This window comes from Oncorhynchus clarkii, chromosome 17 (assembly GCF_045791955.1).
Source record: "Oncorhynchus clarkii lewisi isolate Uvic-CL-2024 chromosome 17, UVic_Ocla_1.0, whole genome shotgun sequence".
Taxonomy (NCBI): domain Eukaryota; kingdom Metazoa; phylum Chordata; class Actinopteri; order Salmoniformes; family Salmonidae; genus Oncorhynchus; species Oncorhynchus clarkii.
In genome coordinates, this window is record NC_092163.1 from 13,031,129 (window position 1) to 13,243,628 (window position 212,500).

Genomic DNA, 212,500 nt, shown 5'->3' on the forward strand with positions numbered 1-212,500 from the left:
GTAGCCGAGTTCCAGGTTTGTTTGTGCTCTCTTGCCAACTCTCTGTCAATGAGAGACAATGAGCTGGCAACATAGCAGAAATAGACTGGCACTCAAGCTAAGATACAGAGGTAAGTTCACATAAGTAGTTGTGTTGAAACCTGGCAGTGCACACGAAGGAAACCAAAGGGCTGCCTAGTTTCTTTACATACAGATTTCTATTGGTGAGATCATTCATGATCATTCACAACAGACATAATAATTCCGTCATGGCCGTATTTTTCAGAGGTCATGGTGCTTTAAAAGCATCATGGTCCGGTTCATTTTACTGGACTATTGGCTTGTTTTTGTTTACTTGTTTGTTTGGCTTGTTAGTTGTTGTGTTCCTAAGGCGTAGTGTCGTGATGTGGTACTGTTCAGAGGCTGGACGTTGCTGTTAATTCAAACGGGCTTCAGGAGTCCGCAATGGAACGTGGGAAATGGAGTTCATGCATACCATTCTGCCCGTCACACCCTATTGGACCACGTAGAAGCCCATGCATTCGTTCTAAAACGTCATTCGCTACCTACGCATTCTCTATTTGATTGATTGAGCCTGTCGTGAGAAAGATAATTTCTCTCTCTCTCTCTCGCTCTCTCTCTCTGTTTGATTTCCTTTCTCCCTGTTTCTCAGAGTCCCACACCTCCTACTTTTCTTTCCACTTCTCCCATTGCCCCATTTCTTGTAACCAGTCATGGCCTGCACAAACTGATCGTCAGTACAAATGAAATCCCATCTAGATCGATACATAAGTGCCCTGAATATGACTCTCGTCATGACGGACATCCTCATCATTAGCATAATCATCACACAAGAACCAAGCAGTGAGGCTGAGGACAATGTCAGCAGCGTGTGTCGAAGTCACATCCTGTCTAAATGATGGCATTCATCTCAAGTCTAGCTTACTGGCCAACTAAGCACGTACAACCTCGTGTTCTAAAACCAGTGCTGTGCACATGGCGATGTAAAGCACTGGCAATGAAGTGTGGAACCTAGCCTCCCATTGATTTCCGACTATACGTTATGAGCGTGTGAATATGAAGTATGGCCCTCTAACAATCTGTCACCATGCAAGCTTGAGATATGCTACATACATCATGCAAATAACAGTTTGATTATTAGCTAGTTTCACTTTCAGGCTGAGATTTCCGGCGGTCTATTCAAACAGCAATCAGCGCTTACACTAAAAGGGCATTATCATCATTTTCACCATTTCACTGAATTATTCCAACCTCATAGTGTGTAAACATCTATAAAACACCGGAAAATAAGTTTCTGACTGGACTGGGCCTTTGTAGAAGTTAGAGTAATTGTCATGAGGTGCAATCTTGAAGAGTAACTATGCGTTTGATGGAACCGTTGTTGGTTGAGCTCTGGTTCTGGTGTAGAAGGGGTGGCAGTTTAAACAGCTACGCGCTGTTGTCATGCAGATTTGAGTGGACCAGGATCATAAGGCAGATGCTATTGACAGTAACGAGGCCAGGGTACGAACAAGCCTTTTAGATATACTCTGATTTTGTTACTCGTGATGTTTTGTCTTGGGAATTTTTTTATATTTTTTTATCTGCATTGCTTTGAAACTCAGAGTTCGCAATATTGTCTGCGTTGTAGATAAGGCAAAAATGGCTCAGCAAGATCACAGATCTTTTTGGTTTTCTGCTGAGTTTGAATAACTGTGTGCTCCTTTAACAACCTGGTCGATCTCTAGCTCTCACCTCCGTACCATACAGGTGCTTCCCTTCATATTGTAGTATGTGGATATAGTAGACGTATTAACAACAGTTAACAAGCTGATATGTTTTGGATTTTTGTTTTCCGTGCACAAATTCAAACTCTCACACACACACACACACCCCTCCCCCCATGGAATGTGTATAGAGAATATTATCATAGGCGGTGGCAGTAGTGCGTGATTATTTCTTGAACTGAATGACATCTATCACAGCTCGGTGCCAAACTAGCCTGGCGTCCCAAACTGATTTAGCTGTGTTTCACTGTTGTTTCTAGTGAGCGCAGCGTTCAGTCTGGTTAAACCAGGCTAGTGCCATACAATAGCGCGAGCCCAAAGTGAGAGTAATCTGTTGGGAGTATTGTACTGAACTGTATGTTCCTATCACCACAATAACCTACGTGTCTCCTGATAGGGCCAGAAGTGTGCCTGTAACTACTTTGTTATTGTCATAGTAAGAGAGTAGAGTGGAGAGAAGTACCGTGATTGGTTGTTGGATAGTGGTAGGTTACACAGTAGTAGTAGTAGAGTCTAAACTATAACGGATTCCTCTCTGAGAATACCCCTGTGAAGGGGGAGAGGGGGATGGGGAGTAGGAGGGAGGGGATGGAAGGTGTAAGGTTAAACCTAAGGGAAGGGGAGAGTCTAGTTTTTCTGGTTGGTAGGGTTGGCGTTGCTGGACTCCTTCTGGTCTCCGTCGTTGGACCCCTTGCCAGACTTGCTCTGCCCATCCTCCTGGTCCTTTCCCTCGTCCTTCTGGGATCCTCCAGAGATGGTGGTGTACCTGGTGGTCTGGTTGTAGCTGCCCATGCTGGGCAAGTCCACGTCGCCGGAGGAGGTCATGTCGGAGGACCTCATGTTGGAAGACCTCATCTCGGAGGACCTCATGCCGAAGGACCTCATGTTCATGCTGGGGCTGGAGTAGGTGATGCCTGTGCTGATGCGGGTCTCTTCCCCTTCCAGGAGTTTCCTGAGGAGGAGGGGGGGGGGGGGGGGTTAGGGAGGGAGTGTGACGGAGGGAGGGAGGGATGGGGGGAGAAGAAAGCAGGGGAAGAGGGAGAGGAAGAAGAGATGTAGAGAAAGAGATAACGGGAGGGGAGGAAGGGAGAGAGATAGGGTTGGTTAAATACAGGTTAAAATATAAACGAGTCAGGTGACCAGCCCATGCTACCCCAGGAGAGTAAGTCACCTCAAGGTGTGTGGCTAATGACTTCTAAATCTATGTCATTGATTGATCAGGATCTTTAAAGTGATGCTGATCACGTGTTGGTCATGCAGGTATTGTGGCATGACATTTTCCAACTTAATAAATCTACTGTAACTATATGAAAGCTAGGAGGTTATCTACAAGTCTCTGCTAGGTAAAGCCCCGCCTTATCTCAGCTCACTGGTCACCATAGCAGCACCCACTCGTAGCACGCGCTCTAGCAGGTATATCTCACTGGTCACCCCCAAAGCCAATTCCTCCTTTGGTCGTCTTTCCTTCTAGTTCTCTGCTGCCCGTGACTGGAACGAATTGCAAAAATCTCTGAAGCTGGAGACTCACATCTCCCTCACTATCTTTAAGCACCAGCTGTAAGAGCAGTTTACAGATCACTGCACCTGCCCATCTGTAAACAGCCCATATATCTACCTACCTCATTCCCATACTGGTATTTATTTATTTTGCTCCTTTGCACCCCAGTATCTCTACCTGCATTTCATCTTCTGCCGATCTACCATTCCAGTGTTTAATTGCTATATTGTAAATACTTCGCCACCATGGCCTATTTATTTCCTTAACTTACCTCATTTGCACTCACTGTATATAGACTTTTTGTTTTCTTTTGTTCTACTGTATTATTGACTGTATGTTTTGTTTATTCCATGTGTAACTCTGTGTTGTTGTATGTGTCGAATTGCTACGCTTTATCTTGGCCAGGTCGCAGTTGCAAATGATAACTTGTTCTCAACTAGCCTACCTGGTTAAATAAAGGTGGGAAAAAAAATTAAAATAGGATGTCCATTTTTATGTTACAGTAATACATCATTGTGATGTTATGATTACAAGGATGAGTGTTATGAATACAAGCTATGTAAAATGTATGCATGACTGTAAGTGGCTTTGGGTAAAAGCATCTGCTAAATTGCATATATTATATTATTATATATGATTATATTAAGTACCTGTACGCAGCAATTTCAATATCCAGCGCCATCTTGACATTCAGCAGGTCCTGGTACTCCCGCAGGTGACGAGCCATCTCGCTCTTAGTGGTCCTCAGGTCATTGTCCAGCTCGGCCATGTTGTCCTGGTAACATATTGAAGTAGAAAACAAATTGAGAAACAGTGGCAACCCTAAACGTGAATTGTGTTGATATAGGCTATGTTTTAATATAGCCTACCTTTCTTCTGAGAGTTGGTGGTCTGACTCAAGAAAATAACGATAACAATAAGATTATAAATTCGATTTTAAATCATCAAGAACAGGCAGCTCTCCAGAGAATATTTCATCACTATGTACAGAGACGCAGTAACGCCAAATAAAATACGGTTATAAGAGAGCAGTCAATGGGTTTCTCAGTTACTAAGTACAACACAAAGCAGTTACAATGAGAGGCGCGTGCGTATTTTAAAATTAGAACAGTGGTTTTCAACTTCCAAACTCAAAAAAAGCTAAAAGACGCTTTCAACCGCAGCCCTATAACCGGTGACAGAGCGTCTTATCACGCCACTGGAATAGTTTCAGCACCGTGGAGAGTGAACAGCTCATATTGTCATCTCATCACTTTTACAGCTCTCGTGTTGTGCATTTTAGTAAAACAATTTAATAGCTCTAAAATAATGTTATAAAGCTAAATTCACAACTTTTATTAGAACAGAAATTGTGATTTTCTTTTAATCAGAATTTGTTTTTTTTTGCACATGGTTATATGCTATATCTTTCCAAACTAAACAGTTCTTTATCTCTTGCTTTATCCTGGACATGTTTGTAAACAAACTGAAGGAAGATAAGCTCACATTTGAGCTTTAATTTTTTTTTTAAAGTAAACAAATAATTTCTTACCTGGTACTGGCCAATCTCCTGGTTGTGCCTCTCCTCCATCTCGTTGAGCTGCCTTTCCAGGGACTCGTTGGTTCCCCTTTGGCTCTCGATCTCGATGGTCTTGGACTGGAGCTGCCTCCTGAACTCGTTGAGTTCCTCCCGGCTGGCGCGCATCGCCTCCTGGCTACGGGTGGCCTGCTCATTGAGGTCAACGAACTTCGACTTGTACCACTCCTCGGCGGACTGGAGGTTCTTGGAGGCCATGGACTCGTACTGGCCTCGGATCTCCTTCAGGGCAGAGGTGAGGTCAGGTTTGGAGACCTCCATCTCCACGGACACCTGGGCGGCTTGGATCATGTTCATGAGCTCGGCCACCTCCTCCTCGTGCACCTTCCTCATGAAGTTGATCTCGTCGAGCAGGGATTCTACCTTCTTCTCCAGGTCTAAACGCACCATGGTGGCGTCGTCCACGTCCTTCTTGAACGCCTTGAGGGTCTGCTCGGCTTCCTCCCGCAGGCGGTACTCGTCATCGTATTTGCCGCGGAGCTTCTGCAGGTCTTCCTCAATGTTGTCACGCTCGATGAGGATCTGGGACTTCTCGCCGTTCACCTCATCCAGCTGGGAGCGCAGCTCGCGGATCTCCTGCTGGTACAGGTCCGCCAGGCGCGAGGGCTCCGTCTGCCTCTGACGCAGGGTCACCAGCTCGGTCTCGAGCACCTTGTTCTGCTGTTCCAAGTTGCGAACCTTGTCGATGAACATGGCAAAGCGGTCATTGAGCCCCATCATCTGCTCCTTCTCGTTGGTGCGGATGATTTTGAACTCATTGTTGAGCACCGTGCTCTGGGCGAAATCCAAGTTCTCCATCGGCATGGGCATCTGCGAGTAGGACCGGCCAGTTGACCTCTTCTGTTGGAAAGAGGAGCCCAGGTTAGAGCCCATGCTCCGGGACTGAGAGTGGGACCGGTAACCGCCGCTGCGTAAAGAGGCATTGCTCATCCGGGAAGGAGAGCTGGAGTAACGGGGAGACTCCCCGAAAACCTTTCGGTAGGAAGAGGCGGAATTGAAGTCAGATCCGTAGCTCATCTTGGCGAGTGATGAAAGGGAGCAGAGCAGGGGGCGCGTCTCCTTTTTATAGGGGGACCTTCCAACGATCAATAATTAAAGCCGGTTTATGGCAACCTCTAGCCTGCCCAACTGGCCACTGCAGATTTCCCAGGTAAAACAACCTCTCATCAAATACCTTAAATATACTGAGTCATTGATTATAAGCACTTTTAAATGGTTAATAACCACATTTATATTTCTGATTAAAATCACATCTAAGGAGCCGCACCTATTTTGGACGCTAGAGTCGGTAGATGGAACTGTCCGTTTTGGCGCAGTGCTGATTTCAGCAAGAAATACTGTATCTCGTTTTAGCCACTCACCTCTGAGGAGACTGGACACATTGTACTAAACTATATTTAATGTTGTTCTAAACCTATGCCGTTTTCATTCTCAATACTATTGGACTTAGAATACTTTTTAGGCTACCTAACACATTTATTCTGTAGCCTAAAACCGATAGTGATGTTGAAATGTATATTATTTTAGAAGGTGAACCTGAAGTGTTGCCAATTGTGACCTTCTCCTCCCATTACAGAAAGTAATATATGTCCTTCTACATAATTTGACACTTCAATTAGGTACCAAGAACTATGAAGCGTCTTGTCTCTAGTCAATAGACCTACATCAGATATTGTCCTGCAGAGGATTCAGCACATTTCTGACATATGGCTAGATTTAGTTTGTAAATATCCCTGTATCATCCTTAGTCATCATGCAGCTTTCCAAAATCAGACCTCTCTCCACACCTCCCATGGAAATGGTTGTGTGACGCTGCCCTCTGTTGATGCAACTCATACTGCACGGCACCAGAGTTTGGGATGGGACAGAGGCAGCTAAATACAAGGCTAGGTGCATGTGGTTAGATGGATGGATAGATGTAGACAGTGTTGGGTTTATGTAGCCTCGCATTCTAAATCGCTTTAGCAGATATTTATATCTTTAAATATGACATGAGATGGATGATAGACAGATTCTAATGCCCAGTGGGCAGATTATTCCCCGATCTACTATTGGGTCAATTATACACTATGGCATTGTTACTGTACATGGATGGTTTGGTAACCTGACAGTGTAGCTCACTGTTACATGGTTTGGTAACCTGACTGTGTATCTCACTGGTACATGGTTTGGTAAGCTGACGGTGTAGCTTATTGTTACATGGTTTGGTAACCTGACGGTACAGCTCACTGATACATGGTTTGGTAACCTGACGGTGCAGCTCACTGTTACATGGTTTGGTAACCTGACGGTGCAGCTCACTGTTACATGGTTTGGTAACCTGTTGGTGCAGTTCACTGTTACATGGTTTGGTAACCTGACGGTGCAGCTCACTGTTACATGGTTTGGTAACCTGACGGTGCATCTCACTGTTACATGGTTTGGTAACCTGACGGTGCAGCTCACTGTTACATGGTTTGGTAAGCTGACGGTGCAGCTCACTGTTACATGGTTTGGTAACCTGACGGTGCAGCTCAAAGCCCAAATCTTGAGACTGACTAAGAAAGCAGGGAAGATTATAGGCATGACACTTCCCTCCTCTCTCCCGGACAGGGTCATATCGGACCCCACACATGCACTGAACACAGAGTTCCAGCTGATGCCACCGGGGAGGTGTTATAGGGTGCCTAGATGCAGGCTGAACAGATATAAACAGTACTTTGTCCCCCTGTCATTAAAACTGCTAAAAAGCAGCGGAAACACAGAGGCCCTTAGGCCTTCATCATGTGGAACTGCCCCCTAGTCACAACCTTGCCTGCCATGCACTTATTAACGTTTTGTGTGGGTGGGGAGGGGGGTGTATGATGGGGTGTTATTCTATGTATGTTGTGTCAATTTATTCTATTCATTTATGTGGAGGAAGCAGCAGTCTCTATTGCCCAAGTCTGCATTGTAGGCCATTTTATTGTATACCTACTTACTGGAGCCCATTCATCAAAATAATAGAGAATAGAGAAAGGATTTGCCTAATAGAAAAAGTATACATTGTCAATAGATTGATTATGAAAAACAAATCAAATTTTGCAATAGTGTTTGCAGTAAAACTTGTGAAATTACGAAATCACAACTGTATTTTTATTCTAAATACATTTAGTGAATGAAAGGGATTGCAGTCATTGATGGCCCATTGATGATATCAGAATTGTATTCAGCCTGAAATCATCACATTTCAATAATAAAATGTATGTCCCTCCCCCTTACAGCAGAAAAACACCGCCCACTGCCTCCGTAACAACCCACAGTCAGTAGAGAGCTTTTCCAAGAAATTGCGAAAGAATCATATCTCCACGGACTGTGTATGCATAACGTATCTCTCTCTACTTGTTCTTCTGCGAGTGCATTTCAGATACTTTTTTCGATTTTGTTCCACGTTGATCGTGTATGAAGCGCATGCTCAGATTATCAAACGGTGCAGTTTTTGCTTTATCGAGGAATACAGAGGTGAGTGTATGTAAAGTTGGTCACAGAACACCCGTTTTTGTTCTATTCCACTATAGACAGTCTGCCACTTTGGCTTTTCCGTGAAGGGGGAGCAGATGCGAATGGTTGTTTTGTAACCTGCTAGCTAGCTTAGCATAATGCTAATAAATGCGACAAAATAGTTCAATTGTGGCTTAGCTAACGTCCATTTTGTAAATTGCCTAACGTTAGTATTTAATGCTAAACTCCATAATCAGCTGTTAGCTGGCAAGGTAGCTAGCTATAACTAGCTAACCCCCTTGGCGATCTGCAAGCAAAGAAAATGTGATTTGACAGAGACCATTGTTTGTGCCGGCAAGATAAGCGCATAATGACAAGCCCTGTGCGAGCTGAGCCTATAATTAAAATGTAGCTACAGTATATATTCAGGCTAACAATGAGCTAAACCTAGTTATTAAATATGCAATATATAACTTTTTGGGCGACCCAACCAAATTCACATGGAAATACAGGTTATAGATATTTTATTATTGAAAGCAAGTCTAAGAAGCGGCAGACCTGTTCTATGTACGCTTTTTCTATGCTTCCCGTTCTTAAGTTTTAGTTTTGTATACCAGCTTCAAACACAATATTTTAGTTTATGGAAAATATATTAATGGTACAATGGTTCTCTACACAATGACGGGTTGTTTTGTCACGAACTGAGGTGAAATATTAGCAAGTGATTTGTGAACATTGCACCTTTTAAAGCACATACCTAGCTACTGAATTTAAAATGTGACCTAGCTAACTAATGTATCACTTTTTGTTGGCCACAAAATTGTTGTTAGTTACCATGCTAGCTAGCGAAGCTCAGCTGATTATTGCTTGCTACTCAAATGGAGTAGTTACTGCTAGTTTACTTAACAATCTTTTTACCTTGTGTTGATTTGCCCCTTTTTTTTTATAGCAAACGTGAAAAGTAGTTAGATAGCTAACGTTATGTAGCAGCTATTTGTTTCATCAAAAACATATCTGGTGCATCATCAGCCAATCCGGCATTGACTGGTCTGACAAGGCAGGTCCAGTGTTCACTGTAGGACCTTTGACCAAGTCTGAATGAACACTGTATAATGTTCTATTGAGGATAAACATATTAACTTGGTCTTTGATTGTATAGCCCATTACAAAATGTTAAATAAAGCTATACTCTGCATTTCTTCACTGGTTTGTCAAGGAGCATAAGGCTGGAATAGGCAAACATTTATCTATGCCAAAAATGCCAAGGGCTGTCCTTGGCCTCCTTAGAAAACTTGCTCAGTTGAGTAGTTCACACTGTGATGTCACTTTGCCTGAACCCAGTTTCAGAGCCTCTCATCAGATGTCATTTTTCCTGAGCACAGCTGAGAGCGAGGAAACTCATGGTTTCTGGGGATAAGTCTTTCCCTCACCCTTACCCAGCAGATCTGACCCGCTTGCTTACAGCTTATACTAGGGTTGGACAGCATTCCTGTGTATATGAAGACACCGTGGAGCCGGCGTGAGGTATTGCTCAGAAAACGTACCTCAATCCAAGGATGAGAAATGTGTTGTACTCCTGAGTTGTCCCAATATCTCAACTGTCACACCATGAGAAGATTGAACGACTGCTAAAAACGAGCAGTCTTCTTGGTGTAACAGTTGGGATAACGGGACAATTCAAAGTACAACACATTTCTCATCCCTGGATTGAGGTACATTTCCCAAGCCTTATCTCACACCGGCACACAGTGCATTTTAATATACAGAGGAATTCTATACAACTCTAGTGCTGCTGTAAGCAAGGTCAGATCTGCTGGCTACCTCAACCCTTCAACCCCTCAAGGTTTTCTCACTTGTTTGTGTATTGTGTCATTTGCGAGTTGTGTGACAAAGAAAAGCTGACCTCGCTTTTTTCTCCTGCTCACTTCTCTAGTCTCCTGGGTGATAGAGAAGGCAGTTAATGTATAAAAAAAAACAGGTCCTTCTCTGGAGAGACAGCTAAAAACATAAATCTTTCCCCTGAGAATTTTACACTGCTAAACACTGAACAGATGTGAATGCTGGCACTGAAGGCTCTTTTCATTTCTGTTTTTACCATAATAAAAATAATAATGTGTTACGTCTACCGTACAGCTCAATTTCCTCTCACTTGTGCTCGATTTAATCTAACCTGCCCTAACTCTTTGTCCCTCTAACTGAGTAGCCCAGAAGAAGTGAGTGACTCCTTTGATTTCTTCCACCTGGGTGGTCGACCGTTTGTCATTAGCCACAGTCAGGATGAGGACAGTAATTAGTCTTCCATTCAGTCTTCTTGCATAGAAATGGCCTGCAAACTGCAAAGTGTGAATATTGACAACACACACTGTTCGATTTCTTTAGTCGTCAAGAGTGACTCAAACTCTCAAACTCAAACTCGGGGCGGCGGGGTAGCCTAGTGGTTAGAGCATTGGACTAGTAACCAAAAGGTTGCAAGTTCATATCCCAAGCTGACAAGGTACAAATCTGTCGTTCTGCCCCTGAACAGGCAGTTAACCCATTGTTCCTAGGCCGTCATTGAAAATAAGAATGTGTTCTTAACTGACTTGCCTAGTTAAATAAAGGTAAAAAAAAAAAAAAAAAACTAGGGTTGTGTCCCGAGCGGCACCCTGTACACTAAATATGGAATAGGGTGCCATTTGGCACACTGACTTGGCAAAGTGTATTTTAGGGATTTGATAAGATTATTGTGGCTCTTTTATTCTGTCATTGACAAAACAAACAGCTGGTGTTCTCCCCGCCCGGCGGCTCTCCCCGCCTTAGAACTACATAATTAGTCCAAATGCAGCCGGTTTTCAGGCAGTGGCTTGCAACTGTGGCTCGTTCATACAGGTTTCGCAGAGCGAGTGTAGTGAACTCTTTGAGAGTTCATACTCCTCCTGTTTGAAGATTTCAAAGATATTTGAGGCTAAATAGATAGGCCTAACTGAACATTTATATAGGCTTATGCTCAAAGCGCAAGAGGAGGAAACTGCAGAATCATGTCAAGGTGAATTTCTCTTATTTTCTCCCTGTCTAGATTGACTTTCAGAGGATTTAAGGTATAAATATGACCACTTCATGGAGCGACAGACTGCAGAACTATGCAGACCTTCCAGCCAACATGGACGGGCTGGCCATGAAGAAGTACCGCAGAGAGGCTTACCATAGGTATGTATGGATGGACACTGTCAGTGACATTAGTTACCACAGTTATTGATACTCTCAGGGGTGACATGTTCCCATAGGTAGGTAGGTATGTGTGTATGTACAGTGGGGAGAACAAGTATTTGATACACTGCAGATTTTGCAGGTTTTCCCACTTACAAAGCATGTAGAGGTCTGTAATTTATCATAGGTACACTTCAACTGTGAGAGACTGAATCTAAAAAAAATCCAGAAAATCACATTGTATGATTTTAAGTAATTAATTAGCATTTTATTGCATGACATGCTTTTCTGATGTATCAAATACTTAACTTAATATTTTGTACAGAAACCTTTGTTTGCAATTACAGAGATCATACGTTTCCTGTAGTTCTTGACCAGGTTTGCACACACTGCAGCAGGGATTTTAGCCCACTCCTCCATACAGACCTTTTCTAGATCCTTCAGGTTTCGGGGCTGTCGCTGGGCAATACGGACTTTCAGCTCCCTCCAAAGATTTTCTATTGGGTTCAGGTCTAGAGACTGGCTAGGCCACTCCAGGACCTTGAGATGCTTCTTACGGAGCCACTCCTTAGTTGCCCTGGCTGTGTGTTTCGGGTCGTTGCCATGCTGGAAGACCAGGTCCACGACCCAACTTCAATGCTCTTAATGAGGGAAGGAGGTTGTTGGCCAAGATCTCGCGATACATGGCCCCATCCATCCTCCCCTCAATACGGTGCAGTCGTCCTGTCCCCTTTGCAGAAAAGCATCCCCAAAAAATGATGTTTCCACCTCCATGCTTCACGGTTGGGATAATGTTCTTGGGGTTGTACTCATCCTCCTTCTTCTTCCAAACACGGCGAGTGGAGTTTAGACCAAAAAGCTCTATTTTTGTCTCATCAGACCACATGACCTTCTCCCATTCCTCCTCTGGATCATCCAGATGGTCATTGGCAAACTTCAGACAGGCCTGGACATGCGCTGGCTTGAACAAGGGGACCTTGCGTGCGCTGCAGGATTTTAATCCATGACGGCGTAGTGTGTTACTAATGGTTTTCTTTGAGACTGTGGTCCCAGCTCTCTTCAGGTCATTGACCAGGTCCTGCCATGTAGTTCTGGGCTGATCCCTCACCTTGCTCATGATCATTGATGCCCCACGAGGTGAGATCTTGCATTGAGCCCCAGACCGAGGGTGATTGACAGTCATCTTGAACTTCTTCCATTTTCTAATAATTGCGCCAACAGTTGTTGCCTTCTCACCAAGCTGCTTGCCTATTGTCCTGTAGCCCACCCCAGCCTTGTGCAGGTCTACAATTTTATCCCTGATGTCCTTACACAGCTCTCTGGTCTTGGCCATTGTGGAGAGGTTGAAGTCTGTTTGATTGAGTGTGTGGACAGGTGTCTTTTATACAGGTATCGAGTTCAAACAGGTGCAGTTAATGCAGGTAATGAGTGGAGAACAGGAGGGCTTCTTAAAGAAAAACTAACAGGTCTGTGAGAGCCGGAATTCTTACTGTTTGGTAGGTGATCAAATACTTATGTCATGCAATAAAATGCAAATTAATTACTTAAAAATCATACAATGTGATTTTCTGGATTTTTGTTTTAGATTCAGTCTCTCACAGTTGAATTGTACCTATGATAAAAATTACAGACCTCTACATGCTTTGTAAGTAGGAATACCTGCAAAATCGGCTGTGTATCAAATACTTGTTCTCCCCACTGTATGTACAGTGGGGCAAAAAAGTATTTAGTCAGCCAACAATTGTGCAAGTTCTCCCACTTAAAAAGATGAGAGGCCTGTAATTTTCATCATAGGTACACTTCAACTATGACAGACAAAATGAAGAAAAAAAATCCCGAAAATCACATTGTAGGATTTTTAATGAATTTATTTGAAAAATATGGTGGGTAAAAACTTTTGTTATTGACCAAATACTTAATCTCAATACTTTGTTATATACCCTTTGTTGGCAATGACCGAGGTCAAACGTTTTCTGTAAGTCTTCACAAGGTTTTCACACACTGTTGCTGGTATTTTGGCCCATTCCTCCATGCAGATCTCCTCTAGCGCAGTGATGTTTTGGGGCTGTTGCTGGGCAACACGGACTTTCAACTCCCTCCAAAGATTTTCTATGGGGTTGAGATCTGGAGACTGGCTAGGCCACTCCAGGACCTTGAAATGCTTCTTACGAAGAAGCCACTCCTTCGTTGCCCGGGCGGTGTGTTTGGGATCATTGTCATGCTGAAAGACCCAGCCACGTTTCATCTTCAATGCCCTTGCTGATGGTAGGCTTTGTTACTCTGGTCCCAGCTCTCTGCAGGTCATTCACTAGGTCCCCACCGTGTGGTTCTGGGATTTTTGCTCTCCGTTCTTGTGATCATTTTGACCCCACGGGGTGAGATCTTGCATGGAGCCCCAGATTGAGGGAGATTCAGTGGTCTTGTATGTCTTCCATTTCCTAATAATTGCTCCCACAGTTGATTTCTTCAAACCAAGCTGCTTTCCTATTGCAGATTCAGTCTTCCCAGCCTGGTGCAGGTCTACAATTTTGTTTCTGGTGTCCTTTGACAGATCAGGGTTTTTATTTATTTGGACTATTTTCTACATTGTAGAATAATAGTAAAAACATCAGAACTATGAAATAACACATGGAATCATGTAGTAACCAAAAAAGTGTTAAACACTCTTGGCATTCTCTCAACCAGCTTCACCTGGAATGCTTTTCCAACAGTCTTGAAGGAGTTCCCACATGCTGAGCAGTTGTTTGCTGCTTTTCCTTCACTCTGCAGTCCAACTCACCCTAAATCATCTCACCCTAAATCATGAGGTCAGGTGATTGTGGAGGCCAGGTCATCTGATGCAGCACTCCATCACTCTCCTTGTTGGTCACATTGCTCAGCAGCCTGAAGGTGTGTTGGGTCATTTTCCTGTTGAAAAACAAAAGCACAAATCTGATGGGATGGCGTATCGCTGCAGAATACTGTGGTAGCCATGCTGGTTAAGTGTGCCTTAAATTCTAAATAAATCACTGACAGTGTCACCAGAAAAGCACCATCACACCACCTCCATGCTTCACGGTGGGAACCACACATGCAGAGATCATCCGTTCACTTATTCTTCATCTCACAAAGACACAGCGGTTGGAAGCAAAAATCTCAAATTTGGACTCATCAGACCAAAGGACAGATTTCCACCGGTCTAATGTCCATTGCTCGTGTTTCTTGGCCCAAGCAAGTCTCTTCTTCTTAGTGGTTTCTTTGCAGCAATTCGACCATGAAGGCCTGATTCACTCAGTCTCCTCTGAACAGTTGATGTTGAGATGTGTCTGTTACTTGAACTCTGTGGTGCAATCGAGGTGCAGTTAGTTGCTGATTTCTGAGGCTGGTAACTCTAATGAACTTATCCTCTGACTGGTTGAAGGAATGCCAAGAGTGTGCAAAGCTGTCATCAAGGCAAAGGGTGGCTACTTTGAAGACTCTCAAATATGAAATATATTTTGATTTGTTTAACACTTTTTTGGTTGCTACATGATTCCATATGTTATTTCATAGTTTTGATGTCTTCACTATTATTCTACAATTTAGAAAATAGTAAACATAAAGAAAAACCCTTTAATGAGTATTTGTGTCCAAACTTTTGACTGGTACTCTGAATGGATGGATGGATACTGGGAAGAAATCCCCAAGCCGACTAGGTGAAAAATCTGTCGAGACACTTAACCCTAATTGCGCCTGTTAGTCGCTGTGGATCGTCTGCTAAATGACTAACATGTAAATTATGTACAATAAGATTCAGTTATATTAACCTACTGTACTGTATGTAGCCGTGTATTGTGTGTCGCTGTTTTATTTAGTCATTAGTCTACCACAGATAATTACAGCAGCAACATATGACAGGACGCTATGATACTACTAGTCCCAACCCTCTGTTTGTAAATGTCTTTCAACGTCAACTTTCCACTTAGCCTAATTCTCAGTTCACACCGTCATAACCACTCAGTATGTCTTGTAAATGGCTGGATTTGAATGTGGTGTAGTTGTAGGTTACTCTTTGGTCCAAAATCTTGCGACAACCTGTCAGCCATTCTAGCGTATATTACAGAGTCCGTGTGTACTAGTTTGTTTTACACCCGTTCAGTGTAAAACCAAGTCTCTGTGGATTTCATTTAGCACTTCCTGTCTGAAGCGTCTTCCTCTGAACTTCATGACCGTTATGCCAACATCCTGTTCAACTGAAACACATGTATTTTCTCAATACTGACATGTCATTTGTGATGTGTTGGAGGTGGGCAATATGGCAAAAAAATCCATATTGCGATAAATTGCCTGAATTTAGGCGATAACGATAAATAGAACGATAAGTTTACAACATGAATGTACACCACAGGTTTTTAAAATGATCCTTTAAACTACTAGTACCTGTTTGATGGTTGTAGCCATCAATTGTCCCATTAACAAACATCCATATTATATTAGCAAACTTATTTCATTTCAAACTTCACATTCCTCTACTATAGGCTACTTATCGTAATGGAAGATATCAGCAAAATGTCTGTCGATCATTTTCGGTTCATCATCCCAGCTCTAGTGTGTGTGTGTGTGTGTGTGTGTGTGTGTGGTCCTACACTAGCTGTGTGCAGCGGTCAAATAACCTCTATGTCCTAACTCGATAAACTAGTCCTCTAATTCGTTAAATATAGGCTAAAGTGGTGCCCGGTCGTAAAATAGGTTACAATGTTTTGGCAGTCACTTACTTTTGTATTTGAAAATGGGGACCCTAAAATAGATGAGCCCTAAATGCATTTTATCTCATGACAGGAAAGAAGCCTTTGGCCGTGCATGCTGGTTAGCTGGCCTTAATGTTAGACAATGGCAGTGGGCAGGAATGCCGGCTTCACGTGAGTGAGATAAACAGCCGCTTGTGCAACGTTTAACTTCACCAAAGAGACGTTGTGTGTGTGCGCGTGCGGCTTAATTGCAGTTATTTCATACGGTTACATAACCTATGGACATTACAGCGCCACTAAAGCTGTCACTTTTTTGTCACTGTTGGGTCTATCTGAGTTCACTGGCACTCTGGCATCTGTAAGGAAGTCTGTAAGCGAAGCCCCTCACAACAACAGCATTGAACTGTTACTACCTGGTTGTTTTGAGGGGTTGATACATTTATGGACATCTAACAACACTTTTTTTGTTGAAATGTCAGGCTTATTTTAACAAACTTTGCAGATTCAAAAATATCAGCAACCTTTACAGAAAGAATATCTTTGCTGAAAGGCTGATGAAACCATACAATGAAACAATCCACTCAGTCAGTAAGGCGAACACCATTTGTTAGTCCTAGATAAACTCTTTCACGGTAGGTTCAATGTACTGTTTCCATAAGATAAGGCTACTGGTGGTACACAAATCTGCCTGATTGTCACACGCTGTGGTCTGCCTAAGCTAGGGATTCACTGTTAGATATAGACTACATATAAATAGAATCACTGTGCTCTGAGGGGCTTTACCCGTTCTAGTAAATCTATTTCTACGTCGCCTGCACCTAAAAGTGAATCCCTCAGTCAGACCACAGTGGCGACAACCAGACAATCTGGTAATGGTAGGCTAGTACGGGAGGCCGGCCCACACATTCAGTCTATTTGAGGCCCAGTCATCAGGTCAAAGTGGGCTGTCCCCCACCGTCACTCTTTGTCAATAGTAGGGAAATGAGTACACGCACACTTGGGCAACATTTATGACTCCCACTCACGTTCACCTCAGTGCTAATAGCCCCAGAACACCTTGGTCTATTTGCAGAAGGAGGGCCTGAACTGTACACCTAGAGTTTGACCGTTTAACCTGTTCATAGGGAGACTGGAACAAGGAGAACCCCCAGTAATCTACCCATTACTTCAAGACCCCGCTTTGTACTCAATGCTGAGAATACAGTAGGTCCTTCTTAGGCCTACTCACATTCCAGATGATTGTTATCAGTTAGCCTAGAGAGACCTCGGCTGTAAGCTACAGCTTAGTGTCAGTAGTAGGTCTACCTCACATCCAGTGCACTGACATTGTAATCGTATCATCCATATTAGGGATTGTAAGCATCAGGTAATTGGCTATTTCTGATTAAATTCTTTTGAGTTAAAGCAGTGAATGGTGTTACGTTCTCCTTATTCCTGATGGATAGCATAGCCCCTATTCACAAACTGTCTCAGAGTTAGGAGCGCAGATCTAGGATCAGGTCCCTCCGGTCCATACAATCACATTCATTATCATCTAAAAGGCCAAACTGATCCTAGTACACGATGACTCTTTGCGAATACAGGCTTGAGCCTTAGTACTGTACAGTAGCCTAGCTCCAGTGGCTTAGGGCCTGGGAGGCACTGAGTTTGTTGCTGTTTCCACCTGATGGATTGTTCTGGATGTCTTTGAGGGCTACAGCAAACGGCAACTCCCCCCAACCAACAACACTAGTGACAAACGGGCACCACAAACAACAACAACAATAACAGAGAACGATGCAGAATGGCAACAATAATTTTTGCAACACGTCAGAAATTGAATGGCAAGGAAGCAAAGAGAGTGGGCTCTTTTTGTTTCTGGGCTGGAGTTGGAATAGCATTATGTAAGCGGGCTAGGCCAGAGCGCAGGCTAGTACACTTTTAGTCACGACACAGAATGCATCGTATGTCTGCCGCCGGGCTTAACTCGCAGTGGAAGCTGGTTCAGTATGGAACTGCAGCAAGGTAATGACAAAATATTGGATCATTTCTGAATGTATTATGGTCTATTTCCTAGGACGGTGACGATAGCAGTATCATAATGGCTGTGTTCAAATACCCATACTAACATACTATATACTGCATACTTAATGAGTGTATATACTACATACTATTAGTTAATTTTAGTATAGTGTAAAAGAACTGTATCCTTTCAGTTGAGTGTACTAGTGCTTTGCCTGTCCACCGGAAGTTGATGCTGTTTCTATGCAACCTCTTTCTAGCTTGTTAGCATAACAAATGACTAGCTAGACCTTTTACAATCTGGAGCATTTGTAAATTCAGAGCGTTTCGCTCTTGGAGCGTTCAGGGCGCACACACTGGACTCTCTGGTCGAGGAGTAGGGTTGATCTGAGCGTTCTGACCTCACAACGGCAGTCAGTCACCCAAGCTAACTGGCTAACGTTGGCTAGCTTGTTAGCTACTTCCAGACACAAATGAGAGAACACCTCTCTGACCATTTTACTCGCCCTAGCAGAGCTGGTTACTATATCCATACAATGACCAGTAAGCATACTACATAAGTCACAAATAGTACATTAGTGTGGTTAGTATGAGTATTCGATCATAGTGAATATGTTTTCCATGGTAAAAATGAAAACACAAAGCAGACAATTCTTTGCTCCTTTAAAAACCTGTTGTATTTAAAATATTGTGTTTTATAGCTTGGAAAATATATAAATATGACTTGATGACAACATGATGTCTGTTACCAACAATAGGAGTTTTTTTTGTAAAGAAGATAAATCTGTTTATTTATTTTGCCATGATACTAACTGGTATCGTCCCGGACCTACTATTTCCAGGAATAGGAAAAGGGTGGTGTTGGGGTGGTGTTGGGGTGGTGTTGGGGTGGTGTTGGGGTAGTGTTGGGGTGGTGTAAGGGTGTTGTGGAAATGAGGATTGTGTCATAGATGTGGATTGACTGTTTCGGAGTAAAGAAAAACCAGTTTGTGGAATGCCTGTCAACATGTTTTCAATCTCATTAACAGATATGTAGTAGTTGAACTGGATTTACTAGTTGTATGAGATATAAAACAAATGGCTAGATGAATTATGTTGATTTGTGCGTGAAAACATCTGGAGACCTTTTTTGAATACCAACATATTTATAAAGAAATTGCGAAATTCTATGTGTAGCCTAATCTTTTTTATACAAGTTACTTTGCAGTATAAGTTGTTTTGTGGTAGTTTGTTCAAAAGCTGTAGGTAGCAGGCTAGGCTGCGCTAACACGGTAAAGCCTAGAACCAGAGGAACAGAGATCTCTCTGACTGGAGCTGCCTGGCCTGCCACTGGAGCTGCCTGGCCTGGCCTGCCACTGAAGTTGGCTGGATCAGAAAGTGTCAGGCAGGATATGCCAACAATGCCGACCACTCCGGCCATGCAGACCCCCCTACCATGCCTTCAGATTTAACACTGGGGACAGTTGAGCTAGTTGAGGTGCCACCGTAAACATGCTGTCTATGCAGAATGGAGAGTCATGTTCATTAGGTACCAAACTGACTGAAACAGGGATGGAACTTGTCCAATAAACGCTCATTTTGTTGTCCATTGCAAAATGTTTTGCTATAGTGTGCACTTGTGAACCTACCCTGTAGGAAGCAATGCACTGTCTAAGGGCTAATAATGCCTTTTAAAAGGTTAAACAGCGAGTCTAGCTGTCTAATACTCAAATTCCTATGTTTTTAAGACATGTGGGAACGTGCCTTGTAAGGCTAGAGAAAATAGGAGCTTACTGACTTCATTATTCGTGCCAGATTGTTTCTAATATCTGTTTAGAGGCCATGCATATCAATTGTAGACGTTTGTTAGGCTATATTTCAAAATGAGAACCACGTGAGCCATCACTAGATGGCTAACATATGATTTAATCCCCAAAATACCTCTGCTCATTCTTTTTCTGTGAGAGGCAATTTATCTTAATGTTCTCCTTGCACACAGAGGTAGAACTCTCTTGTATGTCTCTCAAAATCACTCAATCACATTCTGATTCTATCCTTCTGTTTCCTCCCTTTTTTTTTTCTTTTTTTTTAGAGTTTTTGTTAACAGAAGCTTGGCCATGGAGAAGATTAAATGCTTTGGCTTCGATATGGATTACACTCTAGCCGGTAAGTGCACTACAGTCGCTGCCTTGGCCGTCAACACTTCTTTACAGTGTGTATGTGGGCGCCCTCAGCCCACCGTCACTACTTTACAATGTAGGGTCAACTCTAGTTTGGTTGGCATAGCAACTAGTTGTCGGCCATATTGATTTCTCCTTCAGTGTTTGTTGACAAAGTACACCGGGTCAGAACAGGGGCTCACGTGTCATTCGATAAGCCCAGACCAGACTCACTGGGGACTAAGGGTGGTGGGTAGAAGGACAGGGGAGGTGTAGGTTTCTTGGGGTACAGCGATGATGGAAAAAGGTGATGAGTTCTTCAGAAGGATACTGTAACGGAGGAAAATGCGTTAACTGAATCTGTAATCTGATTTAGATGTCAGTTTAGATGTATTGTTTTTAGACTCTTCTGTCATTGGAATTTGCAAACCACAAAACTCTTTGACCTCAAGTGAATGGCTAAGACTATCCTCACTTTCTAAATATTAACTAGTACAGTTTCTCTGTATTTGACTAAGCAATAGTAAAAAAAAGTAGCAGTAATTCTCTAATAGTTTTCTAAGTGACAATAGGTTGTCTGTAATCCATTGACCTGACCGTCAACCACATGAAGGCTAAAGTCAGTTAGGGGACATCTCTTGACACAATGTCTAGATGATGGCGTTGACATGAGTCCGTGCCCGATTTGTAACCGCAAGGCGCACCAGAATCCTAGATGAGGTTCTCCCCAGTGACCGGCAGGAGGCTGAGGTGTCGCTGTGTCGTGCTCTGGCCAGGGAGGCCACAGCCCGTTCCTGCGGTCGCAACTCGAGCGTTGAGTGAAGCGATACGATAGCCCTGGCATCTTGTAAACATCATCACTTGGTTATGGGCCGTCCCATATAAAGAGGCTACATGTCAACAGTTGAGCGTCCGTAAAATCTGCCCTCAGATGATGGAAATGGGATATGGGCCGTGTGTTTGCGGGTACAAGCGATCCCCTTTCCCTAGGGATGACCCCCTCCTCAAAGTCTCACATACACACACACACACACTGTACTTCTAGATTAATTACCAACCCTCCACTTAGCTGAGTCACTGAAGCACATTTAGCTAGCTAGATAGCGTCTTGACCCATGGTGATAGGACTTGACGCCTGAGGAGTCAGACCCCTCACTGGGATGACTTCTCACGGCAGCAGGTAGGCTATACATTGGTTTCTGTTTCTAGTGAGGATTTAAGAAGAGGGCTGTTAGGAGTTGTCCACAATTGTTTTCATACAACATGGTTACATGTACAACAAATCCTCTGACTGTAAATAGACCATAACCAGACGGTGTTCCTGTATGTTCGTACTAGGACCGTGATCTCTGGTTAGTGTTGAACCATGTTCCTCTATGATATATAGGCCTTCTGTCAATAGCTTTGTGTCACACAGAGGAGATCAAATGTCCTCCCGTCTATCCATGTCACTACGATACCGTATTTCCACATCAAGACCACGATGCCTGATAAAAGCAAAGGGCATTAGTTGAACCATGCCCTTCGATGATAGGTCATCCGTTATTAACTGTGGTTTATATCAAAGGTCGTGAAATCATCCACTGATGACAGCTCTGTCTGGCCTAACACTGTCCCTGCCCACTCGCCTCTGGCACATTACCGTGGTAACTAGATACCCCCGGCGACGCTGGCTGACACATCTGTCCTCGACGACTCGCTGTTCTGAATACAGAACATAGAGGCTTCACTGTACTGTAGTTCAAAACACACACACACACACACACACACAGTTCTGAAATCAACCTAGTGAGAGACTCCACTGAGAAGCTCAAATGACACTGGAGCCACACTGTCGACCTGTTAGTTCTATGGGGCACGGGGTTATTTTTCACTGTTCTATTGTAGCATGGTGATTAGCCTGAAAGCCATTCGTTTTGGAATAAGCTAGACTATGCTATGCTAACTCTTAGCCTTTGGTAGAGCGGAGCCCAAGCTACTAACAGTGCTCATGTTATTTATGTTATTTTGACAAGGTGTTGCTGTCTAATAAATACAGCTAGATAATTACTTAGGCCTATAATTAGCAACCAGGAAGTTGTCCAGAAGACACTTCATATGTCATAAGCTATGGCTACGATCCATATGGCACCCTATTCCCGATACAGTACACTTCTTTTGACCTGGTGCCATAGGGCTCTGGTCAAAATTAGTGCACTTTATTGGGAATAGGGTGCCATTTGGGATGAAGGCTGTTTATGTATCTGTATATAGCACAGTCTAGTCCAATAGATTTACAGGTCTACGACCATGTTTTAGTTAAAGGGTAAAGTTGTTTACCCTTAGGTGAGGGGTATAGCTTACATTTGGAAAGAAATTGGCCCTGGAGGACTGTAAATTCTAGCCTGGTCACTCTCTCCTCTCTCTCACTCACTCACACACTCACTCTCACACACACACACACACACGCGGCTTAAGGGGAGTACAATTATCTGTCAACGACTGCATCAGGAGAGGAGGATTTAATGGATCCCCAAGCTTAGTGTGTGTTTGTGTTACCAGGCTATAATTTACTACTTTCCAGTGTCACGTTCGTCCCAAATGTAAGGTATACCCCTCGCCTATGAGTAAACAAATCAACTATTTCAACTTAAACATGGTCCCAGACCAGTAAATCTAATGGACTAGACCAGGGATGGGCCACGGCACAATTTCACCCCCCATCTCTCAACTTACTGTTGAGAGATTTAGAATAATAGAACACACAAGGTTCAATTTTGAAATGTCAGGGATTTTTTTAAACATTTTTTATTGGTAAATTAGTCTAGCGTTCACCTATTTAAACTTGTAGTAACCATGGCCAAATTAGCGACTGGGGTGGGGCCAGTTATCTTATTAAAAACGGCCTACTTTTCTGTTCGCCCCATGGAAAAATTTGTAGAATTGCTGAAATGTTTTGCTCGCAAGGTGGGGATGTGCAGACCCACTGCCCACTGTGACTCCCCACCCCCATCAACGTTTCCTATCCCTGGACTAGACTGTGCTATATATACAGACATAAATAGGCTGTGTGTGTGTTTCCATGCCTGTGTGTGTGTTTAAGCTAAAGCTGTCTGAAGGTCACAGCAGTGGACAGTGCAGAGAGAGAGAGAGCGAGCGAACTCTGCTCATCGCCGGGCCAACCAAAGAGAGAGCTGATCGGGAAGGTGGCAGAGGGGAAAATACTCTTAAAATAGGTTTCTTTGTAACAGCCACAGAGCTTAGGGAAATGGAGGCAGGGATGAGGAGAGGAAAGGTGGGGGTATTTGTATGGAGGAGTCTGGCCCAGGACTGTGCGACTCTTGGAGGCTGCAGCACTGGGCATGATGCCCACCACTCCTCTGCTTCGCTAGCCAGCCAGGGACACTGGGACACCACAGGGTTTTGAACTCACCAGAGAGCGAGGGAGAAAACACACAATTGGGCTAAGAAGCAAACACACAAATGGGTAAATGTGCGCACACACACATTACACCAAGATGGGTATTCACACTCCTCTTTCTCTCTCTCTGTCTGTCTGTCTGTGTGCACGCGCTAACTCAGTAAGACACATTTGCCCGGGCCTATTCCTTCCATGTTTGGGGTCTCAGCGCTAGCTAGCCTATCCCCACATCGTCCTTCCTGCTCCCTCTAAGCATCAGTCAAGTCCTCCCCTCCTGCAGGGTCCTCCTGGACCTAATGTGGAAAAACACCCTTTATATGAATACCATCTGACAGAGCCTTCTTCCAATGTCAGTTAGCATTCTCATCGGCTGATAGGCCCCTCTGGCCCAGGCCTGGACATTGTATCCCTCTCTACTTTTCCCCTTCACCCATGGCTTGGCTCACCAGGCCTGGGTGATGTGTTCATTAGGCACCAAACGGCAGAAAACAGACTGAAACAGGGAGGGACTAAATGGACCTGCCCAATAAGAAAGGCTTATTATCCTTTTCTGTTGCACAACCTTGTAAACTGTTTTCTGTCATTTCCCCTAATGAACAGGGCCCTGGAGATGTCTGGTTGTTTGGCGTCTGAATGTCATCGTCTCCACAGGCCTCATTAGTATCAGAGTCCAGAGTTGAGCTATGGATCCTGTTTCTCCACGGATTAGATCCTAGGGTATTCAGGCCCCTGCGCTCGGTGTGTGTGTGCCCGGGCGTGTGCGCGCATGCACTTTCGGGGGAGAGGGGCTAGGCTATGTTATTACCAACAGTATCCCAGATATCCTGACAGTTATTTTAAAAATACCTGTCTCGCGTTGCATCACATCACCATGTCACGTTGCAATAGCTTACGTGCTGTTATCTAGTTGAGGTGAATGGGTCCACATTGGCTGGTTGAGGATAAATGGGAGGCTGCAATTTACAGAGTAGTCCGTTCGCAAACAGGCCATTAGACTTGACTACCTCCTACGTCCTTCTCCTAAATGTATGGTGTCAGTGTAATTACGTGCCTGTATAGGCATCGGGGAGTGCTGATGTGTGACTCTGTGTAGTCTACACCGGCTTGTGTTAAATGCTAACGTCTGTGTTTCTATTCTCCAGTGTACAAGTCTCCAGAGTACGAGTCCCTGGGATTTGAGCTGACCGTGGAGCGCCTGGTCCACATCGGTTACCCCCAGGAGCTGCTCAGCTTCGTCTACGACCCTGCCTTCCCCACCAGGTGACCACACACACACACACACACACGGTGACCACCAATCACATCATACCGTTAATGTTGTTGCCATGGTGATGGCGTTATACTGCTATATATATATATATATATATTAACTGGGAAACGCTTTGATGTCAACGGGGCACCAGCTGTACTTTGTTACCAGGTACCTATTACCTATCACATCGTGGTTGCCATGGTGAAGATGTTTTAATGCTATTTTTATACCTGGCTGCGTGGGTTTCTAATTTGGTCCTGGTTGTAGCTAGGTAGATTGTCTGATGGGCTTTTAAAGATCATGTGTCAACCATTTCTCGATGTATTCTAACTGACTGAATGATGTTGTTTCTCTGTATTTCTTCAGAGGCCTGGTGTTTGACACCCTGTATGGGAACCTGTTAAAGGTGGACGCCTACGGCAACATCCTGGTCTGTGTTCACGGCTTCAATTTCCTACGAGGGTAAATGGTGAACCTAACGCTCTCCTAACCTTCTCGCAGTGTCCTCCCTACGTCCCCTTCTCCCCGGATCATTGAGCGGGTTTTTGAAGGTTAGGTCCCGGTCTACCTGCCAAGAAATTCTCCTGACGTTGCATTTTCTTTTTCTCTTCTCTCCCCAGACCTGAAATACGGGAGCTATACCCGAACAAGTTCATCCAGCGTGACGATACTGAACGTTTCTATATCCTCAACACTCTCTTCAACTTACCAGGTAGAAGGAGGAGAGATTCTGTCCATGCCAGAGCCATTCAATTATTTAAAAATGTGTTTATCTCCATCTAGATTCAACTGTCATTCATAAGAGGGACAAGCCCAGACATGCCCTCCATTTTGTCTGAGCACAGTTTGAGGCAAGGCCATGGAGTTCAACTCAACTTTATTGACACTCGATTGATTTTACAGTACAGTTTCCCTCTCTCTCCAGAGACCTACCTCTTTGCCTGCCTCGTGGACTTCTTCTCAAACTGTGACAGATATGCAAGGTAAGGAATCCCTAGTCACACTACCCACCTTATTTGTCTTGTGGGTTATACACAAGTAATTCCTGGATATGACATGGCAACATTTGATAAGCCAATTAGACAACATGACAACAGGGTAGGTCCATATCTCCAATGAAAATCCTCCAATAAGGAAGTACTTTAGCCCTAACCCTGTTAAGCCAGTGGAGCAAGATACTTTATTAGGATTACTCGGCTATCTGAATGATTATTGGTCTTCGATACTAATCTTTCCACGAGTGCATGCAGTAACTTAATTCCATATTTTTCAGATTTCATTACTTTTATTATTTAAATTGACCTGTAATGACTAATCATCTAGCATGATGTAATATCATGTCTATCGTCTCGATATAATTGTACAATCATTTGTTAGCGATAGTTTTAATGAATTCTTTGTGTGATGATGTGATCTGCAATGGAATGGCTGCATGTCTTCTCCTCTGAAACGAGTTGTTGGTCTTTTAGGGGGAGATTGCTTTCCTGTTTGGCTGGAAACCACCTCAAACAAGGGAAGACTATCCCATTTAAAAGCAAAACAAAAACAAAACAAAAAAATGTAGTGAAAAATGGCTACTAGCGTTTAAAAGCAAAGCTCTCTGTCTGGCCTTGGCCTGTCCACTGGCTCTGTGTGTCCCTCTCCTCCCCCCTTACCTCAGCTGTGAGACTGGCTTTAAAGATGGCGACCTCTTCATGTCCTTCAAGAGCATGTTCCAGGACATCCGCGACGCCGTCGACTGGGTCCACTTCAAGGTAGCGTGATGAGGAAGTCTATCACAGTCATTTGTTCACTTCACTTCCATTTCAAGGTGTTATATGGGGCGAAACGCCCAATGATTATCTTTATCTTGAAGCAATCATTTACTGTTTATCGTCGTGCTAATGGTATGTACCCTGAAAATGATTGACATGGTTTACAGTGAGTGTCATCATAAAGAAGACATATAGATGTGAGCTTGTTATTTTTCTATGTATTTCAACCCATTTACCGGTAGTCCTGTCTTCCAGGGCACCCTGAAGGAAAAGACAGTAGAGAACCTTGAAAAGTACGTAGTGAGAGACGTAAGTACACACATTAACATTTTACCAGCCCCTTTAGCGTCTCGACTTGTCGTATTCCTACGGGAACACACTGGCACGACGACTTTAAAACCTGATGAGAAGTTAACATTTACTCTGCGTCTCTGTCTGTATGCCTGTACGAACGCACTGTGTATGATAATGGCTTTGTAATATTTAGTGTTCTCTCTCTCATGAAGGCTAAGCTGCCTCTCCTGCTGAGTAGAATGAATGAAGTAGCCAAGGTGTTCCTGGCCACCAACAGTGACTACAAATACACACACGTGAGTACACAGTACTGACCACGCTAAGTGCCCAGGTCCACTGTTTACACACACACACACACACACACACACACACACACACACACACACACACACACTCAGAGGAATGGACGATTCACATGCACAGTACACAGTAACAGACACCCTTCAGAGCCCAAAACAATAGTTAAGTCCTGCCTTTGTTAAACGTCCATGCAGAGCAACATTTAATATGCAAAGCAAACGCACATGTCCTGGCAAACTGTCACGTTTGCATATGAAACTGGGGTGACGTGTTTGCGTACTGAACTGGGGCATATAGCAGCGGTATCTGTCCCAGTCACAGACATTTTAAATGAGATGACTAATAGACTCGTTATGTTTACTTTTCTCACAGAAGATCATGACATACCTGTTTGACTTCCCCCACGGCCCAAAGGTAAGAGAATCATATTCAACATTCATACACGGCGTTCTCCCGTAGACGTGAAATCTATAGATGCATGTAGTTAACTATCGTCGGTACGCATTGACCAGAATGTGTGTGGTTATGTTGCAGCACGGGACATCCCACCGGCCGTGGCAGTCCTACTTTGACCTGATTCTGGTGGACGCCAGGAAGCCTCTGTTCTTTGGAGAGGGAACGGTGCTCAGACAAGTCGATACAGTGAGTAATTACACCATCACACCTCTGTCAGAACATACTGCCGAGACTTTTGAGTGTGGTAGCCTGATGGTGTGGTAGAATGATGGTGTGGTAACCTGATGGTGTTGTAGCCTGATGGTGTGATAGCCTGATAGCTATTTGGTCACACAATGTGAAGTACAACTTCTAAAGAATTATAATTTGAGCAAGTTGAGGTGACTAACTAACTGCTTGGAGTAATGGTCAAAGCATATTGATTCAACAGTAGCTAAGAGGAGAAGTCTGTCCATAACAAAGTGCTGCTCTGCCTTCTTAACAACACTATCAACAAGGCAGGTCCTACAGGCCCTGGGTTTGTCGCACCTGGACTACTGTTCAGTCTTCTGGTCAGGTGCCACAAAAAGGGACTTAGGAAAATTGCAATTGGCTCAGAACAGGGCAGCATGACTGGACCTTCGATGTACACAGAGAGCTAACATTAATAATATGCATGTCAATCTCTCCTGTCTCAAAGTGGAGCAGAGATTGACTTCATCACTACTTGTACTTTGGCACACAGCTTGGACACCCATGCATACCCCACAAGCCATGAATACATGGAACTCTATTCCACAGTACTACATAGAGCCATGACTACATGGAACTCTATTCCACAGTACTACATAGAGCCATGACAACATGGAACTCTATTCCACGTCAAATAACTGATGCCAGCAGTATAATTAGATTTACAAAAATAAAAAAATGATATACACCTTATGGAACAGCGGAGACATAGGCACAGACACATGCATACACACACACGATAACATGCACACTATACACACACACACACACACACACACACACACACAGGTACACATGGATTTTGTGGTGGAGTAGGGGCCTGAGGGCACACAGTGTGTTGTGAAATCTGTGAATGTAACGTTTTTAGAATTGTATAAACTGCCTTCATTTTGCTGGACCCCAGGAAGTGTAGCTGCTGCTTTGGCAGGAACTAATGGGGATCTATAATAAACCCCAGGAAGAGTAGCTGCTGCTTTGGCAGGAACTAATGGGGATATATAATAAACCCCAGGAAGAGTAGCTGCTGCTTTGGCAGGAACTAATGGGGATCTATAATAAACCCCAGGAAGTGTAGCTGCTGCTTTGGCAGGAACTAATGGGGATATATAATAAACCCCAGGAAGAGTAGCTGCTGCTTTGGCAGGAACTAATGGGGATATATAATAAACCCCAGGAAGAGTAGCTGCTGCTTTGGCAGGAACTAATGGGGATATATAATAAACCCCAGGAAGAGTAGCTGCTGCTTTGGCAGGAACTAATGGGGATCCATAATAAACCCCAGGAAGAGTAGCTGCTGCTTTGGCAGGAACTAATGGGGATCTATAATAAACCCCAGGAAGAGTAGCTGCTGCTTTGGCAGGAACTAATGGGGATCCATAATGAATACATATACTTGACATTGTTTTGCGGTGAGGCTACTGTTCCATGTGTTCTCTGGTGTTAGACGACAGGGCGGCTGAAGATCGGGACCTACACCGGACCCCTGCACCATGGCATCGTCTACTCTGGAGGTAAGATACCTGGGGACATGCACTGACTCACAGCACAAACCGCCAGACAGCACTGCCAACTTCACAAATCATCTAACTAGCAGAGTACTTCTAAACATGATGGATCTCAGTTAACCTTTATTTAGCCAGCATAGTCTTCTCAATAACGCTCGCTGTTCTCCAGGGAGGTCTGGGTTCCCTAAAAACAAAACAATGGTATGAATCTGAAAAACAACGTGGTACAAATCTTTCATTAAACAACATCATCCAGTAACATCTCCATTTCAATATGTCCCTCTCTCTCTCTCGCCCAGGTTCTTCTGACATCGTGTGTGACCTGCTGGGGGCCAAGGGGAAGGACATCGTCTACATCGGAGACCACATCTTCGGGGACATCCTCAAGTCCAAGAAACGCCAGGGCTGGAGGACCTTCCTCGTCATCCCCGAGCTGGCCCAGGAGTTGCATGTCTGGACTGACAAGAGCTGTGAGTCACACTCGTAGTCTCACACGCAGGCACACACACACGCAGTCACACACACACACAGAGACGCACACAGTCACACACACAAAAGGACGGGTGGACATTCCCATGCAAGCAGCCAGACAGACGTGTGCAGACACACACATACTCGTACATAAAACGGCTGATGGACACACTGGAGAGCACTGGTCCTCTGTAGCTCAGTTGGTGGAGCATGGTGCTTGCAACGCCAGAATTATGGGTTCAGTTCCCGGGACCACCAGTACAGTACGTAAAATGTATGCAGGCGTGACGAAGTCGCTTTGGATAAAAGCGTCTGCTAAATGGCATACAGTGCCTACAGAAAGTATTCGCACCCCTTGACTTGTACCACATTTTGTTGTGTTACAGCCTGAATTCAACATGGATTCAAATGTTTTTTTCTCGCCTGTCTACACACAAAGCCCCATAATGACAAAGTGAAAACATTTTTGTGTTTTTATTGAAAATGAAATACTGAAATATCTCATTTACATAAGTATTCACACCCCTGAGTCAATACATGTTAGAGTCATCTTAGGCAGTGATTACAGCCGTGAGTCTTTCTGGGTAAGTTTCTAAGAGCTTTGCACACCTGGGTTGTACAATATTTTCACATGTATTATTTTTTTTAAAATTCTTTAAACTCTGTTAAATTGGTTGTTGATCATTGCTAGACAACCATTTTCAAGTCTTGTCATAGATCTTCCAAGTCAAAACTGTAATGAGGCCTCTCAGGAACAGTCAATGTCATCTTGGTCAGCAACCCCAGTGTATATTTGGCCTTAGATTTTTGGCCTTGTTTTAGATTATTGCCTTGCTGAAAGGTGAATTTCTCTCCCAGTGTCTGTTGGAAAGCCTGACTGAACAAGGTTTTCCTCTAGGATTTTGCCTGTGCTTAGCTTTATTCCATTTATTCTTATGCTAAAAAAAACTCCCTAGTCCTTGCCGATGACAAGCATACCCAATACAGGATGCAGCCACCACCATGCTTGAAAATATGAAGAGTGGTCCTCTGTAAAGTGTTTTGTTGGATTCGCCCCAAACGTAACACTTTGTATTCAGGACAAAGTTAATTTCTTTGCCACATTTCATGCAGTATTATTTCTTGCCGTTTTAGTTTCGTGCCTTGTTGCAAACAGGATGCATATTGTTGAATATTTTCTTTGTTCTGTATATCCTTTTCACTCTGTCATTTGTTAGTATTGTGGAGTAACTGCACAGTTGTTGATCCACCCTCTGTTATCTCCTATCACAGCCATTAAACTCTGGAACTGTTTTAAAGTCGTGGTGAAGTCCCTGAGCGCGTTTCCTTCCTCTCTGACAACTGAGTTAGGAAGGACACCTGTATCTTTGTAGTGACTGGGTGTATTGATACACCATCCAACTTGTATTTTAATAGTTTCACCATGCTCAAAGGGATATTCAATGTCTGCTTTTTAATTTTTATCCCCCTATACCAATAGGTGCTATTCTTTGCGAAGCATTGGAAAACCTCCCTGGTCTTTGTGGTTGAATCTGTGTTTGAAATTCACTGTCGACTGAGGGACCTTAAGTTATTTAGGCTTGCCATAAGAAAGCGGTGGAGTACATATCGACTCTTTTCATTTTGAATTAATTTGTAAAAATGTCGTAACATAATTCCACTTTGACATTTATAGGAAATTATGTGTAGGCCAGTGACACACATCTCAATGTAATCCATTTTAAATTCAGGCTGTAACACAACAAAATGTGGAAAAAGTCAAGGGGTATTAATTAGTCAAGGGGTGTTATATTATAGCAGTGACACACTTGTGCGCACACACACACACATTCATGCACAGGCACACATACACACACACACACAGGCACACATACACAAATATAACTGTGACGTGTCATTGTAGCTGTAAAATGCCCTCGTAAACCTCTCAACGGCCTGTGAGTGACAGCGTGCCAGGGAGAGGGGGAATGAGAAGGGAAGATAGAGGGGGAGAGTGAAAAAGCAACAGATGGAACAAGTGAGCCAACACCTGTGATTAAGGGCAGTGGTGTAAAAAAAATACTTTAAAGTACTACTTGCGTTGTTTTTTTGTGGTATCTGTACTTTCTCCACCGCTGATTTTAAGGGAGGAGGGAAATATGTTGTGACTGAGACTGACCCTGGCCTCCTTTTTCCTCTTCTGTCTTACAGCGTTATTCGAGGAATTGCAGGGCCTGGACATTTTCTTGGCAGAGCTCTACAAGTGAGTACTGCACCGTCTACTCCCCTACAACGCCCCTCTGCTCGCTCTCTAGGCTGCCTCTGCACCTGGCGCGTGTGTGCGTGAACGACTGTTTGAGTGTATGTGTTGGTGTGTGTCACCGTCGGCTCCGTGTGTGTGTGTGTGTCGCCCTTGGGCCAAAGTCTGCAGGGTTTGCCCCATCGGTCTGATGATAACTGGCTTCAGTCAGACTTCAGCCCATTTAGAAACAGTCTATCTATCTATGTAGGCCTGTCCCCTTCCTTCTTGCTCTTTATAATAGTGACTAGCACTGTCTTAACTCTCTCTCTTCCAATCCCCTTCTTCTCTACCACTTTGCCCTCTCTAACCCATTATCTCTCTACCTCTTCGCCCTCTCTAACCCATTATCTTTCTACCTCTTTGCCCTCTAACCCATTATCTCTCTACCTCTTCGCCCTCTCTAACCCATTATCTCTCTACCTCTTCGCCCTCTCTAACCCATTATCTCTCTACCTCTTTGCCCTCTCTAACCCATTATCTATATCTCTCCAGGCATCTGGACAGCAGTAGTAATGAGAGACCTGACATCAGTGCTCTCCAGAGAAGGGTCAAGGTACAGATTCTACACATGTTTCCATAGCAACCACAGAAACATTATTCAATGTGTCCCTGAATAGTTACAGGCTTCAGTTTAGTATTTAAACCAAATCACTCCCTACTTGTGGACTTATATGGTCTTACAACCCCTAAGTAAACTCCTGAAAATACGCTATGATCCTCCTCCCGTCCCATCGAAGGCTTGGATATACCGGAACACAAGACGCTGAATTTCCATTGTCCTCCTCAAGGAATTTTATAGTTAACCAGGAAAATACCCTTGGATGTTAGAAACCTCTTTTTTTAGAAGGGGACCTGGCAAGAGGTCAGTAGGATGTAGTCAGTAGGATGTAGTCAGTAGGATGTAGTCAGTAGGATGTAGTCAGTAGGATGTTGTCAGTAGGATGTAGTCAGCAGGAAGTAGTCAGCATGTACACGTAACACAAGAGCACAATACCAAACATGAAAACATATTTGACAATGGTCATCACGTTCTTCCGTCGGAGCTTGAAATATTGTCAGAGCGTCTTTTCGGGCTGAGTATCTAAACCCAGTGTTCTTCTCCCCTCCCCAGAAAGTGACCCATGACATGGACATGTGCTACGGCATGATGGGTAGTCTGTTCAGGTCTGGCTCCAGACAGACTCTGTTTGCCTCTCAGGTGATGCGCTATGCTGACCTGTACGCTGCCTCCTTCATCAACCTCCTGTACTATCCCTTCAGCTACCTCTTCAGAGCTGCTCACGTCCTGGTGAGCCACTCTTTCCAATTAGTTTGTTGATTCCTGTTAACAGTTTACAACAACAAAAAAGGGAAGAAATGCAGCATTTACGGAATAAAATGTTGCAGAGACAATAGTGTAAGATACAGCCCTTTTCTTTTGCTAATTGGAAAACTGTAATTGTTAGAAATTGGATGGTTAAAAATATAGATGCACATGAATCAACATTTCTGGCTAGTTTAATAAAAAATATACAGTACATGACTCTTAACTTAGACTGAACCTTTACATAGTCTGGCACCCATCTAGCTGAAACACTGACAGGCAGAGTGACATTTCCATTAGAGTTGGTATGTATGAGTAATCTTCTCATTTCAATACAAATGTCTTTACCAAACATGTTATCTGAAACATGCACATCACATACACACAGTGATCAATATTCTATATAACAAGTTAAACGCATGGTAATAACATTATTATATTACCTATTTGTGAGCTGAAGCTCTCTTTACTAGCTGCTAGCCAACTGGAAGTGCTCCGAGTTGACTTTGGTAGTAGCGTCTCTCCTCACCTTCTCTCACGCTCTCTCTCTCTCTCTCTCTGTCTGTTTCTGTCTCTCTCTCTCTCTCTCTCTCTCTCCCCTCCCAGATGCCCCATGAGTCAACGGTGGAGCACGCACACATCGACACGGACACCGAGTCCCCCCTGGCCACGCGCAACCGCCACTGCACTGACAGCAAGGACCTGGAGTGCTGTAGCAACAAGAACCGCAGCCAGCTGACCCGGTCCATCAGTGAGATCAAACCCCCCAACATGTTCCCCCAGACCCCCCAGGAGATCACCCACTGCCACGATGAAGATGACGATGAGGAGGAGGAAGAGTAGACGGAGGAGGTGTGATGGCGTGACCCGAACCAGGCTTGATTCCTTCCTAGGAGGAGGAGGAAGAGAGAGAGAGAGTAGTGAAAACCATCTTGATTCCTTTCTGAGGTTTCCCTGAGGAGGTTTTAGAGTATAAATACTTCTAGGAAGATATAAACTATAATGTACTCTATAGTCCACAGTAAGAGTCAATGTAGGATACATTGGAATGAGGGGGGAGGGGATATGGCCAGTGTAGTGTATCTATAGGAGATTTATATAGAGAAATGAAGCTACGTTTTATACTAGAGATGTATCAGGATATTAAGGTTTTATGAATCAGATCAGACAACTGTATGTTACTACAGTAACAGTTGCTGCTTGGTTCTCCAAAAACGTTGCCCCCGTGCCCACCCCTTTTCAAGTTTTACGTTTTCAATGCTTGTTGTTTTTTCTATGGATTTTTATGATGAAATGGGAAAAGGTTGACTTGAAGTTGGCAAATTTAAATTTTTTTAAAATGTTTATTTTTTATTTTTTAGTTGGAGCTAAAACAGTTTTTACGGCATAGGATGTAGTAGCAGACAAATATACATGAATACACACAATAAGCAAATATTACGAACACTACTTTTCTCTGTACTGACCTTAGTGTCTGGTCATGGAGAATAATTCCCTGTGTGTGTTTACATAGTCTACCATAATGCAGGCACCATACTGTAGTTTCAATGTGAAGCACTAAGATGGAATAGCCTTTGCCAAACAGTATGTACAGTACTGTATGTAAACTCTATATACTGTTTTGCTGATCTCCTTTTGAAATGAAAGAAAGTGTTCTAGCCTTGTGGTTCTGGTGTTGACGCGCATCGAGCAGCACGGCAATCCAAAAACATGGTCCAAAAAATGTATTTCTCGCTGGTTGTTATTTTGGTCATTTTTTTTTGCAGTATAATTCCTCCCGTCGTGACCCTGCATAACACAGCTGTTTGTGTGTGTGTGTCCGGCCCTTGGCCAATCAAAAGTCGAGTTTGTGTCGTCCTGAGCGACTGTAACCAAGGCATCCGTAATTGTACTAAAGAACAGTGTGGTGTAAGTTTTGGGTTACACAAAGCACAAGTCTGATTGTGGGTAACTGATTGTCAATATTAGCTCGATATGACATGAACCCTGCTGTCTATTTAAAGTATGGTGCACATAATGTAATCTGTGATTCTGTGTGGTTCATTTCAACTGACGTTTTGAAATGCATGAAATGTTGTTTCTAGGCAACCGTGCCTACAGGGTAACGATTATGCTGCCTCTGTACAGATGGGGTCAATGGCAACAGTGGACGGTCACATAGGCCTAATGCTATTGAGAGGCTGTGACCCAGTATTACTGTTCTCATACATGATGCTGTAAAAAGCAAGACATTCATCATGCAAAATACCATTACATTTTGTTTTGTTCTCCTGTAGGATGATATGAGATATCGAAACCTGCACCATTGTTACACTATGTGCAACTAACATGCAGTAGTAGTTTTACCTTTTTTTACTCAGCTTGGAGTTGTTCGTTAGGTGTTCTCTTGATTATTACATTGTAACAGTTGTATTTTTCATTGCATAGAACTGCTTTAGTTAGAACTGTCATTCACCCCGACCTAACCAAACCCTCATATTCCATGTGTGATAATATGGTCGGGTGTTTCCTAGTAATTCTTTGCAGTTAACATAGAGAGTACAGTATGTTATAGGAACAGACCTGGGTTCAAATACTATTTTAAAATGTTTCAGCAACTTTAGCCTGCTTGGAGCACCAGGTGAGCAGAGTTTAACATTTGTGAACATTTTTCTGGTTCCATTGCTCCAGGCGAGCTCAGTCAAGCCCCAATAAAGTATATGAAATGATTTTGAATAGTATTTGAACCCAGGTCTTCTCTACAGTAGGCTTTGCAATGCAAAAAGGAAATCCAGGTCAGCCTGGAGTGCTGTGACGTGTGGCATTGTGTAGGTCTTGAGAATGCACGGGCACCAGACAAGGAACCAACGCCTCGGCGAGAGGGCGTTTGGGTCTGACCGCCCCCAGAGAGGTTAGGGTGGGCCTGGGAAAAGGACAAGGGGCGCCCTCCTGACTGGTGGGAATAGCTTGTAGACTCACCCTAGCAGGAAGATGTATAAAGGACTATAGCTACAGTATTCTGGAGTTTGTTGGATCACTTAGGGGTAAAAAAAAACACTGAATGATGCAAAGAAGCACCTGATATTTCCCACCAGGGTTGCATTTGCCGTCTCCAAACATGAGCAAACCTTTTAATTTCAAAATGGAAATCGCAATTGTTGATTAGGCCCACAATTCCACTGAAAATTTTTTTTGCTGGAAAAGATTACCGATTAGCTTAATATTAAACTTTCCTGTTTAGCAACGGAAATGCTTAACATTATTAGTTGTGTCCTAATGAACATGACCCAGATGGTATGCAGTGCGGAGGGCAGGAAAACTGCATATGTGTATGCTATGTAAAACATGCGCATCGCTTTATTTCTAAGGCATGTAGTTGTGTAGCTAGAGGCTTCGATTGGCCTGTTGATTTGAGCTGATGAAGGGAAGACCAATAGAAAGTCTCTGTTTGTTACCTGGTGTTGTTTGCCGAGGCAATTTGTAAAAAGGGGAATGTGGGTTCAACTGGGGATCATTAAAACATTCTACTCTTACTAAAATTGTTACAGAGCAACTATATAGTGGTTCAATATTTTATTACTCTCTGAAAAAAAAGTATCTTTTTAAGTATTGATTTAACTGGAAATACCACAGAAACACCTGAGGCAGCTGTGTTCTTCACCTGGTTGGTTAGTCGTTGTTTTGGTCTCGTTACTGACGAATTCACAATAAAGCTTGGTCGTTGGGAGGAACATTTGAAGTCCTTTTCTGTCAAAACACTTTACAAAACATTTATTTTCTATGCAATGGCGCAGTACAGTGCATTATACGTGTAAACTAACTTACTAAAAGGCTGGCCAATGCAAGCAAATGGCTTACGTCAAAGTTTGATAACTGTAGGGCTACAACTGATATGTGGAACGAAAAGAAAACATGTCCGTCTGGCCACACAAGTACTAGAAGGTCATCTGTGTAGTAACAATTGTACCCTTAATAATAATAATAATAATAATAATAGCCTTGCAGACCGGTATGCTGAACAATAGGCGATGTTGAAGAGCATGTATTTACCTTGCATCAGAAATGGCACCTTTTTCAACAACACCTTGGTTGTGCTGTTTGTATTTGTTTTTTCTAACCAGTGTTTTCAGATTCTTAGTTTACAACATTGTATATAATATAAGCATTTACATGTGGAAGAAATGTTCCTTAAATTCTTTCTTTTTTTTTGTGCGTTTTTTCTGGTTTCAGACACTTTTTTTACTATAACGGCTTCAGTGAGTATGTCGGACAGGTTAATGCCACCATCCATTTATACAATTTTTCCATTTATACAAAATGTCAACAATTGCAGACCGAGCGTGACAACTATCACGCATTCACTTATTTTGTTTCGTGCATTTTCTTGGATGTTCCTCAGAGCATTTTGTTTCCAGAATTATTATATAATGTGTCCATTGGGGAAATTACATTTATATGTACAATAAAAGCTAATTTTCCATAATAAGTTACTGGGTGTGTGTGTACTGTCTCCTGTTGCTTCTTGTTCTTCTTGCAAAACTATAGTTTTCAGATGTTTAAGTCAAACAAGTATTTGATTGTATGCAAGTATAATTCTTATAATCATACATAAATTATTGCACACAGAAATGACTTAATATATCCAGTAATGTGTTAAAGTAAATGTACTACTATTAATTGTGAATGAAAATCTATTGCTTGCATAGCTTTTTATATCTAATGAACTTCAGGGCCTAGAATTCTCCTCTCCCATCCCTCTGGTGACAAAACATCATACAAATGGCGGGGAATTACATTTGTCATTTCACCTCCCCCTCACAGTTTAAAAGGGTTGACATTTGGTTGTCCAAAAGGCAACTCAAAACATGATTCAAGAATAGAAGTCCTGTCAAAGTTGGAAGATATAAACGTCCCAGATTTTACAATTATATTTAACTACACAATAAAACATATCCAATAATGTTTTTTTTCTGAGCAAGCACCAAATCCCCATTCATGTTTCACTATGTAATAACATTAAAAAACTGATGGCATTTCTATTACATACTGTGAGTACATTGAGACTTACTACAACACAAACATCTGTGTGGTTACAGTTAACAGATGTACTTAGGCTACACAACGGGAAATGTATACAGTATAGTGGAAAAAAGTAATGAATACATGTAAATCTCCTAATGCTTTGATCCGAGGGTTAAATGTCCACAACCTCGTCAATACGCTTGGCAGATCTGTGTACGCTAACATGCAAAGGTCAAGGGGTAATATTTGCAGCAGCATCAGCTGCATTTTTTTGACTCAGCAACTTTGCTTATAATGCAGCAATGCTCTACAGCAATGGTTTTTAACACAAATCAAGAATAGCAGGTAAATTAAAACATGGAAATATTTGAAACAGACTTGGGATGACTTTTTTTTTCAAAGGCATTTTTATGAGTATTTTTTTGGAAACGGTTACGTTTTTCCAGCCTTCAATACTTTTCAGGAAGATAAAACAAGACAAACCAGCGACTGAAAATGTCATTTTAACAGAAGGGTAAATCATCTTTGCAATAGATCATTCTGTCCTTGAAATTGCCTCCATACAATGTTCTGAACTGCCTCTCTTTAATCTGAGCACCTTTGTGTTGAGGTGAAAAATAACATATTCCATCACTATTACACATTCTGTTAATAATTCACTTTTTATTGTACCACCAACACCAACCAGAGCAGAATATGGGAATGCTTTTGCCGTGTTGAGTATCAAACATGTGGACAGGCACATATACATAGCAGCATGAGGATAAACATGGTCCGATATGACTCAGATAAGGACAGAATGGAGTGAAGTATTTTTCAGCGGATCTAAAAGTGTCTTGACAAATACTGTAGTTGTTCATTGGTGATGTGTGTCTTATCTTTAGAGTGGAGAAAGTCCTCAGAGAAAGAGGGGGAAAAGAGAGAGAGAGCAATAGAAAGAGAGAGGGATCTCTTTTTTCAGGTGTTTCTTTTCCTGTGAATGTTCAAGAAGCAGGGGTAAAGACCACATGGGTCAAGATATAGGTCACAACCAGGCTCAAAAAAACAACACAAGACTACGTTGGATAGTCATATATGTTATTTTCAAAATTCTGACATGAACATGTGAAAACCCTCATCTGCACGTGAAGGACTTTTATTTTGAAGGAGATACCTCTTTTTTTTCTCGTATAAGTGTATTAAATACAGCAGTGATCAAAGTATAGATGGTAAAGTACAAATACAGTCTTGTTATATCATCATCATCGTCGCTTATCTCTGGAATGATTGTCCTTGCAGAGCAGAGTTCACCTGATGCATAGGAACACTCACAAGTAAAACAACAAAAACAACAATATCTGGTCAGTGTTATTAATCTGGTCATTTTGAAACAGGAAGCCCCTTGGTGTATGTGGGAAGGTTGCCAACCCCATGTGTTTTTTAAAAAGTTGTTTTTGCTCCCAGTAAATTGGGAATACTGTGACACGACGAGAAATGGCGCCCACCAGTGGTCAAAAGTTGCAATTGCATGCCCATACTATTTGGAGCTACATTCTGCAATGAATATCTTTGCTTTAGCGAGCAGGTATTACAACTGTCTAGGATGACTACAAACTGCGTCAACATGCTTTACGTTAAGATGCTGCGTCTACAGGGATTTAGGATAGGAGTGTTATTTTTGGACTTCTACTTTAAGTTCAGCTTTGATTCATATAAAACCATTTATATACAAACTGATAGAAAGAAAAAGTCAACTCAACATTATATTACCCTAGAAATAAGTTTACACTTGAAGTTAATATACTCAACAGAAGGCATACGCCTTGTACATTACACCCCAACCCTGGCTTGGTTCTTCATACATATTTCCCAAGAGACAAATGATAACAAAATACGGAATGGTCCACCACAAAGAAAAACAGAGAATCATTTGTTTACAGGCTTATAGGAGAATTGTGAGAAGAAATATACAACATATGTGTGGCTAAGATACAGAAAACACATTAGTAGTTCTAATACTGTAATTGCGTACATTCAATACAGTACATCAATGGTGAGATTTCATATTTTCCTCAATTTCCCCCAAACTATGCATTGCTATGATTCAAGTCATCACAATTCAAAGAACTAGCATCTATAGTAACCATCGAAAGGAAAGTTTTCCTCTTACAATAAATCATAATAATAATAATAGTTTTTTAGCTTCAGTGGCACATGGTCATTCAATTCATTATTATTAGACTACAAAGGTGTAAAACTAGCATGTGAAAACAAGCACTTAAGTGTTTCATTTGGCAATTTTTTCTCACTTTAAAGTGTTTTAAGTTGGTATGAACTTGAGCCTTACAAAAAAGATCAGTCAGTCACAGAAAAACAACCGTTTCTGTTCATCTCCAACAGTGACCATGTGACCAAGTTAAAGGGTGTAATACATCAACAAGCTTGGGCTGACAGGTAGTGGTTAGAGCATTGGGCCAGTAACTGAAAGGTTGCTGGATCGAATCCCCGAGCTGACAAGGTAAAAATCTGTCGTGCTGCCCCTGAACAAGGCACTGTTCCTAGGCCTTCATTGTAAATAAGAATTTGTTCTTAACCGACTTGCCTAGTTAAATAAAGGTTCAATTAAAAAAAGGTTTCAGTTCAAGCCCACACTATTCGATTAAACTCGCTAACCAGATGATTGGGGCATTGTTGGGGAAAAAAACATTCTTCTTGCACTGAAAGAGAGCATGTTTGAAGCATTATTATTTTTTGTTTCACACAGTAAACATTGTTTTTCATTACATTCTCACACTGCAAGAAGAATGGTACCTTAATCTCAAAGGTACACTCCAAAAAATGACATCATTCACAGCGGGACGACATCCTGCTTACTGACAACAACAAGAACATTTGAATCTGCCAAGGCTCCCAACTATTGGCTCTTCTGATTTTGCACCCTCCCACAATGCAATAGTCAATTTCAGTTTTGTTGGTGTCAATTTATTTAAGCAGGATGTTGCCACACTGTTTGTGCTACACACAGAGTGGACAAAACATTAAGAACACCTGCTCTTTCCATGACATAGACTGACCAGGTGAATCCAGGTGAAAGCTATGATCCCTTATTGATGTCACTTGTTAAATCCACTTCAATCAGTGTAGATGAAGGGGAGGAGACAAGTTAAAGAATGATTTTTAAGCCTTGAGATAACTGAGACATTGATTGTGTCTGTGTGCCATTCAGAGGGTGAATGGGCAACTCAAAAGATTAAGTGCCTTTGAATGGGGTATGGTAGTAGGTGCCAGGCGCACTGGTTTGTGTCAAGAACTGCAACACTGCTGGGTTTTTCACACTCAACAGTTTCCCGTGTGTATCAAGAATGGTCCACCATCCAGAGGACATCCAGCCAACTTGACACAACTGTGGGAGGCATTGGAATAATCATGGGTCAGCATCCCCTGTGGAATGCTTTCGACACCTTGTAGAGTCCATGCCCCGATAAATTGAGGCTGTTCCGAGGGAAAAAGGGAAGGTGCAACTCAAAATGACTGGAAGGTGTTCCTAATGTTTTGTACACTGTGTATTTCATAATGCATAGTCTGCCTTTAACCCCAAAACCCAGTTAAAGAGTTTGATTGAATAAAGCTTACACTCTAAGCTCAACATGAGCTGAAGGAGACTGAACATACTTTAACATGCCACACAACACACACACAGTGGAAAGGAGAGTGCTGTGCCATACAAGGAGGGTCATTCATGGACAATAGTTTAATGTCGAGGTTGCTTTTGTGAAGTTCACGATGCTCAACATGTTAGATGAGGTCATTAATACTGGCCAATGATCACGTTTGATTAGGAATAATAAAAGACACATGCGTTCATAAGTGCCAAGTTAGCACTTTTCAATGTCAATACATCCTGGGTCCCATTCCTAAACCACAGTCGTAAGACTTGTCTGGACTGTATTATTAAGTCTGCTTTAAGTCTGTTAACTTAAGTCTGGATAACCTCCATATCAAACAGCAATATAATGAGGTCAAAGGGCATCTGATCGTACATGGGCCGTAATAGGAGAAAGAAACTGGCTTTAGGGACGGACGGGTTTTTGCTTGTGGACGGTTGCAACTCAGCATCTTTGAACCAAAACACACACATACATACGGTGCATACAAACATACAAATATATCTGTCTCAATTTACAATAAAGTGATTTTTTTTCATCTCTTAAATATACTGTTTTTTTCCCCCATTGCACTTTGTTAAAATAATTAAGATGATTTTTTTTAAAGGCAATCGTGTGATTTTTAGAAGGTGAAAAGATACGGTACCATTATCCTGATTGAGAAGAATAGTAAAAATAACAACATCTGTAATATACATATCTTTAAAAGACCCTCACCAACTCATATACATGGAAGTACAGTAGCAGTCCAAAGTTTGGACACGCCTACTCAGTCAAGGGTTTTTCTTTATTTTCACTATTTTCTACAATATATTTTGATTCGTTTAACAGTTTTTTGGTTATTATTCTACAGAATAATAGTGAAGACATCAAAACTATGAAATGGAATCATGTAGTAACCAAAAAACTGTTAAACGAATCAAAATATATTTCATAAAATAGTAAAAATAAAGATAAACCCTTGAATGAGTAGGTGTGTCCAAACTTTGGACTGGTACTTGTATGAGTATATATATATATAAATATATGTAGCATGTATTTCAATATCACATATACACACACAAACATCTTCATGCCCATGCCGGTATATGTCATATCTTCTCCACACATACATATATACACACATATATATATAATAAATAAATGCACAAAAACATTCTTGGTTCATGGTTCCATGGTTTCCTTCAAAGCGGTATTTGGTTACAGTCTTTGACTAACCTTTTTGTCTGCGTGCGTTTGAGTCCTTCGTTGTAGTAGTACTAGAGGTACTACAGTAGTACTAAAGTAGTACTACAGTCCACTGCCAATCCCTGAACAAGAACAGACTGGAAAGTGTGTGTACTTATGTGTAAGTGTTTGTGTGTGGACAGGGGAATGGGGTGGGGGGCATGCACACTGTTGTCCATCTTTCCGAGCTACTGGAATACCAGGTTACCGGGTATTTAAGCGGATGGATTGGCCGAGGACGGTCCAAGCCTACCCTAACAGGGTCTTCTAGGGGTGTGTGATGTGGGTGATCCCTTTAGCCCCCTTCCCCACTACCCCAAAGGATATTCTGTTCCAGGCTGTGGAATCAGACAGGGGTGGTGGAGGGTAGAGAGTAGAGGTTCAGGCTGGGGCTCAGTATACACATCTCCGTAGCCCCCTTCCCCTCAATTCCTCCAGGGTCTTCATCCACAAGTGGGTGGTGGGTAAGGGTTAGAGGTCCCTCCCCTCAAATCCTCCAGGGTCTTCCATCCATAAGGGGGTGGTGGGTAGGGGTTAGAGGTCCCTCCCCTCAAATCCTCCAGGGTCTTCCATCCATAAGTGGGTGGTGGGTAGGGGTTAGAGGTCCTTCCCCTCAATTCCTCCAGGGTCTTCAATCCATAAGGGGGTGGTGGGTAGGGGTTGGAGGTCATTCCCCTCAATTCCTCCAGGGTCTTCAATCCATAAGGGGGTGGTGGGTAGGGGTTAGAGGTCCTTGGATGTCGGGGGATTAGGCCCAGGCCCTGGCCCAGAGGGTACTAACACCATCTCTCCTCACTCCTCTCGCCCTCTCCCCCTGTCCCCAGACCCCTCCTCTCCCCCTGTCCCCAGACCCATCCTCTCTCCTCTCCCCATCCCCAGATCCATCCTCCCTCCTCTCCCCCTGTCCTCAGACCCCTCCTCTCCCCAGACACATCCTCCCTCCTCTCCCCCTGTCCCCAGACCCATCCTCCCTCTTCTTCCCCTGTCCCCAGACCCATACTCCCTTCTCTCCCCCTGTCCCCAGACCCCTCCTCTCCCCAGACCCATCCTCCCTCCTCTCCCCCTGTCCCCAGATCCATCCTCCCTCCTCTCCCCCTGTCCCCAGACCCATCCTCCCTCCTCTTCCCCTGTCCCCAGATACATCCTCCCTCCTCTCCCAATGTGCCCAGACCCCTCCTCTCCCCCTGTCCCCAGACCCATCCTCCCCCCCTGTCCCCAGACCCATCCTCCCTCCTCTCCCCCTGTCCCCAGACCCATCCTCCCTCCTCTCCCCCTGTCCCCAGATCCATCCTCCCTCCTCTCCCCCTGTCCCCAGACCCATCCTCCCTCCTCTTCCCCTGTCCCCAGATACATCCTCCCTCCTCTTCCCATGTGCCCAGACCCCTCCTCTCCCCCTGTCCCCAGACCCATCCTCCATCCTCTCCCCCTGTCCCCAGATCCATCCTCCCTCCCTCCTCTCCCCAGACCCCTCCTCTCCCACTGTCCCCAGACCCATCCTGCCTCATCTCCCCCTGTCCCCTCTCCCCAGACCCATCCTCCCTCCTCTCCCCTGTCCCCACCACCCCAGTGTGGGCTAGATGGGTCCCTCATTGTGTGCAGTGTGGTTGACCCTGTGGGCCAGACAGTTCTGGGGCTGTGTGTTGAGGTTGAGCAGGCCGACTGTCTCGTGGTGGGCCATAGCTGGCGTCTCCAGCACGCCTCCCCCTCCACCATCGTGGAGCTCAGTGGTCAGAGTCAATTCGATCTTGGTGAACTCGCTGTCCATCGACTGGGGCGTCTTATCCATGCGCGACGCCATCAGGGCGTTCTGGTACTGCTGACGGGTCACCTGCGGGAGGATAATACAGTTAGTTACATGATATCAGGTTATATGATATTACAGTATATTAAATAGCATCCCTGGGCATCAGTTGAACTGGCAGATGTGGATATCTACATGATCATCTTGAATGATAGCATAGCTACATTTCCAATAGAACATTCTTATCCACTTTCTCCTGGTTTCAATCATGTTTCACCAACTGGACACATATATCTCACTAAACTCACACAGGGTGTGCCTCTGGGCTCCATGCTAGGCCCCCTATTGTTCATAATCTACATCCTCCCACTTGGACAGATCCTATGCCATCCAATTCAACCTCAACCTTCACTGTTATACAAGCGACACACAAATGTGACCCGTTTCAGGAAACTAGGCGTATGTCGCGGGTCACTACTTCACAGGTCAGTCATTTGAACATAATATATATATTTTTTTAATCAAAATGTGGTTTTTTTTTTTGGAAGAAATGCCTTCTGGAACATGTGAACTTTCATGTGCCTTAATAACAGACCTGTATGTCATCTGTAAAAACGAATACAATTGTTAAATTGCGAGCCTAGTTGGTTTAGCCACAGAAAAACACAGCAACCTTCCCGCTAGCCATGATTGGCTGAGATAATGAGTGGGCTGGACATGCCGGGAGATGAATTTGGATTGGTCTGCCATGTAGCACACTTCTGTCTATTTGAGCTGGTCAGTATCGGTAGGTAATCCTGTCTAACACTGCTTTAAAAAAAAAGATTGCTTAGTAGAACTGCAAAAGTGTTGCTCTCCACTTTCTGGAGGACCGAGTTTTGAAATCATTGGAATTAGAGTATGGTAGCTAAGGAGATGGAGAAAACACCGGTCTCCGGATTACATCTTCAAACTAAGGGCAACCATGGCATCTGTGACAGGGAGAAGAGTCCAACCATGATGTATACAGGTAAGATAGTTTAGCTAGCTACATTTTCAGATATTACACATTTCTAATTTTGACAGTTTTTTTCATTTCAAGTTAAAGTGTACTGTTAGCTAACATTAGCTGGCTGGCTCGCTACCTAACATTACGAGTATGATCGTATTATTTGTATCTCAGAGCCATTTTCTTGGCTAGTTATAGCCTAATGTTAGCTAGCTAACATTGAACCTGGTTGGTTAGCTACCTGCAGATTCATGCAAGGTAGTAACGTCATGAGTTGGGATTATGGTTTATTGTTTAGCTAGCTACATGTCTTAACAAAAGACTCCACTATGCAAATGTATGATTTAATAGAATGTCACTGCGACAACTGTTAACCAGTTATCTTGGGTGCTTGACTGCTGTTGTTAGGACAAAACGCTCAGATAAAGAGATTGGTGGAGCTAAAGCTTAAAAGGGTGCTGAATGGGTGTAGACAAAGAAGAGCTCTCCAGTAGGTACCAAAACATTCAAAGGCGATTTTCTCAAAAGTGAATTTACCAGTTTATCAACTGTCAAAGCAAAATGACTTTCCCATTGTTCCTCAAATGCAGTGTATGATATACCATTATGTAGCTCTGAGTCTCTGCTTTCATCCAATGTAAAAAACACAATTTCAAATTTTGCTACTTAAGACCGAATCAAGGCGGTAGGTCACAAATGTGTGTGTGTGTACAGTATGTGCGTGCAAACGTGTGTGTAGAAGTGTGTATAGACACTCCTTGAAATACTGCAGGTCCGACAGCCATAACAGAGTAGTCAGGCATGTCTACAATTGAAGTCGGAAGTTTACATACACTTAGGTTGGAGTCATTAAACTCATTTTTTAATCACTTCATACATTTCTTGTTAACAAACTATAGTTTAGGACATCTACTTTGTGCATGACACAAGTCATTTTTCCAACAATTGTTAACAGACAGATTATTTCACTTATAATTCACTGTATCACAATTCCAGTGGGTCAAAAGTTTAGAAAATGATGTCATGGCTTTAGAAGCTTCTGATAGGCTAATTTACATAATTTGAGTCAATTGGAGGTGTACCTGTGGATATATTTCAAGGCCTACCTTCAAACTCAGTGCCTCTTTGCTTGACATCATGGGAAGATGAAAATAAATCAGCCAAGACCTAAGAAAAACAATTCTAGACATCCACAAGTCATCCTTGGGAGCAATTTCCAAATGCCTGAAGGTACCACGTTCATCTGTACAAACAATAGTACACAAGTATAAACACCATGGGACCACGCAGCCATCATACCGCTCAGGAAGGAGATGCGTTCTGTCTCCTAGAGATGAATGTACTTTGGTGCGAAAAGTGCAAATCAATCCCAGAACAACAGCAAAGGACCCTGTGAAGATGCTGGAGGAAACAGGTACAAAAGTATCTATATCCACAGTAAAACGAGTTCTATATCGACATAACCTAAAAGGCCACTCAGCAAGGAAGAAGCCACTGTTCCAAAACCGCCATAAAAAGCCATATTACGGTTTGCAACTGCACATGGGGACAAAGATCGTACTTTTTGGAGAAATGTCCTCTGGTCTGATGAAACAAAAATAGAACTGTTTGGCCAAAATGACCATCTTTATGTTTTGGGGAAAAAGGGGGAGGCTTGCAAGCCAAAGAACACCATCCCAACCGTGAAGCACGGGGGTGGCAGCATCATATTGTGGGGGTGCTTTGCTGCAGGAGGGACTGGGGTACTTCACAAAATGGATGGCATCATGAGGATGGGAAATTATGTGGATATATTGAAGCAACATCTCAGTCAGGAAGTTAAAGCTTGGTCGCAAATGGGTCTTCCAAATGGACAATGACCCCAAGCATGCTTCCAAAGTTGTGGCAAAATGGCTTAAGGACAACAAAGTCAAGGTATTGGAGTGGCCATCACAAAGCCCTGACCTCAATCCTATATAACATTTGTGGGCAGAACTTAAAAAGTGTGTGCAAGCAAGGAGGCCTGCAAATATGACTCCACCAGCTCTGTCAGGAGCAATGGACCAAAATTCACCCAACTTATTGTGGGAAGCTTGTGGAAGGCTACCCGAAACATTTGACCCAAGTTAAACAATTTAAAGGCAATGCTACCAAATACTAATTGTGTGTATGTAAACTTCTGACCCACTGGGAATGTGGTGAAAGAAATAAAAACTGAATGAAATCATTCTCTCTACTATTATTCTGACATTTCACATTCTTAAAATAATGTGGTGGTCCTAACTGACCCAATACAGGGAATTTTTACTTGGATTAAATGTCAGAAATTGTGAAAAACTGAGTTTAAATGTATTTAGCTAAGGTGTATGTAATCTTCTGATTTCAACTGTATCTGTTGTGTGTGTGTGTGTGTGTGTGTGTGTGTGTGTGTGTGTGAATCCTGACTATCCTCTCACCTTGATGTACTGCAGGTCAGACACAGCCCTGACAGAGTAGTCTGGCATGTATATCTGTAGGAAGGCGTTCAGCTGGTTGTTACTGCTCCCCAGCGTGGGTGTGATGGCATCGATGCGGTCACTCCGGTTCAGGGAGTCTGAGTGGTTCAGGCCAAACGGCCGCGGGGGGGACTTGTTCTCTGCACAGGATAGAGAAGAATAGAAGTTTTCGGCTTCTGTTCACAGTAAATACACATCTGGGGTTGGGGTCGATCCCATGTCTATAAAAGTCGATTCAGAACGTAAACCAAATTCCAATATCCAATTCTGCATTTTCCTCATTGAAAAGCATTGAAGAGACCTGGAATTGAAATGGAATTGACCCCAGCCCTGATCTGAGAACAGAATAGAGAACAGAGTAAAAGCAGAACATGTCACACAGACACTGTATATGGAATCCACAATCGGTTATAGCTGTACTGCTGTACCTAGCCATAGCTGTGTATGATTTATGTTTGTCATCTAATCTCCTTTTACACAACCTGATTGTGCATCATCTATTTACTGAATTCTACGCAGAATGAGAAGCTATTTCTTTAATTGAATGATTAGGTAACATATAGGCCAAGAATCCTTGGTGCAATGTATGGAAATCTAATATATATTTTAAGTCCTCCCATTAGGGGGGGTGGGCTTTGCTTCACAGGTTTTGAGTCGGTGGTCTAGAGTGATGCCGCTTTTTCCCCACTTCTCAAATGAGAATACTTTCTCTTTATTTTAATTAAACTCAGCTTATGTTTTCCACTCCTTAAAAAGCAGACGAGAGGAAAACCACACAACAAAGTGGAAAAGAGGTGGGCTTGCAGAGGACTGGGGCGTTAATGCTCACTACTCTGGCTGGAATGTATGTAATCCTGGGTTTGGATGTGGTCCCCAGACCCACGCAGTAGTCCAAGGCCCAGTGAACCCTGGGAGATTAGTACTCTACTTTCTCGGGGGACGACGGGGGACGGTAGGGGATGGAGGAGTGGATGGAGTGGAAGAGGGTGGAGTGGGACAAGGGGGAAAAGAAGGAGGAGGGAATTTAGTAAATATAGGGTGGATCAGAGGCTTGAGTCGTGTGTGTGTGTGTGTGTTTATGTTTTCAGAATGTGTGTGTGTGCTTGCAGCTTGTGTGCATGCTGCAGTCAGTGGCCCTGCGGGGGGCTGTAACTCATAGCCTTGTTTATGGAGTCAGAGGGTTAAGGGGCTAGAGGGGTGGAGCCTGTCTCTAGTGGCGGCTATGCCTCACTCTGGGGGCCCCTACTACACTATTCACTGGCTTGAGTTATGGCACTGGTTACCACGCACGCACGCACGCACGCACGCACGCACGCACGCACGCACACACACACACACACACACACACACACACACACACACACACACACACACACACACACACACACACACACACACACACACACACACACACACACAGGAATGGACGATTCACATGCACAGTACACAGTAACAGACATCCTTCAGAACCCAAAACAATAGTTAAGTCCTGCCTTGTTAAACGTCCATGCAGAACAACATTTAATATGCAAAGCAAACGTAAGGACAGCGTAAGTAGGACATGCATATTAATACACAAACATGCAACAAACAATATGCTCAAAGTATTCTTGCTATGTGGCACAAGAGAATTCCACTCTCAAAGAATTTAAGCTCATGACCAGCAGGTCCAGAATTCATTGCTATGTCCACAACACATCATGCAGTTTTGATACCGGTAAATACCAGGCTTAGGTGAAGTGTACACTCATCCCATTGGGTGATAGACAGATGGAAGAGGCATATTAGATGTGAGGAGAGATGGAGAGATAGAGGGATAGGGGGATGGACGGACAGACAGACAGGCAGACAGACAGACAGACAGGTTGACAGACAGACAGACAGTCAGACAGACAGGTTGACAGACAGACAGGTTGACAGACAGACAGGCAAGCAGACAGGCAGACAGGAAAGAGAGGACTACCATACCTGGAGATCCTGCTAGGGACTCAGCCCTACTGACAACGAAGGTACGAGACAGGGAGAGAGGGACTGGCGAGGAGAGACGGACGACAGAGAGGGGAGACACACGGAAAAATCCATCACCAGAGGCCACAAATGAAATAATTGTATAACGTTACCGTCGTACACCGTGTCCTGAAAAACAACCAACGTGCCATCCAAGCACATTGAAAGAGGGTCTGTGATAAAATATGACAAAATACATCATCTCATAAGCATGTGCTCTATGTTCCATAAACCAAACTACAGTGACAACTTTTTTTGATGAGGAGGGTGTAATTCTGCCCTCTCACCAGCAGGTGTCTCTGAGATCCTACTAGCGCCTGACTGGAAGTTTGTGAATGAACTGAGAAAATACAGAGGCTGCGTCACAATTTTTTTTATCATACCTTGCTTCAATATGAGTCAATTCACTTGGTTACTGATAAACTGTTTCTTTACAATTTGTAAACCAGTCATCCTAGACCTATCCCTTGTCTCAGTAGCTGCCAATGGATGATGGGTAGGAGGGAATTGGGGAAATCTGAAATATACATGGTAGGTGCCTATAGACTACAATTTAGTATTTTTGTAAAGTAGTTTTATATAGGTACGTAGGTTTCTTGACAAAAGTGTTGTGTACTGCAGTGAATATTTATAGGACCTCATTTTAGACACAGCCATTGAGACGTCGGTATACAAGGAAGTCTTACCTGGAGAGGTGGTGAGAGCCATCATCCCATAGGAGGAGAACGCTCCTGCTTCAAACTTCATCCCTTCCTTCCCTGCCTCCACCTCCACCTTCCCCTGCAGAGGAGCACAACACACTCTGCGTAAGAGTCTGAAGAAGACTCAGATCAGTTGAGAAGTACTGCGGGGTATAGAGGTTTGATCATCAGCTACAGTAAATTCACTATGTGTTTTTGTTTCGGCAGCATTACAGTCTGAACCGCGTAACAGCATTTCAGAATTCACACCTCGAACAATATTCTGACAAATCTCTCCTTCGCAGTGAGATGACGATCTACTTCACCTTCTTTTTAAAGGCCCAGTGCTTTTTGTTCTTCCTGTGTTTTGTATCATATTGTACAACAGCTGACGAAACTGTAAACCGTGTTATTTCCTGATAGTTACTGGTTGAAAATATAATCTCATCAAGCAGGGTTTAGCATGGGTGGAGTTTCAGCTTGCCTGGTTACAGCACCAGGCGGTAGATAAGTTAATAGACCAATAACAAAGAGAGTTCAAACCTCTCTGCCAATAACAGCTGTTTTTTTGTTTTCGGGTGCCCTCCCCCTCCCCACTCAGACCACTCCCAGACCGCCGTAGCAATTTTTTATTTATTTTTATTTTTACAATTTTAATGTAAAACTATTACAGAATGATACTTAATTGTTACCCAGAAGTGATTTGATATTGATATAAAAACATCTGCATTGAGGCTTTTGAATCCACAAAGTCAATTTCCTATTTGCAAGCTGCAACATTTGAGCCAATCCATCTTTAACACTTCCTCTTAATAAAGATGAAATACCCAATGCAGAAGTGTTTATCTCAATAGCAAATCATTTCATGTTAACAATTAAGTACCTTACTGGGATTGTTTTCAATCAAAATGGTCAAAAAGAACCAAATTCTCAAGAATTTAGCTTGGACTGTCTGGGAGTGGTTAGAGCTGGGAGGGGAAAACTGAAAACTAGCTGTTAATTGGCCGAGAGGTTCGGAACTCTCTTTCTTATTGGGCTATTAACTAATTTACCGCCTGATGATGTCACCAGTCAGGTCAAAACTCCATCCTCTTTTCAAACAACTCTTACACTAAAAAGGGCATCATCATCATTTTCACAATTTCACTGTATTTTTCCAACCTCATAGTGCGGAAATATAAATAAAATACAGAAAATTCAATTTTTTTGACTGCACTGGGCCTTTAAAACAGGTACTTGCAGCATCACTTCCGACTTGCATCACCCTCATGCTGCCACCCTGACTCGAGGGCAAATCTCACTCTTGTTTATAAATCGTGGAAAATCCCCTTGCTTTGTTTAATAGCTGCCAATCCCCTTCCTGGCCTACACTCTTAGGGAAAGGGTTCCAGAAGATTATTTAGCTATCCCCATATGAGAACCCTTTTTGGTTCCAGGTACAAACTATTTCTGGTTTCAGGTAGAACCCTCTGTGGAAAGGGTTTTACATGGAAGTCAAAAGGGTTCCACCTGGAACCAAAAAGGGTTCTCCTATAGGGACAGCTGAAGAATCGCTTAGGTTCTAGATAGCACTTTTTTCCCTAAAGCCTCTTTTATACCTGGTTCTGACATGCGTCAGTTGCCCTGATCTTGTCAACATTCTGATTGTGCCCACATTTTATCAACAGGTGTAGACAATCAAAAGACGCATTGTGAACTGATTGTGATTTGACCTTCCTGACCACCGGAGGAAGTCAAAGACGCATCTTGGACGGATATCCTTTAAGTGTAAACGAATCCTGACCACGAAAGCTTAGAAATTTGTCCCGTCCTCTAAAAATAAATTGCACTGGCCTGTTGAGGTAGTAATTATGGGCAACGATACCTTGACAATTCCTCCAGAATTAACATCATGGACTTCATTAGAAACTAACTGCCTACTGGAGTGGGAGTGGGAACAGGAAAACCCAAAGACCATTTTATTCAGAGCTGGACAAGTTATTGGGCTGTAAGGATGAGTATAAAGAGTTAGCTGTTTTCTGTCGATTGATACAGCTCGTGTCGTAAGGGGAGGTTCAAGTCAGGTTGGATAATTTTGCATCGAGGGAGGGACCAGGGAATCTGGTCACAATACGGACATGGTGGGCAGATAACAGACACATTTTATTACCATGTGTAGACGCAACAAATCTCTATATTGATCGGATGATGACAACTACATGTTAATGCAAGGTGTAACCACAGCTGAAAAGTGTAGTGACCGTCTCCCAATAGCATGGCCCGTTTCTGACCTGGTCCGATAGTGTGGCCCATTTCTGACCTGGCCCGATAGTGTGGCCCATTTCTGACCTGGCCCGATAGTGTGGCCCATTACTGACCTGGCCTGATAGTGTGGCCCATTACTGACCTGGCCCGATAGTGTGGCCCATTTCTGACCTGGCCCATTACTGACCTGGCCCGATAGCGTGGCCCCGCTCTACATTTGTCACTGCTGTCATTGTACAACTACATACAGCATCTCAATCACTGCAAGTAAAATATCTGCTATCTGCAAAACCAGTGTTTGTGAGTGCCCCAATAGCGTGGCCCCGTACTAACCTCTGGCCCAATGGCGTGGCTCGGTACTGACCTGCAGGATTAGTATGAAGTAGTCCACAGGCTTGTTCCTGTGGAAGAGGTAGTGCTCCGGTGCTCTCTTGTTCTTCTCGTCGTACTTCAGCTCCTGGATCACGTTGGGGTGTTTGAGCAGACGCAGAAGGATCTTCTCTGACATCTGCACCGGCCCGAACGACTCCACCTCTGGAGAGGGGGATGGATGGAGAGAGAGAGATGGCAAGAGAGAAAGAAAGAGAGAGAGAGAGAGAGAAAGAGAGGGGGAGAGAGAGAGTCAGAGAGAGAGAGAGAGTCAGAGAGAGAGAGAGAGAGAGAAAGAGAGGGGGAGAGAGAGTCAGAGAGAGAGTCAGAGAGAGAGAGAGAGAGAGAGAGAGAGAGAGAGAGAGAGAGAGAGAGGGAGAGAGAGAGTCAGAGAGAGAGAGTCAGAGAGAGACAGAGGGAGAGAGAGAGAGTCAGAGAGAGAGAGAGTCAGAGAGAGAGGGAGAGAGAGAGTCAGAGAGAGAGAGAGGGGGAGAGAGAGAGTCAGAGAGAGAGAGTCAGAGAGAGAGAGGGAGAGAGTCAGAGAGAGCGATGGAGAGAGAGATAATTTAAGAACAAATTGACCAATATAGTAAGATTCAACATTGTACAAGACAACAAGATGCAGTGGTAAGACACAATATGTTGTGATGTAATACCCTACAATACCATATCAACAATAGAATTCCATGTCAAAACACACTCCCTCTCTTTCATTTACCATATCACCTCATTATCACCGTATCCACGGTAAATTGACTATAATCACGTGTATTGCACACAGGCTCAACCTGATACTCCCCATACTCTATCAGTATTCTCATTGGTCAAGGTAAAAAAAGGTTAACCAATCGTGCCCCTGACACCAGAGTGTGGTGATATGTCTCAGTTGGCAGCTTGCTCCACCACACTACGGTAGGGCCCTGCTAATAGCCAAAGTTCCTTTAGAGGGGCCAGCGGGGCCACAGCTTTAAGCGATGCTTAGCAGCTCGCTAGGTCAAAGTTCTCACCAAATCCCCTACAAATGCAACATATTTTAATCACCTGTGCTCTACTACTGGTAGCTAGCTGGGACATTCCACGGTGGTTCCAGTTGTACGTTCCATGGGATTTTTCTAATAGTATTTAAAATCTTTTAAACACTTGGCACCACAGCCATATATTGATCTGGATCTAATGTTCTGCTTTGAGCTTTAGCCTGTTTGTTTTAGCCTGTTTGTTTTAGCCTGTTTGCTTTAGCCTGCCTGAAGTGCCAGATGGAATGGGGTTTGCACTTTGGGGACTATTCCATTCGAACCCATTGCCCTAGGCAAGCTCAATCAAGCACATCTCAATCAAGAATGTCAAACATATGTGAATGCAGGTCTGGCATGCAGACATGCCTTCTGTGAGAACCCCAGAAATCAGCCAAACTGTTGAAAGTGATGTCATCGTGAAAGTAGTGTAACCAAATTGTGAAATGTGTTCCAAGCTAAATGCTCCAGTCTCCCAACCGATGAGAACATGACACGCAAGCAAATAGTCGACCGTTTTCAGACTGAGCCATATAAAGTCTGTGCAGACATCCCCTGCCGCGCTCGCCAGAGGCCTAGTGTCTCCTCTCAGACAATCACCCACGTGTACATCACAAACACACATTCTCGTCTCAGACACACACTGTCGCCACACACACACATTCACGTGTCGCAAACACACACTCAAACACACACTCTCGCCCTCTCCACACACACACACACACACACACACACACACACACACACACACACACACACACACACACACACACACACACACACACACACACACACACACACACACACACACACGTTCCACAGTCAGGGTTCTGAGGGCACACTGGGGGAAGTCAAGCAGCAACGCAGTGTGCACACTTGCCTGTTGCTAGGTAACGCAGGGTTGCCAGCAGAAGCTGAGGTGATATTTTAACCTTCATTTCACTGTCGTTGGGCTTGAAGGCTGAGAAATCCTGCTTCCGCTCACGATGGGTGATTTTCTTCTTCGTTTTGTTGTCAGCTGAGGGGAGAAAGAATTGGGGAATAGGGATGAAAGGGGAGGAATTGTTTTTAGGAAAAGGGAGAAATTGTAAGCTGACTTTGATAGTGCATTTCCTAGGTACAAGGGTGAATAAACTTTAGTTACTCCAAGGAATTTATTTTCAAGCAACTATATTCTTTCCCTATGGACAACGTGTGTACAATTTAACATTTAAAAAATGGGGGAAACAGAGTTGCCGGTGAAACATTACTGGACATAACATAACAATAAAACAATGTAAATTGCCTGGAAGATAAACCTTTGCAGTAGCACCTTATATTACAGCAGATAATAAAGTGGTACTGGTCTGGTAACAGGTTCAAGTTACTCAAAATGAAAACATTGATACCCCTTCATTTCAATAAAATGTGCGCAAAGTAAATAGTTTGGGCACCTACTGTACAAGTCTGTCTCGTCCAGGATCTCTGACTTGATGATTTCCTCGATTATGTCCTCCAGGGTGACGATGCCCAGGACCTCGTAGAAGGGGTCCCCCTCACCCTCGTTGTTCACCCTCTGAACTATGGCCAGGTGGGATTTACCTAACACACACACACACAGAAGGAGAGATAGAGAGACAGAGATAGAGAGAGAGAGAGAGAGAGAGAGAGAGAGAGAGAGAGAGAGAGAGAGAGCGATAGAACACACATTTAAGAGGTTGTAAAGTTTGGGTCACAGTGATAAAGTGCGGCAAGAGCCTCTGTCTCCAACGCTATGAAGGTCAACTTATGAACACGTGGGCTTTTTGAACAGTGGATAGAGGTCAAGTGCTCTCTGTTCATGCAATATATCACTAATCACAAACCAGGTGGTTCGCGGCCTGAATGCTGATTGGCTGAAAGTATGACAAAGAAATACATATTTTTACGTCGTTAAACAGTTTATAACAGCAATAAGGCATCTCAGAGGTGTGTAGTATATGGCCAGTATTCCGAGTACTGTGGCCAGGTACTCTGTGTTCCGTCGTACAAAAGAACAACCCTTGGCCGAGGTCTTTTGGCAACACAACACACATCCACAGGCCTCACTGCTTAATGATACATTGCGTAAAGTAATAAAGCACGCATCATACATCATCATATTTTATTCCCCTCATCAATGTACACCCAATGCCCCATAACGACAAAGCGGGAAAAGGTCTTTGGACATTTTTGCAAAAAAACTTGAAATAACAAAAATAACAGAAATAACTCATTTACATAAGTATTCAGACCCTTTGCTATGAGACTCAAAATTGAGCTCAGGTGCATCCTGTTTCCATTGATCATCCTTTAAATGTTTCTACAGCTTGATTGGAGTCCACCTGTGGTAAATTCAATTGATTGGACATGATTTGGAAAGGCACACACCTGTGCAGTTGACAGTGTATGTCAGAGCAAAAACCAAGCCATGAGGTCGAAGGAATTGTCCATAGAGATCAGAGACAGGATTGTGTCGAGGCACAGATCTTGGGAAGGGTACCAAAAATGTCCTCCAGCATTGAAGGTTCCCAAGAACACAGTGGCCTCCATCATTCTTAAATGTAAGAAGTTTGGAACCACCAAGACTATTCCTAGAGCTGGTCACCTGGCCAAACTGACCAATCAGGGGAGAAGGGCCTTGGTCAGGGAGGTGACCAAGAACCCGATGGTCACTCTGATCGAGCTCCAGAGTTCTACTGTGGGGATGGGAGAACCTTCCAGAAGGACAACCATCTCTGTAGCACTCCACCAATCAGGCCTTAATGGTAGAGTGGCCAAACAGAAGCCAATCCTCAGGCAAAGGCACATGACAGCCCACTTGGAGTTTGCCAAAAGGCACCTAAAGGACTCTCAGACCATGAGAAACAAGATTATCTGGTCTGATGAAATCAAGATTGAACTCTTTGGCCTGAATGCCAAGCGGTGAAGCATGGTGGTGTCAGCATCATGCTGTGGGGATGTTTTTCAGCGGAATGGGACTGGGAGACTAGTCAAGATCAAGGCAAAGATGAACAGAGCAAAGTACAGAGAGCTCCTTGATGAAAACCTGCTCAGACTGGGGCAAAGGTTTACCTTCCAACAGGACAATGACCCTAAGCACACAGCCAAGAGAACACAGGAGTGGCTTCGGGACAAGTCTCTGAATGTCCTTGAGTGGCCCAGCCAGAGCCCAGACTTTAACCCGATCGAACATTTCTGGAGAGACCTGAGAATAGCTGTGCAGTGAAGCTCCCCATCCAACCTGACAGAGTTTGAGAGGATCTGCAGAGAAGAATGAGAGAAACTCCCCAAATACAGGTGTGCCAAGCTTGTAGCATCATACCTAAGACTCAAGGCTTAAATCGCTGCCAAGTGTGCTTCAACAAAGTACTGATTAATGGGTCTGAATAATTATGCAAATGACAAATAGTAAAAAAAATATTTAAAAAAATTATTTGACCATAAAATACGTATGAACATACTGGGCATATGCTTTGAGGTTTGCAACTTAATAAAAGCTTGCAGAAAGTAACAGTGAGTAACATAGTCTCACTAGTAATACAGTAGTAACAGTGAGATGGTAACACTAGCAATACAGTAGTAACATGAACCTAGTAACACCAGTAATACAGTAACATATTAACACTAGTAATACAGTAGTAACAGTAACATAGTATAACTAGTAATACATTGGTAACAGTAACAAAGTAACACTAGTAATACAGTAGTAACAGTAACATAGTAACACTAGTAACACAGTAGTAACCGTGAGATGGTAAGACTAGTAATACAGAAGTAACAGTAACATAGTAACACTAGTAATACAGTAGTAACACAGCAACACTAGTAATACAGTAGTAACAGTGAGAGAGTAACACTAGTAATACAGTAGTAACAGTGAGAGTAACACTAGTAATACAGTAGTAACAGTAACATAGTAACACTAGTAATACAGTAGTAACAGTGAGATGGTAACACTAGTAATACAGTAGTAACAGTAACATAGTAACACTAGTAATACAGTAGTAACAGTAACATAGTAAAAGTAGTAACACAGTAGTAACCGTGAGATGGTAAGACTAGTAACACAGAAGTAACAGTAACATAGTAACACTAGTAATACAGTAGTAACACAGCAACACTAGCAATACAGTAGTAACAGTGAGATCGTAACACTAGTAATACAGTAGTAACAGTGAGATAGTAACACTAGTAATACAGTAGTAACCGTAACATAGTAACACTAGTAATACAGTGGTAACAGTGAGATGGTAACACTAGTAATATGGTAGTAACAGTGAGATGGTAACACTAGTAATACAGTAGTAACAGTAACATAGTAACAGTAGTAATACAGTAGTAACAGTGAGAAAGTAACACTAGCAATACAGTAGTAACAGTAACATAGTAACACTAGTAATACAGTGGTAACAGTGAGATGGTAACACTGGTAATACAGTAGTAACAGTGAGATGATAACACTAGTAATACAGTAGTAACAGTGAGATGGTAACACTAGTAATACAGTAGTGACAGTAACATAGTAACAGTAGTAATACAGTAGTAACAGTGAGAAAGTAACACAAAAAATACAGTAGTAACAGTAACATAGTAACAGTAGTAATACAGTGGTAACAGTGAGAAAGTAACACTAGCAATACAGTAGTAACAGTAACATAGTAACACTAGTAATACAGTAGTAACAGTAACATAGTAACACTAGTAATACAGTAGTAACAGAAACATAGTAACACTAGTAATACAGTAGTAACAGTGAGATGGTAACACTAGTAATACAGTAGTAACAGTAACATAGTAACACTAGTATTACAGTAGTAACAGTAACATAGTAACACTAGTAATACAGTAGTAACAGTGAGATGATAACACTAGTAACACAGTAGCAACAGTGAGATGGTAACACTAGAAATACAGTAGTAACAGTAACATAATAACACTAGTAATACAGGAGTAACAGTAACATAGTAACAGTAGTAATACAGTAGTAACAGTGAGATAGTAACACTAGTAATACAGTAGTAACAGTGAGATAGTAACACTAGTAATACAGTAGTAACAGTAACATAGTAATACTAGTAATACAGTGGTAACAGTGAGATGGTAACACTAGTAATACAGTAGTAACAGTGAGATGGTAACACTAGTAATACAGTAGTAACAGTAACATAGTAACACTGGTATTACAGTAGTAACAGTAACATAGTAACACTAGTAATACAGTAGTAACAGTGAGATGATAACACTAGTAATACAGTAGTAACAGTAACATAGAAACACTAGTAATACAGTAGTAACAGTGAGATGATAACACTAGTAATACAGTAGTAACAGTCACATAGTAACACTAGTAATACAGTAGTAACAGTAACATAGTAACACTAGTAATACAGTAGTAACAGTAACATAGTAACACTAGTTAATACAGTAGTAACAGTAACATAGTAACACTAGTAATACATTAGTAACAGTAATGCAGTAGCACTAGTAATACAGTAGTAACAGTAACAGTAACACTAGTAATACAGTAGTAACAGTAACATAGTAACACCAGTAACACAGTAGTAACAGTGAGATGGTAAGACTAGTAATACAGAAGTAACAGTAAGATAGTAACACTAGTAATACAGTAGTAACACAGCAACACTAGTAATACAGTAGTAACAGTAACATAGTAACACTAGTAATACAGTAGTAACAGTGAGAAAGTAACACTAGTAATACAGTAGTAACAGTAACATAGTAACACTAGTAATACAGTAGTAACAGTGAGATGGTAACACTAGTAATACAGTAGTAACAGTAACATAGTAACACTAGTAATACAGTAGTAACAGTGAGATAGTAACACTAGTAATACAGTAGTAACAGTAACATAGTAACACTAGTAACACAGTAGCAACAGTGAGAGTAACACTAGTAATACAGTAGTAACAGTAACATAGTAACACTAGTAATACAGTAGTAACAGTGAGATGGTAACACTAGTAATACAGTAGTAACAGTAACATAGTAACACTAGTAATACAGTAGTAACAGTGAGAGAGTAACACTAGTAATACAGTAGTAACAGTGAGAGTAACACTAGTAATACAGTAGTAACAGTAACATAGTAACACTAGTAATACAGTAGTAACAGTGAGATGGTAACACTAGTAATACAGTAGTAACAGTAACATAGTAACACTAGTAATACAGTAGTAACAGTAACATAGTAACAGTAGTAACACAGTAGTAACCGTGAGATGGTAAGACTAGTAACACAGAAGTAACAGTAACATAGTAACACTAGTAATACAGTAGTAACACAGCAACACTAGCAATACAGTAGTAACAGTGAGATCGTAACACTAGTAATACAGTAGTAACAGTGAGATAGTAACACTAGTAATACAGTAGTAACCGTAACATAGTAACACTAGTAATACAGTGGTAACAGTGAGATGGTAACACTAGTAATATGGTAGTAACAGTGAGATGGTAACACTAGTAATACAGTAGTAACAGTAACATAGTAACAGTAGTAATACAGTAGTAACAGTGAGAAAGTAACACTAGCAATACAGTAGTAACAGTAACATAGTAACACTAGTAATACAGTGGTAACAGTGAGATGGTAACACTGGTAATACAGTAGTAACAGTGAGATGATAACACTAGTAATACAGTAGTAACAGTGAGATGGTAACACTAGTAATACAGTAGTGACAGTAACATAGTAACAGTAGTAATACAGTAGTAACAGTGAGAAAGTAACACAAAAAATACAGTAGTAACAGTAACATAGTAACAGTAGTAATACAGTGGTAACAGTGAGAAAGTAACACTAGCAATACAGTAGTAACAGTAACATAGTAACACTAGTAATACAGTAGTAACAGTAACATAGTAACACTAGTAATACAGTAGTAACAGAAACATAGTAACACTAGTAATACAGTAGTAACAGTGAGATGGTAACACTAGTAATACAGTAGTAACAGTAACATAGTAACACTAGTATTACAGTAGTAACAGTAACATAGTAACACTAGTAATACAGTAGTAACAGTGAGGTGATAACACTAGTAACACAGTAGCAACAGTGAGATGGTAACACTAGAAATACAGTAGTAACAGTAACATAATAACACTAGTAATACAGGAGTAACAGTAACATAGTAACAGTAGTAATACAGTAGTAACAGTGAGATAGTAACACTAGTAATACAGTAGTAACAGTGAGATAGTAACACTAGTAATACAGTAGTAACAGTAACATAGTAATACTAGTAATACAGTGGTAACAGTGAGATGGTAACACTAGTAATACAGTAGTAACAGTGAGATGGTAACACTAGTAATACAGTAGTAACAGTAACATAGTAACACTGGTATTACAGTAGTAACAGTAACATAGTAACACTAGTAATACAGTAGTAACAGTGAGATGATAACACTAGTAATACAGTAGTAACAGTAACATAGAAACACTAGTAATACAGTAGTAACAGTGAGATGATAACACTAGTAATACAGTAGTAACAGTCACATAGTAACACTAGTAATACAGTAGTAACAGTAACATAGTAACACTAGTAATACAGTAGTAACAGTAACATAGTAACACTAGTTAATACAGTAGTAACAGTAACATAGTAACACTAGTAATACATTAGTAACAGTAATGCAGTAGCACTAGTAATACAGTAGTAACAGTAACAGTAACACTAGTAATACAGTAGTAACAGTAACATAGTAACACCAGTAACACAGTAGTAACAGTGAGATGGTAAGACTAGTAATACAGAAGTAACAGTAAGATAGTAACACTAGTAATACAGTAGTAACACAGCAACACTAGTAATACAGTAGTAACAGTAACATAGTAACACTAGTAATACAGTAGTAACAGTGAGAAAGTAACACTAGTAATACAGTAGTAACAGTAACATAGTAACACTAGTAATACAGTAGTAACAGTGAGATGGTAACACTAGTAATACAGTAGTAACAGTAACATAGTAACACTAGTAATACAGTAGTAACAGTGAGATAGTAACACTAGTAATACAGTAGTAACAGTAACATAGTAACACTAGTAACACAGTAGCAACAGTGATATGGTAACACTAGTAACACAGTAGTAACAGTAACACAGTAACACTAGTAATACAGTAGTAACAGTAACATAGTAACAGTCGTAATACAGTTGTAACAGTGAGATAGTAACACTAGTAATACAGTAGTAACAGTGAGATAGTAACACTAGTAATACAGTAGTAACAGTAACATAGTAACACTAGTAATACAGTGGTAACAGTGAGATGGTAACACCAGTAATACAGTAGTAACAGTGAGATGGTAACACCAGTAATACAGTAGTAACAGTAACATAGTAACAGTAGCAATACAGTAGTAACAGTGAGAAAGTAACACTGGTAATACAGTAGTAACAGTAACATAGTAACACTAGTAATACAGTGGCAACAGTGAGATGGTAACACTAGTAATACAGTAGTAACAGTAGCATAGTAACACTAGTAATACAGTAGTAACAGTGAGATGGTAACACTAGTAATACAGTGGTAACAGTGAGTTGATAACACTAGTAATACAGTAGTAACATTAACATAGTAACACTAGTAATACAGTAGTAACAGTAACATAGTAACACTAGTAATACAGTAGTAACAGTGAGATGGTAACACTAGTAATACAGTAGTAAAAGTGAGATGGTAACACTAGTAATACAGTAGTAACAGTAACACAGTAACACAGTAACACTAGTAATACAGTAGTAACAGTGAGAAAGTAACACTAGTAATACAGTAGTAACAGTAACATAGTAACACTAGTAATACAGTAGTAACAGTGAGAAAGTAACACTAGTAATACAGTAGCAACAGTAACATAGTAACACTAGTAATACAGTAGTAACAGTGAGATGGTAACACTAGTAATACAGTGGTAACAGTGAGATGATAACACTAGTAATACAGTAGTAACAGTAACATAGTAACACTAGTAATACAGTAGTAACAGTAACATAGTAACACTAGTAATACAGTAGTAACAGTGAGATGGTAACACTAGTAATACAGTAGTAGCAGTAACATAGTAACACTAGTATTACAGTAGTAACAGTAACATAGTAACACTAGTAATATAGTAGTAACAGTGAGATGATAACACTAGTAATACAGTAGTAACAGTAACATAGTAACACTAGTAATACAGTAGTAACAGTGAGATGATAACACCAGTAATACAGTAGTAACAGTGAGATGGTAACACTAGTAATACAGTAGTAACAGTGAGATGGTAACACTAGTAATACAGTAGTAACAGTGAGATGATAACACTAGTAATACAGTAGTAACAGTGAGATGATAACACTAGTAATACAGTAGTAACATTAACATAGTGACACTAGTAATACAGTAGTAACAGTAACACAGTAACACTAGTAATACAGTAGTAACATTAACATAGTGACACTAGTAATACAGTAGTAACAGTAAGACAGTAACACTAGTAATACAGTAGTAACAGTAAGACAGTAACACTAGTATTACGGTAGTAACAGTAACATAGTAACACTAGTAATACAGTAGTAACAGTGAGATGATAACACTAGTAATATAGTAGTAACAGTAACATAGTAACACTAGTAATACAGCAGTAACAGTAACACAGTAACACTAGTAATACAGTAGTACCAGTGAGATGGTAACACTTGTAATACAGTAGTAACAGTGAGATGGTAACACTAGTAATACAGTAGTAACAGTGAGATAACACTAGTAATACAGTAGTAACATTAACATAGTAACACTAGTAATACAGTAGTAACAGTAACACAGTAACACTAGTAATACAGTAGTAACAGTAAGACAGTAACACTAGTATTACGGTAGTAACAGTAACATAGTAACACTAGTAATACAGTAGTAACAGTGAGATGATAACACTAGTAATACAGTAGTAACATTAACATAGTAACACTAGTAATACAGTAGTAACAGTGAGATGGTAACACTAGTAATACAGTAGTAACAGTGAGATGGTAACACTAGTAATACAGTAGTAACAGTGAGATGATAACACTAGTAATACAGTAGTAACATTAACATAGTAACACTAGTAATACAGTAGTAACCGTAACACAGTAACACTAGTAATACAGTAGTAACAGTAACACAGTAACACTAGTATTACAGTAGTAACAGTAACATAGTAACACTAGCAATACAGTAGTAACAGTGAGATGATAACACTAGTAATATAGTAGTAACAGTAACATAGTAACACTAGTGATACAGTAGTAACAGTAACACAGTGACACTAGTAATACAGTAGTACCAGTGAGATGGTAACACTAGTAATACAGTAGTAACAGTAACATAGTAACACCAGTAATACAGTAGTAACAGTGAGATGGTACCACTAGTAATACAGTAGTAACAGTGAGATGGTAACACTAGTAATACAGTAGTAACAGTGAGATGGTAACACTAGTAATACAGTAGTAACATTAACATAGTAACACTAGTAATACATTAGTAACAGTGAGATGATAACACTAGTAATACAGTAGTAACAGTAACATAGTAACACCAGTAATACAGTAGTAACAGTGAGATGGTAACACTAGTAATATAGTAGTAAGAGTGAGATGGTAACACTAGTAATACAGTAGTAACAGTGAGATGGTAACACTAGTAATACAGTAGTAACAGTAACATAGTAACACTAGTGATACAGTAGTAACAGTAACACAGTAACACTAGTAATACAGTAGTACCAGTGAGATGGTAACACTAGTAATACAGTAGTAACAGTAACATAGTAACACTAGTAATACAGTAGTAACAGTGAGATGGTACCACTAGTAATACAGTAGTAACAGTGAGATGGTAACACTAGTAATACAGTAGTAACATTAACATAGTAACACTAGTAATACAGTAGTAACAGTGAGATGATAACACTAGTAATACAGTAGTAACAGTGAGATGGTAACACTAGTAATATAGTAGTACCAGTGAGATGGTAACACTAGTAATACAGTAGTAACAGTGAGATGGTAGCACTAGTAATACAGTAGCCTACTATGATGTCAAGCTCTTGGCCTATAACGTGACTGTATTGATCTCTATCAATCAGTATAAAATAAGAAACAGTGTTCTACTGTCTGGCACACAGCAATGACAATCGTTCCATTGGTCATCTGATGGAAAGAAACCTTAACCCACATCTGCTTTCCCAGGACCCTCTACTACACAGCCACTGTCTGCAAAAACCCCTCCATGCAAAATACTGTCAACCAAAACGCTAAACAAATTCTTTGCCTTTTCTCAGCGAGTGATCATTTAAAAGGAATTTTCCAGAGGAGGCCCGGCCCGGGCTAATATTAGCCCAGAAAATTAAGTTTCCGTTCCCGCCCTCCCGGGCGATATTCTCACTGACCGAAGCCACTACTGTGTGATCAGATTGTCTTGGAGCTTGTGGGGTTGTTTAGATGCAGATAGGGCATAGTTTAAATACTAAGGACTCTCTCTCCCTCTCCCTCTCCCTCTCTCTCTCTCTCTCTCTCTCTCTCTCTCCCCCTCTTTATCTCACTCTCCCCCTCTCTCTCTCTCTCTCTCTCTAACTCTCTCTCTCTCTCCCCCTCTCTTTCTCTCTCTCTCTCACTCTGGTCCCTCAATTGGGTAAATGGATACAGTCAAGTACTTCAGCAACAGTCCCTCTACACTGTGTTACTCTGAGCACCTGAGGAAGTTGGAAAACAGAAGAACAGCTCCATGTTGATAAGAGGGAAAGCACTCCAAATACACAGGTGTTGCAGGTCGAGTAGAAACCAACCCTGGAATGTGTGTTAACGTAGCCCTTTCCTGCAGTCAAATTACCTACTAACCTCATTGTGGAATGTTACTCATATTTTTCTTCATTATAAAAATAAAAAAAATCTGAAAATATGGTGTTTCTATGTCCCACAGCTTTGTTATATACTGAAAAAAAATAAACGCAACATGTAAAGTGTTGGTCCCATGTTTCATAAAAGATTGCAGAGAAGTTCAAATACGCACAAAAAGCTTATTTCTTTAAAAACTTGTGCACAAATTTGTTTCCATCCCTGTTAGTGAGCATTTCTCCTTTAACAAGATAATCCATCCACCTGACAGGTGTGGAATATCAAGAAGCTGATAAAAAAGCATGATAATTACACAGGTGCACCTTGTGCTGGGGAAAATAAAAGGCCACTCTAAAATGTGCAGTTTTGGCACACAACGCCATGCCACAGATTCCTCAAGTTTTGAGGGTGCATGCAATTGGCATGCTGACTGCAGGAATGTCCACCAAAGCTGTTGCCAGAGAATTTAATGTGAATTTCTCTACCATAAGCCACCTCCAACGTCATTTTAGAGAATTTGGCAGTAAGTCTAACCAGCTCATAACCGCAGACCACGTGTAACCACGCTAGCCCAGGACCTCAACATCCGGCTTCTTCACCTGCGGGATCATCTGATAACAGCCACCCAGACATACCAGCCACCCAGACAGCTGACGAAACTAAGGAGAATTTCTGCCTGTAATAAAGCCCTTTTATGGGGAAAAACTAATTTTGATTGGCTGGGCCTGGCACCCATGGCTGCGCCCCTGCCCTGAATGTGAAATCCATAGATCAAATAAAATCAAAGTGTATTTGTCACATACGCAGAATACAGCATGTATAGATAGACCTTACAGTGAAATGCTTACTTTCAGGCTCTAACCAATAGTGCAAAAAAAAGTGTGTGTGTGTGTGTGTGTAGGTAAGTAAAGAAATAAAACAACAGTAAAAAGACATTTGAAAATAAGAGTAGCAAGGCTATATACAGACACCTGTTAGTCAGGCTTATTGAGGTAGTATGTACATGTAGGTATGGTTAAAGTGACAATGCATATATGATGAACAGAGAGTAGCAGAAGCGTAAAAAGAGGGATTGGTGGGTTGTGTGTGGTGAGACACAACGTAGATAGCCCGGTTAGCCAATGTGCGGGAGCACTGGTTGGTCGGGCCAATTTAGGTAGTATGTACATGAATGTATAGTTAAAGTGACTATGCATATAAGATAAACAGAGAGTAGCAGCAGCGTAAAAGAGGGGTTGGAGGGGGGGGGGCACACAATGCAAATAGTCCGGGTAACCATTTGGTTACCTGTTCAGGAGTCGGGGGCGGCCCATCAGGAAGTCCAGGATCCAGTTGCAGAGAGAGGTGTTTAGTCCCAGGGTCCTTAGCTTATTGATGAGCTTTGAGGGCACTATGGTGTTGAACGCCGAGCTGTAGTCAATGAATAGCATTCTCACATAGGTGTTCCTCTTGTCCAGGTGGGAAAGGGCCGTGTGGAGTGCAATAGAGATTGCATCATCTGTGGATGATGGTATGCAAATTGGGGCGGTATGCAAATTGGAGTGGGTCTAGGGTTTCTGGGATAATGGTGTTGATGTGAGCCAGGACCAGCCTTTCAAAGTACTTCATGGCTACGGACGTGAGTGCTACAGGTCTGGAGTCATTTAGGGCCTAATGAATTTATTTCAATTGACTGATTTTCTTATATAAATTCAGAAAAATCGTTGAAAGTTGCGTTTATATTTTTGTTCAGTATATTCCAGTCTTCTGTGATGTGTATAAAGTGTAATATTGGGATGCAAACACAAAATGTAATACATTTCAATTCTATATCTGACATGGTATAGGTGTCTTCTTTTTTTGACCCCATAACCGTGTGTGTGAGGTGTATACTTTTGTCTCAAAGTAGATTTGTTTAAGACTACCAAGAAACACTCTGTGTGACCCTGATTTAGCCCACCGCAGTAATTAACCGTGCCTTCCCAACACAACACACCAATATAACCCCTGTAAACCAGATAGATCTAGATAGGCCAGGTGTAAGGTGACAACAGCACTCAAGTAAGCAACACACACAGCACATAGAGGGACAGAGACAGAAAGGCACACACACACGCACAGCACAGAGGGACAGAGACAGAGGGACACACACACACAGCACATAGAGGGACAGAGACAGAAAGACACAGACAGAGACAGGTACACACAGCACAGAGAGGGACAGAGACAGAGACACAGACAGAGACACGTACACACAGCACAGAGAGGGACAGAGACAGAGAGACACGTACACACAGCACATAGAGGGATAGAGACAGAGAGACACACACACACAGCACATAGAGGGACAGAGACAGAGACAGAGACACGTACACACAGCACAGAGAGACACACACACAGCACGGTGAGGGATAGTGACAGAGACAGAGAAAGACACACACAGCACAGAGAGAGACAGAGAGAGACACAACATACCGCACAGAGAGGGATAGTGACAGAGACAGAGAGAGACACACACCGCACAGAGAGAGACAGAGAGAGACACAACATACCGCACAGAGAGGGATAGTGACAGAGACAGAGAGAGACACACACCGCACAGAGAGGGATAGTGACAGAGACAGAGAGAGAGAAAGACACACAGCACAGAGAGAGACAGAGAGAGACACAACATACCGCACAGAGAGGGATAGTGACAGAGACAGAGAGAGACACACACACCACACAGAGAGGGATAGTGACAGAGACAGAGAGAGACACACACACCGCACAGAGAGGGATAGTGACAGAGACAGAGAGAGACACACACAGCACAGAGAGAGACACACACCGCACAGAGAGACACACACCGCACAGAGAGGGATAGTGACAGAGACAGAGAGAGACACATACACCGCACAGAGAGAGACAGAGAGACACACACACACAGCACGGTGAGGGATAGCGACAGAGACAGAGAGAGACACACACAGCACAGAGAGAGACAGAGAGTCACACACCAGTGGAATGGTACCAGTGGAATGGTTGATACCAGTGGAATGGTATCAAATACTGTACATCAAACACATAGTTTCCAGGTGTTTGATGCCGTTCCATTCTGCTCCGTTACAGCCATTATTATGATCCAACCTCCCCTCACCAACCTCCTGTGGTATATGTAACAGTATAAATTTAGACCGTCCCCTCGCCCATACCCGGGCGCGAACCAGGGACCTTCTGCACACATCAACAACAGTCACCCACGAAGCATCGTTACCCATCACTCCACAAAAGCCGCGGCCCTTGCAGAGCAAGGGGAACTACTACTTCAAGGTCTCAGAGCAAGTGACGTCACCGATTGAAACGCTATTTAGCGCACACTGCTAACTAAGCTAGCCGTTTCACATCCGTTACACTCACCCCCCTTTTGACCTTCCTCCTTTTTTCCGCAGCAACCAGTAATCCGGGTCAACAGCATCAATGTAACAGTATAATTTTAAACAGTCCCCTCGCCCATACCCGGGCGCGAACCAGGGACCCTCTGCACACATCAACAACAGTCACCCATGAAGCATCGTTACCCATCGCTCCACAAAAGCCGCAGCCCTTGCAGAGCAAGGGGAACTACTACTTCAAGGTATCAGAGCAAGTGACGTCACCGATTGAAACGCTATTTAGCGCACACTGAGCTAGCCGTTTCACATCCGTTACATATACACATACTGAACTTCTATGAACACACCCTCAAATAAATGTATGTACAGTGGGGCAAAAAAGTATTTAGTCAGCCACCAATTGTGCAAGTTCTCCCACTTAAAAAGATGAGAGATGCCTGTAATTTTCATCATAGGTACACTTGGAATGGGCCAAAATACCAGCAACAGTGTGTGAAAACCTTGTGAAGACTTACAGAAAACGTTTGACCTCTGTCATTGCCAACAAAGGGTAAATAACAAAGTATTGAGATAAACTTTTGTTATTGACCAAATATTTATTTTCCACCATAATTTGCAAATAAATTCATTACAAATCCTACAATGTGATTTTCTGGATTTTTTTCTCTCATTTTTCTGTCATAGTTGAAGTGTACCTATGATGACAATTACAGGCCTCTCTCATATTTTTAAGTGGGAGAACTTGCACAATTGGTGGTTGACTAAATACTTTTTTGCCCTACTGTATTTGGACAGTGAAGCTACAATTTAAAGTTGTATATCTGTACACTTGCATTTTGGGATTTGAGATCAAATGTTTCATATGAGGCGACAGTATAGAACGTCACCTTTTATTTGAGGGTGTGTTCATAGAAGTTCAGAATTTTTCTCACCCCTTGACTTGTTGTGTTACAGCCTTTTTTTTGTCACCCATCTACACACATTACCTCCATTATGACAAAGTGAAAACATGTTCTTAGAAATCTTTGCATTTTATCGAAAATGAAATACAGAAATATCTCATTGACAAAAGTATTCACACATGTTAGCTGCATCACCGTTGGCAGCGATTACAGCTGTGAGTCTTTCTGGGTAAAAGTCTCTAAGAGCTTTCCACACCTGGATTGTGCAACATTTGCCCATTATTCTTTTCAAATTTCTTCAAGCTCTGTCAAATTGTTGTTGATCATTGCTAGAAAACCATTTTTAAGTCTTGCCTTAGATTTTCAAGCAGATTTAAGTCAAAACTGTAACTCAGCCACTGTTGATAAGCAACTCCAGTGTAGCCTTGTGTTTTAGGTTATTGTCCTGCTGAAAGGTGAATTAATCTTCCAGTGTCTGATGGAAAATAGCCTGAACCAGGTTTTTATTTAAGATTTTGCCTGTGCTTGGCTCCATTCAGTAGATTTTTATCCTTAAAAACTCCCCAGTGCTTAATGATTACAAGCATACCCATAACATGATGCAGCCACCACAATGCTTGCAAATATGGAGAGTGGTACTCAATAATGTGTTGTATTGGATTTGCCCCAGACATAACACTTTGTAATTTAGGACAAAAAAGTGAATTGCTTTGCCACATTTTTTAGTATTACTTTACTTTAGTGCCTTGATGCAAACAGGATGCATGTTTTGGAATATTTTGTATTCTTCCTTCTTTTCACTCTGTCAATTAGGTTAGTATTGTGGAATAACTACAATGTTGTTGATCCATCCTGAGTTTCCTACTATCACAGCCATTAAACTCTGTAACTGTTTTAAAGTCACCATTGGCCTCATTGGTAGAGGCAAATGGCAGGTATAGGCCCGTGACCTACCTTCTGCTTCTTCTTCTCAGAGGTCAATGGTGCATGAAGATCCCCACTGGGTTGAATCCTCAGGGGATGTTTCACGGATCAAATCGTGTAGTTGAGCGTCATAACTCTTTCGTAACTCATTAACAGTCCTCCTCCACATCACAATTGAGTCGGTAATACTGGTCTATAACGCCCACACGAAGTGTCCATGTGTATGAATTCATAAATAGACACCAACTTAATGTGGTGAAGGACTGTTAATGAGTTAGGAAAGTGTTATGACCCTCAACTACACGATTTGTTACCAAATACTATAATCTTTGAGAACTAACATTCACCAGGAATAAAAACTAAGACAGTCAGGAAGACTTACAAATTCCCAAAACATTGAATTTAGCAGTATAGATTTTTCTATTATGTTTAAGCAAAAGAACACAGCATAAGCATGCCAGAACGCATAGAATGGCAGGTAATTTGCTTTATAGCTGCTAACATTTCTCTCAGCTCCAAAGATAAATATGTATAATTGCAGGAAATTGGCTAAAAAATGCATACATTTCTCTACACAGACAAGATGGGGGCCACTAAAATGTTCTCTGACATTCAGCTGTGCAGTTGGGCCGACCGCACCCCCTGCCACGCCCCCTGCCATGACCACCACCTAAGCCTATTTTTTTATCCAGAAAAACCCCTGTATTCAAACCTCTCATTGTTACCAATAACAGGAGAGATTAGCATTTTGGAAGGGATAATCTATGTTCCATCTCACTCATCATTAATCACGGTTCCTTCATGATTATCCGTAATCATGTTCAGAAACACCTTATTTTCTTACTTACAATAAAGGTGACTCCAAAATGACAGAATACATTAGTCATAATTTAGTTGCTATTGGGCAAAATATAATCTGAAATACAGCCAAAACAAGCTTCAAATGCATCCAACAAATGTGTAGAGTCACAAGCTTGATGGTGTCATTGAGTGCTAGGAATATGGGACCAAATACTAAACTTTTGATTACTTTAATACACTATAAATGAATTTGTCACAATATCTATGACTTCTTCAAATGGGGGGACTAGATACATAAAGTGCTTTCATTTCTAAATGTTACAACAGATATGTATGAAAATACCCTCAATTAAAAGGTGACATTCTGTATAGAGTAGAGAGCCCCAAAAATATAAATACTTCACTGTCCAAATACATATGGAGGGGAGTGTATATGACCATGCATGCACACACACAACCACACTACAAAGAGCTAAACACACACACACACACACACACACACACACAACCACACTATAGAGAGCTAAACACACACACATACACACACACACACTACATAGAGCTGCACACACACACACACACACACACACACACACACACACACACACACACACACACACACACACACACACACACACACACACACATACACACACACTACAGAGAGCTGAACACACACACACACACGCACACACAAACACACACACTACAGAGAGCTAAACACACACACATACACACACACACACACACAAACACACACACACACACTACAGAGAGCTAAACACACACACACAACCACACTACAGAGAGCTAAACACACACACACACACACAACCACACTACAGAGAGCTAAACACACACACACACAACCACACACACACACAACCACACTACAGAGAGCTAAACACACACACACACACACACAACCACACTACAGAGAGCTAAACACACACACACATACACACACACACAAACTACAGAGAGCTGAACACACACACACACACACACACTACAGAGAGCTGAACACACACACACACACACATACACACACACACACACACTACAGAGAGCTGAACACACACACACACATACAAACACACACACTACAGAGAGCTGAACACACACACACACACACACACACACACACACACACACACACACTACAGAGAGCTAAACACACACACACACACACACACACACACACAAACACAACACTACAGAGAGCTAAACACACACACACACACACATACACACACAACCACACTACAGAGAGCTAAACACACACACACACACACACACACACACACAACCACACTACAGAGAGCTAAACACACACACACACACACCTTCATATCCCTTTATCCTTTTACTGCAGTGGGTCACACAGAGTGTTTCTTGGTAGTCTTGAACAAATCTACTTTGAGACAAAAGTATACACCTCACACACACGGTTATGGGGTTAAAAAAAGAAGACACCTGTACCATGTCAGATATATAGTTGAAATGTGTTACATTTTGTGTTTTCATCCCAATATTATACTTTATATACATCACAGAAGACTGAAATAATAAAAGACTGTTTGAGATCGAAACACCAGATTTTCAGAGTTTTTGTTTTATAATGTCTATTAATGATTAAATTGTGAAAAATATGAATAACGTTCCACCCATGAGGTCACTAGTCATTTGACTGCAGGAAAGGGCTACGTTCCTAAGTGGCAAGGGTTAAAAAGGTTGTTGTCACCCCTAACAAAATCAGTCTTTTTAGTTACAGACTGATCCCAGATCTGGCTGTGAAGTCTTGCCACCTGCTATGGCCATTGTGCTATACAGCACAAACAGATCTGCGACCAGGTTAGCTTAGTTAGGGTCAAGCTTTATAATGTCCAACTCCATAAGTCCTATGACTTAAACAAAGACCCTATAAGTTACAAGCCACCACCAGTACACATATGGAGGGGAGTGTATATGCATGGTCATATACTCTCCCCTCCATATGTATTTGGACAGTACATTTTTTACATTTAAATAACAGTAACAAATAATGAAAGAGCAGCAGTAAAATAACAATAGGGAGGCTGTATACAGGGGGGTACAGAGTCAATGTGTGGGGGCATTGGTTAGTCGAGATAATCAAGGTAATATGTACGTGTAGGTAGAGTTAAAGTGACTATGCATGGATAATAAACAGAGAATAGCAGCAGCGTAAAAGAGGGGGGAGTAAAGGTGGTCTAGTTTGTTTTCCCTCTGGTTGCACATTTAACATGCTGGTAGAAATGAGGTAAAACGGATTTGAGATTCCCTGCATTAACGTCCCCGGCCACTAGGAGCGCCGGCCTCTGGATGAGCGGTTTGCTTATGGCTGTATACAGCTCATTGAGTGCGGTCTTTGTGCCAGAATTGGTTTGTGGTGGTAAATAGACAGCTACAAAGAATATAGATGAATACTCTCTTGGTAAATAGTGTGGTCGACAGCTTATCATGAGATGCTCTACCTCAGGCGAGCAAAACCTTGAGACTTCCTTAGATATCTTGCACCAGCTGTTGTTTACAAATATACATAGACTGCCACCCCTTGTAGGCCGCTGTTCTATCCTGCCGAACAAGTGTAAAACCCACCAGCTGTATGTTATTCATGCCGTGGTTGAGCCACGACTCTGTAAAACATAAGATACTACAGTTTTTAATGTCCCGTTGGTACGATATAAGTGCTCGTAGTTCATCTATTTTATTATCCAGTGATTGCACGTTGGCTAATAGGATTGATGGTAAAGGCAGATTACCCACTCGCCGTCGGATCCTTACAAGGCACCCAGGCCTACGTCACCGATATCTCAATTTCTTTCTCCTGCGAATGACGGGGATGAGGGCCTTGCGTCCGACTCGTTAAAGAAAGAAAAAACGATTCATCCAGTATGAGGTGAGTTATCGCTGTCCTGATATCTAGAAGCTCTTTCTGGTCATAAGAAACCGTGGCAGAAACATCATGTACAAAATAAGTTACAAATAACACGAAAAAAACACACACAATGGCACAATTGGTTAGGAGACCGTAAAACGGCAGCCATCTCCTCCGGCTCCATTAGATATCAATGAAATATATTAGAGAAAAACATGTTCATGCAGTTGTATGTGTTTATACCATGTTTAAGCTAGTTCGATCGGGTGTACGGGTAGAAAGAGACTCACATTTCCCCACTAGGATGAAGAGGAAATCCTATTTGATATTTCCCTTGAGGATGTCCCCACACTTTTCATGGAAATCATTTGAAGTAAAGAGGACATTCAGCAAGAAGCTCTTATCAACTTCCAATGTCCTTCAAGAGTTTACTTTACTGTACCTGTATGGTCTAATACTTCAGTAAATTAGACAATAAATGCTAGTGATGTTCCAATGTAACCAAAAACCTTACATGAGGTTATGACAGTGTTATGGCAGGTTATGACAGTGTATCCACCTAATTGTCAAAAGTTTCTATGAGCACAGCCAAACAACAGAAGTGACAGATTCCACTCCTGCTTTACCTCCCTACTGCAGCAAACTTGACAGAGTTAATTATTCGAAGGAGTTCATTTATAGAGCATAAAAGTAAAGTAAACAAGTATAAATGTATTTTTATATATTTTTTTAATTCAAGTTCACTAACGTTAGCTATACCTACTGGTAGTTCTGCTGTGATAATTATGTTAGTTGTGTTGTCAGAGTTAAGTGCCATCCATTAAGCCAATATCTATAACGATAAACTATAGGCTACATAACTATAAAAATGTTGGTGAGCATCCACACCAGAGGAAAGTTTATCGTTCTACAGTCTTACACCTGTCAATCAACTGATCAACGCATTCTACTGCACACTGCCTGTTAATAAGGTGGTAACACAAGACCATTCACGAGGTCATACGCACAGATACTGTTTCACACCATTCACGAGGTCTAACGCACAGATACTGGTTCAGACCATTCACGAGGTCTAACGCACAGATACTGGTTCAGACCATTCACGAGGTCATACGCACAGATACTGGTTCAGACCATTCACGAGGTCTAACGCACAGATACTGGTTCAGACCATTCACGAGGTCTAACGCACAGATACTGGTTCAGACCATTCACAAGGTCTAACGCACAGAGACTGGTTCAGACTAGAGGTCGACCGATTGATCGGAATGGCCGATTAATTAGGGCCGATTTCAAGTTTTCATAACAATCGGAATTCTGTATTTTTGGGCGCCGATTTGACGATTATTATTATTATTTTTTTTACACCTTTATTTAATCTTTATTTAATAAGGCAAGTCAGTTAAGAACACATCCTTATTTTCAATGACGGCCTAGACAGATTTTCACCTTGTCAGTTCGGGGGATCCAATCTTGCAACTTTACAGTTAACTAGTCCAACACAATAACGACCTGCCTCTCTCTCGTTGCACTCCACAAGGACACTGCCTGTTACGCAAATGCAGTAAGCCAAGCTAAGTTGCTAGCTAGCATTAAACGTATCTTATAAAAAACAATAAATCATAATCACTAGTTAACTACACATGGTTGATGATATTACTAGATATTATCTAGCGTGTCCTGTGTTGCATATAATCTGACTGAGCATACAAGTATCTAAGTATCTGACTGAGCGGTGGTAGGCAGAAGCAGGCGCGTAAACATTCATTCAAACAGCACTTTCGTGCGTTTTGCCAGCAGCTCTTCGTTGTGCGTCAAGCATTGCGCTGTTTATGACTTCAAACCTATCAACTCCCGAGATGAGGCTGGTGTGACCGAAGTGAAATGGCTGGCTAGTTAGCGCGCGCTAATAGCGTTTCAAACTTCACTCGCTCTGAGCCTTGGGGTGGTTGTTTCCCTTGCTCTGCATGGGTAACGCTGCTTCGATGTGGTGGCTGTTGTCGTTGTGTTGCTGGTTCAAGCCCAGGGAGGAGTGAGGAGAGGGACGGAAGCTATACTGTTACACTGCCAATACTAAAGTGCCTATAAGAACATCCAATAGTCAAAGGTTAATGAAATACAAATGGTATAGAGGGAAATAGTCCTATAATTCCTATAATAACTACAACCTAAAACTTCTTACCTGGGAATATTGAAGACTCATGTTAAAAGGAACCACCAGCTTTCATATGTTTTCATGTTCTGAGCAAGGAACTGAAACGTTAGCTTTCTTACATAGCACATATTGCACTTTTACGTTCTTCTCCAACACTTTGTTTTTGCATTATTTAAACCAAATTGAACATGTTTCATTATCTACTTGAGGCGAAATTGATTTTATTGATGTATTATATTAAGTTAAAATAAGTATTAATTCAGTATTGTTGTAATTGTCATTATTACAAATATATATATTTTTAAATCGGACGATTAATCAGTATCGGCTTTTTTGGCCCTCCAATAATCTGTATCGGCGTTGAAAAATCATAATAGATCGACCTCTAGTTCAGACCATTCACGAGGTCTAACGCACAGATACTGGTTCAGACCATTCACGAGGTCTAACGCACAGATACTGGTTCAGACCATTCACGAGGTCTAACGCACAGATACTGTTTCAGACCATTCACGAGGTCTAACGCACAGATACTGGTTCAGACCATTCACGAGGTCTAACGCACAGATAATGGTTCAGACCATTCACGAGGTCTAACGCACAGATAATGGTTCAGACCATTCACGAGGTCTAACGCACAGATACTGTTTCAGACCATTCACGAGGTCTAACGCACAGATACTGGTTCAGACCATTCACGAGGTCTAACGCACAGATAATGGTTCAGACCATTCACGAGGTCTAACGCACAGAAAATGGTTCAGACCATTCACGAGGTCTAACGCACAGATACTGGTTCAGACCATTCACGAGGTCATACGCACAGATACTGGTTCAGACCAGTGCTTTCAGGGTGTGTTCATTGTCATAGTGACAATTGCAAATAATACTTGTACATCTAGGCCAAATGAAAAATAATATAGTAACTCGTATTTAAATGTAGCAAATGAACAACAAACGCTGAGCCTGCACATATTTTACAGCATCTCATTGCCTCGTTGCTCAAGTGCTTTGTAAGTGATTTCCATTTTTCTAATGGTTGTCAATTCCTTTGCGTCTTCTTTTTCACTGAGCTCATCTCTCTGTCTGTCCAGTGCATCCATTTAAAATGCATCAGTGCAACAATGTTATCATAATCAGCCAAAAGTGATCACATCAACACACTTTCTCTCCTCAACTCTCCACAAAATTGATTTTCTGTGCTGTAGGCCTGTTTTACATTCAGCAATTAGTCAAAGCAAGCCTGCTTCTTTCCCCGAATAGGCTATTAGGCTTTGTAAAAAAATAAATAGATAAAATATGAATGTCCTATAGTTTTTGTAGCCTATAGCGCAAAGGAACGTTTTAGTTATTTAGCAGACGCTCTTATCCAGAGCGACATACAGGAGCAATTAGGTTTAAGCGCTTTGCGCAAGGGCACATCGACAGATTTATCACATAGCCGCTTCAGAACTAGCGACCTTTCGGTTATTGGCCCAACGCTCTTAGCCGCCAGGCTACCTGCCGCTCAGCTGGAAGGGAGAGGCTGGTGATGTGTAGCCCAAGTAATTAAGCTAAATATCAGCTAGATATGAGGCCATTCATTTGCTAAATATTAGGGATAAAGGCTAAATATTTACCTGCCAGGGTGCAAGACAAAAGGTTAACAGATTATAAAATGTCAGATCTGTGCGTTCCTCCAGGCTGGGCTCTCTGGTCCCGGGGTACGCAAAGCTTCACTATTGATTTGGCCTAGGCCTACGTTTTCAGACAAGATGATTATTACACCTGGGCTACGACAACGCAGTGCAACGAGGAAGGTATTATTGTTATGAAGTGAGGTCACAGTTATTGTTCTATAGGCTGCAAACTGCAGTGATGTAGGCTAATAACCGCTTAAACGTCCTGTTGTGTTCCATGCCAAAATAGCTGCCCACAGCCTAGGCCTGATTATGCAACCATTTGGATCAGTTTGCGTCTATTATCAACAGTTTAGAACAGGGGTGTCAAACTCATTCCATGGAGGGACTAGTGTCTGCTGGTTTTTGTTTTTTTTTTCTATAAAATTTAAGACCTAGACAACCAGGTGAGGGGAGTTCCTGAATACTCAGTGACCTTAATTCATGAATTAAGTACAAGGGAGGAGCGAAAACCCACAGACACTCGGCCCTCTGTGGAATGAGTTTGACACATGTAGTTTAGAAGCACAAAGAAAGGTCCATTAGCAGGCCACTCCTATGGTGTATTTTGCCTGTTAATTAAGATAGGCCTACTATAGGAAAAAAAAAATCTAAAATATTCACCTTTATTTAACCAGGCAGGCTTGTTGAGAACAAGTTCTCATTTACAACGGTGACCTGGCCAAGATAAAGCACAGCAGTGCGACACAAACAACAGCACAGAGTTACACATGGAATAAACAAACATACAGTCAATATCACAATAGAGAAAAAGTCTGTATACAGTGTGTGCAAATGAGGTAAGATAAGGGAGGTAGGCAATAAATAGGCCATAGTGGTGAAATAATTACAATTTAGCAATTAAACACTGGAGTGATAGATGTGCAAAATATGAATGTGCAAGTAGAGATACTGGGGTGCAAAAGAGCAAATAAATAAATCATAATAAATAACAGTATGGGGATGAGGTAGTTGGATGGGCTATTTACAGATGGGCTAGATGGGCAGTGATCTGTAAACTGCTCTGACAGCTGGTGCTTTAATCTAGTGAGGGAGATATGGGTCTCCAGCTTCAGTGATTTTTGGAATTCGTTCCAGTCATTGGCAGCAGAGAACTGGTAGGAAAGGCGGCCAAAGGAGAAATTGGCTTTGGGGGTGACCAGTGAAATATACCTGCTGGAGCGCGTGCTACAGGTGGGTGCTGCTATGGTGACCAGTGAGCTGAGATAAGGCGGGGCTTTACCTAGCAAAGACTTATAGATGACCAGGAGCCAGTGGGTTTGGGGACAAAAGCATACAGGTCGCAGTGGTGGTAGTATATGGGTCTTTGGTGACAAAACGGATGGCACTGTGATAGACTAAATCCAATTGGCAGAGTATGGTGTTGGAGGCTATTTTGTAAATGACATCGCCAAAATCAAGGATCGGCAGGATAGTCAGTTTTACGAGGGTATGTTTGGCAGCATGAGTGAAGGATGCTTTGTTGCAAAATAGGAGGCTGATTCTAGATTTAATTTTGGATTGGAGATGCTTAATGTGAGTGTGGAAGGAGCGTTTACAGTCTAACCAGACACCTAGGTATTTGTAGTTGTCCACATATTCTAAGTCAGAACCGTCCAGAGTAGTGCTGCTGTATGGGCGGGCAGGTGCGGGCAGTGATCGGTTGAAGAGCATGCATTTAGTTTTACTTGCATTTAAGAGCAGTTGGAGGCCATGGAAGGAGAGATGTATGGCATTGAAGCTCGTCTGGAGGTTAGTTAACACAGTGTCCAAAGAAGGACCAGAAGTATACAGAATGGTGTCATCTGCGTAGAGGTGGATCAGAGAATCACCAGCAGCAAGAGCGACATCATTGATGTATACAGAGAAAAGAGTTGGCCTGAGAATTAAACCCTGTGACAACCCAATAGAGACTGACAGAAGTCCATACAACAGGCCCTCCGATTTGACACACTGAACTCTGTCTGAGAAGTAGTTGGTGAACCAGGCGAGGCAGTCATTTGAGAAACCAAGGCTGTTGTGTCTGCCAATAAGAATGTGGTGATCGACCTGGCCAAGGCTTTTGAGTCGAAAGCCTTGGCCAGGTCGATGAATACAGCTGCACAGTATTGTCTCTTATCGATGACGATTCTGATGTCGTTTAGGACCTTGAGCGTGGCCTAGGTGCACCCATGACCAGCTCGGACACCAGATGGCATAGCGGAGAAGGTACGGTGGGATTCGAAATGGTCAGTGATCTTTTTGTTAACTTGGCTTTCAAAGACCTTAGAAAGGCAGGGTAGGATAGATATAGGTCTGTAGCCGTTTGGGTCTAGAGTATCTCCCCCTTTGAAGAGGGGGATGACCGCAGCAGCTTTCCAATCAATCTTTGGGGATCTCAGAAGATACGAAAGAGAGGTTGAACAGGCTTTCGAACTGCTTTTGCAGCTCTTTCAGAACATCAGCTATCTGGATTTGGGTGAAGGAGAAATGGGCAAGGCTTGGGAAAGTTGCTGTTGGGGGTGCAGGGGTGTTGACCAGGGTAGGGGTGGCCAGGTGGAAAGCATGGCCAGCCATAGAAAAATGCTTATTGAAATTCTCAATTATTGTGGATTTATCGGTGGTGACAGTGTTTCATAACCTCAGTGCAGTGGGCAGCTGGGAGGAGGTACTCTTATTCTCCATGGACTTTACAGTGTCCCAGAACTTTTTGGAGTATGTTCTGTTTGAAAAAGCTAGCCTTGGCTTTCCTAACTGCCTGTGTATATTGGTTCCTAACTTCCCTGAAAAGTTGCATATCGCGGGGGCTATTTGATACCAATGCCGTACGCCACAGGATGGTTTTGTGCTGGTCAAGGGCAGTCAGGTCTGGAGTGAACCACGGGCTATATCTGTTCTTGGCTCTAAATGTTTTGAAAGGGGCATGCTTATTTAAGATTGTGAGGAAAGCACTTTTAAAGAATAACCAGGCATCTTCTACTGACGGGATGAGGTCAATATCCTTCCAGGATACCCGGGCCAGGTTGATTAGAAAGGCCTGCTCGCTGAAGTGTTTTAGGGAGCGTTTGACAGTGATGAGGGGTGGTCGTTTGACCGCAGACCCATTACAGATGGAGGCAATGAGGCAGTGATAGCTGAGATCCTGGTTGAAGACAGCAGAGGTGTATTTGGAGGGCAGGTTGGTTAAGATTATATCTATGAGGGTACCTGTGTTCACGGATTTGGGGTTGTACCTGGTAGGTTCATTGATAATTTGTGTGAGATTGAAGACATCAAGCTTAGATTGTAGGATGGCCGGGGTGTTAAGCATGTCCCATTTTAGGTCACCTAACAATTCCTTCCCTTCAGTTACAGAAGTCAACAAATGGGAGGGCCTGGGGAATGGGAGCGGAGCTAGGCACTGCAGGGCCTGGATTAACCTCTACATCACCAGAGGAGCAGAGGAGGAGTAGGATAAGGGTACGGCTAAGGGCTATAAGAACTGGTCGTCTAGTACGTTCGGGACAGAGAGTAAAAGGAGCAGGTTTCTGGCGCGGTAGAATAGATTCAATGCATAATGTACAGACAAAGGTATGGTAGGATGTGAATACAGTTGAGGTAAACCCAGGCATTGGGTGACGATGAGAGAGGTATTGTCTCGAGAGACGTCAATTAAACCAGGAGAGGTCACCGCATGTGTGGGGGGGTGGGACAAGAGGGTTAGCTGAGATATATTGAGCAGGGCTGGAGGCTCTACAGTGAAATAAGACAATAATCACTAACCAAAACAGCAATGGACAAGGCATATTGACATTAGGGAGAGGCATGCGTAGCCGAGTGATCATAGGGTCCAATGAGTAGCTGGACGGGCTGGAGACACGGCGATTCAGACAGCTAGCGGGCCGGGGCTAGCAGGCTAGCAGAAGGGCCTTAGAGGGACGTTGCGGTGGAGGAAGTCTGTTGTTGTAGCCCCCTCATGCGGTTACGTCGGCAGACCAGTCGTTATGGATCAGCAGGTGTCCATTTCGTAAAAGGGTCCAGGCCAATTGGCAAAATAGGTATTGTAGCCCAAGGAGTGGTTGATGGTCCTCTTCAGCTAGCCAGGAGATGGGCCTAGCATAGGCTAGCTCCAGGCTAATTGGTGAAAATATGGGCTTCTCCTTTCAAACTCCCCGCCCGTTCTTAATGCTATAGCACGTAGCTTATTTCACATTCAGCAAGCAAGAGCAAGCGTGAATCTCTCCTCCAATAGGCTGTTAGTTAAGAAAATCGAGGCTTGGCGTCTCATGAGCATGTGTTGTAGCCTTTTGTAGCCGGAGTACATGAGTTACATCACCGACAGCTGACTGTGGGCCTCTACGTATAGAGAGTATTTTGAGAGGTTTGCAGGGATAACTTTACAACTAGCACCAACATCTAGCTGAAATTTGACAGCCTTTTTATTGACCAGCACGGTTGCAAAGAGAGCTGCATTGGGGTCTGTGGCTTTCTCCTGTACCACGTTGATGGTCTCGGACTTTGTCCCTAGCGTGACGCAGAGAACATCCCCATGCGAGTCAGCTGAGGCATTCTCCATTGCCAGGACGTTGTTTCTCTTGCTGGTTCCTGCACTTTTGCAAACAGTAGAGAAGGGATTGTTAAATGATTGTTAAACGCAGGGCATTTTTTCTTTTTTTTCTTTCATGTTTCCGTCCACGGTCTTGTATAATGCTCTGTGAGCCTGTTCCTCTGTGGAGTCTCCTCTCCCTCTCTGTCTCTCTTTCTGCATTACTGCAGCATTGCTACAGGGCCCTACACTTCTATGGCTTAGCTCTCTGTCTAGCAGGGTGGGGCTCAATTCAGAACTGTGGAATTGACTCCCATTCAACTCAATTCAGAACTGTGGAATTGACTCCCATTCAACTCAATTCAGATCTGTGGAATTGACTCCCATTCAACTCATGAGTTAAAATGTTATTGAATTGGCTCCACCCCACAGAATTTGAGTTTGAGTGACAGGTAGTATAATTCCATTCAGTGCAATTCAATTCCACTCAGTCATAGAACATTAGAGTTTCATTAAATCTAAATGCTCACACTTCCAGATAAAGAATATATCACTTTTCTCTCGAAACAATGTTCATAAACTCTTTTAACCTTAGTGCTTAGAATAGACCGTTACATTTCCACCAACCATTTCATTTGTTTGGCTTCTTTCTCCCTCTCTCTTAGCAAATTACGGGCAAGTTTATGGGCCAAATGTCCCTTTCCAAAACTCGAAAGAAGCGAACACCTGCGAAGTCATGATTTGTCCAAATAACCAGTGATGAAAAATCCAAGCGCCGGAGCTACTGCTGCTCGTTATCTCATGCATCCCGTTGTGTCACGACAGATCTACGGTACAATGTATGTTTACAGTTGTTTGCAGTTGTTTACAGTTGTCCATAGCTATATCTTTCCAAAAATATGCAGTAGCAAAGATCATCTATGTACTGACCAGGGAAGCCCCAATTCTGTTATTGACAGAAACCTGTGACATGACAGACCAATCAGGACTCATCTCTCAGTGTGTCCAGCCCTCCATGATCTCAGCCAATCACGGCTAGCCAGGAAGGATCCTGTCCTTTTTCCTACATAGCTCAGTGTTTTCTCCTTGGCTAAACTAGGCTTGAAATTTAACAGTTTTATTAATATTTACAGATCACATACAAGTTTATTATTAAGGCATGTCAAAGTTCAAATGTTCAAGAAGACATTTAAGTTAGTTCCTACTTCACAGTAGGAACTACTTCACAGTAGGAACTAACGGCAAATGCCCAGCTTCCTGAATCCTGTAACAATTGGCAGCCAAGCATCGATCACCATGTCAACGGCATTCAAATAAAACCCTCAATATTTATAGAAAATGTGTATCAAGCTCATCACCGTCCATCACTTTACCAGCATGAAGTTCATCCTAACATATTTCATCTGCCTATAAACTCCTAATGCTTTTCCATGTCTTGGTGGTAGTACAACGTAGCCCATCATCACATGACTCCAAGGTTACTTTGACATGATGATTTATTATGTCAATATTTCCACCGCAACTGTCGCATCATCAACTTCACAAACACAAAAAGATCCTACAAAGTCGACCGAACAAATTGTCTGTCGACATTTAGGAAATTGTACTGACCCTTCATGTTTCCATCCCACCTATGGTGATTTTTATACGGCATGATCTTACTCGCATAAACACTGTGGATGGAAACATGGTTACTGTCCCGCAATAGATGACTACATAGCTTCCACAAAAAAAACAGCACAGAACGACAACTACCTAACAAGACGACTGGCGTCTTCCATAAATACTCTGAAGACAAATCCAAACTGCTTATTCATAGCTCCTCGGCTGCTATAATTAGTGTGGTACACTCCGGTTTTGGCGCTAGGAGTTAGGGAAGTAGTGGGGAGGCAGGGTGACCTCTTGACCCTGTGGAATCTACAGATTGGCAGACAGCCTCGGAAAGAGTGTGTGTTTCTGGCAGACCTGGGTTCCAATACTATTTGAAATAAAATAAAGTACTTTAGCTGGGCTTGACAGAGTTTGCCAGTTGAAATGGAACTAATGATAAAGTCCCATCCAACTGGCACCCCAGGCAGACTAAAACAAACACAAAGATTTCAAATAGTATTTGAACCCGGGTCTGTGGGGACTGGCTGTCCAGGCCCTCATAAGACACAGCGGTATGTATGTGTTAGAATGTGTGTGTGTGTGTGTGTGTGTGTGTGGATCTGGCAGAGTGGGGACGGACGTACACACGGGACCTCTTCTAGTGCCGGAGGAGGATGAAACTAAAAGCACAAAAGAACTCCCGGGACACACATCAAACTGGAGAAAACATTTAAGAGGCATGGCATGCATGCTCAAACACACACACGCACACATATGCACACGCACACACTTACACACACACACACAATGAGGGGAGAATGATCCATGCCGGCAAGAGTAGAAAGACAGACACAAATACACATCTACACATAATGTACACATACTGTACACATCTACACATACTGTACACACTGTACACATACTGTACACATCTACACATACTGTACACATCTAAACATACTGTACACATCCACACATACTTCATACCTCTACACACACTGTACACCTCTACACACACTGAACAACTCTACACACACTGAACAACTCTACACACACTGAACAACTCTACACACACTTTACACCTCTTCACACACTTTACACCTCTACACACACTGTACACATCTACATATAATGTACACATCTACACACACTGTACACATCTACACACACCATTCAACTCTACACACACCGTACAACTCTACACACACTGTACAACTCTACACACACTGTACAACTCTTCACACACTTTACACCTCTACACACACTGTACACATCTACATATACTGTACAACTCTACACACACTGTACACATCTACACACACTATACACATCTACGTATACTGTACACATCTACACACAATGTACACCTCTACAAACACTGTACACATCTACATATACTTTACACATCTACACACACTGTACACCTCTACACACACGGTACACATCTACATATACTGTACAACTCTACACACACTGTACACATCTACATATACTGTACACATCTACACACACTGTACACCTCTACACACACTGTACACATCTACACATACTGTACACATCTACACACACTGTACACCTCTACACACACTGTACACATCTACATATACTGTACACATCTACAAACAATGTACACGTCTACACACACTGTACACATCTACATATACTGTACAAATCTACACACACTGTACACATCTACACATACTGTACACATCTACACACACTGTACACATCTACATATACTGTACACATCTACAAACACCGTACACATCTAAACACACTGTACACCTCTACACACACTGTACACATCTACATATACTGTACACATCTACACACACTGTACACATCTACATATAGTGTACAACTCCACACACACTGTACACATCTACAAATACTGTACACCTCTACACACACTGTACACATCTAGATATACTGTACACATCTACACACAATGTACACATCTACATATGCTGTACCCATCTACACACACTGTACACATCTACATATACTGTACACATCTATACACACTGTACACCTCTACACACACTGTACACATCTACATATACTGTACACATCTACACACACGGTACACATCTACACACACTGTACACATCTACATATACTGTACAACTCTACACGCACTGTACACATCTACACACACTGTACACATCTGCATATACTGTACACATCTACACACAATGTACACCTCTACACACACTGTACACATCTACATATACTGTACAACGCTACACACACTGTACACATCTACACACACTGTACACATCTACATATACTGTACAACTCTACACACACTGTACACATCTACACACAGTGTACACATCTACACACACTGTACACATCTACACATACTGTACACATCTACACACACTGTACACATCTACATATACTGTACACATCTACACACACTGTACACATCTACACACACTGTACACCTCTACACACACTGTACACATCTACACACACTGTACATATCTACATATACTGTACACATCTACACACACTGTTCACCTCTACACACACTGTACACATCTACACACACTGTACACATCTACACACACTGTACACATCTACACACACTGTACACATCTACATATACTGTACAACTCTACACACACTGTACACATCTACACACAGTGTACACATCTACACACACTGTACACATCTACACATACTGTACACATCTACACACACTGTACACATCTACATATACTGTACACATCTACACACACTGTACACATCTACACACACTGTACACCTCTACACACACTGTACACATCTACACACACTGTACACATCTACATATACTGTACACATCTACACACACTGTACACATCTACACACACTGTACACCTCTACACACACTGTACACATCTACACACACTGTACATATCTACATATACTGTACACATCTACACACACTGTACACCTCTACACACACTGTACACATCTACACACACTGTACACATCTACACACACTGTACACATCTCATATACTGTACACATCTACACACACTGTACACATCTACACACACTGTACACCTTTACACACACTGTACACATCTACACACACACTGTACACATCTACACACACTGTACACCTTTACACACACTGTACACCTCTACACACACTGTACACATCTACATATAATGTACACATCTACACACAATGTACACCTCTACACACACTGTACACATCTACATATACTGTACAACGCTACACACACTGTACACATCTACACACACTGTACACATCTACATATACTGTACAACTCTACACACACTGTACACATCTACACACAGTGTACACATCTACACACACTGTACACATCTACACATACTGTACACATCTACACACACTGTACACATCTACATATACTGTACACATCTACACACACTGTACACATCTACACACACTGTACACCTCTACACACACTGTACACATCTACACACACTGTACATATCTACATATACTGTACACATCTACACACACTGTACACCTCTACACACACTGTACACATCTACACACACTGTACACATCTACACACACTGTACACATCTCATATACTGTACACATCTACACACACTGTACACATCTACACACACTGTACACCTTTACACACACTGTACACATCTACACACACACTGTACACATCTACACACACTGTACACCTTTACACACACTGTACACCTCTACACACACTGTACACATCTACATATAATGTACACATCTACACACACTGTACACATCTACACACACCATACAACTCTACACACACCATACAACTCTACACACACTGTACAACTCTACACACACTGTACAACTCTACACACACTGTACACCTCTACACACACTGTACAACTTTACACACACTGAACAACTCTACACACACTGAACAACTCTACACACACTTTACACCTCTTCACACACTTTACACCGCTACACACACTGTACACATCTACATATACTGTACCCATCTACACACACTGTACACATCTACATATACTGTACACCTCTACACACACTGTAAACATCTACATATACTGTACAACTCTACACACACTGTACACATCTACACACACTGTACACATCTACATATACTTTACACATCTACACACACTGTACACCACTACACACACGGTACACATCTACATATACTGTACAACTCTACACACACTGTACACATCTACACACACTGTACACATCTACACATACTGTACACATCTACACACACTGTACACCTCTACACACACTGTACCCATCTACACATACTGTACACATCTACACACACTGTACACATCTACACACACTGTACACATCTACATATACTGCACAACTCTACACGCACTGTACACATCTACACACACTATACACATCTACATATACTGTACACATCTACAGACAATGTACACATCTACACACACTGTACACATCTACATATACTGTACAACTCTACACACACTGTACACATCTACACATACTGTACACATCTACACAAACTGTACACATCTACATATACTGTACACCTCTACACACACTGTACACATCTACACACACTGTACACATCTACACACAGTGTACACATCTACACACACTGTACACATCTACATATACTGTACACATCTACACACACTGTACACATCTACACACACTGTACACCTTTACACACACTGTACACCTCTACACACACTGTACACATCTACACACACTGTACACATCTACATATACTGTACACATCTACACACACTGTACACATCTACACACACTGTACACCTTTACACACACTGTACACCTCTACACACACTGTACACATCTACATATAATGTACACATCTACCCACACTGTACACATCTACATATACTGTACACATCTACACACACTGTACACATCTACACACACACACTGTACACATCTACACACACTGTACACATCCACACACACTGTACACATCTACACACACTGTACACATCTACATATACTGTACACATCTACACACACTGTACACCTCTACACACACGGTACACATCTACACATGAACAGAAAAGCAGGACAAACTATGTATTTTGCCTAACTATTTTAGTCTAGTTGCTGGATGACAATTTTTCACTATTGTGAAAAATGAAATTCACATGAGCACCACTATGCCTACTCCACACATGCCCTACTACAGTAGCTATGTTGGTCTATTGTACTTCAAACTATGTGTAGGCAGGTTGCTTGGGATTCAAACCTTCTCAAACAGCCTAATTCAAACTCTGTGATGTAACACAATCAGATCAAGCCCTAGTATGTGACTCCTGAGAAGCAGCTGACTAGTAGAATCGGGTGTGTTGGAGTAGGGTAAGAACAAAATCCTACAGGAAGATAGCTCTTCAGAGGGAGGGTTGCCACCCCCCCCTGCAAACTGTCCAAACATTCACAGGTAACATGAACCATCAACATATTGAGTACTGACCGGAAAACACTTCGGCCCATGACCCACGCTCCACAGTAGCTTCCAGGGGTCACCAAGATGGCTGCCCAGTGACCAAGCCATGGAGCCACCGCCACAACCCCCAGCCATCACTGTCGTGCCTCCCAGGCTTGTGAGAACCTCTCCCTGGGCCTTCTGAGACTGACTGTGTGCTCTTTTCCACCATTCCCAGGTTTATTTATGGAAGGTGCAGTTTGTCATATTTTTCCATAGCGTAATTTCTACCCTATAAATACATCCCGTAAGGCTGCAGGGCATGTCTATCTGTCCTGGACAATGGTCAGCCCTCTCTCTCGCTCTCTCTCCAAATATTTCAGCTTTGACAAATATAGTGTAATCTCTGTGGCGATGGGAACCCATTGGATAACTAACAACTTTATTTGAAATCCAGCCTAGAAAAAAAGACAAGAGTTTCCATGCTAAGCCATCTTGAGTTTTGACCCATTTTTCCATTGACATGGACAGCTAAGAAGACAGTTGAACTCTGGAGTAGTAGCTATAAATTGACTATTTTTAGCATATTTTTAGTATCTCACTAGGCAAATATTTAGGCTCCAACTTTGTGCGTCTCATAATGGGATATTTATTATAGGTCACTAGTTTGAGGTACTTCTTGTTATCAGAAGTCTATTGGTTGTTGTGGAGCTTATCAGCGTCTTTTGTGTGCATTTCACCTTGAAGTTCCCACTGATAGGAGGAATGTAAATATTAGGATTGGCATATGAGGCATTTCTATATTGATGTCATGATAAAGAATCTCATTATTGGAATTAAAGGCCAAGTACAGTCAAAAACATGATTTTCCTGTGTTTTATATATATTTCCAGACTATGAGGTTGGAATAATACTGTGCAATTTTGAAAATTATGATAATTTAGCATCAGAGCTGTTTAAAAATACCACCTGAAACTTCAACTTCAGAGTTTTGACCTGCATGGTGACATCATCAGGTGGTAAATTAGTTAGTAGACCAATGGAAAAGAGAGCTCCAAACCTCTCTGCCAACAACAGCTAGAAATGTCTATGTGCTAAGAAACTATTTTTGTGTCTTTTTGACCATTTGAATTGAAAACAATCACAGTAAGGTCATTCAATCTGACCCAGAAAAGAATGGATGTGGAGATAAAAATGGCTGCATTGGATCTTTAAAAGCCTTGTTGACAGAAAGCCAATGAGACAGAAAGCCTTGTTGACAGAAAGCCAAGGAGACAGAAAGCCTTGTTGACAGAAAGCCAAGGAGACAGAAAGCCTTGTTGACAGAAAGCCAAGGAGTCAGAAAGCCTTGTTGACAGAAAGCCAAGGAGTCAGAAAGCCTTGTTGACAGAAAGCCAAGGAGACAGAAAGCCTTGCTGACAAAAAGCCAATGAGAAAGAAAGCCTTGTTGACAGAAAGCCAAGGAGACAGAAAGCCTTGTTGACAGAAAGCCAAGGAGGCAGAAAGCCTTGCTGACAGAAAGCCAAGGAGACAGAAAGCCTTGTTGACAGAAAGCCAAGGAGACAGAAAGCCTTGTTGACAGAAAGCCAAGGAGGCAGAAAGCCTTGCTGACAGAAAGCCAAGGAGACAGAAAGCCTTGTTGACAGAAAGCCAGGGAGGCAGAAAGCCTTGTTGACAGAAAGCCAAGGAGACAGAAAGCCTTGTTGACAGAAAGCCAAGGAGACAGAAAGCCTTGTTGACAGAAAGCCAAGGGGACAGAAAGCCTTGTTGACAGAAAGCCAATGAGACAGAAAGCCTTGTTGACAGAAAGCCAAGGAGTCAGAAAGCCTTGTTGACAGAAAGCCAATGAGACAGAAAGCCTTGTTGACAGAAAGCCAAGGAGTCAGAAAGCCTTGTTGACAGAAAGCCAAGGAGACAGAAAGCTTTATGAAAAATGTATGGGTATTGGGTATGGGTATACTTTGAGCTATTTGGATGGATCATTTAATATGGCGAAGAGCTTCACGTTGGCAGATGATACTGGTAAGATACAATCATATGTTCCCCTGTCATACGTTCCTACATAATGTCAACGCAACAGAAGAAATATATGTGAAAAAACAACGATATGGGTATTTACAGTAGCTTTATTTTGGCAGACATAAAGACACTGTAAAGACAGGCAACTGTCAGCCTCCAGATTGCATGGCTACATTCCAATACCCTTACCACTTAGAATGCATACCCAACACAGTACTTCCTTCTACGCAGTAGGGGGACATTGGAGCACAGCCATTATCAGTAGGGATACTCATCAGTATACATTCAACAACAGACTCAAATTGACCCTATATCACAAAACCACCAGATTCTCTTTTCCCATGTCTCATACCCACTCCTAGTTCATTTGAGAAAATAAGCCTAAACCTTTAAGTTAAAGGATTGGCTGACCTCATCAGGACTGTGAAATAGGCTACTGCTACCCTAATGACTCAAACACTTCACTGATAACAGAAACTGAAGGGGGCAACACCGCAAAACACACACACACACACGCACGCACACGCACATGCACACACACACACACACACACACACACACACACACACACACACACACACACACACACACACACACACACACACACACACACACACACACACACACACACAAAAAAAAAAACATTCCAACACTGTGTCTGTTTTGGTATTTTCAATGACATCACCATACTCAAGCCAGTGTCAAACGCATGTACAAGTCAGGTGTAACTTTACAAGTAAGTAGCAGCTTCCGTTTCAAATATAGAAAATCAACCAGAAAATCTATATTTTCCCAGAATATCCCCACAAACAGTGTGTAACTCCACTCTCAACCTAAGCCTACACTCTTAACCAAACCCCACACTCTCAACCTAAAGCCCACACTCTCAACCAAAAGCCCACACTATTAACCTAAAGCCCACACTCTCAACCTAAGCCCACACTCTCAACCTAAAGCCCACACTCTCAACCTAAAGCCCACATTCTCAACCTAAAGCCCACACTCTCAACCTAAAGCCCACACTCTCAACCTAAAGCCCACACTCTCAACCTAAAGCCCACACTCTCAACCTAAAGCCCACATTCTCTACCTAAAGCCCACACTCTCAACCTAAAGCCCACACTCTCAACCTAAAGCCCACACTCTCAACCTAAAGCCCACACTCTCAACCTAAAGCCCACACTCTCAACCTAAAGCCCACACTCTCAACCTAAAGCCCACACTCTCAACCTAAAGCCCACACTCTCAACCTAAGCCCCTTGCTGGTCATTAAGGGGTCGTAGGGAGCGAGGAGGTCCATATCCCCCTGTATCCCAAAAAACACCCTTTTCTCCTGGATTGTGCAATTGTTCACTACTCCCCACAGATGTAATGGTGTGTGCTAGAAGGAGTATCCACCATATTTATTATACCAGGCATTTTCCTTCCATGAATCCATGAAGGGAAGGGAAAAAGTACACATCTTGGGAGAAAGAAGGGAACAAGTGCACACTTTGGGAGAAATGGGTGATTATTGGGACGCAGACCTCTCTCTGTATGAACGGGGCAGTACAGATGTAGGATCTTAATTTGAGCCAGTTTACTACAGCAGGAAAATAATGTCGCAAAAGGAAATGTGAATTATTATGTGGATTACAATTAATGAACATGTGTTTAGGGGTTGGTAGATTTTTTATAAGAGAAAATCAAGTCTGAAATGTAAAAGTGGAAATTACAAACTTCAGAAGTCTTTTTAACCCTGCAACAGGGTGATCAAATTAACATCCTACATCTGTGGCGGCAGTGGTAGGCGGCGTTACAGTCTAAGCAAACACACTGAACTGGCATTGTTGTTCATTCATATAGAGGCCAGACAAGGAGTATTCTCAGCTGGCTGCGTTTGTTGTTTAAAACACCCTGTGATGAGTGTTGAAACTCCAAGGTCTTTCAGTCATGGGAGCAAGAGAAGCATCAATGGGAAACTTGTGATGAGAGATGAATGACAATGAATGAAGGGACAGATAGATAGTCAGGTGGTGCTTTGGTTTACAAAGATGTGAATCAGTGAGCGGCAACACAAGCATTTCCCTACACCCGCAATAACATCTGCTAAACACGTGTATGTGACCAATACATTTGATTTGATTTATCACAAGATAGTGACAGTCAGGGTCAAACGAGAACTCCCAGAGAGAAACTCTCTCTCTCTTTCATTAGTTCTTCCTTTCAACGCCGTTCTCCAACTCACCACAAATGGATTCCTTCGACAATACTTTGGTTTCAGTGGCTTGTGGACAACACTAACACCTCACTGGATTGACTGGAGTAAATAGTGGCCAGGCTTCTCTGAGTGAGTTGAAGAAAACACGATGATAAAGCTGGAGTAAATAGTGGCCAGGCTTCTCTGAGTGAGTTGTAGAAAACACGATGATAAAGCTGGAGTAAATGCTGTAGACACACCTCTTCAACCATTACAGTTTGGGGGGAATAGTACACAGAGTGGGGTTCATTAGTCTGAATGGGCTGACATACAGACAGAAGCAATACGACAATCTAACACCTGAAAACATGCACATTCTTGGCTCGGCCTGTTTACAGCTTTATAACTCTGTAATAATAATTAATACCTCAATAAAAACAATTAGCCGTGTCAGAAATCCTTAAAGCCAGAAGGAGCTAAGCACCAATAAAAAAGCTTTCAGTCATGGCCGCGCGCTAAGCTGTGTTGGGAATGTGGCTGTCGGGGTCAAAATAATAACCTTGAACCAACCAAGAACATCTCGCATGTTCTGTGCTTTTTGTGTGCCTGCTCTTCAGAAAATAGTCCCATGCGCGAGTCACAAACCTGGGAAAATGCAATGTCTAGACTGGAAGAAAAGACGTAGCATACATTCCTTCAACCCTTTATTTAGTCTTGATACTTTTGGATACTATTAGTCTTTCACAGAGATGGTGTGGAAGGATAGTGCTGCTTCACTGCTAAAATAGTGAGAAAGGCCCTCTCAGCTCTCAGCTGATTTCTAAAGCAGTGTCTTTTGGCCCTCCCTAGCACCCGTCCTCTGTTCAGGGTGTTTTTCCTCCTTTCCTCTAAATGGAAGAGAGAGAGAGACAGAGAGAGAGAGAGAGAGAGAGAGAGAGAGAGAGAGAGAGAGAGAGAGAGTGAGTGTGAGAGAGAGAGAGAGAGCGAGAGAGAGAGCGAGAGAGAGAGAGTGTGTGCCTGGTGTTATCAATGAACCAGGGCCTTTGGTTCCTTCCAAAAAGTTGCAGCTTGGAAGGCGTCCACGGCAGGGCATTAGGCCGCGGTTTGTGTCGTTTGTAATTTATAACATTGAGGGGAACGGGCAGGAGGACAATATGGAGGGAGTGGGGGAGGCGGAAAGGAGAGAGAGAAGGGGATGCAGAATCCCAAGGCAAGGCAAGTGGCTCTGGTAAAGAGTGTGAGTATGTTTCACACAGGCTGAGGTGAAGTGCAGGTCTGTGGCTACTGCTACTCTCTGGAGAACTGGCTGACTGAATATGACTGTTCTGTGGCTGGCTGACTGAATATGACTGTTCTGTAGCTGGCTGACTGAATATGACTGTTCTGTGGCTGGCTGACTGAATATGACTGTTCTGTGGCTGGCTGACTGAATATGACTGTTCTGTGGCTAGCTGACTGAATATGACTGTTCTGTGGCTGGCTGACTGAATATGACTGTTCTGTGGCTGGCTGACTGAATATGACTGTTCTGTGGCTGGCTGACTGAATATGACTGTTTTGTGGCTGGCTGGCTGACTGAATATGATTGTTCTGTGGCTGGCTGACTGAATATGACTGTTCTGTGGCTGGCTGACTGAATATGACTGTTCTGTGGCTGACTGAATATGGCTGTTCTGTGGCTGGTTAACTGAATATGACTGTTCTGTGGCTGGCTGACTGAATATGATTGTTCTATGGCTGGCTGACTGAATATGACTGTTCTGTGGCTGGCTGACTGAATATGACTGTTCTGTGGCTGACTGAATATGGCTGTTCTGTGGCTGGTTAACTGAATATGACTGTTCTGTGGCTGGCTGACTGAATATGATTGTTCTATGGCTGGCTGACTGAATATGACTGTTCTGTGGCTGGCTGACTGAATATGACTGTTCTGTGACTGGCTGACTGAATATGACTGTTCTGTGGCTGGCTAACTGAATATGACTGTTCTGTGACTGGCTGACTGAATATGACTGTTCTGTGGCTGGCTGACTGAATATGACTGTTCTGTGGCTGGTTAACCAAATATGACTGTTCTGTGGCTGGTTAATCGAATATGACTGTTCTGTGGCTGGTTAACCGAATATGACTGTTCTGTGGCTGGTTAACTGAATATGACTGTTCTGTGGCTGGCTGACTGAATATGACTGTTCTGTGGCTGGTTAACTGAATATGACTGTTATGTGGCTGGCTGACTGAATATGACTGTTCTGTGGCTGGTTAACCGAATATGGCTGTTCTGTGGCTGGCTGACTGAATATGACTGTTCTGTGGCTGGTTAACCGAATATGACTGTTCTGTGGCTGGTTAACCGAATATGACTGTTCTGTGGCTGGCTGCTCAACTGGAAAGTGAAGGAAGTCAAAAAAGTACTGGCTCTCAAATTCCGAGAAAATTGAGAGTCTTTCTAGGATGAGGACAAATGCAATGTTTGGACTTTCATCTACTTTAGTTTGAATAACGGAAGTGTTTGTGTGAAGTATATTCTTATTTGATTGCATTAAAGAAGACAAGGTCAGCAAAAATGTGATTCCTGTGAACATCACAAAACCAACTGAGATCAGTATCAAATGTTGTTTTCAAATTCCATAAAGGTACATGATAATAATCACCATCATCATCATCACCATCATCACCATCATAACGATTATATTCATCATCATCCCCATCATAACCACTATATTCATCATCATCATCATAACCATTATATTCATCATCATCATAACCACTATATTCATCATCATCATAACCATTATATTCATCATCATCATAACCATTATATTCATCATCATCATCATAACCACTATATTCATCATCATCATCATAATCATTATATTCATCATCATCATAACCATCATATTCATCATCATCATAACCACTATATTCATCATCATCATAACCATTATATTCATCATCATCATCATAACCACTATATTCATCATCATCATCATAACCACTATATTCATCATCATCATCATAATCATTATATTCATCATCATCATAACCATCATATTCATCATCATCATAACCACTATATTCATCATCATCATAACCATTATATTCATCATCATCCCCATCATAACCACTATATTCATCATCATCATCATAACCATTATATTCATCATCATCATAACCACTATATTCATCATCATCATAACCACTATATTCATCATCATCATAACCACTATATTCATCATCATCATCATAACCACTATATTCATCATCATCATAACCACTATATTCATCATCATCATCATAACCACTATATTCATCATCATCATCATAATCATTATATTCATCATCATCATAACCATCATATTCATCATCATCATAACCACTATATTCATCATCATCATAACCATTATATTCATCATCATCATAACCACTATATTCATCATCATCATAACCATTATATTCATCATCATGATAGACTTTGCCTTCTTGATAATGATGGCGTAAAATGTAACCTGCCATAATGATAATATCTTCAAGCCATAACCACATGGAAAACAAACACGTCCACATCTTTAGTCCCAAGAGAAACATTAGGAGATGGCATAATCTAGGGCACAAAAACATTTCCCACCCCCCAAAAAATCCCAGACACATTTCTCTCGGGGCAGGATCAAGCCATTTGATCCGGTATTAGATCCACAACATCAAGAATCCAAAATATAAATCCTGAAGCAGAAAACTGTACGGGTTCTGAAAACAATTGACTGGGTCGTAATGCAATCCACACAAACAATATAGCCGTGGTATGACGTAGGTTGTAAGAACAGAGGACAGAGAGGCTTGCTATTGGTCTATGAGCAAAAACAAAGCTCCAATAGTAGACCAAACACAGACGGTGTGTGTGGTACACATTGTGCAGAAACCAGGTTTGCATTACAGAAATAGTAAACATCAATTGGGGGCTCGTCCGGGATGTCACTGGATTCAGAAAGCAAAAGGTTTGGGATAGACATAGGTCTGTAAAAGTCTGCAAGCAGCAGTATTATCATTACTAGGGAGTCCCACCACAACAACCCTAGTACGGCTTAACTAATAACCCACTGGGTACACTCTTAGAAAAAGGGTTCCAAAAGGGTTATTCGGCTGTCCCTATAGGAGAACCCTTTTTGCTTCCAGGTAGAAGCCTTTTTGGTTCCAGATAGAACCCTTTTGGGTTCCATGTAGTACCCCCTGTAGAAAGGGTTCAACATGCAACCCAAAAGGGTTCTACCTACAAACAAATGGGTTCTACCTGCAACCAGAAGGGTTCATCAAAGGGTTCTCCTACGGGGACAGCCAAATAACCCTTTTAGGGTTATTTTTTTTCAAATAGTGTACATAGTACAAGTCAAGGTAGTAGTAGTACATGGTGACAAACCACTGGTTAGCGGGAAGGTGGGGACCTTCCTGATGGAATGTTCTTCTCTACTTGAACCTCTAAGTCTATAAAGCATGTTGACTCTTTCACCCAGATTATGCCTTGGGAAAGTATTCAGACCCCTTGACTTTTCCCACATTTTGTTACATTACAGCCTTATTCTAAAATGTATTAAATTGTTTTTCCCCCTCATCATTCTACACACAATAACCCATAATGACAAAGCGAAAACAGGTTTTTAGAAATTGTTGCTACTTTATTAAAAGTTTAAAACTGAAATATCACATTTACATAAGTATTCAGACCCTTTACTCAGTACTTTGTTGAAGCACCTTTGGCAGCGATTACAGCCTTGAGTCTTCTTGGGTATGACGCTACAAGCTTGGCACAACTGTATTTTGGAATTTCTCGCATTCTTCTCTACAGAGCTTCTCAAGCTCTCTCAGGTTGGATGGGGAGCGTTGCTGCACAGCTATTTTCAGGTCTCTCCAGAGATGTTCAATCGGTTTCAAGTCCGGGCTCTGGCTGGGCAACTCAAGGACATTCAGAGACTTGTCCCGAAGCCTCTCCTGCGTTGTCTTGGCTGTGTGCTTAGGGTCGTTGAACCTTCACCCCAGTCTGAGGTCCTGAGGGCTCTGCAGCAGGTTTCCATCAAGGATCTTTCTGTACTTTGCTCTGTTCATATTTGCCTTGATCCTGACTAGTCTCCCAGTCCCTGCCGCTGGAAAAACATCCCCACAGCATGATGCTGCTACCACCATGCTTCACCGTAGGGATTGTGCCAGGTTTCCTCCAGATGCGACGCTTGGAATTCAGGCCAAAGAGTTCAATATTGGTTTCATCAGACCAGAGAATCTTGCTTCTCATTGTCTGAGAGTCTTTAGGTGTGTTTTGGAAAACTTCAAGTGGGCTGTCATGTGCCTTTTACTGAGGATTGGCTTCCTTCTGGCCACTCTACCATAAAGGCCTGATTGGTGGAGTGCTGGAGAGATGGTTGTCCTTCTGGAAGGTTCTCCCATCTCCACAGAGGAACTCTAGAGCTCTGTCAGCGTGACCATCGGGTTCTTGGTCACCTCCCTGACCAAAGCCCTTCTCTCCTTATTGCTCAGTTTGCCCGGGCGTCCATCTCTTGGAAGAGTCTTGGTGGTTCCAAACTTCTTCCATTTAAGAATGGAGGCCACTGTGTTCTTGGGGACCTTAAATGCTGCAGATATTTTTTGGTACCCTTCCTCAGATCTGTGCCTCGGCACAATCCTGTCTCGGAGTTCTACGGACAATACCTTGGACCTCATGGCTTGGTTTTTGCTCTGACATGCACTGTCAACTGTGGGACCTTAATCATGTCCAATCAATTGATTTGACCATAGATGGACTCCAATCAAGTTGTAGAAACATCTTAAGGGTGATCAATTGAAACAGGATGCACCTGAGCTCAATTTCGAGTCTCATAGCAAAGGGCCTGAATACTTATTTAAATAAGGTATCTGTTTTTTTTATTTTTTATTCATTTGCAAAAATGTCTAAAAAACTATTTTCACTTTGTCATTATGGGGTATTGTGTGTAAGTTGCTGAGGAATTTATTTTCTTGAATCCATTTTAAAATAAGGCTGTAAAGCAATAAAATGTGGAAAAAGTCAAGGGGTCTGAATACTTTCCGAAAGCACTGGAGAAAGGGATTGTAAGGGATTGATTTGCGTGATAGAATTATTTTCTCTGTACAACGGCCTTGGGAAGTAGGCGTCCTTGATTAGCCTACATATCATCAGACTCAAAACCCGCTAAAGTCACACTTCTGGGAATAACATGCGCTCAGACTTTATAATAAGCTACATTACTGGAATCCATGTTGGTAAGACAAAACCAAGCTTACTGGACCTACGGATATGAATCACAAGAGCCAAATTCCATGATGCATGTGTGGTGTGCCCAACACACTGTCATCGTGACCTCACATTACCACACGACTTTGCCTTTTACAGAATTATTCGTATTAGAAGGAATTAGAACGGCTAATTCAGTTTCTGTTTCATTTCAATAGCATAATTCTTTCAATATGACATTTAGAGAAGGACATTGATAATTCAAGAGACTCCAGACATAGACAGTATCATTACACTTTGCCGGTCAAAATAACTAGCTGCATCTGTGAAACGATATTTGTTCTGGCCGAGTTGTACGGAACGCTAGTAGCACTGCCATTATGCCAGCTCACTGAAATCAAAGAGTTAGCCTTACTCCGACCAGACTACAATTCCAGACTTCTCTGAGCTCATTTCAAAAGCCAACTTTAAAGTGTTTCACAGCAAAGCTACTGACATTTTTTTTAAAATGTTTTAACTGTTTCAATACCACCGTTCACTACACAGGAACAATGTCTGATTCATGAAACAGACTCTTACAATCCCATAACAACAATTCCATTGATGCATCAGCATCAAAAGAAATAGAATGAGCAGAAGCAGAACACTCCTATTTTGAGAATCGACCACATCTTGAGGAGCTGCAACAGAGGGTGGGATCAAAAGGCATTCGAAGATAAGACAACCGCGGGTTCAGTTCAGTTGGTTTGTGGCAGGGACGGTATGGCTCTGCCATGTTGCCTGCATCTATCCAGTCCTTCAGGATAAGCAGGTGAGGAGATTAGATATGCCATATCATACCTTTGTCTATTATTTCCTATTGGTGAATCTCCAGCGGGAGTACGTCACTGTTCTCCAGAGCCGGCGGAGGTGCTGTACGGACGTGCTAAAGCATTATGTTCATTTTCTAACACAGCTTCTAATACAGGCCTGCCAAGTAGGACGAATTTGGAGTATCACGCTTTTTCAACCCATGCCAAGTTTCACAGGTTAACGACCGATTAACGACTGTTTACATGTGTGGATCACAAGAACAGTAGTAATACCTTATTGTGTAATTAATTATATTAAGTAACAACTGACATATTTCAATGAAACAACAACGGAACAATACTCAAGTGCTCAAGGTCCAATCCAGACATTTAAAAAAAATCTCAATATCAAATGATTTCTGTTTAACAACTAAGCACCTTACTGTAAGAGATTTCCATTCAAATGGGCAAAAGCTTTTCAAGAAATAATTTTGCTTGGACTGTCTGGGAGTGGCCTGAGAGGGGAGGGGAAAACTGAAAACTAGCTGTTATTGGCAGAGAGGTTTGGAACTATCTTTCTTATTGGTCTTTGAACCAATTTGCTGCATGGTGATGTCACCAGGGAGGTCAAAACTCCCTCCCCTAGAACAGCTCTACGACTAAAAGGACATTATCATCATTTTCAAAATGTCACAGTATTATTCCAACCTCAAAGCGTGAAATATATATAAAACACAGGAAACTCAAGTTTCTGACTGCACCTGGCCTTTAAAAAGTCTACTCCATGTTATAGTAGAATTTGAGGAATGTAGGCCATTTGAAAAGCCTGGCTTTGAACACAACCGGCTCAAACAAACTGATCACAGAAGTGCATTTATTCTCAACAGACCTGGGTTCAATAGAGTAGTCACAATAAATGCAATCCATGCCAATCTGGCACTCCAGGCAGGCTAAAGAAAACACTCAAAGTACTAAAACAACAAAAAGTATTTGAACCGAGGTCTGATTCTCAGAACTACTTCAAACCGATCATCTGGCTACAGTACGTTCCACGCTTTCATTGAACACGTCGAGCTTGCCAAAACATGCCTAGTTTGAGTTGCATACAACAAAAAACGGAGGTAAAATGAACTCTTGTTTAGTGAGACAAGAGCGACTAAAACCGAGACAACCAATCCACATTAAGGTGAAGCATGTAATCAATAGACAAAGTAAAAAGTCTTGAAGGAAAAGTCACGCTGTGTTCAAAGGGGTATCCCTCACCAGGAGCCATTCCTGTCCAACTGCCAACATGACGCCATTTAATCCCACCTCTTATTTCGCCATTATAAATAAGCACAAGAACTGTAACCAGGTGAACAAACGCTCAAGCACAGCTTAATTTGCTGCCGAGAATTGAAAACCACTTTTGTGAAATGATATGAATTTGAAAAGCGTCCGCTGAAACAATGTCCCTGAAAGTGTTAAAATACTTCAATATCAATTAGGTTAGTTTCACTTTAAGACAAAAAGGAAGGAGAAGGCGGCTGTGGAGGCTGCTGAATCTGAATTAAGCATAGATTGGCCTATATTGCAGGAAAGGGGAGAACTAGTTCAATACCTGCCAGGGCTCATGTAGCCTCTAGTACACTGTTAAAATGAAGTGCTTTGTAATACCAGAAACTAGTGGCAACTGTGCTGCCACCAACTCAAAGGAGACGAAACCTGAACTTTTCTGGGGTATTGAAACACATCAACCTGAGATGTTTTGAAACGTGACACGGTTTGTTGTAACACCAATTGATCCAGCATTGTGCAACACCTTGCCAGGGGCTGGGAGCACTTCTGGAAAAGGTTGAAAACACTATTTTGATGTTTCAAGTTCTGTTTAGTGCAGAATTTTGGCAGGCATGGAGGTTACATTACATCAAACATTGCAGGATACTGTATTTGCCTCTACCGTAAAAAGTTTCATCATTGAATGTCATTTTGCCTGACAATTTTGATATCCGTTCATTATTATCCATTACACCTCATGGCATAACAAGTTGCTTAATATTAATATAGAAGTATACATTTCTTTCTTCAAACATGCATACAACATTGTGTGAAATAATCATAAAATCTAAAATGTTGAATTACCCACAATCCTCTAATAACTGAGCCACGTGGGAAGATAGGAAATGCAAGTAGAATAAAACCAGACTTCTGAATAGTTAAATACATACATTTTCTCTATCTTTGGTTATCCTCATATGAAATATCTTACATTTTGAGAAACATTAAGTTGGATTTATTCTTACTATTTTTTGGTTAAATTAAATGAACAAATCATTTAAACAACTCAATATTAGGAAGGTGTTCCTAATGTTAGGTATACTCAGTTTAGTCTGCAACAAATATATATTTTGTGTGTTTTGAGGCTGCCGTTTACATGCACTGAAACCCCCCAAAGTGTTTTCACAGCACTATCTTAAAAACACACACATTTAAATTTAAGAACCACTTTGGGTGTTTCAGAGTGCTTTTATTCTGTTTTAAAACACTATCTGTGTATTCATTACACAATCATCGTGTTTCGAGTCGTTCTGTTTTTACAGTGTAGTCTACACTGGAGGCCTCTTTCTCAACCCCAATCAAGCACATACAGCACATAGTACTCTAGTTATATGTGAGACAGAAACAGGCACGAGTGGAATGGAGCAGAACTGGAAAACGAGGAATGGCACTTTCGAGGAACGATGGCGATGCGCTGCTTAGTTTGAACGACAGCTGTCCTTCCCACCTGCAGTGGTTGGCACTGGGCCAAGTTACACTGTCCAAGGTCATGGAGTTCAGGGAGGGATAAGATTAAAATCAACCCTCTCTGTGCGAGTGTGTGTGTGTGTGTGTGTGTGTGTGTGTGTGTGTGTGTGTGTGTGTGATTCAAAACACAAGCAGAAGGCGAACCTCGATCTACCTTTGTAAATATGTCACGTGTCTATGAAATATGACAACATAAGACTAGTAAAACTTAAAGGGGGTGCAACAAAGGGGGTGCAACAAAGTGGGTGCAACAAAGTGGGTGCAACAAAGTGAGTGACATTCATTCGTTTCAAAAAACAAGACTGGACATGAGTGTGATTGGCCCCATTCTGTGTGTTCTACTCGGGTTCATCCCAAAGGGCACACGTTGACCCACTCGTTAGCACTCTACTAGTAGTCTCTAATTGTCGCTAATTGTCACTGTCACTAAGTGTCACCACTAGTCGCTAATTGTCACGAATTGTTGCAATCCGACAGAAACTAACAAAAGGGTTCAGAAGTTTCCAAGGGGTTGTCTGTCTCGATTTAAAGGTCTAGGATGACGATAGTGGCTTAGGTCAAGCCACCAACCTGAACCTTAGCATGGGGGCATAGTATTAATGTCACCACTGGGTTTTTGGAGTTTCTTGTGCTCCTTCTCACTCTTCAGGTGGAAGCTGGTTTACTTCACAGTTGCAGTGCAGAAAGTGAAAGCATCCTCTTCAACCACAAACAGAGCCAGCAAGAAACGGCTAATTCAGAATCCTCAAAAACCTGAGTTCAAAAGTTAAACCAATTACGCTTTTCGTGTACTTTACACTGAGTATACCTAACATTAGGAACACTCCTTGCCCTCAGATCACCTCAATTCGTTGAGGCATGGACTCTACAAGGTGTCGAAAGCGTTCCACAGGGATGCTGACCCATGTTGACTCCAATGCCTCCCACAGTTGTGTCAAGTTGGCTGGATGTCCTCTGGATGGTGGACCATTCTTGATACACACGGGAAACTGTTGAGCGTGAAAAACCCAGCAACGGTGGAGTTCTTGACACAAACCGGTGCGCCTGGTACCTACTACCATACCCCGTTCAAAGGCATTTACACCTTTTGTCTTGCCCATTCACCCTCTGAATGGCACACATACACAATCCATGTCTCAGTTGTCTCAAGGCTTAAAAATCATTCTTTAACCTTCCTCCTCCCTTTCATATACACTGACTGAAGTGGATTTAACAAGTGACATCAATAAGGGATCATAGCTTTCACCTGGATTCACCTGGTCAGTCATGTCATGGAAAGAGCAGGTGTTCTTAATGTTTTTTCCACTCAGTGTATCTCTAACGTATGTAGCTGTTGGAGCAGATGTGGGGGGAGTCTTTTTTCTTTCGTTCTTCAACCCAACTTCAGGCGGCTGTGCAGCAACCAGCTCCACAAGAGGCAGTCAAATGAATTAACAATGACTTACAATACAAAGCACTTTGAACCGAGTGTGGTGCCGTGACTAGAGGCAGATTGACGAGAAACTTTGACCTCCCTTCCTCAGGATTTACAACCGCTCCAGAGGTTGGACGGAAGGAAGGCGAGTTCCCTCTGGAGCAGAGCCAAGAACAGGAACCCAAAGACCACACTGGCACCTGGCCTCGTGGCCTTGCTGAGAGGCTGGAACCTGGAGGACTAGGGTTTAGTCTGACGTACCTTACCTATATGTACAATCTACAAAAAGGTTATATCTACAACTTTAAAACTGCAATATATAACTTTTTTGGGCGAGCCAACCAAATTCACACAGAAATTGGAGTTATAGATCTGTCATTCTCATTGAAAGCAAGTCTAAGAAGTGGTAGATCTGTTCTATGTGCGCAATTTCTATGCTTCCCGTTCTTAAAGCTGCACTATGCAGAAATCGCTCCGCCATTTCCTGGTTGCTAAAATTCGAATAGGTCGCCTAATATCAGTTTGTGACAAAACAAGCAAGAATCGTGTAGAGAATCACTGTACCATCTACACCGCTGTGAAATACAGTGCCTTGCGAAAGTATTCGGCCCCCTTGAACTTTGCGACCTTTTGCCACATTTCAGGCTTCAAACATAAAGATATAAAACTGTATTTTTTTGTGAAGAATCAACAACAAGTGGGACACAATCATGAAGTGGAACGACATTTATTGGATATATAAAACTTTTTTAACAAATCAAAAACTGAAAAATTGGGCGTGCAAAATTATTCAGCCCCTTTACTTTCAGTGCAGCAAACTCTCTCCAGAAGTTCAGTGAGGATCTCTGAATGATCCAATGTTGACCTAAATGACTAATGATGATAAATACAATCCACCTGTGTGTAATCAAGTCTCCGTATAAATGCACCTGCACTGTGATAGTCTCAGAGGTCCGTTAAAAGCGCAGAGAGCATCATGAAGAACAAGGAACACACCAGGCAGGTCCGAGATACTGTTGTGAAGAAGTTTAAAGCCGGATTTGGATACAAAAAGATTTCCCAAGCTTTAAACATCCCAAGGAGCACTGTGCAAGCGATAATATTGAAATGGAAGGAGTATCAGACCACTGCAAATCTACCAAGACCTGGCCGTCCCTCTAAACTTTCAGCTCATACAAGGAGAAGACTGATCAGAGATGCAGCCAAGAGGCCCATGATCACTCTGGATGAACTGCAGAGATCTACAGCTGAGGTGGGAGACTCTGTCCATAGGACAACAATCAGTCGTATATTGCACAAATCTGGCCTTTATGGAAGAGTGGCAAGAAGAAAGCCATTTCTTAAAGATATCCATAAAAAGTGCAGTTTAAAGTTTGCCACAAGCCACCTGGGAGACACACCAAACATGTGGAAGAAGGTGCTCTGGTCAGATGAAACCAAAATTGAACTTTTTGGCAACAATGCAAAACGTTATGTTTGGCGTAAAAGCAACACAGCTCATCACCCTGAACACACCATCCCCACTGTCAAACATGGTGGTGGCAGCATCATGGTTTGGGCCTGCTTTTCTTCAGCAGGGACAGGGAAGATGGTTAAAATTGATGGGAAGATGGATGGAGCCAAATACAGGACCATTCTGGAAGAAAACCTGATGGAGTCTGCAAAAGACCTGAGACTGGGACGGAGATTTGTCTTCCAACAAGACAATGATCCAAAACATAAAGCAAAATCTACAATGGAATGGTTCAAAAATAAACATATCCAGGTGTTAGAATGGCCAAGTCAAAGTCCAGACCTGAATCCAATCGAGAATCTGTGGAAAGAACTGAAAACTGCTGTTCACAAATGCTCTCCATCCAACCTCACTGAGCTTGAGCTGTTTTGCAAGGAGGAATGGGAAAAAATGTCAGTCTCTCGATGTGCAAAACTGATAGAGACATACCCCAAGCGACTTACAGCTGTAATCGCAGCAAAAGGTGGCGCTACAAAGTATTAACTTAAGGGGGCTGAATAATTTTGCACGCCCAATTTTTCAGTTTTTGATTTGTTAAAAAAGTTTGAAATATCCAATAAATGTCGTTCCACTTCATGATTGTGTCCCACTTGTTGTTGATTCTTCACAAAAAAATACAGTTTTATATATTTATGTTTGAAGCCTGAAATGTGGCAAAAGGTCGCAAAGTTCAAGGGGGCCGAATACTTTCGCAAGGCACTGCATATTTTTCCATAAGCAAAAATATAGTATTTTCAGCTGTGTGAAGCTGGTGTTTAAAACTGAAGGTGAAAGAGCCAGGCTGTTAGCTTTAGTGAATGAGAGCTGTGGTGGTAGATAATAGGGGTTTTACGGGTCATGTTCTGGGATCACTGATGATGTCTAAAGGACTGGCCATAGGTCAGCAATATCCTACAATACATAAGATTATCAATGCAGCTGCTGTTCTGTTCTGACCACCTTCTAGTCTGCTAATCATATCCATGTATTAATGAATCCATTATGCAAATGAAAATGCATACCGTTGTCCGCTATATTAATAGAAACCTAATTTGAAGTACTCACACCATGGTTTCTGTAAAGATTTTCATCACTGACAGAAACCTTCAAATGAATGTGACCAAATTAATGAATATGCATAATATGTACCATATTATACATTAGCCTTCAAACAAGGCTACTTTGACAAGCACGGTTATTTTTTCCATTAATTTACTTCTCGTTAATCGGATTTTACAATAAACCAAAACAAACACTCTAACGATTGAATAATGAATATAAAATGCCTAATTGACATTATTTCTCTGAAAAAACGTAGTTCAGTGAAATCATAGTCATAAAAAGCTATTGACTAGATGAACATATTCACAACCAGTCTTAAAGTTAAGTATGATAGGCCACAAAGTGTAATTCGTTTTTTAAAGTCCTGTAATGATGTAACAACCGCAATGATGTAACATCCGTAATGATGTAAAAAATGTAATGATATAACAACCTTAATGATATAACAACCATAATGATGTAACAACCGTAATGATATAACAACCATAATGACGTAACAACCGTAATGATATAACAACCGTAATGATGTAACAACCGTAATGATATAACAACCGTAATGATGTAACAACCGTAATGATATAACAACCATAATGATGTAACAACCGTAATGATATAACAACCGTAATGATATAACAACCGTAATGATGTAACAACCGTAATGATGTAAAAAACGCAATGATGTAACAACCGCAATGATATAACAACCGTAATGATGTAACAACCGTAATGATGTAAAAAACGCAATGATGTAACAACTGTAATGATGTAACAACCGTAATGATGTAACAACAGTAATGATGTAAAAAACATAAATATATAACAACCGTAATGATATATCAACCGTAATGATATAACAACCATAATGACGTAACAACCGTAATGATATAACAACCGTAATGATATAACAACCATAATGATGTAAAAAACGTAATGATATAACAACCGTAAGGATATATCAACCGTAATGATATAACAACCATAATGACGTAACAACCGTAATGATATAACAACCGTAATGATATAACAACCTTAATGATGTAACAACCGTAATGATGTAACAACCGTAATGATGTAAAAAACGCAATGATGTAACAACTGTAATGATGTAACAACCGTAATGATGTAACAACAGTAATGATGTAAAAAACATAAATATATAACAACCGTAATGATATATCAACCGTAATGATATAACAACCATAATGACGTAACAACCGTAATGATATAACAACCGTAATGATATATATCAACCATAATGATGTAACAACCTTAATGATGTAACAACATTAATGATGTAACAAACGTAATGATGTAACAACCTTAATGATGTAACAACCGTAATGATATAACAACCGTAATGATATAACAACCATAATGATGTAAAAAACAGAATGATATAACAACCATAAGGATATATCAACCGTAATGATATAACAACCATAATGACGTAACAACCGTAATGATATAACAACCGTAATGATATAACAACCGTAATGATGTAAAAAACATAAATATATAACAACAGTAATGATATATCAACCGTAATGATATAACAACCATAATGACGTAACAACCGTAATGATATAACAACCGTAATGATATAACAACCATAATGATGTAAAAAACGTAATGATATAACAACCGTAAGGATATATCAACCGTAATGATATAACAACCATAATGACGTAACAACCGTAATGATATAACAACCGTAATGATATAACAACCGTAATGATGTAACAACCGTAATGATATAACAACCGTAATAATGTAACAACCGTAATGATATAACAACCGTAATGATGTAACAACCGTAATGATATATATCAACCGTAATGATATATATCAACCGTAATGATGTAACAACCGTAATGATGTAACAACCGTAATGATGTAACAACCGTAATGATATAACAACCGTAATAATGTAACAACCGTAATGATATAACAACCGTAATGATGTAACAACCGTAATGATGTAAAAAACGCAATGACGTAACAACCGTAATGACGTAACAACCGTAATGACGTAACAACCGTGTGCACAGAAGCTGCCTGATCAAAACGTATATCGTTCCTGCTATCAACAGACATGTGTGATTGCCCGTGTCAGATTGTGACGAAACCAAAACGCACCTGAAGATGAAAACTAACTATGTCATAAAGTGTAACTCCGTGGGTGTTAAGAGAGAGGAGTTATTCATTATTCACACGACTGCATTCCAGTGGGCAGGACGAAGGGAGTTATCAACACCATCATTCAGAGGCAATGCACACAACTTAGAGTAGGGAGAGGTGGGGATTTAAGCAGGTTCTCAAACAAGATGCCCCCACCTGATAACCTTAGCACTGACGCGGTTGTACCATTCCCATGAATGAATTTCCTAATGCAAGTCACAAACCACAGAGAGGGAGAGAGGGAGAGAGGGAGAGAGAGAGAGAGAGAGAGAGAGAGAAAGAGAGTGGGAGGGGGACCGTGTGAACATTAACGAGGAATGGAAGTGATGGTGAAAGATAACATGAACATTCCCCCTCTCCACTTTTTCTTTGCAGGAAATGACCCAAGAGGTGACAACAAATGCGCCCTTATATCTCTGACAAGGAATGTCAGCCAGCTACTTTAGGATGCCATTCCTCCCCACCTCACCTCGCCTCTTTTCTTTTTATCTGGGATCTTTGTGACACCCTTCCTGATGGAGCAACGCCACAATCCATCTTCCTGAAAGTCGGGTTTCGTGGTTTGGCTTAACATCTTTGTTTATACACTTGAAACACTTGGGGCATCAAGGAGACACCTGAAGGACAGCAGGCCATCTGTGCTATGAGGTCATTCATGTGTCTCAGTCAAGTTTTAAATGACAGTAACCTGTTATTAGACAGTAAGACACACATTACTTGACCATCTTCCAGAGGGAAAGGGTCTTCGAGCTCTCTATGATGTCATAGTATTATCATAGTAGGACATCTGATCTGGATATTATTATGTCAAGTGTGTGACGTTATACATATACAGTCAAGGAACTGGGACAATGTTGTTCCCAGAGGCAAATACCCCCTGATTGAAGGTTGTGATGTTTTCCCTAACTATAAAATGCCATAAATATGTTGATATGAATAGAAATCTACAGTGGAGATGTAATACGGTGAATTTACTGCTTACTAATGAGTAGCAACACTTGTCTCTCTAGGTTATTATATAATCTGTCTGTGTTCCGATGAAACGTCATTCTCACATTTGCAATGAATCCCTAGACCATAGACATGCCAAGTGAAAGCCACGATGGGACAGTCATCACACATTTGGCTTGAAATGGCATGATCATTTGATTGACAGGATACAGTCGGGCCAATAAAAATGAAACCCCCCTCACCTTTCTTGAACTCCTCCAGCATGGCATCCAGCCTGGTGTCATTGAACACAAAATGCAGCTGATGGCTGTAAAACTTAGTGATGGTTTTCAGCGGTGTAGAATCATCTGGGTCGACAAACGCCAGGTCCTTCACGAACAATAGATCCACAATGTTGGACCTCTCGCCCTCGAACACGGGGATGCGCGTGTAACCGCTCTCCATAATTTCAGACATGGTGTTGAAGTCGAGGATAGCATCACCTGGAATCATAAAACAATCTCTTAGCGGGGTCATCACGTCCTCCACAGTCTTAGTCCGTAGTTCCAAGGCGCCCTGAATGATGTTCAACTCCTCTTTGACCAGATCATTGTACGGATCCGTGACTCTGAGCATCTCCAAAAGCTTCTCGCGGTTGTACACAGTGCCTATCTCTTGGCCCAAAAGGTAATCTAGAAGTTTGCTCACTGGGTATGACGCAGGGAAGGTGAGTAGCATGAAAAACTTGGTGAGGAATATGGTGTTGGCTCCAACGGCAAGGCCATGTCTTGAGCATATGGCTTGAGGGACAATCTCTCCAAAGATGACAATTCCAATAGTTGACATCACCACAGCTATCAGCCCAGAACCTGCAATATCATCAAATAAGATAGTTAGAGTTGTATTGACGAGCACGTTGCCTAGGAGAAGTGAGCAAAGCAGGTAATTCCCTTGGCTCCTAACTGGCTCTATCTTTTTGGCATAATTCTTCTCCATCTCTGTGCCACAATTCTGAACTATTTGGAGCTCCATTGGGTCCAGTGCCATCAGTCCCAAGTTCAACCCGCTGAACATGCCTGACAGACACAGCAACATGGAAATAAAGATGACTTGAAGCCAGAAGGGGAGCAGAAACCTCTTCTCCTCCACAACTATCACTTTAGTGTCATCTCCATCGTGGTAAATCCAGGTGTTTTCGGTCCATGGGTCGTGCAGGCCGGCGGCGTGGTGGGCAGGTGTCGAGGTGGCGATGCACAGGTAATAAGATTTACTCCTCTCGGTTTTTCGAAGGGGTTTGACCTCGATTTCAACTACTCCCGACGTTCTGCGACTTATAATGATGTTGGGCAAGATGATTATATCCGAGGTCCTGATACCGCAGGGATGCGCGGACGTATCCTCTTTGCTCCCGTTGTCCCCCGACAAGCTGTCGATGTCCCCGACTGGTCGGATCTGTTCGTGTTCCGTAAATGCAATTTTGGACCAGGTCTCGTTGTTTATGTTTTGCCCGTAGACCCTCAATTTGACACGAGACCGTTCACTCACCCGTAGGTAGCCCCTATCCATAAAGGAAATGTCGTCCGTGTCCTCCAACCGGAGCCCGATGATAACCGTGTCCGACTCTACCCCGCCTTCTTTGCCACTTGTCGAGGTGACCAAACAACCGCTGACAGTTAAGAAAATCATCGTCAGAGCTCGAACCCGGCTAAGTGACGCCATTTTTGCAGAGGGTACTGGGGCCGACGGCTCAGCCATGTTGATAATGGGCAACCTCCTGAATGAAAAGAGCTTTTAAAAATCAGAGCCAATCGGAGTCCGCCTTCATCTCCACCGGGGGTCGCCGTGATTTGTGCAGCATCGGGGACCCAAGCGCTTGGTTCCACTACGAGTCCGAAACTGATTACTCCTAGAGCGAACTCGTGCCTCCCCTGATGTCCCGGAGACAGACGACCGTAGCACCCAATCCAGTGCGGCAGTTGGACGGGGGCGGAGTTTTCGCCGCAGCTCCAACGAATGAAATTCCAAAACAAGCGCACCTCACGCAAAAAAATGCCCAAGACACTTTCCTCGTGACTTTTTCAGAAGGATTTCAGAGGCAACCAATAAATAATGAATTGGTGGGTAGATCCATAATATTTTATTTATCTGGGTGGTGTGAATGGTGCGTCGTTATGCAATGTTCTCTCCATTGCAGAGGAGAGCGAGAGGTAGAGGGAGAGAGTTATTTCAGCGGGCCGAATAGAATGCATGCTTTTAGGCTATGTGACATTCTTTATGCATTTTAGATTAGTTCCTTAAGATGACCAAACAAGCAGTCACAATGCATTTTATAGCTTAGGGTATGGTATGTCTTGTAGGCTATTTAAAGATGATCTGCAAAGCCTAATTGTAGGGAGGGTTGGTTGACCAACCAAATCAATACAAATGCATGATAGGCATTGGAAATGATATAGATAGACAAAACGTACAGTAATTGCCATGCGTAATATTAGCCTAATTAACATATAATTACGCAAAATGCCGAGATGCATGTATAAGACATTTTCTTTTGAATACTGTAGCCTACATTGTTCTGGTGTGAAAATAATGATATCATACAAAGTGGGCAAATTAATTAATAATCACCCATCATTAATAGGCAATTTAGCCAACATGATGCGGTGTTATCACATTTCAATGGGCTACTTTCACAAAGTAGGCATTGGGCATAGTTTAAAAAACGGAGGGATAGTTAGGACAGTATCACAACATCACATTGAGGTAGTAGAGTCATTATCTGTCCAATCGGGGATTATTATGACAAAGGCACGCATGTCAACTCATGGATAATAGGCCTATTCTGCCTGACATATCAGAACATGGAACAAAGCAAATAAACAACATCAAATGAAGCACATATGGTTCTACTACAGATATATATGTTTTTTTTTCTTCCTGTTTTCGGGTGATGGAATATTTCCATGCTCTTCAGGGGCTGGTTGTTTATCAACAAAACCGACGCCTGCACAACTATGGGGCAAAACCGACAGGGTTGGCTTAGATTGTTGATTATGTGTATACTACCTCGCCAATATTTATTGAAAACCTAAATACAGTTGCACCACGAACACTTGTTGTCTCTAAAATACATTGTTACAGTTGTTGGTTAGGTAGCTAGCCAATTTTAGCCATGTCATCATTGAGATGACAGTCAAATAACCAACAACAACAAAAATACCTGGTATCAAGAACAAGATAAAACTAGCAGAAACGAGCCACTTACAATTCACCACAGGGAAGTTTCTTGTCATTTTTGCTAGCTATCTGGCCACCCAGAACCATAACAACACATGGGCTTCTGCGCATTTGAAGAGCGCGCAAAGTTTTCTAGATGTCGTCAGCTAACTAGTCTATAGGTGTTATGACAGTGGATGTAGTTGTAGCAGGGATTGTGTCCAACAGTGCGCAGTTGGGAGCGCTGTAGACGCGCACCCACATCTGATTGGAACAGTGCATCTCTGAGATTGCGTGCTCTCCTATAGGCGAACAGGGGAGGGTCTTTGAATAGCCTACATATTTGAATTTGGAATCAGACGTCAATATGTGCCAATGTTTATTTAAAATGTTCATAATTGCTAAAGAGCGGTGTAAAGGTAGAAGTGAAAAAACAAAAAAAATGTTTCTCAATTTTGTGCATGCCTCAGCAATTTATCTCTCTCAGTGTCTTTTGCCCGATTGTAGGCTGTCTTTATGCAGGTGTCCTTGTATCCCTGTTCCTGGAAGCGAAAGGACAAAGCAGCAGTGTTAGTCTCACATACAGATATGAATGAGCAGTTCCTACAAATGCTCAAGAACTGGCTAATGGGCAGCGTAGGCGTACGTGCTAAGCGACAACGTAAGGTCCGCATCACCGAACATAAGTCATCCATTCGTAGAAACAATCAGCTGTCTCCTGTCGCCAAGCACAGAATTCCATCAGGACATTACAACACTCGATCAAGTTCATCGCGACAGAGAAGGATCACATGCCCTTTAGGGATGATAACTAGTAAAACGATAATGCGTCTTTATCCACTACCTGGACACTGTCTCCCCTAGGGACGTAATGAGGAACTCGATCTCTTTCTGGTATAAAAACATTTAGCCTACTGTATCACAGCCATGTTTTGTTTGGATATATTTGTATCAATATTGTTTCGCCTTTGCACAAGTCATGGGAGCATTTCGCTACACCAGCAATAACATCTGCTAAATATTTGTATGCGACCAATAAAATGTTATTTTATTTGATCAAATGGTTCACAAAATATTATGAACACCTGCTCTTCCAGTGAAATAGACCAGGGATGGGCAACTGTCTGCAAGCGGCCCTTTTGTAGGCCTGCGGATTTATTTATTTGAACTCAGTCGGGGTCTCAACATACGGTTGAGAGTTAGAATAATAGAATACACAAGATGCAATTTCGACGTTTGGTTGTGCATCAGCAGTCACTCAGTTACCCCATGTCAGCTACGTTTGTTTGATTGTTAAATGAGTCTAGTGGCCAGCTATCTAAACGTGTTGTAAGCATGGTCGAATTACTGACCGGCGTGGGGCACATTGATCATCAGTTAAATATTTGCCTCCCCATTATGACGACTTGTGTGGAATAGCAGGAAATTAGCTGTTAAACGGCAACATGTTCTCTACGGCCAATGGCAAAACGTGCAGAATTGAAGGAAATTAACTTTAAAACATGTTTTTTTTCTCTTCAGCTATCATGAGGGTGGCTGCTAAAATGTTTTGCCCGCAAGGTGGGGAGGGGGTTATGGATGTGAGTATGCAGACCAGTGGAGGCTGCTGTGGGGAATACGGCTCATAATGATGGCTGGAACGGAGCAAATGGTATAGCATCAAACACCTGGAAAACATGTGTTTGATACCATTCCACTGATTCTGCTCCAGTCATTACCACGAGCCCATCCTCCCAAATTAAGGTGCCACCAACCTCTTGTGACGCAGACCCACTAGCCACTGCAGCCCCTCATGATGAGTCAAAGTTCCCATCCTTGACATAGAATCCAGATGAAAGCTATGATCCCTTATTGATGTCACTTGTTAAATCCACTTCAATCAGTGTAGATGAAGGGGAGGAGACAAGTTAGAGAAGGATTTTTAAGCCTTGAGACATGGATTGTGTATGTGTGCCATTCAAAGGGTGAACGGGCAAGACAAGACGCCTTTGAACGGGGTATGGCAGTAGGTGTCAAGAACTGCAATTTTGCTGGTTTTTCACACTCAACAGTTTCCTGTGTGTATCAATAATGATCCACCACCCAAAGGACATCCAGCCAACTTGATTTGATGTTGACTTAATAGGATCCCAATTAGCCAACGCCAATGGAGACAGCGAGTCTTACTGGGGTCTGACAGACAATGAAAAATACCATGTAGTATGTGTGTGTGAGTCTATCAGTTACACATACATGTCAGTACATACACAACAAGTAGAAACTTGACACAATGGTGGGAAGCATTGGAGTCAACATGGGCCAGCATCCCTGTAGATCGCTTTCAACACCTTGTGGAGTCCATGCCGAGATGAATCGAGGCTGTTCCGAGAGGGGGATGCAACTCAATATAAGGAAGCTGTTCTTAATGTTTTGTACACTCAGTGTATATCATGGGGACCTATGATTCTGTCTAAATGTGTTGTCTAATATGTATACCTTTGTAAACATTGTATATAGAAATAGATTGTCAACTGTGACTTGATTGCTAACCAATTGTCTAATTGAAATGCCTAATTGTTGCCACCCGTTGTTCACTTGAACTTGTATGATACAGACTGCAGGAGTTTCCTCACAAAGCACACCCTTGAAAAATACCTAGTCCAAACTTTGGGTGTTTATGAATGAAATGAAAATACTAAGAATATAACTGATATCCCAAGTGTGCTTTCCCCTGTGGATCAGTGGAGGCTGGTGGAAGGAGATATAGGAGAATTGGCTCATTGTAATGGTCGAGCGTGGTTTCCATATTTGCGATGTTTGATGCCGTTCCATTCATTCCATTGCTGCCATTAGAATGAGCACATCCTCCAATAGCTCCTCACACCAGCCTCCACTGCAGTGGATATATTTTTTGCATTTCTCTCCCACACACCCATCTTGAAATCTAAGGCCTATTTCATTAAAGAGAGACACTGGCCAGTTCTTCACTGCCGGAAATGTGTTTGGATTATGATCATATTCACAGTTATACAATCAATACATGAGCCTAATTTAAGACTTGACAAAAATCCATAGTTTGACATGAATTACAATTATTGTTCATTCATACACAGTATAATCATTCTCTGTGTCTTGGGCACGCCATCACTTGCAACAGGATGACTCTGCGCCACAGCACCCCCCTGTGGCAGAAGAGACAGTTGCACTCCCCAGCTGCAGCACCAGTTCAAAGGGATTCACCGTGCCCACCTGCAATGACACACAGCACAGGGTTTCCCTGGGAAAATCACTGAGAAACACCGCGTGCCATATTTACACAACGTCATGGTAGTGCATCATGTAATAATAACCTTATATGATAAGAACTCCCCTATCTTACAAGGTTAGGGTCCATTCCATAGAACCTCCAGTCAATTCAACAATGTATTCAAAGTTAATTACAGAGAAATACCATTTAAATAATATGAATCACATTTATTACATTACATACCAAACTCCATGTGGTGTCATATTATGCAACTGCTGTCGGCGACCCTGGATGGGCATTTGTGACTATGCAATACGTTTTGTTATCTGCCACTAGTTGACCTTTTCACTGTTTGCCTGAAGCTGTAGCTTGTACAAGCTGTATATACTTTCCATACCGTTTATTACGGCATGAGATCATGACCTGGGCCCGTATCCACAAAGCATCTCAGAGGAGGAATGCTGATCTAGGATCAGTGTTTGCTTTTTTAAGGTAAGGTAAGATTATATGGACAGATACTAGATCAGCACTACTACACTGAGATGCTTTGTGGATACAGGCCTAGATCTGTTTGCCCCCTGAGGTCACTTGCAACAGAGAGTCTAAAAAGGTAGAGATAATAATAATCTAAACTAGAGTTAGGAGCGAACTAACTAAAGTACCTGGTAACTAGCTTTAGGACACAACACCTATTGTCTCTCAGTAAAGGGTTACCAGTAGCTTTGGGACAACATCAGTAGTCTGTGTACTGGTTGGACTCCCTGAGTTGTGCCTCGTTCTGGTGGTTGGCGACGGAAAATGATCATACATTGTAGCCAGCTACACCCCAAAAAACTCCCTGTCAACAAAAGCATATGTATAATCTCTAGGAACTCTACTTACCAAGCATAAAGTGAAATAAGTCCCTCGCTATCAAATAAACATCAGAATACAACTTGTACCCGAACCATATTCCTTCCAAGTTTGACCCCTCCCTTCACACAAGACTTCCTCCCACGAAATCTACCACTGTTCACACAGCAGGAATATGACGCGGTTTGGACAAAAGTTGGATTCAGATGTTTATTTGATAGCGAGGGACACATTTCACTTTATGTCTGGTAAGTAGAGTTCCTGGAGACTATACATATGCTTTTGTTGACAGGAAACTTTTGTTGTTGTAGGTGGAGCCGGCTACAATGTGGTATGGTTATTTTCCGTCGCCAACCACCAGAACGATGCAGAACTCAGGGAGTTCAACCAACACACAGACTACCGATGATGTGTCCCAAAGCTACTGGTTACCCTTTACTGAGAGACAACAGGTGTAATGCATTATGATGCAGTTATAATACTGTGTATAAAGCATTGTAAAGCTTGTCATGAGAATACAACCTGGATGAGACCTCAACCAGCCTCAGCCTCCTTAAGATCACAGCTAAACTGAACACCCACAGCCTGAAGAATGTGTAGGGAGTATGACAAGATTCAAACTGTAGGAAACATAATCAAACCAAATATAGTCCTCAGTGTGTGTGTGTTTTGTGCTTGTGCTAATGTGTGTGTGTGGTTTCAGTGACCATGAGGGACCATGATAAGAAGACATTGAGACATTCCATTGGCTGACGGGAGGACATGCATTCCTTCCTGGTTAAAGGTTCCCAGCAGGACTTTAACGCAGCCTAGTTGTGACTGCAGCACATCTGCTTGACCTTGGTGTGTCTGTGTGCGTGCGTAGGGGCTAGGGGTCAATTTGGAATTCACAGTGGGAAGGTGTCAGTGGATGTGTCATGAACTTTACACACACACACACACACACACACATCATTACATTTATACACACACCCTGCAACCACATCTAAAACTCAGTGTCTTATGACATTAGGTGCAATTGTCCTGGAATTGGCACAAACCTTGGGTTTCTTTACACCACATCCAGCAGGTACCCCGTGCGGTTGGAAAGTGAACTCCTCACAAACCTTGGGTTTCTTTACACCACATCCAGCAGGTACCCCGGGCGGTTGGAAAGTGAACTCCTCACAAACCTTGGGTTTCTTTACACCACATCCAGCAGGTACCCCGGGCGGTTGGAAAGTGAACTCCTCACAAACCTTGGGTTTCTTTACACCACATCCAGCAGGTACCCCGGGCGGTTGGAAAGTGAACTCCTCACAAACCTTGGGTTTCTTTACACCACATCCAGCAGGTACCCCGGGCGGTTGGAAAGTGAACCCCTCAGCAAACCTGGAGTGGCTGAGGATGCTGGCCACCTTTCCATCCACCTCCACTACCTCATCCACCTGGGGGAGACACACACACACACAAATATTACTCACTGTGTATAACACACTCCTGTGGACAACACACCGGGCACAGACCTAGGATCAGTATGATCCAATATAACTTTATTTGCCAAACTGTTACATCGGAAATGTGTTTTCTGCTCTTCTTTCAACTTCCCCATTCAACACAAACATACTCATATTGGAGAGGAGCAAAGCCAAACTCCATTTGGCAGAAAAATACAAAACAGTATCTTGTACAAACCTTGAATGTGTACTGAGCGTCAAACTCCAGACTCTCTCCAAAACCAGTGATGTTGCCATTGTATATGACCAGAGAGCCTTTGTTAGAGATTTTGGGGACCTTGAAGAGACGGTAGGTGGCAGAGACAAACTGGTAGTTCTGGTAGGCCTGTAGTTCCAGAGGAAATATCAACGTTTTGAAGAGTCAATCTAAAAAATGTCCCATGTATCAATGATATAGACCCCAGTATGTTATAACAACGTAACCTCTACATGGTAACTTATATGGTTAAGAGCTGGTGGAAAAAGTGTCACCGTCTCATGTTTAAGACGAAGCAAACACGTCTCACCTAGGATGGCCTCCAGTTCCATGTTGTCCACGGTGATGACATTGGCCGTGACCAATCGCGGGGGGCTGAATCCCACCTCCTGAGCCAATCGCACTTGGTCCCCCCACCAAAGCGCTCCGCCTAAACACTCCCCTAACGACAGCATTAACATCTACAGTTCACCGAGGTTATTAACGGTTGTCGGTACTACACATATAAATAGCAGGTAGAAACAGTCTAAAGCAGTGTAAAAATGTAATACAGAAGCTGGTTGGTAGACACAGGACTTTGTGATTCTTGATCTCATCGGAGAGCTTACGGCTACTATAGACATCACTGAAGTACAGCTCTCCGCCATCCTGACAACCAGAGAAAGTAGCAAAACATCTTTAGTATGCAGGCTTAGAAGACGTGAAAGAAAGGGAAAGGAGGATACATTCAACTGAAATGTGTCTTCTGCATTTCGATGTTACCAAGCAAGGGTTCTCTTTCTTAATTACTTTTCAATGACACGTTTAAGTACAGTAAAAGCATTTGACTTGTAAGGACTGGAACATGACATGAACCTTCCTTACTAGCTTGAAAGGGTTCATAGAAGTATTTTTGGTTGTAATTACCTGATTTCTACATGATAGAGTATAGCACAGTGTACCTTCAGCAAGCGGTAAGCATCACTCAATACTTTTCTCTTGTCTGGGGAAAAACAGATGTGTTCCCAGGACCGAAACAGTACTCCAAAACAAAAACAGATGTGTTCCCAGGACCGAAACAGTACTCCAAAACAAAACAGATGTGTTCCCAGGACCGAAACAGTACTCCAAAACAAAAACAGATGTGTTCCCAGGACCGAAACAGTACTCCAAAACAAAAACAGATGTGTTCCCAGGACCGAAACAGTACTCCAAAACAAAACAGATGTGTTCCCAGGACCGAAACAGTACTCCAAAACAAAAACAGATGTGTTCCCAGGACCGAAACAGTACTCCAAAACAAAAACAGATGTGTTCCCAGGACCGAAACAGTACTCCAAAACAAAAACAGAAAAAAAGGGGAATTTGGCTTGCACATAGATACAGTGGCTTGCCAAAGTATTCACCCCCTTGACATTTTTCCTATTTTGTTGCCTTACAACCTGGAATTAAAATGTATTTTTTGGGGGTCTGTATAATTAGATTTACACAACATGCATACCACTTTGAAGATGCAAAATATGTTTTCTTGTGAGACAAACAAGAAATTAGACAAAACCAGAAATTAGACAAAATAAGAAATTAGACAAACAAACAGAAAACTTGCGTGCATAACTATTCACCCCCTCCCCTCAGTCAATACTTTGTAGAGACACCTTTTGCAGCAATTACAGCTGCAAGTCTCTTGGGGTATGTCTCTATTAGCTTGGCACATCTAGCCACTGGGATTTTTGCCCATTCTCCAAGGCAAAATTGCTCCAGCTCCTTCAAGTTGGATGGGTTCCACTGGTGTACAGCAATCTTTAAGTCATACCAAAGATTCTCAATTGAATTGAGGTCTGGGCTTTGACTAGGACATTCCAAGATAAATGTTTCCCCTTAAACCACTCAAGTGTTGCTTTAGCAGTATGCTTAAGATCATTGTCCTGCTGAAAGGTGAACCTCCGTCCCAGTCTCAAATCTCTGGAAGACTGAAACAGGTTTCCCTCAAGAATTTCCCTGTATTTAGCGCCATCCATCATTCCTTCAATTCTGACCAGTTTCCTAGTCCCTGTCGATGACAAACTTCCCTGCAGCATGATGCTGCCACCACCATGCTTCACTGTGGGGATGGTATTCTCGGGGGGATGAGAGCTGTTGGGTTTGCACCAGACATAGCGTTTTCCTTGATGGCCAAAAAGCTCAAATTTAGTCTCATCTGACCAGAGTACTCCTGTGTAATGGCTTTTTTCTGGCCACACTTCTATAAAGCCCAGCCCTGTGGAGTGCACGGCTTAAAGTGGTCCTATGGACAGATACTCCAATCTCCGCTGTGGCGCTTTGCAGCTCCTTCAGGGTTATCTTTGGTCTCTTTATTGCCTCTCTGATTAATGCCCTCCTTCCTTGGTCTGTGAGTTTTGGTGGGCGGCCCTCTTTTGGCAGGTTTGTTGTGGTGCCATATTCTTTCCATTTTTTAATAATGGATTTAATGGTGCTCCGTGGGATGTTCAAAGTTTCATATATTTTTTTATAACCCAACTCTGATCTGTACTTCTCCACAACTTTGTCTCTGGCCTGTTTGGAGAGCTCCTTGGTCTTCATGGTGTCGCTTGCTTGGTGGTTCCCCTTGCTTAGGGGTGTTGCAGACTCTGGGGCCTTTCAGAACAGGTGTATATATACTGAGATCATGTGACAGACCATGTGACACTTAGATTGCACACAGGTGGACTTTATTTAACTAATTATGTGACTTCTGAAGGTATTTGGGTGCACCAGATCTTATTAAGGGGCTTCATAGCAAAGGGGGAGAATACATACGCACACACTCCTTTTCCGTTTTTAATTTTTTGGAAAAAGTTATTTTTTTCATTTAAATTCACCAATTTGGACTATTTTGTGTATGTCCATTATATGAAATCCAAATAAAAATCCATAGGAAAAACACCAAAGATGATGAATAACTTTGCAAGGCCCTGTAAACAAGCACCACAAAGCGTTGTGTTCAGTGATTGCCCTTTATGATATGAAAAACATTTTAATTGAATGGTCACCACCACACCACACAGTTGTGTACCTGGTCCTCAGTCATGTCGATGCCCGTGACATGGCCCTTCTCCCCGACCAGTTGGCTGAGCATGTAACAGTCTCTCCCACTGCCACTGCCCAGGTCCAGCAGCTTGCAGTCCTCCAGACACTCTGGGACCACCAGACCACACCCATAGTACCTGACAGAACAGCAGCAGGCCAAGGGCTACGTGGTGAGTGTATTGAATCAAGTGTAACAGTTATTCATGGACGATTCAATGATCTGATGGATGATCTTATTCACAACAATCGTATCCTTTTCAATCTACAGGCAAGCAGGCAGACACAGACCGACAGAGACAGAACAACACACAGGCATGTAATTGTGTGTGAAAATGACTTGTTACCACAGATGTTATCAAAATGTCATTACATTGTAAGTACAATGTTACAATAGTGAACCCACTTGGGTGTGACTTCAGGATGGATCTTCTGCAGAGCCTTGAGGACGAAGGCTGGGATGGGCTGAGATGGGGCTAAGCAGGCATTACTCTTCAAGTTAGACGTTTTCTTCAGGGTCTTCCCATAGTTGTCCTGTATCGAGATTTATGATTTAAGTCTTACACATTGTTACTTGGCTGCATCTCATTCCATGATGATCCATTACAGGTTCATGTTCAACTTCATTATTTCAACTAGGCTATCAGTAGCCATAAGCATACTGCCTGGACATACTGTGATGAATGTACAACACATTAGGAACACCTTCCTAATATTGCGTTGCACCCCCTTTTGCCCTCAGAACAGCCTCAGTTCGTCAGAGCATGGCTCTACAAGGTGTTGAAAGTGTTCCACAGGGATGCTGGCCCATTTTGACTCCAATTATTCCCACAGTTGTGTCAAGTTGGCTGGATGTCCTTTGGGTGGTGTAGCATTATTGATACACACAGGAAACTGTTGAGCGTGAAAAACACAGCCGAGTTGCAGTTTTTGACACTCAAACCGGTGTGCCTGGCACCTACTACCATACCCCGTTCGAACAAACACCCTCTGAATGGCACACAGTCCATGTCTCAATTGTATCAAGGCTTAAAAATCATTCTCTAACTTGTCTCCTTCCCTTCATCTGCAATGATTGAAGTAGATTTAACAAGTGACATCAATTAGGGATCGTAGCTTTCACCTGGATTCACTTGGTCAGTCTATGTCATGGAAAGAGCAGGTGAGCCTGTTTTGTACACTCAGTGTATAAATACACTCTACTAGTCAGCAATGGGCTACAAATATATGTAAAATGTACTAACAAAATTAGACTTTAACTCTGTCAAACAGCCTTTCCCACATTCCCTATAAAAATTTAAGACATGCCATTTAGCTATAGTTAAATTAACGGACAGACATTTTCACAACAGAAAAAAACATGGTCAAGACAAACATGTCAAACAAGACCTTGTTACAGTAACCTGCAAGTGTATTGTCACGATAGACCATTGTAACGATGTCGCGATTGTAACGAGTCGTGGGAAACAGTTTGGTCTTTCACTTTGCACAATCTGAAAATTGTAGCATATGCTGGCTGGATTGTGTGACATGTAGAAAGAAATGACACCGCGAGGGGCATGGCCAACAACTTGAATAACATCTACAACTGACACTTGTGGAAGCTTACCCGTGTTCTTTCTTGCATTCAGCCATTGAGGTCCAAACGACCCGAATTATTACATAAATCTAATAAATAAACATAGGAATCAAAGTTCATTTTACATGACCTGTCATAACAAAATGTTAACTTCCTGGTTCTCTGTACCGCCCCCTATCCTTAAAATTAGAAGTCTCTTTCAAAATAAAATGTTACAACTGGTTTAACACTCCTGTTGTGTTCTGGTCGATTTGGACCGATTTACAAGTTCTCTCTCTCTCTGAAAGAAATGTAGTTAATTTAATCTGATTGTCACAAGATTCCATGACTTTGTCCACACAGGGCACACACAAAATTCATTTAGATTATTTTCATTACATTTTGGGTCAGAATTGACCGGTCATTAGATATAAATGGGTGAGACTACAATTAGTGTATAAAATTGAGTTCAGGCACATGCCCATTCATCAGATGGTCACACTTCCTCTCCCAGACGCCCATATGCATGTGTGTTTGAGCATGCACATACCTCACTCCACTTCTTGGCTTCCATGGCAACCCCCACAGGAACCATTCCCCAATAGAATCTTTCCCCCATGCCACACATGTTGACATTCTCACAAACAATCGCAACTTTTCTCACAGCTCTGGCACATAAAGATTTTTTGAGGCCTTGCTCACAATTCCCTGGATATTGTGAGGCGGTACAGAGGATAGGGGGCGGTACAGAGAACCAGGAAGTTAACATTTTGTTATGACAGGTCATGTAAAATGAACTTTGATTCCAATGTTTATATCCTTCCTGTTTGGCCCTTCCGGGGGTATCATCGGATGGGCCACAGTGTCTCCTGACCCCTCCTGTCTCAGCCTCCAGTATTTATGCTGCAGTAGTTTATGTGTCGGGGGGATAGGGTCAGTTTGTTATATCTGGAGTACTTCTCCTGTCTTATCCGGTGTCCTGTGTGAATTTAAGTATGCTCTCTCTAATTCTCTCTTTCTTTCTCTCGCTCGGAGGACCTGAGCCCTAGGACCATGCCTCAGGACTACCTGGCATGAGGACTCCTTGCTGTCCCCAGTCCACCTGGCCGTGCTGCTGCTCCAGTTTCAACTGTTCTGCCTGCGGCTATGGAATCCTGACCTGTTCACCAGACGTGCTACCTGTCCCAGACATGATGTTTGCAAGTCTCTAGAGACATCAGGAGTGGTAGAGATACTCTTAATGATCGGCTATGAAAAGCCAACTGACATTTACTCCTGAGGTGCTGACTTGCTGCACCCTCGACAACTACTGTGATTATTATTATTTGACCATGCTGGCCATTTATGAACATTTTAACTTCTTGGCTATGTTCTGTTATAATCTCCACCCGGCAGAGCCAGAAGAGGACTGGCCACCCCACATAGCCTGGTTCCTCTCTAGGTTTCTTCCTAGGTTTTGGCCTTTCTAGGTAGTTTTTCCTAGCCACCGTGCTTCTACACCTGCATTGCTTGCTGTTTGAGGTTTTAGGCTGGGTTTCTGTACAGCACTTTGAGATATCAGCTGATGTACGAAGGGCTATATAAATACATTTGATTTCATTTCATTCTGTGGCAGCACAATGACCAAACGATATACTGTATGTGAGGCTCTTGATCATATCTTCGATCATGACACTGGTGAGGAGGAGAGAGGCCAGGAAACTGACAGTGAAGATGCATTAGAGGAGGAAGTGTCAGAAGTTGAAGACAACACAGAATATGATCCAGACCAAGAGACAACCGATGTGGAACAAATCAGTAATGAGGAAGAGGGTCCTGCTGAGGTTTTTGTTACATGTATTTATTTACTTTTCTTCTCTTTTGCACACCAGCATCTCTACCTGCACATGACCATCTGATCATATCACTCCAGTGTTAATCTGCTAAATTGTAATTATTCGCCTACCTCCTCATGCCTTTTGCACACAATGTATATACTTTTTTTTCCTACTGATATTGACTTGTTTATTGTTTACTCCATGTGTAACTGTGTCATCTGTTCACACTGCTATGCTTTATCTTGGCCAGGTCGCAGTTGTGAATGAGAACTTGTTCTCAACTAGCTGGTTAAATAAAGGTGAAATAAAAAAAATACAAAATAACATTCTGGTCAAAGAATGGGAATTTGTCCTGGTCTTCATCCCCACCTGAGAGGAGAGGTCAGCTGAACATGTTATCAGGATGACCCCAGGGCCAACGAGATACGCCATACCCCGGGTTGATGACATAAAATCCTGCTTCGAACTGTTTCTGACAGAGTCAATCGAAGCTATAGCGATGAACATGACCAACTTGGAGGGGAGGCGCATTTACAAAGACAACTGGAAGGAGGTAGAAAGACGTGGGTCTCTTGATTTGGCCGGTGTGTACAGATCCAGAAACTAATCGAACACCAGTTTGTGTGATAAATAGCACAATGTTTCATCTGAGTATTTGTTATAGTCAAAATAATCCATTCATTAAGCTTTTTTTTTTTTTACTCAAAAACAAGTTCTATGAGTTCAGGTCAATGAGGTCTACAGGCCATAAATAGCAAATAGAAGTTCAAAACTTGTAATGTTCACAAGAACTTAAGTTGATTAAAAGAGCGAACACAACATTAGGTGATAATATATGTATCATTATGGATTTACAATCAGCTATAATGGGGCGGTCATTTTGGACCGGGAACACAGAATTAACGAACACAACAAGAGGGTTAATGGAGCAAATTATACACGTTACAGGTAATATTATTTCTTATAGCACTGATTTTCAACTCACCTTACCTCGTCCATTTGATTAAAATGCAGCTTTCAAATCATTTAGCAATTCAGCCGCGTGGAACACAAACAAAGAACACAACACTGCAAAGAAAAGTATTTCTGGTTTACATTTATTGAACATGTGTCAATTTCGCTGCTGTAATAAAATGCCTTTTGAACAAAAAACAGAAAATGTGCACAACCACCTTACATCCCATGTGGAAACAGCATAATATCTTTGGCATGATGTCCATTATTCACAATAGAATATTGTCACATCATTCAATAGGTCATTTAATCTGTGCATTGAGTTCCCTGTATCTTCACCTTCACACTCGTTTGATTGATTGAAGGAGATTGAAGGTTTCAAGAGTACAACAAGTCTATACACAACAATAAAATAAAAATGAATCATTCACTAACTAAAAAAACTAATGATTGTAGACTGACATTTTGCTACGACATATTTAAATGTAGCTCGTTTGGTTCATAAATGCGTTGTATGATATTATAATACACAATTTTCCAATGTCGATCAAAAGCTTTACAATTTCATTACACAAGTTGACAAAGACATCCGTCCAAAATGCAGAATAGTTGACCTTTGTTGTACCACAATTATAGAATATTATATTTGTTTCTACAAAATGCATAATAGGCCTATATAAAGCACTTATGATAGCTTGGTTCGTTTCTCCTACGGACATGTATGTTTCACTAACGCACAATCATTGCGGGCGATCGCAAACATGAGTTTCTCAGAGATGCACACTACAATCATGTAATCAATATCTAAGAGAAGAACCAATCACGTCCTAGACTCCGATAGAGGCCCATACTGTATGTGGTAAGCGTTGTGTTTTTACCCATGTAGAATTCATCCCAACGACACATTAGAAAACCATCCTTTACAAAACAAATAGTAACTGATTCAAAGGAGAGAAAAAAAGACTGGATTCACAGATAAAAAAAAGTTGTATGTTTGATCAATTTCTTTATCTCCATTATTAGAGTTACATATATTCATGTGCAAAATAAAACGATTGTGTCACACAAAATGTGTTAATGCACTTGGGTCCCTGTGACAACAGGGTTGTAGGAGAGTAAAAAACAACATAAGACTGAAAGGTCTTATGTGGAACAGTAACATTCACACACACAGTGTTTAGCGTCAGGCTCTTCCTGTACAGTATACTCCGAGTCAGTATTCATGTCATAAGAATTAACTGTCCTCGACAATGCGCACCAACTGGGGAAAACAAACGTTCTTTCCCCCATTGACCCCGACTGTAAAAGAGCCAACTTCGTAGTACATTTTTTGTTATACAAATGTAATGTAGGTCAAAAATTTCAACCTACGGTTCGCGATGCTCCCACTTAGGGAAATAGAGCCAGCGTCCCTGTGGCTTCAGGCTATTCGGTGTGGAAGAGTGAGAAATTGTGGGGACCCAGTGTCAAAGGAGGCTACACTTTAGCTACGTGTGTGGAAGATATTTTATCACAGGTAAAACATTTAACTTGATTAGTACAGTCCGTTTGGAACTCCACTCACTACTTGTAGCTTTATAGCTAGTCCGTGTGTGTTGGCTAGCTTAATGTTCTGGTTCAGGGCTCCCAACCCTGCTCCTGGAGAGCTACCGTCCTGTAGGTTTATAGCTAGTCCGTGTGTGTTGGCTAGCTTAATGTTCTGGTTCAGGGCTCTCCAACCCTGCTCCTGGAGAGCTACCGTCCTGTAGGTTCACTCCAATCCTAATCTAGCACACCTGATTCTAAAAATGAGCTGTTTATAAACTGAATCAGATTAGTTACAACTGGGTTTGCGAGTGAAAACCTACAGGAGGGTAGCTCTCCAGGAACAGGGTTGGAGAGTCCTGTTCTGGTTGGTAGCTAGCTAGCACGCAGTCACTCACGTGGTTAACATTAATGCCGTCATGAAAACGAGGGAAGCCCGACAACATTACATTTTTCTAAGTAGTGAGAACGCTCAGGAGCAGGAAAAGTTGAATAGTAATCTTTACACACGTTGTACTTTTCTTAAATGTATTTTTGTAATTGACTAAAACAAGCAGACAAGAAAATAGCTTTTGGAAAAAGGTCAAGTTTTTGCTGTGAGCCAACGGGGTAACCAAAGTAGCCATGGGTTGTTTTCCCCACAGGCAGGCAGGGCCACCACGTTCTACTTCATACCGACTGGGACTATCACATTACATAAACACACATCGTCGCCATGACGATCCACACTGCACTGCTCGACAATGTTCCTGTACCGCTTCAGTGTATTTGTCCAGGATGTTACTTCCTGTGAACAGACACAGGAAGTAGCTGCAATGATTTCCAGTAGCTTGGTACACTGAGCATAGGAGTTGGCAAGACAGCACAAACTGATCTGGGACCAGGCTAGAGTTGCACCAGTGTGTACTTACACTATACTGCAGTCGCACCAAACGTCAGGTCAGCATCCACTGACCAGACTATCAATCTCCTCCAGCTTGCATAAGTCTTTACACAATCTCCTTTCGCCTCCTCTTGGCAAAGGCAGACAAGAGGAGGAGATTTATGCAGTCTGTAGGTAGGTTGGTGATAGGCTAAACCTCTCCTCCGGTCTCCTTGTACATTGCAGTTAAGGCCACCATTACAGTATGCCAAAGGGGCTTTAGCTATCAACATCAGGCTTTTAAGTCCAGACTCTGGGATAAAATACAACTTCCTACTCGTCACACACACACAATCTCAGACAGTCACACACACACACACTAAAGTCTTGACTCCCACTCCTGGTTCTCTCTCCCTCCTCGGTGAAGATGTGCTTTAGCTTAGCGTAGCTCAGCCCTGAGGTTCTGTGCTGTTGCCATGGTGAGGGGGCCCCTCAAGCTCGTTGATGGTGTGGAGGAGCAGGCACACCGGGGGCTGGGTGGGTTGTGTCATGGCGGGTGGTGGCAGGGAGGTGGATCCTGTCGCCGACCCGCACTCCAACCTACTTTCGGGTCCATCCAGGGCTAGCTCCTCTTCTACTCCCGGAGCGGGATGACCGCACCCATCGCAGAAGTCTCCTTCTTCCTGCTCCTCAACCTCCTCCCCCATTAGGCTATCCTTCTCCCTCAGCTCCTTGCCCTCCTGGCTTCCAATACTTGTACTACCACCACGGTCACATACGCACACCTCGATACCCGAGTCACCCGTGAAACGGCGCCGCCGCCCAAGGGCCCCCCTATTATCTTTGTCCTCATGGGCACCGCTCTCGGGCCCCCCTAGGTCCCTGAGTAACAGGGGCTCCTTGCAACTCTTCTCTGGGCCTCTAGGCTCCTCTGTAGAGGCCTCCTGGGGTCCTAGCCCTGGTCCACCATCCTGGGGCTCCTGAGGCTTATTGTCTACCTTGTGTCTGTTGTAGCCAATGGTGGGAGCCCCAATGCAGTGGGGCTCTTCCAGGCTCGGCCTGGAGCAAAGGGTGTCGGACACTGGGGGGACCGGAGTGGTCTGGATGCTCGGGCAGTGTCCCAGTCCCAGGCCGTCCTGTGGGTCCGTGGGCATGGGGCTGACTGTATGGAAGACACTGTAGGGAGGGGGAGGGGTTGGAGGGCGGTTCACCACCTCCTCATAGTCAGGTAGGAGGGAATTTGGAAGAAACCCTGGAAGTGAAGAAGAGAGGGACACAAAGGACAGTTAATCATAACTGGAAATGATTGCAAGGAAAACATGTTGCAAGGTTGGCATTGAACCAAGACCCGGTGGTAAGACCCGGTGGCATTGAACCAAGACCCGGTGGTAAGACCCGGTGGTATTGAACCAAGACCCGGTGGTAAGACCCGGTGGTATTGAACCAAGACCCGGTGGCATTGAACCAAGACCCGGTGGCATTGAACCAAGACCCGGTGGCATTGCACCAAGACCCGGTGGCATTGCACCAAGACCCGGTGGCATTGATCCAAGACCCGGTGGCATTGCACCAAGACCCGGTGGCATTGCACCAAGACCCGGTGGCATTGCACCAAGACCCGGTGGTATTGAACCAAGACCCGGTGGTATTGAACCAAGACCCGGTGGTATTGAACCAAGACCCGGTGGTATTGAACCAAGACCCGGTGGTATTGAACCAAGACCCGGTGGTATTGAACCAAGACCCGGTGGTATTGAACCAAGACCCGGTGGTATTGAACCAAGACCCGGTGGTTAAGGTTTCCTGCAATCTGGGGCATGAAACAGGGCTGTGTTTCATCCCATATCAAAACGAAACCGCAACTCCTAGTTCAAACAAAGGACTGGAGTTGAGTCAAGGTAGCGCTGCCAGGCAGTGACTAAACTCTGTTTGATGCAATAATTGTCATTGAGAAATATCCCCCCTAGCCGAGAGGGAAAACCACAAAAATTCACCTAAGGTACAATGTTTGAGTAAGCTTCAGCACTGGGGAATAACAATGTAATGTAGTCAGACAGAAACGCAGAAGGAGAGAACTACTGAGACTGAAGTTGAGTATGTATGAAGCGTTAGTGCTCGTGTTTCATTGCGCCACGGAAATGATAGGACTGAAATAGAAGGGCATTGCGCAATAATACCATGTTGTTGACTACTACCAGTATAACGCTGTGTATCTGTGCAGTTCCTCCTAAGCTGTATCGGGCAGCACACCGTGCCATGGTTAATACGGGCAGCACACCGTGCCATGGTTAATACGGGCAGCACACCGTGCCATGGTTAATACGGGCAGCACACCATGCCACGGTTAATACGGGCAGCACACCATGCCACGGTTAATACGGGCAGCACACCATGCCACGGTTAATACGGGCAGCACACCATGCCACGGTTAATACGGGCAGCACACCATGCCACGGTTAATACGGGCAGCACACCATGCCACGGTTAATACGGGCAGCACACCATGCTATGGTTAATACGGGCAGCACACCATGCCATGGTTAATACGGGCAGCACACCGTGCCATGGTTAATACGGGCAGCACACCGTGCCATGGTTAATACGGGCAGCACACCGTGCCATGGTTAATACGGGCAGCACACCGTGCCATGGTTAATACGGGCAGCACACCATGCTATGGTTAGGTTAATACAGGCAGCACACCATGCCATGGTTATGTTAATACGGGCAGCACACCATGCCATGGTTAATACGGGCAGCACACCATGCCACGGTTAGGTTAATACGGGCAGCACACCATGCCATGGTTAATACGGGCAGCACACCATGCCACGGTTAATACGGGCAGCACACCATGCCACGGTTAATACGGGCAGCACACCGTGCAACAACGCAATATGACGGTAACGACATCAATGATGGACTACCACGAGTCTGACACTGTGTACAGAACACGGCGCTCTCTCGTGTTGTGGGTGTCGCGCCGTGCCACACGGGGAGCTCTGATAGGCGGGACTCTTACTGAAGTAGAACGGAAGGGAGGTGTAGTTGTGCGCCTCGCGGTAGGCGATGAGGTTGATCTCGTGCTGGCGCTGCTGCTGCTGCAGCCGGTGCTTGGTGCGCCGGTGGTGACACACGCAGCAGCAGCTCAGGATGAAGATGATGACCCACACCAGCCAGAACCCTGCCGGAGACAGAGACACAGTAGAAAGACTGAAACATAGACATATGTTAATACGTGTTATTCATATCTCTATGGTGAAACTACTGTAAAAGTACTGCTGAACAGAAGGAGTGACATATTGTTTTTGAAAGCAACAGAGAGCTACAGTACATTACTGTAAAAATCTAGTGCCTATACAGTGAATGCCAGTAGTGACAAATTGCTAGTGAATGCAATAGAGAGATATAGTGCACCACTACACAGTAACAACATGGAGGCAGAGCCATAGATATTGGCCAACTACCCTCCAGGTTTGTTCTAAACGTTGTTCCATAGCAAGGATGTAACTACATTGGAACTTTTGCTACCAACAGTGTACCATGGTGTCGATTGGTATTCTACATCCCAATCGGAGTTCACAGTTCATGTTGTAGCTCATTCATCAAGGCAAAAAGCAGAGGACCTAACTCCTGGGATGGGGGAGGAGGAGGAAATTATATACAGAGGACCTAACTCCTGGGATGGGGGAGGAGGAGGAGGAAGTGATATGCAGAGGACCTATCTCCTGAGATGGGTAGGAGGAGGAAGTGATATGCAGAGGACCTATCTCCTGGGATGGGGAGGAAGTGATATGCAGAGGACCTATCTCCTGGGATGGGGAGGAAGTGATATGCAGAGGACCTATCTCCTGGGATGGGGGAGGAGGAGGAAGTGATATGCAGAGGACCTATCTCCTGAGATGGGGAGGAAGTGATATGCAGAGGACCTATCTCCTGGGATGGGGGAGGAGGAGGAAGTGATATGCAGAGGACCTATCTCCTGGGATGGGGAGGAAGTGATATGCAGAGGACCTATCTCCTGGGATGGGGGAGGAGGAGGAAGTGATATGCAGAGGACCTATCTCCTGGGATGGGGGAGGAGGAGGAAGTGATATGCAGAGGACCTATCTCCTGAGATGGGGAGGAGGAGGAAGTGATATGCAGAGGACCTATCTCCTGGGATGGGGGAGGAGGAGGAAGTGATATGCAGAGGACCTCTCTCCTGGGATGGGGGAGGAGGAGGAAGTGATATGCAGAGGACCTCTCTCCTGGGATGGGGGAGGAGGAGGAAGTGATATGCAGAGGACCTATCTCCTGGGATGGGGAGGAGGAGGAAGTGATATGCAGAGGACCTATCTCCTGGGATGGGGGAGGAGGAGGAAGTGATATGCAGAGGACCTAAGTCCTAGTACAGTAAATAAGCTTTAAAATGGGTGTCAGAACTGACTTGTCTTTTTTAAAAATGTGTGGCGTGCATTCAGAGCATGTACTGTATGTTCAGTACATGCATGTTCACGTGCAGTGGTGTAAAGTACTTAAGTATAAATACCCCCAAAACTACTTTAGTACTTTAAAGTATCTGTACTTTACTTTTTACTCCACTACATTCCTTAAGAAAATATACTTTTTACTCCATACATTTTCCCTGACACCCAAAAGTACTTGTAACAATTCAAATGCTTAGCGGGACAGGAAAATGGTCCAATTCACACACTTCTCAAGAGAACATCCCTACTGCCTCTGATCTGGCCGACTCACTAAACACAAATGCTTCATTTGTAAATTATCTGTTAAGTGTGCCACTGGTTAACCGTAAATAAATAAAAAAACAAGACAATTGTGCCATCTGGTTTGCTTAATATAAGGAATGTGAAATGATGTACACTTACTTTTGATACCTAAGTATAATTCAAACCAAATACTTAAGACTTTTAGTCAAGTAGTATTTTACTGGGTGACTTTCACTTGAGTCACTCTCTATGAATCTATCTTTACTTTTACTCAAGTATGACAATTGGGTACTTTCTCCACCACTGTTCAGGTGTACAGGTGAATGTGAGGGGACACTGCTATATGACTAAAATGCAAATGTATTTCAGAGCGGGAGAATGAGAGTGAAAGTGAGAGGTAGAGAGAGTGTGTGTGTGGGTGTGTGTGATAGCGTAGAGAGAGAGAGAATCCTTACACCAGAGTTCATAGTAGTAACTGCAGCACTGTGACTGCCCACAGCAGTGTCCTGATTCGCAGACGTAGCTCTGGTTGTTCAGCCCCTCACAGTGCAGTAGGCTCTGGAAGACAAGAAGAGACAAGTCAATAACAGGAGTGTAAAAACCGTATGTCCACCACCTGGGTCGTATTCATTAAGTCACAACGTAGCGAAACCTTTGCAATGAACAACGGAAATAAGCGTTTCATATCGGACAAGCCCAGGTAGTCTCTTGCCGTGTCAGTCTGTGTTCTTCCGTCTGTTGCCTAGTGAATATGACCCAGCACCCGCCACTCAAATACTGATGATCATTTTTGTTAGTCATCATCTTGATAAAAAGGTGCTACCCCTAGAATTTCTCAGAATTTCTTCCCTATGTGGAAGCTAGGTGTATTGCAACATCACTAGGCTGCATTCAAAACAAATCTCCCCCTCATCCCCTTTTCCTGTAACATGGCGGGGACTCGCGCTCGAGCCTTTCACTTTTGGTCCACCAGCTTCAAACAGCTGGAAAAACTATACTGAACAAAATATATATATATTAAAAAAAAATGGTTTTAAAATCGCAACATGCAAAAAGGTCTAACATTTTACTGAGTTACAGTTCATAAGGAAATCAGTCAATTCAAATAAAATTCCTTATGCCCTAATCTATGGATTTCACATGGCTGGGAATACAGATCTACATCGGTTGGTCACAGATAACAAAAACAAAGTAGGGACTGGATAAAAAACGGTCAGTATCTGCTGTGTGTGACCACCATTTGCCTCATGCAGTGTGACATCTCCTTCAGAGTTGACCAGGCTGTTGATTGTGGCCTGTGGAATGTTGTCCCACTCTTCTTCAATGGCTGTGCGACGTTGATGCATATTGGCGGGAAGTGGAACAAGCTGTTGTCCATGTTGATCCAGAGCATCCCAAACAAGCTCAAAGGGTGACATGTCTGGTGAATATGCAGGCCATGGAAGAACTACGACATTTTCAGCTTCCAGGAATTGTGTACAGATCCTTGCGACATGGGGCCGTGCGTTATCATGCTGAAACATGTGGTGATAGCAGCAGTTGAATGGCAATGGGCCTCAGGATCTCATCACCACACCTGTCAGATGGATGGATTATCTTGTTAAAAGGAGAAATGCTCACTAACAGGGATGCAAACCAATTTGTGCACAATATTTTAGAGAAATAAGCTTTTAGTGCATATGGAACATTTCTGGGATCTTTTATTTCAGCTCATGAAACATGGGACCAACACTTTACAGGCCGTGTTCATATTTTTCTTCAGTGTATATATTTTGTTGTTGAAAGTATATTTCACAGCGATTTAGATTGCACAATGATTCCCTACACTTTAATGCTTGTTTTCACAAACTGAAATAGAGCAAACAGTGTAGAATTTTAGCAACCAGGAAAAAAGTGATTTCTACAATGGCCACTTGACTCCATTTCCACTAAATACACAGTCAAAGTCAAAACAGCGTTCCTATTTTGACAATCGATGTCACTCCGCGGGAGAAATCAATGGGGTGAATATCACAGCTATTCACAACACTGATGGGTAAGTAATACTGTGAAACAATATCACTGCATGCATATATATATATATATATATATATATGATGGACATCTCCTGAAATTACAACGCAAAAATAAATCCTGTGTGTAGCACCTTCAACTCATGATAGCATTATGGAGCATTAACTGAAACATCAACTATAAGATCGCAACATACAGCGGTTGAGCTCTCTCTACAGAAATTGCTCTGGCGATTAGACCTAGGTCACCTGAGTACTACACTCTCATAGATACTGTAACTGTACGGGACCTGAATAACAAATATGTATTCATCAAAACAACTGGTTAACAACTAGTTAGTATAGCCTATAGACTATATCAAGACGTTCAGACAGTTGATAGACTAGTGATCACTCATATTTGTATGTTGCCCTCTAGGGTTTAGGCTAGGTCGCTTTATCAGCACTCACAGATACTGTACCTGACCAGAATAAATAAATAATGAAATAAGTCTCTCTAAAATAAAAAATAAAAACAAAGATCAATAACTGATTAGTCGTGTTCAATGTAACCTATAGGGTCTGGAAGAACTAGGTCCAGACATAAGTGGTAGTATTGAACCTCTCAATCATCCCTCGTATACATGGGTGCTAAGCTGCTAGAATGTCCACGGCTCAGATTTCCTCATCACTTACCATTCAGGCGCTAGTAGCCTCAGCCTCATACAACATTCAATACAACAGAGTGAACAGACAGACATGGCCCACACTGGAACAAACACACCAAGTTCGTCTAGCCTAGAGAAACACAATGTACAAGCTGCTTGTTTGCGTAGATGACGGCCTAAATGTGCCTCCAGTCAAACAGGAACTAGCCTGTTAGCCTACATCAGAAGCTTGTAGAACCTGACCCATCAAAGACACACTTAAAAATCAGTGGCAATACAAACATTCTTTCAATCATTCAGTTTCTACTTTCCAAGGGGACAGCAGGAATAGCCATTGATAAAGAATGAACTAAAAACCAGAAACCAGACAAGGAAGACAGCCAAGGAAGCCTCTCATCAAAAACGGCTTCAGAATGTATATTGATTTATCAGGCAACCCCTACCAGGCTACACATTATCTACAAGATTAGATTATGGATTAAATCCTGAGGAGAAATGTTAGCCAAGGTTTTCTATACCCGTTTCCTTTCCAGCTGGAGAGGCATAGCTGTCCAAAATTCCTAAATCCCAAGGAGCGCAAGTGCTTTCAAATCAAGGGTCGTTATCCTTCCAGTCCACAGATGAAAAAAGTGAAAGAGCGCACACACACACACACACCAAGCAAAATAGGGGACAAGGATTTCTCTAAGGAAATGTCCAAGCGGCAGTGGAGTGTGAGCTGCCAGCCAGAGTAGAGGACTGCATGGTAATGAAGAGTGGAGCACCCTCTGTATTCAAAACGGCAGGCGGAGTTTGTGTGTCCGAGTGAGGACAGTTATAACACAGGAATAGTGAAACCCAGCCACAGATCAACTTCACGCACACACTAGCCTATGCGTTTCCACTAGGAAAGTCTGGAGCATTTCCACAGTGTATCTTTTTAACAACCTCCCACAAAATTGTTTACACCATACAACTACATTGTATGACATGGCATAAGCCCATCACACAAAAAAACAAACAGGTTAAAGCTGAAAACTGCAGAGAAACTAAGCTACTGTTTGGTTTGGAGGCATTTTCAGTTCTTGCGCTGAGGAGATTACACAGTCTCGAGTCAGAGACCTTTGGCTTTAGAGGAGATCAAGAACTCCCCGGCTCCCAGGGGCTGTTGTCGAGAACCGAAGTGCAAAGATATAACCCTTAGGCCTATGACGTGATGTTTTTGTTACTTGTTGTTGTATTTGTGCTAGGATGTTGGATCCAGTCCAGTTAGCACGATAGGCTAGGCCTAGAAAAAAAAAAAACTAAAGCCAAATCCATGTAAAAATACTATTTGGACAACAAATTGCCTAAGCCTAGGTTAAGAGATAAAAAAGCCTAGGTTAAGAGATAAAAAAGCCTAGGTTAAGAGATAAAAAAGTCAAGGTTAAGAGATAAAAAAGCCTAGGTTAAGAGATAAAAAAGCCTAGGTTAAGAGATAAAAAAGCCAAGGTTAAGAGATGAAAAAGCCAAGATTAAGAGATGAAAAAGCCAAGGTTAAGAGATGAAAAAGCCAAGGTTAAGAGATGAAAAAGCCAAGGTTAAGAGATGAAAAAGCCAAGGTTAAGAGATGAAAAGTTTTTTTTTTTAGGCGTCTTAATTTTCTATCGCCTAGGAGACGTATCAGACAAGACATTGAGCCAACAAAGAATCTCGACAGACAACATTCCTCAGTCTCTCAGCCTTCGACAATAGGCTGCTGCAGGATGGAACAACCATCCCTTCTCGTACTACAGTAGAAGATTAAGGACGGGTGGATTGTGTTACTAACTCTGCCAGAGCCTACAGGCATAATAGAGATTAATTAAATGTAAAATCGACCATAATGAGAAGGTGCTGAAACAACCAGACATACAAGAACAGTCCGGTGTCACTGCTTGACTATCAGAACATTTTCTCTCTTGGACAGCTGCTAAAAAGTGACTAAGTGGATTCTTGACCGTGTGCATATGATATAGCATTTGATCTGGCATGAATATGCACAAACCTGCCATACTATTGATGCTGTATACTAGTGTCTAAGCTAAATTATTTATGGAGGATCTCTACCTTTTCATGCAAAGAAGCATGTTAGTTTCAAATTCTTAGTAGGCACATCGCTAAAAACTACAAAATGTCTTGAATGAAAAAGAAAACCCAACTGCGTCTTTCTTAGGCCTGCAAGCTACATGACAGGCAAAGAAGTCTCAACCAGCATAGCATTCTTTTGGACTGACATATTGCATAGAGGGTTCGCTACTGCGGCCAAAACAATCGGAGAGGTTTTATTACCTGGTAACGTTAGTATTAGGTTCACTATTAGCTTTCTTATTATTATCAGGATGTATTCAAACAGTAATGTGCAATTGAGCAGAAATATAGCTTTCTGAAGAGGCAACAATGGCACAGGAATGCCCCAGTCTGTGTGTCAGGGCTTGACATACAGGGGAGGTTTAGGAAGCACCGTCAGTGGCTTGCTTGGGCCAGTGATTATTTTTTTTATAACGCTATTTTAATCTAGGCTATATAATTGATCTATAGAAAACAAAAGATGGATTTCCGAAGCTGTTTGTTCGATATGTTGATTATTTACCACACACACACGCTACACACATATAGCCCACAGATAATCTGTCGGGGCAGAGAGCTTGCGGAGCTCAAATTGCTGGTCGTTGCGTGGAGCCAAGACCGACAGTCACCATGGAAGTCTGACTTTAAAAATCAGACATTTCCTCTAGAGCAAGGCTCTCCAACCCTGTTCCTGGAAAGCTACTCTCCTCAATGTTTTCGCTTCCGGGTAACTTCCAATTCCAGGTAACTCCGGATTCAGTTAAGCAACCAGCTAATTATTCCAATCAAGTGCACCAGATTAGGTTTGGAGCAAAAATCTACAGTAGCTCTCCAGGAACAGAGTTGGAGTGAAAATCTACAGTAGCTCTCCAGGAACAGAGTTGGAGTGAAAATCTACAGTAGCTCTCCAGGAACAGAGTTGGAGTGAAAATCTACAGTAGCTCTCCAGGAACAGAGTTGGAGTGAAAATCTACAGTAGCTCTCCAGGAACAGAGTTGGAGAGCCCTACGTCTATGCTCTTTGGTCCTTGAAGTTATGGTAGTTGATTTAATCCAGACTTCATTAGCGTGTGCTTTGGGAACATGACTATTTAGGAGGTCAAAATAACCCAAATGTCAATGCATAAGGCCTTTAATAAATTCCTTAATCTTAAAAGTGGTAATGCACACTTTTTTGCCTAGATTTTTTTCTATACGTTATCAAATGTAGGTCCTTCACATTTCTTATTTAAAGATGCACTATGTAGAAATCACTCTGGCATGTCCTGGTTGATAAAATTCTATTAGTTCACCTAAATTCAGTTTGTGACATAAGTATAGCGTAGGGAATCATTGTTCAATCTAAACCATTGTGAGAAATATTTTCCATAACCAAAAATATTGTATTTTCAGCTGTTTCAAGCTGGTGTACAAAACTGAAAGTAAAAGACGCAAGAGCAAAACTTAAAACGGGAAGCAAAGAAATAGCGCACATAGAACCGATCTACCGCTTCTTAGACTTGCTTTCAATGAGGGATCTTTAACTCATATTTCTATGCGAATTTGGTCTGGTCACTCAAAAACGTACATCTTGCAGCTTTAAGTGCTTGGAAAAAGTCCTTGAATGTGTCTGTATGAACCCTGTATAGGCTACTTGCTCAGGCCGCAAATGAATGATAAGTGCATAATTTCAATAGCAGCTGATTTTAACATTCGATTTCCTGTCAAATCTTGAACCGTGTAGGTATTTCTCGAAATTGGGTCAGTAGCTTTCAGTTGGCTTTGGCCCGGTGTTCCACTTGCAAATTTACCTGAATGTCAATCCCTGCTGTGTGTGGTACGTGTAGGACCTATGTGTCTACCACTTTATGTAGCCGTTAGCGATGCTAATGACACCCTTACTGTTTTCGGGTAGATGGAAAGACAATTAAAAGTTAACTACAAAGTAGCCTATGCCTTCTTGGCAGAATCATGATTATTTGCATCAATCCAGTGGTCATTTGTTTTGAAAACAACATCACAAGTGCGCTGCAGAAACACAACTAGCTGGTAAGCACCTGAATTAAAGGGTAATTACACAAAAATCTAAATTTCACAAATTCTCTCAACAATGGTCTGCAAATATGTTTTAAGAATTGTTGTGGATTATGTAATTTTTTTGCCGTGATATTGTTTTGGTACAGTATCAAGTATCGTTTTTTCAAATTCTGCCCTCTAGATGATTTCGCAGAACACATGCCACTTTGAAATCTGCAATAAATACATTTAGCATTTTATTTTAAGTCTCTTTTCTGTTACAGTAAATATATCTACATCAAAGAACAAGGGCATACTAGTTTAAAAGATGACTAGTCATTTTACGGGACACCGGCCAGGTCATTGTCCATTATCTTTTTTTAAATGAAAAGTTTGGTGTGACTAAATCGTGTGCTGGTGCCACCAACTGAAAAAGGTGGTAGCTGGAAAAAGTTAGTGTAGAACCCTGGCATAGTTCACTTCCTATTTTGCAGATTCAATACTGACACAGAGCTGACTGGCAAGGGGAAAGTAAAGCAACAGTGTTCTAGAAGAGATATGTCTGAAGTTCAAGGTTGGGACAGTTCGTGCTGAACAGAACAGTGGTGACAAAAAAAAAAAAACATTCTCGACCACCACACATATTCAGCACTACTTTTCAAAGGGAAAAGAGGACGTGCTCAGGGAACTAGCCTATTTTTGGTTGATGGTTCGCCAACAATACTCCCACGTGAAGAGTAAGAGATCTGTCTTGCAAGAGATCTGTGTTGTCTTTGCAGACAGATATTAGGCTACACGTCTAATCTTGAAATGCAATGTACGGACAACCTGGGTTTGACACCTGGTCAGTTAGCCTCGGCCTACAGAGTTTGGGAGTTTGAAAAATGAGGGTGACTGATGTCGGCCTAGGCCAAAACCACGCAGGACAATGCAATCAATGTATTGTGTCACTCAATATTTCTCTCAAACAGAACTTGACAAATCCAGAGGTTAAACAAGACATTGGGATTGACATTGGCTCCTCCACTCAGCAACTGGTGACCATATTCAGTCACCCAGAACTAAGGCAATATGCCAGATACAAAATGAAATCTCAATGTTGTAGCAGCAAACGGGGAGAACGTTCAGATATCTGCGAGAGGCTGTAGCCCCCTTCCTAGAAATAAAGAAAAACATTGTTAAATTAACTTTAGACTTGTGGGTGATTCCTCACAAAAATGAACCATGATTTTTTTTGATTTTCACAAAATGTTATGCATAGAAGGGTCCTTTAGAGGAAGGATTGTTGACGGAGATGACTATACAAAACATTAAGAACACTTTCCATGATCGACTGACCAGGTGAATCCAGGTGAAAGCTATGATCTCTTATTGATGCCACTTGTTAAATCCACTTCAAATCAGTATAGATAAAAATGGGAGGAGACGGGTTGAAGGACTTTTAAGCCTGGAGACATTTGAGACATGAATTGTGTTTGTGTGCCATTCAGAGGGTGAACGTGCAAGACAAAAGGTTTAAGTGCCTTTGAACGGGGTATGGTAGTAGGTGCCAGGCGCACCAGTTTGTGTCAAGAACTACAACACTGCTGCATTCTTTCCTCACTCAACAGTTTCCTGTGTGTATCAAGGACATCCAGCCAACTTGACAACTGTGGGAAGTATTGGAGTCAACATGGGCCAGCATCCCTGTGGAACGCTTTTGACACCTTGTAGAGTCCATGCCCAGACGAACTGAGGCTGTTCTGAGGGAAAAGGGGGCTGCGCAACTCAATATTAGGAAGGTGTTATTCATATTTTGTACCATCAGTGTATATTTGACATTTGTATCTTGAAGCATAATTGAGAAATAATGAATTTAAGTTGGAACATGTGACATTTTGGCATTAACCAGGCCTTCTTTAAGACTCCATAATGTTTAAACTGCACTACAAAGGAAAAATTGGTGTCAAAGCTTTACTGCCTGCTCTGTAATATGAGTGGTACTTTAATTACAATTTTCACATATGAATATTGAAAAATATAAACATGAATATATAATATTTTTGGGGTTGAATGCCAGTTGTGAGAATTACCCAAAAGGAGTGCTATGATTGGCTTCTATATCAATGTCTTTGTATAAAATGGGCCATAACTTAAATAACTTTACTTGTAGTAATAATTATCTGAACCTTTTGCAGGGATATCTCTCATTATCTAATGATAACAAAATGCTTACAATGCTCTTGTATATGAGGGGGGACTTTGTGTGTCATGACATGGACTGAATTTAAGCCAGGTTCAAAACAACTGGGCACTCTAAAATGTCCAACTTCAGTGTGTTCAAGACAAATGGGGGAAAAAAAGAAAAAAAGATCTCCAACTGATTGGTCATCCAACTTCGCATCTTTCTAGAGCTCCGACTTTCCGACCTGAAGATCACTGACGTCGCGATGTGACGTCGTTTTACCCCAAAACATTTCCAGTGGTCTTGAATGCACAAGAGCAGGTTAGCGTTTTTCGATATGAATTTTGTTCTGGAGGCAGCTCTGCAGAGTGGTAACTAGCTGGCACAGCCACAAAGTCATACACATGTGTTTTCATCAATTTTTACAATTTTGACTTTGCAGATTGTCCATCTAGCGGAAATAGCTCAGTTCTGCCTCATCCCAATAAACGTCAACCTGCGAATTAAGACCAGCGATAGCTAATCTGTTTCACTGATAACCTCTTGTATTAATGACTACAGGGACATGAACGATGATGAATCCCCGTAAACTACTTCAGTGTATTCCATAAAGTAAATTACAGTACAGGCAGGTTGGTTGTTTAGCAACAAAAATCGACGCGTGTGCAACGTTTATTGGAAAAGTAATGCATTTGCACAATGAGCACTTGTCTCAAATACATCGTTACAGTTGTTGGTTAGGTAGCAAACATTTGTTTTGTACATATTAGCATTGACATGAAATCAGTCAAAAAACCTGAAAACAAGACACACATAAAGAACAAGATAACACTAGCTGAAACGAGACACCCACGATTCCCTTCATTGCAGCTTCTTGTGATTGGGTGGATTCGATTATGCTGAGCCAAGGGGCACCGGTCTATGGCCGGTGACGTGAACGGGCAAAACGGTGAGGGAAGAGCTCCTTTCTCAAATGGAATAGTAATCTGCGCTACTCGGTCCTGGTGCATCGTCCAGAAACATACCTCTTTTCCAGAAAATATGTGCTTTAAAACTAGTTGTTTTCATTGGGAAGGCAGATACATATTTTTTATCAAAAGCGAACACCTTCGCATGTTAAATCGCAATCTCACCACGTTCTTAATTACGCCGTTTATTTGAGCCGACTTCAAAGTGAGCTATGACTGGAGCATCTGGCTCATGCCCGGGAGGCAGCCCGGTCCTAAAACCAATACAATCAACTTTTACATTATGCAAAACACGCCTACCCGTGCCAGATGAACCGAATCTCCTCATTGTTACTAGCTGGCTGTTCAGAATCATAACGCAGATTCCGGTCACATCGATGCACGCTCATCATTTTCGTTACAACAGCCAACACGTTTAAAAAACAGCACTTACACATGCAGTTTCAATGCAAATATATAAACAAAACATCAATTAATCATTGTTTTTAATAAGACAGCTCCTGACTTGTTGGCTAGTAGGATGATAATGCTGTGCTAGTATGTGGCGAGATATTTGATAACTCAACCATTTAATTAGACAGCTGTCAATGGGTGCGGCTAGAGACGTTTGCTTAACACTAAGGTTATTAAGGTTAGTGACTAACAGTAGCCCATGTAACTAACGTTAGTTAAAGCAGCACATACTTTGTCGAGTTCAGTCAACGCTAGCTAGCAAGTGCCTGTGAAGCCAACTAAATAGCTGACTGAACAACTAGCTAGCTAGCTAGCACGATAGCTAAAGCTAGCTACAGCGGTCGAACTTAGAAGTTATAAAGTTATACCCAACCGAGACTAGTTAGCCAGCAAACGTGTAGGAAAAAAGCTGGCCAAATTAATAACTAGCTACCTAACAAAGTAGCTAGCCGTATATGCAACTTTACTAGCTACCCAAATAAACATGCACGACCCGAACCAAAAACAAATCCTGGCAGACTTGAGTCCAAATCTTACCTCGTCTAATGTCGCGTCGGAGGGGCTGACAGCTACAACGTGCAAAAACAATCCCATTTTAAGACCCACACCTAAAATCTCGTTCATTCCTCCGACCGGACTCGTGTAAAAACATAAGCGTAGACGTGTGTTGTTCACTTCACTAATCTTAGCGAAATGTCAAACTAGTTTACGGCTCTACCGGACGCACTGAAAGACCACGCATGCGCTGCCTCCTTGCTACAGCGTAATTTGATATTTCAAGGAGGCACATTGGGCGAATTCGATTAACCTGGCCCGGGGTACGCCGAGCGTAGAACTTGAATACTATAATGGTTTGAACCTTCTTGTGACGGTCCAAAGATCAGCCATGTTGGTTAGGGAGTTATTCAACCATAGTTTGGTTTACCAGTGCTGTGATAAGATGCCAGTAGCATACCACTGCTGGCTTGCTTCTGAAGTGGATGGGAGACCAGATGCTGCTGGAAGTGGTGTTGGAGGGCCAGTAGGAGGCACTCTTGTCTAAAAAAATAAAGTAAATTTACCTGGTAAAAATAACGGGGGAAAAAAGACTGTGTAAAACAATGAATGTGAAGAATTTATCTGCACTGTATGTGTGTTAGCCAGATAGTTTTAGAGGAATGGTTCCATAAATGTAGCTAATTAACTGCCAATATGCCAACGTTCCATTTAAATAATGCAGTCAATCCACAGCCATACTCTGGCTCAAATTAGCCAGATAGTTTTAGAGGACTGATTCCATAAATGTAGCTAATTAACTGCCAATATGCCAAAGTTCCATTTAAATAATGCAGTCAACCACAGCCATACTCTGGCTCAAATCAGTTGATAGGACTTAGATCAATTGTAAATGCAACAATTACTAATATTGCATCATATAATAGCACTCACAGCTTTCCAAGAAAACAAAACCAGACATTTATGGTCTTTTTACATATATTTGAGGCGAAAGCGGGAGGGAGCAGCAGCCTTCTCAAATGAACAGTAAAGTTGATTGCATTTGTTTTGAAACTGGGCTGTCTCCCGGGCGTCAGCCAGGTGCCCCGTTCAAAGCCCATGGCAAAGTCAGCTCAGAACAAAAGTGATGTAATTAAGCACGTGGAGCAATGGGTAGGATTCTGTGTTTTCACATGCAAAAGTGATTGCTTTTTGCTAAAAACACTATCTGCCTTCCCAATGAAAACTGTGTAAAACAATGTGTAAAACTATTTTATGGAAAAGAGATGTATGTTTCTGGACCATGCTGCCTTGTCGACTACATGATAGAGCAGCACAGATTACTGTTGGATTTGTGAAGGGTGCTCCTCCCTCACCACTTTTGCCCGTTAATGTCAATGGCCATAAACCAGTGCCCCGCAGCTCAGCATCATCAAATCCGCTCATTGGTTCCTTCGAAATGGGGACTCTGGCTCGGGCTGGGTGTGGCGTGCTCGGTCACATCTTTTGTTCCATGTGCGCAACGTGATGGGTGTTGGGTTGCGTTGATCACCACCACTCACTTTGCAGGCTGACCTATGGCTTACCTCAGCCAATAATATTTGACAGCGAGGACAGGCATTAATGAAAAAGAAGAGGTTTAATATTCAATTCTTTATAGTAATAAACCAATAATAAACAACAAAGTTGTAAAAACAAGGATTACCTAAGTGATTGTTAAAAGTAGTGTTTAATATTTCTGTAATCACCATTATCTTCATAAAAACATACCAAGCAGTCACCATGCATCTTAAGTGTTTTTCCTTCTGTAAAATGAGATTATCATACAATTCAAGTCTAAAATCACAGTTGACATGTTGATACGACACCTCTGAAATCTGCATACATAAGCATGATCTTCACCTCACCACTATCACCATCATAATTTTTCTGTAAAAATATATAACTTATGCACCGACTCATACCAACAGTGTTAAAAACATCAACATCACCAGTCTCTTTCCTGAGGTTCCCTGAAAGGTATTCCCAGATGGGTGAAGACATCCTTCTCAGTGAGCGTGGGTAGTGGTGTCCCCCCATACACCTTCAAACTTCCTTGTCTCAACACGTCGCTGTTCAATGAGTGCTCTGATAGGCTCATGCGTTTTGTCTTGGCCAATGCCCTCATAGAGCGGTTAAAATGTGCCGAGCCGGTGAAGTACATGAGGGAGCAGGCGAACTCGCCGTAGGGCACCACGATGACGTCGAGGCGGCGGTGGAGCCGGCCAGGTCCTGGCAGACGACACACACCCATGTACTTCTTCTGCTCGCCACTCTCCTCATGGCTGACTAGGTCGTCCGTCAGGAAGCCTGAATAAAAATGTTTTTAAAAAAAGAACAAGAACCGGGTCGCATTCATTAGGGCACACCATAGCAAAATGTTTTGAAACAGAAAACACAAACGATCATGCCTAGTGAATTATGATCCATCTCTCAGCTTATCCCACTATTAAATACTTTAAATGAAAAAATAAACAATGAATAATATCATGTTGAAAGAAGATGAATTGTCAATACAAGAGAGAAACTATTAATGTAGCTATAATTGGTTTGGGAATTCACCGACAGTTAATAAATCAAATGCCCTGTGTTTGGACGTGTCCTCCTACCGCTCTGGTGGAGGCTCTGTAACACTTTGCTAAAGACACCCCGGTGGGACTTCCCGTCTGGGTGAGAGATGAGGACGTCAACATCTCCACATGTGTCCTTCCCCCGGCGGTACGAACCACAGGCCATGGCCAACAGGCCAGGGTCCAGGAACTGAGCTGCCTCCTTCACCTATACAGTAGAAAAGGACAGGGATATGTTACCGTTTGTCATGGAATAACAGGGCTGCCTCCTTCACATATAGATACTGTACATGTACAACAGGAGAGGAACAAAGTAACAGTTTGCGATATCCAATAATAGTTTTGATTTAGTAGCCCTTTACACTCGTACCTGTACCCATATACGTGTTAAAAATGGCAGATTTGGGCATTAATAAGCGGATAATTTGGGACGTAGTAGCTGTATAGTAACTATACATGACGTCAGAGCTCAGGCTCTGTGCTTCACAGCGCTGTATGGGTTTGGACTGACAGCCGTTCTGAACTCCAGCACCGCGCTGGTTAAGAAGTTGCCCCACATCTCTCCCAGTACTTGCGCAACATTTGCACATGTTTTTTTGTTCTCTTAGTGAGGGAAATGCTTTAAGTTAAGAGGACTCTATGTACTATGAAAGATGAGACGTTGAAGATTATTATAAATACCACATTGATGTCACACAAGCAAGCCAAACACCCGTGAGTCCAAATGTGCACTTCACATCTCCATATCATAAAACTCATGGCATATACAGTGTCAGCGTTTATGATCACTAGATGACATGGCGTCATACCCTGAGTTGTTCTGAACAGAATGAGCCTATGCTTGTTTATTCTGAAGATAATTTGCCACCTGAATGCACTCATGACTCCTTTCTATGCGCACCAAAATGACAATCCGTTTCTCTGAATGAGCTTGTGAAAGCCTAACACTGTAAGATCGTATATATTAACTTAGCTAGTCATGTTGGCAATAGAACAAGCGTTCAAATCAGGCCCACCTGACCCAGTGATTTATAAGACTTTTGGGATTGTGTAAACAACAACAGTAATTGTGTGATGGCGGGAATGCAAGGTTGTGTTTTAAATGAAACAACTACAAGTTTGCTTGCTCTAGTTTCTCAATGTTACAGCTAGGAGAAGTATTAAAAAAAAGTACCTTATAGTTGAAGACTTTTTCATAAAAGTGCATTGAAATTGCTTAGGAACTGTGCACACTTTGGATAGGTGTGTGGCAACTTGGAGACACCAGTTAGTCCTCTCACTCAAACCCTTGTCATTTTTTTTGTCTTACGTTGCACCTACCCCACATTTTTCAGGAATAGTGTTATGTTACAGAATGTATCCAGAGTATTTTCAGATTTCGTTATCAACAAATGAGAAGTACAGTAAACATAAAATGCACATAAAATCAACAGTGTAATGTTTGGATTCAGTCTTGTGTCAGGTGAAATGTTGTGCACTCACCTTTGGTTCTAATCATTTTCCCAATATCTCCAAAATGTTCCCTTTCAATTGCTACCATGGTTATGCATGTGCTTTTCATATTTCTTCTGTAAAAAGCATTTCAATTCAGCCCTATCCATGTAGGCCAATTCCCACAAGTGTAAAGGGTTAATGACTGAATCATTCCAGACTGGGCCATTTTTGTGCTTATTTAAGATATTGTAGTCGTATTCTCATTAAATATTCATTGTATGGCAAAAAAATAAAAAATAAGGCTTAATTCGTTCATTTAGACTACATTTTCAACACGTTGATACAACCTAACTGATAAAACGGCACAGTTTTGATTTGTAAAGCTCAATTAGAGTATAGTCTTGCACATCATCATTAATGTCAAATATCACAATATTCAATTGAATCATATAAATCGCCCAACTCTAGACCACACTGAATTAGCTTGTTTCAAATACAGTGAAACATGTTACCGTTTGGGATACAATACATGGTGGGGGCTCTCTCACCTATCGAACAGGACAGGGACATTTTGTTTGTTTGAAATACTGTCAAATCTGCGGTGGGGGGTAGCCTGGGAATCCAAATTGAATCGTTGTTTCACTATTGTTTTTCTGATACACTATTGTGTTTCACGATTGTTTTTCTGATACACTATTGTGTTTCACTGTCTCGGTTAAAAAACAACTGTGAAAAAGAACAATTCAGCTTGGATCCCAGACCAGTGGTGGGGAGGACCACTTTGCATACAATGTATTTATCATGAATGGTTATGGGTTCTAGACCATGTTTCAAAGTTTTCCCCAGTAATGTTCTCTCAGGGGCCTTCATTATAACAGAAAGTTTGGTTTGTTTCTCGTTCATATTTGGACTCAAAATAACATGCTGTACACGTGTTGAATCTTCAACACAAGTCCTCAAATTGTATTTATATTACCTACTTGAAATTAGAAAAGAAAATGGTGTATTTTCATAAAGCCTTGCCGGTCAACAGGTAAGCATTAACCGCATTCAAGCAAGCCAGATACATTTTGATGACACTACCTATTATTTTGACAAGCCACAAGTCAAAAGGACACATGCTATAGTCATCTTTCTAATCTGGACTTTGTATCTGGCAGCCACGAAAGCAACAGGGAAATCCAAGTAATACTATATGAAAACAACTGGCTTTGTACCCGGTGCTCCCAGTGACCAGGGCCGCGTTTCATTCCAGGATTATGTTCCCTCCCCTTCACAGATCTGATAGGCCTGGACAGGTGAAAGCAATAAGGCGGAATCACAGAGCTAGATAGAGGACTCATCTTTGTACCTGTGCCATTATACATGCAACAATCCCCATTTTAAAGTAGTCCATTTTCTTCTTCTTCATTGGCTGATTGCGCCCAACTCATAGGACTCCCCACGCAGTTGACTACTTTAAAGCGGTGAAAGCCCTCAATGGCAATGTCCATGCTAAAACGGGTTATATCCACGATGAGTCCTCTATCTGTATGGGCGGAATCTACAGTAGATGAGTTCTTGCTTTACAGCCACTCCGTTGTCTCAGATCCATCAAAGGGAGAGAACGGAGGCAGGGAGAGGAAACACCTTTCTGGAATGAAACACAGCCCTGGTATCTGCTGACATATGATGCGCCAAGTTTCTAAGAGTGAGTTCCCCCCTTTGGGATGCGGCCGGCAGGACTCTGACAGTGGGATGTCTGCTTTCTCCATCACACACAGACCAGGCTAGGAGGACTGGACTGACAGTCTGCTTAGGGGCCTTGGCAAACTTAAAACATCTGAACTTGGCTTTGAGGTCCCATAGCATTTCACTTTACAAGATCTCTTGTTCGCAAGGGGGTTAGAGTACTGGACTGGAGACACTTTTCTAAAGAAACTCTCTTAACCCCACTAGATGAAGTGAGAAGAAGAGGCCTGTTTAGTCTATAACTAATATAATGTTAGAAGGTTACATTTTAACATTGATTGACCTTTAATGTGGGTGCTTGAGACAATAAGAGGGAGATGTATTACCGTTTTTTCAATGGCGGCTGCCTCTTCTCTGGGCATCCGGTCCAGAAAGTCGTCGTAGTGTTTGAGTCCAATTATTTGGTTGTGGTTCAGATTGGCCTTGGTGCGGATGTCCTCCAAAGTGCGGAACCCCTAAGATGGTAAATATATATTTTTTCATATCATGTCAAATCAATTTGCATCACACTATCAAACACTAAAATTAACTGCACACTCCACAATACAAAAATAACAAATCTTACACAGTCATGTGTTGCATGCAAAAATCAGAGAGCGAGAAAGAGAGACACACACAGACAGAGAGACTGACTGTGTGACAACCAACACCCTCTAAGATCAATCCATCTAACCTGTGTGTACCAAAGCTGGGCAGTCTTGGCCCCTGCCCCCCAGATATTGGTGAACATCTCCAGTACTGGCACTGCCTCTCCCAAGTGATCTATCTTACGGAGGTGCCCACTCTCCATGATCTCCATGACCTTGTCAGCCATCTTCTTGCCAATGCCCTGGATCTTACAGGCCTCCTGAAATTTGAGGCATGGTTTAGTCAATTACAAGGAGTTAAAAGGCCCACTGCAGCCATTTTTATACTAATATCAAATCTTTCTGGATAAAAATTATGTACCTTACTATAATAGTTTTCCATTCAAATGGTCAAAAATAAACAAAAATTGCTTTTAAGCAATTTTATCAAGGACTGTCACAGTGGTGAGGGAAAAACAGAAAACCAACTGTTATTGGCAGAGAGGTTTGGAACTCTGTTACTGGTCTACTAACTAATTTACCAAGCTGAAACTCCCATTCTTTGGGGAAAAACCTGGGTGAAGAGAGGAGCTGTGCCAGCATATTTTATTTGTGTTACATTAATTGCTAGAATTTTTGTATTTATATTGCAAGAAATGGCAGTTATGTGTTAAAAAACGCAAAAATTAGAAACGGGGGGGCACTACCCTCCTCCAGGCCTCCCCCCGCCGGTACTCAGCAGCACAACGTTATTAAAAAAACATTGTCAAACCATGCAGATTAGAAGGTCCTGTGTAGTTTGTGTTTTCAACAAATGAAGCAACTATCAGGAAATAACATTGATCACATTGTCACACTTTAACTCCACTTTACACGTTGCTTTTCCATCAGCATCTCGTCAATGTGACTTTTTACTTGCTACACAGAGCACGTTGTTTTGAGAGTGGAGAGGAGCATAGGGGGAGTGTCTGTATTCTAATTTTTCTACTGTACTATACATATTAATTGATAATGCATAAGTACAATAGCTTTGGCCCAGTTTTTCGCAGGTACTAGTGGTTGAACTAAATGATCCTCTAATGATCCTCTAATTTTACAAGTTACTACATAGTCAATGTAGCTAGCTAGCTAGTAGTAGCAGCTTCGTGACTTCAGAAATCTATGTAAAATAACCATTGGTGTATAGCTGAGGCAATATGCAACAATAATCAACTATTTCTCATTATTTCAATTCACAAGATAGAATGAACACGATTCTTGAACTTGACGCAACACGCAGCTTTCATTGATTTAAAAGGAAGCATTTCCTCAATGGCTTCATTAGCTGTTATACAATATGTTACAAAACACGGTAAAAACATACTTTTTTATGCACTGGGCCTTTTCAGGCCACCTGAAATTTAACCAGCAGCAATCAATTTATGCATCCATCAATACACGGTTTATGCACCCACCTTGGGATGCAGTTGCGTAAACCAACCAAACACATTTCACAATGTTTGCAATAGTGTGAATAGAGAGACAGGAATGAATTATGATGACACAAATACAAAATGGCCGGCCATAATCACGAACTATGCAGATATGGGACTAAATAACCTACCTCATAGGATGTGATAGGCTTGTGGTAGCTCTTGAGGGCGCTGACGGCTTTGGAGTAGCCCAGCGCTCTCCATCTGTCCCCCTGGTGCGTGTAGGCCTTGGCCAGCACCTCCAGTTTATCTGTGATGTGCTTGTTGTGGTTGTCAACCTTGGACTGGGAGGACTGGGCACACACCCACTTCCCTGAGAGAGGCTTCTGTTGGGAGTCTGAGGGGGCAGTGGCGGTACTGGGGGTCTCGTTCTTGGGGTGCAGGCCACTGATCAGAGCCTCCAGATCACTCTGGGAGACGCCATATTCGTCTTTAGTGTCTTGGACCTATGGATACATGAAGTAATGAAGTGTATGATTAGGGCCAGAAGAAGCTATCATGCAGTAACAGGGTTATGGTTAATGGTTATGTGGTCGCCAACCTACAGTCTCTGTTGACTCATTTGGTTTTATTTCATCAGAGATTGGCTGCTTTATGTCCTGTGTGGCTGGAAGTGGGATACTGTTGAGCACGTCTTCTTTGACACCGTCCTTTGTAGTTTCCATGTCTTTGTCTGGGTTGAGTAGGCTGTAGTCTGCTGTATCCAGCAGTCTCTGCTCACTGATGCAGGTGCTGAGCCAGGTGCACTTCAACAGATAAACTCCAGAGGGCAGCCTGTCCACTTTGAGCAGCCTGAGAGCCCTGTCACAGTCCATACTGTCATCCACTACTACATGGGTGACTGTGGGACAGAGGGAACTCTCAGTTTGGCCTCCATTCTGGACAATCTGTTTCTGGAAGATCTGACATCTGGCATTCCCGATGCCGGCTGGTAATATGTGTACGGTGACGCCCTGGAAAGCACTCCCTGAAATGGGATTGTGAAAAAGAAGTTTTACACACACACACAGGGCTTGTTCAACATCGACTGCTGACTGATCTACAAATCTAGCGTCATAACATCATTATTATTTGTAGATCTGTCAATCAGTCACAATGTGTCCAAAATGCATTACGAATGTGATGCTCTCAAACACGGTCCACACCTGTAACAGGTACAGTTTCATCAGTCTTCCTCTTTGGTGGGGGGACATCCTTTCCTTCACGTGCCCCTGCTCTCTTCACTTTGGGGAAAGCTTTCATAATTCCGTAGGCAGACATTTCGCCAGGGAAAGGGCAGCCCTGGAAAATATAGAACAGAATGTGACAACTGACACCGGCTAGCTAGCTAACTTTAGCTGACTCGCTAAATTAGCTAGCAAGTGGACAACAACAACGGCATTTAACTGTTTTGAACAGCTGGGATTCACTCACTCCACTGAAATATGTTACGTTATATATTTATTAAACTAATTTCTATCATTGTTCGATAAACTCTTGAAAATACATATGTTTTACCCCTTTGGACGACCAAAACACAAACCAACGTTACAATGTAGATGGCTAAAAATAATTTAACTTCCGGTTCGTTATAGACCTATTTTTAGTTCTTGCACGACAAAGTTAAATATTTTTCGAGAAAATATTGTAAAATAAAATATGTATTATATATTGAGTAAATGTAAACATGTTTTTGACATATTATGGAGTTAAACAAATATGAAAACTTAATTATACGTTTCACGATGACCTCCGTTGCCGTGGCTACACGTGATGTTTCAGGAAGTGTCCGTTTTTTGCAATATGGCTGTGCAGAGCTGGTCAGATCTCCTAAAAGCATCCACGAAAACCGCTTTAATACACGATGGTGAGTGAAACAGAGAGATATAGACAAGTTATCATCATTATTTTGTTTTGTATCACAACATTTACCCTTGCATTAATCTAGTAAGACTTCAGTGTCAATTATAAGCTCGCTAGCATTATCTGCTAACTAACACTAACGTTCACTTTGCCTAGCAAATCTGTTTAGCAAAGATGAAAGCTAGCTAGTTCACATTTAAGTGCATTTCTATTGGTGCTTTGCAAACCTCTTTCCAGGGAAAAGGAAGATACACTATCTCTTTACAGATGGGAAAGAAATGGCAGAAGAATATGACTTGACAACAGATGAGCTCATTGGTAAGCTTGTTTCAGATTTGACATCTTCTAAAAAGTATCCTGCATTAGCTACATTGCTTCCTGTGCATTATATTATTTCCACTCTCAGCTGATGTATTCTTACTTTGCAGTACGAAAGTGGCGTTCGAAAAGCACCTTGAAGGGACAGGGACCATGGGAGATAGAAGTTGGAGAGCCAGTCCCATCTACTGTAGCCTGTTTGGAATCAGATGTTATCAAGGAAAACTGTTCAAACGTGAGTTGTATTATACAATATTTACATCTGTTATGTTTCAGGCCATGATCTAATTTGCTAATTGATTCTAGTTCAATATCACCAACAGTACTCATCCAAATGTGTCAACTAATACTTTTACGATCGTGGAATTAACTTCATTTTCATCATTTCACTATTCAATTAATCATAAATAAACCACATGCATTTAACAGTACAATGCTCTGTTGTATTTCCTCAGCCTGTATTTATGCGCAAAGACACAAAGACCAGTTTCCTGTGGAGAGTCCGGAACCTTCCGTACCCCAAAGAGGTCTACAATATTTCAGTGGAGCCTGATCAACGATGCTGCATCATACGAACAAATAACAAAAAGTAACATCCGAATAGCCTCTATTCCACTCTCATGCCCAAATGCTGTAATAGTTAAGCATACAGTTGATATGTTTCCACTCCTTGGAAATCTACTGATAAACTGCTAGGCCTATATCACTTCAGATATCATTAACTACAGGTCCCTGAAAAGTGATACCACATTCAAAGTCTATATAATTTCTACAGTTGTAACATCTTCACAATGGAGAAGGCCTCCTATATTTTCCTTTATTTTCTTTGTCAGTGCTTGTTACAGTTCCACATATGTAAGTGAGGCTGGCTCTCCTATAGGTGGCACTGTTGACAAAAATATTGATCTCTTGCCTTCAAGAAACCCTTTTCCCACTGCGGTGTGTTTATCCTTTGCAGGTACTACAAGAAGTTTAATGTTCCTGATCTGGACCGAAGCCAGCTGCCAATGGATAGTTCCGCGCTCAACTTCACCCACGCCAATAACACGTTAATCGTCAGTGTAAGTACTCCTGACAACAACAACAACAACAACTAACAAACCAACTACAGTACTTCTCAAATCCCACCTTGGGTGATTTTACACTGCAAGTCTTATATCCAATATACAGAGACTGATGGGCAAACTTGAGGCTAAACTATAAGTTGATACTGGAGACTAGATTGAAACTATATTTTTTGTATTCGTCTCACTTGTATCAGAACACGCCTGTAAACTTAAGGGATCGAATCATTGAATTAGTTAGTAGGCTATCCTAATGTTTGTTCTAAGTATCTGATGAAGAGATTGACCGTTACTTTATGTGTATACCTATCATAATCGGTTTCTCTGTACTATTCGATTTCTTATTCCTTGCGTTTGTTCAAATTGGCACCCTATTCCCTATATAGCGTACTATTGAGCCCGACTCTGGTTGAAAGTAGTGCACTATATAGGGAATAAGGAGCCTCTGTGTTATCCCACTTCAGGCCAAACATTACACTACAGGATGTACATGGAAGGGAAAGGTGTTTCAATAGAGGTAATTACCTATTCTGTCTTTCCTTTCAAGTACAAGAAGCCCAAGGAGATATTAACCCTTGAGCACGAGCTACTCCGGGAGGTGAAGAAACTGAAGGGAACCAATGAAGAGGACGTCGACTGCAAAACTCAATGAAGTGCCAATGTGGATCTGAGGGGATGTCACTCAAACAAGTCGTTTTTGATTTGCACTGGTGATGCAGTATCCTGTATGTTTTCTACTCTGATTTCTGGTTCTCAATGGGATTCCACTATTGGAAAAATTTTGCGCACTGCCTTTTCCATACTACTCCATTGTGTTTATTGCCGTCGAGGCGGGGGGATGTGGAATTGAGACAGTGAATTACAAACATAGTTACTTGTTCAAACTTGTTCTGTCAAAAATATATTTGAGAAACGTCACTGCTGTTCTGTAAAAAGTTCTGAATTGTTGTTGTCGAGATACGAACAATTATTGGGTTTAATACGTGATCGTGTCCTTTGAAGATTAATACAATTCCATAACATTGTTAACAACTGTCTCTACATCTCTCCTTTCCTTTAACTATGCAAACTATTAGTTGTTAAAATACTCCAAACGCAGAGAGTTCATCCCCCTCCCACAATTTTTGGTCTCCTTCCCTTGTAAAACACTTTAACACACAATGCCTTTTCCCTATTCTTTCCACACACACAAACACACACACACACACTTTTCTCGACGGGGTCGCCCTTACAAGCACGTCCCATTTGTGTTAACTGAATACCCTTATGCTCATGATTGTGCAGCCCAGAGTAGGCCACCCTGAAAGCCATTATGGCCGAGCTAGCCAGTACTAGCAGGTCTTACTGGTCCCCTGAGCCTCGCCCAGTCCTCCAGGGGGTGACTTTACTGGTCCAGAGTCCTCCAACAAATCCTCTCGCAATCCCCAAGACTGGGGATAGCCAAGGATAGGTATGGAGCTTGGATGACAGAAGCACTATATTACTGGGAAGTGAACAAGTCGTATGCTTCTTTGTAAATCTAGGTTCTTGCATGGCAGTAGTACTGAATTACCGCAAAGTGGGAACAGGTTGTAGGCTCTTTTGTAAATCGAGTACCACGGTGAGCCACAATGAGAAACGTTATCTGACTGAATGCTTGCTAACTTTGACCATCAAACTCTAGGGAGATGAGTAACAAGACATTATATCTGACTAAGCTAATATGACCATCAGTTTGACCATCAGTTTGATTGTGAAGTTTTACTGATTTACTTTTGAACACAATGTGTTATTGCCATAGCAGCTGACCTAGAGCAGTTCAAAACAAAACATAGAGGCTGCGGGAAAAGAAAACAATGCTGCAAAAAAAAAGGAACAATTCCATTTAAATATAGATTCCTCTAACCTAGTGGTAATTCCTTGCATTTCTGGGACTCTATGTGCCTAACCAAGTGAGCAGTACAAGGGCTGAACACGGCGACTAAACCACAGGTCACTCGCTATTGTGCTTTGCGTACTTCCTAAAGGGGAGGAGATATGCCATGGGATTTGGGAACCAGATCCAACCAAAGCATAAGATCTGAGAAAAGAATTCTCAACTAATTTCTCAAATCAAGAGTTGCTGTTGGATTGCTTTGACTTTGTGTTGTCCAAATAAAATCTTGGACACGGAATGAAACGACCATTTGGAGGGTGATTTGCGTACACTGCTGTCTTTTCTCATTTGGCAGAGCAGGATAATGCTTCAATTAAAGTGCACGATGTGTCCTAGTAGCCATGAGGATAGCCATTCATTTCTCAATAGGAGTAACAATAATAACACAACAAGTTCAGAGTTTTTATCCTGTCAGATTTATTGAACCTTTTTGATCACAGCTTTCAGTTGTTCATTCGTTTGCAAGTCCTCAAAGCTGGCGGCGCTTGGCGCTTAGCTATACTGAAAAACCATTCCTCATATTTGGAATCCGACCTTTAGCAAACAACCAATAGGACATCCAGACTTCAAACAGTGAGAAAGAAGAGAGGAAGGGAATATAGAGGGTCTGCTCTGATTCTGTTGTGCAGCCAGGCCGACCGGGTCTTCTTCCCCGTCATCTGATTCTGTGGTGCAGTCAGGTCGTCCGGTTCTTCTTCCCTGTCATCTGATTCTGTGGTGCAGCCAGGCCGACCGGGTCTTCTTCCCCGTCATCTGATTCTGTGGTGCAGCCAGGCCGTCCGGGTCTTCTTCCCTGTCATCCGATTCTGTTGTGCTGCCAGGCCGACCGGGTCTTCTTCCCCCTGTCATTTGGCCTCTGCCGGTCATGCTCAGTTGCTCCTGGGAGAGAGAGGAGGGTTTCTTTCTGCCTTGTCCTTTCATTCCCGAATGCCTCTTCCCAGCCATTCCCCCTCTTTCAGCCGGTGCCACATTTTGCCACACTGAGCCCCGGTGCTCTTTCGCTTTCCTTCCCTCCCTCCCTCCCTCCCTCCCTCCCTCCCTCCCTCCCTCCCTCCCTCCTGTGAGACTAGCTTATTTTTGATAACTGACCCCTCCTCGTGTTATTATTCGAACCCACTATTGTATAACATGTCCTTTTATATGAGGGCCACAAAGGGCCCATTTGATCACAGGGTTACGGTGTGTGATCGTGAGAAATGCAACTACATGGTGGTAACCTTTGTCTCGAAACAAAATTGTGGGCTGACCTCGTCTGCTTTTAATGCATAGCCCCAGCTATTCAGGCCCAAGTCTCACTTGCTGAGCACATTGAATTGCAGTAGCCTGTCACAGATATCGCCCCTTAGTTATCTGGGTCTCCAGTTTTTTAGGCAACGTTAGAACCATTGGGACCCCAAAGTGACCCAGCTATAAAAATAGTTTGAAACGGCGCATTGACTCAAAATTCTTTTGTGATTTTAATACACACTCTACAATAAATATTTCCATCATTTAAAAGTATTTTTACAAATCTTCCAATTAAAAATATATTCATATATGTAGAAAACAGACTAACGAAAATGAACGCAAATGGCCTCCTAAATGCAAAATAAAGTGTTTTACATGTATTCACTGTTAATTAGTTGATGCAACCACATGATGATCCAAAGATAGCTGCCATGTAATGTGTATTCATTATTTCCCTCTCATAACATCCTCTCTTTATAGCTGAGTAGGGTTATCACTAAGCCCAAGATGTCCTTTCATTCATTCAAATCTCTTCGAGTGCTTGAGCACTAAAATCGTCCTCTGGTTATAAAAACTCTTTCCTGCGAATAAACCTCGGTCTGACGTAACAGATGAGATAGTCTACTCATTGTTTTAGACACAATCCAGTACAAAACACAACAAAAAGGAGGCCTTGCAAGGAGCAGAAATGTGGTAGTGGTATTTTTGTTTGGTGTGTTCCCCTCCCTCCCTATGCTTCCTCTTCTTCTTCGTCTGTTCTTTCCTCAGTGGGCCCCTGAGCTGTGGTAATGGGTATGTTTAGTCCTCCGGGGGTGGAAGGGGACCACGGGGAGGGGGAGGACATCAAAGGGCTGGGTGTCACCCAGGAGGTGGCCCTTGGGCTGGCGTTTCATGAAGTGGGCCTCCCTCTGGTGTTGCTTGGTCCTGGAGGCCTTGCGGGGCCTTCCTTTACGCGTGAAGGCCATGTACCAGCCCTCATATTTAGCGTTCTGGAGAGCAGTGTAGTTGTTCTCCAGAACGATCTCTGTGAAGATGCAGTCTTTACCACGACCCTTCCGCTGTTAGAGAGAGGGGTGTGTGTGTGTGTGTGGGGGGGGGGGGGGGGGGGGGGGGGGGGGGGGGGTGAGAGACGGAATGACAGAATGAGTTAAGGGGTCAGTCTCTGAGGATGTTAAAATATTGTTTTGACAGGTAAATGTCCTATCAATCCTTCAAGTTTCTTCCCAAATCATGTCCAACTCCCTACAAGGGCTTTTCTGGTCATAACTCAGGTGAAGAGCCTTACACAGGACAGACATAACTTTTCTCTGAAACTTTGTACTCATGGTCACAGTCAAAATGATGACAGAACTTATTGAACTCAGCCGACCTCCAGGGCTCACATGAAAAGAGATGTACATTTCAATGTGACTTCCCTAAATAAAGGATTAATAAATAAATCTAATGTTTACCTTGCCAATCAATTTCCCCGTCTTGTTCATGCAGATGTAGTAGCCCGTCTTTGCCCCTTTGATCCGAATACGACTACCAAACGTGTCCGTCTCCACCACAAGTTTGGCTAGAAAAACACAAAACACATCATATCTTTATTCAGCTCAGACACAATGCACAATCATTCTCAAGCGTATGAGGTTATTCTATTTTGTGAACACGATATGCATGCATTCGTAACTTTGAGATAAAACCCTTGTGAAAAATAATCCAATAGCGGTATCATTTGAGACTGAGTTGAACTTGAAGACTGTGAGACTCTGCCGGACCAGTAGTATTGACGTGATGACATCAGAAAGGGTGTTAAGTTATTGTAATGACTGGTTTCGGAGGACTACATTTAACCTCGATCTAATAACCTTTAAGTTATGTATTATATTATGATGACTTTAGCAGAGTTGTACTACTCGTTATCATGGCATCGATCTTGCATGCAGCGGGGAGACAAGTATTGTATATGGCAAAACATTCAAACATAAATTACATTCGAAACATTGGCTAAAAACACTCAAGTCTTTTAGAATAGCAGCAAGTGGCTTTGACTTTGCACTGAGCCATTGTCATTGAACGGCTATAAAATGCCGCGCTACGCTCCACTTAGATGATGGGGAGGAAGGAGGAACGAGGGAGTGAGAGAACATAGCGGTCAGCGACACAGCCACAAAAGCACTGAGCAGTGGTCAGATTTGGGCCTGCTACAAGAGTGACACCCACTTAGGACATGCACGCTCGAGCCAAGGCGAGGTGTGTGTGTGTGTGTGTGTGTGTGTGTGTGTGTGTGTGTGTGTGTGTGTGTGTGTGTGTGTGTGTGTGTGTGTGTGTGTTTGAGGGAGAGGGAGATGAAGAAATAAGAACAGAGAGAGAAAAGATGGGATAAAATGAAGATGCTGACTTCACCGCTCTTTATAAACCGAGTCATACATTGAGTTGTAAAGCAATGAACATTCCTCATTAAATTACAATCCAAAAAGCAGGCAGCAGGCATAGGGAGAAATAGATTGTTGTGGTGGAAAGATGGCTAGACAGACCAAAAAAAATACTTTGGTGACAGGAATTTGCTCCCTTTAAAATTTCAGACAATTTTTTCCATGTGGGGAGAAACAATTCCCAACCTTGCATAGATTTCATCAAAACAGCTGTCTATATTGTACACTTTGTACATAGGCTAAAAAAAAAAAAAAACTTTTGGTCCCAGGTAGAACCATTTGGGGTTCCATCTAGAAACCTCTGTAGAAAGGGTTCTACATGGAACCCGAAAGGATTCAATCTGCAGCCAAAAAGGGTTCTTCAAAGGGTTCTCCTATGGGGACAGCCGAATAAACTTTCCAGATAGCACCTTTTTTTTCAAATAGTGCACAGGAGGCCTATGAATACGTCTAAACCACCACTGTTGGGAAATACAACGTGTTAAAACTTCATGTGGATGAAACAGTGCGATGAAGTTGCCCTGAGAAATGTTGTGCTAATTATTCCACTTGGCAGAAATGCAGTTTACCCAAACCCTTCCAAAGACAATGCATTGTCTCTAAGGGACATGCAGCAACACTCTGGATAAGTGAGTTAAAACAATTCTGTTTTATCAATGACATTTATCACATTTTTGTAATTCTCTTGGCAAATGTCAATCAGTCACTGATATGTTAAACCACTAAATCGCATGTAAAAATGTCGTATTTTTGGGGGGTATGTTTAACTTAAGCAGATATGAATGAATGTATGTTTTGTTCAAAGGATGGACTTCAGAGAGCTACTGTATATTTATAACATTTAAATATTTCGCTATTTGAATATTCATTGACATGTGTCCATCAAAGACCAATGGGGGACAGAATTAAATAAAAACACATTCGCCTCAAATAACTTTGGGTAAAAAATAGGGCATCTCAAGGTTATGAAAATTGCAAGTCATATTTCTTTCTTTCAACCGCTTCTGAGAGGCTAAGCTACTCAGTAAATGTTAAGAAGGTAGAAAGTAAGACGAGTTCTGATGTGTTTACCAGATATTCTGAGTGGGTTTCTCCCCAGAATCCCAGTCCAGAACAATACTATATAATCCATTTCGAATGCATTTTCTCTTTCCCGCCGCCTACTCAAAACCTAAACTTCTTCATGCTAAATAGAACTGTTTGCTTTTTAAATGGTAACATTTTCATAATATTTTCTTCTCCAATAGGCCTACATGACTTGTAAATTGACGTGTCCATAAATAGATTTAAGTCATTTCAAAATCTGGAATAGGCCAGTTAAATCCTATAATTATTTCGAAGATGCCTAGGCCTACTTGAAGGCACCCATTTCGTGCTAGGCGTGATTGATTTGTTTCTTACCGTGCACAGCTCCGTCGTCGCCCATGGCATTCACTTTCTTATTTCCCAGAACCTGGACATGTTTACCGCTGGTCCGGCTGTAGAGCTGGTAGGTCCGAATCAACCGGCGGCTCATCCGGTCAGACAACCGGCACTGCTCGTTCACATGGTGCTTGAAATTAGGAGGTGGGGAGTGGGACTGCACTGTGTTCTATCAAACAAGAAAAACACACAATAAAAATGCATGAATAAAAACATTGAAGTATAAAAATAAAAACAGCAATGAGAGCATAGCCGAACTGATAATTAATGCTAATTGACGTTCAGTCTAAATGAATTAGAAGCAGATCAAGTTATTTTCCAACTAAAACATATTTATATATTTCAATGAACACCAATCATATGCTATTCATATGGAGTTAGGCTATAGGCATTTCAAAGGGAATTGCGGCCACATGGCTTTTAGAAGAGAAAAAGTGCCCTTGCACGGTGAGTGTTTGGGGAGATGCACGCAGCGAGTCCGCTGTCCTCACTCGAGATGACATGCCTATGATAGGTTGTTTTACCACGAATGATCTTTCACCCCCATCTCCCTTAGCTACATCCCTTAACGATTATTTTTCAATTCAGCCATACGCCATCCCCATATGTTTTAACAGTTACCTTTTAGGCTCGCGTTTACGTCTTTTCAAGATGTTTGACTTGTTGCCAACTGCTTAGGCCTCGTAATAAAATGTTTTCATGGTTATTACACATTTACTGCAGATATGCAAACGAATTGGATTAATATCAATAAGAATAAAAACGCTTGTAAATGGGTATAATTAGTTGCATTGATGGACTGAAATCTTTTTAAGGGGCTATGAAATGTTATTGTATGCCCATTGCGCTGCAAACGCCATAAAAATGCATGCAAGTTCGTACCTGTGTGTAAAAACACAGCGCTAAGAACTGAAGTAACCTGAAACATAAAAAATAATCATATTTATGTTTCATATTAATTTCCAAATATGTCAAGTAACTGTATAGGCCTATATAGCCAATTCCTTAAATTTTCAGTTCAGTTCAGTAGTATAATAACTCACAGGTAGCCTAATCTCGATGTTTTAAACCTCATATTGAAATAAGTCAAATATTTCTTCATGAATTCCACTATTCCAATTCCACATGAGTTCTCTGGGAAATAACAGTCCTTCCCAGCGGCAATTTCAGCTTGGATTTGATCTCCCTTCTGTTACAGCTTATAAAATGATAGCCCGACGATGGAGATCCAGAAACAAGTGAAGGTTCGGTCCAATGTTCCAGGTAGGATTCACATTCACTCATTGACAGTATTCACAATCAAATGTTCCGGGACGATTTAAAGACGTTCAGGTGGCCATCCAGAATTACAAGTCCCAGGGATAGAGATCGCACTGTGATCAAGCGACCACCGTTATTCCACAAGTCGGTCAATTCCCTCTCGTGTCAATCATCCCTCCTCTGAAGAATTCAAGGTCTTCTTTGATGTTGCTTAGTAGAGATAATGTATATCCCGGTTGCTTTCGTGGAATTGTAATACATCCGTATGCACTGGTGGGATGGAATTATTACGCGCATGGAGATTAGCCTATTTGTATGCATATCTCACGCGCGACAGTGAGGAGATGCATGTCCATTCAATAATTTACAAAAAAATTTAATCTTGCATAGATATGAATAAAAAAGGGTAGTAAAATGTATAGTTCTATGTATTTGTAGCCACTGGTGATGTTTGCCTCTCAAAGAAACGCTGTTAGATGGTCGGTATAGCGGGGCTCCAATGTCAACCTCCCACACGTGTGTTTCTTGTGGTCCGGTTTACTTCAGAATACAGCGGCTCCTGCCCTCAACATTTAAATACTTTCACTTGCGAGAAAGGCAATATACTTGCAGAGAGCAGGCGGAGCCTTTGGTGGGAGATAGTAACAGGCTGAGGAGGACTGAAAGTGGCATGTATTGATTGACACCTGACCATGTTGAGGTATTTCACAAATATGAGACACATTAATTGACTTGGCTTTGTGCCTTATTAGGCTACTTACAGTGTTGGGATTGTTTCACAAGTTATCAAACATTAATGTTTCAGCTCAATTCTTGATAATATAAAACATGAACAATCACGAACAAAACTATTAATTGTTATTTGTCAACAAATCAATCAACTAATTCATTTCCAATAAACCATGAATAAAGGTTAAATACAAATATTTATATAATGTAGATATTGGCCCTACTGCATCACACAACAGAATAGCAAAGAAACCAAGCCTCTGTTCCCTGGAATCTAATTAAGAAAATATACAGCTACATTAACCTCTTCCCCTACTGCAGGTTAGTGGTTGTTTAATACTGCAGGTTAGTGGTTGTTTCATACTGCAGGTTAGTGGTTGTTTCATACTGCAGGTTAGTGGTTGTTTCATACTGCAGGTTAGTGGTTGTTTCATACTGCAGGTTAGTGGTTGTTTCATACTGCAGGTTAGTGGTTGTTTCATACTGGAGGTTAGTGGTTGTTTCTTATTTCAGGTTAGAGGTTGTTTCATACTGGAGGTTAGTGGTTGTTTCTTATTTCAGGTTAGAGGTTGTTTCATATGGGAGGTTAGTGGTTGTTTCATACTGCAGGTTAGTGGTAGTTACATACTGGAGGTTAGTGGTTGTTTCATACTGGAGGTTAGTGGTTGTTTCTTATTTCAGGTTAGAGGTTGTTTCATACTGCAGGTTAGTGGTTGTTTCATACTGGAGGTTAGTGGTTGTTTCTTATTTCAGGTTAGAGGTTGTTTCATATGGGAGGTTAGTGGTTCTTTCATACTGCAGGTTAGTGGTAGTTACATACTGGAGGTTAGTGGTTGTTTCATACTGGAGGTTAGTGGTTGTTTCTTATTTCAGGTTAGAGGTTGTTTCATACTGGAAGTTTAGTGGTTGTTTCATACTGGAGGTTAGTGGTTGTTTCATCCTGGAGGTTAGTGGTTGTTTCTTATTTCAGGTTAGTGGTTGTTTCATACTGCAGGTTAGTGGTTGTTTCATACTGGAAGTTAGTGGTTGTTTCATTCTGGAGGTTAGTGGTTGTTTCATACTGGAAGTTTAGTGGTTGTTTTATACTGGAGGTTAGTGGTTGTTTCATCCTGGAGGTTAGTGGTTGTCAGTGGTGGAATAAGTACCCACTTGTCATACTTGAGTAAAAGTACAGATAGCTTAATAGAACATTTCTCAAGTAAAAGTGAAAGTTACCAAGTTAAATTCTACCCGAGTAAAAGTCTAAAAGTATTTGTTTTTAAATATACCTAAGTATCAAAAGTAAAAATATAAATCATTTCACATTCCTTATATTAAGAAAACCAGATGGCACAATTGTCTTTTTATTTTTTATTTATGGATAGCCAGGGGCACACTACAACACTCAGACATTATTTTCAAACGAAGCATGTGTGTTTAGGGAGTCTGCCAGATCAGAGGCAGTAGAGATGACCAGGGATGTTCTCTTGATAATTGTGTGAGTTGGACCATTTTCCTGTCCTGCTAAGCCTGCGATATGGAGTGAGTACTTTTGTGTGTCAGGGAAAATGTATGGAGCAAAAAGTACATTATTTTCTTTAGGAATGTAGTGGAGTAAAAGTAAAAGTTGACAAAAATATAAATAGTAAAGTAAAGTACAAATACCCAAAAAACTGACTTAAGTAGCACTTCAAATTATTTTGACCTAGGTACTTTACACCACTGGTGGTGGTTTCATACTGGAGGTTAGTGGTTGTTTCATACTGGAGGTTAGTGGTTGTTTCATACTGCAGGTTAGTGGTTGTTTCATACTGGAGGTTAGTGGTTGTTTCATACTGGAGGTTAGTGGTTGTTTCATACTGGAGGTTAGTGGTTGTTTCATACTGCAGGTTAGTGGTTGTTTCATACTGGAGCTTAGTGGTTGTTTCATATTGCCGGTTAGTGGTTGTTTCATACTGGAGCTTAGTGGTTGTTTCATACTGGAGCTTAGTGGTTGTTTCATACTGCCGGTTAGTGATATTTTCACACTTCAGGTTAGTGGTTGTTTCATACTGGAGCTTAGTGGTTGTTTCATACTGCCGGTTAGTGATATTTTCACACTTCAGGTTAGTGGTTGTTTCATACTGCCGGTTAGTGATATTTTCACACTTCAGGTTAGTGGTTGTTTCATACTGCCGGTTAGTGATATTTTCACACTTCAGGTTAGTGGTTGTTTCATACTGGAGCTTAGTGGTTGTTTCATACTGCCGGTTAGTGATATTTTCACACTTCAGGTTAGTGGTTGTTTCATACTGCCGGTTAGTGATATTTTCACACTTCAGGTTAGTGGTTGTTTCATACTGGAGCTTAGTGGTTGTTTCATACTGCCGGTTAGTGATATTTTCACACTTCAGGTTAGTGGTTGTTTCATACTGCCGGTTAGTGATATTTTCACACTTCAGGTTAGTGGTTGTTTCATACTGCCGGTTAGTGATATTTTCACACTTCAGGTTAGTGGTTGTTTCATACTGGAGCTTAGTGGTTGTTTCATATTGCCGGTTAGTGATATTTTCACACTTCAGGTTAGTGGTTGTTTCATACTGCCGGTTAGTGATATTTTCACACTTCAGGTTAGTGGTTGTTTCATACTGCCGGTTAGTGGTATTTTCACACTTCAGGTTAGTGGTTGTTTCATATTGCCGGTTAGTGATATTTTCACACTTCAGGTTAGTGGTTGTTTCATATTGCCGGTTAGTGATATTTTCACACTTCAGGTTAGTGGTTGTTTCATATTGCCGGTTAGTGATATTTTCACACTTCAGGTAAGTGGTTGTTTATACTGCAGGTTAGTGGTATTTTCAAACTTCAGGTTAGTGGTTGTTTATACTTCAGGTTAGTGGTTGTTTATACTGCAGGTTAGTGGTATTTTCACACTTCAGGTTAGTGGTTGTTTCATACTGCAGGTTAGTGGTATTTTCACACTTCAGGTTAGTGGTTGTTTATACTTCAGGTTAGTGGTTGTTTATACTGCAGGTTAGTGGTATTTTCACACTTCAGGTTAGTGGTTGTTTCATACTGCAGGTTAGTGGTTGTTTCACACTGCAGGTTAGTGGTATTTTCAAACTTCAGGTTAGTGGTTGTTTATACTTCAGGTTAGTGGTTGTTTATACTGCCGGTTAGTGATATTTTCACACTTCTGGTTAGTGGTTGTTTATACTGCAGGTTAGTGGTATTTTCACACTTCAGGTTAGTGGTTGTTTCATACTGCAGGTTAGTGGTATTTTCACACTTCAGGTTAGTGGTTGTTTATACTTCAGGTTAGTGGTTGTTTATACTGCAGGTTAGTGGTATTTTCACACTTCAGGTTAGTGGTTGTTTCATACTGCAGGTTAGTGGTTGTTTCACACTGCAGGTTAGTGGTATTTTCATACTTCAGGTAAGTGGTTGTTTCATACTGGAGGTTAGTGGTTGTTTCTTATTTCAGGTTAGAGGTTGTTTCATATGGGAAGTTAGTGGTTGTTTCATACTGCAGGTTAGTGGTTGTTACATACTGGAGGTTAGTGGTTGTTTCTTATTTCAGGTTAGAGGTTGTTTCATACTGCAGGTTAGTGGTTGTTTCATACTTCAGGTTAGTGGTTGTTTATACTTCAGGTTAGTGGTTGTTTCATACTGCAGGTTAGTGGTTGTTTATACTGCAGGTTAGTGGTATTTTCATACTGCAGGTTAGTGGTTGTTTATACTGCAGGTTAGTGGTATTTTCATACTTCAGGTTAGTGGTTGTTTATACTGCAGGTTAGTGGTTGTTTATACTTCAGGTTAGTGGTTGTTTCATACTGCAGGTTAGTGGTTGTTTCATACTTCAGGTAAGTGGTATTTTCATACTTCAGGTAAGTGGTATTTTCATACTTCAGGTTAGTGGTTGTTTCATACTGCAGGTTAGTGGTTGTTTCATACTGCAGGTTAGTGGTTGTTTCATACTGCCGGTTAGTGGTTGTTTATACTTCAGGTTAGTGGTATTTTCAAACTTCAGGTTAGTGGTTGTTTCATACTGCAGGTTAGTGGTTGTTTATATTGCAGGTTAGTGGTTGTTTATACTGCAGGTTAGTGGTATTTTCAAACTTCAGGTTAGTGGTTGTTTATATTGCAGGTTAGTGGTTGTTTATACTGCAGGTTAGTGGTTGTTTATACTGCAGGTTAGTGGTTGTTTATACTGGAGGTTAGTGGTTGTTTATACTGCAGGTTAGTGGTATTTTCATACTTCAGGTAAGTGGTTGTTTCATACTTCAGGTTAGTGGTTGTTTCGTACTAGAGGTTAGTGGTATTATCATACTTCAGGTAAGTGGTTATTTATACTGGAGGTTAGTGGTATTTTCAAACTTCAGGTTAGTGGTTGTTTATACTGCAGGTTAGTGGTTGTTTCATACTGCAGGTTAGTGGTTGTTTCATACTGCAGGTTAGTGGTTGTTTATACTGGAGGTTAGTGGTTGTTTATACTGCAGGTTAGTGGTATTTTCATACTTCAGGTAAGTGGTTGTTTCATACTGCAGGTTAGTGGTTGTTTATACTTCAGGTTAGTGGTTTTTTATACTGCAGGATAGTGGTATTTTCATACTTCAGGCTAGTGGTTGTTTATACTGCAGGATTGTGGTATTTTCATACTTCAGGCTGGTGGTTGTTCATACTGCAGGTTAGTGGTTGTTTATACTGCAGGCTGGTGGTTGTTTATACTGCAGGTTAGTGGTATTTTCATACTTCAGGTTAGTGGTTGTTTATACTGCAGGATTGTGGTATTTTCATACTGCACACTAGTGGTTGTTTCATGGCCCCATTGGACCAACCTTGATCTGCTGTTTTTCATTTGACATATATATATATATATATATATTTAAGTAATATGTTTTCCATGTGAATGCACGGCACAGAATGGTTTTCACATATAACATTCTAGAGACTGTCGCTGCCTTCGATACAAAAGGTCTCTTTCTCTCTGTCTCTCACACACAATCCATCTTGCTTCACGTTCACTGTCTATGTTGGGTTCTTTATAGTTGTGTGTGTGTAGGTGACCCACACTACCATTCAAATGTTTGGGGTCACTTAGAAATGTCCTTGTTTTTGAAAGAAAAGCACATTTTTTTGTCCATTAAAATAACATCAAATTAATCATTGTTAATGTTGCAAATTACTTTTGTAGCTGGAAATGGCTGATATTTTATGGAATATCTATATAGGCTTACAGAGTCCCATTATCAGCAACCATCACTTCTGTGTTCCAATGGCATGTTGTGTTAGCTAATCCAAGTTTAAAATTTTAAAAGGCTAATTGATCATTAGAAAACCCTTTTGCAATTATGTTAGCACAGCTGAAAACTGTTGTACTGATTAAAGAAGCAATAAAACTGGCCTTCTTTAGACTAGTTGAGTATCTGGAGCATCAGCATTTGTGGGTTCGATTACAGGCTCAAAATGGCCAGAAACAGAATAGTTTTCAGCTGTGCTAAGATAATTGCAAAATGGTTTTCTAATGATCAATTAGCCTTTTAAAATGATAAACTTGGATTAGCTAACACAACGTGCCATTGGAACACAGGAGTGATGGTGGTTGATAATTGGCCTCTGTACGCCTATATAGGTATTCCATAAAATATCAGCTGTTTCCAGCTACAATAGTCATTTGCAACATTAACAATGTCTACACTGATCAATTTGATGTTATTTTAATGGACAAAAAAAGTGCTTTCCTTTCAAAAATAAGGACATTTCTAAGTGACCCCAAACTTTTGAACGGTAGTGTATACTATATGGTAAGAACATAACACCAATGTGGTTAATAACAAAGTAATAGTGTTTTAGGAAACCCCAGAAAACCAAGTACACCCCCTAAGAACTATAACACCTCAGGTCACTTCTCAATGATCTAGACAGACCCATTTAACTTCTTTCAACATGGTTGGCATCATAACATGCTAATTGCCAAACCAATAAAACATGCTCTACTGTAATTTCCACAATGTCAGAAAAGGATCAGACATAAGTCCTTTACTCGCTTCTTGTAGCCCTGCTTTCTCCTTAGACCTGTGAATAATGTGGGAACCTTAACAGCTCAACAAGTTCAACAGCTGTTCAAGTGTCAAAAGTATAATTATCTGAATTTCAGTCAAATTCTTTGCAGTAAATCAGTCATTCCGGCCAATGTTAGGGATTTAGAGGGTGAAAATGTACCTGCCTTATTAGTTCCAGAGGGATACTGCAACAAGAGAGTTTGCCACCTGGAACGCTTCAGCCACTTTGTTCCTGGGCTGGGTTTTCCAACTCAGTGCCTGCCTCCCAAACGCATCCTATTCCCTATATAGTCCACTACTTTCAACCCGGGACCGTAGGGCTCTCGTTAAAAGTAGTGCACTACATAGGGAACCAGGTGCCATTTGGGACAACGCCTATGAAACACTGATGGACAACTCGTTTGCTCATTGTGGCACTGGTGAATGCTCCCAGGAGAGTGTGGCCTATGGCTTGTATAGCATAATACATATAAAGAATGTTCAATGACACATGCTAGCCTGGTCCCAGATCTGTTATCGCTGTCTTGCCAACTCAATGCAAGTTGGCAAGGCAGCACAATCAGATCTGGGACCAGGTCACCAGGGTTGAGGAGTAACTGATTACATGTATGAGTTACATGTACAGATGTAGGATCACCCTGTTGCAGGGTAACTTTCCTGCAATGCATTGCAAACTTGCAGTGTATTTGAGGTTTAAAAAGGCTTCTGAAGTTTGTTATTTCTTCCTTGAAACATCAGACTTCATTTTCCATTCCTAAAAATGTATCAACCCCTATCAAATGTCCATGAATTATAACCCACATAATAATTCACATTTCCTGTTGCTGCAGGATTATTACCCTGCTGTAGCAAACTGGCTCAAATTAAGATCCTACATCTGATGTCTGATTACAGTTACTTCACCAGCAAAAATATTGGAATCAGATTACAGATACTGCAAGAATAGTCTATGACTAGGGTGGCTGGAGTCTTTGACCATTTTTAGGTCCTTTTGGAATAGGGTGCCATTTGGGACAAAGGCTGTTCCTGCCCTGAAAAGGGAAGAAGGAGCTTTACTGCCATTCTAGAACCTCTAGAGTGTTCTACTAGGTGGGTCTGTGTACTGTACAGTACGAGTCTTCTTCCTTATCCAACTGTCTGCCTCCTACACTGTTCAGCCCGTGGCTCAGGAATGTTGGCATGGCCTGCAGTGTACCGTAGATTCTATACCCAGCCCATCTTGTTCTACTAAAGTGTACAGTTAGAGTTATTCATCCCTACATCTCTCTCTCCCTCTTTCTCTTTCTCTTTCTCTTTCTCTCTCTCTCTCTCTCTCTCTCTCTCTCTCTCTCTCTCTCTCTCTCTCTCTCTCTCTCTCTCTCTCTCTGTCTCTCACTCTGTCTCTCTGTCTGTCTCTCTGTCTCTCACTCACTCTCTCTCTCTCTCTCTCTGTCTCTCTTTCTCTCTCTCTCTCTCTCTCTCTCTCTCTCTCTCTCTCGCTCTCTCGCTCTCTCTCTCTCTCTCTCTCTCTCTCCCTCTCTCTCTCTCTCTCTCTCTCTCTCTCTCTCTCTCTCTCTCTCTCTCTCTCTCTCTCTCAGGGAATGGTTGTCTACTCAAGTACAGAGGACAGACTTCTTTGACTCTGGCTCTCATAACATCATCATCCAACAGCTACCAGCAATTTCTGAACAATTTCCCCTCCGAGGACAAATTAAACCCAAATGACATTTAGGAGAGGTGATTTGTCAGACATGTTTGTGTAAAACTCCAGACTTCTACCTCAGCCGCCGCCTGAAACATATTCGATTCTCTAAAAACTCATCGTTTTTATTCGATCCAACCGCCGCCTAATAGTTCTCCTCGTCTCAAGTGACCAGGGGTTCTGGCCTATAACGAGTTGGAGAGGAGTTGTAGTCGAGGCTAGGAGCTGGAACATCTCCAAACATTACCCCTTGTTCCTCAAGCCTCGGACTGTTGTATTTCACCTCAGTGTTAGCCTAGTCCCCACAGCCTGTGCTGCTTTTCACATTTGGACCTCGGCTTCATCGGCTACTAATACAAAGCCTTGGTATCAGCGCGCCACAGAAGACAGCATCACTAGAGGCTGTAAAGAAGAAGAAAGGAGGAGAAAAAAGAGAGAGAAACTTTGGCAAGAGAGCACGTCGGTTATTCTTAGAAGAGTAGTGACTGAATGTCTGAAAAGGCCCCGAGACTGCAGCCTGGAGACTCCCATTCACTCAGAGGCATTATTCCCCAGGCCTAATGCGAGACATAAAAATACACCGTGCCATGAGGCAGGGGCAGTGGAAAGGTAGACACCATAGAGAATGAGGGGAAAAAAGACAGAATGACAGAGAGAGAGAGAGAGAGAGAACGTTCCCATTGTGGAAAAATAAGAAAATTTGGGAATTTGGGGACTTGTCAGTGTCATCTGCTGGTCTGGACTGTCAATCGCCACCAGCCACTGTGGTTTCCTGAACCTCACTGTGAGAGGAGAAGAATCCCATTCCACTGCTCTAGAGCTCAGATGTGTTATAATTATGTTGCAGTTGTCTGTTATTGCAACGGTGTAAACCGCAGATGTGCCTGTGACCGCACCAATGTTTTCACCTGGTGGTAACTCAGTATGGAACAGTGCCACTGTAACAGGTTTACAGCTAGTTTACACCAGTACCACTGTAACATGGTTACAGCTTGTTTATACCAGTACCACTGTAACAGGGTTACAGCTAGTTTACACCAGTACCACTGTAACAGGGTTACAGCTAGTTTATACCAGTACCACTGTAACAGGTTTAAAGCTAGTTTACACCAGTACCACTGTAACAGGTGTAGAGCTAGTTTACACCAGTACCACTGTAACAGGGTTACAGCTTGTTTACACCAGTACCACTGTAACAGGGTTACAGCTAGTTTACTCCAGTACCACTGTAACAGGGTTACAGCTAGTTTACACCAGTACCACTGTAACAGGGTTACAGCTAGTTTATACCAGTACCACTGTAACAGGGTTACAGCTTGTTTACACCAGTACCACTGTAACAGGTTACAGCTAGTTTACACCAGTACCACTGTAACTAGGGTTACAGCTAGTTTACTCCAGTACCACTGTAACAGGGTTACAGCTAGTTTATACCAGTACCACCGTAACAGGGTTACAGCTAGTTTACTCCAGTACCACTGTAACATGGTTACAGCTAGTTTATACCAGTACCACTGTAACAGGGTTACAGCTAGTCTATACCAGTACCACTGTAACAGGGTTACAGCTAGTTTACACCAGTACCACTGTAACAGGGTTACAGCTAGTTTACACCAGTACCACTGTAACTAGGGTTACAGCTAGTTTACACCAGTACCACTGTAACAGGGTTACAGCTAGTTTACACCAGTACCACTGTAACAGGGTTACAGCTAGTTTACACCAGTACCACTGTAACAGGGTTACAGCTAGTTTATACCAGTGCCACTGTAACAGGGTTACAGCTAGTTTACACCAGTACCACTGTAACAGGGTTACAGCTTGTTTACAACAGTACCACTGTAAAACGTTTACAGCTAGTTTACACCAGCACAACTGTAACAGGGTTACAGCTAGTTTATACCAGTACCACTGTAACAGGGTTACAGCTAGTTTACACCAGTACCACTGTAACAGGGTTACAGCTAGTTTACACCAGTACCACTGTAACAGGGTTACAGATAGTTTACACCAGTACCACTGTAACAGGGTTACAGCTAGTTTACACCAGTACCACTGTAACAGGGTTACAGCTTGTTTATACCAGTACCACTGTAACAGGGTTACAGCTAGTTTACACCAGTACCACTGTAACAGGGTTACAGCTAGTTTACACCAGTACCACTGTAACAGGGTTACAGCTTGTTTACACCAGTACCACTGTAACAGGGTTACAGCTAGTTTACACCAGTACCACTGTAACAGGGTTACAGCTAGTTTACACCAGTACCACTGTAACAGGTTACAGCTAGTTTATACCAGTACCACTGTAACAGGGTTACAGCTAGTTTACACCAGTACCACTGTAACAGGGTTACAGCTAGTTTACACCAGTACCACTGTAACAGGGTTACAGCTAGTCTATACCAGTACCACTGTAACAGGGTTACAGCTAGTCTATACCAGTACCACTGTAACAGGGTTACAGCTAGTTTACACCAGTACCACTGTAACAGGGTTACAGCTTGTTTACTCCAGTACCACTGTAACATGGTTACAGCTAGTTTACACCAGTACCACTGTAGCAGGGTTACAGCTTGTTTATACCAGTACCACTGTAACAGGGTTACAGCTAGTCTATACCAGTACCACTGTAACAGGGTTACAGCTAGTTTACACCAGTACCACTGTAAGTAGGGTTACAGCTAGTTTATACCAGTACCACTGTAACAGGGTTACAGCTAGTTTACACCAGTACCACTGTAACTAGGGTTACAGCTAGTTTACACCAGTGCCACTGTAACAGGTGTAGAGCTAGTTTACACCAGTACCACTGTAACATGGTTACAGCTTGTTTATACCAGTACAACTGTAACAGGGTTACAGCTAGTCTATACCAGTACCACTGTAACAGGGTTACAGCTAGTTTACACCAGTACCACTGTAACAGGGTTACAGATAGTTTACACCAGTACCACTGTAACAGGGTTACAGCTAGTTTATACCAGTACCACTGTAACATGGTTACAGCTAGTTTACACCAGTACCACTGTAACAGGGTTACAGCTAGTTTACACCAGTACCACTGTAACAGGGTTACAGCTAGTTTACACCAGTACCACTGTAACAGGGTTACAGCTTGTTTATACCAGTACCACTGTAACAGGGTTACAGCTAGTTTACACCAGTACCACTGTAACAGGGTTACAGCTAGTTTACACCAGTACCACTGTAACAGGGTTACAGCTTGTTTACACCAGTACCACTGTAACAGGGTTACAGCTAGTTTACACCAGTACCACTGTAACAGGGTTACAGCTAGTTTACACCAGTACCACTGTAACAGGTTACAGCTAGTTTATACCAGTACCACTGTAACAGGGTTACAGCTAGTTTACACCAGTACCACTGTAACAGGGTTACAGCTAGTTTACACCAGTACCACTGTAACAGGGTTACAGCTAGTCTATACCAGTACCACTGTAACAGGGTTACAGCTAGTCTATACCGGTACCACTGTAACAGGGTTACAGCTAGTTTACACCAGTACCACTGTAACAGGGTTACAGCTTGTTTACTCCAGTACCACTGTAACATGGTTACAGCTAGTTTACACCAGTACCACTGTAGCAGGGTTACAGCTTGTTTATACCAGTACCACTGTAACAGGGTTACAGCTAGTCTATACCAGTACCACTGTAACAGGGTTACAGCTAGTTTACACCAGTACCACTGTAACTAGGGTTACAGCTAGTTTATACCAGTACCACTGTAACAGGGTTACAGCTAGTTTACACCAGTACCACTGTAACTAGGGTTACAGCTAGTTTACACCAGTGCCACTGTAACAGGTGTAGAGCTAGTTTAAACCAGTACCACTGTAACATGGTTACAGCTTGTTTATACCAGTACCACTGTAACAGGGTTACAGCTAGTCTATACCAGTACCACTGTAACAGGGTTACAGCTAGTTTACACCAGTACCACTGTAACTAGGGTTACAGCTAGTTTATACCAGTACCACTGTAACAGGGTTACAGCTAGTTTATACCAGTACCACTGTAACATGGTTACAGCTAGTTTACACCAGTACCACTGTAACAGGGTTACAGCTTGTTTACACCAGTACCACTGTAACAGGGTTACAGCTAGTTTACACCAGTACCACTGTAACTAGGGTTACAGCTTGTTTACAACAGTACCACTGTAACAGGGTTACAACTAGTTTACACCAGTACCACTGTAACAGGGTTACAGCAAGTTTACACCAGTACCATTGTAACAGGGTTACAGCTTGTTTACACCAGTACCACTGTAACAGGGTTACAGCTAGTTTACACCAGTACCACTGTAACAGGGTTACAGCTAGTTTACACCAGTACCACTGTAACAGGGTTACAGCTTGTTTATACCAGTACCACTGTAACATGGTTACAGCTAGTTTATACCAGTACCACTGTAACAGGGTTACAGCTAGTCTATACCAGTACCACTGTAACAGGGTTACAGCTAGTTTACACCAGTACCACTGTAACAGGGTTACAGCTAGTTTACACCAGTACCACTGTAACTAGGGTTACAGCTAGTTTACACCAGTACCACTGTAACAGGGTTACAGCTAGTTTACACCAGTACCACTGTAACAGGTTACAGCTAGTTTACACCAGTACCACTGTAACAGGTTACAGCTAGTTTACACCAGTACCACTGTAACATGTGTAGAGCTAGTTTACACCAGTACCACTGTAACAGGTTTACAGCTAGTTTACACCAGTACCACTGTAACAGGGTTACAGCTAGTTTACACCAGTACCACTGTAACTAGGGTTACAGCAAGTTTACACCAGTACCACTGTAACAGGTTACAGCTAGTTGACACCAGTACCACTGTAACAGGTGTAGAGCTAGTTTACACCAGTACCACTGTAACAGGGTTACAGATAGTTTACACCAGTACCACTGTAACAGGGTTACAGCTAGTTTACACCAGTACCACTGTAACAGGGTTACAGCTAGTTTATACCAGTACCACTGTAACAGGGTTACAGCTAGTTTACACCAGTACCACTGTAACAGGTGTAGAGCTAGTTTACACCAGTACCACTGTAACAGGGTTACAGCTAGTTTACACCAGTACCACTGTAACAGGTGTAGAGCTAGTTTACACCAGTACCACTGTAACAGGGTTACAGCTAGTTTACACCAGTACCACTGTAACAGGGTTACAGCTTGTTTACACCAGTACCACTGTTACAGGGTTAAAGCTAGTTTACACCAGTACCATTGTAACAGGGTTACATCTTGTTTACAACAGTACCACTGTAAAACGTTTACAGCTAGTTTACACCAGCACAACTGTAACAGGGTTACAGCTAGTTTATACCAGTACCACTGTAACAGGGTTACAGCTTGTTTACACCAGTACCACTGTAACATGGTTACAGCTAGTTTATACCAGTACCACTGTAACAGGGTTACAGCTAGTTTACACCAGTACCACTGTAACAGGGTTACAGCTAGTTTACTCCAGTACCACTGTAACATGGTTACAGCTTGTTTATACCAGTACCACTGTAACAGGGTTACAGCTAGTCTATACCAGCACCACTGTAACAGGGTTACAGCTAGTTTACACCAGTACCACTGTAACAGGGTTACAGCTTGTTTACTCCAGTACCACTGTAACATGGTTACAGCTAGTTTATACCAGTACCACTGTAACAGGGTTACAGCTAGTTTATACCAGTACCACTGTAACATGGTTACAGCTTGTTTACACCAGTACCACTGTAACATGGTTACAGCTAGTTTATACCAGTACCACTGTAACAGGGTTACAGCTAGTTTACACCAGTACCACTGTAACAGGGTTACAGCTAGTTTACTCCAGTACCACTGTAACATGGTTACAGCTTGTTTATACCAGTATCACTGTAACAGGGTTACAGCTAGTCTATACCAGTACCACTGTAACAGGGTTACAGCTAGTTTACACCAGTACCACTGTAACAGGGTTACAGCTAGTTTACTCCAGTACCACTGTAACATGGTTACAGCTAGTTTATACCAGTACCACTGTAACAGGGTTACAGCTAGTCTATACCAGTACCACTGTAACAGGGTTACAGCTAGTTTACACCAGTACCACTGTAACAGGGTTACAGCTAGTTTACACCAGTACCACTGTAACTAGGGTTACAGCTAGTTTACACCAGTACCACTGTAACAGGTTTACAGCTAGTTTACACCAGTACCACTGTAACAGGGTTACAGCTAGTTTACACCAGTACCACTGTAACAGGGTTACAGCTAGTTTACACCAGTACCACTGTAACAGGGTTACAGCTAGTCTATACCAGTACCACTGTAACAGGGTTACAGCTAGTCTATACCAGTACCACTGTAACAGGGTTACAGCTAGTTTACACCAGTACCACTGTAACAGGGTTACAGCTTGTTTACTCCAGTACCACTGTAACATGGTTACAGCTAGTTTACACCAGTACCACTGTAGCAGGGTTACAGCTTGTTTATACCAGTACCACTGTAACAGGGTTACAGCTAGTCTATACCAGTACCACTGTAACAGGGTTACAGCTAGTTTACACCAGTACCACTGTAACTAGGGTTACAGCTAGTTTATACCAGTACCACTGTAACAGGGTTACAGCTAGTTTACACCAGTACCACTGTAACTAGGGTTACAGCTAGTTTACACCAGTGCCACTGTAACAGGTGTAGAGCTAGTTTACACCAGTACCACTGTAACATGGTTACAGCTTGTTTATACCAGTACCACTGTAACAGGGTTACAGCTAATCTATACCAGTACCACTGTAACAGGGTTACAGCTAGTTTACACCAGTACCACTGTAACTAGGGTTACAGCTAGTTTATACCAGTACCACTGTAACAGGGTTACAGCTAGTTTATACCAGTACCACTGTAACATGGTTACAGCTAGTTTACACCAGTACCACTGTAACAGGGTTACAGCTTGTTTACACCAGTACCACTGTAACAGGGTTACAGCTAGTTTAATCCAGTTCCACTGTAACTAGGGTTACAGCTTGTTTACAACAGTACCACTGTAACAGGGTTACAACTAGTTTACACCAGTACCACTGTAACAGGGTTACAGCTAGTTTACACCAGTACCATTGTAACAGGGTTACAGCTTGTTTACACCAGTACCACTGTAACAGGGTTACAGCTAGTTTACACCAGTACCACTGTAACAGGGTTACAGCTAGTTTACACCAGTACCACTGTAACATGGTTACAGCTTGTTTATACCAGTACCACTGTAACAGGGTTACAGCTAGTCTATACCAGTACCACTGTAACAGGGTTACAGCTAGTTTACACCAGTACCACTGTAACAGGGTTACAGCTAGTTTACTCCAGTACCACTGTAACATGGTTACAGCTAGTTTATACCAGTACCACTGTAACAGGGTTACAGCTAGTCTATACCAGTACCACTGTAACAGGGTTACAGCTAGTTTACACCAGTACCACTGTAACAGGGTTACAGCTAGTTTACACCAGTACCACTGTAACTAGGGTTACAGCTAGTTTACACCAGTACCACTGTAACAGGGTTACAGCTAGTTTACACCAGTACCACTGTAACAGGTTACAGCTAGTTTACACCAGTACCACTGTAACAGGTTACAGCTAGTTTACACCAGTACCACTGTAACAGGTGTAGAGCTAGTTTACACCAGTACCACTGTAACAGGTTTACAGCTAGTTTACACCAGTACCACTGTAACAGGGTTACAGCTAGTTTACACCAGTACCACTGTAACTAGGGTTACAGCTAGTTTACACCAGTACCACTGTAACAGGGTTACAGCTAGTTTACACCAGTACCACTGTAACAGGTTACAGCTAGTTTACACCAGTACCACTGTAACAGGTTACAGCTAGTTTACACCAGTACCACTGTAACAGGTGTAGAGCTAGTTTACACCAGTACCACTGTAACAGGGTTACAGATAGTTTACACCAGTACCACTGTAACAGGGTTACAGATAGTTTACACCAGTACCACTGTAACAGGGTTACAGCTAGGTTATACCAGTACCACTGTAACAGGGTTATAGCTAGTTTACACCAGTACCACTGTAACAGGTGTAGAGCTAGTTTACACCAGTACCACTGTAACAGGGTTACAGCTAGTTTACACCAGTACCACTGTAACAGGGTTACAGCTAGTTTACACCAGTACCACTGTAACAGGGTTACAGCTAGTTTACACCAGTACCACTGTAACAGGGTTACAGCTTGTTTACACCAGTACCACTGTAACAGGGTTACAGCTAGTTTACACCAGTACCATTGTAACAGGGTTACAGCTTGTTTACAACAGTACCACTGTAAAACGTTTACAGCTAGTTTACACCAGCACAACTGTAACAGGGTTACAGCTAGTTTATACCAGTACCACTGTAACAGGGTTACAGCTTGTTTACACCAGTACCACTGTAACATGGTTACAGCTAGTTTATACCAGTACCACTGTAACAGGGTTACAGCTAGTTTACACCAGTACCACTGTAACATGGTTACAGCTTGTTTATACCAGTACCACTGTAACAGGGTTACAGCTAGTCTATACCAGTACCACTGTAACAGGGTTACAGCTAGTTTACACCAGTACCACTGTAACAGGGTTACAGCTAGTTTACTCCAGTACCACTGTAACATGGTTACAGCTAGTTTATACCAGTACCACTGTAACAGGGTTACAGCTAGTCTATACCAGTACCACTGTAACAGGGTTACAGCTAGTTTACACCAGTACCACTGTAACAGGGTTACAGCTAGTTTACACCAGTACCACTGTAACTAGGGTTACAGCTAGTTTACACCAGTACCACTGTAACAGGGTTACAGCTAGTTTACACCAGTACCACTGTAACAGGTTACAGCTAGTTTACACCAGTACCACTGTAACAGGTTACAGCTAGTTTACACCAGTACCACTGTAACAGGTTTACAGCTAGTTTACACCAGTACCACTGTAGCAGGGTTACAGCTAGTTTACACCAGTACCACTGTAACAGGGTTACAGCTAGTTTACACCAGTACCACTGTAACTAGGGTTACAGCTAGTTTACACCAGTACCACTGTAACAGGGTTACAGCTAGTTTACACCAGTACCACTGTAACAGGTTACAGCTAGTTTACACCAGTACCACTGTAACAGGTTACAGCTAGTTTACACCAGTACCACTGTAACAGGTGTAGAGCTAGTTTACACCAGTACCACTGTAACAGGGTTACAGATAGTTTACACCAGTACCACTGTAACAGGGTTACAGCTAGTTTTCACCAGTACCACTGTAACAGGGTTACAGCTAGTTTATACCAGTACCACTGTAACAGGGTTATAGCTAGTTTACACCAGTACCACTGTAACAGGTGTAGAGCTAGTTTACACCAGTACCACTGTAACAGGGTTACAGCTAGTTTACACCAGTACCACTGTAACAGGTGTAGAGCTAGTTTACACCAGTACCACTGTAACAGGGTTACAGCTAGTTTACACCAGTACCACTGTAACAGGGTTACAGCTTGTTTACACCAGTACCACTGTAACAGGGTTACAGCTAGTTTACACCAGTACCATTGTAACAGGGTTACAGCTTGTTTACAACAGTACCACTGTAAAACGTTTACAGCTAGTTTACACCAGCACAACTGTAACAGGGTTACAGCTAGTTTATACCAGTACCACTGTAACAGGGTTACAGCTTGTTTACACCAGTACCACTGTAACATGGTTACAGCTAGTTTATACCAGTACCACTGTAACAGGGTTACAGCTAGTTTACACCAGTACCACTGTAACAGGGTTACAGCTAGTTTACTCCAGTACCACTGTAACATGGTTACAGCTTGTTTATACCAGTACCACTGTAACAGGGTTACAGCTAGTCTATACCAGTACCCCTGTAACAGGGTTACAGCTAGTTTACACCAGTACCACTGTAACAGGGTTACAGCTTGTTTACTCCAGTACCACTGTAACATGGTTACAGCTAGTGTATACCAGTACCACTGTAACAGGGTTACAGCTAGTTTATACCAGTACCACTGTAACTAGGGTTACAGCTAGTCTATACCAGTACCACTGTAACATGGTTACAGCTAGTTTATACCAGTACCACTGTAACATGGTTACAGCTAGTGTACACCAGTACCACTGTAACAGGGTTACAGCTTGTTTACACCAGTACCACTGTAACAGGGTTACAGCTAGTTTACACCAGTACCACTGTAACTAGGGTTACAGCTAGTTTACACCAGTACCACTGTAACATGGTTACAGCTTGTTTATACCAGTACCACTGTAACAGGGTTACAGCTTGTTTACAACAGTACCACTGTAAAACGTTTACAGCTAGTTTACACCAGCACAACTGTAACAGGGTTACAGCTAGTTTATACCAGTACCACTGTAACAGGGTTACAGCTTGTTTACACCAGTACCACTGTAACATGGTTACAGCTAGTTTATACCAGTACCACTGTAACAGGGTTACAGCTAGTTTACACCAGTACCACTGTAACAGGGTTACAGCTAGTTTACTCCAGTACCACTGTAACATGGTTACAGCTTGTTTATACCAGTACCACTGTAACAGGGTTACAGCTAGTCTATACCAGTACCCCTGTAACAGGGTTACAGCTAGTTTACACCAGTACCACTGTAACAGGGTTACAGCTTGTTTACTCCAGTACCACTGTAACATGGTTACAGCTAGTGTATACCAGTACCACTGTAACAGGGTTACAGCTAGTTTATACCAGTACCACTGTAACTAGGGTTACAGCTAGTCTATACCAGTACCACTGTAACATGGTTACAGCTAGTTTATACCAGTACCACTGTAACATGGTTACAGCTAGTGTACACCAGTACCACTGTAACAGGGTTACAGCTTGTTTACACCAGTACCACTGTAACAGGGTTACAGCTAGTTTACACCAGTACCACTGTAACTAGGGTTACAGCTAGTTTACACCAGTACCACTGTAACATGGTTACAGCTTGTTTATACCAGTACCACTGTAACAGTGTTACAGCTAGTCTATACCAGTATCACTGTAACAGGGTTACAGCTAGTTTACACCAGTACCACTGTAACAGGGTTACAGCTAGTTTACTCCAGTACCACTGTAACATGGTTACAGCTAGTTTATACCAGTACCACTGTAACAGGGTTACAGCTAGTCTATACCAGTACCACTGTAACAGGGTTACAGCTAGTTTACACCAGTACCACTGTAACAGGGTTACAGCTAGTTTACACCAGTACCACTGTAACTAGGGTTACAGCTAGTTTACACCAGTACCACTGTAACAGGTTACAGCTAGTTTACACCAGTACCACTGTAACAGGTTTACAGCTAGTTTACACCAGTACCACTGTAACAGGGTTACAGCTAGTTTACACCAGTACCACTGTAACTAGGGTTACAGCTAGTTTATACCAGTACCACTGTAACAGGGTTACAGCTAGTTTACACCAGTACCACTGTAACAGGTTACAGCTAGTTTACACCAGTACCACTGTAACAGGTTACAGCTAGTTTACACCAGTACCACTGTAACAGGTGTAGAGCTAGTTTACACCAGTACCACTGTAACAGGGTTACAGCTAGTTTACAACAGTACCACTGTAACAGGGTTACAGCTTGTTTACACCAGTACCACTGTAACAGGGTTACATCTAGTTTACACCAGTACCATTGTAACAGGGTTACAGCTTGTTTACAACAGTACCACTGTAAAACGTTTACAGCTAGTTTACACCAGCACAACTGTAACAGGGTTACAGCTAGTTTATACCAGTACCACTGTAACAGGGTTACAGCTTGTTTACACCAGTACCACTGTAACATGGTTACAGCTAGTTTATACCAGTACCACTGTAACAGGGTTACAGCTAGTTTACACCAGTACCACTGTAACAGGGTTACAGCTAGTTTACTCCAGTACCACTGTAACATGGTTACAGCTTGTTTATACCAGTACCACTGTAACAGGGTTACAGCTAGTCTATACCAGTACCACTGTAACAGGGTTACAGCTAGTTTACACCAGTACCACTGTAACAGGGTTACAGCTAGTTTACTCCAGTACCACTGTAACAGGGTTACAGCTAGTTTATACCAGTACCACTGTAACAGGGTTACAGCTAGTCTATACCAGTACCACTGTAACAGGGTTACAGCTAGTTTACACCAGTACCACTGTAACAGGGTTACAGCTAGTTTACACCAGTACCACTGTAACTAGGGTTACAGCTAGTTTACACCAGTACCACTGTAACAGGTTTACAGCTAGTTTACACCAGTACCACTGTAACAGGGTTACAGCTAGTTTACACCAGTACCACTGTAACTAGGGTTACAGCTAGTTTACACCAGTACCACTGTAACAGGGTTACAGCTAGTTTACACCAGTACCACTGTAACAGGTTACAGCTAGTTTACACCAGTACCACTGTAACAGGTTACAGCTAGTTTACACCAGTACCACTGTAACAGGGTTACAGCTAGTTTACACCAGTACCACTGTAACAGGTTACAGCTAGTTTACACCAGTACCACTGTAACAGGGTTACAGCTTGTTTACACCAGTACCACTGTTACAGGGTTACAGCTAGTTTACACCAGTACCACTGTAACAGGTTTACAGCTAGTTTACACCAGTACCACTGTAACAGGGTTACAGCTAGTTTACACCAGTACCACTGTAACAGGTTACAGCTAGTTTACACCAGTACCACTGTAACTAGGGTTACAGCTAGTTCACACCAGTACCACTCTAACAGGGTTACAGCTAGTTTACACCAGTACCACTGTAACAGGTGACAGCTAGTTTACACCAGTACCACTGTAACAGGTGTAGAGCTAGTTTACACCAGTACCACTGTAACAGGGTTACAGCTAGTTTACACCAGTACCACTGTAACAGGGTTACAGCTTGTTTACAACAGTACCACTATAAAACGTTTACAGCTAGTTTACACCAGCACAACTGTAACAGGGTTACAGCTAGTGTATACCAGTACCACTGTAACAGGGTTACAGCTTGTTTACACCAGTACCACTGTAACAGGGTTACAGCTAGTTTATACCAGTACCACTGTAACAGGGTTACAGCTAGTTTACTCCAGTACCACTGTAACAGGGTTACAGCTAGCTTACACCAGTACCACTGTAGCAGGGTTACAGCTTGTTTACACCAGTGCCACTGTAACAGGGTTACAGCTAGTTTACTCCAGTACCACTGTAACAAGTTTACAGCTAGTTTAAACCAGTACCACTGTAACAGGGTTACAGCTAGTTTATACCAGTACCACTGTAACAGGGTTACAGCTAGTTTACTCCAGTACCACTGTAACAGGGTTACAGCTAGTTTATACCAGTGCCACTGTAACAGGGTTACAGCTAGTTTATACCAGTACCACTGTAACAGGGTTACAGCTAGTTTACTCCAGTACCACTGTAACAGGGTTACAGCTAGTTCATACCAGTACCACTGTAACAGGGTTACAGCTTGTTTGCACCAGTACCACCGTAACAGGGTTACAGCTAGTTTATACCAGTACCACTGTAACAGGGCTACAGCTTGTTTACAACTGTAACAACAGTAACAGCTTAATAAAATAGACCTACCAATTGATAAGAACAGCTGTTGCGTAGTTGCATTGAAAACGTTTGACAATAGATTTACTGTAGAAATTATGAGAAAACGGAGACCATACTGTTCCCTTTGCTTGAAGACTCCTCCAATCTTATATCAGCCATGAAGAAAAATCATTAAGAAGTCTAATAAATAGAGAGAGAGAGAGAGAGAGGGAGAGGGAGAGAGAGAGAGAGAGAGAGAGAGAGAGGGGGAGAGCGAGGGAGAGGGAGAGAGGGAGAGGGAGAGAGAGAGCGAGGGAGAGAGAGAGAGAGAGAGAGAGAGTGGAGAGAGACGGAGAGGGAGAGAGAGAGAGAGAGAGGGAGAGGGAGAGGGAGAGGGAGAGGGAGAGGGAGAGAGAGGAGGCGAGAGAGAGCAAGAGAGAGAGAGAGAGAGAGAGAGAGAGAGAGAGAGAGAGAGAGAGAAGGCGAGAGAAGGAGAGTGGGAGAAAGTGTTAGAGAGAGAGAGACTAATAGTGTTTCCGATACTCTGAGGGTCTATTAGAGTGAGGTAATCTCCTGGAGATTACCGTTCACACACTCACTCACTCACTCACTCTCTCTCACACACACACACACACACACACACACACACACACACACACACACACACACACACACACACACACACACACACACACACACACACACACACACACACACACACACACAGACACACACACACATGGCATGAGGGGTGGGAGGACGGGGTGAGGAGGAGGGACGACTGCCAGTCAGTCCCACTGCCTGAGAAAATTTGATTTCACCAAATGACTCCAACTCACTCACTGCCATCAGGCTGAAGTATTTATTAGTGTTAAACAGGAGTTGAGAGTTTGAATGGGTTTTGGACTGTCTGAAACGACTGTCTGAAATCTCTAACATTGCCCTGGTGCTTACAGGTGATGAAGGGGTATAAGCTACCCGGCTACCCGCTTCACCATAAAACAAAACTATTCACCTCAAAAAACAGTTGAGCTATGGCTCAGCCTAAAAGAACAGTTTAGGACAGTTAGGAATTGTTGTTTGGGCAACATAGCTTGGGGTCTCTTTCGCTTCTACATCTTTCAACCATGGATGCAAGACAGAATGCAAGATCGATCCAGAAGGAAACTCCTTATTGGAGATTGAGAGATGGAGGTTAGGTGCAGGTGGGGTTAGGTGGAGGTGGAGTTAGGTGGAGGTGGGGTTAGGTGCAGGTGGGGTTAGGTGCAGGTGGGGTTAGGTGCAGGTGGGGTTAGGTGGCGGTGGGGTTAGGTGGAGGTGGGGTTATGTGGAGGTGGGGTTAGGTGCAGGTGGGGTTAGGTGTAGGTGGGGTTAGGTGGAGGTGGGGTTATGTGGAGGTGGGGTTAGGTGGAGGTGGGGTTATGTGGAGGTGGGGTTAGGTGCAGGTGGGGTTAGGTGGAGGTGGGGTTAGGTGGAGGTGGGGTTATGTGGAGGTGGGGTTAGGTGGAGGTGGGGTTAGGTGCAGGTGGGGTTAGGTGGAGGTGGGGTTATGTGGAGGTGGGGTTAGGTGTAGGTGGGGTTAGGTGCAGGTGCGGTTAGGTGCAGGTAGGGATAGGTGCAGGTGGGGTTAGGTGCAGGTGGGGTTAGGTGGATGTGGGGTTAGTTGGAGGTGGTGTTAGGTGGAGGTGGGGTTAGGTGCGGTAAGGTGGAGGTGGGGTTAGGTGGAGGTGGGGTTAGGAGCAGGTGCGGTTAGGTGCAGGTGGGGATAGGTGCAGGTGGGGTTAGGTGCAGGTGGGGTTAGGTGGATGTGGGGTTAGTTGGAGGTGGTGTTAGGTGGAGGTGGGGTTAGGTGCGGTAAGGTGGAGGTGGGGTTATGTGGAGGTGGGGTTAGGAGCAGGTGGGGTTAGGTGCTGGTGGGGTTAGGTGCAGGTGGGGTTATGTGCTGGTGGGGTTAGGTGCAGGTGGGATTAGGTGGAGGTGGGGTTATGTGGAGGTGGGGTTAGGAGCAGGTGGGGTTAGGTGCAGGTGGGGTTAGGTGCAGGTGGGGTTATGTGCTGATGGGGTTAGGTGCAGGTGGGGTTAGGTGGATGTGGGGTTAGGTGGAGGTGGGGTTAGGTGGAGGTGGGGTTAGGTGCAGGTGGGGTTAGGTGCAGGTGGGGTTAGGTGGAGGTGGGGTTAGTTGGAGGTGGCGTTAGGTGGAGGTGGGGTTAGGTGCAGGTGGGGTAAGATGCAGGTGGGTTTAGGTGCAGGTGGGGTTAGGTTCAGGTGGGGTTAGGTGGAGGTGGGGTTAGGTGCAGGTGGGGTTAGGTGCAGGTGGGGTTAGGGGGAGGTGGGGTTAGGTGCAGGTGGGGTTAGGTGGAGGTGCGGTTAGTTGGAGGTGGGGTTAAGTGCGGTAAGGTGGAGGTGGGGTTAGGTGGAGGTGGGGTTAGGTGGAGGTGGGGTTAGGTGGAGGTGGGGTTAGTTGGAGGTGGCGTTAGGTGGAGGTGGGGTTAGGTGCAGGTGGGGTAAGATGCAGGTGGGTTTAGGTGCAGGTGGGGTTAGGTGGAGGTGGGGTTAGGTGCAGGTGGGGTTAGGTGCAGGTGGGGTTAGGTGCAGGTGGGGTTAGGGGGAGGTGGGGTTAGGTGCAGGTGGGGTTAGGTGCAGGTGGGGTTATGTGCTGGTGGGGTTAGGTGCAGGTGGGGTTAGGTGGTGGGGTTAGGTGCAGGTGGGGTTAGGTGGAGGTGCGGTTAGTTGGAGGTGGGGTTAAGTGCGGTAAGGTGGAGGTGGGGTTAGGTGGAGGTGGGGTTAGTTGGTGGTGTTGGGTGCAGGTGGGGTTAGGTGCAGGTGAGGTTAGGTGGAGGTGGGGTTATGTGGAGGTTGGGTTATGTGCTGGTGGGGTTAGGTGCAGGTGGGGTTAGGTGGAGTTGGGGTTAGGTGGAGGTGGGGTTAGGTGGAGGTGGGGTTAGGTAAAGGTGGGGTTAGGTGCAGGTGGGGTTAGGTGGAGGTGTGGTTAGTTGGAGGTGGTGTTAGGTGGAGGTGGGGTTAGGTGCAGGTGGGGTAAGATGCAGGTGGGGTTAGGTGGATGTAGAGTTAGGTGGAGGTGGGGTTAGGTGCAGGTGGGGTTAGGTGCAGGTGGGGTAAGGTGGATGTGGGGTTAAGTGGAAGTGGGGTTAAGTGCAGGTGGGGTTAGGTGCAGGTGGGGTTAGGTGCAGGTGGGGTTAGGTGGAGGTGGAGTTAGGTGCAGGTGGGGTTAGGTGGATGTAGAGTTAGGTGGAGGTGGGGTTAGGTGCAGGTGGGGTTAGGTGCAGGTGGGGTTAGGGGGAGATGGGGTTAGGTGCAGGTGGGGTTAGGTGCAGGTGGGGTTATGTGCTGGTGGGGTTAGGTGCAGGTGGGGTTAGGGGGAGATGGGGTTAGGTGTAGGTGGGGTTAGGTGGAGGTGGAGTTAGGTGGAGGTGGGGTTAGGTAGAGGTGGGGTTAGGTGCAGGTGGGGTAAGGTGGATGTGGGGTTAGGTGGAAGTGGGGTTAAGTGCAGGTGGGGCTAGGTGCAGGTGGGGTTAGGTGGAAGTGGGGTTAAGTGCAGGTGGGGTTAGGTGCAGGTGGGGTTAGGTGGATGTAGAGTTAGGTGGAGGTGGGGTTAGGTGCAGGTGGGGTTAGGTGCAGGTGGGGTTAGGGGGAGATGGGGTTAGGTGCAGTTGGGGTTAGGTGCAGGTGGGGTTATGTGCTGGTGGGGTTAGGTGCAGGTGGGGTTAGGGGGAGATGGGGTTAGGTGTAGGTGGGGTTAGGTGGAGGTGGAGTTCGGTGCAGGTGCGGTTAGGTGCAGGTAGGGATAGGTGCAGGTGGGGTTAGGTGCAGGTGGGGTTAGGTGGATGTGGGGTTAGTTGGAGGTGGTGTTAGGTGGAGGTGGGGTTAGGTGCGGTAAGGTGGAGGTGGGGTTAGGTGCGGTAAGGTGGAGGTGGGGTTAGGTGGAGGTGGGGTTAGGAGCAGGTGCGGTTAGGTGCAGGTGGGGATAGGTGCAGGTGGGGTTAGGTGCAGGTGGGGTTAGGTGGATGTGGGGTTAGGTGGAGGTGGGGTTAGGTGCAGGTGGGGTTAGGTGCAGGTGGGGTTAGGGGGAGGTGGGGTTAGGTGCAGGTGGGGTTAGGTGGAGGTGCGGTTAGTTGGAGGTGGGGTTAAGTGCGGTAAGGTGGAGGTGGGGTTAGGTGGAGGTGGGGTTAGGTGGAGGTGGGGTTAGTTGGAGGTGGCGTTAGGTGGAGGTGGGCTTAGGTGCAGGTGGGGTAAGATGCAGGTGGGTTTAGGTGCAGGTGGGGTTAGGTGCAGGTGGGGTTAGGTGCAGGTGGGGTTAGGTGCAGGTGGGGTTAGGTGCAGGTGGGGTTAGGGGGAGGTGGGGTTAGGTGCAGGTGGGGTTAGGTGCAGGTGGGGTTATGTGCTGGTGGGGTTAGGTGCAGGTGGGGTTAGGTGGTGGGGTTAGGTGCAGGTGGGGTTAGGTGGAGGTGCGGTTAGTTGGAGGTGGGGTTAAGTGCGGTAAGGTGGAGGTGGGGTTAGGTGGAGGTGGGGTTAGTTGGTGGTGTTGGGTGCAGGTGGGGTTAGGTGCAGGTGAGGTTAGGTGGAGGTGGGGTTATGTGGAGGTTGGGTTATGTGCTGGTGGGGTTAGGTGCAGGTGGGGTTAGGTGGATTTGGGGTTAGGTGGAGGTGGGGTTAGGTGGAGGTGGGGTTAGGTAAAGGTGGGGTTAGGTGCAGGTGGGGTTAGGTGGAGGTGTGGTTAGTTGGAGGTGGTGTTAGGTGGAGGTGGGGTTAGGTGCAGGTGGGGTAAGATGCAGGTGGGGTTAGGTGGATGTAGAGTTAGGTGGAGGTGGGGTTAGGTGCAGGTGGGGTTAGGTGCAGGTGGGGTAAGGTGGATGTGGGGTTATGTGGAAGTGGGGTTAAGTGCAGGTGGGGTTAGGTGCAGGTGGGGTTAGGTGCAGGTGGGGTTAGGTGGAGGTGGAGTTAGGTGCAGGTGGGGTTAGGTGGATGTAGAGTTAGGTGGAGGTGGGGTTAGGTGCAGGTGGGGTTAGGTGCAGGTGGGGTTAGGGGGAGATGGGGTTAGGTGCAGGTGGGGTTAGGTGCAGGTGGGGTTATGTGCTGGTGGGGTTAGGTGCAGGTGGGGTTAGGGGGAGATGGGGTTAGGTGTAGGTGGGGTTAGGTGGAGGTGGAGTTAGGTGGAGGTGGGGTTAGGTAGAGGTGGGGTTAGGTGCAGGTGGGGTAAGGTGGATGTGGGGTTAGGTGGAAGTGGGGTTAAGTGCAGGTGGGGCTAGGTGCAGGTGGGGTTAGGTGGATGTAGAGTTAGGTGGAGGTGGGGTTAGGTGCAGGTGGGGTTAGGTGCAGGTGGGGTTAGGGGGAGATGGGGTTAGGTGCAGTTGGGGTTAGGTGCAGGTGGGGTTATGTGCTGGTGGGGTTAGGTGCAGGTGGGGTTAGGGGGAGATGGGGTTAGGTGTAGGTGGGGTTAGGTGGAGGTGGAGTTCGGTGCAGGTGCGGTTAGGTGCAGGTAGGGATAGGTGCAGGTGGGGTTAGGTGCAGGTGGGGTTAGGTGGATGTGGGGTTAGTTGGAGGTGGTGTTAGGTGGAGGTGGGGTTAGGTGCGGTAAGGTGGAGGTGGGGTTAGGTGCGGTAAGGTGGAGGTGGGGTTAGGTGGAGGTGGGGTTAGGAGCAGGTGCGGTTAGGTGCAGGTGGGGATAGGTGCAGGTGGGGTTAGGTGCAGGTGGGGTTAGGTGGATGTGGGGTTAGTTGGAGGTGGTGTTAGGTGGAGGTGGGGTTAGGTGCGGTAAGGTGGAGGTGGGGTTATGTGGAGGTGGGGTTAGGAGCAGGTGGGGTTAGGTGCTGGTGGGGTTAGGTGCAGGTGGGGTTATGTGCTGGTGGGGTTAGGTGCAGGTGGGATTAGGTGGAGGTGGGGTTATGTGGAGGTGGGGTTAGGAGCAGGTGGGGTTAGGTGCAGGTGGGGTTAGGTGCAGGTGGGGTTATGTGCTGATGGGGTTAGGTGCAGGTGGGGTTAGGTGGATGTGGGGTTAGGTGGAGGTGGGGTTAGGTGGAGGTGGGGTTAGGTGCAGGTGGGGTTAGGTGCAGGTGGGGTTAGGTGGAGGTGGGGTTAGTTGGAGGTGGCGTTAGGTGGAGGTGGGGTTAGGTGCAGGTGGGGTAAGATGCAGGTGGGTTTAGGTGCAGGTGGGGTTAGGTTCAGGTGGGGTTAGGTGGAGGTGGGGTTAGGTGCAGGTGGGGTTAGGTGCAGGTGGGGTTAGGGGGAGGTGGGGTTAGGTGCAGGTGGGGTTAGGTGGAGGTGCGGTTAGTTGGAGGTGGGGTTAAGTGCGGTAAGGTTGAGGTGGGGTTAGGTGGAGGTGGGGTTAGGTGGAGGTGGGGTTAGGTGGAGGTGGGGTTAGTTGGAGGTGGCGTTAGGTGGAGGTGGGGTTAGGTGCAGGTGGGGTAAGATGCAGGTGGGTTTAGGTGCAGGTGGGGTTAGGTGCAGGTGGGGTTAGGTGCAGGTGGGGTTAGGTGCAGGTGGGGTTAGGTGCAGGTGGGGTTAGGGGGAGGTGGGGTTAGGTGCAGGTGGGGTTAGGTGCAGGTGGGGTTATGTGCTGGTGGGGTTAGGTGCAGGTGGGGTTAGGTGGTGGGGTTAGGTGCAGGTGGGGTTAGGTGGAGGTGCGGTTAGTTGGAGGTGGGGTTAAGTGCGGTAAGGTGGAGGTGGGGTTAGGTGGAGGTGGGGTTAGTTGGTGGTGTTGGGTGCAGGTGGGGTTAGGTGCAGGTGAGGTTAGGTGGAGGTGGGGTTATGTGGAGGTTGGGTTATGTGCTGGTGGGGTTAGGTGCAGGTGGGGTTAGGTGGATTTGGGGTTAGGTGGAGGTGGGGTTAGGTGGAGGTGGGGTTAGGTAAAGGTGGGGTTAGGTGCAGGTGGGGTTAGGTGGAGGTGTGGTTAGTTGGAGGTGGTGTTAGGTGGAGGTGGGGTTAGGTGCAGGTGGGGTAAGATGCAGGTGGGGTTAGGTGGATGTAGAGTTAGGTGGAGGTGGGGTTAGGTGCAGGTGGGGTTAGGTGCAGGTGGGGTAAGGTGGATGTGGGGTTAAGTGGAAGTGGGGTTAAGTGCAGGTGGGGTTAGGTGCAGGTGGGGTTAGGTGCAGGTGGGGTTAGGTGGAGGTGGAGTTAGGTGCAGGTGGGGTTAGGTGGATGTAGAGTTAGGTGGAGGTGGGGTTAGGTGCAGGTGGGGTTAGGTGCAGGTGGGGTTAGGGGGAGATGGGGTTAGGTGCAGGTGGGGTTAGGTGCAGGTGGGGTTATGTGCTGGTGGGGTTAGGTGCAGGTGGGGTTAGGGGGAGATGGGGTTAGGTGTAGGTGGGGTTAGGTGGAGGTGGAGTTAGGTGGAGGTGGGGTTAGGTAGAGGTGGGGTTAGGTGCAGGTGGGGTAAGGTGGATGTGGGGTTAGGTGGAAGTGGGGTTAAGTGCAGGTGGGGCTAGGTGCAGGTGGGGTTAGGTGGAAGTGGGGTTAAGTGCAGGTGGGGTTAGGTGCAGGTGGGGTTAGGTGGATGTAGAGTTAGGTGGAGGTGGGGTTAGGTGCAGGTGGGGTTAGGTGCAGGTGGGGTTAGGGGGAGATGGGGTTAGGTGCAGTTGGGGTTAGGTGCAGGTGGGGTTATGTGCTGGTGGGGTTAGGTGCAGGTGGGGTTAGGGGGAGATGGGGTTAGGTGTAGGTGGGGTTAGGTGGAGGTGGAGTTCGGTGGAGGTGGGGTTAGGTAGAGGTGGGGTTAGGTGCAGGTGGGGTAAGGTGGATGTGGGGTTAGGTGGAAGTGGGGTTAAGTGCAGGTGGGGCTAGGTGCAGGTGGGGTTAGGTGGAAGTGGGGTTAAGTGCAGGTGGGGTTAGGTGCAGGTGGGGTTAGGTGGATGTAGAGTTAGGTGGAGGTGGGGTTAGGTGCAGGTGGGGTTAGGGGTAGATGGGGTTAGGTGCAGGTGGGGTTAGGTGCAGGTGGGGTTATGTGCTGGTGGGGTTAGGTGCAGGTGGGGTTAGGTGGAAGTGGGGTTAGGTGCAGGTGGGGTTATGTGCTGGTGGGGTTAGGTGCAGATGGGGTTAGGTGGAGGTGGGGTTAGGTGCAGGTGGGGTTAGGTGGAGGTGCGGTTAGTTGGAGGTGGGGTTAAGTGCGGTAAGGTGGAGGTGGGGTTAGGTGGAGGTGGGGTTAGTTGGTGGTGTTAGGTGCAGGTGTGGTTAGGTGCAGGTGAGGTTAGGTGGAGGTGGGGTTATGTGGAGGTGGGGTTAGGAGCAGGTGGGGTTAGGTGCAGGTGGGGTTAGGTGCAGGTTGGGTTATGTGCTGGTGGGGTTAGGTGCAGGTGGGGTTAGGTGGATGTGGGGTTAGGTGGTGGTGGGGTTAGGTGGAGGTGGGGTTAGGTAAAGGTGGGGTTAGGTGCAGGTGGGGTTAGGTGGAGGTGGGGTTAGTTGGAGGTGGTGTTAGGTGGGGTTGGGGTTAGGTGCAGGTGGGGTAAGATGCAGGTGGGGTTAGGTGCAGGTTGGGTTAGGTGCAGGTGGGGTTAGGTGGATGTAGAGTTAGGTGGAGGTGGGGTTAGGTGCAGGTGGGGTTAGGTGGAGGTGGGGTTAGTTGGAGGTGGGGTTAGGTGGAGGTGGAGTTAGGTGGAGTTTGGGTTAGGTGGAGGTGGGGTTAGGTGCAGTTGGGGTAAGGTGGATGTGGGGTTAGGTGGAAGTGGGGTTAAGTGCAGTTGGGGTTAGGTGCAGGTGGGGTTAGGTGCAGGTGGGGTTTGGTGGAGGTGGGGTTAGGTGGAGGTGGGGTTATGTGGAGGTGGGGTTAGGTGGAGGTGGGGTTATGTGGAGGTGGGGTTAGGTGCAGGTGGGGTTAGGTGGAGGTGGGGTTAGGTGGAGGTGGGGTTATGTAGAGGTGGGGTTAGGTGGAGGTGGGGTTAGGTGCAGGTGGGGTTAGGTGGAGGTGGGGTTATGTGGAGGTGGGGTTAGGTGTAGGTGGGGTTAGGTGCAGGTGCGGTTAGGTGCAGGTGGGGTTAGGTGGATGTGGGGTTAGTTGGAGGTGGTGTTAGGTGGAGGTGGGGTTAGGTGCGGTAAGGTGGAGGTGGGGTTAGGTGGAGGTGGGGTTAGGAGCAGGTGCGGTTAGGTGCAGGTGGGGATAGGTGCAGGTGGGGTTAGGTGCAGGTGGGGTTAGGTGGATGTGGGGTTAGTTGGAGGTGGTGTTAGGTGGAGGTGGGGTTAGGTGCGGTAAGGTGGAGGTGGGGTTATGTGGAGGTGGGGTTAGGAGCAGGTGGGGTTAGGTGCTGGTGGGGTTAGGTGCAGGTGGGGTTATGTGCTGGTGGGGTTAGGTGCAGGTGGGATTAGGTGGAGGTGGGGTTATGTGGAGGTGGGGTTAGGAGCAGGTGGGGTTAGGTGCAGGTGGGGTTAGGTGCAGGTGGGGTTATGTGCTGTTGGGGTTAGGTGCAGGTGGGGTTAGGTGGATGTGGGGTTAGGTGGAGGTGGGGTTAGGTGGAGGTGGGGTTAGGTGCAGGTGGGGTTAGGTGCAGGTGGGGTTAGGTGGAGGTGGGGTTAGTTGGAGGTGGCGTTAGGTGGAGGTGGGGTTAGGTGCAGGTGGGGTAAGATGCAGGTGGGTTTAGGTGCAGGTGGGGTTAGGTTCAGGTGGGGTTAGGTGGAGGTGGGGTTAGGTGCAGGTGGGGTTAGGTGCAGGTGGGGTTAGGGGGAGGTGGGGTTAGGTGCAGGTGGGGTTAGGTGGAGGTGCGGTTAGTTGGAGGTGGGGTTAAGTGCGGTAAGGTGGAGGTGGGGTTAGGTGGAGGTGGGGTTAGGTGGAGGTGGGGTTAGTTGGAGGTGGCGTTAGGTGGAGGTGGGGTTAGGTGCAGGTGGGGTAAGATGCAGGTGGGTTTAGGTGCAGGTGGGGTTAGGTGCAGGTGGGGTTAGGTGCAGGTGGGGTTAGGTGCAGGTGGGGTTAGGTGCAGGTGGGGTTAGGGGGAGGTGGGGTTAGGTGCAGGTGGGGTTAGGTGCAGGTGGGGTTATGTGCTGGTGGGGTTAGGTGCAGGTGGGGTTAGGTGGTGGGGTTAGGTGCAGGTGGGGTTAGGTGGAGGTGCGGTTAGTTGGAGGTGGGGTTAAGTGCGGTAAGGTGGAGGTGGGGTTAGGTGGAGGTGGGGTTAGTTGGTGGTGTTGGGTGCAGGTGGGGTTAGGTGCAGGTGAGGTTAGGTGGAGGTGGGGTTATGTGGAGGTTGGGTTATGTGCTGGTGGGGTTAGGTGCAGGTGGGGTTAGGTGGATTTGGGGTTAGGTGGAGGTGGGGTTAGGTGGAGGTGGGGTTAGGTAAAGGTGGGGTTAGGTGCAGGTGGGGTTAGGTGGAGGTGTGGTTAGTTGGAGGTGGTGTTAGGTGGAGGTGGGGTTAGGTGCAGGTGGGGTAAGATGCAGGTGGGGTTAGGTGGATGTAGAGTTAGGTGGAGGTGGGGTTAGGTGCAGGTGGGGTTAGGTGCAGGTGGGGTAAGGTGGATGTGGGGTTAAGTGGAAGTGGGGTTAAGTGCAGGTGGGGTTAGGTGCAGGTGGGGTTAGGTGCAGGTGGGGTTAGGTGGAGGTGGAGTTAGGTGCAGGTGGGGTTAGGTGGATGTAGAGTTAGGTGGAGGTGGGGTTAGGTGCAGGTGGGGTTAGGTGCAGGTGGGGTTAGGGGGAGATGGGGTTAGGTGCAGGTGGGGTTAGGTGCAGGTGGGGTTATGTGCTGGTGGGGTTAGGTGCAGGTGGGGTTAGGGGGAGATGGGGTTAGGTGTAGGTGGGGTTAGGTGGAGGTGGAGTTAGGTGGAGGTGGGGTTAGGTAGAGGTGGGGTTAGGTGCAGGTGGGGTAAGGTGGATGTGGGGTTAGGTGGAAGTGGGGTTAAGTGCAGGTGGGGCTAGGTGCAGGTGGGGTTAGGTGGAAGTGGGGTTAAGTGCAGGTGGGGTTAGGTGCAGGTGGGGTTAGGTGGATGTAGAGTTAGGTGGAGGTGGGGTTAGGTGCAGGTGGGGTTAGGTGCAGGTGGGGTTAGGGGGAGATGGGGTTAGGTGCAGTTGGGGTTAGGTGCAGGTGGGGTTATGTGCTGGTGGGGTTAGGTGCAGGTGGGGTTAGGGGGAGATGGGGTTAGGTGTAGGTGGGGTTAGGTGGAGGTGGAGTTCGGTGGAGGTGGGGTTAGGTAGAGGTGGGGTTAGGTGCAGGTGGGGTAAGGTGGATGTGGGGTTAGGTGGAAGTGGGGTTAAGTGCAGGTGGGGCTAGGTGCAGGTGGGGTTAGGTGGAAGTGGGGTTAAGTGCAGGTGGGGTTAGGTGCAGGTGGGGTTAGGTGGATGTAGAGTTAGGTGGAGGTGGGGTTAGGTGCAGGTGGGGTTAGGGGTAGATGGGGTTAGGTGCAGGTGGGGTTAGGTGCAGGTGGGGTTATGTGCTGGTGGGGTTAGGTGCAGGTGGGGTTAGGTGGAAGTGGGGTTAGGTGCAGGTGGGGTTATGTGCTGGTGGGGTTAGGTGCAGATGGGGTTAGGTGGAGGTGGGGTTAGGTGCAGGTGGGGTTAGGTGGAGGTGCGGTTAGTTGGAGGTGGGGTTAAGTGCGGTAAGGTGGAGGTGGGGTTAGGTGGAGGTGGGGTTAGTTGGTGGTGTTAGGTGCAGGTGTGGTTAGGTGCAGGTGAGGTTAGGTGGAGGTGGGGTTATGTGGAGGTGGGGTTAGGAGCAGGTGGGGTTAGGTGCAGGTGGGGTTAGGTGCAGGTTGGGTTATGTGCTGGTGGGGTTAGGTGCAGGTGGGGTTAGGTGGATGTGGGGTTAGGTGGTGGTGGGGTTAGGTGGAGGTGGGGTTAGGTAAAGGTGGGGTTAGGTGCAGGTGGGGTTAGGTGGAGGTGGGGTTAGTTGGAGGTGGTGTTAGGTGGGGTTGGGGTTAGGTGCAGGTGGGGTAAGATGCAGGTGGGGTTAGGTGCAGGTTGGGTTAGGTGCAGGTGGGGTTAGGTGGATGTAGAGTTAGGTGGAGGTGGGGTTAGGTGCAGGTGGGGTTAGGGGGAGATGGGGTTAGATGTAGGTGGGGTTAGGTGGAGGTGGAGTTAGGTGGAGGTGGGGTTAGGTGGAGGTGGGGTTAGGTGCAGGTGGGGTAAGGTGGATGTGGGGTTAGGTGGAAGTGGGGTTAAGTGCAGTTGGGGTTAGGTGCAGGTGGGGTTAGGTGCAGGTGGGGTTTGGTGGAGGTGGGGTTAGGTGGAGGTGGGGTTATGTGGAGGTGGGGTTAGGTGGAGGTGGGGTTATGTGGAGGTGGGGTTAGGTGCAGGTGGGGTTAGGTGGAGGTGGGGTTAGGTGGAGGTGGGGTTATGTAGAGGTGGGGTTAGGTGGAGGTGGGGTTAGGTGCAGGTGGGGTTAGGTGGAGGTGGGGTTATGTGGAGGTGGGGTTAGGTGTAGGTGGGGTTAGGTGCAGGTGCGGTTAGGTGCAGGTAGGGATAGGTGCAGGTGGGGTTAGGTGCAGGTGGGGTTAGGTGGATGTGGGGTTAGTTGGAGGTGGTGTTAGGTGGAGGTGGGGTTAGGTGCGGTAAGGTGGAGGTGGGGTTAGGTGGAGGTGAGGTTAGGAGCAGGTGCGGTTAGGTGCAGGTGGGGATAGGTGCAGGTGGGGTTAGGTGCAGGTGGGGTTAGGTGGATGTGGGGTTAGTTGGAGGTGGTGTTAGGTGGAGGTGGGGTTAGGTGCGGTAAGGTGGAGGTGGGGTTATGTGGAGGTGGGGTTAGGAGCAGGTGGGGTTAGGTGCTGGTGGGGTTAGGTGCAGGTGGGGTTATGTGCTGGTGGGGTTAGGTGCAGGTGGGATTAGGTGGAGGTGGGGTTATGTGGAGGTGGGGTTAGGAGCAGGTGGGGTTAGGTGCAGGTGGGGTTAGGTGCAGGTGGGGTTATGTGCTGATGGGGTTAGGTGCAGGTGGGGTTAGGTGGAGGTGGGGTTAGGTGGAGGTGGGGTTAGGTGGAGGTGGGGTTAGGTGCAGGTGGGGTTAGGTGCAGGTGGGGTTAGGTGGAGGTGGGGTTAGTTGGAGGTGGCGTTAGGTGGAGGTGGGGTTAGGTGCAGGTGGGGTAAGATGCAGGTGGGTTTAGGTGCAGGTGGGGTTAGGTTCAGGTGGGGTTAGGTGGAGGTGGGGTTAGGTGCAGGTGGGGTTAGGTGCAGGTGGGGTTAGGGGGAGGTGGGGTTAGGTGCAGGTGGGGTTAGGTGGAGGTGCGGTTAGTTGGAGGTGGGGTTATGTGCGGTAAGGTGGAGGTGGGGTTAGGTGGAGGTGGGGTTAGGTGGAGGTGGGGTTAGTTGGAGGTGGCGTTAGGTGGATGTGGGGTTAGGTGCAGGTGGGGTAAGATGCAGGTGGGTTTAGGTGCAGGTGGGGTTAGGTGCAGGTGGGGTTAGGTGCAGGTGGGGTTAGGTGCAGGTGGGGTTAGGTGCAGGTGGGGTTAGGGGGAGGTGGGGTTAGGTGCAGGTGAGGTTAGGTGCAGGTGGGGTTATGTGCTGGTGGGGTTAGGTGCAGGTGGGGTTAGGTGGTGGGGTTAGGTGCAGGTGGGGTTAGGTGGAGGTGCGGTTAGTTGGAGGTGGGGTTAAGTGCGGTAAGGTGGAGGTGGGGTTAGGTGGAGGTGGGGTTAGTTGGTGGTGTTGGGTGCAGGTGGGGTTAGGTGCAGGTGAGGTTAGGTGGAGGTGGGGTTATGTGGAGGTTGGGTTATGTGCTGGTGGGGTTAGGTGCAGGTGGGGTTAGGTGGATTTGGGGTTAGGTGGAGGTGGGGTTAGGTGGAGGTGGGGTTAGGTAAAGGTGGGGTTAGGTGCAGGTGGGGTTAGGTGGAGGTGTGGTTAGTTGGAGGTGGTGTTAGGTGGAGGTGGGGTTAGGTGCAGGTGGGGTAAGATGCAGGTGGGGTTAGGTGGATGTAGAGTTAGGTGGAGGTGGGGTTAGGTGCAGGTGGGGTTAGGTGCAGGTGGGGTAAGGTGGATGTGGGGTTAAGTGGAAGTGGGGTTAAGTGCAGGTGGGGTTAGGTGCAGGTGGGGTTAGGTGCAGGTGGGGTTAGGTGGAGGTGGAGTTAGGTGCAGGTGGGGTTAGGTGGATGTCGAGTTAGGTGGAGGTGGGGTTAGGTGCAGGTGGGGTTAGGTGCAGGTGGGGTTAGGGGGAGATGGGGTTAGGTGCAGGTGGGGTTAGGTGCAGGTGGGGTTATGTGCTGGTGGGGTTAGGTGCAGGTGGGGTTAGGGGGAGATGGGGTTAGGTGTAGGTGGGGTTAGGTGGAGGTGGAGTTAGGTGGAGGTGGGGTTAGGTAGAGGTGGGGTTAGGTGCATGTGGGGTAAGGTGGATGTGGGGTTAGGTGGAAGTGGGGTTAAGTGCAGGTGGGGCTAGGTGCAGGTGGGGTTAGGTGGAAGTGGGGTTAAGTGCAGGTGGGGTTAGGTGCAGGTGGGGTTAGGTGGATGTAGAGTTAGGTGGAGGTGGGGTTAGGTGCAGGTGGGGTTAGGTGCAGGTGGGGTTAGGGGGAGATGGGGTTAGGTGCAGTTGGGGTTAGGTGCAGGTGGGGTTATGTGCTGGTGGGGTTAGGTGCAGGTGGGGTTAGGGGGAGATGGGGTTAGGTGTAGGTGGGGTTAGGTGGAGGTGGAGTTCGGTGGAGGTGGGGTTAGGTAGAGGTGGGGTTAGGTGCAGGTGGGGTAAGGTGGATGTGGGGTTAGGTGGAAGTGGGGTTAAGTGCAGGTGGGGCTAGGTGCAGGTGGGGTTAGGTGGAAGTGGGGTTAAGTGCAGGTGGGGTTAGGTGCAGGTGGGGTTAGGTGGATGTAGAGTTAGGTGGAGGTGGGGTTAGGTGCAGGTGGGGTTAGGGGTAGATGGGGTTAGGTGCAGGTGGGGTTAGGTGCAGGTGGGGTTATGTGCTGGTGGGGTTAGGTGCAGGTGGGGTTAGGTGGAAGTGGGGTTAGGTGCAGTTGGGGTTATGTGCTGGTGGGGTTAGGTGCAGATGGGGTTAGGTGGAGGTGGGGTTAGGTGCAGGTGGGGTTAGGTGGAGGTGCGGTTAGTTGGAGGTGGGGTTAAGTGCGGTAAGGTGGAGGTGGGGTTAGGTGGAGGTGGGGTTAGTTGGTGGTGTTAGGTGCAGGTGTGGTTAGGTGCAGGTGAGGTTAGGTGGAGGTGGGGTTATGTGGAGGTGGGGTTAGGAGCAGGTGGGGTTAGGTGCAGGTGGGGTTAGGTGCAGGTTGGGTTATGTGCTGGTGGGGTTAGGTGCAGGTGGGGTTAGGTGGATGTGGGGTTAGGTGGTGGTGGGGTTAGGTGGAGGTGGGGTTAGGTAAAGGTGGGGTTAGGTGCAGGTGGGGTTAGGTGGAGGTGGGGTTAGTTGGAGGTGGTGTTAGGTGGGGTTGGGGTTAGGTGCAGGTGGGGTAAGATGCAGGTGGGGTTAGGTGCAGGTTGGGTTAGGTGCAGGTGGGGTTAGGTGGATGTAGAGTTAGGTGGAGGTGGGGTTAGGTGCAGGTGGGGTTAGGGGGAGATGGGGTTAGATGTAGGTGGGGTTAGGTGGAGGTGGAGTTAGGTGGAGGTGGGGTTAGGTGGAGGTGGGGTTAGGTGCAGGTGGGGTAAGGTGGATGTGGGGTTAGGTGGAAGTGGGGTTAAGTGCAGTTGGGGTTAGGTGCAGGTGGGGTTAGGTGCAGGTGGGGTTTGGTGGAGGTGGGGTTAGGTGGAGGTGGGGTTATGTGGAGGTGGGGTTAGGTGGAGGTGGGGTTATGTGGAGGTGGGGTTAGGTGCAGGTGGGGTTAGGTGGAGGTGGGGTTAGGTGGAGGTGGGGTTATGTAGAGGTGGGGTTAGGTGGAGGTGGGGTTAGGTGCAGGTGGGGTTAGGTGGAGGTGGGGTTATGTGGAGGTGGGGTTAGGTGTAGGTGGGGTTAGGTGCAGGTGCGGTTAGGTGCAGGTAGGGATAGGTGCAGGTGGGGTTAGGTGCAGGTGGGGTTAGGTGGATGTGGGGTTAGTTGGAGGTGGTGTTAGGTGGAGGTGGGGTTAGGTGCGGTAAGGTGGAGGTGGGGTTAGGTGGAGGTGGGGTTAGGAGCAGGTGCGGTTAGGTGCAGGTGGGGATAGGTGCAGGTGGGGTTAGGTGCAGGTGGGGTTAGGTGGATGTGGGGTTAGTTGGAGGTGGTGTTAGGTGGAGGTGGGGTTAGGTGGAGGTGGGGTTAGGTGCAGGTGGGGTAAGGTGGATGTGGGGTTAGGTGGAAGTGGGGTTAAGTGCAGTTGGGGTTAGGTGCAGGTGGGGTTAGGTGCAGGTGGGGTTTGGTGGAGGTGGGGTTAGGTGGAGGTGGGGTTATGTGGAGGTGGGGTTAGGTGGAGGTGGGGTTATGTGGAGGTGGGGTTAGGTGCAGGTGGGGTTAGGTGGAGGTGGGGTTAGGTGGAGGTGGGGTTATGTAGAGGTGGGGTTAGGTGGAGGTGGGGTTAGGTGCAGGTGGGGTTAGGTGGAGGTGGGGTTATGTGGAGGTGGGGTTAGGTGTAGGTGGGGTTAGGTGCAGGTGCGGTTAGGTGCAGGTAGGGATAGGTGCAGGTGGGGTTAGGTGCAGGTGGGGTTAGGTGGTTGTGGGGTTAGTTGGAGGTGGTGTTAGGTGGAGGTGGGGTTAGGTGCGGTAAGGTGGAGGTGGGGTTAGGTGGAGGTGGGGTTAGGAGCAGGTGCGGTTAGGTGCAGGTGGGGATAGGTGCAGGTGGGGTTAGGTGCAGGTGGGGTTAGGTGGATGTGGGGTTAGTTGGAGGTGGTGTTAGGTGGAGGTGGGGTTAGGTGCGGTAAGGTGGAGGTGGGGTTATGTGGAGGTGGGGTTAGGAGCAGGTGGGGTTAGGTGCTGGTGGGGTTAGGTGCAGGTGGGGTTATGTGCTGGTGGGGTTAGGTGCAGGTGGGATTAGGTGGAGGTGGGGTTATGTGGAGGTGGGGTTAGGAGCAGGTGGGGTTAGGTGCAGGTGGGGTTAGGTGCAGGTGGGGTTATGTGCTGATGGGGTTAGGTGCAGGTGGGGTTAGGTGGATGTGGGGTTAGGTGGAGGTGGGGTTAGGTGGAGGTGGGGTTAGGTGCAGGTGGGGTTAGGTGCAGGTGGGGTTAGGTGGAGGTGGGGTTAGTTGGAGGTGGCGTTAGGTGGAGGTGGGGTTAGGTGCAGGTGGGGTAAGATGCAGGTGGGTTTAGGTGCAGGTGGGGTTAGGTTCAGGTGGGGTTAGGTGGAGGTGGGGTTAGGTGCAGGTGGGGTTAGGTGCAGGTGGGGTTAGGGGGAGGTGGGGTTAGGTGCAGGTGGGGTTAGGTGGAGGTGCGGTTAGTTGGAGGTGGGGTTAAGTGCGGTAAGGTGGAGGTGGGGTTAGGTGGAGGTGGGGTTAGGTGGAGGTGGGGTTAGTTGGAGGTGGCGTTAGGTGGAGGTGGGGTTAGGTGCAGGTGGGGTAAGATGCAGGTGGGTTTAGGTGCAGGTGGGGTTAGGTGCAGGTGGGGTTAGGTGCAGGTGGGGTTAGGTGCAGGTGGGGTTAGGTGCAGGTGGGGTTAGGGGGAGGTGGGGTTAGGTGCAGGTGGGGTTAGGTGCAGGTGGGGTTATGTGCAGGTGGGGTTAGGTGCAGGTGGGGTTAGGTGGTGGGGTTAGGTGCAGGTGGGGTTAGGTGGAGGTGCGGTTAGTTGGAGGTGGGGTTAAGTGCGGTAAGGTGGAGGTGGGGTTAGGTGGAGGTGGGGTTAGTTGGTGGTGTTGGGTGCAGGTGGGGTTAGGTGCAGGTGAGGTTAGGTGGAGGTGGGGTTATGTGGAGGTTGGGTTATGTGCTGGTGGGGTTAGGTGCAGGTGGGGTTAGGTGGATTTGGGGTTAGGTGGAGGTGGGGTTAGGTGGAGGTGGGGTTAGGTAAAGGTGGGGTTAGGTGCAGGTGGGGTTAGGTGGAGGTGTGGTTAGTTGGAGGTGGTGTTAGGTGGAGGTGGGGTTAGGTGCAGGTGGGGTAAGATGCAGGTGGGGTTAGGTGGATGTAGAGTTAGGTGGAGGTGGGGTTAGGTGCAGGTGGGGTAAGGTGGATGTGGGGTTAAGTGGAAGTGGGGTTAAGTGCAGGTGGGGTTAGGTGCAGGTGGGGTTAGGTGCAGGTGGGGTTAGGTGGAGGTGGAGTTAGGTGCAGGTGGGGTTAGGTGGATGTAGAGTTAGGTGGAGGTGGGGTTAGGTGCAGGTGGGGTTAGGTGCAGGTGGGGTTAGGGGGAGATGGGGTTAGGTGCAGGTGGGGTTAGGTGCAGGTGGGGTTATGTGCTGGTGGGGTTAGGTGCAGGTGGGGTTAGGGGGAGATGGGGTTAGGTGTAGGTGGGGTTAGGTGGAGGTGGAGTTAGGTGGAGGTGGGGTTAGGTAGAGGTGGGGTTAGGTGCAGGTGGGGTAAGGTGGATGTGGGGTTAGGTGGAAGTGGGGTTAAGTGCAGGTGGGGCTAGGTGCAGGTGGGGTTAGGTGGAAGTGGGGTTAAGTGCAGGTGGGGTTAGGTGCAGGTGGGGTTAGGTGGATGTAGAGTTAGGTGGAGGTGGGGTTAGGTGCAGGTGGGGTTAGGTGCAGGTGGGGTTAGGGGGAGATGGGGTTAGGTGCAGTTGGGGTTAGGTGCAGGTGGGGTTATGTGCTGGTGGGGTTAGGTGCAGGTGGGGTTAGGGGGAGATGGGGTTAGGTGTAGGTGGGGTTAGGTGGAGGTGGAGTTCGGTGGAGGTGGGGTTAGGTAGAGGTGGGGTTAGGTGCAGGTGGGGTAAGGTGGATGTGGGGTTAGGTGGAAGTGGGGTTAAGTGCAGGTGGGGCTAGGTGCAGGTGGGGTTAGGTGGAAGTGGGGTTAAGTGCAGGTGGGGTTAGGTGCAGGTGGGGTTAGGTGGATGTAGAGTTAGGTGGAGGTGGGGTTAGGTGCAGGTGGGGTTAGGGGTAGATGGGGTTAGGTGCAGGTGGGGTTAGGTGCAGGTGGGGTTATGTGCTGGTGGGGTTAGGTGCAGGTGGGGTTAGGTGGAAGTGGGGTTAGGTGCAGGTGGGGTTATGTGCTGGTGGGGTTAGGTGCAGATGGGGTTAGGTGGAGGTGGGGTTAGGTGCAGGTGGGGTTAGGTGGAGGTGCGGTTAGTTGGAGGTGGGGTTAAGTGCGGTAAGGTGGAGGTGGGGTTAGGTGGAGGTGGGGTTAGTTGGTGGTGTTAGGTGCAGGTGTGGTTAGGTGCAGGTGAGGTTAGGTGGAGGTGGGGTTATGTGGAGGTGGGGTTAGGAGCAGGTGGGGTTAGGTGCGGGTGGGGTTAGGTGCAGGTTGGGTTATGTGCTGGTGGGGTTAGGTGCAGGTGGGGTTAGGTGGATGTGGGGTTAGGTGGAGGTGGGGTTAGGTGGAGGTGGGGTTAGGTAAAGGTGGGGTTAGGTGCAGGTGGGGTTAGGTGGAGGTGGGGTTAGTTGGAGGTGGTGTTAGGTGGGGTTGGGGTTAGGTGCAGGTGGGGTAAGATGCAGGTGGGGTTAGGTGCAGGTTGGGTTAGGTGCAGGTGGGGTTAGGTGGATGTAGAGTTAGGTGGAGGTGGGGTTAGGTGCAGGTGGGGTTAGGGGGAGATGGGGTTAGATGTAGGTGGGGTTAGGTGGAGGTGGAGTTAGGTGGAGGTGGGGTTAGGTGGAGGTGGGGTTAGGTGCAGGTGGGGTAAGGTGGATGTGGGGTTAGGTGGAAGTGGGGTTAAGTGCAGTTGGGGTTAGGTGCAGGTGGGGTTAGGTGCAGGTGGGGTTTGGTGGAGGTGGGGTTAGGTGGAGGTGGGGTTATGTGGAGGTGGGGTTAGGTGGAGGTGGGGTTATGTGGAGGTGGGGTTAGGTGCAGGTGGGGTTAGGTGGAGGTGGGGTTAGGTGGAGGTGGGGTTATGTAGAGGTGGGGTTAGGTGGAGGTGGGGTTAGGTGCAGGTGGGGTTAGGTGGAGGTGGGGTTATGTGGAGGTGGGGTTAGGTGTAGGTGGGGTTAGGTGCAGGTGCGGTTAGGTGCAGGTAGGGATAGGTGCAGGTGGGGTTAGGTGCAGGTGGGGTTAGGTGGATGTGGGGTTAGTTGGAGGTGGTGTTAGGTGGAGGTGGGGTTAGGTGAGGTAAGGTGGAGGTGGGGTTAGGTGGAGGTGGGGTTAGGAGCAGGTGGGGTTAGGTGCAGGTGGGGATAGGTGCAGGTGGGGTTAGGTGCAGGTGGGGTTAGGTGGATGTGGGGTTAGTTGGAGGTGGTGTTAGGTGGAGGTGGGGTTAGGTGCGGTAAGGTGGAGGTGGGGTTATGTGGAGGTGGGGTTAGGAGCAGGTGGGGTTAGGTGCTGGTGGGGTTAGGTGCAGGTGGGGTTATGTGCTGGTGGGGTTAGGTGCAGGTGGGATTAGGTGGAGGTGGGGTTATGTGGAGGTGGGGTTAGGAGCAGGTGGGGTTAGGTGCAGGTGGGGTTAGGTGCAGGTGGGGTTATGTGCTGATGGGGTTAGGTGCAGGTGGGGTTAGGTGGATGTGGGGTTAGGTGGAGGTGGGGTTAGGTGGAGGTGGGGTTAGGTGCAGGTGGGGTTAGGTGCAGGTGGGGTTAGGTGGAGGTTGGGTTAGTTGGAGGTGGCGTTAGGTGGAGGTGGGGTTAGGTGCAGGTGGGGTAAGATGCAGGTGGGTTTAGGTGCAGGTGGGGTTAGGTGCAGGTGGGGTTAGGTGGAGGTGGGGTTAGGTGCAGGTGGGGTTTGGTGGAGGTGGGGTTAGGTGGAGGTGGGGTTAGGTGCAGGTGGGGTTAGGTGGAGGTGCGGTTAGTTGGAGGTGGGGTTAAGTGCGGTAAGGTGGAGGTGGGGTTAGGTGGAGGTGGGGTTAGGTGGAGGTGGGGTTAGTTGGAGGTGGCGTTAGGTGGAGGTGGGGTTAGGTGCAGGTGGGGTAAGATGCAGGTGGGTTTAGGTGCAGGTGGGGTTAGGTGCAGGTGGGGTTAGGTGCAGGTGGGGTTAGGTGCAGGTGGGGTTAGGTGCAGGTGGGGTTAGGGGGAGGTGGGGTTAGGTGCAGGTGGGGTTAGGTGCAGGTGGGGTTATGTGCTGGTGGGGTTAGGTGCAGGTGGGGTTAGGTGGTGGGGTTAGGTGCAGGTGGGGTTAGGTGGAGGTGCGGTTAGTTGGAGGTGGGGTTAAGTGCGGTAAGGTGGAGGTGGGGTTAGGTGGAGGTGGGGTTAGTTGGTGGTGTTGGGTGCAGGTGGGGTTAGGTGCAGGTGAGGTTAGGTGGAGGTGGGGTTATGTGGAGGTTGGGTTATGTGCTGGTGGGGTTAGGTGCAGGTGGGGTTAGGTGGATTTGGGGTTAGGTGGAGGTGGGGTTAGGTGGAGGTGGGGTTAGGTAAAGGTGGGGTTAGGTGCAGGTGGGGTTAGGTGGAGGTGTGGTTAGTTGGAGGTGGTGTTAGGTGGAGGTGGGGTTAGGTGCAGGTGGGGTAAGATGCAGGTGGGGTTAGGTGGATGTAGAGTTAGGTGGAGGTGGGGTTAGGTGCAGGTGGGGTTAGGTGCAGGTGGGGTAAGGTGGATGTGGGGTTAAGTGGAAGTGGGGTTAAGTGCAGGTGGGGTTAGGTGCAGGTGGGGTTAGGTGCAGGTGGGGTTAGGTGGAGGTGGAGTTAGGTGCAGGTGGGGTTAGGTGGATGTAGAGTTAGGTGGAGGTGGGGTTAGGTGCAGGTGGGGTTAGGTGCAGGTGGGGTTAGGGGGAGATGGGGTTAGGTGCAGGTGGGGTTAGGTGCAGGTGGGGTTATGTGCTGGTGGGGTTAGGTGCAGGTGGGGTTAGGGGGAGATGGGGTTAGGTGTAGGTGGGGTTAGGTGGAGGTGGAGTTAGGTGGAGGTGGGGTTAGGTAGAGGTGGGGTTAGGTGCAGGTGGGGTAAGGTGGATGTGGGGTTAGGTGGAAGTGGGGTTAAGTGCAGGTGGGGCTAGGTGCAGGTGGGGTTAGGTGGAAGTGGGGTTAAGTGCAGGTGGGGTTAGGTGCAGGTGGGGTTAGGTGGATGTAGAGTTAGGTGGAGGTGGGGTTAGGTGCAGGTGGGGTTAGGTGCAGGTGGGGTTAGGGGGAGATGGGGTTAGGTGCAGTTGGGGTTAGGTGCAGGTGGGGTTAGGTGCAGGTGGGGTTAGGGGGAGATGGGGTTAGGTGTAGGTGGGGTTAGGTGGAGGTGGAGTTCGGTGGAGGTGGGGTTAGGTAGAGGTGGGGTTAGGTGCAGGTGGGGTAAGGTGGATGTGGGGTTAGGTGGAAGTGGGGTTAAGTGCAGGTGGGGCTAGGTGCAGGTGGGGTTAGGTGGAAGTGGGGTTAAGTGCAGGTGGGGTTAGGTGCAGGTGGGGTTAGGTGGATGTAGAGTTAGGTGGAGGTGGGGTTAGGTGCAGGTGGGGTTAGGGGTAGATGGGGTTAGGTGCAGGTGGGGTTAGGTGCAGGTGGGGTTATGTGCTGGTGGGGTTAGGTGCAGGTGGGGTTAGGTGGAAGTGGGGTTAGGTGCAGGTGGGGTTATGTGCTGGTGGGGTTAGGTGCAGATGGGGTTAGGTGGAGGTGGGGTTAGGTGCAGGTGGGGTTAGGTGGAGGTGCGGTTAGTTGGAGGTGGGGTTAAGTGCGGTAAGGTGGAGGTGGGGTTAGGTGGAGGTGGGGTTAGTTGGTGGTGTTAGGTGCAGGTGTGGTTAGGTGCAGGTGAGGTTAGGTGGAGGTGGGGTTATGTGGAGGTGGGGTTAGGAGCAGGTGGGGTTAGGTGCAGGTGGGGTTAGGTGCAGGTTGGGTTATGTGCTGGTGGGGTTAGGTGCAGGTGGGGTTAGGTGGATGTGGGGTTAGGTGGTGGTGGGGTTAGGTGGAGGTGGGGTTAGGTAAAGGTGGGGTTAGGTGCAGGTGGGGTTAGGTGGAGGTGGGGTTAGTTGGAGGTGGTGTTAGGTGGGGTTGGGGTTAGGTGCAGGTGGGGTAAGATGCAGGTGGGGTTAGGTGCAGGTTGGGTTAGGTGCAGGTGGGGTTAGGTGGATGTAGAGTTAGGTGGAGGTGTTGTTAGGGGGAGATGGGGTTAGATGTAGGTGGGGTTAGGTGGAGGTGGAGTTAGGTGGAGGTGGGGTTAGGTGGAGGTGGGGTTAGGTGCAGGTGGGGTAAGGTGGATGTGGGGTTAGGTGGAAGTGGGGTTAAGTGCAGTTGGGGTTAGGTGCAGGTGGGGTTAGGTGCAGGTGGGGTTTGGTGGAGGTGGGGTTAGGTGCAGGTGGGGTTAGGTGCAGGTGGAGTTAGGTGGAGGGGGGGGTAGGTGCAGGTGGGGTTAGGTGCAGGTGTGGTTCGGTGGAGGTGGAGTTAGGTGCAGGTGGAGTTAGGTGGAGGTGGGGTTAGGTGGAGGTGGAGTTAGGTGCAGGTGGTGTTGGGTGGAGGTGGGGTTAGGTGGCGGTGGGGTTAGGTGCAAGTGGGGTTAGGTGGAGGTGGGGTTAGGTGGAGGTGGAGTTAGGTGGAGGTGGGGTTTGGTGGAGGTGGGGTTAGGTGGAGGTGGTGTTTGGTGCAGGTGGGGTTAGGTGCAGGTGGGGTTAGGTGGAGGTGGGGTTAGGTGCAGGTGGGGTTAGGTGCTGGCAATCAGGTAGACAGTTGCAGTTGGCCCAGCACTCAGTCCTCTCTTCTCCCCCATGACTGGGATGTTTCCCTTAACTTCATCGCTGCGGTCCCCCGCGTATGCACTGTGATTTACAGTCTTGTAAACACATAGGAAGTAGCATTGAAAACGGTTTAACAAAGTCAATAAAAGCAGACATCATTCCTGGTATTGTGCATCCTCATCCTTGACCCTTTCACTCCCTCTTTCCTTCTATCCATCCATCTGTTCCCTCTCTCCTTCCTTCTATCCCCTCCATTCCCTCTCTCCTTCCTTCTATCCATTCCCTCTCTCCTTCCTTCTATCCCCTCCATTCCCTCTCTCCTTCCTTCTATCCCTCCGTTCCCTCTCTCCTTCCTTCTATCCCCTCCATTCCCTCTCTCCTTCCTTCTATCCCCTCCATTCCCTCTCGCTCTCTGTCCCCTCCCTCCCTCCCTCCCTCCCTCCCTCCCTCCCTCCCTCCCTCCCTCCCTCCCTCCCTCCCTCCCTCCCTCCCTCCCTCCCTCCATCTAATCTTATTCTGTCTGCCCCCCCTCGCGTCTTCCGTCCCTCCCTCCCTCCCACTCCTCTCTTTTTTTATTTCTTAACATTGGGCAGAGAGAGAGAGAGCGGACAGAGCAGAGCCGATGGCTTTAGCAGGCCTACCTGCAGGGTTGCTTAGAGCGGCACAGTGTTTCATCTCTGTACAGGAGAAGAAGTGGCCCCCGGCCCCCATCAGCCCCCCGGCCCCCAGCCCTCTAAACAGCTGTGTGAACCTGGGAGGGAGAAGAGGGGAGAAGAGGGGAGAGGACCATGAAAACTGGGGAAAGAAGAAAGAGAGGACATTCAGTGGGCCTGGGGGAATCTGGACTTGCTTCCCTCTTGGTTGCTCACTCGTTTGGTTTCTCTCTGTAACACTCTCCCTTGATTTCAGTCTTTTACCCCCTTCCCTCCTCACCGACTTATTTTCTCTTATTCAGTCTGTCACTCTTTATCACCCTATACCACTCTCTTTCTCCCTATTCCACCCTGTGACTCTATCTCTCTTGCTCTTGCTCTCTCTCTCTCTCTCTCTCTCTCTCTCTCTCTCTGTCTCTCTCTGTCTCTGTCTCTGTCTCTGTCTGTCTCTGTCTCTCTCTCTCTCTCTCTCTCTCTCTCTCTCTCTCTCTCTCTCTCTCTCTCTCTCTCTCACTCACACATCCTACTCTCTTTGTCCCCATCCCTTTCATAACTGAACTGTACTGACCCTATATGGACGCCCCTAGTCCCACTACTTTTACAGATCCCTCCACTGTATCCTTGCTAACAGCCTCAACCTAGACCCTCTACTCCCTTGCACCTTAGTTAGAGCCGCAGCGCTAGAACCCTCAACGCCTTAAAAAGCTTCTGAAAGATGAGAAAGAAGGTCTTCAAGCCCAACGTTTTCCGAGC

General features: G+C 44.1%; 8 protein-coding genes across 9 annotated transcripts in view; 2 read left to right on the forward strand and 6 right to left on the reverse strand.

Moving 5' to 3' along the window:
• LOC139370297 (alpha-internexin-like) overlaps nt 1–5,858 on the reverse strand; it is a 6,961-nt gene extending 1,103 nt beyond the window's left edge. The window contains exons 1-3 of the mRNA XM_071109689.1: nt 4,796–5,858; nt 3,915–4,039; nt 1–2,718 (exon numbers count right to left, since the gene is read on the reverse strand). The exon at nt 1–2,718 is cut by the window's left edge and continues 1,103 nt beyond it. Of these exons, the coding sequence (XP_070965790.1) occupies nt 2,394–2,718; nt 3,915–4,039; nt 4,796–5,857 (1,512 nt within the window). The 5' untranslated portion in view covers nt 5,858 and the 3' untranslated portion in view covers nt 1–2,393. The remainder of the gene's footprint in view (nt 2,719–3,914; nt 4,040–4,795) is intronic.
• A 2,259-nt stretch (nt 5,859–8,117) lies between these two features.
• LOC139370299 (cytosolic purine 5'-nucleotidase-like) lies at nt 8,118–38,042 on the forward strand. The gene is made up of 18 exons (XM_071109691.1): nt 8,118–8,320; nt 11,355–11,485; nt 20,264–20,337; nt 24,873–24,990; nt 25,349–25,444; nt 25,603–25,694; nt 25,908–25,965; nt 26,643–26,736; nt 26,992–27,045; nt 27,243–27,326; nt 27,703–27,744; nt 27,865–27,972; nt 29,462–29,528; nt 29,822–29,992; nt 32,184–32,235; nt 32,767–32,827; nt 33,386–33,562; nt 34,184–38,042. Exons 2-18 carry the CDS (start codon nt 11,385–11,387, stop codon nt 34,418–34,420), a joined length of 1,686 nt encoding a protein of 561 aa, XP_070965792.1. The 5' UTR covers nt 8,118–8,320; nt 11,355–11,384; the 3' UTR covers nt 34,421–38,042.
• A 6,980-nt stretch (nt 38,043–45,022) lies between these two features.
• Nucleotides 45,023–114,006, reverse strand: LOC139369587 (metal transporter CNNM2-like). 2 transcript variants are annotated; one of them, XM_071108837.1, is made up of 8 exons: nt 112,409–114,006; nt 56,400–56,543; nt 55,843–55,980; nt 53,948–54,117; nt 51,346–51,439; nt 50,621–50,683; nt 48,614–48,792; nt 45,023–45,277 (listed from the first exon to the last, which is right to left on the reverse strand). In XM_071108837.1, exons 1-8 carry the CDS (start codon nt 113,898–113,900, stop codon nt 45,023–45,025), a joined length of 2,535 nt encoding a protein of 844 aa, XP_070964938.1. In that variant the 5' UTR covers nt 113,901–114,006. The 2 variants fall into 2 exon arrangements, 1 of the variants encoding a protein (XP_070964938.1); XR_011627049.1 differs by lacking the exon at nt 50,621–50,683 and adding an exon at nt 50,781–50,832 and having other exon boundaries at nt 45,149–45,277.
• A 4,475-nt stretch (nt 114,007–118,481) lies between these two features.
• LOC139369346 (arsenite methyltransferase-like) lies at nt 118,482–126,323 on the reverse strand. The gene is made up of 9 exons (XM_071108639.1): nt 126,279–126,323; nt 124,577–124,704; nt 124,150–124,310; nt 122,070–122,149; nt 121,698–121,776; nt 121,436–121,570; nt 121,111–121,247; nt 120,741–120,863; nt 118,482–118,586 (listed from the first exon to the last, which is right to left on the reverse strand). The coding sequence occupies exons 1-9, from the start codon at nt 126,321–126,323 to the stop codon at nt 118,482–118,484; spliced, it is 993 nt and encodes a 330-aa protein (XP_070964740.1).
• Nucleotides 126,324–128,623: 2,300 nt separating this feature from the next.
• On the reverse strand, nt 128,624–146,644 carry LOC139370301 (WW domain binding protein 1-like). The gene is made up of 4 exons (XM_071109693.1): nt 146,440–146,644; nt 136,053–136,155; nt 133,908–134,069; nt 128,624–132,137 (listed from the first exon to the last, which is right to left on the reverse strand). The coding sequence occupies exons 1-4, from the start codon at nt 146,524–146,526 to the stop codon at nt 131,335–131,337; spliced, it is 1,155 nt and encodes a 384-aa protein (XP_070965794.1). The 5' UTR covers nt 146,527–146,644; the 3' UTR covers nt 128,624–131,334.
• Nucleotides 146,645–148,086: 1,442 nt separating this feature from the next.
• Nucleotides 148,087–155,747, reverse strand: LOC139369588 (DNA polymerase lambda-like). Its single transcript, XM_071108838.1, has 8 exons — nt 155,686–155,747; nt 155,334–155,469; nt 154,734–155,155; nt 154,320–154,634; nt 152,824–152,997; nt 152,477–152,605; nt 149,025–149,193; nt 148,087–148,725 (listed from the first exon to the last, which is right to left on the reverse strand). The coding sequence occupies exons 2-8, from the start codon at nt 155,446–155,448 to the stop codon at nt 148,364–148,366; spliced, it is 1,686 nt and encodes a 561-aa protein (XP_070964939.1). The 5' UTR covers nt 155,449–155,469; nt 155,686–155,747; the 3' UTR covers nt 148,087–148,363.
• A 193-nt stretch (nt 155,748–155,940) lies between these two features.
• Nucleotides 155,941–159,565, forward strand: LOC139370304 (protein DPCD-like). Its single transcript, XM_071109697.1, has 6 exons — nt 155,941–156,034; nt 156,268–156,348; nt 156,459–156,583; nt 156,804–156,937; nt 157,307–157,409; nt 157,960–159,565. Exons 1-6 carry the CDS (start codon nt 155,941–155,943, stop codon nt 158,062–158,064), a joined length of 642 nt encoding a protein of 213 aa, XP_070965798.1. The 3' UTR covers nt 158,065–159,565.
• Nucleotides 159,566–159,724: 159 nt separating this feature from the next.
• Nucleotides 159,725–166,226, reverse strand: LOC139370303 (fibroblast growth factor 8b-like). Its single transcript, XM_071109696.1, has 5 exons — nt 165,437–166,226; nt 165,276–165,312; nt 164,373–164,562; nt 162,006–162,112; nt 159,725–161,612 (listed from the first exon to the last, which is right to left on the reverse strand). Exons 1-5 carry the CDS (start codon nt 165,493–165,495, stop codon nt 161,319–161,321), a joined length of 687 nt encoding a protein of 228 aa, XP_070965797.1. The 5' UTR covers nt 165,496–166,226; the 3' UTR covers nt 159,725–161,318.
• Between the last annotated feature and the right edge of the window lie 46,274 nt (nt 166,227–212,500).

What these genes read in the sequence shown, in the direction of transcription:
- LOC139369587 (XM_071108837.1), bottom strand. Translation starts at nt 113,900, where the DNA reads ATGGCTGAGCCGTCGGCCCCAGTACCCTCTGCAAAAATGGCGTCACTT. An exon ending in GCTGGAGGAGTTCAAGAAAG is followed by an intron (nt 56,544 to 112,408) that starts GTGAGGGGGGTT and finishes TGTGTGTGTTAG; the next exon opens with GTAAATCCCACCTGGCCATA. An exon ending in ACTTCATACTAATCCTGCAG is followed by an intron (nt 51,440 to 53,947) that starts GTCAGTACCGAG and finishes GCTCCTCTGCAG; the next exon opens with GGGAAGGTGGAGGTGGAGGC.
- LOC139370303 (XM_071109696.1), bottom strand. Translation starts at nt 165,495, where the DNA reads ATGAAGAAATATTTGACTTATTTCAATATGAGGTTTAAAACATCGAGA. An exon ending in CGACGACGGAGCTGTGCACG is followed by an intron (nt 162,113 to 164,372) that starts GTAAGAAACAAA and finishes GTGTTTTTCTAG; the next exon opens with CCAAACTTGTGGTGGAGACG. An exon ending in CGGGGAAATTGATTGGCAAG is followed by an intron (nt 161,613 to 162,005) that starts GTAAACATTAGA and finishes TCTCTCTAACAG; the next exon opens with CGGAAGGGTCGTGGTAAAGA.
- LOC139369346 (XM_071108639.1), bottom strand. Translation starts at nt 126,323, where the DNA reads ATGGTTCCTGTGGGGGTTGCCATGGAAGCCAAGAAGTGGAGTGAG. An exon ending in ACTGGAGGCCATCCTAGGTG is followed by an intron (nt 121,248 to 121,435) that starts AGACGTGTTTGC and finishes AGGCCTACCAGA; the next exon opens with ACTACCAGTTTGTCTCTGCC. An exon ending in GTGGTGTAAAGAAACCCAAG is followed by an intron (nt 118,587 to 120,740) that starts GTTTGTGAGGAG and finishes GTGTCATTGCAG; the next exon opens with GTGGGCACGGTGAATCCCTT.
- LOC139370299 (XM_071109691.1), top strand. Translation starts at nt 11,385, where the DNA reads ATGACCACTTCATGGAGCGACAGACTGCAGAACTATGCAGACCTTCCA. An exon ending in TATGGATTACACTCTAGCCG is followed by an intron (nt 20,338 to 24,872) that starts GTAAGTGCACTA and finishes TCTATTCTCCAG; the next exon opens with TGTACAAGTCTCCAGAGTAC. An exon ending in GTGACTACAAATACACACAC is followed by an intron (nt 27,327 to 27,702) that starts GTGAGTACACAG and finishes CTTTTCTCACAG; the next exon opens with AAGATCATGACATACCTGTT.
- LOC139370304 (XM_071109697.1), top strand. Translation starts at nt 155,941, where the DNA reads ATGTTTCAGGAAGTGTCCGTTTTTTGCAATATGGCTGTGCAGAGCTGG. An exon ending in GACAACAGATGAGCTCATTG is followed by an intron (nt 156,349 to 156,458) that starts GTAAGCTTGTTT and finishes CTTACTTTGCAG; the next exon opens with TACGAAAGTGGCGTTCGAAA. An exon ending in TCAAGGAAAACTGTTCAAAC is followed by an intron (nt 156,584 to 156,803) that starts GTGAGTTGTATT and finishes GTATTTCCTCAG; the next exon opens with CCTGTATTTATGCGCAAAGA.
- LOC139369588 (XM_071108838.1), bottom strand. Translation starts at nt 155,448, where the DNA reads ATGTCTGCCTACGGAATTATGAAAGCTTTCCCCAAAGTGAAGAGAGCA. An exon ending in CAAATGAGTCAACAGAGACT is followed by an intron (nt 154,635 to 154,733) that starts GTAGGTTGGCGA and finishes ATGTATCCATAG; the next exon opens with GTCCAAGACACTAAAGACGA. An exon ending in CAGCCGCCATTGAAAAAACG is followed by an intron (nt 149,194 to 152,476) that starts GTAATACATCTC and finishes TCTACTGTATAG; the next exon opens with GTGAAGGAGGCAGCTCAGTT.
- LOC139370301 (XM_071109693.1), bottom strand. Translation starts at nt 146,526, where the DNA reads ATGAACGAGATTTTAGGTGTGGGTCTTAAAATGGGATTGTTTTTGCAC. An exon ending in CCGACGCGACATTAGACGAG is followed by an intron (nt 136,156 to 146,439) that starts GTAAGATTTGGA and finishes CTTGTCTTCCAG; the next exon opens with AGCCTACTGCACTGTGAGGG. An exon ending in CTCCCTTCCGTTCTACTTCA is followed by an intron (nt 132,138 to 133,907) that starts GTAAGAGTCCCG and finishes CTTCACTTCCAG; the next exon opens with GGTTTCTTCCAAATTCCCTC.